The 288,358-nt window shown below is 39.2% G+C and overlaps 1 protein-coding gene and 1 long non-coding RNA gene across 3 annotated transcripts; both read right to left on the bottom strand.

Moving 5' to 3' along the window:
- Positions 1–108,458: 108,458 nt before the first annotated feature.
- Positions 108,459–285,239, bottom strand: LOC136864801 (transmembrane protein 222). 2 transcript variants are annotated; one of them, XR_011017864.1, is made up of 5 exons: positions 284,873–285,239; positions 212,833–213,043; positions 150,549–150,679; positions 115,281–115,441; positions 108,459–114,404 (listed from the first exon to the last, which is right to left on the bottom strand). XR_011017864.1 is itself a non-coding variant. In XM_068226431.1 (4 exons), exons 1-4 carry the CDS (start codon positions 285,007–285,009, stop codon positions 115,363–115,365), a joined length of 558 nt encoding a protein of 185 aa, XP_068082532.1. In that variant the 5' UTR covers positions 285,010–285,239; the 3' UTR covers positions 108,459–115,362. The 2 variants fall into 2 exon arrangements, 1 of the variants encoding a protein (XP_068082532.1); XM_068226431.1 differs by having other exon boundaries at positions 108,459–115,441.
- LOC137498572 (uncharacterized) lies at positions 158,613–160,940 on the bottom strand. Its single transcript, XR_011017865.1, has 2 exons — positions 160,769–160,940; positions 158,613–160,628 (listed from the first exon to the last, which is right to left on the bottom strand). It is a non-coding gene; the product is annotated as an uncharacterized lncRNA (long non-coding RNA).
- Positions 285,240–288,358: the final 3,119 nt, after the last annotated feature.

The raw sequence follows: 288,358 nt of genomic DNA, 5'->3' as shown, positions 1-288,358 counted from the left end.
TTTGCGCAAAACAGACCGTGGGATACCGCAACATAACCGCAAGAATGCAGGTTACAGTACCGCAAATGAATGTGACAAATTAATCACCCTATGAATGTGACTACATGGCTTTAAACTCTATGGCAAATAAATCGTCCGTAAAAAGGAAGACTGGGTCTATCATAAATTTATCAAGCCGTCCTTTAATTTCTGAGTTTACGAACACGCCTATATGGTGCTGATGTTACAGTTCTGTCGAACAGTTGATATTGCCGGTGTAACAGTAGACGTTCTTCAGTGTGTCAGCATGGAGCTTGTGAAAACAGTGACCAACCGTGGAGTGCAGTGCGTAGTCTAGGATAATTTTAAGAACCGTAGACAACGTGTAGTGAGAACTGGAAATATTTCGTGGTGGTGCTCTGTTGAGAACTGTGTAGCTGCATTACAGACTAACTCAGATGCTAATAAAGTTGTGTTTACATGAGGTGAACATATGCACGAAAGTGAAAGTGAAGAGTGTGTCGAAAATCATATAATTAGAAACAGTTTTAAACGCATAGCTGCAGAAGACCTGACTACACGACGATGTAAAATAAATCATAAGGAACACTCTAGGTCAAATGCAAATCATGCTCACAAAGGAAACATTAACAGTATTCTTATATCAATGTACAGAGAATGAAGGAAATTACTACCACTTTTACCTCGTTCAGCTGACGGGGCACTAGTATTCCACGAGTTAAATATTATAAATAAAAGACATGAGAAATTTTGTTACGTGGATCTTAACAAGAAAATGGTGTTCATTATGTGTGAAACAAATTTAAATCTTTATGCAATAATCCTAATACCGTTTTAGCAGATGGCGCATTTTAATGCGGAGCCAAAGCATTTTTATCAGAAGTATACCATTTACTGATATAGAAATGCCGGATACATTCAACTTATATTTGTTCACTTTTATTCAAAACTGTTGAAATGTATGAAAACATGTGGAACAGCACTCGTCAGTTATGTAAAAACAATTTTAACCCTGAATGTATAATTTTAGACTCTGAATTAGCAGCTCTAACTGCTGTAACAAATGTGTTTCCGAACGCGCGTTTTAAATGTTGCAGCTTTCATTTGGGACAGGCCTGGCTCCAAGAAACTCTAAACATCGGGCTGAAACGTGAATTCGTGAACAAGATTTCTAAATTAGGACAACATTTAAAATATTTGTTTGGTTTGCAGTATTTGCCTCCAGATAATGTAGGTGAAGCGTTTATTGAATTACGCAGCGTAATTCCCGATAATCCCGAAATCAATGCTTTCGTCGAGTATGTATTCGAGAACTACATTACTGATGACGCCAAATTTCCACCGGTGTTATGGGCTATTTATCCTTCAAGCGAACCCCGAATGACAAATGTACGTCTTATCAATAAACAATTCTTGAATATGTTTTAAATATAATATTGCAATAATGGCAGTTATAAAAATTAAGAATTTGGTTACATAGAGTAATATTTCGTTTAAAATAAATTGGTTTAATATGCCTCCATTTCGAAACGTGTCACCTTGAATACTATACGTGGTTATTTTGTTTTATCTTATTGAAAAATCATTAAAATCATTAAAAAAGAAAAATAAATTTCGAAACACATCCATCTGTTCATGTGCTGACTGCAGTGCGTAAGGAATTCCAGAGCGAAATATAGACCTCTATCACTTCTTTGCAGAAGATACAGAAAAGTTATTCAACTGGTACAATATCGTTACCAAAACTTTCGGGCACCGGTACCAGCCTCAACAGCTCTGAATAAAATGAGTGCTCCGACGAATCCTCGGAAAATGCTAGCCTTAATGTCAATTTGCGTAATTGCAACGCACTTTTGCGTAAAAGTGCTGCACCGGAAGTGCTGAAGATCAGCTCGAAGATAACCAGCTTCGCTCAGCGCGGATATCGTTGAAAGATTGATTGACCTCCAGTCAGTAAATAGACATTGTCCCAAGTTAAAGCCAGTGTCTTATTCAAACCTGGATATTGATGCTGTCGTCCACTCAGGAAGATCGGCAGAGATTGAGGCCGGCGCATTCTGGATTAGCGACCAGTAAAGTGCTGCAGTGACGGACACGAGTAAATTATGATTTGAAAGGAAATGGTTCCTTCGCTATATTCAGTTTTTCTTTTCCCTGAACATTAACAACAAACCCACGTAGCTAGTATAATTGTAGGAACACAAGAGGATTGAATATAAAGTTTAATGAGAGGTAAGGATGTTGAATTGTTAATGATGAAAATATTTATTTACGTCTTATCAATAAAAAATTCTTGAATATGTTTTAAATATAATATTGCAATAATGGCAGTTATAAAAATTAAGAATTTGGTTACATAGAATAACATTTCGTTTGAAATAAATTGGTTTAATATGCCTCCATTTCGAAAAGTGTCACCTTGAATACTATACGTGGTTATTTTATTTTATCTTATTGAAAAAATAGTTCAAACCACAGCCGATTACGTTGTATGTACCACCTCCTAGTTAACGCACTTTTCTTCAATAAGAAAAACAAAAACAAAATAAGAAGCAGTAAATTTATTCAGGGTGAGACATTTTAAAATGAGCACAGCGTATATCAAAAATTAGCATTAGGGTAAGGTTAATTTGCTCAAGTATGAATAACAATTATCACACATGCAACGGACCAGCACTTCTGACGCTATCGTCAGCACAGTGCGCGGTCCAGAATATGGGGCGGTAGGGCACCTAGTTATGACGTCATAGGGCACTGCGTTGAGGCTGTCTGGCTCAGTGTGCCATGTAACATTATCAGGAGCATTAAAGGCATCACATTCAACCGGAAATGTATGTTTTTATTAATGAATATGAGTGCACTCAGTTGATTATAGATAAGCGCATGAAGGTTCTTGATAGCTCTGGAGGCCAATAACAAATAATGTTAAGTAAAACTCATTCAGAAAATGCTTGGTGAATTTCTTCTATTGACAAAAAGTTGAAAAACTGAAGTTGCACATGATGGAATGGTTGTTGCTTGTATACGTTTATCAGTAATTACGATAAGATTTTGTTGATGGGGTTAAAATCAGCCAGTCAGTGTGGCCAGCTAAAACTTATGTTATTGCCATCTAGAGGATTATATGTTCCTATTTTCAAAACATGACAAACATATCCGCCAGGCATTTCGCTAATGTTCATTTCGCAAATGTTCCTTCCGAGGTATGAGCGATGCCTGTAGTATCAGTTCTCAAGGAACTAGTGACGTAAGTAAGTAATATAGCGGCGAGGGCATGGCGTGATTTGTCGCTCCCTCCAGATGTTAGGATGTACATAGCTTAAAAATGTTAATCTAGAATTCGGTAAAGTTATCGAATCGTGGCTCAGACAATAAGAATGTAAGAGTACTTAAGAGTGAGGGACTGTGCTATCTTCTCACCAAGGCAGCCGTAGTTCCGATCCCGTCCAATATTTTCTGGAAGGGATGAGTAAGTAAGGCCGGAAACCTCCTAGCCGTCCCGATGACGTGGCCAGCCTCTCTCCTCTATTGGTTTCTTCGTCTGATTTCCCCGTGTGCCTTTTCCACCAACACGAGACGAGAATGCTCCCATCAGGGAACTAAGGCTGCTCGTCCACTGAAAGCGACTATGTGATCAGTCGACTACAGGCGACTTTGATTCATGCGACTATACGCGACTGGGTTCGTCCACTGCAGGCGACTTCACGCGACTGTCAGTTGGCGTCTGTACTCCATACAGTTCTGTATGAGTTTCTGTAGTAAGCGTTGTCAAATTATTAAAAGTATTAAAGAAGGTGAACAACAAGCTTTTGAATTGCTACATCGACAATCACAATCAGAAACCAGTGGTGCACCCTTCAGATTTGCTTCACTGAGCGAAAACAGAAGTGTTGCTACTGTTTATGGCATCAGAGACAAATTTGTAGCATACTTGTATGAACACGAACCGAATCATTAAAATATTTAGGTACAGATACCACTTAAATGTGCTTCTTTCATTTCCTTTCCATTTAATATTATAATAGGAACTGCACGTGTTACCGCATTGAAATAATAATAATAATAATAATAATAATAATAATAATAATAATAATAATAAAAATAACTCAGAAATAAAAGACTCCACTCACGGTATTGAGACGACTTATGCGATTGTTCGGAGGACCTTGGCGAGGTTATTACCCTGAATGACAATGAAAAGGAAGCACTGCGTGATAGAGCAAAGAAGATGGAATTGTGCCATGATACTTACAGATCCTAATTCATCTCCTGCGAGGCTAAATATAGATGCTACTGCCTAGCAATCACATCGGCAGCCCTTTACGATGCAGGAACACGGAAGATATGTCGATTGAGAAAAAGGAAAGGAAGTTCCTCAGAAAGATTTTGGGTACCGGTACCAAGAAAGTGTCCGAGTGTTTTGTTGTGCACCTGAGGTAAACAAGGAACTGTATCACCACCATTATGAAGAAACGAAGATTAATCTTTCATCGTCACCTGAAGATAATGAACCCGAAGAGGCTGCTCATCTTACAGGAAAAATGGAAATCTCATCTCCGCTGGCTGAAGATTTCCATCTTTAGGAAGAAAGTTGAGGGGTTCAGGGATGGTCCCGAGAAAGAACCTGCTAAACCGCGGAACATCCCGGCGGAAGAACGGCTGCAAAGGACCGTGAGGTTGAAAACTTTCGATTGTTATGTAAACAAAAAAGGCGTAAGCCTAAGGCAGAGAAGCAGGTAGTTTGAGTAACCGTAGTGTACAGCTGGCTGTATCGATGTAAATAAATACATAAATCAATAACAGTAATGAAGCTACATGTACATTATCGCTAAATCCGTTCATGTCATCGGAGCAGAACATTGCACCACCTTGCACTATTTGCTGGATTAGTTAAGAGAGATTAAACACTGCTGGAGCACTTCATTAAGCGGACACGTCCGCGAAAATTTGTAGATTTTTTTAAAATTCTCTGTAACTCGGACACTACTTAAGTCAGAATCACGAAACTTCGCACACTGACTTAAAGTATACTGTTCTTAGCTACAAATATTAAGGAGTTAATTTAGATGAGCATTTTTTAAAAATATTCTTTGTATTTGAATTTTGGTCATATTGATGTACCTTTTCCATCAGCAATGGTGAGGTCCTGGACTTAATAATTGCACATAATGATGTCTAATACCTTGATGATTTAATACCTGCAGGCGTTTTTAATTTCATGCCTGTTTCCAATTTCGCAGTTTCACAAATAAATTCATATAACCCTAAAGTCAGAAAAAATACATATCATGTAATTCTCTCGTAGGGAAATGTTTGACGGTGTTTAGCCTAACTGTCTATCAAGTTTCAGATTGATATCCTTTGTAGTTCAAGGGGAAAAGGTACATACGGCATGGAAAATAGAAATCAAGGAAATTAGAATTGAGACCTAACCTTGCACTGCAATAAACTTTCCGCTGTAATTGCCATGCTTGACCAATCGGCCAGCCTTCTCAGTTCTCCTAACTGCGTCACTACATAGACGTAACGAATGCAGCAAAGATGAAAAATGCCAATGCATAAGAAAGGGGTCATGGTACCTGACGCGCAAGTTTTAGGGAATTTAATTTTTATTACACTTAGGTACTGAATTCAACCAAATTCTATCGGCACTTGATTCCCAAAATAATAAGCGGGCATTTTCAGCAAAAAATACATTTTCCCTACTTTAGAAGGACTTCGTCAGGTTCTAACTTGCAACTATTAGAAGGGAACAGACTTTAAAAATACACGTTTTTCACATTTACCAATAATATTTATCAATTTAAGTAGGCGAGCTGTGAGAGTTCTCAATCACTGGCGTCAGCATTTTTTTGCTGAGCCAGCACCCGAGGCCATTGTCCCCGGTCACGTAACCATGACATCATGCCCACGTGTTCTTGTTTGTAAACAAAGCCACGTGCTTTTTTGACAGTTGTCATCCGCCATCATCCACCATCTTTAAACAACAACCCATTGCTAACATCAGTGCTGCCATCTTGACGGGACTAAACCTCATGGGTGCCACCTTATGCACGTGGTGGGGGGCAATTTGAAAAATTCCACGTGCTGTTGTTTGTAAACCAAGCCACGTGCTTCTTGACAGCTGTCATCCGCCATCTTGCATCGCTAACCTCAGTGCTGCCCTCTTTGCGACACATTAAACCTCACGGACGGGAAAATTCCACTACCGTACTTTTTAACAGCTGTCAGCTGCCATCATTAAACAACAGACGATCGCTAACCTCAGTGCTGGCATCTTAACAGAGCAAAATCCTCATAGTTGCTACCTTAGGCACGTAGGCGCGCGAAATTCCACGTCTCTTACCTTATCAATCAGTCAATATTGATCTGCATTTAGGGCAGTCGCCCAGGTGGCAGATTCCCTATCTGTTGCTTTCCTAGCCCTTTCCTAAATGATTTCAAAGAAAGTGGAAATTTATTGAACGTTTCCCTTGGTAAGTTATTCCAATCCCTAACTCCCCTTCCTATAAATGAATATTTGCCCCAGTTTGTCCTCTTGAATTCAAACATTATCTTCATATTGTGATCTTTCCTACTTTTATAAACGCCATTCAAACTTATTCGTCTACTAATGTCATTCCATGCCATTTCTCCGCTGACAGCTCGGAACATACCACTTAGTCGAGCAGCTCTTATGCTTTCTCTCAATTCTTCCCAACCCAAACTTTGCAACATTTTTGTAACGCTACTTTTTTTTCGGAAATCACCCAGAACAAATCGAGCTGCTTTTCTTTGGATTTTTTTCCAGTTCTTGAATCAGGTAATTCTGGTGAGGGTCCCATACACTGGAACCATACTCTAGTTGGGGTCTTACCAGAGACTTTTATGCCCTCTCCTTTACATCCTTACTACAACCCCTAAACACCCTCATAACCATGTGCCGAGATCTGTACCCTTTATTTACAATCCCATTTATGTGATTACCCCAATGAATATCGTTCCTTATATTAACACCTAGATACTTACAATAATCCCCAAAAGGAACTTTCACCCCACCAACGCAGTAATTAAAACTGAGAGGACTTTTGATATTTGTGAAACTCACAACCTGACTTTTAACCACGTTTATCAACATACCATTGCCTGCTGTCCATCTCACAACATTTTCGAGGTCACGTTGCAGTTGCTCACAATCTTGTAACTTATTTATCACTCTATAGAGAATAACATCATCCGCAAAAAGCCTTACCTCCGATTTCACTCCTTTACTCATATCATTTATATATATAAGGAAACATAAAGGTCCGATAATACTGCCTTGAGGAATTCCCCTCTTAATTATTACAGGGTCAGAGAAAGCTTCACCTACTCTAATTCTCTGAGATCTATTTTCTAGAAATATAGCAACCCATTCAGTCACTCTTTTTCTAGTCCAATTGCACTCATTTTTGCCAGTAGTCTCCCATAGGCTAACCTAAGTATATAGTTATGCTTTATTGACTTCGGGGGAGTATAGGGGGGTTTAAAGAGCGAGTGCTCTTTCCCCTACCTCCCCTTACCAAAAATAAGGGATGGGTGAGTGAGAGATGTGCTCTCTCTAGAGGTCCATTGCCGTAGCAATGGCTCCTCTACAAAAAAAATATTGCCCTGGGAAAGCCAGGGCACGGCCACCTCTTACGAGGCAAGCGAGGAATACATCGACTTACACTTTTTTTTAATTTGTTGGACATCGTCGTAAGACGCTAGGTCCAGTCACTGGTTTGCAGTTTAGGAGAGGTGCCAACTTAGAAGAAATTAATGCACTACAGAAGACTAGGGATAGCTATTTAAAGTAGCTAATTCACAGCGAGTAATGATAAACATATGAAAGTACAACGTTATTTTAGGGTAACTTATCAGGACATAAAATAAAAACACTGGGACACAAGGATCTAATTCTTCACGTCTGTGTGATCCGTCACGACGTTTTACTACAAACGAACTAGACCGGACCACAAATAAGGGTTGGGATGAGAAAGGATATACCTGATGGAAAGGAAAAAGTTACAAAGGAATGTTACAGGCAATTAAAAATTGAGAATTAAGTCTACAATACGAAACGTCGGTTGGTACACTAAACACGAAACGTTTAACGGCAGTTGGTAACCCGCGGTAAGAATATTAGATATGAACTCGCGTCGTTGATTGTCATGTGTCTGACACTGAAGAAAGATGTGATTGATAGTCCCGTGTTCCTGTCCACATGGACATAATTTACTTTCGATAATATTAAGGCGATAGAGATTTGCAGGCGTGCATACATGATTTAAACGGAGCCGTATGATTGTAGTAATATGACGGCGAGTGTATTTACCATAAGCAAACCACGGTTTGTTAGGAATATCAGTCAGAAGCGTAAATAAATGCTTACCTTTCATCTGTGATGTTCGTCGCCATTCTGCATTCTACTAGTCTTTGATGAAGTGACGACAGCGTTCCCATAAATCTGTGTGTGGAACTGCGATGTAATAATCTAATCCTGTACCCAGGGCTGCCTCGTTTGCTAGGGTATCGACTTTCATGTTCCCCTGGATTCCAGAATGGCCCGGAATCCACGCGAAGAGTACTTTAACATTACGGAGCGACAAGTCATAACTTAATTTGCGTAAATTCTGAATATGCCAATTACTTGTATGTTCAGGATTGTCTAAGGCCATCAATGTGCTTAAGGAATCAGTACAAATTAGAGCTTTTAATATTCCGGAATATTTTATATACAGTAAAACCTGGCGTATTACGAACATTTCGGCCGTGAAAGAAGAAGCAACGTGTGATAGAGTGTATTTTTTCCACGGCCAGTTGTGGCGAGTAAAACGCAGCGCCTACACCAGTTGGAGATAGATGTTTTGAACCATCCTTGTAGAAAGTGATATACTGCTCATGTTTACTTAAAACAACGTGAAATAGACTATTCGTGACATGAGTAGTATTGAAGAACGATCTTCAAAGATAGTGTGAAGAATGTCGGGTTTAAATGTACTAGCTCGAAAAGGTATGGAGTATTTCGGGTGGTTTAATGTTTGTACCATACTAGTACGAAGGTGACCGAATTGGTTAAATGCCCATAATAGAGCCGGTTGATGTTCTTCCTGAACATTCCGGTTTTCATAATATTCGTGTAACAGCTGTAGTTTCGGGAGGACTGGGTGGCGATATTTATTTCATTTGTTTAGAAGATATTTGCTTGCGATTAGTTGTCGTCGAAACTTTAATGGCGGTTCTGATACTTCAGCTAAAAGTGCATTCGTTGGGGAGGAAGACATAGCCCCCATAATTAATCGCAGTATTTTAAACTGGAAGGCATCAAGTTTGCGTAGGTGACTAGTAGATGCTATATCAAGAAAGTGACAACCATATTCGAATACTGATCTGATTATATTTTTATATACCGTAAGAAGTACAATGGATCTGATCCCCAAGTGCGTTTAGTGAGAGATTTAATAATATTATATTTGGTTTCTAATTTGGAAAGAATATATTCTATATGTTCTTTCCAGAGTAATTTGTAATCAATTTTGATTCCGAAATATGCGATCGAAGTTGTTATACTAATCTCATGGGAGCCATTAGTTATTGGCGTAGGTCATAATTTCGTTTCCTCGTAAAATCATTGCAGAGGATTTTTGATATTCGATTTCTAAACTAAGATGTAGAAGCGATCTATGGAGGATCGTTAGTGTATTTTCAATGGTAATACGGGATTCTATTACCGATTCTTTAATGGAATAAATAACTATATCGTGAGCGTATTGTAGGATTCTAGAATTTTGAGTAATCACCTGCTCTAAGTCAAAGGTATAAAATAGATACAAGATCGGGCTCAAAATGTCACCATGTGGAAGGCCTGTGGAAGTGTACATAGAATCAAGAATATGTCCGTTGTTTTTACAAAAATGTGACGATTAGTTAATAATTGTCTTATAATATTAATAAACGGGATAGGAAATTGCCACTTATGTAATTTGGCGAGAAGTACACGATGTCCACATTATCATAGGCTCCTTTTACATCGAGAAACAGAGCTGTCACAACGTCACCTCGACTTCGAGTGAGTAATAAGTCTGTAAAAAATATGTTAAGGGCGTCTGTCGTACTTCTGTCTTTCAAAAAACCAAACTGACAGACTGGAAGTATATTATAATATTCTAAACACCATAGAAGACGGTGCAAGAGAATTCGTTGGAAAGTTTTACGTAGGCAGGATCCCAATGCGATCCCTCTATACCCATTTTTGTCTTGAGGATGTTTACTTTTTTTCAATATTGGTATGATTTGAAAATCATTCCAATCAACAGGAATTGCATGGCTATTGAGTATGGGGTTAAATTTGTGTATCAGCGTTTGCTTAGCATAGGACGATAGATGTTTCAACATTTTGTAAGTTATAGAATCTCTGCCCGGACTAGAATCTTTTTGATGTTCGAGTGCCATATCAAGTTCATTAAGGGAGACATTTTATAGGAGACTAGAAAATGTCGCGGAGGGAAGTCTGAAACTATATTCGTAAGAAGGTTCCGCGTAATCAGGTGTCAGTTGGTGATAAAATTGGGCAATTCCGATAGGGTCCGATTGAGAAACATCATTTGTGTGAGCATTACTTAGATGTCTGTTGGCTGCCCATATATATTTGATAGGAGTGTGTTTATTGAGAGATGTGACAAATACCTTCCACGCTGTTCGTCTTTTTCATTATAAATAGACTGTATAGACGCGACAATTTTTTATACTGAACATAATGACCATAAGTGCCATATTTTCGATATGTTTTTAAGGCAGCTTGTCTTCGACGGACTAGGGAAGTTCATTCGGAATCCCACCAACGAATAGAATTGTTCTGCTTCTTAAAAATGTGCTTGTGTTCGATGGAATGATAGGTATCTAAATAGGAATAAATAAATGGTAAAAGTAGATCATAGTCAAGAAGATGTGTATGTGGAAGTGTAGAGCGTATTTTATCAGCAAGAAAGGTTTTGAATAAATCAGGATCAAACGAACGGATATTACGGGATGTAGTAAATTGAGACACATTTCTGTAAACTTGTGGGCCTATATCTATTATTATTGGGAAATGGTCACTTTGATGTGTATAATAAATTACACTCCAATTTGTTTTCTGTGCTAAATCAACTGTGCAAATAGTGATATCTACTGCACTTTTATTAATGTTAGGGGCTGTTAGTCGAGTAGGAGAACAGTGGTTGAGGATAACTAGTTCCTGTTTCACGGTGATTTTTCGATATTCCTCCCTTTTGGGCAGCTAGATATGCTCCCCCAAAGAGGATTGTGGGCATTAAAATCTTCAGCTATGAGAGTGTTTTTTGTGAAAATTGCGAAAAAAAGATGTCCCATTGAGCATAATTACTTTTTATCCACGGCGGGCAGTATATTGAAACCACGTACCAATCTTTAATTTGTACTGCAGGGGCTTGAGTTCACAGTATAATATAATTTAATGGGGTTTCCTGTTTGAGTAAAATGCATGTACCTCCAGAGATGGGTGCAACATGCCGTAGCGCCGAAAAACCTTTCATACGAAAATGAAAATGAGGTTTCAACCAAGTTTCGCTCAATAAAAATCAGGATCAAAAGAATTTAACAAACTCACTAATTCATGTTTCTTATTTAGAATGCTCCTACAGTTCCATTGCAATAATCGTATGTTTTACTTGGAAGTAGTGGAATGTCCCAATAAAAGAAGAACCTCATTATGTAAATACTTTAACAGATGCTTCCATTGGACGTTTTGTCCCATGTAGTCCATTAAGACTTCAAATTTCTTAGAAACGTTTCGACAATTGTCATTAGAATTAACATTTGGATTACAATTTAAAGCCGCGACAGAGATAGATGCTGAGATTTGTGCGTGGGTATCCGAAGGTTGCCCTTGTTGACTGGACTTCCAGGAGGTAGATGCAGTCTCGTTAGGATTAGCAGGTATCAATCTCAGTACTGGAGTGCCAGAATTTTCTGTAACTACCTTCGGATTACTTATGAAATTCAGATACGCTGTCCTGTCATAACCTGGTTTAATGGGTGGGTGGGGAGGATTACTAACCACCATAGTACATTTACGCTTTCGAGGGAAAGTTTCTTCAGATTGTAATTTTCTATTTGGTAAATAAGGGAAATGTTGTGGCATGATAAGGGGGTTGGATATGGACTCTAATGGGGCAAAATAGTTTTTTACTTCTAAATATGATTTGTTTTCAACAGTCATATTTTTTATTTCTTTCTGTTGTTTGTGAATTTCACATCGTTCAGCCCCCGCAGGATGATTTTCTGCACAATTACCGCATTTAAATAGTTGTTGAGTACAATCTTTGGTGGTGTGATTAAGGTAACATTTACCACATCTCGGCTCTCTTGAACGACAATTAGTAGCGATATACAATACCACTGACAGCGTTTGCATAATAAGGGAGAAAATATAAAAGCCTGAACCTCTAAAATGACCTTAAAATGGCAACAATTATTGGAAGACGTTAACTTTCAAATACAACGTTCACTGTCCCTGTAGGGATATACTCTGTTTTGTACTCTTTCGAGGATCGTCTATTAAGACGTTGTACTTTCACTACAGGATATTGCGATTCTAAATAGGTTAGAATATCGGATTCGGAAATAGTAGTGTCTACCCCCCGTACTACCCCTACTCGATGAATATTCGAGGACGGAATAAACGCTTTCAATTTTTTTCCTTAAGAATAGGATGACAAAGAAAGGCGTTTGCAGCCTTACTAGACAGGAAAGTAATCTAGATCATATTTCTGCCCTTTCTATGAATGGCCTTGACTTCACCAATTTGTCTCTCGTAGAAAATCCGACCCAGAGTCACAGGGTGAATATGACTATTTTATTTTGATATTCGATCGATTCTACATATACTATGTAACGACCAAGATGAGTTTTAGAATATGTAGATACAGGAACGTGCTGACTTTGATTCATGTCACGTACTGTATCTTGAGAACCCTCACTTTGAGTATCAGTATTAATATCGTCCATTTGTAAGTCCTAACTCATAGAATCATTGCTAATATCGAGAGGTCTCCCTAAAGGGCCACCTCCACTCTCTACAGACATAGCACACCTAAAGGTGATTACACTATACTATCAACGAAACAACTACAAGGGAAGAATTACTAGGATACAAACAAAAGCACAAGACACTCTACTTATCTACACACGTGGGAAGTCAAAATCCGCCGCACCAGTGACCGGATAGAGACGTGTGCACTGCACAACAGCGGAACACCGAATGATCGACTTACACTTTTATTTGAAACCGAGGTTTCGTATTAGTCTCCTCTCCATCTACGTTTTGGCATAGCCTGTTACGGCATAGAAATTCGTATCAATTATTCTACTACTTCAACTGTGTTCTCACAATTATTTGTGATGTTTAATTCTGCGAGCGCTTGTAAGCTCTGATTGTTACTGCTATCTTACGGCTATAGTGAGAACTCGTGGTCGCCTTTCTTCTTCGTCTTGCTCTGGCCAATCACAAGGCTTGGGTCGGCCATTTTTTAAACTCTCGACTCCAGAGAGAGGGAAGCGAAGTCTTGCACTCGCTGTGGTTCCATCATGGAGAGAAGAAGCTTGTGTAATTGTCGGCGCGTTATGTACTGGTGTAGCGGCATGGATTACGGATAATTGAAATAAGGTGGAGGGTTGTGCTCTACACCCTCAGCAGTTCTACCTTTTTTCATCCTCTTAAAGAAGATTTGTGTTTTTCTTTTATTTTTTGGTTATCTTGGTCTGGTAAGCTAGCATGGGTAGGCCATTTCTGAAACTTTCCTACTGCTGGAGCAACTAAAATGTAAGTCCACATCTTTAAAATTACCTTGGTATTTCTCACCCGGAGTGAACTACTTCAGTGATTTCTTCGAAGAGAGCCTGTTATCATAAAATCAGTGGAGTGCGGCGGAAAATTATGATAAAACCTTCTTGTGAAAATTTTATGAACATACTGTGTTTTCATACATCGGGTTGAAAATGTATTAGTTTTGCTTATTTGTGTCCCTTGTGTGTTTAACCTTCACTATAAGGAATTTAAATGGTTTCTTGGGCAAAATTGTAAAGAAAAGTAAGAAATGAGGAATTTAAATAATTATCATTATTATTACCAGCTTTTGATGTTACTTCTGTTTCAAATATCTTGGTCTTAAAACTGGGTTAATACGTGGGAGTTCCAGTAAGGATTATCAGGGTGGATATCTTTCGTGTTAAATTTATTTCTTGTTTCTTCAATTTAATTACCTTGTTTCTTTTTTGGGTTTTTACGTGTATTGGGGGATGGTTTAAGGTTTACCGGCCTCCATTTTTCCTACCATTGTTGTCCTCCCCCGGGATTGGTCCTCGCCATGTATAATAATTAGCTATGGCATCCTTGGTGATAATTCTTTTTGAAGAAGAGATGATTATAATTTAATATGGTGGACTCTCCCTTGTGATATTGCTCTGTGGTTTGGTGTAACCCGTGCTGGGTGTGATTGGTTTTATTTTTGGAGCTCATTTACGCTCATTTCTTTTCGATTCCCCTGTTTGTGTTGCTGGGATGTTTCCTTTCAATTGGGGTATTTTACTCAAAGTTCTGATATCCTGTGCTGGACCTCCCAGTGTACATGGTGTCTCTGTTAGAAAGATAAAGGAGAGATTCAAGAAAGTAAGAAGATATCTCTCAAGGTGTAATTGGAAAGGTTGATAAAAATTGTAATTTCATGAGTCATAGGTAAGAGAGCTGAAACTTTAATACTAGTTCCAGGCCTTTAAATAATCAACTATTGGAGTGGGCTTCATCCTTCCACAATAAATTATTGTCCTTGGTGAGTATATTTGTTCTGTGACAGTAATTTTTGGTAGCATTCGCTAAGCCGCAGATTTCCTTTCTTGGGCACATTGTGTCTCCTTGTGGGATAACCATCGATAAAAGTCTAACTCAAGCTATTCACGACTTCCCCCCCCTCCCAAGTATCAAAAGGGTATCGCTCGATTTGTGGGCATGGCAAACTTCTTTCGGAAGTTTGTGCCAAATTTTGCCAAGATTGCTGCTCCCCACAATTCCCTAAGACGTAAAAATACTAAATTCATCTGGGAACAACCTCAGGAAAAGGCTTTTGAAACTCTGAAACTCGCTCTTGCTAATGCTCCCGTCCTTGCTATCCCGGACTTTAACAAACCCTTCATTGTACAAACTGATGCATCCTGCTCCGCCATTGCTGGTGTCCTCCATCAGGATACCGAACTAGGAAGGAGACCCATCGCATACGCTTCCAGAGCCCTCCCTAGGTTCTCTTGGGTCTAAGTATTCAGTATATGAACTGGAATGTTTAGCTGTGATCTTTTCATTGGAAAAATTCCATTCATATATTGAGCATTCTCATTTTCTTTTGGAGACCGGTAGTCAGGCTTTGTCTTGGGAACTCGATAGACCCCGTCGTTCAGTTCGTCATACCAGATGGGCCATTCGGATTGGATCCTTCAATTTTAATGTTCAACACATCCGTGGCACAGATAATGTGATTGCGGATGGCTTGAGTCGTATGTTTGGTGAAGTCTCGGAAAATACCAACGAAGTTCCTACTCCTAAATTACCGGATTCATGTTTGTGCTCATCTGGGTGTGTCAATGCCCTATTGACTGATTTTACCCTGTTGTATCAAGATTTTACTAAGCATCAATATGCGGATCATGAGCTGAAACCCATTATTGATAGTATTAACGCTGGTAAACCTGTTAAACCTTATTTCCTCAAAATTAAGGTCCTGTGTTGCAAGTCGCGAAATGACCATAAGATGAAGTTCGTTTGTCCTAGACAAAAATCAGGCATTTCTTTATTTGGAAAAATATGGATACTGAAATTAGAGAATTGGTGAAAACATGTAAGCAGTGTGCTATTAGTAAACCTGCGGTCAACACTCGCATTGGCTTGTTAGCTTCGTCTCATGCTACTCGCCCCATGCAGCGGCTTTTTATAGACTATGTGGGTCCGTTACCTAGAACGGCCCGGGGGCACCGGTTTATGCTTGTCTGCGTTGACGGTTGTACCCGTTGTTCCTGGCTCTTCCCGACTCGTTCTACTAACGCACACACTAACATTGGCTGCTTGAACTCAATATTTTCATCTTTTGGACTGCCCAAGTTCATTGTGTCTGATAATGCGAAGTCTTTTACTTCTAATTTGTTTAGAAAGTTCTGTTTTGACCTCTCTATATCTCATGTTACCACCACGCCATATTACCCTAAGCCTTCATTTAGTGAGAGGATGAATAGAAACCTGAAGTCTGCTCTTATTGCATTTCATAGTGATACTCATGCAAAGTGGGATACTTCCATCCACTGGTTGCAGTATGCATTTAACTCTGCGGTTCATGAATCACATATGCAAACTCCCATGGCTCTCATGTTTAATTTTACGCCCAATTCTCCTCTGTCTAACCCAATGAATACTGACCAGCTTCTCCCTGATAGCAGGAACCCTGATGAAATTCCGAAAATGTGGCGTAAGGCTAAGCAGAGATTAGTTGTTTCCTACAAAAAGGTTGCTGAAAGATACAATAAAGGTCGCCGACCTACCAAGCTCGCCATCGGTGATGTAGTTTTTGTCAAAACTTATCCGCATAGCAAGGCCGTAAATAAATTTGCTGCTAAGCTAGCCCCCCGTTTCTCCAGTCTTTGCACCATCCTAGAATTTTTGACCCCTGTTGCTCTGTTGATTAGTGACCCTAATACCAAGCGTATTAGGCGAGTTCACCTTAACCAAATTAAAACTCCCTGAATGTTGATAAAGAAGTTAAGGTTATTGCTTCAAACTCCTTTTACTGTATTGTGTGGCAGTCATATAATTTTGAAAGATTTGGTGCTTGTTAATATTATTACAAGGAGTTGATATACTATTTCTTCAGGTTATATATGAAATGCATATTAAAAGTAATCGGCCTAAAGTAATGGAAATGTTGTGGTTCCACAAGGTAATAGGGACTTTTAATTGTGTGATGTTATCACACTAATTGTCGATTTGCAATTTTATATTCAAAGAACAGTTAGATAAAAGAATTTACTTATTCATCTGGAATTGTGTACGCCAGTTGACATCGGTACTAAAGGACTTAGTACAACGAACAATTTTGGGATATTCTCAGATTAACCTAGAACTTCCTAATCAGGTTAATGGTGCTATTGCTTGAACTCATCATGAACTCCTGCGGTATACTAAGGGTATTAACAACATTGGCATTGTGATGGCGGTACTGGCCATATCTTCATCGTGAAACTGTGCCTCCTACCAGACTGACATACCATTTGGAACTGGTGATGACGTAAAGTAAGATGCATGCTTCAGTATTATTTTCTGGTTGTGACTGTTCTCCGCTTATTATTGTATAACCTCGTGGACATTTCTCTTGAAAATTTTATCCCTCGCACCACTTATGTGAAATAATCTCCTTATTTCAGGACAGTGTTTGGAACGTTATCGAGAAAACTCAATTTTCTCATCTCTACATTTTGGCATACCATGTCAGTTCTCTACTCTCACCCTCCTTCGAGTTTTGCGGGAGGAGAATGAGACGTTATTAAAGAACTTGGATTTCTTTGGCAAATAATTTGACATTCGTGTCACATGAATTGAAACGAGTGTGCAAAAAATTACTGTCACAGAACAAATATACCCACCAAGGACAATAATTTATTGTGGAAGAATGAAGCCCACTCCAATAGTGGATTATTTAAAGGCCTGGAACTAGTATTTAAGTTTCAGCTCTCTTACCTATGACTCACGAAAGGAGCAACACCAGTTAAAATAATAATTTTTATAAATCTATTTGAATTTAATAAGTATCACACATATAGTTAGATGAACAGATTTAAATGCTAAAGTTTTGTAGATAATTAAAAAAATAGTGAGCTTAATGACCAACTAGGGATATGAAGTTTGCTGATAATCAACATTAAAACCTAAATGAGGTACCTCAATCAAAAAACATTATTTAAATTATCTCTAGAAGAAATAGATTATTCTTAAATGGAACATAATATCCGGAACCCCAAAATTATTTCTGCTCAGTGAGGCCAGTAATGTATTCACAGAATAAGGAAACAATTCCACAACGTTTAAGGTTTAAGGTTACAGGTGAAAATAATTTAAGTATGAAACAAATAATTGCATGATCAGTTAGGATTCTACACGGAGTCAAGCTTAAGGTTCACAAGAAAAGTTATCCGGAAAACATCTTCATTTTTAATCAATAACATCTGAACTGAAGTCACTCATTTTTTTAAAAAACAAGGGGAAGGTGTAAAAAAATTCATGATTAAATAAACGTAGGAAGCTGGTAACAACCAGAACAATAGCCAAGACCAAATATAACGTACCGAAAAACAAGCCTAAGACAAGGTACCGTAATAATTCTGAGGTTACAGTTACATAAGAAGAAATACATGTGAGGCTGTACAATATCATCCATTTTAGGCCTAACCTCACTTATACAAGGACGTTAATAGGCCTTAAAAAAGAACTTTACCAAGATAAAACAAGGAAACAGCATTTAAACTTTACTAATAATGATGTAGCAGAAGAAAACATAGATTTTAGCGAATTTCGCTTATTTCTAATTGAGTCAACTGAATATCAGATATAGTTCACAGTGCGATAAAATTGAAACCAAATATAGCCTTACATATTAGTACATTTAGTTGGAGGATCCGGAATAAACACAGCAGAGTAATGTAAATTAAAACACTACTAGGCCTAAATTAGCCTAGAAGAAAAAACGTATCCCACATTAAATACTGAAGAAAAATTACTTCGGCGGCTGGCGCCGATCCCAGAAAGGGTGTTCAACCCATAATCCAAAGGTGATCCTTAACCAGGATCATATTTCTTTCTTCTTGCCATCCTTTTTGCGAGAAACACAACGTTCCATCTGATGCTGACTCCATCAAAGCGTCGAATAATAACAGCACTTTTTACTTGTCCGTCTCAATAATTTACTTCATTGTCGCAGTTTATTCTGGTATCCACCAACTGGGCGAACCTTTATTAACGAGGCACGCCAACAGAGAGCGCAGGGATGCACACTCGATTCAATTCATGTAACACGAATCTCAAATTATTTGTCAAAGGAATCCAAGTTCTTTAATAACGTCTCAAACCCGTTTTGGGATACTGACACGCGAAGGAAGAAGGGCTTTAGTCTACTGCTTACTTTAAAGGCCTGTGTGTTTTCTCCCTGCCGCTTAGAAAGTCAGTGCATGAACTTTTGTAACAACTGTAGTGCAGACATATGCTCATTGCATAGCCGCCTAGTAACAAGTCGCAGTCCACCGGATGCAGTCTGTGTGAAACGCACGCTAGTTTGCAGTTCTCCGTGTGTGTGTGTGTGTGTGTGTGTGTGTAAAGTGTGTGTATAAGGAATTTACTTCATTCCTGTACTTTGATTCAAGCTCATTATCGTCCACCGTCTAGTAGCAAAACAAAAGGTAAGATTAATTCTTTGAATATTATTATTATTATTATTATTATCATTATTATTATTATTATTATTATTATTATTATTATTATTATTACGATTTCTGTTTTCTTTGTTTTTGGAAAATCGTCGTCTGCAGTTAACATTATTCCAGTGAGCATTCTTCATCTGCACATCTTAATGTAAGCCTAAAATGTTGGTTAGTGTTTGCACGCTAGGTAATCTGTGAGCTGCATGTATTTTAGCGTAGTAAAGATAGCTAGCTTAGCTGTTGACGATCTAACTTTCGTAACCCTTTCCTATCTTATCATCACTATGTGCGATGCAAGTGCTCTGTGTGTAAACATAAGATTGTGCTAACGCTACTTTTAGACAGACGATATTCATAACAGGTTAGCTGTTAACAAACCAAGTAATATTTGTAGCCCTTTACTATCTTATCATCGCAATGTGCGACACAATGCGTCTACGCTAGGTAATAAAGATCTTCGATTTGCATGTATTTTAACTTAGTAAAGAAGGCTACGCTAGCTGTTGACGAACCGACTTAACCTTTCATATCCTATCATCACTATGTGCGATACAAGTGCTTCTACGATATGCAATAAAGATCTTCGAGTTGCATGTTTTTAACTCAGTAAAGATAGCTAGGCTAGCTGTTGACGAACCGACTTACCCTTTCATATCCTATCATCACAATGTGCGACACAAGTGCTTCCACGCTAGGCAATAAAGATCTTCGACTTGCATGTATTTGAACTTAGTAAAGAAGGCTAGGCTAGCTGTTGACGAACCGACTTATCCTTTCATATCCTATCATCATTATGTGCGATGCAAGTGCTTCTACGCTAGGTGATGAAGATCTTCGAGTTGCATATTTTTAGCTCAGTTAAGATAGCTAGGCCAGCTGTTAACGAACCACCCTTTCATATCCTATCATCACTATGTGCGATGCAAGTGCTGTGTATGTAAACATGAGAATGTGCTAACGCTACTTTCAGGCAGTTAGACGACATTCATAACAGGCTAGCTGTTGACGAACCGACTTGCGCTTTCATATCCTATCATCACTATATGCGATGCAAGTGCTAACGCTACAGACATACATTATTTCTTTGTTCTAGGTACATCAAGAATTATCGTCCTTATTTATCCGAGTTGCAGTCTTCAATCGTTATTCATCTAAGTAGCAGTCTTTAAACGTGCACATCTTAAAGTATGTTTCGATTTTTTATCGATCACATATGTTTACATGGTTTTTTAAATCTAAAAAATAGTATTCTGCTTTTTTGTAGAAAATTCAAATGCATTAACCAGACGGCTCAGCAATCTTCAGCGATTTAAAAATTTCGGGAGAGAATTTTTCGTGCCTGTGACGACTTCTACCCAGTGTGCAAACTAAATCTTGCGTTATTAGTTTCTTGGTGCGTAACTATGAATGTGAATTGGGAAACTATACATACATGTTTTTCATGGCGTATTCTAAGCGGCATTATACGAAATTCATCAAATATTTTAGATCCAAATTCTTTTTTACTCTCTTGCTATAATGTTTTCGAAGAAAAAGTCAGTTCTTTGCTGTCTATGCATACGGCGCTCAAACTTATCGCTAGTCTTGCATGTTCCTTTATTCTTTTCAAAGATAATCAGGAAATTCATGAAATATTTTACATTTCTTCCAAAAAGACGAAACTCTTATGTTCAGACGATATTTCGGAATGGTTTCTCAAACACATCGTTAACACACTGCTAGCTAAATTTCAAATGTTTGAAGAAGGAGCGAGTAATAAGGCACTTGAAAGTATTTTACATCTTCAAATGAATGTATGCAAATTCGACCCCTTCAATTCAGGTAGGCGACACATTCAACTTCCTCCCGCGATTGTAAATAAGAAAGCAGTCATCAAAATTCAAAATAACGATGACTATTGCTTTCTATAGTGCATCGCCATGGCGTTGAAACCAGCAACACGTAATTATGCAAGAACTTCTCAGTATAAGGACATATTTATCGAGTTACAGCAGTCATTAAATTTTGAACGTGTTTCTTTTCCCATGGATTTAGCAAACATTTCTACGTTTGAAAACACAATCCAAATTTTTCCTTTTCTGTATACGGTGTCGACGGAGACCGTATTGTAGGGCCGCTTTACAACGCTCCTTCTCAAAACAACTCCATCTTCATCTTTTATATGTTTGCAATAAAACTGCAAGCCACTACTGCTTAATATCTAATCTTTTCCTTCTGTTAAGTTCTCAACTTTCAATACACAATGGGGAAAAGTTACTTCTCAGCGATGTTTGCAGTATTTTACGACAGATAGATTGTTAGCTACACATGTTAAAGATTGCACAAAACATCCTGCTGTAAAACTTGTTCCGCCAACCACGGAAAATGCAGAAATGAAGTTTGGGAATTATTATCGACAGGAACCTTTTCCCTTCACGGTGTATGCAGATTTTGATTGTTTTACTGTTCCCTTTCAACGTTGCCAACCCGGATTGAGCGAACCTTACACGGATTATGTGCAAGAGCACACTCCGTTTTCAGTACCTTACAAAGCCGTTTGTTCGTACGATGCATCTCTATCCTTTAAGATGTATCGAGTCGGAAACTGCACAACATGGCTGTTGAATGAATTAAAATAGTTAGCGGAACGCGTTCATACGCTTATTTCGCAACCAGTGCCCATTCAAATGACGCTAGATGAAATGATTTTGCATGATGAAACTAATGAATGTCACCTCTCTAAACAGCCGATTATTTTCCCACAGATTAAGGTTAGAGACCACTGTCACTTTACCGGGAAATATCGTGGACCTGCACATGATTCGTGCAATCTTTTATATCGTGTACCTAAATTTATTCCATGCTTTTTCCATAACTTGTCAGTCACTATATCGTTCGTAAATTTGCGCAATTAAACTGTAAAAAGTTCACTGTGATTGCGCAAAATCATGAACGGTTTATTTCATTCAGTTATCGTGTAGGCGATATTAGCATTCGCTTTCTAGATTTCTACAAATTTATGAACTTTTCACTTGATACACTTGTAAATGGGCTTTCCATCGACGACTTGAAGTACATTCGTGAGTATTTCCTAGATCCTGAACAATTTAAACTTTGTATAAGGAAAGGGGTTCTGCCCCAATGGCTACATTCAGAGCTTTCAAAACATTAGAAGGAACAAAATTACCTCATCAGTCTGCATTTACAAGTGTGTTAAGTGAATGTACCACGCCGTCACTCAGCTCACCGTCATACGATAAGCATACAGTATCTATTCCTGATGAAGGCTATTTGCATGCCTGCCAGGTGTGGTCAACGTTTCAGCTACACACCTTAGGTCAATATGCTGACTTGTATTTGAAGGTAGAAACACTTTTACTCTGTGATGTGTTTGAGAAGATTCGTAAAATGTGTTTATCTATTTACGGATTAGAACCTTGCTATTACTACACAACACCTGGTCTGTCATGGGATGCGATGCTCAAGTGTACCGGTGTTCAACTTGTTCCTCTAACGGATGTCGACATGCTTTTGTTTTTGAACGCGGCATTCATGGCGGACTCGTTTCGCTTGTCAACAGGCATACCATCGCGAATAATCCCTACCTCGACAACTATAATTCAGAGAAAGAACAATCTTATCTGATGTATTTCGATGTCAATAATCTGTATGGGTGGGCCATGTCACAGCCATTGCCGTGTAAAAGTTTTGTATGGCTAACAGAAAGTGAAATTCAACATTTTGATGTTTTTGAGGCTGCTAAAGATCCTCATCGCGGCTACGTGCTGGAAGTTTCTCTTGCATACCCTTCTCATCTGCACGATTCACAAACTGACCTTCCTTTTTGCGTTGAAAAAATGATTCCATCTAACGATACGTCGAAACACACTAAACTGCTAGCCACTCTTTTTCCGAAAAAGCGCTATGTTATCCACATACAATGTCTTGTTCAATGTCTCGAATACGACTTACAGTTAGCGTGTATTCATCGTATCGTTGTGTTCAAGCAGGAAGCATGGCTTAAAGCGTACATGGATTTGAATACTGAACATCGTCAACGTGCTACAACAACATTTGAGAGTACGTTTTTCAAACTGATGAATAATTCGATCTATGGCAAAAGCATGGCAAATTTACGTAAACATCGCGACATTCATTTAATTAGTCAGTGGGATGGCCGGTATGGCGCGCGCAAGTACATCTCAAAACCAAATTTCAAAGCCTATCATGTTATTGATCGTGACCTAATTTCTGTTGAAATGAAAAAACACAGAGATCGTCTATGCCAAGCCAATTTATTTGGGAATGGCTATACTTGATTTTTCAAAATTAAAAATGTATGATTTTCATCATAGATTTGCAAAGCAACAGTTTTCTGATCTTACACTTTTGTATATGGACACAGATAGTTTCATTTATCATATTCGGAAGACAGACGTCTACGATGTGATGCGAAACCATTCGCAATACTTTGACACTTCTTCCTTGTCCCCTAGTAATCCGTTTAACATTCGGCCGCAAAACAAAAAAGTCATAGGGCTTATGAAAGATGAAGGTGGCATGAATATAATGACTGAGTTTATTGGTTTAGCACCAAAAATGTATGCCTATGACACTCAAAATTCGCAGTCTGTTAAAAAACAAAAGGCGTGCATTCAAGCGTCATTAGCCGTTTACACCTTCAACACTATCGCGATGTACTTACCTCTAGAAACGCCGCTTTCTGTATGCAAAAAAGGATTCAATCACGTAAACATCATGTGTATACGATCGAACAAAATAAATGTTCATTGCATCCTTGCGATGACAAACGTGTATGGGATAGCGATTCACTTACCAGTGTTCCATGGGGATACAGCATCAACTAAAAACATGTATATACAAGAAGGGAAAAGTACACGAACATTGTAAGATAAATCTTGTAAATATAAGAACTGCATCGGGAAGAGAGAAGTACACAATCATCACCACGGCAAAATGATTCAAGATGAAACTTGTACATACAAGATATAAATAAATAATGTAGAATTGGCATATTCCTTTATTTTAGATTAGGTATTACCTTCTCCTCCTCCTCCTCCTCCTCCTCCCGCTCCTTCCTCTCGGAGAGGAGGTTGTATGTCAAGAAAGAAGATGTTCAGCAGATTCGAAAATGTGTCATCGTTTCAGAAGAGCAGCTCAGTAAGTATGTTGAGAATTATTTTTTCTGAACAGTGTTTGATTCTAGTCTCACAATGCAGTGTTCTACAACATTGAACTAGAGTATGTGATTCTAGTTATAATATGTTTTGAACGGCAGTATGTGTTCAAGTCTAAAGATGCACAATGACGTCATCGCTGCGCACTCTTGCCTTCGCAATGCATGTTCGATAGAGATGTGCCTTAACAGGGAAGGGAGAGCAGCTCAGTAAGTATGTTAAAAAGGAAATTTTTCTAAACAGTGTTCGATTCTAGTCTTGCAATGCAGTGTTCTACGACACAGACTATAGTATGCGATTTTGTGTTCTCAACACTTGTTGTAATATGTTTTTGAACAGCAGCTTCGTAAATATGTGTGTGTACAAGTCTAAACAACCATCGCTGTGTGCAACACGTGCTCACTCTAGCCTTCGCGATGCATGTTCGATAAAGCTATGCCCTGACAGAGGAGGAGGTTAAGGTTATAACAGCCGCCATCTTGTGAAGTAGCCTCTAAGCCGCCATCTTGAGTAGTTAGCATCGGGAAGGGCATCTTGTCGTAAAACTCAGGATAGTCCCCTTCAAGATGGTAGATGAGAGGTTAGGTTCGCGAATGCACTAAAGATTTGTTGTTTAAAGGTGACAGCTGACGGAATTTTTTAAATTGCCCGCCATTACATGCTTAAGGTTTAGTGTTGTAAAGATAGCAGCACGATGTGTTGTTGATTAAAGATGGCCGCTGTCAGCTTCTCAGCTGTCAAAAAGCACGTGGGTTTGTTTCCAAACAAGAGCACGTGGAATTTTTCAAATTGCCCGCTACCACGATGAGGTTTCGTGCCGTAAAGATAGTAGCACGGTGCTCTGTTGATTCAGGATGGCCGCTGTTAGCTTGTCAGCTGTCAAAAAGCACGTGGGTTTTTGTTTCCAAACAAGAGCACGTGGAATTTTTCAAATTGCCCACCACCATGTGCCTAAGGTAGCAGCAGTGAGGTTTAGCCCCGTAAAGATGGCGACACTGAGGTTAGCGAAGCAAGATGGTGGCTCTAAAAAGCGCGTGGCTTGGTTTACAAACAAAAGCACGTGGAATTTTTCAAATTGCCCGCTACCACGTGCCTAAGTTAGCAACAGTGAGGTTTAGCCCCGTCAAGATGGCGGCACTGAGGTTAGCGATGCGTTGTTGTTTAAATATGGCGGATGACAGCTGTCAAAAAGCACGTGGCTGTCAAAGAGCACGTGGCTTTGTTTACAAACAAGAGCACGGGGCATGACGTCATGGTCACGTGACCGGGATCAATGCCCTCGGGTGCTGACTCAGCAAAAAAAATGCTGAAGCCAGCGATTCAGAACTCTCACAGCTCCCCTACTAATTCATAATATTTTAAAAGAAAATGAACGTCTGGTGTGATAGAATCTGAAGATGTTCTTTGAAGAACGAAACATGTCATTCCGTTTTTAATTAATGGTATGTTTTCCAAGTATAATCTGTTAATAAGTTTTTGTCAGGCATTTATGTTATACTTAATTCATATCGATAGGCTAAAGGACCTCATATTTAAAAATTAATTAATTCGAAAGTGAAAAAAAATGGTTTCCATTATCGCAAACTATTATTGTCAGTACTACCTTTCTCGGCTATGGTAAGGAGCCAGTCATTTCTCCTATTTCGCAGGTGTTAAAGTCTACAAACTCTTCTGGTACGGACAGCGTGAAGAGCAATTAACCTTATCAAAGAAGTGTTACCGGTACATTTCTCTTCACACTCCACCCATCGGCATAGATAAATATTTGATGTGACCGCACAATACACTTCACAACTGTCCCAAAAATCGACCCGTACGAACAGTGCACCTTGAGTTCACTAACATCGAGGAGAATCGATTCCTTTTCAGATCAATATTCCTGCACTGGTGGAAGAAGTCGGTTCTGTTTTTGAGGTCACCGGAATAAGAACGATGGCCAGCTCATAGATTGAATCATTTAATTAGAGACAAGGAAAGTTTGCTTGAGAAAAGGAGGAAGCAAGCACGCCCCCTTGGAATTGTATTTTTACTTCAACTGTAACAAAACAATTGGATTCCGGACATTGTTCAATGCACAAGTTCATAGATACATAGATACAAAATTTATTGACCAGTTCTGGGATAATCAGATATAGTTGAAATGAGTGTAAGTGTTTATTTACAGTATACATGACACACCATTCTTGTTTACAGCACCCTTTGTGGGTCGGTGGAAGATCATGGGTTCATTCGCGGAATACGCAGTCAGACTTTTCAAGGGCAGAAAAATTCCATTCGTCTGATATCTGGTGACATATTTGCTGCTTACGCGTAAAAATTAATTAAAACCTCCGCCACTGAAGTAGTAGAGCTGGGCAAGTTCTAAAACAATGGGTGCTGTGTCAGCATTTTCCCACGGGGTCAATGACCCCTAGTAGTGTACCTATGTGGGTTGTTACTCAAGGTCGATGATCACTAGTATAGTAGCAGTGCAATGCCGATTCCGGAGTTTTGCATAAGAGAGCAAGCCAAACCTCACAGACGCTATCTTGGAGGAGCCATACTCCACTTTTAAGGCCAGTTGCCCTTCCCGACGTGGATTTTGCATAAGAGAGCAAGCCTAACATCACAGTCGCCATCTTGGAGGGGTCTAACTACACAGAGCTTAGAGGCCCAGTTTTACGGTCAGATGTCCTTCCCGCCCACCATTTCGGAGGGGCCTAACTACACAGTCGCTATCTTGGGCCCAGTTTTACGGTCCCGTTGCTATTTTGGAGAGGTCTAAATACACAGTCACCATCTGCGATTTTAAAAGTGGTTAGCTTAAGGCTTTATGTCTCCATCCGACAGACTACTTAGTTGTGCACCTGTGTTATCGAGTGGTCTGCTTATGGGTACGTCCAAGATGAACGCTGGTTGTCTGAGTCCTCAGACAGTCGGCGCTGACTGTCTGACACCGAGCGGCAGGTGGGGTGTGGCCATTATGAAAGCTGGTTGTCAGCGCAGACAGAGCTGCCACAAAAGAAAAGATATGAGATACAACTGATCAGTGTAGCATGGAACTAACAAGAGAACAGGCTGAAGCTCTATTGCTGCTAAGTGACAATGTTACAAACATCTTTTTCCGCAGTTACTATAGAAATCTTTCTACAACAGCCATCGACGATGTTCCTATTGGAATGACCTTTAATTCACTTATCCCAGATCGGAAAATGAAGTTGAACTTTTAAAATCAAATACTCGATATCCGTCGTTAACAAAATGTCCAACACACTCAACACGAAAATCAACAGCCTGCGCAGCAGGTTGTCTGAAACCAGAATGAACTGCTCATTCCGGTAAACACCTAAGTTAGACTACCAGTGCGCAGGCTTTCTGGCATTATGGCCAGTCCCGCTTAGTAACAAAGGATATACTTGTGCCGACTGTCTGACTCAGAAAACCAGCGTGCATCTTGGACGTACCCTGTGGCTTTACAGTCATATATTTGCGTACGAGAGCAAGCCTAACCACACAGGCGCCATTTTGAAGGGGCCTATCCTTACAGGCACTGTTTTGGTAGGGTCTGGCCCAGTTTTACTCTGCTTAAGGCTTTACGTCTCCATCCGACGGACAAATGACGTGACGTTACAGCGTGAGTGATTCTAAAAGAGGTCAGCTCATGGCTTTATGTTTCCATCCGACAGTGACGAACAAGTCTAAACATGCATAACCACGACGACATGATCTTATGCTCAAGGCTTTGCACCCCCATCCGACAGACTGAGCACGTGCCTTACTAAAAGTGCGTCAATATATTTCAATAGGAGTATTTCTACTTTCGAAGGAACACGCCTTTCACCTCTTTGATCTTTGTTGTTCGTTGATTGTAGTCCTAGCTCTAGACACAGAGAGGATTTTACTAGCAGTTAAAAATGGAAATATACAGGAATGTGTATTTTTACCGTATTGATAATTTTATTACGAATCTTAAACATTAACGTAAGAGAATCCTTAACTTACTCCTTTAAAACACAAATTGCTTGAAAACTAAGTTCCGACTTCTGAAGTCCGGTAAATGTTTCCTCTGCACATCAAGCATTACGTGACCACAGAACTCAATATCAAGGTTACGAGAAGAGGATTAAGCTGTGTGTTTGAAAGTCAACTTAGCGATTATTGGTCTTAACGTGTACTGGAGCGTCGAGAGATTACTATGAAAACAGGCTCCTTACATACATCTTCTTCTGGGAGATTCTAGAAGTTAAGCGTTCTTAAATGTCCAATGACATTACTGGGAATCGATCCCGGAACACTGAGTACAAGAGATGATAAGCCAAAGAATCAATCGTCCAATCGCTCTGCGAAGTAGATGAATAGGAAGAAACGTTGAGTAGTAGAAGAAGAAGAGACGAAATATCAGAGAAAAAATAACGGGTTAATAGGATAAGAAAAATGAAAAGTAGAAATAAAGACACGAAGTAAAAGAAGAATAAGATACAATTTGCTTTACGACGCACCGACACAGGTAGCTATTACGGCGACGATGGGACAGGAAAGGGCTAGGAGTTTCCTTGTTTAAGGTACCGCACCAACATTTGTCTGGTGTGAAAATGAGAAAACCACGAAATACCATTTTCAGGACTGCCGACGGTGGAGTTCGAACTCACTGTCTCCCGAATGCAAGCCACGCAGTCACTCGCTCGGTAGGGGAGGAAGGGGGAACCAGGGAAAGCAAGTGACGAGGAGAAGAAGATGAGGAGCTAGAGGTAGAAGATGCGAATACGAAGAGAGGCAGATAAATGGGAGACATAAACAAGAGTAAGAAGATGACAAGCAGTACAAGAAGATGAAGGAGAAGAAACGATTAGAACATGAAGGAGAACAATTAGTGAAAGTAAAGAGAAGGGCTAGAGAAGAAAAACACGGTTAAGGAAATAAGATCATAGAAAATGTAGGCGGAAAAACAAAAGAACTGGAAAAGAAGTAAAAGAAAAATTAGAAATGAGAGGAAGAAGAAGAAAAATAGTCAAAGTCAGACGGTGTCCAATGTCCTCTCTGAAGGGTGCAGAGGTCAGGTCATGGGGTATTACGTCAGGGATCGATCCTGTAGGTCTTAATTCTCGCAGTGATGTATGTGAATTGGTGCCAAATGTTATAGCATAGCTTTACGTAAATGCAATTATTAAATTTCTTTAATTTCTTTCAGAATTGTGACTGAAAGATGTTTGTCACGATATAGTATCGATCTTATGAACTTGCTTTCTAACGTATAATTCAAACCTGGACAGAACCAGAGAAAATATTTCATCGCAGAGAAAGATACCTTGACAAATACCTAGCTGTGAGTTATACAATGAGGTCATGGAAACATTGCACAGTTTTCTTTCTAACGTGTAAAGTATTATAAATGTCGCGTGTTAAGAAGACTAAAAAGGCTCACAATATTTTTGAAACGTATCATTACATATGGGCTACATTAAGGTAATACATACGCCGTTATTAAGGTATAGTCCATGAATTGTTTCTGTATATTTAACCAGTCTGCTCATCTATAGGGCAAGGCCATGTTGGTGCAGATCATCGGATAACCTGTGTTACTGCGGTGCCTGTACTGGTATGTGTGACTGTATACCTAATTGGGACTGGGACTGGAAAATAAATAAATAAATACATAATAATAATAATAATAATAATACCCGTGTGGGGATTTACCGGTTACCTCCAACGGGCGCGTCCCATTGGAATTGGGGAAGCTCGCTGGCTCTGCCGCCAGCAGAGTCAGAGGGTAGTAGGGAAATAAATTACCACCGTGAAAAAAAAACTGGTCCCTTGCCAGGGTTACGGCGAAGACTGGTAAACGACCAGAAGCCAGAAAACATCTTGAGGCAACCTCTAGGGCTAACAACCCTAGTTGTAAAAGGATGGGTACCTGTCCAAAGCAAAGTCAAGTCAAACAGCATGATGGCACAACATTTCAAGAAACATACCCCAGGGGGTAAATCTTCGGATAAATCCCTCGTCGTGAACGCCACGGCGCACGAGTCTCGTTCGGATTCTGGGGGAGACTCGACATCATGCAAGAGACGAGTCGGAGCGTCTCGGTGTACCCCGAAGAGTCAAAAACTCAGGCCAAAATCTAAAACCTTTCTAGCAACTTTCAACATAAATTCACTTACACAAACTGGCAAGCTGAAAACCCTCACCAAAGCTCTTCACGAAAATCAGGTATCCATAATGGCCCTACAGGAAACAAGGTACCCAGATGAAGAGATTTTTGAATCCGAAGGCTACCGATTTTTTAAGAGCAAAGCGCAAAGAGGAATCCTCAATGGAGCTGTGATGCTTGGAAACGCGTTTGCTGTTAGAACCAAGATCCTTAAATCGGTTGCAAATTTCGAACGTGTGAATGACAGATTGTCTATACTCACAATTAAATGCGCGAACAAAACCTACGCCCTAGTTAACGCACATGCTCCTACAAACGATAAGAACAAGTCAGATCCAGACGAAGTTGATAATTTCTGGGACCTACTGGATGAAAAATTAAACAAAATCCCCAAACACCATGTCAAGCTTCTTTTGGGTGACTTCAGTGCCCAACTAGGTCGTGAACAGAAGTACAAGAGAGTTATAGGAAATTACCCTGCTCACAAAAGAACCAATCCCAACGGCAAAAGACTGGTGTCCAATTGCGAAAATCACAACCTGCAGGTCATGTCGACCCACTTTCGCCATCTACCCAGAAAGCAAATGACTTGGCGTTCTCCCGTCCAAGCTCTCGGAGAGTTCCAAATTGATCATGTTGCAATCTCCAGGAGAAACAGCCCTGAGATTATGAATGTCAAGGTAAAGAAAGGCATCAATGTGGCCTCAGATCATTATATGTCTCTTATCAAATTCAAACCAATTCCCGCAAACACAAGGAAGACAACCAAACATATCACACGCTTCGACAATGATAAACTTCGGCAAAGGGTCGAGGAGTTCCAGGAGAAGGCTAGACCAAATGACACTGACTTTAACAACGCCAAAAGTCTCCTTGTTGAGGCCGCCAAAGACGTTGCAGAAATCAAGAGAGGCAAAAAGCATGCCTGGTGGAATGGTACCTGCGAATCAGTCCTCCAAGAAAGACTCAATGCGTGGAAACAGTACTACTCTACGAAATCAGAAAATGATTGGGAAACCTACAAAACCCAACGTGCCCAAGCAGCTAGGGTTTTCAGAACTGAGAAACGTAAATACGAAAAATCTCTCATTGAAAAGATAGAACAAAACTTTAGGAATAATGAAAGCAGAGAGTACTACAGAGCCTTCAAACGCAAACTCACTGGCTATAAACCACCATCTCTATGCTTTAAGCGAAAGGACGACACACTGGCGACATCAAATGAAGAAAATTTCAGCATTCTGGCAGATTACTTCAAGAATTTGCTTAATTGCTCTAAACCTCAAAGCGCCATTGAGACCAAGGAACCCTTACTCAGGTACCCAGATTCCAGACCACCCGACAGAGATGAAATCAAGCGCCACATTGCCCGTCTCCAAAATAACAAAGCGCCGGGGGAAGACTCAGTATTAGCAGAACTATGGAAATATGCCCCAGAGGAATCACTGTATATCTTGCAAAAGCAAATAGAAGAAATTTGGAACAAGGAGACCCTACCCGAAGATTGGAAAATAGCTTTGATCCATCCATTACACAAAAAAGGCAGCATGAAGAACATCAACAACTACAGAGGAATATCTTTGCTACCCGTGACTTACAAAATTCTATCACTTGCCATCCTGGAGCGTTTGGAAGCACAAGTCGAACATCAAATAGGTGAATACCAAGGAGGGTTCAGAAAAGGTCGCTCAACAGCTGAACAGATCCAAAAGCTCAAAACGATCATCAGATATTGTACACTAAGGTCCAAGCAGTATGTGTCTGTCTTTGTGGACTTTAAGAAAGCGTACGACTCCATTGACCGGGAAGTCCTGCTAAACATCTTAAATGAATTTGGAGTTTATTTGAAACTGCTGGCATTAATTAGAGCCACCCTGACCGATACAAAATCCAAGGTGAAGTTCCACGGATGTCTCTCGCATTCCTTTGACATCAAAACAGGAGTCCGACAAGGTGATGGGCTATCCCCGATACTCTTCAACTGTGTTCTTGAAAAGATCATCAGAACCTGGCGGGTGAGATTACAGGAAACCAACTTCAGTCCATTGAGAATAGGAACCAAATCCAACGGGATCGCAACAGACTGCTCAGCATTTGCCGATGATATTGCTGTTCTCTCAAACGACATAGAAACCGCTAGAGTTCAAGTTGAAATTTTAAAGGAAATTGCCGAACAAACTGGTTTGCAGATATCGTTTGAGAAAACAGAAGTAATGACTAACATCAAAGAGGCTCCACCAAAACTCCATACAAAATACGGGGACATTACCCAAGTAGACAAATTCAAGTACCTGGGTGAGATCATCATGAAAAATGGACTGGACAAAGAAGCACTTCAGGAGCGAGTACGCAAACTGGAAATAGCCTACCAAACATCCCGCACAATCTACAACAAAAAATGCCTGTCCCAAAACACCAAGATACGTCACTATGAAACAGTTCTGAAGCCAGTAGTTCTATATGCAGCCGAAACCCTGTCTCTAAATGCCTACAAAGGACGCAAAATTGTGAGAGGAATCTTGGGATCAAAGTACAGAAATGGAGTCCATCAAAAGAGATCCAACAAGGAAGTCTACAGCAAAATAGAGAAAATTACCGACACAATCAGAAAAAGACGGGCACGATTTTACGGTCATCTGAAAAGAATGGACGGAAGATATTTTACTAAAGAAATCTTTCACTTTTTTGATTCAACCCCCAAAACCACAATTCCCTGGTTTAGAAATACCGAAGAAGACCTGCAAATGCTACATATCTCAGCTGAAGACGCCCTTAACAGAGATCTCTTCCGCAAGAAAATATTGACGAACGGGCTAAACCGAGACGAGCAGCCGAAGAGAAGACACGGTGCCCCTTGGACAGAGGAATGTAAGCAGGCCCACTCACAAAGAATGAGGGAAATTTGGGCTCTAAAGAAGGCCAAGTTCAGTGTCAAATGCAACAAGACTTAACGTGGTCCTTGATGGCCCCAGCGAATTATATAATTATAATAATAATAATAATAATAATAATAATAATAATAATAATAATAATAATAATAATAATAATAATAATAGTAATAGTAATAATAATAATAATAATAATATAATCAAGATGGTGGAAGAGGATAGTCGTGATGTTGATAGTGTTCTTGAAAGTATCCTCGTTGTCGTGGATGAAAATAAAAATTTAAAGAAGCAATCAAATACGTCAATATTAGAATCAGTAAGTACTATCAGAAAACTATTTTTTAATTTAAATAAGAGAGTAGACGATTTGACACGTGAAAATAGTGAACTGCATAAAGAGGTTATTAATGTCAAAGAGAAGATCGACAGACTAGACACATGCATGGCGGGACAAGTGGCGCAGTCTACAGGCCACGAACGTAAACAAGATTTTAACAGCACAGCTGATGCAAGCAGGGACCCCGACAGATGGCAACATGTCTCATGCCACACAGCCGCACGCTACATGTCGCCCAAATGTTGCCTCAGTGGAATCCCGCCTTAAGAGTCCATCTGGCGACATACACAAGAAATCATTCGCAGACGTTGTTGCCAATAAGTTTAAGCTTAAAGTAAAGACTAAAGGAAATCATTCTTAGGAAACAATTAAGAATATTCTGAAAACGAACCTTAATCCAGTTGAGATGAAAGTCGGCATCAGCGCATTCAAGACTCTTAAAGACGGAAGAATATTAATAGAAACATGTAGTAAGGAAGAGATAGAGAAAATAAGTAAATCTGTAGAAGAAAAATGTGGGAGAGAACTGGAAGCTAAGGTACAGGAATTACGTCAGCCACGACTAGTTATATATACAGTAATATTCCTGAAGAAATTACAACGGAAAACGCATATAATGTAATAATAAATCAAAACCCTGAATTACAATCGGAAGAGGTTAAGATCACGCCAAAATTCATATTTAACACTAAGCGAAATAACAGGAATCTGGTGATTGAAGTTAACTCCCAAACCCGAAGGTTGATCCAGACAATAAAGATGAAAATAGGATGGTTGATTTGCAATGTTGAAGATTATTTTCGAGTTAATCGTTGCTTTAAGTGTAGTAAATACAATCATAGAGGAGAAGTAACTTGTCCCATATGTACAGGCCCTCATAGTTTAAAGGAATGCAACATTTCAGAAGAAGAATACAAATGCATCAATTTCTTAACCTATAACAAATATAACCCTAATCACACAACGTGCATAAATCACACGTCCCTCGACAAGAATTGCCCAAGCTTGCAAGCTGCAATTATGAAGCAAATTTGGAATACAGACTACTAATATGGATACAGCAACCAACACCAAGAAATTAACGGGCCTTAAGAACTCAAATAATTATGATAATATCAACTGCCTACAGATAAATTTACAACACTCGATAGCAGCAACTGATAACTTGATGAATCTGATAGTACATGAAGGAATAAACGTGGTATCTATACAAGAGCCACGAATTATCCACAATAGGCCTATTGGTATCACAAATAGATACAGAAAGTTTGCGGCAAGTGAAGGTCGGTGTCGAACAGTAACGTTAGTGACAAACCCACAAATAGATGCTCTACTTATAAATGAATTGACTGACAAAGACACAGTAGTTGTAGAATTAACATACAGGGGTTTAAAATTTTATTCTGTTAACATGCATTTTGATAGTCAAGTAACAATAGAACAGGACCTTGACAAAATCAACAACATCTTGAAGTATACAAGTGGACAAGGGCTACTCATTGCAACGGACAGTAATTCCAGATCTACAACATGGCACGATATACTCACCAATGAAAGGGGAAAGAATCTAGAGGAATTCCTTATAATAAATCAGCTGTTTGTACGTAACGAAAGCAGTAATTTAACCACTTTCCAAAGTAGTAGGGGGAAAAGTAACGTGGACTTGACCATCAGCAATAATAAACTTCTTAAGGAAATATATAAGTGGAGGATAAGCGAAGAAGAGAGCTGTTCAGATCACAGAATCTTACAATTCTCAGTAGCACAAAACTTCTGTTATGATTCAACAGAAACCACATTCACTGGTATAAAATATATAACGAGAGAAGAGGATCGAGAATTATATCAAGAAATATTAAAGAAAGAAATAGTACGACAGTTCTGGGGAACAAGACACGAAGAATTTACTGAAGATCTTGACAATAGACTATCAGTACACATAAATGATTCTGAAGATATGGAGGACATAGTAAATAAATTTACCACTGCACAAATAAAAGCTTATATGCAGACTTCGAAAGTTAGTAGAACATCTGAAAAAACTGTTAGCCCAAAACACAGAACAGTGCCTTGGTGGAATGAAGAACTTACGATAATGCGGAAGAAAGTAAATGAATTTAGAAGAAAATTACAGAGAACGTTGAATAACAATGTCCTCCAAGATCAGCGCAAAACTGAATAATTTGCTGAAGAGCTAAATACCAAGCAAAAATCAGAAATGCAAAGATACTCTCTTGGAAAGAATACTGTAGTAATATATCTTCAAATCCCTGGGACATAGTCTATAAATCAGCGTCAGGTAAAATTAAGAACACTCAAATTGTATCAACTCTTATGGACAATGAAGGTCGCTACACAAGAGATTTGAAGGAAACGATGCAGTGCGTATTAAACCATCTTATTCATAAAGATGACGAAATGGAAGATACTGTTCTGCAAAAGCAAATAAGGAAGGAAATAGAGGAACCAATAGACACTCCGGACGACTGGGAATTTACAGAAGAAGAAATAAAATCTGCAAGCAAAGATATACGTCTTAAAAAGACACCAGGTGAAGATGGAATCACGAGCAAAATATTATGGTGGACATATGAAAGTATCCCTAAAACTATGACATCTTTATTTAATGGTTGCTTGAAGAATGCTTGTTTCCCAAAGCGATGGAAAAATGCGAGAATCATACCAATCAAAAAACCAAGGAAAGAGAAGCTTCAGGATCCATCCAAATTCCGAACAATAAGCCTGCTAAATGTGGCGGGCAAAGTACTAGAGAAACTTCTAATAAATAGAATTAATCACTACCTCCATACCAGTAAACTACTCAACGAAAATCAATATGGCTTCACAGCTCAAAAGTGTACTACTGATGCAGCTATGGCACTTAAGGAATTTATAACTGAAGCGTTCAAAAATTGGCAAATAACCATCATTTTTAGTCTTGATGTAAAAGGAGCTTTTGACTCTGCGTGGTGGCCATGTGTCCTAAAGGCCCTAAAAGATTTTAAATGCCCGAGAAATTTGTACTACTTTACTAAGAGCTACTTTAAGGATAGAACAGCATTCGTGAATTCCAATAGTATCCAAGTCGAAACAGTAGTTAATAAAGGATGTCCTCAAGGTCCATGCTGTGGACCTGAATACTGGAATGTACAGTATAATGCACTGCTCAGTTTGGAATACGGGAAAACACCAAAGCTATAGCATTTGCTGATGACCTTATAATTGCAGTCAGGGCTGAAACTGAAACTGACAACAAAACCTGTTTCAATGAAAGTAAGTCAAAAGGCAAAAAGAAGGCAATTGATATCTTTATGAATTGGAAACGTCTTAAACAAGTAGACAAGATGGAATATCTAGGAATAACTATAGCTTCACGCTTCAAGTTCAATGACCATATCAATAAAGTCAGTGAAAAATGTATTAAATTAATAAACGCATTATCAAAATCGGCAAGAGTAAGATGGGGTCTAAAACACCAGGCTTTGGAAATAATATATAAAGGAGCAATATTACCAATGCTGATATATGCTGCATTGATCTGGACAGAATCCCTGGAAAAGAAATGCAATCTGATTAAATACGTGAGAGTGCAAAGACTTATTCTATCGAGAATAGCAAGATCGTACCGTACTGTATCTCATGAGGCACTGTGCATCATCACAGGAATCACTCCAATAGATATCAAGGCTAGAGAGTTTGTTACTCTATACAATATCAAATCGGGCAAAACAACTATGAATTATGTCATTGATCACCCAGAAAATCCTATGAGATTGCTCCACCCAGCCAGGTTTCCTGGTACCGAAGACCCAAGAATAGCATTAAATGATTATATCCCACGGAAAATTTACACAGATGGAAGTAAAAGTGAAGAAGGAGTGGGAGCTGGCATACCTATATACAGATGTCATGAATTAATAGATCGATTGAAATTTAAATTGCAAGACAGTTGTTCGAATAATCAGGCGGAGCAATTAACCATATTAAAATCTCTGGAATTCTTAGTAACTATTAGGACAGAGGATGATGAAGATAAGAAAGCAATTATTTACACAGATAGTAAGATAGCAATTGACTCCATTGCGGACTTCAGAAATCATAACCAACTGATTGAGAATATAAGAAAGACTACAGCTATTCTAAAAAGAAATAATTCGAGAATAAAATTTGAATTGGTTAAGGCACACATAGGAGTTGAAGGCAATGGACTGGCTGATAAAATTGCAAAGGAGGCTGGAAAATTAAGTGAAATCTGTTTCGATATAATACCCATCTCTACATTAAAGAAAATCTCAGACAAGAATCAATTCATGAATGGCAGCAAAAATGGGAACAAACTTCAAAAGGCACACTTACAAAGGAATTCTTTCCAACAGTAGCAGGCAGATTAAAATTCAAAATCAACTTAACACCAAATATGACTACAATACTGACTGGACATGGAAATATTGCTTCGTACTTATGCAGACTTAAAATTTACGTAACTCCGAGTGTTCCTGTAACAGCAGCCCTCAGACAATAGATCATATAATTTTCGAGTGCAGTGAAGTGAAAAATATTAGGCAATTATTGATAAATAGTGTTAATAGAGGTGATAATTGGCCAATGCAGTAATATATGCAATTAAAAAAAGTATTTAAAGGAATTTTCCAAATTTGTTAATGCTCTGGACTTTCAAGCTCTCAGGAAAAAGGAAGACTGATATTGACTGATATTGGTAAGATTAACAGTCATCTAGAAATTTAATTATTCAAATGTAATTTATGTTTGTGCATTTGTAAGGAAATGTATTGTAAGTGCATGTAGTACTACTCATGTAGTGGAGCATGCAGAGAGTATGTACAGTAAATGAAAAGAAGAAGAAGAAGAAGAAGAAGAATCGCTCCTGCCAGTGGCTTATAATACAGTTTCAACAACAGTACTGAACAGGATAGAAGCAACTCTTGACACTCATTTGAGCGAATATTAGAGTGGATTTAGAAAGGGCGAATCTTGCTCAAAACCGATATTCAACTTGAAGTCCAAAATCCGACACACAATAATGGATTCCAAAGACATAGTAGACAAATTTATGAATTTTAAAAATGTTTTTCACTCTGTTGATAGGGAAACTCGGGATAAATAATCCGAGAGTTCGGAGTTAAAATTGAATTGGCAAACCTAATCCATGAAACTCTCACAGACAACATATCAAAAGTAAAATTTATGGGTGAAACATCTAAACCATTCAGAATAAATACAGGTGTTAGGCAAGGTGATGGTTTGTCTCCACTCCTATTCAAATGCGTACTGGAGAAAGTAGTAAGAATTTGAAACGAAAAATTGAAATAATACAAGCTATCAAAATTAACACTGGAAAGAAAGAACATATTGCACCGTATCCTGTCTTAAATCCGGCCTAGCTCAGGGTAGAAAAGCGTGGTACGTCCGGATGGGGGCCATAAAATCTCTACTTACAAAAGTATACTAAAAGTACACTACCGTAGGTTTGAATTGGAGGGGAATCTGTTTGCGCAGGCGTGACTATGGGCTTGCTTGTAGTACTTGGAGAGGAGCTGCTATTGGTGGGCGAGAAACAATAAAGTGTATTTCTGCGTGTATTGTAGCGGTGGGATGCCGTTGGAGGGAGCGACATCAGAGTGGGTGTAGCTATAGGTCTATTGGTTGTACTTGAATGGGAGGTACTAGCGGTTGGGAGACGGGAGGGGAGCGTATTAGTTATAGAGGAGGTGGGAGTGCTTACTAATTTAAGGTTGAACATTTTAAAGAATATATTGGTGAGGGGAATTGATTCTTGTAATAGTAATAAAAGCTGTTCGTACAAGGGGCTTCTTTTATCAATGATGTTTAAATTCTTATCTTTGTCAAACTGCTGGTCGAGGAATATGAATAAATTCTCGTATTCTGTCATGAGCTTACTTTTTCCATTCTTTTGAGGATATGAAGGTCCTGTTCTATTGTAGAGAATTTATGCCCTGTGTCCCTCATGTGATTGGCCATTGCAGAGAATTTATTGTGTCTTAGTGCATTGTAATGTTCGTCGTATCTTTTTTAAAAGCTGCGGCCAGTTTGGCCAACATAAGAAAAATTACATGTAGAGCATTTTAATCTGTATATACTTGATCCAGAATAACGATTATTTGTGACGTTAATAAAGTTAGGATTAAAGAATAAGTTACGATTTGTTTATTTGTAGTATAGGCAATTTTACATCGTGCTTCGTTAAGGGATTGGTAATTGGATGTATACTATGGTTAGTGAGCGTGAATTTAGCGTGTTTTGGTTTGACGGGTTTTAATGGAGTTAAATTCGTACCTAGTTTTAGTTTGGTTTTGTTGATGATTTTATTAATAATATCAGTATTAAATCAATTGAATTTAGCGATTTCTTTAATGAATTGCAATTCTTTTTTTAAATTACTAGAAGACATAGCGATTTTAATGCTCTTATATATTAGACTGCGATAAGTGGCTTTTTATGTCAGTTTGGATGTAATGAATCATTTTTTATGGCAGTTGGAGAAAAGGTGAGCTTTCTGTATATTTGGAAGTCGAACTAGTTTGATACTCGTGTGATTGTGATGTCTAGGAAGTTTAAAGAGTTATTGATCTCATCTTCTTTAGTGTATTTAATGTTATTATCCAAATTGTTAAGAAATGATAATATGTTATCACTGTTGTTGATTTGTTCATCTGTGATTGCTATGGTATCATCGACATAGCGATGCGAAAGACTGTCTGTTGATGTTATTAATTATTTTACTGTGTTCGAGATTATCTAAGTATATATCAGCTAATATTCCAGATAACGGGTCTCCCATCGCAACGCAGCCAACTTCAGCATTATCACCGTCACACCCATTTGCACTTTGTCCATTTTTAACACTACCGACTTCAGGATTATCACCAACAGGCTTATTGACACTAGTATTTTTGCCAAAAAACTTTTGAATGGAACCTTGCCTCTTCATTACGATTGTGGTTCACTTACGGCCAACTTCAGTATACTGATAAAGTACGTAAACATTAACACTTAAAACAGCACCATACTTCAGTACAACAGATGTCGAACGTAAACAACAACCAATGATTGTCACTGAACTGTTCATCACACCCCTGGCGCCCGGTTGTTGTGCTGGCCTCTGGTGGCGATTGGTGTAGTTCAGTTGTCCGCGCACACGCATATAGCCGGGCAGGAGCGGGAGCTTCCGGTGTTCAGAAAAATCAAATTGTCAGTGATCACTGACACGAATTTCACACCAATTCTTGCACGTACCATTCCATTTCTGTTCTTTATTCCTTTGCTGCTTTGGGTCTTGTGTTACTGTCAGGCCCGGTTTCATCAACACATGTTAGTACTTAACAAGGTGTTAAATCATTTTAACATACAATTTAAGAAAATTTGCGTTTCATCAACAACTGTTAACGTTGACATATGTTAAACTGCGTATTAAAGTTAACATTAGCCATTTCCCATGTTAAATGGCTAACATTAGCATTTAGCAACCTGTTCCAAAATGGCAGCTTGAATATCCCTTTAGATGCGGAATAGTTATATTTAGATCTTTTACACAATAATTCTGATCGAAGAAGAGTTCAGCGACGTAATGACCGAGAATTTGACGGATGCAGAATTTATTCATAGATACAGGTTACCGAAAATTGTCGTTGCTAAGGTTGTTGACGAAATTCTAGTGAGGTCGGAGTATCCTACGAAGAGAAACTTACCTCTTTCTCCAATTTTGCAGGTACTGATAGCATTACGATTTTTTGCTACTGGTTCTTTTCATGTAATGGTCGGAGACAATGCTGGAATTTCTAAATCCACTGTTAGTAGAGTTGTATGTCGAGTGTCTGCAGCAATAGCATCCATGAGAAGGAAATTATCTGCGACTTCAATATGAAATAAGCCGTTTTCCTTGTGTTCTAGGTGCAATAGATTGCACACATGCAGGAATACAATCACCTGGAGGCAATAGAGCCGAAATATATCGCAGTCGGAAGGATATTTCTCTGTTATGGTCAGGTGATTTGTGATCCTAACCGCCAAATCAGGGATATAGTTGCTAGGTGACCTCGTTCTGTACACGACAGTACAATATTTAATAACTAACATATCAGAGCACAGTTTGAAGTGGGGACAATTAACGAAGGGCTTTTGTTAGGTGATAGTGGATACCCGCTAAGAAAGTATCTGTTGAACCCATACTTTCATCCTGAAGGAAGACCTCAAAACCGCTCCAACATAACGCATATCAGAACACGGAACTGCGTGGAAAGGATGATAGGGGTCTGGAAAAGAAAATTTCCAGTTCTCAGCCTGGGATTACGAATCAAATACCATTCAGCTTTAACCATTATTGTTGCACAACATCGCAGTGCTGACTAGAGATTAACTACCTCCATATGACACCAGTACAGTATATAAGGCAAAGGGGAAATAAGAATGGAAGGATGGAAAATCATCCTATTGAAGCTGATAATGAACACACAGCAGTAGCCTATAGGAATGCAATTGCTCAACAACACTTTGCTTGTAAGTACTGCACATGAAACTTTTATATAAAAAAGCATAAACAAGAATACATAATATTAGTTATTTACTATGTTAATTATAATCACTGGGAATTCGCCATCTTTTGTCTTTTATATAGAGAATTTTTCCCGTATGGCTTCCTGTTGCAACTTCTCTGTCTGTTGTCTTAGCCCCTCAGATTCTTTCTGCATTTGTAGAAATTGTATTTCATGGCTAAATTGTTCCTTTATCAAATGCATTTCTTTTTTGCAGATAGATCTCCTTCTCTTAGCAAGTGCAGCAATGTTGCTACGACAAAGACTGGCCTGTGAACAAAGATGACCAAGGAAAATGTTTAAACATCTGCAATAATGTTTATGACATTCTCAGTGTGAAAAAGCTGATGAGATACTGACCTTGTTTGAGCGAGTTCACTGCTTCGTTGGGTTTTCTGCGCAGGTTTTATCTTTGGTCTGAAAAGCAAAAAAAATTGTAAGGAAGGAAGAGAAAAGTAGAAATTGCTGTAAACAGGTAAATGAACACCTCTGATATTGGTGACTATGTTGTGTAAGGTATGCTATACACCTGTCTGTACAGCGCAGGTTGCAGCCCTTACCCACACTGTGTTTGTCATGATAAATGGGAAGGGAAAGGTGGATGGCCATACAAGCGTATGTTAGTTGCAAGCCAGTTTAAGAGTTCCTTGTCCAATGTACAGTGCCTATTGTGAATCTTCTATCATGTGTTGACGAGTGGCTATCGTCTACGTACAGTTACCAGTTGTCTCAGCTGATATCATATAAGTGTCGTTGAACTGCTGCAGTATACGACCTGGTTCCAAGGCGTAGACAAGTCTTGTGCGAAAGACGTGTGTTTTGAAAATTGAACAGTATGATTTGAGACAATATTAAATAATGTGAGCCTCCCCCTTATAACCATTTTGAACTGGCCCTGTGGCCTAGAATATTGGTGTCAAACGGCTTACGCCAGCATACCTTTTTTAAAGTTACTGTAGACAGCGGGCCATTGTCTGGCCTTGTGGTTGGTTGAGTATAACTGCGCATGCGCTGGCCTACTACCAGGCAAAACTTGTCTCCTCCTCGCTTGCCGACGCGAGTCAGTTCGCTTCAGTCAGCCATGTCGAGCGTGTGTGTGTTTGTATCCGGCGTCATGGAGTGGTGGAGTACCAGGAAACCACCGTAATCTCTACGTTAACGGGGATTTTCCCCGTATGAACTAGTTGGAGACCTCCTGCCATTTCTTCTGACCATATTTTTGGATTTATTTTTCGTCTGGATACTTCCCAACGAGGTCTGGATGCCGGTCGTGTGACTGTATTTCTCCGTCAACAATGTCAGGTTTAAATTCCTCTCATTTCTTCATCACCAAAGGTATGTACCAGTGTTTGAAATCATTTTAAACGTCGTCCTGAAGAGGATTTTGATATTTTCGAAGATTTCTGGAAAAATAATAATAATAATAATAAATATTTGGACTTCGTCGTTAAATTAATACCTTTTTGCGTGTGTGGTATCGAAAATCTGAAAAACTGTTTCGGCAACTAATCACAGTAATGTGGAAGGTTCACCGTGAACTAAATTGGAATTATTAATTTAAAATTTAAACGAATTATTTTTGGCACTTTAAATTGTTACCTTCTTTGTAAACCAAGGTACAGTCTCCAAGGTAGTGAGCCTTACTTTCTTCGGCTTTCTGTTTACCTTCCTGTGTTTTGTTTTCTAATTCGTTTGGTATGTTTTCTTCTCCCCTCCCCCTTCTGGGGTTTTGGGTGAATTAACATTTATTTTCTCTTCCCAGTTTTCCTCCTCTTGGAGGCGTTGCTTTTGTTTGCTGGTTACCTTGGCAACTTTTTGGTGTGTGGATTGTTGTCGGGTTTTAATGTTGTCTGGCGTGGGAGCCGGTGTGCATCTAGAAGTATTTGTTTCTGAGTCGAGTGTATCGTTCTCTGTTTTAAGTTAATTTATTAATTTCGACCGCCCTTTAACGTTGTGTTACTATTTTCTTGCCCCGAAGGAGTTTTGTTTTTACGTGAAATTCTATATGTCTTGGAAACTGTCCTTGGTGAAAACTGAACGTTTTTAATTTTGGTAATTATGAGAAGCGGCCGCGTTGAAGATCCATTTTATTGAATAATTGTTAACTTAGTTTTTTATTAAATAACTATCCGTGATCGATCACATTTTATTTCACGGTAGTATTTATGTAAGGAAGTCAATTGGTTTTCCGTTGTTTTCAGAACACATTTTATTAGGTACGGAGGTCATCCTTTTCTTTCTTTGTTGTTTTCATAAAATTTTCAATTTATTATCTGTTAAAGAGTATTTATTTACCATTAATTGTTAATTAATAATGAATTAATTTTCCTTTTAAACCATACCTGGGTATTTTCTGTTTTATTCTATTTATTGTTAATTACCTTTTCCACCTTTCAACTTTACGTTGACTTTATTTACATTTTGGCTTTACGTCTTAAAATAAAAATAGGTTTTATCAACTTAATGACTTGGTTTGTTACCCACAATTTGCCCTTCAATTAAAATTTTTTTTAACTTCATGTAAATGCTGGTTTTCATTCGCCACGTTCGGTGGAGCACTGCCACCGATTTTCTTGTGCATTAACTTCCACGGCCTTAAGTCGTCTTCCTCCGCTGCTTCCGGTAAGTTTTTCTATGGTTTCTTGTTTTTTATATTGTGACTGTACCTTTGTTGTCTTTCTTCTTGTGCCCTTCATTCTCCCTCGTGTTCGCTACTACTCCCATTCTGGGGCGGACACGCTAGCAACCTTCTCACCAGGGTCTCTATCTCTCTCTCTCTCTCTCTCTCTCTCTCTCTCTCTTTCTCTCTCTCTGTCCTCTTTTCCACTCTCTTCTACTCTCACCCTGGTGGGTAAGGTTATTCACCTCATCATCCCTAGGTGGTACCGGGGTCCTAGAGGGTGGTGAGCGGTGAGAGTGGTAGCAGAGCGTGCCTCAATCATTACCGAGCTTTGGTGTGTTTCTGCTTTACCTGAGTGCTGTGTGTTGTTGGCTTGAGTGTCTTTTCATTTCATCATCCCATCCGTGAATATGTGTACGTATGCCTGGTCTTGGTTTGTGATTGGAGTTATCTTTTCTGTCAACTGGTTGTGAGGCAGTCATCAGTTATGGTTGGGCCATGTTGGCCGGTATTAGGTTGGGATAACTGGATGGCCTTGTGCCTGAGCTATTATAGTTTTAACTGGTTTTTCCCTTCCTGATTATTGGTCGGACGTGCTTAGCTATTTCTGGTGTGTCGTGAACCATCTTCCTCGTGTAACCTATCAACTAGTTGAAGTACATTTATCTGGTGTCTGGGCCACTTTTAGTTTTGCTACTCGTAACTTGTCTTGCTGTGAATTAATTAATCTGACTGACCTTTTCTGAACTACTGCTTTGGATTTCATCCTGCTGCAAACATTACTTGGTGGTTTAGTGTTTCTTATGCCCGATTATTCACTCCATTTTGGTATCGTGCACTGCCATGGTAATTATAGGCCTAGAATATGTGTTGTCAAAATTTTGTTAACCTATTGGTACTTATCTAATTCCTTTGAGTTGTGGGTTCAAGTATTCCCTACCATATCTACTTGTCGGGTCTTGTGTTGTTGTTGATGATCCTCTGCCTGAGGGGTGGTATATGCCCTTTTGAACCTTCATTGGGATGGCTTTGGACATATGTAAGGTGGTTGTGTGGTGACGGTACCGTGGATTATTTTTGGGGATGTATTTTGGGGTGGCATGAGAACTTCACGGCATGTTGTTGAGGATGTTAGTGTTCCTTTAATCCCTTTGTGGAGCTGACACATGTCCGGTGTGGTTTGTCATGGTTGGGTTATTCTTTTTTGTTGTATTATTTGGTGATGTTGGCACCTTGGTATGGGCAGTGTTCGTGTCTGTCTTTGATTTACCTCCGTGTTCTGTGGATATGGCCATTTCTTCTACATGAATCTACTACTCTCAGAATTAGCTTGTTGGTTTTCAGTAATGTGTCTGTTTGGTTTGCTCGGGTTTTTCTTTCCCTGTCTCCCCTGCATTTCCTATTGATCTGATGTCGTGTCTGTAACTTCTTCTACTGTAAAGCTCATTTTAATTTTACCTACCACTCTTTGGTGTTTCATTTTTCACAGTGGATCTCTTGTGTCTGTTGACTTTGGTGTTTGTCATCTTACCGTGCTCTGGGTTTGCTACTCTGGTATGGGACGGAGTAGTGCTCCCTTGGTCGGTACTGGAATCTTCCTGCGAGTAGATTATGGGGTCTTCTTGTAGAGTACTGCCTTCTTCATGCTACTGTGAACATTTTCCATGGACTCGCCTCGTATTCCGCCACTTATGTTTTATTTGCTTGCTCTCCTGGTGGATAGGAGAAAGTACCTGTGGCCGTATTGGGACAGTGTGATGGGAAAGTCACGTATTTATAGACCGGGTAATGCCGAGACCCTATTGGGTATCCGGTGGTGTACGTTGTGTGCGTCATTGCTCGAAATTTTCCATTTTGGTTTTCCGATCTGAGGTTTTATTTTGCCTTTTAATTTGATTGGCTGGCCATTGTGAAATTAATTGTATTTAAGGTTCGGTGTAGTAGGTTGGTTACTGATTCCAGATTGTGTTCCCTCCTGTGATTCTTCTATCCCTATTTCTGTTCCGTTAATTCCAGGTTGCTTATTTGTGACTAATGATGTGTGCAGTTGCTTGGTGTTGCTTGGCGGATCTGTTGTCGATGACAGACTGTTCGCGAACCCTCCATCTGGATACCTTAAGAAGTCTCCAACCGGTCCAGTCAATCCTTCCCTTGCTCTAAACATGTTTACCCTTTTAAGCCTTGGATTTTCCATATTTAATATCCTAACACTGACTTCTTGAAGCTGGATTTATCTATTGCATCTTGGTTGCTTGTCCTCACTCTTACTCAACTAGGTGGTGTATTTTGATGTGGGAAGTTGAACCTGTATTTGAAATTTTTTTTTCTTCTCCTAATGCTCTTGTCAGTGGATCTCGGAATCTGTTAGTGGTCGATTCTTCACTGTGTCGTAGCCCTGTACCTACTAAATTCAAAATCTTGGACTTAACTTGCTTTCATTGGAGTATGCCTGTGGATTGACCTTCGTCTAAAGGAAAAATTTCCTGACCTATGTCATATTTATTTATGTTTAGCTAGTGATGGTAAGCCGTTGTACTGCTGTGATGGTACTTGTAGGGTAGGTGTTGTTTCACTCAGAGTTTCTGATCTGAACTTCTGTGGAATATTGCTATTTGGCACTGGGGTTATGGCACCTTATGTTGTGGTTGATGCTCTTGATTATGGGTTATTGTTTTGGGGTGATTTTAATCCTGGGTATTTAATTGCTAACCGAATTGAGTGTTGAAGTTTGAGGTTTTGTTTGGTTATGGTGATGGGTGTGGTTGCTCGTTCCATTCCGGTATTATGGATACTCCGTGTACTAACTGGTGCTTACCCTGTTGACTACCTACTACTGTGGTTTGAGTGGTGTACCGTGGCCCTGACTCGATCAAGCGTAACAATACTGTATTGATCAAAAATTTGTGGTTCACTTATTTTGAAGATTTCATTCACCAATTGCGCCTTCCTTTGGTCCTCCCCTGATTCCGTTGTGCGTTTGATTCTCCTGGTGTCACCTTTGGTAACTCGAGATCATGCATTCCCTTAATATCATAGGAGACTTGTAAAGGTATTCATGCATTAAAAATTAATTTACCACCGTGCTTGAGAAAATAACCTGGATGCGTGGACTTATAATCATGTGGTTTTCGTTTAATTTTGGTCAGTATATCTGTGTTTAGTGTGAGAGTTGCCAAACCTCAAGGTGAACTGCGTTATGTGTCATAAACTATGTCATTGTGTGATGCATTGAAACTATGTGTATTGGGTGAACCTGAATATTTGGTGAACTCTGGTCATTGTGCTCTCTATTGGATGACAAACATTACTCTGGTGATTTTCCGAGTGCTCGGTTAACGTTTCTGGACACTGATGTTGATCGCACCCCGCCAATTATTTCTAAAAACTATGTGAGATGGAACTGTATCTTGGACTATTAACCTGGTCATGTGAACTCCTAACTAAAATTAGTTAATCTTGGTGGTCGTTTTCTGTTGGACTACTTCGCCCAAATTTAGTATATGTGTGACCACCTCATCATTGATGGCATGTGCATGAGATTTTGTCGTCGTTTCGGGGCGGGAGGGCTGAGACAATATTAAATAATGTGAGCCTCCCCCTTATAACCATTTTGAACTGGCCCTGTGGCCTAGAATATTGGTGTCAAACGGCTTACGCCAGCATACCTTTTTTAAAGTTACTGTAGACAGCGGGCCATTGTCTGGCCTTGTGGTTGGTTGAGTATAACTGCGCATGCGCTGGCCTACTACCAGGCAAAACTTGTCTCCTCCTCGCTTGCCGACGCGAGTCAGTTCGCTTCAGTCAGCCATGTCGAGCGTGTGTGTGTTTGTGTCCGGCGTCATGGAGTGGTGGAGTACCAGGAAACCACCGTAATCTCTACGTTAACGGGGATTTTCCCCGTATGAACTAGTTGGAGACCTCCTGCCATTTCTTCTGATCATATTTTTGGATTTATTTTTCGTCTGGATACTTCCCAACGAGGTCTGGATGCCGGTCGCGAGACTGTATTTCTCCGTCAACAATGTCAGGTTTAAATTCCTCTCATTTCTTCATCACCAAAGGTATGTACCAGTGTTTGAAATCATTTTAAACGTCGTCCTGAAGAGGATTTTGATATTTTCGAAGATTTCTGGAAAAATAATAATAATAATAATAAATATTTGGACTTCGTCGTTAAATTAATACCTTTTTGCGTGTGTGGTATCGAAAATCTGAAAAACTGTTTCGGCAACTAATCACAGTAATGTGGAAGGTTCACCGTGAACTAAATTGGAATTATTAATTTAAAATTTAAACGAATTATTTTTGGCACTTTAAATTGTTACCTTCTTTGTAAACCAAGGTACAGTCTCCAAGGTAGTGAGCCTTACCTTCTTCGGCTTTCTGTTTACCTTCCTGTGTTTTGTTTTCTAATTCGTTTGGTATGTTTTCTTCTCCCCTCCCCCTTCTGGGGTTTTGGGTGAATTAACATTTATTTTCTCTTCCCAGTTTTCCTCCTTTTGGAGGCGTTGCTTTTGTTTGCTGGTTACCTTGGCAACTTTTTGGTGTGTGGATTGTTGTCGGGTTTTAATGTTGTCTGGCGTGGGAGCCGGTGTGCATCTAGAAGTATTTGTTTCTGAGTCGAGTGTATCGTTCTCTGTTTTAAGTTAATTTATTAATTTCGACCGCCCTTTAACGTTGTGTTACTATTTTCTTGCCCCGAAGGAGTTTTGTTTTTACGTGAAATTCTATATGTCTTGGAAACTGTCCTTGGTGAAAACTGAACGTTTTTAATTTTGGTAATTATGAGAAGCGGCCGCGTTGAAGATCCATTTTATTGAATAATTGTTAACTTAGTTTTTTATTAAATAACTATCCGTGATCGATCACATTTTATTTCACGGTAGTATTTATGTAAGGAAGTCAATTGGTTTTCCGTTGTTTTCTGAACACATTTTATTAGGTACGGAGGTCATCCTTTTCTTTCTTTGTTGTTTTCATAAAATTTTCAATTTATTATCTGTTAAAGAGTATTTATTTACCATTAATTGTTAATTAATAATGAATTAATTTTCCTTTTAAACCATACCTGGGTATTTTCTGTTTTATTCTATTTATTGTTAATTACCTTTTCCACCTTTCAACTTTACGTTGACTTTATTTACATTTTGGCTTTACGTCTTAAAATAAAAATAGGTTTTATCAACTTAATGACTTGGTTTGTTACCCACAATTTGCCCTTCAATTAATTTTTTTTTTAACTTCATGTAAATGCTGGTTTTCATTCGCCACGTTCGGTGGAGCACTGCCACCGATTTTCTTGTGCATTAACTTCCACGGCCTTAAGTCGTCTTCCTCCGCTGCTTCCGGTAAGTTTTTCTATGGTTTCTTGTTTTTTATATTGTGACTGTACCTTTGTTGTCTTTCTTCTTGTGCCCTTCATTCTCCCTCGTGTTCGCTACTACTCCCATTCTGGGGCGGACACGCTAGCAACCTTCTCACCAGGGTCTCTATCTCTCTCTCTCTCTCTCTCTCTCTCTCTCTCTCTCTTTCTCTCTCTCTGTCCTCTTTTCCCCTCTCTTCTACTCTCACCCTGGTGGGTAAGGTTATTCACCTCATCATCCCTAGGTGGTACCGGGGTCCTAGAGGGTGGTGAGCGGTGAGAGACACAAACACACACACGCTCGACATGGCTGACTGAAGCGAACTGACTCGCGTCGGCAAGCGAGGAGGAGACAAGTTTTGCCTGGTAGTAGGCCAGCGCATGCGCAGTTATACTCAACCAACCACAAGGACAGACAATGGCCCGCTGTCTACAGTAACTTTAAAAAAGGTATGCTGGCGTAAGCCGTTTGACACCAATATTCTAGGCCACAGGGCCAGTTCAAAATGGTTATAAGGGGAGGCTCACATTATTTAATATTGTCTCAGATTATATTAGAGTTAAAATCAGTGCGTGACTAAAAAGACACAATATTGAACACTGTAACTTACTATTCCATCGTTGGTCGGCCACAGCTGCTGCAGTAGAGCAATATCGAACTTTTAAATCTTGGGGTCGTAGCGGGAATATTTCGGTCACGATCTTAACCAAACGATGGGGTTCAGAAGAGAGCCTAACTACTTTAAATGAGGAGCAAATATGTGCTTAATAACTTTTATTGAATTAATTAAATGCAAAATTTAATTTTTATAAAGTCATCCGTCGAAATTTTTTAAATTATTTAATGTTTCAAACACGGTCACTATGCATGGCATGTTTTTTATCCAAGAACTTTCTTCGGAGGAAAGCAGAAATATCACAGATTAGTGGACAGCGAACAACTAGAAAATGAAAAGAAAACCTGAAAATCGGGCACCTATTGATCCAAACGATAACTGAGAATTAATGCACATGATCCATGGAAAATCTGACTTTCAGAAAGTAGAATTCCTGATTTGCGTTTAATTAAGGTTATCCACCAAACACCCTGTCGGATATGGGAACACCAACCGCATGGACCATTAATCGAACCAAACTGACTATCAGTTGGTTTGGGTAGGTTGCGAAATACTACTGGAAAGCATGGTGTTCACTACAAGTTAACAGCAGCAGTCATAATTAAAAATAAAATTCCACCATGTATTGTCATCTTGTGACACCCTTAAGATATAGAATAATCCCGATGCTGAAACGTACATCACCCAAACAGCTGTTCAGAAGGAGCCAACAACTCGATCCGAGAGGATCTTACGTTACGTCGTTCTGAAGGAACAAAACTGCGAGATGCAGAAAACACTTATTCATCATGCATTTAGAAGAAATGCCAAACACTGAAGTTAAAGAAAAAGTGGTATATCGCTTGAAAATACTCTTATAAAACCAACTTTCAGGTTATAAGCGGTTACATTAAGTTTAATAATTTTACAAGTCCACGTAGTAAAATAAAATCAAAAATACCAAACAATTCTGGGGAATTCTTTCCTTTACAACAACGACTACCATAACAGATCCATATACTTATTGTTTGCCCCAACAAACTAACTTCAAAGTTATTGATCGACCACAATCAACTATTATAAATATGAAAGAGCGAAAAATTGAAAATAAAATACAATATATATTTCCGGCTGACGAATCGAACACACATTCGTAACTCAAGTCTCACATAAATAATCTGAGTGTCAACACAAACTCTAACAAAGCAATCGGACGTCTGAAAGACAAAACAATTAAGTCCGTAACAAAAATAAATTACTGAAGTTAAAGAACTCAAACGCGCATGGCAAACAGCAGTAAATACTCAATCACCGTTAGCTCAGTATCCAATCTTGGACAACCCTCACGTTCATGCCACTAGTGGTTCCATAATGTTACGTAAACATCTTCCAGGTGGTAAGGGCTGTGCCAAAACATGGCCTCAATATTACTTCGCTAACACTCTTCGCATTGCATACACTACTGCAGACACTACCATTGTTCAAGTCACTTCGCAAAAACACCTAATCTAAGACTTGAATATATACAGGCGACACCCTAAACCTATCGTCGAGACTACATAATGTCTACACACCCTAACACTAACATCTATGTACACACACACCTACCTAAATCTATCGTCGAGCGTAAACTGGGACGTCTTATCATCAGTATTGTAACAGTAAATATGGTACTTGGATGAGCATGAGAAACGCGGGGCGTGTACCGTTCTGCTTGGAGTGCTTACAAAGGGAGAGGGTTTTTCTTTAAAAAATCGAGTTTTTAGTTTATTAATAAGTTTAAAATCATATCACCTCTGTACAGAAGAAACAGTGGGAAGTGTTCTTTCCTCGTCCTAGGGTTGGCGATGTCCCAGAATTCCGGCTGCTCCGCTCCTCTCTGCACCATTGAACCGTCATTCCTCCCTCGATGGAAGTTCTTGAAGATCTCGAATTTCTAGAAGATCCATGCGATATCTAGAAGATCCATGCGGTGTAGAAGTAAGGGCGTCGAGATAGACCACGTGAATGATAACGTGAACGAACACCGTTAAGCCTTGGACGTGTTAATACGAAAAGCGGCTTCTGCACAGATGAAAAAAGATATAGCAATGGTTATGACAAGGTTTATAACACATAGGAACTGTATAATTGAAGAATTATCACACGGTAGAATGTCACTGAAATCTATTCCGTGTTATGCCATTAATCATTGGAAATGAATTCTATGTGGCAAAATGTCACTAAGCTCGAATAAGCACGTAAGTTTAACACTCGGAAATTAAAGCGAATAGCCGCTTGAAACTTGTTGTCGAATGTCAATAAAATCAGCCTAATAAATTGCCACCTAAAGTTTGTGATACTTGGCATAATCTGAAGTTATTCCACACGACATATTTCTTAGTCTGAACACTGTTCAATGAAATCAATTAGATTGAATTGAAATAAGAATTTTTCACTCGTGAAGTTAATCTTGTTCACGCATATTAAAAAAATTAAAGTGAAATTGGTCATTCACCAACAGTCCTTAGTTCGAATGTTCGTAGAATTGGAAATGCACAGTTCTTAGTTCGAATGTTCGTAGAATTAAAAATGCACAGTTCAAATACACAGTCTACAGTCCATCATCTACAAAATATTTACACAGTTTAGAGAATTATCTCCACACGAAATTGTAAGTTAGTGACGTAGTCACTAAGTTAAGTTAATTCGGTACTCAATCACTTGTTAATGAGGAATTCTAAGGTAAAGCACAGTCACGTCAATGAGATTTCCCGAAGTATTCAATCACTTTGTAAGGAGCAAAGACTGTTCCAAATCCTATCACTGTCCACAAAATTAACTTTGAATTATGAGCACTTGGAAAAATAATTGCAAGTCTAAGACATTCATTCAGAATAAACAATCACTTGGTAATATTAAGAGTTTAATGAAGCGCAATTTATATCACTCTCCGTTGGAGCAGAATTCTATCATTCACGATTTAAAGAAACTTGTATAAGTTTACACTCGATGCTACAGAGTTAAAGCCCAAGACTCGACGAATTATGACAATCACTACACGTCGTATCGCAGTCTCCGCGAGCCGACCACTCGCTGCTAGCAGCAAGAACTCCACTGCGAAACACACTGGTCTGCTAAGCGAAGCAGCTCTCCATTTATACCCGATTCACGCCCAAAACATGCCTTCACATCTCGCTCCACAACTTTGTCGTCTCATGTCGGATTTTTATTAAATCTTGCAGGAATGCAGATAAAATGTCGGGCTACACGATGATGTGGTTGATTTTATCTAGTTATTATCGTGGGGAAAGTTATTATCCGAAGAAACTCAAGGAACATTCCATACTGGTCCACGCTCACTCTGAGTTACGGGGAGGCAGGCTGTGACGTCACTCCGCTCTACGTCACACACAGCTGTTGCTTGCTGTTCCAGTCTGTCTTCCGCTGCTGGGCCGGCGCGTAACGCGAAGTTTTAACTTTAATTACGGGGACTTAGTTTCGTACCGGCTGTTCCCGGTACATATCCCCCTCCTCCTGGGGAAAAGAAAAGTCGACAGGATTTTCTTTTAATGATGTTCCCTCCTGAAATATTTCTTTAGGTTGGCTTCGTTGTAAATGCCCTCGACGCTTCCAACCTGTTTATTAATTTTGTATGCCCCGTTTTCGAGAACCTCTGTAATTCTATATGGTCCTACATAAAGTGGGCAGAACTTTGCATAAATGCGGAGTTCGGGGTGTGAAACAGGTGGTTTTCTAATCAGAACATAGTCATTGACCCTAAGTGGTTGTCGAAACGTGCGGTTTCGGTATCGGTTTTCTCTAATCCGAGCAGCGTGTATGAGTTTGTCCCTTGTTGCGTCCACGCGAGTCTGATGAGTGATTGCTGGATCTTGAGGTGATGGCAGTAATTGGTCCCATGGTCTGTCAGGCATGACATCTCTGTGTACTGTCATGGGGATGCCCTGAGTAGACTCATGAACGGTTGAATTAACACATTGCTGCATCACGGGTAAGACTTCGATCCATTTCCAGTGTTGAGTTCTACAATATAATCGGCAAAACCTCGCGCATGATCCTCTCAGCGGGATTAGCCTCTGGGTGCCGATTGGAATTCATGATGTGTCTTATATTGAGTTCTTCAAGCGCCGTTAGGAACTCCATAGATGTAAATTGGGGTCCATGGTCGGTGAGTAGGAACTCCGGATTTCCCATTTCCGGAATAATGTTTCTCTTGATCCTTCGGAGAATGTTTCCGGCATTAGCCTTCTGTATGGGCAGTAGCATCGTATACTTAGAGACGACATCTACTGCCACCACGATGTGCCTGTTGCCGCGGTTTGCCTAGGGGAGCGGCCCATATAGGTCTAAAGCCAGTATTTCACCAGGTCTTTCGGGAAGAAGTGGCTTCGGAAACTCCCTCAATAATCTATTATTAGGCTTAGTCCGTTGGCAGACATCACAAATTCGGAGAATATTTCTAATATCACGTCTCATGTACTCCCATGTGAACTTTCCCTTTATGATCATCATTACTTTATTCGTGCCGGCATGTCCGGATATTGAATGAAAGTGCCAGATAATGTTGGACCTTAATCGCGGAGGAGCATAAATTCGGCGTTTGGTTCTGACATGATCAAAATACTTGTATAACAATCCATCGTGAAAGCAAAAGGATTGAGCCAACTGTGAGATGCGGAGATAGTCATCGTCATTACCAGGAATCGAACCCTTAAAAATCTAATCAATTCTCGGGATTTCCTATCTCTCCCTTGTGCTTGAGGTAAGTACTGTAATTTCCTAAGAAATTCCTCATCTTCGGTGCTCATGACTTCTATATGATTAATAGTGACGACATTGACCGGATTACGGCTTAAAGCGTCAGCCAGGACGTTCTTCTTCCCTGGTCTGTGAATGACAGTTATGTTGAACTGCTGAATAAAGAGCGCCCACCGGGTTACTCTCTCGCTAGTCAGATCAGAAGACATGATAAACGTGAGAGCATTGTGATCAGTGTAGATGGTTACGGGATACCATAGATAATTTTCCTCCAGTACAACCACGAATACACGATAGCAAGAGCCTCAAGTTCCGGGATAGTACAAGATCTCTCGTGTGGTCTCAATTTCCTGCTCATGAATGAAATGAAGATGCGGACATCAGGCTTCTCAGGATCGATTTGGTATAGCGCTGCGCCGATACCCACGGAGCTGGCGTCACACTCAAGGCAAAAGGGCCATTCAAAGTTAGGACATGCTAACTGCACGCTTTCCTGAAGCATTTCCTTAGTTTCAATAAAAGCCTCCTCGCATTCCTTCGACCACTTCCATCTGTTGATTTTCTTGAGCAACAGCTGCAAGGGGGCCACTGTCCTTGTGAAATTTGGGCAATGCTGGGCAAAGAACTGACACAGTCCCAGGAATTGTCTTACATGTTTAATTTTTGTGGGTTTCGGGAAGTCCAAAATGCTCTGAATCTTGGCCGGATTAAGCCTTATCCCGTCTCCACCAATGAAGTGACCTAAAAACAGTACCTCCGTCTTAAAAAAAACTGGCTTTTAGGGGCAATTTTTTTTTTTTGTTCTGAGTTCGCTGAGTACCTTGTTGATATCTTCAATGTGCTGCTCTAAGGATTCCGAAGCTATCAGGATATCATCAACATAAATCGTTGCGATTTCTTTAATCTCATCGGATAATTGATTCTCAAGAGCACTGATGAGAACTGCTCCTGAATTCTTGATCCCAAAAGGGAGCGTTTGAAAGCATATGTAATGTTCTCCAAAATAAAGCCTGTGAATTTCCTGCTGTCCTCTGCCAATAAGATGTGGAAGTAAGATGACCTCATGTCCATGGTAGAGAAGAGTTTCATGCCACTAAATTTCCGGATGACATCCCGGAGTGAAGGTGGGTGATCGTGCTCCAATACAACTCTATCATTGAGCATGCGTCCACCTAGACACAAACGTAAACTGCCGGTTGGTTTTCTAACAATGGCCAGGGGTTTTAAATACGGAGTGACACATTTAGAAATGATACCAATATTTTCCGTCTCTTTTATCACAGTCCTGGCTTCCTCTCGGTACTTCTCAGGAACTGGATAGGGCCGTTTTTTGTAAGGAGAAGTGTCTTTGACATTCAACTGGTATTCAAAATCCATAATAACGCCGGGTTTGTCATCAAAAACCTCTGGAAATTTCTCGAATAATTGTCGAGTTGCCTCTGCCACGCGGGAGTCGAACTTTGGGCTTTCAGCCGCACTAGTGAAAAACATGAAGTGATCACGACCTTCGTCGAACACATCCTCAACAATGGGCACTTCCTGGCCCTCGACGGGTCCCTCTTGTTCGGGTCTGCCTTCTTCGTAATCTATTTCATCGACAGGCAGAGCATTGCTCATCTTGCCTTCGGCTTCTATGAATAGGGTATGAAGTCCTTGGCACTTCAAACTATTACAGTCTACCAGCTGCAACTCTACAGAGTTGACGCTAAAAAATCGTATAACGTTGGCAGGATAATCAATAATTCCTCCGTACTCGGCTAGGAAATCTGACCCTAGGATGACGTTGAATTTCATCGGCGAGATGACTAAGAATATATGCTCGAACTGGACACCTTGAATGTCAAATGTAACGAAAGCTTGAAATTTAAATTTGATATGCCTGTCCGGTACTATCCGTTTAACTTTGATTTGTGCGACTGGTATCAATAATATGTCTTCTTCCCCCTTCAACATCTCAATTAATCTCCCAGAAATTAATGAAGCCTGTGCTCCAGAATCAAGTAAGGCGGTTACGTGAAAAGTATCCAATGTAATGTTAATGACTGGAAGACTTCGTTGGACCTTTGGTGTTGTAGGAGTGGGATCTTCACACAAGAGATCTGAATCATCCAAGTACCAGTAATTAATGTTGGTGACACAAATTATTTCCCCTCTACTCCGGTTTTCCGGTAATCGTATTGTTGCGCTGTTGACGTTTTTTTATTGTGCCTGTCGATTCAGGGTTTGTCGCAGGTGTCGTGTTCTGTTTTCTGGCGTGCTCTTCGTATTCTAAAGAGGTAGCGCCGGGTAATCCTTCATCTCGGTTTCGATTCTGGATATATTCGCGAGTTTCTCTACGTCTTCTTTCGATCTCGGCTCTCGGCAAATCTCCATCTCGAGTAGGCGACTCGATAGGTTTCCTCCACGATTGATCACGTCTGTAAGGCGTACTTTGCCTGTATGGACGTCTCCTAAATCGCCGAAAATGAGATGACGAATCTCTCCGTGGTTCTACTTCTTCATGGGGTTCGGGATTCGATCGCAGCGGGTTGTTAACTTCGACATGGTTTGCTGCAACCTCTTTCGTCTTATTAATCCTGGGCGGATTTTGTGCACGGGCAGTGTCAAGGTTCCTTAATAAATCATTAAGTTTTTCTAGGTTTTGAACATTGGCTGCTACAAGAAATTCCTGTACATGCGCCGGGAACTGTAAAGTTACTACTTGTATCAACTCCTGTTCTGGCAAAGGAGGATCAAAGAATTGAATCTTTTTTAATTGTGAAATGAGAAAGTCGGAATATCGCGAAGAATTAATCGCATTGTTGTATCTCCTGGAGTACAACTGTAACTTAATCAAATGTTGTATCTCAGAATTACAAAACCTCTTCAACAAAGCTTCCTTGAATTCATCATAGGTTTTAATGTTAAATTTAAATTTAAATGTTGTATACCAATTTAACGCTTTCCCTTCCAATAACTTACAAGCTATCCTTAATTGATAATCAGATCGTACTTTATTCTCTTGAAAGTATTCTTCAATGTTGAGAAGGAGTTCTTTTGCTGTGCAGGTTTATCGTCCGATAATTTTAAAACTGTGGAATTGCGAGAAGTATCTCCGCTAGACCCTTGACATTGATGTGTTGACACCTCCTTCTCCACCTGACATATCCTGTTATCAATGGTCTCTATTTTTCCTTGCATTTCGACCGTGATAGTCTTAACTTGTCCGCGGATGGAGTTTTCCACGCTCTGGACTTCCTTTTCGAGGTCCTGCTTCGCTTCATTAACGTCGCGGCCTATGCGAACGATTTGAGTGTGTGCGTTGTCTAATTGAGATTTTACATGCTTATCCGCTTCTTCCTGCTTTGTTTTAAGAAAATTTACTTCATTACTTATTTTCTGGAAGTTAGTCTTAAAAGATTCATGGATGCTATCCTGAATATAGGCTTTTTTCAAATTACCCGCCACCACATTTCAAAGGTATGAGGTTTAGTGCTGTAAAAATACCTGCACGATGCAAAGCTAGCTTTCTTCATCAGAGCAGCCACCATCTTGTGTAAGCACCTCTAGGCCGTATCATAAGCAGCTGTGTATAGTCATCGTCTTGTCGCTGCTACCTCCCGCAAGCACCCCTAGGGCGTCTCATAAGAGCAGCAGCCATCTTGTGCAAGCGCTCTTAAGCTGTCTCATAAGAAGCTATGTATAGCCGCCATCTTGTAGAAATAGATAGCTGCCAATGCCAAAGGGTCTAAGTAGGAATCGAACCGTCGATCTCATCATTAGACTATGTTTTTCTTATGCTATCATGTTCCTGATACTGCAAACCTAGGTATCAGGTGGAAAAATTTTGTCCGTTTTCGAGATATTTAACATTTTGCATTTAAGCCCCAAATGTAATGAATCGAACCTGCACGGTACGTTATACTCTCTACCATAGCTAGACCTGATCATGTTACGAAGACTTGCTTCATTACAAGCTGAAACAGAGCTAATGCCAAAGGGCCTAAGTTAGAACCGAACCGTTGATCTCATCATTAGACTATGTTTTACTTGTTCCCCATACTGCGAACCGAGGTATTGGGTAGAAAAATTTTGTCCGTTTTGCTCTACGATGCACCGTTTTCGAGATATTTAACATTATGCATTTAAGCCCCAAATTTAATGAATCGAACTAGCACGACACGTTAGCCTCTAAGCTAGCTTTCTTCATAAGAGCAGCAGCCATCTTGCGCAAGCACCCTTAAGGCGTCTCATAAGGAGTCGTGTATAGCCGCCATCTTGCGCAAGCATCCTTAGGGCATCTCTAGCCATCTTGTGCAAGGACCCTTAAGCCGCCTCATAAGAGCAACCGCCATCTTGCGCAAGCATCTCTAGGGTGTCTCATAAGGAGCCTTGTATAACCGCCATCTTGCGCAAGCATCCCAAGGGCATCACATAAGAACCTATGTATAGCGGCCATCTTGCATAAGCACCTTTAAGGAGTCATGTATAGCCACCATCTTGCGCAATTAGCGTCGAGAGATGGCTGATGTAGAATTTTTCTTTTTAAATTATCCGCCACCATATTTCAAAGGTATGTACCTAAAGAGTGTAGCACTGAGCTCTATAGATAAAAGATGGCGGATGACAGCTGACAAAAAGCGCGTGAGTTTGTTTACTAAACAAGAGCACGTGGAATTTTTCAATTTACCGCCACCACATTTCAAAGGTATCTAGCTAAAGATGACAGCACGGTGTTCTCTTGATTAAAGATGGCGGATGACAGCTAACAGAACTTTTCAAATTGCCCTCTACTACAGAGAGCAGCACGGCGCTCTGTGGATTAAAGATGGCGGATGACAGCTGACGAAATTGCCCGCATGATAGCAGCACAGTGCTCTATTGATTAAAGATGGTGGATGACAGCTGTCAAAAAAGCACGTGGCTTTGTTTACTAAACAAGAGCACATAGAATTTGCCGCCACCACATTTCAAAGGTAACTAGCTAAAGAGCGCAGCACTGAGGTTTGTGATGCAAGATGGCGGATGACAGCTGTCAGAAAAAAGCACGTGAGTTTGTAAAGCACGTGGAATTTGCCACCGCCACAAAGAGGGCAGCACGGAGCCCTCTTGATTAAAGATGGCTGCTGTCACGTGGAATTGCCTGCTACCACAGGTATCTAGCTAAAGAGGGCAGCACGGTGCTCTCTGGATTAAAGATGGTTGCTATCAAAAAGCATTTTTCAAATTATCCGCCACCACATTTCAAAGGTAAGTAGCTAAAGAGGGCACCACTGTGCTCTATGGATTTAAGATGGTGGATGACAGCTACCAAAAAAGCACGTGGATTTGTTTACCGATTCAAATCTCGCGCTAGTAAGGTTAAGTTGGTAGCACTAAGGTTTAGGCCCGTTAAGATGGCAGCACTGCGGATGACAGCTGTGACGTATCACATTTCAAAGGTAAGTAGCTAAAGAGGGCAGCACTGTGCTCTATAGATTAAAGATGGCGGATGTCAGCTGTCAAAAAAGCACATGGCTTTGTTTCCAAACAAGAGCACGTGGAATTTGCCGCCACCACATTTCAAAGGTATCTAGCTAAAGAGGGTAGCTCTATGCTCTGTTGATTAAAGATGGCGGATGACGGCTGTCAAAAAAGCACGTGAGTTTGTTTCCAAACAAGAGCATGTAGAATTTTTCGAATTGCCGCCACCACATAGTGGGCAGCACGGTGCCCTCTTGATTAAAGATGGCTGCCGTCATGTGGAATTGCCTGCCACCACAGGTATCTAGCTAAAGAGGGCAGCACGGTGCTGTCTGGATTAAAGATGGCTGCTGTCAAAAAACATTTTTCAAATTATCCGCCACCACATTTCAAAGGTAAGTAGCTAAAGAGAGCACCACTGTGCTCTATAGATTAAAGATGGCGGATGACAACTGTCAAAAAAGCACGTGGATTTGTTTACCGATTCTAATCTCGCGCTAGTGAGGTTAAGTTGGTAGCACTAAGGTTTAGGCCCGTTAAGATGGCTGCACTGCGGATGACAGGTGACGAATTTACAGCTACTGCGATAAAGAGGGCAGCACAGTGCTCTGTGGTTTAAGGATGGCGGATGACAGCTGTCAAAAAAGCACGTGGATTTGTTTATCTCACGCTAGTGAGGTTAAGTTGGTAGCACTAAGGTTTAGGCCCGCCAAGATGGCAGCATTGCCGATGACAGGTGACGAATTTTACATCTAAAGAGGGCAGCACAGTGCTCTGTAGTTTAAAGATGGCGGATGACAGCTGTCAAAAAAGCACGTGGCTGTCAAAAAGCACGTGGCTTTGTTTACCTCGCGCTAGTTAGGTTAAGTTGGTACCGCTAAGGTTTAGGCCCGTCAAGATGGCAGTACTGAGGTTAGCTATGCGTTGTTGTCTGTCAAAAAGAACGTGGCTGTCAAAAAACACGTGGCTTTGTTTACCTCGCACTAGTTAGGTTAAGTGACAGCTGTCAAAAAAGCACGTGGCTGTCAAAAAGCACGTGGCTTTGTTTACCTCGCGCTAGTTAGGTTAAGTTGGTACTACTGAGGTTTAGGCCCGTCAAGATGGCAGTACTGGGGTTAGCGATGCGTTGTTGTCTGTCAAAAAGCACGTGGCTGTCAAAAAGCACGTGGCTTTGTTTACCTCGCGCTAGTTAGGTTAAGTTGGTACTACTGAGGTTTAGGCCCGTCAAGATGGCAGCAGTGAGGTTAGCGATGCGTTGTTGTCGATGACAGCTGTCAAAAAGCACGTGGCTTTGTTTACAAATTCAAATCTCCCGCCAAAATTCAAATCTCCCGCCAAAATTCAAATTTCCCGCCAGAATTCAAATTTCCCGCGCCGCGGGAGAAGGAGGAGGCGCCCGAATCCCCCAATTATACTACTAACTTGGTATGAATTATTTTAGTTGCTTGTGTGGTACGACTTTCTAGGTTGGCTGTAGTTGCAGCATGAGCTTTTAAGGTAGTACCTAACTGAGCAGTTGCGGCGTTGGCCTCATTAATGCGAGTGTTAGTCTCACTAATACGAGCTTGTAAATCAGTACTAGACTCATTAATACGAGTGTTAGTCTCACTAGTACGAGCTTGTAAATCTGCACTTAATTTAGCAGTGGCCGCGTTAGCCTCGCTTATTCTTCGCCCTTAGTTAGTATTCGACTCGGCAATACGTTCATTTAAGCTAATTTTAAGAGCCTCAATAGCAGCTAAAATATTTTCCATTTTGGGAGTAATGTATTCAAACCAAACAACAAGAAATCATGAATCACCTGAAAAAATTCAGGTATCACCATTATTGTCCAATGGTTCAAAGTTCATGTTCAAACATTAAACATCAACCGAAATAAGATTTAAAGATAAAGTAAAAGAAGACTATATAATTTTCACTTTCAATAATCCCAATATCCATCTCATAACTAACATATTCAAAAGATTTAAGTTAAGAATAGCTTTCAAATCTTCCTGTTATAATACTACTATTCCATTCTATAAGACCAAATACAACCATTCAGTAGTATACAGAATGAAATTGCCTTTGCTGGTAGCGTAACGGTTAGTGTTATTAGCTGCCGTCGTCGGGGGTCCGGGTTCGATTCCCGGTACTGCCAGGAATTTAAGAATGGCAGGAGGGTTGGTATGTGATTGAAATGGTACATGCAGCTCACCTCCAATGGGGGTGTGCCTGAAAAGAGCTGCACCACCTCAGGATGAAGATACGAGTTTACTTTACACACCAAGCGACAAAGTTGCCGAACACGTGTATCGCGAGAAGTCCCAGGGATGTCCTGCGACACTTTTTCCGTGTTTGGGACTTTTGCGATACAAAAGTTGCATGTCGCAGGTCTCCCATTCGAAATGGGATACATAATACAAATGTTGCGCAGCATGATGTAGTCTGGGCGTGTCGCGAGACAAAGTCCCGGGACACGCCGATGCCAGTGTGCAGATAGCCGCCACGTGTTGTATTGTGTTTCGTGTTTCGTGTTCTGCTGTTTTGCAAAGGAAACTAATCTAAAAATCATTGAGGATTTACACACCCTCCCTTACGGAATAAAAAAGTGGCTCTTCCCCCAGGAAGTGAAACTGGTTTGCTTACCAGCCTTTAATATTTTCCACCGATGCAAAATGAAAGAAGAACAGCGTTGATCAAAATTACATCGCGAAGGAAACTGTTAACTGCATGAAAACATTAACATTAACAGAGGCGGTTACTCGAAGAGATGAATTTTCGGTTTACGGTGAGCATATTGCTAAGAAACTGCGGAAAGAGTCCAGTGGAAGTTTCATTACGTCAGCCTGAAATTGGTGTTATAATAATTAAATTTCAAATGGGAAAGTACAGCACAGACCAGTCAACTTCGGCAGCGCCGGACTTATTAACCCACCCAATCAATAGTTCATCATCAACAACCCGTAGCATAAATAGCAATCACTCAGTCTATTCGTGTTCCTTTTTATCACCTTCCGTAAGTGTCCCTACCCCAAGACCAAACAATACAGACTTTTTTAACCTCTTTTAAATGATGAAATACCACTAAACTTGTTAGCAATTTTGCGTAAGTTGGGAGAAATATTTCATTCGTTATCATGTTAATTAGTTATTATTATGTTCAGCATTGTTTTTCATTAGCACGGACAGAATTGAGTCAATTTATTGTTACCAATATTGTGTTATTTTGGATACAGATTTATTTCATTATCAAATATAAATAAATTACGAGTGTAGTAAGTAAATAACATTTTAGTTATATCTTAGCTTAAAATAATTTTAGAGAAGTAATTAGGGCCTCACAGACTTCTGGAACAATATGTGAAATAGCTTGTTTTGAAATTCGAAAGGTATACATTAAGCTGGTAATAGATTCACCACTAGCAAGGAACCTCAGAGTGACAGCAGCCTCACAGAAGCTGGAATGGTATCCCGAAATACAGTCTGATTCTTTGAAATCTTTCCTCCAAACATTTGCAAAAAAAAAATTCAAAATCAGTTGAGTTCATCCTTAAAAAATTACGATATTCCATGCCATCTTCTAATTTCAGTTTTTCAAGAAGGTTAATGCCGACGGCAATGCCTCCCGAACAAAGGTTTCTCCTCCAGTACCGCTTACTTTTTCGTTTCTTTTCTTAGTACGAACAATAAGTAGTTTAAGCACAAATTAAAAGCACATGAAGCAATTTCTCGCACCATTTCGCGCCGATTCCTGTGGTACAACTGGCTCTATAGATGTGGACGCGGGACTTGTATCGCAACAGTCTAGGGACAGTGTCTCGCAATTGTCCCCATACAATGTCCCGCGACTTTGTCGCTAGGTGTGTACTAACCTTAACAGTGCACTATGTCTTCGGGTAAGGGCTAGAATAAATTTGTTACTTCGTTACTGTCTCAGTCTCATCCTTGGCTTTGACAATATGAAAGTGACCGAGGTATGAGCGATTCTAGTAACACCGTTCCTTATGCAGCCAGTCCCTACTATGAATGGTGTGAAAATATCGCTCATAGGGTCGGTTGGTGCATGCATTTCAGTGGGCTTGGTAGACTGATATGTAACGGCAACTTCTGATTCAGAGAGGAAAGCAACGGGAAACTACCTCACTCCTCATATCCCTAGTATGCCTCTTCAGCGACATCTAAGCTATCTATGACAGCTCTTGGTGGAACTGTAGAGGATCAAGCCAGCCTTTGGGCGAAATTCTGAAAACAATTCCCAAGGGCCCTTTGCTCAATATCATTGAAGAATTTTATATCAACATGGACCAGTTTGTCAATCCGAGCTTTAATCTCAACACGACCACTAAAAAACAAACATCTTGATGTCACTATTCCTCTGTTTAAAAGTCCGGCTCCATGGCTAAATGGTTAGCATGCTGGCCTTTGGTCACAGGGGTCCCGGGTTCGATTCCCGGCACGGTCGGGAATTTTAACCATAATTGGTTAATATGTCGTCTTCATCATAATTTCATCCTCATTACGACGCACAGGTCGCCTACGTGCGTCAAATCAAAAGACCTGCATCTGGTGAGCCGAACTTGTCCTCGGACACTCCCGGCACTAAAAGCCATATGCCATTTAATTCTTTCTGTTTAAAAATAATTTAAAGAACTTTAAGAAAGAGAAACAAAAACACGCAATCAAGACTTCACTGGACACACCCCTTCTTACCCAAACCCTTCCTCAAACCCTACCCTCTGCTCTGCCCCCTTTCCCCTCCACTGTTACAAACACCCGTCCTTGCCCCACAAGTAGCGGTATACGACACGCTCCCAACAAATGTGCAAGTGACCGACTGGATAAAACACAAGAGTAAGTCAAAACATACTTGCGCTCACACCACACAAAATATACACATACTCTAACAAAAACTATTTCTTCTCTTTTATTTTAGATATTCCAACACAACTCAGTGCCTCCTTCCATGTCACGATTTACGTAAACCAAATCAAATGGATATTCTCACCATTTTACTTCAAGACATTGAACAATTAAACCCACATGAAAAATCTGATGTTGACAAGCACTCAGTTATCGTGATAAGAAGATTTCAACTCATTTCACCTAAGTTTGCATCATTTAAAACATGTAAAAAAAACACATACCTATTTTAATATAGAACTGTGTAATTCATCAAGTGTTTGTAAATAGCGCATCAAAGCCATACACGTGACAGTTCATAGTATCATACTAGAGATCACGACCAATATTATTATTATTATTATTATTATTATTATTATTATTATTATTATTATTATTATTTCGTTTGGCTATTTCTAGCCGAGTGCAGCCCTTGTAAGGCAGACCCTTCGATGAGGGTGGGTGACATCTGCCATGTGTAGGTAACTGCGTGTTATTGTGGTGGAGGATAGTGTTGTGAGTGAGTTGCAGGGATGTTGAGGAAAGCACAAACACCCAGTCTCCGGGCCATTGGAATTAATCATTTTAAGGTTAAAATCTCTGACCCGGCCGGGAATCGAACCCAGGACCCTCTATACCCAACGCCACGCTACTTAGCCATGGAGCCAGTCAATATACGCATTATTTAATACAATAGATTTAATGTATTCTAGAACAGTGCAAATGAACTTTTAGACATAATTTTAGACCTGAAACTTTAAAACTCTAATCTGATGCAAGTTTATTATAAACTGTATTATTCATTAAAGATCTCTACAGTGGTCCCTATACACAAACAGGATGATAGATCCGACCCTGGAAACTACCGACCCATCTCAGTACCACCTGAATTATCTAAAATCATAGAAACTGTTGTCAAAGTTAGTCTTATTAGTTACCTCGAAAAATGCAATTATTTTTCCAGATTTCAATATGGCTCTAGAGAAAAGGATGGGGTGAATCCTGCCTTAATGGACATTATAATTGAGCTTCAAAATTATATTGATAAAGGTTACAAGACTGCTGGGCTGTTTATTGATTTAAAAAAGGCTTTTGATACTGTTAGCCATGAACTTATGATATACAAACTGGAAAAGGCAGGTGTGAGAGGTCCCTCGCTGCTCTGGTTTAAGGATTTCTTATCAAATCGACAACAATATGTTCAGATTGGCATGAATAAAAGTGAGCTACAAAAGATCTGCTTTGGTGTACCACTAGGTTCCATATTGGGTCCAATTTTGTTTCTTATATATATTAATGACATAGCCCTGTGTTCTTTTAAGGGTAAAATATCACTTTTGGCAGATGATACTTCACTGTTCTATTCATCAAATTCTGAAGATGAAATAGTTGCAGATATCCAGCATGACTGTTATATCTTAGATGAATGGCTGAGAAAAATCTTCTAACAGCCAATTACTCAAAAACTGTCTGTATGATGGTCGATAAATCACAAAATGACCTTAATGCAACTACAAATATAATATTTGGCACTACGAAGTTGAAATGGGGTAAAGAAGTTAAATATCTTGGACTAATAATTGATAGCGCCCTCTCCTGGACACCTCATATATTAAACGCAAAAAATAAAATCTCTGTCTTGGTTGGTATCATTGGCAAGATTAAGTACCTACTAACAGTTGACACTCTTCGTCTAATTTATTTCACAATGATACAATCTCGACTTTCTTACTTGTGTTTCATTTGGGGCAAAGCAACCCAAAATAACTTAAATACTTTGGAGGTCTTACAAAACAGGGTTATTAGATTTATGTATGGATTTCATCAACTATATTCTCGAAATAAAATGTACTCCGAAACAAATATATTACCTCTTAAGAAATTAATCTCATTAAACGCATCACTTATTATTCATAAAGTCTTGCATAATAAAATGTTCACCAACTCTGAATTTCCTAAAGTCACTGACATCCATTCATATAAGACAAGGCAAAAAAATGACATGTTCATCAAAATTATACAACAAGGTTTGGCACTAAGGGAGTGCAACACTTACTAATATCTGAATATAACAGCATTCTGACAATATAGCAATCATCTCTAAAACTGTGCCATTTCGTAATAAGCTTAAGAAGTACCTGTTAGGCACTATAAATGTGTAACAGTTATTTCTCTGATATTTTCATTTCCAAATCTTAAGAGTCAAAAAGTTGTTCCTCCTGTACTGTTACTCTGATAATAATCCACTTAATATAATCCTATCATTTAGGTAAATTGTGATACTTAAAGTATATGTAAAACCACTATTATTACTCTTTCACTTTTAGACCTTATGCGTTAATCCGCCATTGTTGTATTGTTCCTCTTGACAGAGCTCTTACTCTCTGGAACCCTATTTATCAATCAAATAGAAAAATATTTATTTATTTATTTATTTACATAGTTTACGGCCACATTGGAGCACTTAAATCAATCCATATACATTACAGTCTTCACAATATTAGTTGTAATGTTTTCTCAACTTCCTCTTCTCTTCCCAGAACTTCATTTTTTCTGTAATGGTGTAATGGTGTACTGTTTTCGTTGACTGTTTTTTAATTTTAGTCTTGTATCTCTACTTCTCAGAATCCTCTTCTCTTTTCTCTCTGCAATTTGTTTCATTGTTATATTCAGCTCTTCTAAATCATTCTGGACCTCAACGAACCAGTTGTTCTTGGTTTTACTTTTCCAAAAGAAATTGAATAATTGTTCCAGTAGTCTGGTCTCTGGTAGTCTTACTATGTGGCTGAAAAAGGCAATTCTCCTTTTTCGCATTGTATCCACAATTGATTCATTTTCCCAATAGACTATTTCATTGGGCAGCAGTCTCCATTGTCCACTTACTTGATGTTTTTATTGATGATTGTCCTGATGATCCTTCTGTCTATTTTTTGGATTTTATCCGTTCTTGCTTTGGTACTCAACTTAAACAGAGTTTCACTTGCATAAGTTGCTTTAGGTTGAACTAGTGTACCATTATGTTTGAATTTGGCATTTATCGAGAGAGATTTCTTATATGTTGACCATGTGACTTGTGCTTGTCTCAGTTTTGTTGTTCTGTATTCTATCGAGGCTTTCTCATTTAGGTTCCAAGTTATAATTTCCCCAAGATACTTGAAAATTTTTAACAACCTTAATTTGTTTGTTACCGTTTAGATCGTTTAGATGAATGACAGGGGTGTCCACCTCAAAGGTTGGTATAATTTCTGTCTTTTCAAATAAAATTTGTAATCCCACTTTTGCTGCAATGTTTTCTAGTTGCTCAATTCGGACTTTAGCCTCTTCCACATTATTTGCCAGTAGTGCAAGATTGTCTGCAAATGCTAAGCAGTTTAGTTTTATATTTCTACCAATCTAGATGTTCGGTTGGCATTTCTTTCTGCATTCTCGTATGACCTTCTCCAGTACACAATTAAACAAAATAGGTGAGAGACCGTCCCCTGCACAAGTCCAGTTTTGATTGTAAATGGCTCAGACAATTCTCCTCTAAATTTAACTTTTGCTTTAGTATTCTTGAGAGTAATTCCAATAAGGTTGATCAGTTTTTGTGAATACCAAATTCTTGAAGGGTATTCAGTAATGACTCCCGATGAATACTGTTATAAGCTTTTCTGAAGTCAACAAAAGTGATGACTAGTTTCTTACTTCGAGCTCTTTAATGCTTCATAATCCACTTAAGACTGATGATTTGATCTGGACAACTTCTGCCTGGCCGAAACCCTCCTTGGTACTCTCCAAGTTCTTGGTCCAGTTGTTACTGTATTCTTGAGTGAATAATTTTAGAAAAGATCTTATATGTGACATCAACAAGAGATATCCCTCTATAACTATTGGGATCTGACCTATCACCTTTCTTGTGTAGGGGTGGATTATTGCTAAGTTCCATTCCTCAGGCATTTTTTGGAGTTCCATATGTCAATAACACGTTTATGCAAGTTTCGGAGAGTTTAATCATTGATATTCTTCCATAAATCTGCAACCAATTGATTTTCTCCTGCTGCTTTATAGTTCTTAAGCAAGTTAACGGATTTGATCACTTCCTCATATGTTGGTGGTATAACCTTTTCTAGTTGTGTTTTGGTTTTTGGTTTGGGGTCTTCGCAGTTGAGTAATTTTTTTAAGTAGACTGCCAAGATATCTGCATTGTCTTGGTTGTTATGTGCCATTTTCCATTTTCATTTCTCAGCATAAGTGTTGGTGGAGTATACTTAGACTGATACTGTTTAAACATTTTGTAATAATCCCTTGTTTATGTTGCTTGAATGATTCATCTATTGTTCTGAGAATTTCATTCTGATGATTCCATTTAATTCTTCGAATTTCTTTAGCCGCTTGTCTTCTAGCGTTAGTTAGTTCTGCTCTGGATTTGTTAGTTTTTTTGTTGATCATTTAACCATGCTTTGTGCCTTATTTGAATTGCCTTATCACATTCCTCGTTCCACCAGACATGTTTCTTCCTCCTTTTAATGGGAGCAAATTCTTCAGCTACTGATTTCAATTTATTAATTATCACCTCTAAGTCATCACATAGTTGTGTTTTAGATCTCCCCAAGTATACTTCATTATTCATTAAATAAGTGGGGTTATGATTTCTCTTCCTGGACTAAATGTATTAATAGACTTAGAAATAAGTAGTGTTTTAAATATTATTGTATATGTTGTTTTATCAAATAAGGTTCTTCAGCAGCTGAAGATGACCTCTAATAGAGACTGAAACTGGTACTGCTAGACGTACTTGTAATGTAAATACATCAGAAGTAAATCAAGTACGGTATTGGTTTGGTGAGAAATCCAAGTTCATAATTGTGATGTTATAGAGTATTCTTACCAGAATAAGGCAGTTCGGTATAGGACGGTGCAATGTGAAATTGTGCCTAATTGTACGCAACAACTTTAAGACGATGTCCAAAATGCAACGTAAGTCGTGGATGCAGATTATTTTGAAGCGATGCCACATAGCACAGACCGCTGCTGTTTATTCAAAAGAAGTAAAATACCTCTGGGATGATCCGGCACTTAACACCAATATAACATCGTCGAACGGAAATCGTCAAATGGCCTGCATCACAAGAAGCTACCCTACCATCAGTTGCGAGGTATCCAGGTAGGTGAACATTCTATCTACAGTTATTCACAAATTATATAAGGTTATTAAGCTAAGATGTCCACCTCAAATAACTTGTGAACTATTTAAGAGGGTGACATTCTGTTTTCAGTTTCGTTAATGGTATTAAGGTGTTCATAGTTGAACAAGCAGTACATTTCCAGGCTTTTGACAAAACCAGCACACACGTTTCCATATGAAAACATTATTTTACGCAATAAGTGCTTATGATACACTATCAAGGTTGTCACGAACTTACAAGAGAGGTATTACGAGACAATAGTTGCACGATCAGGGAAAATAAAATTAAATAAATCACTTATCAAGATATTCCCAAGGGAAGATCATGGCAAGGCATCGAAACCGCCAGGCTTACAGAGGTCGAGTAGATTGAACGAGAAATCATACTTACTGACTAAAATAATAATTCAAGTTCAAGTTACGTACAACTTTATTGAGTGAAAATTAATTAATTGTAATTAAAAGTACAAGTTAAAATTCAGTTAGGCAAAATTGAAGGAATTAAATTAATCATAGAACTTTCAAGTTCATTAAAATGAAAATCAGTGAAAGAAAATGAAAAGGGAATATAATCTGAGCTCACAAACCAGTTCCTTGGAGAAATCCTCAGTGAGGATAAATTAGAAAAACAACCTTACGAAATGAAAAAAGAACGGCGTAATTAATTAAACACTTAACACAAAACCGGGTTTTCACACAATAGCATTTTCGATAGTGAGAAATGTTTCTTAAGAACCACTTCAACTGTAGCAGGGGATCAGTAGCATGTGAAATCCACAGATCATAAGTTCAATACCAACGAACTAAGGAAATGAGAAGTTAAATCAAATTTTAAAGTGACCAACAGTAACAATTAGTCCCTAACTCAAATATAATCCAGAATTAAATATTAGTAGATCACAACCGCCAAGCATACGGATAAATGGAGATGCATAACTGGATCACATCTCTTCCCAAGAGCAAAATTCAACAATCTCCCTCGCAGTGCACGTCAGCTGTCCTCACATAAAAAAGAACAGAGACGGCAAATGTCAAAATAATACGGGCAACGCCCACACACATGTAAATACTGCTGCCATGGCGACTGGGTCACATGTCCAACACCAACAAAATGGCTACCCACTCAGAAAGGATAAATACACAGCAGAATAGGTGATAAGAAACAATTTTCGAATCTTAATCAATTCCCTGATGGGGATTTTCAGATTACAAAGATTTAACACGTGCTATAACATTACCAATAGTTACATGAAAGCCCCAACAAATGGTAGTTAATTCACAATTTTAAATGACGAAGATTACAGTCTATTACCGGTAAAGGCTGAATTCAATATCTTGTGCACTAAAATGAACTGGATAGTAGAATATTATAGATTTAAGCTGTTCAATTAAACCAGACGTATTTATGTAATCCACTCGGTAACCTGGAATTATCCAATTTGCTCCTCACATCGTTAGATCTCCTGGGTAAATAAGAAAAAGATGCTTACTCACAGATTATTTTAAAAGTACTGGAAAAAAGGAAATGGAATGGCGATAAGGTCAACGCCCCTCGGCGACATGATCAACCAGGATCAAATACAATCCACATCTTTTCTTCTTTCTTCACTTATTTCAATTTAAAATCCACCAGCAATAGCAGAAGTAGCTTTGTCCTGTATGACTTTCACAAAATCAATCAATCAATACTGATCTGCATTTAGGGCAGTCGCCCAGGTGGCAGATTCCCTATCTGTTGTTTTCCTAGCCTTTTCCTAAATGATTTCAAAGAAATTGGAAATTTATTAAACGTCTCCCTTGGTAAGTTATTCCAATCCCTAACTCCCCTTCCTATAAATGAATATTTGCCCCAGTTTGTCCTCTTGAATTCCAACGTTATCTTCATATTGTGATCTTTCCTACTTTTATAAACGCCACTCAAACTTATTCGTCTACTAATGTCATTCCACGCCATCTCTCCGCTGACAGCTCGGAACATACCACTTAGTCGAGCAGCTCTTCTTCTTTCTCTCAATTCTTCCCAACCCAAACTTTGCAACATTTTTGTAACGCTACTCTTTTGACGGAAATCGCCCAGAACAAATTGACCTGCTTTTCTTTGGATTTTTTCCAATTCTTGGATCAGGTAATCCTGGTGAGGGTCCCATACACTGGAACCATACTCTAGTTGGGGTCTTACCAGAGACTTATATGCCCTCTCCTTTACATCCTTACTACAACCCCTAAACACTCTCATAACCATGTGCAGAGATCTGTACCCTTTATTTACAATCCCATCTATGCCATTACCCCCAATGAAGGTATTTCCTTATATTAACACCTAGATAGTTACAATGATCCCCAACAGGAACTGTCACCCCATCAATGCAGTAATTAAAACTGAGAGGACTTTTTCTATTTGTGAAACTCACAACCTGACTTTTAACCCCGTTTATCAACATACCATTGCCTGCTGTCCAACTCACAACATTATCGAGGTCACGTTGCAGTTGCTCAGAATCTTGTAAATTATCTATTACTCTATACAGAATAACATCATCCGCAAAAAGCCTTACCTCCGATTCCACTCCTTTACTCACATCATTTATATATATATATATATATATATATATAAGAAAACATAAAGGGCCGATAATACTGCCTTGAGGAATTCCCCTCTTAATGATTACAGGGTCAGAGAAAGCTTCACCTACTCTAATTCTCTGAGATCTATTTTCTAGAAATATAGCAATCCATTCAGTCACTCTTTTGTCTAGTGCAATTGCACTCATTTTTGCCAGTAGTCTCCCATGATCCACCCTATCAAATGCTTTAGACAGGTCAATAGCGATACAGTCCATTTGACCTCCAGAATCCATGATATCTGCTATATCTTGCTGGAATCCTACAAGTTGAGCTTCAGTGGAATAACCTTTCCTAAAACCGAACTGCCTTCTATCGAACCAGTTATTAATTTCAAAAAAATGTCTAATATAATCAGAAAGAATGCTTTCCAAAGCTTACATACAACGCATGTCAAACTTACTGGCCTGTAATTTTCAGCTTTATGCCTATCACCCTTTCATTTATACACAGGGGCTACAATAGCAACTCTCCATTCATCTGGTATAGCTTCTCCGTCCAAACAATAATCAAATAAGTACCTCAGATATGGTACTATATCCCAACCCATTGTCTTTAGTATATCCCCAGAAATCTAATCAATTCCAGCTGCATTTCTAGTTATCAACTTGTGTATCTTATTGTAAATGTCATTGTTATCATATGTAAATTTTAATACTTCATTGGCCTTAGTCTCCTCCTCTATCTCGACATTTTCCTTGTAACCAACAATCTTTACATACTGCTGTCTGAATACTTCTGCCTTTTGAAGAACCTTATATACACACTCCCCTTGTTCATTAATTATTCCTGGTATGTCCTTTTTGGAACCTGTTTCTGCCTTAAAATACCTATACATACCCTTCCATTTTTCACTAAAATTTGTATGACTGCCAATTATGCATGCCATCATGTTATCCTTAGCTGCCTTCTTTGCTAGATTCAATTTTCTAGTAAGTTCCTTTAATTCCTCCTTATTTCCACAGCCATTTCTAACTCTATTTCTTCCCAGTCTGCACCTTCTTCTTAGTCTCTTTATTTCTCTATTATAATAAGGTGGGACTTTACCATTCCTTACCTCCCTTAAAGGTACAAACCTGTTTTTGCATTCCTCAACAATTTCTTTAAACCCATCCCAGAGTCTGTTTACATTTTCATTTACCGTTTTCCACCGATCATAGTTACTTTTTAGAAGCTGCCTCATGCCTGCTTTATCAGCCATATGGTACTGCCTAATAGTCCTACTTTTAAGACCTTCCTTTCTATCACATTTATTTTTGACTACGACAAAGACAGCTTCATGATCACTAATACCATCTATAACTTCAGTTTCCCTATGGAGCTCATCTGGTTTTATCAGCACCACATCCAGGATATGTTTCCCTCTGGTGGGTTCCATCACTTTCTGAATCAGCTGTCCTTCCCATATTAATTTATTTACCATTTGTTGGTCATGCTTCCTATCGTTCCCATTTCCTTCCCAATTGACATCTGGCAAATTCAGATCTCCCGCTACAATCACATTTCTTTCCATGTCGTTTCCCACATAGCCGACTATCCTATCAAATAATTCCGAATCCGCGTCAGTGCTACCCTTTCCCGGTCTGTACACTCCAAATATATCAAGTTGCCTATTATCTTTAGAAATGAGCCTTACACCTAGAATTTTATGTGTCTCATCTTTAACTTTTTCGTAGCTTACAAATTCTTCTTTCACTAGAATGAATACTCCCCCTCCCACCATTCGTATCCTATCTCTACGATACACACTCCAGTGCCGTGAGAAAATTTCTGCATCCATTATATCATTTCTCAGCCATGATTCAACTCCTATTACAATATCTGGTAAATATATATCTATTAAATTACTTAATTCTATTCCTTTCTTTACAATACTTCTACAGTTCAACACTAACAATTTTATGTCATCCCTACTTGATTTCCAGTTCCCTGTTCCCTTATCACCGCTCCCTAGGCCTCCCTGTTTCCCTGAATGTACCTCCCTATTACCCTTCCAAACAAATTTCCTAACTTATACGTACCACTGCGGTTTAAGTGAAGGCCATCAGAGCGCAGATTCCTATCTCCTACCCACCCATTAGGATCTAGAAATTTCACTCCCAGTTTCCCACATACCCACTCCATAGTCTCATTTAAATCCCCAATCACCCTCCAGTCATTATCCCTCCTACACAGTATTACACTAATAACAATCTCCGCTTTCTTAAACTTCACCCATGCTGCATTTACCAGATCCCACACATCTCCAACTATGTTGGTACTTATATCAGCTTGCCTTACGTTGTTGGTACCGACGTGAAACACTACCACCTTCTCCTTCCCTTCCTCCCTCTCTTGTACTTTCCTCAACATCTGCCTCAACCTAATTCCTGGATAACATTCTACCCTGGTTCCCTTTCCTCCACACACTTTCCCCACGTGTCTAACGATGGAATCCCCCATGACCAGAGCCTCAACCCTACCCACCTCATTTGATCCCCTCCCCTCCTGGTTAGCCCTATCTTTCCTGATAGCTGCAGAAGCTACTTCCTCCTCCCTTTTCTCCTTCCCATGACCCTGTTCCACCTGTCTTTTCCTATAGTCTACTCTACATTTCCCTTTCCTACCTTTTCCCTTCCTCCTACTTCCACACATCTCAACAACAGTTCCCTGTCCCTCATCTTCCCTCTGTTGTTCTACCTGGAGTGTCTCGTACCGATTTCGCACAGACACCTGTCCTGAATTCTGATCCTGAATAGGGCCCTTAGCCTGCAATCTCCTTCCCCTTAGAAGATTAGACCACCTGTCTTCTAAAACTCCCCCCTTTCCTTCCCCTCCCTCTTGTACACCTACTGTAACCTGTACATTGTTTGAGGGAGTCCTATCTTCCTTCCTGTCTTCTGTGATAATCCTAATTATCTCCCTCAAACTCTCCAACTCCTCCCCTCATACCTCTCAATGCCTCGCCACACCCACAGTTCGTACACTCGCGCTCCTTAGCCATTCTTATGGAAAAAATTAAAATAAAAATTTGCAAAATATAAAAGAAAAAACAACAACCGTCGCCCATTGACGTTCGTGCATGGAGAAAAGGTTGAATTTAGTTCCGTGGTCGCTGCTAGGTGGCAGTACACTCTCGACAGCATGCCTTATGAATGCTAGCGCTATCCTGGCGGACCGCGCAATTATGAGCTCGCAGCATAAAATACTTCCAGTTCAATTTTTTTGCTAGGGGCTTCACGTCGCACCAGCACAGATAGGTCTTATGGCGACGATGGGATAGGAAAGGCCTAGGAGTTGTAAGGAAGCGGCCGTGGCCGTAATTAAGGTACAGCCCCAGCATTTGCCTGGTGTGAAATTGGGAAACCACGGAAAACCATTTTCAGGGCTGCCGATAGTGGGATTCGAACCTACTATCTTCCGGATGCAAGCTCACAGCCGCGCGCCTCTACGCGCACGGCCAACTCGCCCGGTGCAGTTCAATTTCGATAAGTCGAAATAATCATAATAATTAGTTTTGATCAAAAGGTAACTTGATAAGTGTCTAAGTACACTACAATACGTATCCGAAATCCGTGACAAGGTTACACGCATAGTCAGTGGTTTAGTTGGACCGGAACGGGCCGGAACGCCGATCCGGAAAACATTTTCCCGCTTTAGAATGAAGTAACATTTTTACATTCAGTAAGACAATCTTATAATCTATTCATAGCACTGAAACGTCATGGGTGTACTCTAGCGGACTAATCACGAACCTTACGATTTTATTTTCATAAGATAAGGTCGCTTTTACACTCCTGGGCGGTTTTCTGGTTCTCTAAGGTTGGCCACACTGCTATTGGATTCGGAGAGCGGGAAGTGAGCACAACAACTTTCTTCCACTCGTTATGTTTGTGTGAATCCGAGTTTTATTTTATGTTTGGCTCAATGTATTGCTGTGAAGCAGATATTATGGAATCTCTCTGCAGTTAATGAACATCAGTAGCCCTGTAGTACCTTCCAAGTTTTCCAGTGGTTGTGAAAGTGAGTTATGAGTGTGACCATGAGTTTAATGAAGTGCCTAGGTTCAAAAAAAACGTGCTGGGGATGAAGATGAAGAATCAAAGAATACTAAAAATATGTGTGATGGCTCGAGTAAAAGCGAAACTTAACGGAGTTCCGAGAACATTAGTTTAATTAAAGACGTGAGTATAAAGACAGAGCCTGGTTTAAATGTTGCTGAGACGTGTGATGCAGATTCAAGGGAGAATCTAGGTTATGGTTCTACACCTTCTACCATCGACTGTAAAATTCAAGGACCCAGCTACCGAAAACAAGATTTTCCAGACTGTTAGAACGAGTCTCAGTACCGTTATTTTTTGTCAGAGGACAAGTGGTTATTTGCTGAAAATAAAAATTTAGGCTGCAATATATGTAAAAAGGAAAGTAAATTACGATTAGGAGTTTCTAAAGGGGCAGGACTTACTTAAGCTAATGAAAGTATGGGTAGAATGCAAGGTTCATCCCAACGGAAATAATATTAATCAACCTCAAACAAGCCGTCTGAAAAAAATATTTGAGCACAAAAAATTCAGAATCTCACAAAAAAGTTATGTTACACAAATCAGAATCTAATTTAAAAAGATATTTGAAAGTAGCTTGGACTCTATGAATGTCAAACACCTAGAAACCACCGTTCGTGTATTTCGAACAGCATACTCAATTACTAAAAGAAATAAACCCTTCGTAGACCTACAGGCTTATGTTGAACTTCAACAATTAAATGGTTTAGATATTGGACGAGTTCTTCACACAAATTTTAGTTGTGCTAATTTTATTGAACACATTTCACAGGAAACGGGAAATAAAATAGCAAAATCTGTAACAGAAAATCAGAGGAGAATCAGTATTATGATTGACGAAACAACAACAGTGAGTGTAAAATCTGTTTTAGTATTATGTTTGAGATGTGCTCTTTCAGCAACTACAGCAGATATTATTACTCGAGAGATAATGAAGAATCTTTCTTCATACGGGATGAATGAAACTTTCTGGCAGAACATTTAGTTGGACTAGTATGTGATGGGGCCTCTGTAATGTTAGGTAGAAAAAAACGAGTTGGAGCACAGTTTTTAAGGTTATTTCCAGATGCAGTAATCTGGCACTGTTTAAATCATCGCTTGGAATTGGCCGTTTCTGATACAAGAAATAAAGTTACAGGTGTTAACCATTTCCATTCCTTCTTTGACAAATTGTATTCTTTATACAGCATGTCTCCCAAAAATCAAGGGGAACAACATTTGTGCTGCTTCACTGGAACAAAGAGTTAAGAATATTGGGAAAATATTTGCAATAAGATGGGTAGCATCAAGCCAGAGAACTGTAAAAGCTGTCTGAGAAAACTATAGCACTAGTAAAACATTTTAGTGAGGCCAAATATGACCACCAGAGCGACTCAAAAGAAAGGGCAAAATTCTAACGTCTAGAAAATATGTTAACATGTGTAGAATTTCTAGAAAATATTGCAATTATGTATGATGCTCTTGTTGAGTTAGCTGATTTGTCATTAGAGTTGCAGAAAAGAGAGACAGGTCTGACAGAGGCTCAAAATGCAATCAAGCGCACTATAAAAGTGCTTGAATCTATGAACTTAGCTTCGGGAGAATACTACAGAACAGTTCTTAAATCAGCAGAAAACAAAAAGTTGATTCTAAAAAAGTTGTAAGAATTGACAGAAAGCAGTTTTTCAGAAGTCTTGTGAACAATTTAAATAACAGGCTTATGGAAAATGTGTCCACATCATCTCATCTTGGTTCCAGCTCCAGCCAGCAGAGACATGAGAGAATGACAAATGTTATCAGTGATTCAAAGGTAGGGGAATATGGGCACAATGAAACACAAAAGTTATTTTTGTTACAAAATACCATCCAAATACATGAGTTGTCTGTTTAGTGCCATTTCAGTACAATCTCGTAACACCATTATTTGAAATTTCAATCAGAGCATACCAAAATAAACATGAAAAACGAAAGCATTGCACTTGTTTCATTGTACCCCATATCTGGGGCACATTGAAACACTGTCTGGGGCACAATGAAACATCATTAGTAAATGAATATATAACATTAAAGTGAATAATTATAAGCATTTAAACATATTATGTATAAGAACTGAAGTTATATAGGAGACCAAACAAAATATAACACGTCCTGGAAAGAAAAAATCCATTTACACTAAAAAAGAAAAAACTAAAATTACTGAAAACAGATTCATCATTTCAAGTTTACAAGTGAAAAGTCAATGCCAAAAGACAAATAGCAATTTTGTCTTTTCGTCTGGCCAAATGCTAATGGTTTTGGTAGAATAATTTTGATTTGGCTCTCCGTAACTGAAGCGCGATCTTCGATTTCTGGTTTCACGAATCTGTTCATCATTTTATTGCTTTTCCTAAGAAATACGACATCGTACTCTCCTCTTGCATCCTTTGGTCCCATTACTTGACCAACGTAAAACACATCTTTTTTCCCACTAATTGCAAATTTTACAAGAACATAGTCTCCTTCTACAGGCTCTTTTTCTAAATTTTCTAAATCTTCCGGGTTGATTGATTCCATAATTTCATTTATAAAGACTTCTTCATTACCAGAATCATCTAAAATCATTTCAGTGTCATGTTCATCATCTTCGGAGTCAACTACCTTCCTTTTGAACAGAGTTTTTCTTGCATTTTTTGCTTTTGAAGATCTCTTCCTTTCAACAATAGCATTTTCCCGGTGTGCTTGTTGCGATAATACTTCTGCGCTTTCGCTGAGCATTCTTCTGTTTCCTTTCACCAGCTTTTGGGAATCCCTTGAATTCTCTTGGACTTAGAAAAGTCTTTGTAGTGTGACAGAACGTTGATGAAACTGTGCTTGATCTTGATGGAACTGGTGAACATTCATTCGTCTGTGTCTGACTCCTTGTTATTTTCTCTGGTGCATAATTATGGGGAGAACTATCCAAGATCAAAGAGACTGTAGACCTGGTTTCACTTCTAGTTTCATTTGTTGAAGCCCCTGCTTCTCCTGCTTGACTATCAGAGCCATTCTCCAACCTTGAAGAATCTGCAGTAAGACTACCAGTTTCTTGCAGTAGGCCTATAGGTCTGTCAGTTACAAAACTACAGAGAAAATCATCATCCGTAAAAACACGTCGGTCAAATGGAAAAAATCCACATTTTTTGAAACCAGACATGATATTTGATGGAGTCAATGCCCTCTGGTGGGCTAAATTTACAATTCCAGCAATGTCGTATATGGATAAAGTTTTTCCAGGGTGCTGCATCATCCAGCTATCCACTGCAGCATTATAGAAGGACTTAAATGATTTATAAACTGCAACATCAAGGGGCAGCAGTTTGTTCGTGCAGTGCGGAGGAAAAGTCAATATAGTCACTCCATTATTCCTAGCTACCTCAATAACTTCAATTGAGAGATGACTGTCATGGTTGTCGAATAGGAGCAACGTTGGAGACTCCTTTGAGCTCTTGGTGTGGTGAATGAAGTGTTTCATAACTTCAACGAAAAGCTCACTTGTCATCCATCCAGATGGTGTAGCAAGTCCCAGAGTTCCCGTTGGAGCATCTTTTAGCATGTGACCCTTGAAATGGACCCGAGGGAATATCATCAGTGGTGGAATCGTATTTCCAGAGGCACTTATAATGCAACATGTTGTCACAGTTGTGCCCTTTTCTGCACTGGTGCATTTACTAACTTGTTTCACTCCCTTCTCGGCTATTACCCTCTGAGGCCTTTGGACTGTTGATGTAGCAGTCTCATCGAGATTGAAAATTCTAGTCCCATCTGCAAACTCGGGGTGTTTGGACAAGATATTCATCAAATTGTCATAAAATTCGTCAACATTCACTCTGTTAAATGAAGTCGCACGAGACAAGCTGCAACCCTCTGGAGTCCGCGAGCTGAGTTGTGGATTTCGTCGCATGAAATTTAAATACCAGTCAATTCCTGCCAGTTTATTCTCTTCCCAAGACTGTGGACATGGAATTGAATTAATATTTGCCATTTCGTACGCCAACTGTCTACAGTCTTTTGGCGTCAGGCCATAAAACATCTTAGAAGACATTAATAAATACGTTTTTAATTCTGCCCCTTGATAGTTTGTGAACACTCTCCTACACTCGTAATTCGGTCTAATAGCAATCACTTCTCCCACATTTCCATTCTTCGTCTTTTTCACATACCTAGAAAGAGTAGGATATTTCAGACCCTTTTCTTTTGCTGCTTTGCGAATATTCATTCCTTGTTGCACCAATAGCACAGCTTGTCGCATGTCATCCTCAGAGAAGCTTCCCTTTTCCGTTTTCCTTTGCCGGTTTCTGACCATTATTGGCGTGTTCTGTAAACAATAAGGGTAACAGTAGATTTATTATGTTGAGCAGCCTAACCTAATTTTCTATAGGCTATAAATGACTGATATGAAAATGATTCAAGAAATTCCATTGGTATTATATGGAATACAATTTTATAAGTAATTGATTAGCTTTAAAGTGTAAACACATTTATATTAGAGAGCAAAACAGGAAAGAACGTCCCTTTGCCCAAAGGAAGTGATGGGAGATCGGTCATGGGGTACAATGAAACGTTTCATTGTGCCCCAGTACTTAGTGTTTCATTGTGCCCCACGAGCATCTCTTTCATTCATACGAATCTAGTGTACAAAATCATAATAATTAATTGCTGTCACTCTCCAGTATGGAAGCTGAAGCAGCACAGTTTAAAATGTACACATTTGAATAATGAAAAATTTAACACAGACTGAACAATATCAAAATGTTCACAACCTTTAAAAATTACTTCAGGTAAGCCAAAACAGTAAATAACATGCCACTAGAAAACAAAGATGAGCAATCATATTGAAATGGGTATAAGGAATCAGTTAGCAGCCAAGGTGTACACCGCACGGAAGTCATATTTCTACACCTAAATTCAAAGAATATAATGCTATTGTTTCATTGTGCCCCGTGTTTCATTATGCCCCATCCTCCCCTACTATACGAAAATAATTGGCCCTCCACTTCTACTTTGGATATCTGCTTTGGTGATGAGAGTGTTGGCAACCATTGTGACTTTTTCCACATGTCAGACAAGAGGAGGTACATTCCAGTGGAGATGATGCCTTTAACCAAGACTGTACAGACCATTTCCATCTCTTCAGCAGAAGCTGAAAGAGCTTTCACTGCCATGAATGAGATCCACAAATAGGCTACTGGTTGCAAGATCAAGCGGACTTTTTTCATAAGCAGCGTTAGACTTCCTGTGCATATATTTAACCCACAACCACATGTCAATTCATGGCTACGAAAGGGGAGACGTTCAGCTGATGAAACAACTTGTCGGAAACATGAGACCGATGATTTTGACACCCAGTACGAGTCCATTTGGAAATTTCTGAATTAATAAGGTGAGTTCCTGTAAATATTTTGTTCCAACTAAATCACTGCTCATAGTTACTGGAGGGGCATCATTAACATGAACAAGGGCATGTGGAATGATGAACAACTATCAACATTTAGCACTCACTTGGCGGGCCATGCCCTACAATGAGAATATCCAGCATAGATCCTATGTCGGACAATACCTGACATGATTTTCTTCCCTATATAACTCCTTTGTCGGGTTACACGTGCATTGAATTACAGGTACAGTAAACTACAGCAATCCTTCAACGACAATTTGAAGCCATGTATAGCTATAATCTCTTTGAAATCAGGCCATGTGAGTTTGTAAACAAACGTTGCTTAGCAACATGGCGTCGTTCGAGCAGCGTGAGAAAGAAATAGCCAGACTTTTAGGTGAAAGTGACGTTGATTTCAGCAATTGTGAGAGTGATATTCAATTAAGTGGTGAGGAAGATACTGCGGTTGAGATTGTGTTGGTGAGTTGAGTAATGAAAATCCAGATAATGAGAAAATTATGCTTAATGGCGATGCTGGTCCTCTTCTTGATGGATGGAGGAAATACCGTGACACTGGCTTGGACTTCAAAAGCCCATTCACAGGTGCATCAGGTTATAAACCACCACAAGGTTGAATGAACTTGACCTTTTCCAATTATTATTCTTGACTGACGAGTTATTGTCGGAAAATGTGCGCGAGACTAACTGGTATGGTAGTGGAAACATTCAAAAGGTTACGCCCCACACACGTGAGTCTATTAGGAGGTCGTGGATAGATGTTACTCTTCCTGAATTCAAAGCATTTTTACGCGTAATCCTAAATATGGCATAGAACAGTAAGCCAAAATTACGACGCAAGACTGTGTTTTTCAGCAACACTTGCAGAAAAAAGCCTGGATTCCATCCCGGCGAGTGTCTTGGGAAGTTCCATAAAATGCACCATTACAGATAAAAAGTGACTGAGATAAATTCAGGTTTGAAAATGCTAAACATTGCACCTGAATGACCTGCGATGTTAGGCCCCTAAAACAACAAGCATCATCACAAGCAATACTGTATTGTACTTGTATTATATTTATTTTGTGTTCGCTTTAGTTCATTTTTATAAATGTGCTGTCAATATGTTTGTGCTGTCTGTTATCCCTCTGCAAGCAGATTCTTAAATGGAGCTGGAGAGGCAGGAGTGTTCAGAAGAAAAGGAGGGCTAAGGGTTAATGCAAATATTCCTATATATTGATTGATGATGTTTGTTGTTTAAAGGGGCCTAACATCGAAGGTCAGCGGCCCATTTTTCCTATATATTAACACTATTCACAATCAAACAGTAAAACAGGACAATAATAGAACTTGTTTCTCAAGTACATTTTCTGAATGAATCTTATGTAGGGAGTTTTCAATAATATTCACAAATAAACAAACAATAGAACTTGATTAATAAACACATATTTTGATGGAATTCCTTAAGCACGGAGTTATCAAAAATAACCACAAGTAAACAGAAAAGGTAGTATGTGCTTCACAACATTTTCTGCATAAATGTCCTTCTACTCTGTATTGCTCATTTCCTGATATGTCCGACTCGTTGTCTGAACGGTCAGCGTACTGGCCTTCGGTTCAGAGGGTCCCGGGTTCGATTCCCGGCCGGGTTGGGTATTTTAACCTTAATTGGTTAATTCCTACGGCACGGGGGCTGGGTGTATGTGCTGTCTTCATCATCATTTCATCCTCATCACGACGCGCAGGTCGCCTACGGGTGTCAAATAGAAAGACCTGCAGCTGGCGAGCCGAACCCGTCTTGGGATATCCCGGCACTAAAAGCCATACTTCATTTCATAATATAAAATGTGAAAAGCTCTACCACCAGATGTACCGCCTTAAGAGTCTCCATTACGAAATGTAGTTCTCTGAAGGAATGTCCGCTTTCTAATCTCATTTCTTGATATAACATCTTCTCCGGGTGTAACGCATTAGCAGCCTCATTGTATCTACGCTGAACACCGCGTTTCAGTGTAAAGGGACTTAACATCTAGGAGGAGAATTGGGGGAGGGGGGCAAAGGGACACACTTCCCCCTAAGATCATTTTGGGGGGGAGGCAGAAAACGCCTTGCCCCGCCAAAGTCGGTGCCACTGACGTCGCATAGATCGCAGCATAAGAGAATTGGTCTCGAGATATATGACATCAGTCTCAGGAGTCTCGAATAACAGTTGTGTGAGCAACTGCAAAAACACCTAGACAATGTTGTGAGATGGACAGCAAACAAAGGTACCGGTATGATGGTAAATGTGGTGAAAAAACAGGTTGTAATTTCACCAAGAAGAAAAGTCGCTCTGTATTGATAGGGCGAAATTACATCACAGGATTCACTGTAAATACATAGGTATTAAAACAAGGAATGATCTTCATTGGGTTAATCACATAAACGGGATTGTGAATAAAATTTACAGATCACTTCATATGGTTATGAGGGTATATAGGAGGTCCAGTAAGGATGTAAGGAAGAGGACATACAAATCAGACCCCAATCAGAGGATGATATAATAATAATGATATTTGCTTTACGTCTCACTAACTACTTTTACGGTCTTCGGAGACGAAGAGGTGCCGGAATTTAGTCCCGCAGGAGTTCTTTTACGTGCCAGTAAATCTACTGACACGAGGCTGTCGTATTTGAGCACCTTCAAATATCACCGGACTGAGCCAGGATCGAACCTGCCAAGTTGGTGTTAGAAGGCCAGCGCCTTAACCGTCTGAGCCACTCAGCCCCGCAATCAGAGTATGATTCTAGTGTATAGGAGCCTCACTTGATAGAAAAGATTTAAAGGAAAGCAGCACTATTTGTTCTGAGTGATTTACAACAACAGATTAGTGTTACAAAAATTTGCATTTTTGGGCTGGGAAGACTTGGGTGTAAGAAGGCAAACAGGTTGACTAATCAAAATGCTTTGTGTGCCCTGCATTTACGTTGGACTAACACATTATACTACTTTAGGACATGTTTCATCTTATATATGCCATCTTCAGCTAATAATTTGTTTCAAAATGACATAGACAATAGATCCTACAAATAACACCCTTTAAAAGCCATTTAAAAGCATTTAAGTCGCTGCTGTTTGCTTATGGTTTGTAATGTCTCTTATTCTAATTTTAAAGTTCTTATAATTGTAACAGCTGTTGTAAAATGGTGTGTTATGATCTATATTTAAGCTTAAAAACCTCCTAATGTGTGTGCTACTGTTACTTGTTTCATTCTCCCCACTGGTCTCGTTAGCTCTTGTGCGACTGGCTGATGCTCGACTGTTTATCAAATAGTCAAACTGAATAGGTGGAAACTCTCTCTCAATTTAACTTGATTGGAGGTCAATACACATTCAACTATGAAGTAAGCAGAATGCCATTAGTAGATGAATAAGCTTGAGTGGAGTGGGCAGTGTTATTTCTTATATACACACATTAAAGAATAAGTTATGCATCACCTGTCAAACAAAAGTTCTAAGGCATTCTGCACAATGTTGAAGTGATACTTCAAAAGTAATGCATCTTCCAGTTTATTGACAATAAAAACCAAACAAATCACTTCGACTATAAGCTAACAGAAACACAAATCACTTTTCTTGAGGTAAACCCGTTGTGTACGAACTTCATTCAATACAGAGTAACATGTCCCCTTGCAGGAATACAAGCATGCTATCCACGAGTTCATTTCACCGCTGCAGGTCTAAATTTATCCCATTCGTAAGTGGCAATCCTCTGTAACTCCCGTATATTTCGTGGTGGGGCAGGACGTGTTTGCACAGCTCTTTTCAATCGATCCCAAGTATGTTCCATGGGATTCATATCAGGGAACATGAAGGCCAATCCAGTCAGGCAATATAGGCATAAATGATGAAATCATGATGGTCATGAGAGTTGTCATCCATACACTTCCTTCCCATAAATGCTGATCAAATGGTTCAATGATGTGTTGGGGAATATTTTCCCTGTATTGGGGAGTATTGAGAATGCAATGGATGAACAACAATAGCGTCTGATGCCCCCACATGATGCCATCCCAGAACATCACTGACCCACCACCTTGCTGTACTCGATGGATGGCATGCGTCTGTTGTGCAGCATTAACAAGTGCCCTCCATACATGTTGTCGACGGTCATCAGGTATCAGACATATGCTCCATTCATCTATGAAAAGAACTTTCGCCAATTTTGGTTATTTTGTGCTCATCTGTACCGTTCAGCATGGTGTCTGAATTTAAGGTCTGGGCCTCTCCATGGCCATCTAGAATACTGGGAGGCGTTGTGGAGTCTGTTTCGTACAGTTTGGTTGGACACGTCTCCCGGTGGCCCCCATAAAATCATTGTTAATAATGGTGGCAGTGTGGTCGCGGTTTCTGCAGGCTGGAAGGCACAGATACCGGTCATCTAATGTAGTTGTTGCCTTAAGATGATCAGTATGGGGCAAGTCATGAACACTACCTGTGTTCTGAAAAGTCTACAGGTCCATACCACATCACTCTGGTTCACTGCTGCACACATCGCAATGTCTCTTGTTGATAGTCCTTGTTGACAAAGAAACAATCCGTGTGCTATTAAATGTTGATATGTCATCTTATCATCACCGAACGCCCATGCACTGATTAGCCCTACACCATTGTCTGAACGAAGGTACACGTGTAACTGCCTCACTGACAATAAACAAAATGGGTATGTTTGCAAGTTTGCTTACATGTTTAGACACTACAAAGGATGAGGTGTGTTGACGAGGAATGTGTTTATGGCATACACAGGTGATGCACAACTATTTTAATGATAGAAGTAAAGAACAGGAATCACAGATAAGGCTTTTTGCAGATTATGTTATAAAGAATAAGTAACAGGATTGTGAGCAATTGCAAAAGATAGCTCAATAATGTTGTGAGATAGTGATGATGCTCGTTGTTTAAAGCGGCCCCTGATGGCACGAGATGAAAGGGTATGAAATAATAATTAAAATTTACCCATTAATTAGGAATTAATAAAAGAAAAAATGATTATGAATTTCAAATAATCAGCAGATGTAATTTGCAATGCGTTTTCTTTACTGTAATATTTAAAAAATACAATCATATTGAAATTTTTAAAAAAGATACTGGTAGCTAAAAACATAGTCGAAATTTAGGAGCACAGTTTACAACAGAACAAAAACTTCAAACCAAAATAAAGATAAGAACTACACTTTCAAACACGATACAACAGGCCACTATCCCTCATAAAATGGATGACGAGGTCCACTATCAGCTTGCCATTTTGTAGAATGAGGGAGAGAGTACTCAGAAGTCTTGGACTATGGTGCAGACCGGCCAGGTCCCCGCAATCCATAAGGATGTGTACTACGGTGAAATGACCGCTGCAAGTACACACCGGGCTAGGGTTTCTCCCTTCAGTAAGGAAAAGTGCATTGCTATACCATGGATGATCCAAAGACGACATAATACCACTTCTTCTCACTGAGAAACCCAAAGGGAAGTCTTCCGTATCTTTGTGGTTCCTTCAATTTTTCACAGCTTATCAGAAAGAGGGGTGGCCTGGCATTCCAAATCCCAATGGGACATTACCAAATGTCTCAGTTAAAAACGAATATCAACGCAAATTCGCAGCGTTTGCTGATGTCTCAAGTGTAAAGGCGGCACACCAGATTCAGCAAACACTCTAGCAATGGGGCTTATACAGAAAGCTCTCATTCCCATCCTAACTCCACTGTGGTGGATGCTATTCAGTTTAACAGGAATGCGTTTTTTTTCTGATTCATTTGCTGCACTGCCATAGTATAATCTAGATAAAAAGCGTAAGAGCATCTTGCAATCAGCACCTTCCCACCTCCATGGTGCTGGTAAGAAACTTCAAAATATTCAGTTTTTAGCATATATGCCTAGGGCAATTGAAGCACATGCAGCTCCAGCGGTAATTTACTATCGAAAGGTAGCCGAAGAAACTGGTGCCTATTGACTACAGGAAGAGTGACCTCCCCTCAATAAAGCTCAGGATGGGGATGAACAGTGCACTTTCAGCAGAAGTGAACAACAGAGGTCTTACCAATCCACTGTTCCACTCTCTTGTGTGAGACGGACAGCACATAATGGCATAATGGTGAAGTTGAAATTCGAGAGGGTAAATATTTATAGGAAGAGAAATAATTGAAATAATTTACCGAGAGAGATGTTTGATAAATTTCCTACTTCTTTAAAATCATTTAAGAAAAGACTAGGTAAACTACTCATTGGGGATGACAGCCGTAAGCGCAGATCAGTGGATATAAGGATAATGTGACTAATTCTGATGAAGTACTCAAATTTACCTATGATTATAAAGACATTTACAAAAAATACAAAATTTATAACTGGTAGTTCATCAGTCTGCTGAAACTAATTTTGAATAAATAATTTTATGAGCTACTTCTCTCCACTACAGCATACAGAAAAGAAAGTTGAAAACTAGAACAGCAGCTGGAACTGATCATTTCTGGGGATATACTAACGGCAATGGGTTGGAATATAGTACCATATCTGAAGAAATTATTTGATTACCGTTTGCATGAAGAAGTTATACCAAATGAATCAGTTGCTATAGTAGCCCCACTGTACAAAGAAAAGGATGATAAATATAAGGCGAATAATTTCCAGGCCAGTCAGTTTGACATATTGCATGTAAGCTCTGGAAAAGCATTCATTCTGATTATATTAGACCCGTTGGAGAAATTATTAATGGGTTTGGTAGAAGGCAGTCTTGATTCGGAAAGGTTATTCCAGCGAGGCCCAATTTGTAGGATTACAGCCAAGATATGGCAGATATTTTAGATTCAGGAGGTCAAATGAACTGTATTGCCGCTGACCTATCCAAGGCATTTGACAGGGTATATCATAGAAGATTGACGGAAATGAGGACTACTGGACTAAACAAAAGAGTGGTTGAATGGGTGGCTACATTTGTAGAAAATAAGACTTTGAGAATTCAAATAGGTGAAGCAGCTTTATCCGATCTTGTAAAAACTGAGTGTGGACTCCCACTGAGCCATGTATTTAGTTTCCCCTCCCCCTTATACTACTTGCTATGTGTATTTTAATGGTTTTCAACTTATTTTATGCACTACTGTGTTATTTTGCCCCTTTGAGTTGTGTCCTCGGGCAAATTGTAATAAAATGTTCCCAAATTATGGTCCCAGGTTAAAGGAGCTTTTTCCGCCCTGGGAGCGGCCTGTCCTGTACTTGTCTCCCTTTGCTCTCCCTCCCTTGCCCCTGCGGTTGCGCCGTGCCCCTCTGACGCAAACTGTGTGTGACTTTGCGTCATCGTTACTCTTGGCGAGGCCGTGCTGGCTCGCTGGGAGTAAGCATTCTTGCCTTGCTCTCTCACCTGAGCACTTCACGGACCTGTCTTCGAACCTGGGACCGTTAGGGGTGTGGGAGGTAAGCATCTAAGACTTGATTAAACTCACGGATGATGGGAGGACATTCCTTCGCTTGTAAGCCACTGGATGGGCGCTAAATGTTGTTTTAAGGCATTATAAATGCCGAGCTGTTTGAAACATAACATGTTTGAGTCAGAATTTGGAAAGTTATGGGTGAACCCTTGGGTCTGTTTACTGCAGCTTAAGAGAAGTTATTGGGAGTTTGTGCCCATGGTAGATGTAAATATGTTGAATAATATATTCAACTTCCTTTGGATTCTTAGGCGCTTAGAAGCGTCTTTTAATGAAAGTTTGAAACCATTGTATGTTTGTTAGGGGTACCTTGCGCTCCCCCTTGAGTCACTTGAAGTGGCGTAATATCGCTAAACTGTATCTAGAATTACCTATTACATTTTAGTCCTCTGGTGTTAGATTGTGAACAGGGCTGGTCCCCTGTGAATTAGTATAGGGCACGTGTCAACGTAACCTAGGTGATGTTAATATTTACATCTTGTTTACTCTTTTCGGTGTTCGTTTATCTTGTTCAATAGACGTTGTTAAGCTTATTTCCTACGGGTTTCAGTGTTTCTGCCCTCTGGGTGGTTTCCTATCCTCGTAAAGTCCAGATCCTATGAGGCCCGCACCTTCTTATGGTTTGCCAGTGATAATTATCGGTACACCCACCAAGCAGTATTATTGGACCTTTATTATATGTGTAAACCACTGGAAACACAGATAAGGATTTCTGCAGGCAGTTATATTAAATGAGTGACAGGATTGTAAGAGAATGCAAAAAGACCTCGACAATGTTATAAGATGGACGATGGCAAACGGGATAAAAAGTCAGTTTGTAAGTTTCACCATGAGGAACAGTCCACTCAGTTTTAAATAGTGTGTTGATGGAGTGAATCACTGTAAGTACCTAGGTGTTAATAATATAAGGAAAGGTCTTCACATAGTTATGAGGATATTTAGGGAGTGTAGTAAAGATGTAAAGGAGAGGGCACATTAGTCTCCGGTAGGACACCGATTAAGTTGTTTTTGCAATGTATGGGACCCACATCACGATTATTTGACACAAGAACTGGAAAGGATCCAAAGGAAGGCAGCACAATTAGGTGTGGTTATTTCCAACAAAAGAGTAGTGTTTCAAATATGTTGCAAATTTTCGAGCAGGAAAAACTTGGGAGTAGACGACCAGCTGCTCAACTAAAAAGTATGTCTCCAGTTGTTGATGGAGAGATGACGTGGAATGACATTTGTAGACGAATAAACTTGAATGGAGTTTGTAAACTGAGGAATTATGGATGGGAATAATTTACCACGGGAGATGTTTCATAAATTTCCAACTTCTTTGAAGTAATTTTTAAGACAAATATTCATTTACAGGAAGAGAATTTAGGTATTGGAAAAATGTATCTAAGGATTTGTTTGATTTCGAACTTCTCTGTAATTTAACAAGCCCATTCTTTGAAATCATTGAAGAAAAGACTAGGTAAACAACTGATAAGGAATCTGCCACCTGCGTGACAGCAGATCAGTGATTACAGATTGATCAACTGACCAAAAATATCCATTTCCTTTGGAATGAATACTAAATATAGAACACTCAATAACCCCTGGATTCAATGGAAATGTTCTTTTCACCTTCAAATAAACTCCTAATTGTATAACACTGAGTGTCCAAAAGTCATGGGAAGACACTGAATTGTTATGTTAATAACGAGTTGCTCCTCCGCGAGCCCTCAAAACGGCAACAATACAGTGAGGGATCGACCCTATAGGGTGTTGGAATCATTATGGAGGGATCTGGACCGACGCATATTTCACTGCTACCAACAATTGGTCTTGTGTAGTTGGTGCGGGGTTCATGGAGCGTACACCAACGTCGACAGCAACTCATAAATGCTCAACTGGATTAAGATCAGGGGACCTGGAGGGCCAATCCATGGTCGTAACTTCACTGGAGTGTAACTCCGACCACCTGCGTGCCACCACAGAGCGGTGACATGGTGCATTGTCCTGTAGTAACATGGCAACTCCATCAGGCTCATCTAAGGCCAGAAAGTGATGCAGATGGTCTGAAAGAATGTCCACATAATGTGCACCTACCGTCGCTCCCTGCATCTGGACAATGGGGTCTAATTGCGACCATGAGAACGCTTCCCAGACCAGAGTAGTATAATATAGGGATTCGGGCGCCACCACCTCCTCCGGGCATCTAGTTGTAAAACAGATTCTTAATCCCAGTTCTTTAACGTCAGGAAGGGCAACAGGTCGAAAACAATAGTGTATGATGTAAGAGGCTAGATACTGCTAGTTTTGTGTCAGGAAGGGCAACCAGTCGTAAAACAGATTCTTGTGAAGTGTAACACTAGATACTGCGATTTAAAATCTAAGAAGTGCATCTAGCTGTAAAACCCCGATTCTCGTGTTAAAAAGAGCATCTAGTTGTAAAACAGATTCTTAATCCCAGTTCTTTAACGTCAGGAAGAGCAACCGGTCGAAAACAATAGTGTACGATGTAAGAGGCTAGATACTGCTAGTTTTGTGTCAGGAAGGGCAACCAGTCGTAAAACAGATTATTGTGATTTAAAATCTCGCGTCAGGAAGGGCAACCAGCCGTACCGTGAAACAATAGTGTATGATGTAAGAGGCTAGATACTGCTTTTTAAAATCTAAGAAGGGCATCTAGCTGTAAAACCCCGATTCTCGTGTTAGAAAGGGCAACTAGTTGTAAAACAGATTCTTAATCCCAGTTCTTTGACGTCAGGAAGGGCAACAGGTCGAAAACAATAGTGTATGATGTAAGAGGCTAGATACTGCTATTTAAAATCCTAGAAGGGCATCCAGTTGTAAAACAGATTCTTGTGATTTAAAATCTCACGTCAGGAAGGGACACCGACCGTAAAACAATAGTGTATGATGTAAGAGGCTAGATACTGCTTTTTTAAATCCTAGAAGGGCATCCAGTTGTAAAAACAGATTCTTGTGATTTAAAATCTCGCGTCAGGAAGGGCAACCAGCCGTAAAACAGATACTTGCGATTTAAAATCTCATGTTATTTGAAGGTGGGCACTCGGCTGTAAAACATATTTTTCTTCCCGGCCCTGCTACGTTAGGAACCACATCTAGCTGTAAAAACAGGAGCTCCAAACATTTACAGTTTTAAGCTTTAGGAACGGGTTATGGGTTACATTTTTGTTCTACCGCATAGAACACTATCTTTGAAGTTGTATCGGCGCAGTTAGTCAGAGCGGAGTGTAGAATGCATGTGTTGGCTGAAATTGTACACTCGGCTTCCGGCTGTACTAACCTTGAACGAGGACACTGCGTGCTGATAAGCCACTTATAACTCGCGGAACGTTTTCTTAGCCGTGTAGCATTTAGCTCGTGTAAGTTCCTAACATAAAATATTATGATTGTACGGAGAGGTTAAAACACAGCGCCAGAACATAGCCTACCCCTATCGAAAGAGCCTGCACGGCGCCGGTATATAGGCTACTCCTGTTGAAGGAGCCTGTATAAGGTTTAACACCCCCCATCAACAGCCCTTACTTAATGCTGGCTTTTTGCACGCCCTCGAAACTACCTAAGAATGTAATATACTACCGTAGGGAGAGGGTAAAACCCGGTGCCGGCACATAGCCTACTCCTACCGAAGAAGCCTGCACAAGGCTTATCACCCCCATCCGACAAATGAATCACCCTCAAACACTCTTGTACCCGCAATCATTCTCGCTACTTCGGGAGATAGCAGGTTCGAACTCCTACTGTCGGAAGCCGTAAAAAATAGCAAATGCTAGGCGAGGGACCTGCATGATCGTCATAACGTGTAATTACATGAACTAGCCGGATGCCCTTCCTGACGGCATAAGTTGCCAGGATTTGAATCGCGGTATCCATCATTGTGTCTGACTTGCATGTATGCAAGCTCACGAGTATTTTTTTGCTGAGATATCATGCTACTTCCGTTCGCCAGCTATAGCGGAAACTCGCAGTACTGCGTCTATTTCGTCTTACAACTTGGAGGAGACAACATGTGTACATATAATTTACGATCTTTCATCCCCTATTTAAAAAAACATGTAAGTATGTAGTATCTCACAACATTCTTATCCGCGCGTGTGTGTGTGTGTGTTTCGAGAAAAAAGAGTAACGTGTATCAGTGTTCTAGTCGTGTTGCAATTACTAAGCGAGTGACCGAGCGAGTTGGCTACGCAGTGTGCTTTCTTGATTTTCGCATGACATATATCAGTGTATTTGCAATTACTAAGCGTCTTAGAGGTGCGGTGAACGAGTTAGATACGCGGTGTAGATTTTTTATTTTCGCACTAAGCAAATCATTTGAAGTGTTGCCGAGTTAGCTATGCGATATGTGCACAGTGAGTTTTTGATTTTCGTACTAGGCGAGATAGCTAAGCGATATGTGCAGAGTGTGTGTTTTTGATTTTTACACTAGGTAAATAATTGAAGTTGTACTTTTGCTCTGAACACATCAAACAATGTTCTAATCACATGCTGTATCGAGTACAGTGTTCGATTCTAGTCTTGCTATGTTTCAATCTAATGTTTTCAGAACAAAGGTACCCCTAACATGTTGTATCAGATCACATGTTAAGGTTAACGACATCGAGTGTTCGATTCTAGTCTTGTTATGTTTCAATCTAATTTTCTTAGAACAAAGGCATCCCCTGACATGTTGTACAGTGTTCGGTTCTACTTGTTTAGTGATCTGAACACATCAATCAATGTTCTGATCACATGTTAAGGTTAACGACATCGAGTGCAGTGTTCGATTCTAGTCTTGCTATGTTTCAATCTAATGTTCTCAGAACAAAGGTATCCCCTAACATGTTGTATCGAGTACAGTGTTCGAGTCTAGTCTTGTTATGTTTCAATCTAATTTTCTTAGAACAAAGGTATCCCCTGACATGTTGTACAGTGTTCGGTTCTACTTGTTTAGTGATCTGAACACATCAATCAATGTTCTGATCGCATGTTAAGGTTAACGACATCGAGTGCAGTGTTCGATTCTAGTCCCTTTTATGTTTCAATCTAATTTTCTTAGAACAAAGGTATCCCCTAACATGTTGTATCGAGTACAGTGTTCGGTTCTAGTCTTGTTAGGTTTCAATCTAATTTTCTTAGAACAAAGGTATCCCCTGACATGTTGTACAGTGTTCGGTTCTACTTGTTTAGTGATCTAAACACATCAATCAATGTTCTGATCACATGTTAAGGTTAACAACATCGAGTGCAGTGTTCAATTCGTCTTGTTATGTTTCAATCTGATCTTCTTAGAACAAAGGTACCCCCTAACATGTTGTATTAAGTACAGCGTTCGATTCTACTTATGTAGTGTTCTGAACACAACAGACAATGTTTTAATCACATGTTGAAGTTAACGACATCGAGTGCAGTGTTCGATTCAAGTCTTGTTATGTTTCTTTCGTAATCCGCGAGTCTAAACATGCATATCGCTGCACACTCTTGCCTTCGCGATGCGTGTTCGATAAAGCTATGCCTTGACAGAGGAGGAGGAAGAGGAGGCGGAGGTAGTAGGGGAGGAGGAGGTGGAGGAAGAGCAGGAGGTAGAGGAGGTGTCGTATAGTCTCCTTCAAGATAGTAGATGAGAGGTTAGGTTAGCGAATGCACTAATGTTTAATGATGATAGCTAACGGAATTTCAAATTATCCGTCACCACAATTCAAAGGGATAGCAGCACGGTGCTCTGTTAATTAAAGATGGGATCTAGATATAATTTCAAATTGCCGCCACCACATGTTAAATGTGTGTAGCTAGAGATAGCAGCACGATGCTCTGTTGAATAAAGATGGTGGATGATAGCTAACGGAAGTTTTTTTCAAATTATCCGCCACCACATGTTAAATGTACGTAGCTAAAGATAGCAGCACGATGCTTTGTTGATTAAAGATGACGGATGACAAGTAACACAACTTTTCAAATTGCCCGCTACTACAGAGAGCAGCACGGCGCTCTGTAGATTAAAGATGGCGGATGACAGCTGACGAAATTACCCGCATGATAGCAGCACAGTGCTCTATTGATAAAATATGGCGGATGATAGCTGTCAAAAAGCACGTGGCTTTGTTTACTAAACAAGAGCACGTGGAATTTTTCAATTTGCCACCACCACATTTCAAAGGTATCTAGCTAAAGATGGCAGCACGGTGCTCTCTTGATTAAAGATGGCGGATGACAGCTAACAGAACTTTTCAAATTGCTCGCTACTACAGAGAGCAGCACGGCGCACTGTAGATTAAAGATGGCGGTTGACAGCTGACGAAATTACCCGCATGATGGCAGCACAGTGCTCTATTGATTAAAGATGGCGGATGATAGCTATAAAAAAAGCACGTGGCTTTGTTTCCAAACAAGAGCACGTGGAATTTGCCGCCACCACATTTTAAAGGTATCTAGCTAAAGAGTACAGCACTGAGGTTTGTGATGCAAGATGGCGGATGACAGCTGTCAAAAAGCACGTGAGTTTGTAAAGCACGTGGAATTTGCCACCGGCACAAAGAGGGCAGCACGGTGCTCTCTGGCGTTTGACAGCTGTCAGAAAAGTACATGGGTTTGTTTCCAAACAAGAGCGTGTAGAATTTACTACCACCACACAGAGGGCAGCACGGTGCTCTCTGGATTAAAGATAGCGGATGATAGCTGACAAAAAAGCGCATAGGTTTGTTTCCAAACAAGAGCATAAAGAATTTTTCAAATTGCCGCCACTACATTTCAAAGGTATCTAGCTAAAGAGTGCACCACTGAGGTTTGCGATGCAAGATGGCGGATGACAGCTGTGACGTACCACATTTCAAAGGTAAGTAGCTAAAGAGGGCAGCACGGTGCTCTCTGGATTAAAGATGGCGGATGACAGCTGTCAAAAAAGCACGTGGCTTTGTTTCCAAACAAGACCATAAAGAATTTTTCAAATTTCCGCCACTACATTTCAAAGGTATCTAGCTAAAGGGTGCACCACTGAGGTTTGCGATGCAAGATGGCGGATGACAGCTGTGACGTACCACATTTCAAAGGTAAGTAGCTAAAGAGGGCAGCACGGTGCTCTCTGGATTAAAGATGGCGGATGACAGCTGTCAAAAAAGCACGTGGCTTTGTTTCCAAACAAGAGCATAAAGAATTTCTCAAATTGCCGCCACTACATTTCAAAGGTATCTAGCTAAAGTGTGCACCACTGAGGTTTGCGATGCAAGATGGCGGATGACAGCTGTGACGTACCACATTTCAAAGGTAAGTAGCTAAAGAGGGCAGCACGGTGCTCTCTGGATTAAAGATGGCGGATGACAGCTGTCAAAAGTGCACGTGGCTTTGTTTCCAAACAAGAGCATAAAGAATTTCTCAAATTGCCGCCACTACATTTCAATGGTATCTAGCTAAAGAGTGCAGCACTGAGGTTTGCGATGCAAGATGGCGGATGACAGCTGCGACGTACCACATTTCAAAGGTAAGTAGCTAAAGAGGTCACCACTGTGCTCTATGGATTAAAGATGGTGGATGACAGCTGTCAAAAAAGCACGTGGATTTGTTTATCTCACGCTAGTGAGGTTAAGTTGGTAGCACTGAGGTTTAGGCCCGCCAAGATGGCAGCACTGCCGATGACAGGTGACGAATTTGCAGCTACTGCGATAAAGAGGGCAGCACGGTGCTCTGTAGTTTATAGATGGCGGATGACAGCTGTCAAAAAACACGTGGATTTGTTTATCTCGCGCTAGTGAGGTTAAGTTGGTAGCACTAAGGTTTAGGCTTGCCAAGATGGCAGCAATGCTGATGAGAGGTGACGAATTCACATCTACTACGATAAAGAGGGCAGCACGGTGCTCTCTGGATTAAAGATGGCGGATGACAGCTGTCAAAAAAGCACGTGGCTGTCAAAAAACACGTGGATTTGTTTACCTCGCGCTAGTTAGGTTAAGTTGGCACTACTGAGGTTTAGGCCCGTCAAGATGGCAGTACTGAGGTTAGCGATGCGTTGTTGTCTGTCAAAAAGCACGTGGCTGTCAAAAACACGTGGCTTTTTTTACCTCGCGCTAGTTAGGTTAAGTTGGCACTACTGAGGTTTAGGCCCGTCAAGATGGCAGCAGTGAGGTTAGCGATGCGTTGTTGTCGATGACAGCTATCAAAAAGCACGTGGTTTTGTTTACAAATTCACATCTCGCGCCAAAATTCAAATTTCCCGCCAAAATTCAAATTTCCCGCCAGAATTCAAATTTTCCGCGGGTGGTGGAGGGACCCCTGGGAGCCCGGAGGAGGTGGTGGCGCCCGAATCCCTGTATTATACTACTGACCAGAAATGAGCCACCTCGAGCCTGGACATAACCTTGTTGACGTGCAGGATCCATAGTTTCGTGGGGCATACGCCACACTCTCACGCGCCTATCAGATCGATACAACTGGAAGAGGGATTCATCGAACCATACCACACGCCGTCACTATTCCACTGTCCATTGCCGACGTTCCGGGCCCATGCATGTTGCTGAGCTCTGTGTCGCGGTGTCAGCAAAGTTACATGATACCAACATAAATGGTCCGTTATTGGACATTATAAATTTTCCAGCTAACCATTCCTGGTTGCCAGCGTTTCGCCTCGTGTTCTAAGTTGGGCTCATCAGTTGGTACTTAGCACACCCACCAAGACGCATGGCTATTGTATACCGTGGAGGCCACTGCGTAGGCTACTTGGAGCCACCGGCAGTGCCAATGCACTATGAGAGACTTTGTCTCATTACCAAAAATTTATGACTGCTTGGCCACCAGATGATATAGATGTTGATTCCCACAGGGAACAATATTTCAGGTTCCGTATGGGAATAAACATCTATATCATAAAGTTACATAAGTTGGTCATCAGCTGGTGAAGCCTATACGGTGCAGTTGGCTCCTTACAGTCCTGGTAGAAATGGGTTCCTGACACCCAACATTCAACTTGGCGCTGATCTGACTCGCAGTAGTCCGCCGAGCACCCGGTATGGTTCTGCGGAAGCGATGCGATTTCCATTTGTTAAATACCTGTGGTCTTCCCGTGTGGCTTTTTATATGGGTAGTAACATTCTTTCTGCGATATTGAAGATCCACTGCTGACCGTGGAAACCCAAATTCGCTTGTAATCTCCGCAATGCTACGACCCATGCGCTGTGCGCCGATGATCACCCCATGTTCAAAGTCTGTTAACTCGCGGCGTGTTGCCATCTTCATGATACTGGTGTCTGTGACAGACTGCTCAACTATGCCGCAGCTAGCTGCAATACTCAGGGGTCATACATGGCACATTTTCTAATGGGCACCCCTTCACGAGACTTTTGCCCACTCAGTGTGTTTTATGTTATGTAAAACATTTACCAATGCAACATAGCTGCCATTTAATTTGTAACTAAATGGGGTTGTCAACAGAGAACAGAATACTGGAAAGCAACATTCTGCTCCTTGACTCGCTCATGTGCACCTTCAATATCAATTAATCTATGGGATGTTCGTTGCAATCTGCTACAGTAACGTATGTGATAGTTTTGCAGTTATAAGTTTTCTTTATTAATACAGATGTGTGTAGAAATATTGCTGAAGGATTTAAGAGAAAACAAGTCAGTGTATGTCAGAAACTTGAATTGATAAAATGGAGAGTAATAATTTATCAGTTGCCTGTGTTTGTGAACTCTATGGGATGAAGAAACAAACAGTATGAGACATTCTCAAAAATTAAAGAAGAAGTGATATAGTTTCACTTAAATACAGTATAGTGTTGATACAAGCTCAGAGCGGTTTCATGGTGAGGGATGGAAAATTTGTTAAGTTAGCCCAAAGCAGGGATATAGAGTATGCTATATATAAGAGGTTTGTTCAACAGACATGAAAGCAGCATGCTGGGTCACAAACTGAAGAAGGAACATACATATAGGTACCTAAAACCTATGGCAGTTGGAAAAGCAAGACTTAGATAAATGTTATGAATCATATGCCAGTCATTCATTAAAGTACGAGGAATGCCTGGTTTACAAGTGTAATTTTTTCTTGCTGGTTGTTCAATCACTTTGTACCAGAAGTACAGTGACATCAAGAGGAGGTCCTTATGATTCCCCCTCAACTAATAAAATCTGTTTTGTTCCTCGGCACCAGCACATCCTAATGCTGAAAAGCAGGTTAGAAGGAATGGAAGAATAAAATGTGTGTTCCACCCTCAAATTATCACTTCAGTAAAACAGCTGATGGATGACGAAGTCATCGTTGCCTACAAGCACCTCTACAAGAAGAAGTATCTTTAAGAGGTGATAGTCGTGCTGGAAAACTAAGATAAAGAAGAAACAGCAAGAGGAGTCAGAACACAACAAAATTTGCATGGATACACCATTAAGTCTGCCATCTTTAATTTTGCTGCTGCATGGAAGGATATGACAAACACTACTTTAGCCAATGGGTGGAGAAAATTGTTTCAAGACAGAGAACCTGAAAAAGTTTTTGAAGGTTTCTAAAAACCAGATTTTCACACAGAGGGCAGAGGATTGTTATTATTATCATTATTATTATTATTATTATTATTATTATTATTCAGGTTGTCAACTTCTGACCCAAGAAGAGAGGGTAGAAAGTGTTCTGAGGGTTGATGAAGATGACGATGTTGAAGAAGAATCTGCTTCATCTTATCAAAAGTTATCAAAAATAATATGGACCATATCATTACAAAGGGCACTAGGGAAGTTTTGCAATGTGAGTGAACGCTTTAGACTTCTTCAAAATAATTTCCACCTCACTCGATACACTTCTCCATATGCTGAAACCAGTCACTGAACCATCTCTGCCATTTTTCTTCGGTTACATTTTCACACTCTTGATCCCATGCTGCCAGAAGCTCCTCGTCGGATGCAAAACGTCGCCCTTTCAGCTTCATCTTCACTTCTGGAAAGAGTGTGAAGTCACATGGAGCAAGATCAGGACTGTATGGAGGGTGATCAAGCACAGTCAACCCTGATCTGGCTAGAAAATCCATTGTTATATTAGCACGATGTGCTGGAGCATTGTCGTGATGCAAGAGCCAAATGTTGAGCCGAGACCTTGGACGGAGCTGCTTGAGAGCCTGGATGACCTGAGGCAGACAAGTCTCACTGTACCACTTCGTAGTAACTGTCCTTTGTGTTTCTAACATAACCCGAGTCAGGATGCCCCGTTTAGTGAAGAATACTGCAACCATCCTTTTCTTCACTGACCTTGACTTTCGCAGTCACAGGAGTACCCTCATTTTCAACCAGCCACATCTTGTTCTGGGATTTTGTTGGGACATCGTAATAATATGGCCAAGTTTCGTCACCTGTAACGATGCTATTGACGTTACGCGAAGTCCCATTTTCAAACTGTTTAAGCATTTTTTGCCACCATTTCATTCGATGTGCCCTTTGTTCCTCTGGGGCCCGGTTTCTTCAACGAATGTTAAGTGTTAACTCTGCTGTTAAGGAGACTTAACACATAATTTTGTCACAGGTGAACAATGTAGTGGAAGTGGAAAATGTTTATTGAAGACTTTATTTGTAAAGTGTGGTAGTATGTTTTATTTGTAACGACCTAACCTGTACTGTGTAATATTGTAACATATGGTATTTGTAAATAGTAGGTTTCAATTCTGTACTTACTGGAAGTATCCAGACATGTTACATGAATTTTTGAGCAGGGTGTGTTGTATTTTGTTGGTTATGTGTTCGAGAAGGCATATTCTAACTATTCTGGAAATGGAAGCTTCGCGAACGTGCGTATTCGAGAATGTTATTTAAAGTTCGCGACGGGAGTAGGAACTGTGATTGGTGAACCTAGGAGGGGATGGGCGGACTCATGCATTCTGATTGGTTACTCAAAGGCCAGAGTTTACCTATATATAGAGAGCGATGCTGCGTTCGTGATAATTCGGTCTGCCTTAGTCTGTCTTGGTCCCTCTGAAGTTTTACGTCGTGTGCGACGCCTCGCTTCCGGGATGGGCCACCTTCGGGTAAGCACTCTTGAATTCTGTTCCGGCTAAAATTTCCGTAATGTTCGGTTGCTATTTCGTATAGGAGTCTGCCCTAGCCTAACCTAGATTCGCCAAATTAATTAATTATGACGCCTTAGCTTTTCAGCTGGGCTTGCCTGTTTGTTTTCGAGGCATTCCCATTTCTTGTTTCACTAGATATGCAGATTGTAGTTTAATATATTTACCTTGGGGTTCGCCTCTGGTAGTTCAGCGTCACTTGATGTATGCTAGAGTTTTAGAGAGTACGTTTACTTCACTCTAAATTGCATTGTACAACTGGATTTGTAACTAGATGTGTAGTTGGTTTGAAATTTTGAACTTGTAGAAAGATATTATCAAAGAACCTCTAAGTTATGTGTATCACAGAGCGCATAGTTCGTAAGTTGCAAGTTGGTGGATTTTGTTCGGAATGTATTTGTAAAATTCACTTGTAAGTAATATTCTTCAAATTTAAGGACCACGGTGAATTACTTCGGAAACCGCAACCTAAACCATGTCCATGCCCTCGATAGGTCGTAGTTCCTTCCACCTTCCTGGTTTATTGTCCACTAGTTGGCCCTACTGATATTTACGTATGTTTTGGTCGGCGGAGTTCCGCGTAATTTCAGCTAATGTTTCTCTGAGTGTGTAGTGGTTTCTTGATATTGTGTAGTTGCTCTTACCTTCCCCCCTTTACTGTGTTTAGTGCTTTGTTTTGTGTAGCACTGTAGTAGCGGTTACAAATTTAACAAAATGGCCGTCTCATCAAGGATTGTTAAATCTAACAAATTGTTAATACTTGTGTTAAATTAACCTGGCAGCAGCCCTGTGTTAAACCTCTCAACAACTGCTAAATTTCAAAATGGAGGCATGTAGAAGATGTAAGTTTGAAGCTTTACTGCTGTATGAGGACTATTTATAAACTGAAGAAGGCAAAGGACGACCTATACTAAGAAATAACTACTTTCTAGAGTTGTCAGAAGATATATTTCTAATTACCAAAGCCATAATGAACAAAATACTAGACGATATTGAAAATAGGTTAGAGTTTCCAACAGTGAGGACAAATATCATGAGGCAGGATCCGCTTCGGACCACATGGAGGTGATAGAACACTAAAATGCGAGCACATTTTACTCAAACTTGTCAGGTCTGCAACCCAATAATTTCCGAAAAATGTCTACTCAGTTGACCTCCCAGGCTGAGTGGACCCTGTTCCAGCCCTCGTACCTCTTTTCAAATTTCGTGGCAGAGCCGGGAGTAGACCCCGGGCCTCCAGGTGTGGAGCTAATCACACTAACCACTACACCACAGAGGCGGATACATTAATATATTTTGTGCAAAAATCATAGCTGCGACGAGACTCGAATTCACGTCTACAAGGTTCACAGACAAGTACAGTGACCACTTGGCCACCACTCCATTACGCTGTGATGTAACTTCCAAGTATATATGCCTTGCTTTGGAATCGGGTATTCATCAATTTTTTAAGAAGTTAATAGGTTGCAGACCTGACATGTTTTAGTAAAATTTGTTCGGCTTTTAGTGTTCTACCACCTCCACTTTGACCGAAGCGGATTCTGTGCAATGACATCTGACCTCATTTTTTTCTAAAACAAAAGCGTGTTGACTTAAACCCTTATACACGAGTTACCGTTGAGTGTCTCCCCACAGGTACCTTGAAGCTTAGTGAAATCGGTTGACCGCAGGGTTTGGCCTCTACTTGTTAGACACTTTTCATGCAAATGTAGGCGACTATGTTCACGAGTGCAAGAAAAAATGTGTAGAATCCTGCAAAGAATTCCTGCTGCCACTACAGCATTAACAAGGTATTAGAGTTGAACCTGCTTTATATGTAACTCTGTTCTGCGTAATTCGTATTTGTACGTAATTTCCTTTAGGTCCCGGCAAAACGTAATTTAAAAGCGTGTTAACTAAACCTTATCTATACGTAATCCGTTTGTACGTAATTCGCTGTTATGCGCATTAAGTGTCACTGAAATATAACTGAGTTGTACGCAATTGTAATGAGCACGTGCTTTTTAAAAGAAACTACTGTCTTTACGATGTTTCCTCTTTGTCTGCGTAGGCGGAGGTAGAGCGGTCGGGTTTCGGTACTGAAACAGCAGACAAAGAGTTTCGCCGAGTGACATTGTTGATCCTTACTTACTGGCGGCGTACGTAACAAAGGCCAACCGAGCGAGTCCCCTTCGCTCTCATCTCGCTCCTTCCCTACCTTCGTCGTTTTTGACCTTCACAATGCTGCCAAATATTAAGATACCTTACAAGCAAAGTGGGCGGTTTCGGTGCGGAAACAAAAGAAAATATAGTAAATTTGTTTGAATATGAGAATTTCTTTCGCGAGAACAACAGAGAAGTAAAATGTCCACGCTGCCGGTATCTGGTGTTTACTGTTCAACAGTAGTTTTATCATTCAGTTGCTTTTGATTAGCGATGGAGAACAGAAAAAAGGAAAAGTTATACCCTAGATGAAAAAGGAAAATGTATACGAGAAGTGGACGCTAATCCACACTAACAAAAAGTGAAATTGCTTCAGATTTAGGGATTGCTTATACCACGCTATGTACAGTCATCAGTAAAATAAACATTATTTTGGATGAGTTCTTAAAACTGGGTTGAAAATCGGCAAAGCGCAGCCGTCAGCAAGAAGGAAGGTACGTAGATTTGGAGAAAGCACTTTTCACATTGTTCCAGCAAAAGCGGGCTGCAGCTCTACCAATTAGTGGCGACATTTTGAAGGCAAAGGCGATAGATTTAACTAAAATGATGAGTATCACTGCTGATTTCAAGGCTTCATCAGGATGGTTGCAAGGATTTAAAGATCATCATGGAACCACAGGGAGAACAATTTGCGGTGACTCTCAAGCTGTGGACGACGTCACAGTGCAAGACTGGAAAAAAGAGGTTCTGTCGGGTATCGTAAGCGATGATCTGCCTCCAAATATCTACAATTGTGATGAGACCGGTCTATTCTACAATATCCTTCCTAATAAAACATTACCTGAAAAAGGTGACTCGTGCCATGGAGGGAAGAAAAGTAAAATTCGTGTAACAGTACTTCTCACCACCAATGTAGATGGATCTGACAAACTTCTTCCTCCTGTGATAGGAAAATCGAAGAATCCGAGATATTTTAAGGGTGCGAAAACAAACCTACGGAATATGAATCCAACAGAAATGCTTGGATGACTATGCTTCTAATGGAACAGTGGTTGAAAAACTGGACATTAAAATGAAAAAGGAACAGAAGAAAATCCTTCTTCTTATGGATGGATGTGCGGCATATGCATCTCAAATCATTCTGGAGAATGCCCGAGTGGAATTTTTCCCTGCTAACTGTACCAGTGTCTACAACCACTTGATTTGGACATCATTGCAAATTTCAATGTGCATTATAGAAAAATGCTGGTTCAACATTTAATAACACTGAGTGATGCAGGAAATGAATCTCTCTCCATTAATTTGCTACAAGCCATGGACTTTATTTCGGCTGCTGGGAAGCAGGTGTCATCCTTCACAATCAGCAACTGTTTCCACAAAGCTGGTGTCTTACTAGAAGAGGCTGCCTCTAATGATGGTTATGGGGAGAAAATTTTGTCTGGCATTGAGCTAACGCTACCGTAGGGTGCAGAATTCGATACTTTTGTGCATTTCGAAGATAATCTGGCTGTATGTGAAGAACTACCGGATGAAGAGATTATTGCTGATGTATGTCAACAACGCGGTTGTGATGGACCAGCTACAAGCAATAGTGACAGAGATGGAAATAACGACTTGAATCTCGAAACACCTCAACTGAGTGAAGTGTTAAGTGCAATCGATGTGTGTAGGCGTTACATCAGTGCGAAAAGTTGTACTGAAATGCTTTGAATTCCTTACTAAGTTTGGAAAAAGAGGTTTATACTCTTAATGCAAGAAAAGTGAAACAAGCTAATCTGATTTCTTTAAGGCTGGACCAAGTTCAAAATAATATTTCTCTCTTAATGTATTTATTATTTACACATGTAGGTCTATTCCATTGGTTTTTCAGTAAATATGTGATGTATTGTGTAAGTCTGATTTCTAACTAATTCTGAGTTACACGTAGTTTTTTCTCTTCCCCTTGATATACGTATAAGTCAGGTTCAACCTGTATATTATTTTCCCCGCAATAAAATAATTCCCGAAAACCATTCAAAACACATCAGTTATCACATTTTCCCGGTGATACGAATATAAGAATACGCTATATCAAATGTTGTGATATAACAGTTTGTTCTTTCATTTTAAGCACATTCGCATAATTTTAAATTAAAATTAAATGAAATAAAATCTCGCATTCATCATAACGCCTTTGTTCCTCTTACTTAACATGTTTACGTCTTATCGGTCTCCGCTAACCATAACCTATAATAATGTCAACCGTGTGTCTGTGTGACAAAATACTATTTCAACACACCACTAGAAGGGCTTTATGTAAAGAAACAAAAGACGCTCACTGCCACACGCGTTCAGAAATCTCACTGAAATGTGTTAATTTGTCTTTAACAATTATTTCGTAACAAATGTTGGAAATGTGTTCATGAAACAGGGCACTTTTAAACAAAGTGTTAAATTAATAACAATTGTTAGTTAACATTTGTTAAGTAAAATTTAACATACGTTTAAAGAAACCGGGCCTGAAAGTGAATGGGGTATCCAAAGGGAACAAACCTTTCTAACATGGAGATGGTCGTGTAGAACTGAATGCATAGCTGGTGATATGTCAACCGCCTCTCTTGCTGAAACATTTTCCTCACAGCTTCAATGTTTTCCTCAGTCACTGATTCAGACAGTCGCCCAGCACGAGGATCACTTTCAACCCCAAAATTTCCTCTCTGGAACTCTTTGTACCAGAGGAAAATTGTTATCCGATGTGGACAGTCTTTCCTCAGCAAAGGAGTAATTTCCTCCAGGTGCTGGTCAACAGTTAATCCACGAGCAAACTTGTAGTGGATAATTGCGCGATATTCACCTTTAGACCACACTGACATCTTAACTTGCTTTCAATCCCACTGCTTGGTAACAACTGGTGTGAAGGTCGCGCCTTGCTGTCTTCTAGACCGGTTTTCACCCCTCTTTTCATCCCTCACCATAACAGGGGTCTCCAGCCAACCATTTTTGCGTATTGCAAAACTTTCCCAGTCACCTTTGTACATATATAGGAGCATCTTCAGAACCACAAGCGCTAGCATATTATGAACATTTTAGGCAGTTTAGATCAAAGTAAGAAACAATATGCTAGTGGGAAACAACTGAAATTGATTTATTCTTCCTGCCTACTTGTTAGATAGATAAATGTCTTTAGTGGCGTAGTTAAGGCCATTCGACCTTTTCATACACTAAACCAATTATTATAAATTAAAATGAAAATTAACACTACCATAATTAATACTAAATAAAACACTGCTATTATGGTGCAAAAACAGTAATGAAAATTTCAGTACAATACTAATAATAACATAGATAACAGTCCAATTAATCTAGGGTTTACTCTATTTTAAAATAAATAATGAAAGAATGTAGGAAATAATTCAAATTCAATTTATTGCATACATGGGCAAGATTAGAGCTTCAATCACTCAAGTACATAAATTAAACATTTTACTTATTATTTATTATAAAATTGTTCAGTCTTTAAAGTTTACATTACAGAGTAGTGATGATGCAGGCTGAACTAACGAGAGAGAGCTGCGGAGTTGTCGATGAGAATCTCAACAAAACTTTCAGCTCAGGACGATAATGGTTCCAGAACAGTACGTGTGAGGTATCGTACATCTGGTGAACTATACTCTTTCAGCCAGTTCGAGATACCACCAACGGCCAGTACAGGGAGAAGTACACACATCGCTGCTGTTTTCCGGGATCTCATGAATTGAGAATCCATGTACTTTCCTGCCATCTCTGTTTTATAATTAGAACTAATACGAAATTGATCAATATATGTTGTTGCTTTTAACTCGTATCAATCAGGGATAGATCAAGGACGCGGCTTTAGAAGGTATCGTGTCCTTTCCTGTCATCTCGAGAACGTTTTGTCAACTATATCTAACTTGAAAAGTCTTGCCACTTACAAAGGGGAATTAGCGAAAGCAAACACTTCGCAGGTATTTTTTTGCTTCACAGGCTAGAGGCTACTCAGTCGCAGAAGAATGACTGGGCCCTTTCGTACTCTTTCAGGCACAGCGATTATTCCTTTGATAGATGACAGTAGTGGAAGTGATGTATCGGGAAGTGATATTTTCGGTAGTGATACGACAGTGACTATGCAAAGCTAGAGGTTATTGCAGAAGTGGCAGACAGCGCAGATGAAGAAGAAACAGCTTCAGCTGTAATAACTTCATCTGCTGTTCACTGGTTGCGGTAAGAGGTAGATTTTGTCACAAGCACACAAACGATCACCTTCACGGGTATACCGAGTACCGAAAAGTATTTTGAGTCTGTTTTAGATGCTTCTCTGCAGATTTATGGCGATAAAGGGATTGACCAAATTGTTTGAGAGACAAATAGGTATGCGGCAGAATGTATACTTGGCGCCCCCTTGAAACCAAGGTCACGTGCCAGGAAGTGGTAGCCAGTGACAGGGGAGGAAATTTGTGTGTTCTTGGGGCTTGTAATGCTGATGGGGATAATGCAGAAACCCACCCCGAAGAGCTATTTCACCCAGAATGGCTTTTTAGAAGCCCCTGCATTTTCTCAAACAATGGAGAGGGACAGGTTACAACTCAACTTGCAGTATTTACATTCTGTTGACAATTCTACACGGAATACATATACAGGGCCTCAAATGCTTTATAAAATTGAGCCTTTTCTGGAAATTATACTTGAACATTTTCAGACTGCCTACATTTCCTATGAAAATATATCTTGCATATTCTGTAAATATGTCTGAAATAAATAGGTACCAAATTTGGTACTTAGCCAAATGATATATTTTTGCAAATATTGCTCGTGGTTATAGAGAACCCAGAACTGCTGTCATCACATAAATTACGGAAAAACATTGGTAAGGAGTCCTAAAATTGTAATTACATTATATTTCGTGTTTATGATTTCTTTAACTCAATTGTGTCTAAACCTCTGTTGAGCTTCAATTTAAATACTGCCTGGGAAGGGAGCAGCTCAGGATAAATTGTCGACTTGAGGGGTTAAGTTTTGCAACTATTGGTAGCTCCTGATAAAACAACTGGAAGCTGGAGTTAGGCAGTATACAACCAACTATTGAAGGGACTATTTACAGTACCAATATGTGTTTAGAAAGTGACATGAGGACATAAAATTGTTTCAGTCTCACACAGTGTGCATTAATGTGACAACAGAGATAACAAAATACGAATCATTTTTATTGTAAATCATGTAGGTTACAAAGCATATTTTGATATCAACAAGTAATGCAAATCATAGACTGCACAGTATGGTAGTTTATCGAACAAAATGCAAAAACAGAACAGACAAAACAGAAATAAAAATAATGAACTTGCAAGACAAAGACTTAGGGCCGTTTTCCCCAAATGAGTTTAAACTAGGTTTATTTTAATCTGGTTTAAGTCTGAGTTTAAACTAACATTCATTTTCCCCATATTGGTTTAAACTTTGTATCAAGTTTAAACCTGGCTCAGAGTTAAACCTTCTATATTGTTGGTTTAAACTGCTGTTTATATTCAACTTTGACATTTTATTAACGTATCTGTGATTTTCCTAATAGAAGGGTTAGTTTTGACTACCAGTACTGCAGCACTTTAATGAAAAACGTACTAAAATTATAACCTAGTATTAGCATTAGAAAAATGGGAGAATTTATTGAAGTCTTTGGTTAAATAGGAAATAATTTTGATGTGAAAGAGAGGTTAAGAAGCCGCGTTCCAACAAAAGTTTACAATCTTGGAAAATCGGATGTAACGGAGTTCTTTGATGGATTTATAATTCATAAGCGAACAGCAAGGATTGTCTAGTATCGAAGAAGGATTCATTTAAAACGTCAACTGCACGAAATAATGCTATTTCGCTAGAAGCAATGATTCTGGTTGCTTTAAGATAAGATGCAGCAGGCATTTTTTTCATTAACAACGGGGACCACAGACCTTAAATTGCAGTCTCCTTATAATATTATATACTGTAAAATACTGTTCGTGGTATGAATACTGTAATGTGAAGCATAAAAATATTCCTACTTAAGTCGTGTAATACGTCCGCTCTTCATGCGGTACCTGGTGGCTTTGGTCGCTAAAGCGTGAAGTCAGCATCGGCCGAATCCGTGACAAGGCGGTTCGAATCTAATTTGTCGAAAATATTTTTACCATCAGAATGTTGACCGGCACGGTAGGAGAGGCGGTGGTATACAATTTCTAATCGCTAGATTATATATTTGTAGGATCAGAAAAACAATAAAGTATTTCATGCTTGCTAGTAAACTTGTAATAGAATAGATTATAGTTAAGAATGTTTCATCGTATCTATTGCCAGCATACCAGCAATAGAAATATTAATGCTATAGGGAGAAGAGTATTATGCATACAGTACGACATATCGCGAACTTGGTTATGTTATAAACGAATATGGAATCAAGTAATACATCTCTAAATTATACATCCTCAGTGGTCTGTCTGCTGGATCCAAGGTTTGTGAGATTGATCCCGGCCGAGGGCGATGGATTTTGATAGGAGATAGATCCCGAGCATGCTTGGAATTTTACTTGAAATTCACATAAATGTTGATTTTCTGAGGAAAGGAATACCATAGGCCTATTGCTGAAAGACCAGGATTTTAATATTTCAACGTTCCCGTGTGTTCCGTAAGACAATACAGACATCAAAAGACACGTATTAGGCCCACGGTACTTGTTTATGGTAAAGCATGACAGAGAAAAATAAGAAAAAAAACACTTCGCACAAATGTAAACAATTTATTTATCAGTAAAGCTAATATCCCGCCGAATTTGTTCTTTATTCACTACGTACGATAGCATTAATTCGCCACAAACAGCTGATATTATTACAAAAATGTCGGTCATTGAATTACTTGGCTCTGATTGGCCAATTCCAATCGACCATGCCTTCGACTATTCCTTCAGTGCAGCCAACGTTAGCGCCAACGACAGCTCGCCCGTTTAAACTAAACGAGTGTCAGAAATTGGTGGAGAAAATGGACGCAACTTTAAACTAGGTACTAAAGTTAAACGGGTTTAATTTATACCAGGTTTAACTCGATTTGGAGAAAATGGCCCGTAATATAATAGGGACTAGTTTCGGCCACTACACCTTCAGCCTAATAAAAACTAAACAGATTATGAGATAACTAAAACATATGTATACCAGACAAAGTTGCATGAATAATTATAACATTAAAATACATACCGGTATATAACAAAAATTATGGTTATAATCATCTAGTCGTTAAGTTGACTTAGGACCTCAGGCAAAGAATCAATCCCCTCTCCTTCTGACCTTCCCCTCCCCTCTCCTTCTGACCTTCCCCCCTCTCCTTCCTTTTCATTTGAATCTCACAACAGTTAGTCTGAAGCACACTCAACAATAGACCACACACCTCATGCTGTATTGAGAGGTAAGTCTCTTATAACCTATGCCATCTAACTAACACATTCTCTCATTCAATTCATTAATTTAATTTTATCTAATTTATCAGGTTAACTTCATGGGCACCGCAATGAATTGCAAAAATTTTATACCAGACATAATGTATCTGTGTTAACCACATCTTCATGTGCGTCCTGACAATGTCCAACAACATTTTCAGCAAGATTTAACAAGCACCATGAGAGCATCTCATTTATTATTTTGATTGAGGATGAAACAACATCTAACAGTTCCCCGTCAGCTAGTGGTTATTTACAGCAGTGTCCAATGGATTACATATAGCTAACACCACACAAATAGATTTGATGACAAACTACAGGATCAACATTTACCAGTTCCCAGCAGTATTAGAACTAACAGTTCTGTGTATATAAATTAATACTTGAAATTATTCTCAATGATGAACATACTCAAGATGTTAGAACCTAGTTCATTTTCAAATTTATTCATAATTCCATCCCAGTTTTTAATGTCACTTTGTATATATTTGTTTTCATTTGTTTTATGTCAATTGTGTGCATGTACATTAGTTTAGTTATTAGGTGTTTTACATTAAGGCTGAAGATGGCCAGCCCCGGCCGAAACTAGTCCCTAATTAATGTAATTTAGAATATTACATATTATAGTATTGAAAGGTGGACCATTACTACAGTAATTTAATAATTACATTGTCAGGCAAAGAAGTAAATCTGGAAATGTTAGCCAGAATTAGGAATGAATAAATATACAGAAAAGAAATTAAAAAGGAGGAAAATTATTTATGATACTCACCTCTAATGTATGAAGTTTTATTTGACCTTTTATTTCCTATTTTTAATAATCATGTCTCAGATAAAAAGAATTCTTTCTAGTATAATCTCTTTAAATTACCCTTTCAGCAGCAGTCTTTCTTTCCGCATCCTTCAACCCCACCTTAGACACCCTTTCTCCTTTTCTCTCCTTACCTACTTCTTTGTTTACATTGCCTGCTTTCTACAACAGGTCAGTGCTTGTTCCCTATCCACTCCTTTGTTTACATGTTCTGCGTGCTTCCTCCAGCAAGTCAGTGGTTGTTCTACATCAGACATTAGAGGTGAGTATCATAAATAATTTTCCTCCTTTTTAATTTCCTTTCTGTGTGTTTATTCATTACTAATTCTGGCTATCATTTCTAGATTTACTTCTTTGCCTGAGGTCCTAAGTCAACTTAAAGACATCATATTATGACAAGAAGATCATAACTATAATTTTTGTTATTATACGTATTTTAATAATTATTCCTGCAACAATGTCTTTGTCTGGTATACATATATTTTAGTTATCACATAATCTGTTTAATTTTATTTGGATGAAGATGGCCACTAAGTTGCTGAAACTAGTCCAAAGACTGATGTAATATCATTTACTTGATATAGTGTATTTATTTCTTATAATTGCACTTCAATATGGAACAAAAATTAAATTTATAACTTATAAAAGACAAGACTTCCCAATTAACTGATGTGTGTGTAACACACACATGTATTATAATTATAATTTAGAAACCCTTGAAAATGTTCATCGAGGTTGGACAAAACCTTTGTTTATATGAGCATCACACTGCTCCACAACTATGTCACGAAGAGAACTTAATAGCACACAATACAACATTTTTAGAAGGTGGCTCGGCCCTGAGCCGCGCAATTTGTAGGTGTACGCTCTATGACGTTTCACCCATTTGAGGGCTACAGGTGGTTCGGAAATCTCACATTTTGCCCATGTTGTCTTGGACCTGTCACCATTCACTACTGTGGGCTTCGTTGAAATTCTCATTGTCACTCAGCAACTCTCTCTTCTAAGAGAAAGTGACTACATATTGATATAAAATGAAAAGAGTCTTCTCAAAAATACATGGCAGCTAAAAAGGACATAAAGAACACACAAAAATAAAATTGGATATATAGTATAATAGGTAACATTTATGGGCAGAATACAATGAAGAGGAATGCAAATCAAACACAAGAACCTTACTGAAAATTACTACATCAATAGACACAATTCTTACTTAAGTTGTTTACCTTCACATTTTCAGCTTTCCTTTCACTTTTACATTATCATCTGTAATTTGACTTGGTCTTAAAAAAAACTTGCCAACATGAGAAAAACTTATTATTCTTGAAATAATAATGATATTATTTGCTTTACATCCCACTAATTACTTTTACGGTTTTGAGAGACGCTGAGGTGGTGGAATGCAGTCTCACAGGAGTTCTTTAAAGTGCCAGTAAATCTACTGACACGAGGCTGACATATTTGAACACCTTCAAATACAACTGGACTGAGCTAGGATCAACCTGGCATGTTGGGGACAGAAGGCCAACGCCTCAAAAATCTGAGCCACACAGCATTTTTGAAATAGTAGTGAGAAATAAATACAGAATGAATGAGAAAGGAAATTTCCATACATTATACACAGGTAGGCTGAGGATTTCTATGCAACTCTCTACATTTATAGAAACAGGGATGATATGCATTGATATAAAAACATCTTTAATTTGCATATACTGCAGGTGGCTTTTAATTTTTTTAAATCAAGTGGATTCTTATCATGAGTTCAAGAATGGAAGTCAATTTCAGGAAATTATTAAAAGAAAGAGGTGAAAAAATATATATATCCACAGCAGGTATTTGAATGTGGAATCAAGTAAGTATGAGAAAACACACTATCTATAGAACAAGTTTCACTTAAATGTAGCCTGTGTTTTGTTAAAATACTCTATAATCACACACAAACCTTATGCTATGATTACAATTCCTCTCTTTCTGTTCATAAGTATCCTCAGTCTCTGAACAAGTGACAAATTTTACACCAGACTTTAAATGACAACAGCAATGAGAAATGCAGCAGTCACCATAACAACAAATGGCAGCCATGTTCTCAGGATTCCCCCACAACTGAAAAGATAATAAACATTAATAATATCTTAAGATATACAATCACACACAAATTGGCCTCACTTCAATCATCTTTAATCATTTACCTGTATGCTACTGACAATAAATTTTACTTGTCAGGTTTCAGTCAACAAAATTCTACAATGCCTTTCACAAACAAAATATGCACACTGATTAAGTCCAACTATCTGAAAAATTAATCTATTTCTAGTTACAATCATACTGTATTAGTAATTTAAATTCTGCTCAATCTGCAATATACTGTACCTGTACAGGATGGACATGTATCATGATTTGAAATATAACTGATATATTTATGGTAATACCAGCATACGTTTCTGGGGATCATAGCTGCTTACTTGGGAAATAGTTACCACACCAGCAATGCACATGCAGACATAGATGTCTCCAGTAGGATTATATGTGGACAATAGTAACAAACATTTCCATTGCTAAAAAGCCTGGCTAGTTAAGCTGCTTATCGAGGTAGAGATCATACGAAGTGCCTGTTCCCTTAATTGCAAAAGTGGAAAGGGTGAGCCAAGTTGGACCAAGTTACTAACTGCTACAGAGAAACACATTCGAAATTCGGCTCCGTGCCAGTAGCATATCACCAAATATTCTTAGAAATGGGGAAACGAAATTACCCAGCCATGGCGCATATACTTGTAAAGTTGATTACAGAAGGAAATAGGAATATTTAAAAATCCCGCTTCACTTTCTAGGCCAATGACAAAATTCTTCGTATGTGTTAGCAAAATACAGGAGTGCCACCTTTGACTCTGTAAATATGAGATCCAGCTATCTTCCCCAATAATAATAAATGAATTATTCTATCACAGAACTTGTACTGTGAGAATTTTAGAAAGTCATCGACATAAAAATTTGCAATAAGTTTTACGATTTAAGGCGTCAATTTCTAGGGATTAAACCCATCTCTTTTGCTATTGGTCAGAGGCAAAAGACACCAATGGGGACTCCATGAAACGCGAGAAACGTGGGGTAAGGAAATTGATTGATATCTCTTAACTGCGCAATCGAATCCTGATAAAATTACGATGGGCGAGTTAAAATTATTGGATCGATCAATGGTGAAAATATGAACAGCCAGTTTGGCCTACAAATACCCATTCAAGAAGACCATCCGTTTCTCTCGGGGTTGCCCTCAGATGAACCAGGAAAAGATCACAAGAGTAATAAAAATAAGGCCTCTCGCAGAGTGAAGAGACACATTCTACTGACACTCTTAAACTATCAGTCGCCGGGTGAATCTCTGCACAACCTGTCGTGGATAAAACATTATTAAACGGTTATGCAATGGTGGAAGTTCTGCCGCACGGTGTAAGATTATTCGCAGTAGCCAGCCTGAGTACTTTGTATTAGAATTATTCAGAACAACAGTGATAAATTCAGTTTGACATTTATTATTATTCTCGTCACGTAGGAAGTGGTTCAATTAAGTATAAATTACTGGCCTACAGTGGGAGAGCACTTGTAATGAAGACAGTATGCCAAGTCTGCATTTCATCGATATTTAGACTTTGAATAGATATGCGAAGGGACATTTCCAACATTACAAGTAATATATGATATGTTTAGCCCATACTGTCAACTCTGAGCTGTTGAACTTTAAACTGTTCAAAGCTGACAATACGGGCTAAACATGTCCAGACATGCCAACTTTCAAAAGTAAAAAAACAAGGAGAAATTTGGCATCAAATCGTGACGTATTATGGCACATCACTGGTGGCAGAACATGTACTAATTCATTATAATATAATTCAATACATTAACAGCTTTATTTGGCCTACATAGATATATAATTTTCATTATTTATATGTGAATACTAAATACTCGACACACCTGAACATTAGGAACATGTGACTTCTCATCCTTGAACATGCTGAACACATATCTTTTAACTACGCAATCGAGTCCTGATAAAATTACGATGGGCGAGTTAAAATTATTGGACCGATCAGTGGTGAAAATATGAACAGCCAGTTTGACCTACAAATACCGATTCAAGAAGACTACCCCCCCCCCCTCTTGGGGGTTGCCCTCAGATGAACCAGGAAAAGATCACAGGAATAATATAAATAAGGCCTCTCGCAGAGTGAGGAGACACATTCTACAGACAGTGTTGAACTATCAGTACTATGTACATCAAGGAGAGAGAAGGAGCTTTTAATAACGTGTCGTTTCACAAACTTTGCCACCACATTCTTTCATCACGTGTAATAATGCTGAACACATTACGATTAATTGTTGTTCTTTTTTCTTGATTTACTAGTTTCATTTCCGTATTGAAAGTTCACTTATATATAGATAAGAAAATGTGCCACCTTATCAATACAATTTTGTTATTGTAAGAATTAACTTACTGGACAGGTTTCGACCCTAAACAGTCATTATCAGCTATACATTGATACCTTTACATATGTCAAATAATTGTTAGTATGCCTTTCTAAATGGAGAAGCCATGGGGAAGCATTATGTCCAAGTGTCCAAATTGGGCATGTTTGAGAGTAAAATGGTTATATAATACAATCCAGGTACTTAGGTGTGGATTTATCTTTTAGGCCTAAAATTCGTTGTGGAACGTAACTTAAACTTAATTCTAAATTATAAGTACGTTAAACACTTTAAAATACATAGTGCATGTTAAAATCACATATTGAAATACACAGTACATGTTAAAATCCTTTATAATAATGACTATAAAACACTTCGTTAAAATTAAATTATACGTCTTGCGTATGTCTACATTCTTGTTTTGAGTCCAATATAGCTGAAGAATAAATCAGTGCTTGCGTTCATGGGCAGTGCTCTCTTATGGTTAGTCCACACCAAAGTTATTAAACAATGTTGACGAAACAAAGTTAATAAACAATGTTAACGAAAACATTTCTCAATATGTTAATAAACTTTTGTTAACAAACCTCTTTAACATTGTGTCCACACCAAAATCTGTTTGTGAGGTAACAATGGATAGGGTCAGGAAGAAGAAAACACTCACAGCTGCAGCTTTCATTATTTTAATGAGTGCAATTAGAGAAAAGCGCAGACGCAAAGTGTGGCAAAGAAAAATATTGGTACAGCGTTTAGAATTAAGTTTGGAGAAGACACTTATGTCAGAATTTTTAATTACTGGGCGAGTTGCGGTGCGGTTAGGGGCGCGCAGCTGTGAGCTCGCATCGGGGAGATAGTGGGTTCGAACCCCATTGTCAGCACCCCTGAAGATGGTGTTCCGTGGTTTCCCATTTTCGCACCAGGCAAATGCTGGGGCTGTACCTTAATTAAGGCCACGGCCGCTTTCTCTCCGTTCCTAAGCCTTTCTGTCCCATCGTCGTCATAAGAACTATCTGTGTCGTTGCGACGTAAAGCAAATAGCAATTACAAAAAATAACTTTTAATTCATGATGCAGCAGGCTTTCAAAATTTTCTGAGAATGTCCTCACATGACTTTCAGTTCTTGTTGACAGTAATTGGGCCTGAAATTGCACGAAATGATACAAATTATCGGAATGCCATCTCCTTTAATGTTACGCTATGTATAACTTTAAGATTCCTAACAACTGGTGACCCCTACACTCCACTTACGTATTTGTATGGTGTATCAAGTGTCCGTCTAGGGTGTATACGAGTTGCTTGCGATCCGATTTTGAGTATTCCGCGCAACGAATTTGCGTTCTAATTGCATTTTTGCGCATGTGCGAACCGAAATGTTAACAAAAACACGAAATGTTAATGAAAAGTTTCATTCACAGAAGTTAAAGAAATTTTGTTTATCAACATGCTCGAAAAGTTAATGAACACGCTATTTTGTTTATTAACAGACAGAAATGTTCATGAACATTGTTCATTAACAAATTTTATTAACAAAGTTAACGAAAACATCTTGGTGTTGACGCACCATTAGGAAGTGCTATTTTGTGTTAAAATGTCTCCATTTGTATGGGTGGTAAATTTCTCTATTATTAATAAATCCAGTATATAGACAGGGGTAAATATGTGCAGCTGTGTTTGATATAAAATATTTAAGTATTGGAGTAAGACTAGATCGTGCATAAGTATTTCTGATGCAGAGTGGTGGCTCCTTCCTCGTCTATAACTGTATGCTGATATATGTTGTCTGTAAAAGACAAAAAAGTGGTATGAGTAGAGTTATACACTGAAGGAATGCCTATTTGTGTGTATGTTAACGTGAATATGTACTTACTATTGCTGTCGTGGTTGGGTTGCGTTGGATTTGACTGCCTGGCGTGTACTGTATCGCACTCTCTTTAGGCTTGTGCCCGCTGCTGTGAGGGGAATGGATGGATGGGTAGAGAGAGTTGCTGTTGTGAGGGTAGGGACGGAGCTGGGCGTGTCGTTTGTCGGCACTATTTGTTGATTGTTTTGAGATAATAATTTTTTAAAGCGGAGATGACTTTATTGAAAATGGTATTGGTTTTTTTCTGTAATTTCATTTATGTTGTAATTGGGATTGGCGTATTGGTCTAGCGATATGTAAAACTCTTCTGTTATATTGAGCAAGGGCCTTTAGGGTTTACATTTAATATTTTCATGTCATTTGCGATGTTTGTGAAGCCGTGTTTGTATTCTTCGATGTGCTGGCCAATTGCGGAAAAATGATTATGTTTTACGGTATTTACGTGTTCATTATATCGGATTGTGAAGTTTCTACCGGTACGTCCAGTATAGCTAGTCTCACAATTGTTGCATCTGATATGGTATACTCCTGATTGATAGTACTTGTTGTTACTATTGATTGTCTTAGTACTGTGTAAGATGTTAGTGCTATTGTGCATGATCTTGAATGCTATTTCTAAGTTATGTTTTTTGAAGATGTTAGTTATGGGATATATGTGTGTGTTATTGAAAGTAAACAATACGTAGTCCTCTTTAGGTTTGCCTATTTTTGTCAATCTGGTTCAATCAATCAATACTGATCTGCATTAGGGCAGTCGCCCAGGTGGCAGATTCCCTATCTGTTGTTTTCCTAGCCTTTTCCTAAATGATTTCAAAGGAATTGGAAATTTATTGAACATCTCCGTTGGTAAGTTATTCCAATCCCTAACTCCCCTTCCTATAAATGAATATTTGCCCCAGTTTGTCCTCTTGAATTCCAACTTTATCCTCATATTGTGATCTTTCCTACTTTTATAAACGCCACTCAAACTTATTCGTCTACTGTCATTCCGCGCCATCTCTCCGCTGACAGCTCAGAACATACCACTTATTACATGTAGTAAATATCATTTTGATCCGTATTGATGATATTTGATTAGAATAATAACAGTAAGTTATTTATTAAATTGACCACCTAATCAATACAATAAGTCATTGTCTTGGATAATTTACATTGATCTATTAACTAAACATGGTACATGTTTCGCCTAGTATGAAGGCATCATCAGCCATAGTCTTAACCTCGAAATAAAAATAAGCACCTGAAATAACATATAATAAGATAAAATTGATTTAAAAAGTCTTGAAGATACTTAAACTAAAATTAACATTCAAAATAACAATGTTGGTTTTTAAATTTCTTTTTTACAATGTGAAGAATTACAAAGGTGAAAGTATAAAAATTATTGATATAAAAGTTGCTATAAGTAAAATGGACAAAGCAACAGACTGTGATGAACAAGTAGTAAGATTGCTAAAAATTAAGTTGACTGATTGGCGGTTACAATTAGACTCTGACGAGAATGACGATCAGTCATATTTATTCAAAAAGTAATATTGAGGAAATAATGTTGAATGTTGGTCAGGAGATCACTAAATTCCTTTTCAGGAGACAAAAGACGAAAGTTATGGGCATATGGTAGAAATGTAGAACACATTGATGAGAAGATAAAAAGTTGTAGATTAAAGGTTGGAGAACAGTGTTAAAATTGGACGTCTGTGGACCGTCTCAATTTGAAGCGATGTTAAAATGTTGTGAAGAATATGAGTTTATCGACAGTTGAATCATTTGACGAGGTGAAGGTAGTTTGTACGTTATGAATCAAGTGTATTGACAACTGTGGACTTCTTACTCGTAGTCTTACTTTGCTCAAAATGTTGCAAATGAAAGTGAAATATTACGATTAACAATAGGTGAGCAATATATAATACAAGTACACAAACACGTTAAAAAATCGGGGTATAAAAGTACAAATGAGATGCTCTATGTTGTAGATCAACTTGAGTAAAATTTTAGACACATGGTGTTTCAGATAGAATTCAGTAGGTCCTGGTAATGCATTACGGTTGTGGACCGAGTGTTATGGTACTAAGACTGAACACAATATAACGTGACACTTATAATAAAAGTATACAAGTATGTACAAATGTTTGAGTAACAAATGTGTAGATGATACTCTCTGGAAGAATCTGTTAGGAGTTGATTATAGACTGTATCAGCTTAAGCAGAAATTTTTGATACTTGGTGTATTAGGTAACCAAGCTATGTTGATATGGCTGCAGGGTTGATTGTTGGAACTGTGCAGACTGAATATGAAGTTTTAGAATTTTTCTGGAGTTGTAAGTAGACACTCCGCATAGTGATATTTGTAACCGCTACTACAGTGGTTACACAAAACAAAGCACTAAACACAATAAAAGGGGGGGAAGTAAGAGCAACTACACAATATCAGAAACCACTACACACTCAGCGAAACATCAGCTGGACTACGCAGTTCCCCGCCAACATCATAATACGTAAATATCATTGGGCCAACTAGCGGACAATAAACCAGGAAGGTGGAAGGAACTACGACCTACTGAGGGCATGGACATGGTTTAGGTTGCGGTTTCCGAAATAATTCGCCGTGATCCTTAAATTTGAAAAATATTATTTACAAGTGAAATTTTAAAAATACATTCCGAACAAAATCCACCAACTTGCAACTTACGAACTATATTCTCTGTGATACCATAACTTAGAGGTTCTTTGATAATATCTTTCTACAAGTTCAACTTTCAAACCAACTATACATCTCGTTACAAATCCAGTTATACAATGCAATTTACAGTGAAGTAAACGTACTCTCCAAAACCCTAGCGTACATCAAGAGACACTGAACTACCAGAGGCAAACCGCAAGGTAAATATATTAAACTACCATATACATATTTAGTGAAACAAGAAAAGGGACTGCCTCGAAAACAAACAGGCAAGCCCAGCTGAAAAGCTAAGGCGTCATAAATAATTAATCTGGCGAATCTAGGTTAGGGTAGGACAGACTCCTATACGAAATAACAACCGAAAACTACGGAAATTTTAGCCGGAACGGAATTCAAGAGTGCTTAACCAAAGGTGGCCCATCCCGTTAGAGAGGCGTCGCACACGACGTAGAACTTCAGACCAAGACAGACTAAGGCAGACCAGGCCAAGACAAGACAGACCGAATTCTCACGAACGCTGCCTCGCTCTCTATATATAGGTAAACCCTGGACTTGGAGTAGCCAATCAGAATGCACGAGGCCGCCTATGCCCACCTAGGTTCACCAATCACAATTCCCACTACAGTCGCGAACTTTAACTAAGCTTCTCGAATACGCACGTTCGCGAATCTTCCATTTCCAGAACAGTCAGAAAATATATTCTAGAAGACATAACCAACAAAATACAACACACCCTGCTCAAAAATTCATGTAACATTTCTGGATACTTCCAGTAAGTACAGAACTGAAATCTACTATTTACAAATACCATATGTTACAAATATTACACAGTACAGGTTAGGTCATTACAAATAAAACATACTACCACACTTTACAAATAAAGTCTTCAATAAACATTTTCCATTTCCACTACATTGTTCACCTGTGACATCTTCCTCCCCCCCGAAAGTCGAGCCACGCTCGATCATTAACGTACTGTAGTTTCACTGGGGAGAAAGCGATAAAACGTTCTCACGTGGCGTTCTTCACATAAGTGGACTCACCACAGGGACTCGTACTATCCCGTGGAATTCCTCACATAGTGGGAACTGAGCATAGGTAAGGCAGAACCATGGTGTCGCTAATCCCATGGTGTCGCTCATATAGGGGTACGGATAACAGGTACTGTAGGACCCACCTGATTCACACACTGTCGCTACTAATCACAAACCTATTGGGTACCTAACATAGTGGTACTACGTGCAAGTAAATGCGACCCATGGTATTCTCTGCGTGATGGTACTAATTACAAGTAGTCTCATGGTTCTAATTGTATCATCCCTTGGTCGCCCCTTTTAATCGCCTCTTACGACAGGCACGGGATACCGTGGGTGTATTCTTCCTTTGCGTCCCCACCCACAGGGAGGTTTTGTGTTTGGTCCTCAAGTCCGCCGGCAAGCCGGTTAAGACCCCCCTATCCGCCACCCGGGACGCGCCACGTGGGAGTGATTAAGAACTCCAAATAACACGAATTTTTAGGACAAAAATATGAATATACACACACAAAGAAAAAAGAAAGAAAGAGAAAAGGAACTGCGTACATAATACAGATTTGAAAAAATACTCACACGGTGGCGGCTCATGACAAAAAAAATTTAGGGGGTTCTCAACGACATTTTTGTTCATGTCTCAAATCAGCAAAAACGTAACATAGGTACATAAACCACTTCACTGAAAGTTCCTTGTACAGTTCCTTTTTCACAAATAATATGGTAGAACCCCTGTAACCGAGGGTAAATTTTATACTAGACTAATCTGTAAGTGTAGAACAAAAGTAAAATTCATAATAACTTTACTACACTGTGAATATTGAAGGATGGGAGTGCTATTCTTGGTTTTTAAAACGCACAAATTTCACCTGGGTGTTAGTGTAGAACAAAACCTAACCCATGGCCTATCAAGCGACCACTGGTCAGCCCGGTGGCCTGCAGATTATGAGGTGGTATGTGGTCAGCACGACAAGTACTCTCTGCCGTTATTCTTGGCGTTCTAGACCGGGACCGCCATCTCACCGTCAGATAGCTCCTCAATTGTAATCAGGTAGGCTGAGTTGACCTCGAACCAGCCCTCAAATCCAGGTAAAAATCCCTTACCTGGCCGGGAATCGAACCCGGGGCATCCGGGTAAGATGCAGCCGCACTACTCCTACACCACGGGGCCGGTTGTGTTAGTGTAGAACAAAAGGAAAATTCATAATAACTTTACTGCACTGTGAACATTGAAGGATGCGAGGACTATTCTTGGTTTATAAATAACACGAAGTTGACCTGAGTATGACGAGAAGCATAGAAATAACGTGTACCGCATTTACCGGTCGATTTATTTTAAATAACTGTTTCCGAATTAACCCCAATAGTCTCCACATTATCTCGGTTAATCAGGGTTCTACTGTATGTACGTTCAGCCTTCAGCCCTAAGGCTGGTTGGATCCTCAACAGCTCCACCATCAGTTGTCATAAATGGCTTAGGCATCACTGAAGAGATGTACTAGGGAAATGAGGAATGAGGTAGTTTCCCGTTGCTTTCCTCACCGAGCCAGAAGTTGCTATTACATATCAGTCTGCCAAGCCCACTGAAATGCATGCACCAACCGACCCTATGAGCAACATTTTCACACCATTCATAGCAGGGACTGGCTGCAGAAAGGAATGACATTACTAGCATCGCTTATACCTCAGTCACTTTCATATTGTCAAAGCCAGGTATAAGGCAGAGATGGATCAATGAAAGTAACAAAATTGCTCTAGCCTATACCAGAAGACATAGTGCACTGTAAACACTAGGTCCTGCCAGCAAAGGGAAGGTTCTACTGTATCACATGATAATTATTCTCGTCTTGGAAATTATAGACAACACTAGCATAGGGAATTCAACACTCGCGTTTTTGTGTGCATGGGAATTCTCATGTTTTATTATTATTATTATTATTATTATTATTATTATTATTATTATTATTATTATTATTGAATATATACAGTCGTATCAGCACACAGTTTATTAAAACATAACCGGTTTTCGGACACTAAGGTCCATCATCAGTGTTAAAATTTAAATTTAACTTCACATAAGTGTGTCGTCAAAATGAGTTAAAATGAGTTTAAATTGTAGCCCTGTTGACATCAACTGTAAAATAAGAAAAAAGAAGACAAGTGTAAAATTATGAAATTAAGACATGTAAACTTACAATGTTGTTGTAGAAGGTATGGACATACCATAGGTAAGGCTGGCTTTTCCTCATTCTCAGGCTGTTGGTCGAGTACTAACAAACGTTCAGATTTAACTACGGAACCGCGCTGCAAGCACATGATGTTACGTCACCTCAAGGTTTCGTTGGAAGCACCTGATGTTACGTCAACTCAAGATTGCAAACAAGATGTTGCTTGCGACTGAGTCATTTAAAATTTTATCTGGTTCCCTTGTCTGCGCCAAAAATATCTCCATGTTTTCACGAGTATTTAATTCAAATCCATAATTACCCTTAAAAATTTATGTCATGTCCTTTTCGATCCCTAAAAAGCTGTGGTTATTGTTGTAAATGTGTTCCGCAAAAGCTGAATATTTCTTGTACTTTATTGCCTTGAAATGTTCTTGATATCTTTGATTTAAGGTTCGCCCAGTTCTTCCTATATAAAACATTTTACAGTCGTCACAAGTAAGCCTGTATACTCCCGAATTAGTATATATATCTTTTTTATTGACACTATGTGCATTATATATATGTTCTGATATTTTATTTCTGGTTCGAAAAGCTGTTTTTAGTTGAAATTTCTTAAATATATTCGCGATTTTTAAAACTTGACTTCCAAAATATGTAAATGTCACAAATTTATTACGTTCATGGATTTTCTTTCTTTTCTCATGGTTTTTCTGTTTTTCTCCGTTTTCTTTCTTACGTATAATATTGTCTATCATTTCTGGGTTGTAGCCATTTGCTTTAGCAATTTGTTTTATTATTCTAATTTCTTTCAGTTTGTTTTCATTACTCAAGGGAAGTTTCAGTAATCTATTAATGTAGCTGTTGTAAGCTGCTTGTTTGTGAGTTCCTGGGTGGTTGTAATTTTTATTGATGGTAGTGATTGCGTGTGTGGGTTTCCTAAAAATATCGAAATCTACCCTATTGTTGGTTTTTGTTAATGTGAGGTCCAAGAAATTTAACTTTTTATCGATTTCTTTCTCCATAGTGAATTTAATGATGCTGTCAAGCAAATGATTATAATTTTCATGTTTATTTATTTTTGCATTCAAATGAGCAAGGTCTGTGCACCCAGCTGAATTCCATACACTTCTTTCTTTGTTGAACAATAAACAGGGCAAGCAAAAAAGGGCATTCCTAGATCTACATCCACAGAGCCACTTGCGTGTTTCGTACACTTCTCTCTTAAACTTACGCCTATGCTCGCGTTTGTCAGTTTTTGTAACTTTTTCGATAATCAAATCTGGTCTGTCCGGTCCAAGCCTTTTAATTTCTAACTTATCCTGAGATTAATATTTCACTGGTTAAAATTACCTGAACTGAATTCATTTCCTCCTACACAAAGAATACCATGGTTACAAACCATACAAACAGAGAAGCAAAACACAACATTCAAATAAATTTCACTTGAAATGATTTTCCAATCACAAGGTAAAGCAAACTCCTTCCCGCGATTAGGAACATCTTTTCACAACGAGCTAGAAAGTGCCTATACAGAATTACTAGCAAAATCTGCCGGTAATGTAATGCAATAGTAGCTCCTGGGAGGCTGTGGCTAACTGTAATTGAGGAGGTGGCAGACCCTTGTGGTCAACTGTAATACTGCCACTGGTCTGAGGGTGGCTCTAGACGGCAAGGCACGTACCTTACCGTGCTCCTCGCTAATGGGAATATCAGTGCATGAACCATGACGGCATCTGCTTTGCGCATGCGTATAGTCTTCAGAACAATAGCGCATTATCCAGTGTGCTCGCTGTACTGTCAGTCAAAACGAACAACTGTCGGTGTAACGCAGCTTCGACATAAGTCAAATGCTTTCGATCGATTGTCGAAATCAGGTCGAAAGAAAGGAAAGTTTTAAATTATCCATGAATGCGTAAAGATGTATTAAAACTGGTTGTTCACGTGCTCCTGTGCTCCTGAGAGCCCACCGCCACTGAATACACATTTCAATACACAACGAAAGAAATACGAATGTAAAAATGCTAGTAAACCTGATAAAAATATTAAATGAAATTTAACTAATTGTATCCTTGTAATACTAGATCTAAGTTAAATACTGTAGTTACTACTAGCTTTATTTAGGCTACTTCTACTTTGTAAATAGAGTATGGATGTTTTTAATTTAATTATCATATGAACCCAGTATTTTATTTTATTGTACAATAATCTCATATCATTTTCACACACAATCAATCGTTCCACTCATACAGGTACCTTGCTGGAAGCACTTAACGGGGAACTGCTGGTAAGAGGTTTTAAATATACTTTTTGATGCAGCATCCTTGATGTCTTTGGGAAGAGCATTCCACCATCCCGAAGCGGTGATAGTAAATGATCGATGGTATGTGGTTGTTCGGTGGACAGGTATTTCTAGGAGGGACACTGAGCGAGTATCATGGAGATATAAAGAACCAGGAGACGAAAATTGCTGGAGAGATAAGCAGGGATGTCTTCCGAAAGTACCTGGTACACAAGAGTATTTGAATGTAGTTTACGCCTGTCGTCTAGTTGTAACCAAGATAATTGTTTATACTAGGGAGAAACTCGAGCGTCATACCATAAATCCATCGCATATCTAAGACAAGCATTTTGAGTGCGCTGTAGTTTCAAGCTTATTTCATTTGTTATATCTGTAAAAATGACATCACAGTAGTCAAAAATGGGAAATAATGACTGAACAAGTTGAAATTTTAGTGATCGAGGGAATATATTTCTGAACCATTTTAAGGGGTGCAAGCCACAATACACAATACACCTTTTTACAGATGTTCTTAACTTGCGCTGACCAGTTTAGAGTTTCCGTTATAATAACTCCGAGGTTAGAAACTGATTCACAATAAGGTATAACAGTATTATTTAAAGTTATGGGAGGAATACAATGTAAAGAATCTTTAATGTACTGACGATAATGGCTTGCGTTTTATGGGGGTTTAATTTAAGGTTGTTTTTAATTGCACAGCCATTAATTAGTTCAAGGTCAGCATTTATGGTTTGTTGTATATTATCAGTTCTAGTGTGGTAACAAATTTGCAGATCATCAGCATAAAGATGGTACTTGCAGTGCTTAACTGATCTGGTGATATAATTTATATATAAAGTGAATAGGAGAGGGCCCAGAACTGACCCTTGTGGAACACCAATATTTCTTGTTCGCCACGTTGATTTATTATTATTACTTGCAACCACACACTGCCGGCGGTTTGTGAGGTAAGAATAGAAAAATTTCAGCACTTTCTGGCTAAAGTTTAAGGACCGTAATTTGGGAAGAAGCAACTTAGGATCGACAGTATGAAATGCGCTACTGAAATCTAAAAGAGTATTGTCACTCGTTTGTTGTCGACTGCATATCTAATGTCATCTTTCACTTTCAGCAGAGCTGTCATGGTACTATGTTTTTTTCTTAAAGCCTGATTGGTAAGAGTTGAGAAAAGCACATTTATGTAAGTACGTAAGGACTTGCTCATATACCAGGCGTTCGAGCATTTTGGACACGGGTGGTAGGATAGAAACTTTTCTATTTTTGCTAGTTGCTTTACATTGCACCGACACAGGTAGGTCTTATGGCGACGATAACATCATTTATACCAAACTCTTTAAACACAAATGTATCTTGAATTGGCATAGAAGAAACATTATTATTCTTGTCCGTTTCACCGTCTTTGGGGTACGATAGATCTATCAAAGGTTAGTGAGTCGTGTTTTCCTGTCCTCCCAGTACTTTTTCATTCTCTCAGAACTTGCCTGCCTCTCTTCTTCAGAAATTCTGCATAGTCGCTTGGGCTTCACCCTGTCCTGAAACCTCCTTATTTATCTTTGGTTATTTTCTTTGCAGATTCATCTACAAGCATCTCTTCTGTAATTTGGAATTTTCGTAGGTCCTTCTCAGTTTCCTTAAACCAGTTCGGCTTGGTTTTCTTATTACGGAAATAGTCGAAGATTCTTTTAGTTATCCTTTTCGGATCCATTCTTAGGATGTAGCCATACAAGTCAATTCTCCTTTTTCTTATTGTGTCGGAAATCCTTTCTGATTTCGTATACAGGGTTTCATTGCTGATGTGTGAAAGTTCGTTATTATGGAATTTGGGGCCTAGAATATTTCGTAGTATTTTCCTTTCCTTTATCTCCAACTTTTCCACTGGACCATGCATAGTTATAGAGAGTTTCTGCAGCATAAAGGGCTTCAGGCTTAACTACTGTATTATAATGTGTGATCTTGGAATTCCACGAGAGGGATTTTTTGTTATAGGTATCTTTCGTAAGCTGGAAGGCTGTTTCTATTTTCGTTTGCCGAGATGCTCAAGACCATTCCAACTGATCCATTCACCAAGGTATTTGAAATCTGTGACGATCTCTATTATTTGTTCCCCCACTTTCAAATATTTTGGAAAATTCTTAATGTTGGTTATTATTTTGGTCTTTCCAAAGGCGATTTTGAGACCTATCTTCTCTGCTTGCTTCAGCAGTTCGAAGGACTGCTCCTTGGCTTCCTCCCACGTCTCTGCTAGTAAGGCCATGTCATCTGCGAAAGCTAAACATTTGATCTTGATACCCTTGTTTACCGATTCCAATCGAATTCCACCACTAGTTGTCTTATCCCATTCTCTGACTACCTTCTCCAAGGCACAATTGAACAGTATGGGGGACAGTACGTCACCCTGTCGGACACCAGGTTTGACCTCAAAAGGAGCCGACAATTCTCCCATGAATTTGACTTTGGAAAATGTATTGGTGAGAGTTTCCCTGACGAGGTTTGTTGTTTTGTTGTCTAGACCGAATTCTTTGAGTACAGAAAGGAGACTTTCCCGGTCTAGTGAGTCATACGCCTTTTGGAAGTCAATAAAGGTGATGACGTATGTTTTTGCCCTAGATTTCTGGTATGCCATGAGATTTTTTAGGTTCCGGATTTGTTCCGGACAGGATCTCCCCTTTCTGAATCCCGCGTGGGTCCATTATTATTATTATTATTTGCTTTTACAGTGGATTTGGCCGACGTGAAGTGTAAATTTAAATCATCAAGGGATACATTCAGCGCCTGCTTTAATAACTTTCGACCTATACCCATCGTTCGTAATTGTTTCCATATTTCTATCGAGTTTTTGCATTTCGATACTTGACATATCTGTTTATATTTACCATTTCTGATTAACTGTTTAACCCTGTTGTGGAGAACCTTCTGTACCATGAGTCACGCTTTGCCATTTCTGATTTAATCTCACCAGTCAACCACAGAGAAGAGGGTCGAGTTACCCGGATCTCTTTCTTGGGAGCAAATCTGTCATACAGTTCTAACACCAGATCAGATAATTTATTTATTTTTACATCAATATCATCCATGTGTAAAATATTGTTCCACGGCAGACAATATGCTTCGTGTCGTATTCTTTCCTTGTCCAGATTTTTAATATCCCTACATGTTATATATTTAGTTTCACATTTTGGCATCTTTAATGAATAGCAGACATATATTAGATCATGGGTAGAAATACCTGGCACTGCAAGCTGTCCGTGATTTAAAGCTTTCTGAGGATTGTTAGTTATGATCAAGTCAATCAAAGTGTGAGTCATCCGGTTTACTGTATGTTGATGATTAGCAGCATTTAGAGGTAGGATGTTTACGGCTAAGATAAAGAACATATTTTGTAAACGTAATGAGTCGTTCGTCGCTGTCAGCAGGTCTGTGTTAAAATCTCCAAGTATAATTATAATTTCGTACAGTGGAATTAACTTGGCTAAGCAAAGTTCAAGGTCCGATATGTGTCTTACGTCTGGGGGTTTATAAACTACTCCGATCAGTACTTTTTGATGGTTAACCGAAACTTGTACAAACAAATTCTGGTCGATTGGGAATTGTCTGGTCTGAAGTAGCCAATATTTTACTTTTGATATCATTGTTGTTGTTGTGTTGTTTGAGTCATCAGTCCATAGACTGGTTTGATGCAGCCCTCCATGCCACCCTATCCTGTGCTAACCTTTTCATTTCTACGTAACTATTGCATCCTACATCTGCTCTAATCTGCTTGTCATATTCTTACCTTGGTCTACCCCTACCGTTCTTACCACCTACACTTCCTTCAAAAACCAACTGAACAAGTCCTGGGTGTCTTAAGATGTGTCCTATCATTCTATCTCTTCTTCTCGTCAAATTTAGCCAAATCGATCTCCTCTCACCAATTCGATTCAGTATCTCTTCATTCGTGATTCCATCTATCCATCTCACCTTCAGCATTCTTCTGTAACACCACATTTCAAAAGTTTCTATTCTCTTTCTTTCTGAGCTAGTTATCGTCCATGTTTCACTTCCATACAATGCCACGCTCCACACGAAAGTCTTCAAAAACATCTTTCTAATTCCGATATCAATGTTTGAAGTGAGCAAATTTCTTTTCTTAAGAAAGCTCTTTCTGGCTTGTGCTAGTCTGCATTTTGTCCTCCTTACTTCTGCCATCGTTAGTTATTTTACTACCCAAGTAACAATATTCATCTACTTCCTTTAAGACTTCATTTCCCAATCTAATATTTCCTACATAACCTGCCTTCGTTCGACTGCACTCCATTACTTTTGTTTTGGACTTATTTATTTTCATCTTGTACTCCTTACCCAAGACTTCATCCATACCATTCAGCAACATCTCGAGATCTTCTGCAGTCTCAGATAAACTAACAATATCATCGGCAAATCTCAAAGTTTTGATTTCCTCTCCTTGGACTGTGATTCCCTTTCCAAATTTCTCTTTGATTTCCTTTACTGCCTGTTCTATGTAAACATTGAAAAGGAGAGGGGACAAACTGCAGCCTTGCCTCACTCCTTCCTGGATTGCTGCTTCTTTTTCAAAGCCCTCGATTCTTACCATTGCAGACTGATTTTTATACAGATTGTAGATAATTCTTCGGTCTCGGTATCTGATCCCTATCATCTTCAGAATCATAAATAGCTTGGTCCAATCAACATTATCGAATGCCTTTTCTAGATCTACGAATGCCATGTACGTGGGCTTGTCCTTCTTGATTCGATCCTCTAAGATCAGACGTAAGGTCAGGATTGCTTCACGTGTTCCTACATTTCTTCTGAAGCCAAACTGATCTTCTCCCAACTCTGCTTCTACTTGTTTTTCCATTCTTCTGTAAATAATACGTGTTAAAATTTTGCAGGCATGAGATACTAAATTAATGGTGCGGTAATTTTCACACCTGTCAGCACCGGCTTTCATGGGAATAGGTATAACAACATTCTGCCGAAAATCAGATGGGACTTCTCCTGTCTCATACATCTTGCACACTAAATGAAATAACCTTGCCATGCTGGTTTTTCCTAAGGCAGTCAGTAATTCAGAGGGAATGTCATCAATTCCAGGTGCCTTGTTCCTATTTAGGTCACTCATAGCTCTGTCAAACTCTGACCTCAAAATTGGGTCTCCCATTTCATCAGCATCAACAGCCTCTTCATGTTCCAGAACCAAATTATCTACATCTTTAACTTGATACAACTGTTGGATATGCTCCTGCCATCTTTCTGCTTTGTCTTCTTTCCCTAGAAGTGGCCTTCCATCTGAGCTCTTAATATTCATACACCTAGATTTCCTTTCTCCAAACGTTTCCTTGATTTTCCTGTATGCAGCATCTACCTTTCCCAGGACCATACAGCCTTCGACATCCTTGCACTTCTCCTTCAGCCATTCTTCCTTAGCTACCTTGCACTTTCTATCCACTTGATTCTTTAATCGCCTGTATTCTTTTCTGCCCTCTTCATTTCTAGCATTCCTGTATTTTCGTCGTTCATCAATTAGGTCTAGTATCTCCCGAGTTATCCACTGATTCTTAGTTGATCTTTTCTTCCTTCCTGACATTTCTTCAGCAGTCCTACTGACTTCATTTTTCATGACTCTCCACTCTTCCTCTATAGTGTTTCCTTCAGCCTTTTCATTTAGTCCTTGTGCAACATGTTCCTTGAAACAATCCCTCACACTCTTTTCTTTCAACTTGTCTAGATCCCATCTTTTTGCGTTCTTTCCTTTCTTCAATTGATATCATTACGACAGTAAATAGCACACCCTCCTCCTATACGTTTTCTTTGGTCTAGACGATGTAAAGGCATGTTATTTAATTCAACAAGGCCTGAGTTTAGTGAGGGTTGTAACAAAGTCTCAGTTACACATATGCAGTATAATATAATATAATGAAAGAGGGATTGTATTTCGTCAGTGTGAGCCATTAACGATAGCGCGTTAATATGACAACGCTGTAGGGCTTGCCGATATCTTGCAAGACTTTCCCTGAGAATGTTTCCTGTTAACGCTGTTGAAGGGTACGGTGAGAGGTGTGACTAAGGAGTGGGTGGGACCGGGTCATTAACATCAAGGTCACTGCAATCGGTAGAAATAACACTTGTATTGTGACTAGCCATTGTCTAGAAAATATTTCACCGGGCGAGTTGGCCGTGCGCGTAGGTACCGCAGGAACTTAATAATCAAAGGGCGTTTACCCGTGGCAACCACATCAGCTGTTGTTCGCTTCAGAACACCTAGACGATAGCAACGGTCGATGTCTGACATATTAATCTCTATATCCAGTTTTTCTTTAATAGTTGATAATACTTTAGTGTACACGTTTTCACCTGGTGCTTCCGGGACGCCATGCAAAATTAGACAGTTTTGGCGGCTATATTGTTCTGCTTCGTCCATCTGTTCACTTTACTCGTCTAGCCTTTCCTCTATTTTTTAAATATTGTTTTGTATGTCTTTCAGTTCACCGGATACTTTCTCTTGAAATGCACAGAACTCCTCCTCCAGCCGCTGTAGTTTCTCCTCCCGGCTGGCGCTGCTGGTCGCCTCCTTGAGTTGGGCACGGAAATGCTGCATTGCATCTTCAATTGACGATACCTTTTGAACTACATCCCGTAGCGTCATGATTGTTGTCAGTCCTGGACGGTGATTATTAAAACAATCGAGATTAGGTCATGAATGGCACTTAGCTGCTGTTTATCTTGCAGATTTACGAGTTTGCCTTGACACACACTTTACACTATGACTGAGCTCTCTGCCATCTTGGTACACTGATGTAATAATGGATGAAAGTGTCAATGATAATTCCACTGGTCCTTCAAATTCCAAACGACCATGTCGTTGTTTGATGAGGGACTACAATGAAGATGACATCCTTGATCTACTAGGTGAATTGTCAGGTATTTCTGATGAAGATGTCAGCAGTCATAATGACGGGAACAGTGATTCTGATATTGGAAATGTTCTTTCTTCAGCATCCCTGGTTATTCCTCCACCACCAATTGTAAATTCATCAATTTCGGTCCCTGGTTATTCCTCCACCACCAATTGTAAATTCATCAATTTCGGATATAGGTTGGTCATATGGAACCTAAACACTAAAGCAAATAAACTTCACTGGCGTTCCTGGAATGAAATGTGTAATGTCAGAAAAGGAACCTTTTTTTTTTTGCATGTGATGAATTCTACAGCCTAATAGTAAAAGAGACAACTGCGTATGCTGACAGTATTTATTTCTAGTACTGGGGAACAGTCCAGTATTTAACTGACTGGAAAGACATCTCCATTGGTGAAATTAAAACATTTTTAGGACTTTGTATTTCATATGGGCACAATACAAATGCCTCATCTTCAGGATTACTGGAAAACTGACCCATTGTTCAAAATAGAGTGATTTTCTTTTCACATGAGTAGAAATAGTTTTTTCTAATTTTTCGATGCCTGCACTTTATGACAAACCTGAGTCCTGGGGATCCAATATCCAGTGATCGACTGTGTTAGACATGTTCAACACCACCATTCACAATGTGCATTGCCCTGGAAATAATCTTTCACTTGATGAATCTATGATTTTGTGGAGGAAGAGTAGTATTTCGACAATAGATCAAAGAGAAGAGGCACAAATATGGCATAAATTTGTACATATTGACCAAGCCTAACGGTACGATACTGCGTGTTATGGTGTAAACATGTCAAGCAGATAATGTAGACGGTAAGGGACATGTCGCTAATGTTGTACTGAAGTTCATGAAGTTCTTGAAGGAAAAACTAAATGTAGGACACTCGCTCTTCATGGACAATTTCTACAACAGCTACGCGTTACCCATACAGTTGCTGAATGCCAACTGCACTGGAACATTTCGATGTGATCGCAAATGTAATCTTAAAGAAGTGCACGTGAACACATATCTCAGCATTGTAATTAAGTGGAAGGATAAGAGAGATGTCCTCTTCATTCCCACAGAATTTGAAGATGAAATGGTCGACACTGTAAACAAGAAAAAGCCTAAAGCAATACCGCAGTATAATCTCCAGATGTCTGGTGTTGATCAGCAAGACAAAATGCTCGCGTATTATCCCTGTGAAAGGAAAACCATTTGGTGGTATAAGAAAATAGGATTGCATATATTCCAGATGATGCTGCTCAATGCACATAATTTATACTACAGGTTCTCCAGAGAGAAAGTCTTTAATATGATTTCTGACTCTCTGTTCTTCAACATCTCATTTCTTCATCAACAATGCCAGCAATAAAACCCAAGTCACCGAAAGCAACAAACCATCTTCCAGCTAAACAGAAGGTAAATGATAACGGCAAACTACCGAGAAAGCGATGTAAATTGTGCTACAGACCTGACATCGTTTACTGTTGTCCTCAGTGTCCTGAAAAGCCTTTACATTTTTTTGACTCTTGTTTCAAGATTTACCACTTGTGCTAGACATGATGTAAAAGACTGCAATAATAATCACTACTGCATGAAAACTAAGCTACTGAACATATTTTTTTGTGTGATCGATTACTGCATAACAATGTAACATAATTTTCTACAATACAATATGATTGTAAATATGATGTATGTAAATATTGTAAATATGACTGTAATAAAAACATGCACATCTATGATGCACATATGCGTCTACCAGCACCTAGGATATTATATTGTCCTTCAGCGGTGGTTCTTCATGTACTGGAGTAAAACGTTTACTTGCAAAATAGCAAAAATAGAAATCAAATCAATCAATCAATCAATACTGATCTGCATTTAGGGCAGTCGCCCAGGTGGCAGATTCCCTATCTGTTGCTTTCCTAGCCTTTTCCTAAATGATTTCAAAGAAATTGGAAATTTATTGAACGTTTCCCTTGGTAAGTTATTCCAATCCCTAACTCCCCTTCCTATAAATGAATATTTGCCCCAGTTTGTCCTCTTGAATTCCAACTTTATCTTCATATTGTGATCTTTCCTACTTTTATAAACGCCATTCAAACTTATTCGTCTACTAATGTCATTCCACGCCAACTCTCCGCTGACAGCTCAGAACATACCACTTAGTTGAGCAGCTCTTCTTCTTTCTCTCAATTCTTCTCAACCCAAACATTGCAACATTTTTGTAACGCTACTCTTTTGTCGGAAATCACCCAGAACAAATCGAGCTGCTTTTCTTTGGATTTTTTCCAGTTCTTGAATCAGGTAATCCTGGTGAGGGTCCCATACACTGGAACCATACTCTAGTTGGGGGTCTTACCAGAGACTTATATGCCCTCTCCTTTACATCCTTACTACAACCCCTAAACACCCTCATAACCACGTGCAGAGATCTGTACCCTTTATTTACAATCCCATTTATGTGATTACCCCAATGAAGAACTTTCCTTATATTAACACCTAGATACTTACAATGATCCCCAAAAGGAACTTTCACCCCATCAACGCAGTAATTAAAACTGAGAGGACTTTTCCTATTTGTGAAACTCACAACCTGACTTTTAACCCCGTTTATCATCATACCATTGCCTGCTGTCCATCTCACAACATTTTTGAGGTCACGCTGCAGTTGCTCACAATCTTGTAACTTATTTATCACTCTATAGAGAATAACATCATCCGCAAAAAGCCTTACCTCCGATTCCACTCCTTTACTCATATCATTTATATATATAAGAAAACATAAAGGTCCGATAATACTGCCTTGAGGAATTCCCCTCTTAATTATTACAGGGTCAGATAAAGCTTCACCTACTCTAATTCTCTGAGATCTATTTTCTAGAAATATAGCAACCCATTCAGTCACTCTTTTGTCTAGTCCAATTGTACTCATTTTTGCCAGTAGTCTCCCATGATCCACCCTATCAAATGCTTTAGACAGGTCAATCGCGATACAGTCCATTTGACCTCCAGAATCCAAGATATCTGCTATATCTTGCTGGAATCCTACAAGTTGAGCTTCAGTGGAATAACCTTTCCTAAAACCGAATTGCCTTCTATCGAACCAGTTATTAATTTCGCAAACATGTCTAATATAATCAGAAAGAATGCCTTCCAAAAGCTTACATACAATGCATGTCAAACTTACTGGCCTGTAATTTTCAGCTTTATGTCTATCACCCTTTCCTTTATACACAGGGGCTACTATAGCAACTCTCCATTCATCTGGTATAGCTCCTCCGACCAAACAATAATCAAATAAGTACTTCAGATATGGTACTATATCCCAACCCATTGTCTTTAGTATATCCCCAGAAATCTGATCAATTCCAGCCGCTTTTCTAGTTTTCAACTTTTGTATCTTATTGTAAATGTCATTGTTATCATATGTAAATTTTATTACTTCTTTGGCCGTAGTCTCCTCCTCTATCTTGACATTTTCCTTGTAACCAACAATCTTTACATACTGCTGACTGAATACTTCTGCCTTTTGAAGATCCTCACATACACACTCCCCTTGTTCATTAATTATTCCTGGAATGTCCTCCTTGGAACCTGTTTCTAACTTAAAATACGTATACATACCCTTCCATTTTTCACTAAAATTCGTATGACTGCCAATTATGCTTGCCATCATGTTATCCTTAGCTGCCTTCTTTGCTAGATTCAATTTTCTAGTAAGTTCCTTCAATTTCTCCTTACTTCCATAGCCATTTCTAACTCTATTTCTTTCCAGTCTGCACCTCCTTCTTAGTCTCTTTATTTCTCTATTATAATAAGGCAGGTCTTTACATTTCCTTACCACTCTTAATGGTACAAACCTGTTTTCGCATTCCTCAACAATTTCTTTAAAGCTATCCCAGAGTCTGTTTACATTTTTATTTACCGTTTTCCACCGCTCATAATTACTTTTTAGAAACTGCCTCATGCCTGCTTTATCAGCCATATGGTACTGCCTAACAGTCCTACTTTTAAGACCTTCCTTTCTATCACATTTATTTTGAACTACGACAAAAACAGCTTCATGATCACTAATACCATCTATTACTTCGGTTTCCCTATAGAGCTCATCTGGTTTTATCAGCACGACATCCAGGATATTTTTCCCTCTGGTTGGTTCCATCACTTTCTGAATCAGCTGTCCTTCCCATATTAACTTATTTGCCATTTGTTGGTCATGCTTCCTGTCGTTCGCATTTCCTTCCCAACTGACATCTGGCAAATTCAGATCTCCCGCTACAATAACATTTCTTTCCATGTCGTTTCCCACATAGCTGACTATCCTATCAAATAATTCCGAATCCGTGTCAGTGCTACCCTTTCCCGATCTGTACACTCCAAATATATCAAGTTGCCTATTATCTTTAGAAATGAGCCTTACACCTAGAATTTCATGTGTCTCATCTTTAACTTTTTCGTAGCTTACAAATTCTTCTTTCACCAGAATGAACAATCCCCCTCCCACCCTTCCTATCCTATCTCTACGATACACACTCCAGTGCCGTGAGAAAATTTCTGCATCCATTATATCATTTCTCAGCCATGATTCAACTCCTATTACAATATCTGGTAAATATATATCTATGAAATTACTTAATTCTATTCCTTTCCTTACAATACTTCTACAGTTCAACACTAACAATTTTATGTCATCCCTACTTGATTTCCAGTTCCCTGTTCCCTTATCACCGCTCCCTAGGCCATCCCGTATCGGCTCCTAGGATGATTTATAGTCTCAATTAAGGTGGCAGTGAACGTGTTAAAATGTATAGGTGCTGTGAAGAATTGTGTCAAATTAGCCTGGTTTGACTGACCATCACAGTTGGCTTTCTTAATGCGTCTGATGTTCGAAGGCTAGCACAATACTAACACCTGCACAAACAGAAAATTTATGATTTACATGCCTAAGCCCTGCATTTATTAAAACTTGAATAATAACAAGGGATATGCATAGAACCACTGAAGTGTAAACACAGTACCACAGACTGAATGTACTTTTGACTACATGCAACTGTGAAGTAATTAGCTCTCAATTCTTCCACTAAAGGCTCTACTGCCATAACAGATAAGAGCTAACTGCTTTATGCATGTCAACTATACACTACTGTTAGTGCAAAGCTTATCATTCATGAATATACATTGATGGTCCTTTGCAGAGAGAAAAAGATTGTTTGGTCTCGCAGTTAATTATTTTCAAGAAGATTGTGGCGTGGATTTTAAGCTTGCTCAGCGATGTCATGCCATATGTCACAGAACCAGTGGCGGTGGGCTCTCAGGAGCACAGGAGCACGTGAACACCCAGTTTTATTACATATTTATGCATTCATTCTTTTCTTTCGACCTGATTTCGACAATCGATCGAAAGCATTCGACAATCGACTTATATCGAAGCTCCGTTACACCGACAGTTGTTCGTTTTGACTGACAGTGCAGCGAGCACACTGGATAATGCGCTATTGTGCTCAAGACTATACGCATGCGCAAAGCAAATGACGTCATGGTTTTCTGCACTGATATTCCCATTAGCGAGGAGCACGGTAAGGTACGTGCCTTGTCGTCTATAGCCACCCTCAACCCAGTGGCAGTATTACAGTTGACCACAAGGGTCCGCCACCTCCCCTATTATGGTTAGCCACAGCCTCCCAGGAGCTACTATTGCATTACATTACCGGCAGATTTCGCTAGTACCCTAATTCTGAATAGGCATTTTGGTGTCTGTTCAGACTCTTTTCCAGAAAGAGAACTGAATACAATGGCGCATATGTATCCCTGCCTAAATAAGATACAGCTGAAGACTGAACTAGAAGTATTGTATATGAGAAATGGCTTTCAGAAAGATGATGGGGCCATTTCCATGTTGCAGTTTCTGCTTGACAATGAACTAGATAGGGACACATTTCCACAAGTATGCGAATTACTCCGAATTGTTGTCACAACCCCAATTACGACAGCGGAGCCTGAGAGGTGTTTTTCTACTTTGAATACGAATTAAAACGTTTCTGAGGAACACCATGACTGGAGAACGACTGTCAGCGCTGGCTATGCTTGCTATTGAGAAGAGATTTGTCAACAACATCAGTGACTTCAATCGTAAAGTGATTGAGAAATTTGCGCGATTGAAAGACAGAAGGATTGCTTTCCTGTACAAATAATCAGCATTTACGTGAGTTGCTAATCTAAATCCTATCATTTAAATAAGCATGATCTAGTATTGTTGGTTGTACTGCACGCTAAATTGTTTAGAGTAGTGGCTATAATTTGCAAAATGAGACTAATTACCATGTGATACAGTAGAACCCTAACTAACCGAGATAATGTGGAGACTATTGGGGTCAATTCGGAAATAATTATTTTAAAAAAAATACCGGTAAATGCGGTACACATTCCTTCTATGCTTCTCGTCATACCCAGGTGAACTTCGTGCTGTTTAAAAACCAGGAATAGTGCTCGCATCCTTCAGTGTTCGCAGTGCAGTAAAGCTATTATGAATTTTACTGTTGTTCTACACTAAGACAGCCGGCCCGCGGTGTAGGGGTAATATGCCTGCCTCTTACCCGGAGGCCCCGGGTTCGATTCCTGGCCAGGTCAGGGATTTTAACCTGGATCTGAGGGCTGGTTCGAGGTCCACTCAGTCTACGTGATTACAATTGAGGAGCTATCTGACGGTGAGATGGCGGTCAAAAAAGCCAAGAATAACGGCCGAGAGGATTCGTCGTGCTTACCACACGACACCTCGTAATCTGCAGACCACCGGGCTGAGCAGCAGTTGCTTGGTAGGCCATGAGGTTTGGTTTGGTTCTACACTAACACCCAGGTGAAATTCGTGCTGTTTAAAAACCAAGAATAGTGCTCGCATCCTTCAATAATCTCAGTGTAGTAAAGTTATTGTGAATTTTACTTTTGTTCTACACTAACAAATTAGTCTCGTATAAAATTTATCCTCGGTTACAGGGGTTCTACTAAAGTATTTGTGAAGAAGGAACCGTACAAGGAACTGTTAGTGAAATGATTTATGTACCTATGTTACTCTTTTGCTGATTTGAGACATGAACAGAAATGTTGTGAACCTCCTAAAAATTTTGTCACGAGCCGCCACTGCACAGAACTTTTGTTTCCAACTGATGGGTAGGAAAAGAAAGTGTAAGAAAACGGAAAACAGACATTTTTTTTTTGCAGGAGCCGAAACTTAAGCGCCAGTAGCAAAAAAGCAATCGCTGCGGCAACCTGGTGCCCTGGATTTCTGCACCCCTGCATTTACAATATCAGCGTGTTATCTGTTATACAGACACACAATCATGTTATTATCCAATGATATTTAAGTTTTCTTATAAACCTATAGGTAATATAAAATCATCAATAACTGGGATATTAGCCTAATATGTTTACATGAAATTGAAAATTTAAAAAAATTAAATGTGGCGATTAGAAATATTTTAGGAATACAAATGCTATTAATATATTAATATATTTACGACTACAACAACAAGTCATTACTGCTTATTTTAGACTACTATTATGAAGATAATGATATAGAGAACTTGCAAGTGGCTTAATAGAATGAATGAGGAGCTAATTTAAGAAGAATGTTCATCTAAAAAATTTCTAGGTTTAATTTTGCTCAAGATTTTTTCTTTATACAATGCATTTCCAGTTTTAATTTTTCTTGCTCTAATTCAGTGTTTCCTTTCAAAGTTCTTTCTTAATACTTCTGCATGCAGTTTTCTCACATAATTCTTTTCTAGTAGATGTTTCTCATTTTGAATATTTAATATTTCTTCTTCAAACAAAGTAATTTTTATTTTAGCTGGAATTGGTAACAATTAACAGAATGTCATTAGAAATAGTCTACATGTAATAAATAAAAGTTGTATAGTAACCACAGAACAATATACAGTTCTTAATTTTTCTTAAAGCAGAGACACCGAGCTCGATAGCTGCAGTCGCTTAAGTGCCGCCAGTAACCAGTATTCGGGAGATAGTAGGTTCGAACCCCACTGTCGGCAGCCCTGAAAATGGTTTTCCGTGGTTTCCCATTTTCACACCAGGCAAATGCTGGGGCTGTACCTTAATTAAAGCCACGGCCGCTTCCTTCCCACTCCTAGGCCTTTCCTGTCCCATCGTCGCCGTAAGACCTATCTTTGTCGGTGCGACGTAAAGCAACTAGCAAAAAAAAGCAGAGACACACTCCAACTGCTTGTAGGAGCACTTTCTCTGAAATAAAAGTGAAATTGTTTATTTTCTGTGCATTTTCTTTTCATGCAGATGACAGACCACGTTAATTCATTAACAAACATAGGCCCGGACTGTAATTCAGCAACTTCTTGTTGAAGTTGGCAATGATGACATTGCCATTTGTGCTGTGATGCCCCGGACTTACCTTGTATACCCCCAGCACTTCATATTACACTACCTTCCGCCGGCCTCGTTTTACACTTACTGACCACCATCATGGACAATCAGCTGATTCTCCCGCTCCCCTGACATCAACTCTATGTCTCGCAACTTCTAGATCGCAACTTTAAGATCATTCAATACTTGTCACCCGGCCAAGTTGAACGAGAGGCCCCTCCCTGCTGTGCGAGCACATAACATAGGACAGAGCTGATTCTCTGCTCCAATCGACCACTGGTGTTCTTCAGGTGAGACATACAGATCACATTATGTAACATATCTTTTCATTCATCTTTCTCCAGATGGTGAGGGAGTTACAGAGCACTAAATTCCATTCTATGTTCATGGGCTACGGAACTTCGAAACACGCCTGGACATTCACTTTTCAGTGCATTTGAACTGCTCCTACCTTTAAAGCATAATTCACATCTTTGCATGTTTGGAGTTATTCCTCGTGCATCCTATGAGAACATTTTTCTTACTGGTCGTGCCTCTCGGTTTCCCTTGTCCCACCCGTCTCTCATTCTACCCCATACCTTGTTCAAATTTTGTATGATTCATGGTACACAGATATAAGAATTTAGCAACCTTTGTTTAATTATGTTGATTAATGTCATAGTCGATCTTGTTGAATAGGGTAATTTGCTTACTTAAACTTACATACTCTTTATATATAGATTTATTAAACACACTGTGTACATTTAACAAATAATGGTTATAAGGTCCCTTGAAAGTTATCATCGTTTGCATAGAAATTCAGGGAATTTATCCTCTCCTTACAATCAATCAAGTGGTACTGAGGGCAATACAAGCCGCAAAGCGTACAGGAACACTGGGTTGAAGCATGATGGTAACCTCGTTGGTGACAAATTCTGTGGTGAAAGCCACGCGCTGCAGTCCGCGTGAAGACAAGTCTGAGTTCAAAGTTGGACTCATTCCATACATCTGTATTCATTGCAGGAGTTTCATAGAAGTCTGGATCTATTGCTGCAAGCTTTTGCTGCCTTTGTTCGATGTGGGCCTCATATGCTGGGGTGGATTCTAGATTATTACTTATCATTATCTCCCTTAGGAAAAAGTCTGTGTCTACCAGTTTGTACACTAACCGTGTCTGAACTGTTCTGTGTAGCCGTACTGCTCTTTTCAAGTAGGTGGCTTTCACAGCTTCCAGTCTCCCCAGGTTGGCCATAGTGAGTTGCGTTCATATTTTTCTGATGGCATAGCAGGCTACTGGAGCTATCGTAATGTTAAAGAGAATGAGGGCGGATCTTACTGATAGTTTCTCAATGCTCTTTATTTCAAATATGGATTTGATTGCTGCAGTGCAACGTTCTTCTATGTGTTTAGTAAATGTCTTCCCAGTTACTTGCAAGGTTAAGCCTAAATAACGATACGAGTTTACCAGCTCTAGTTTGTTATTGCCGCACTCAAAGACATCTTCTGTAGAGATATTTCCTCCTCGCCTAAATTTCATAATTTTTGTTTTGCTGGTATTTATCTCTAGATCATTTCTCAGAGACCATTCGTTTAGCTTATTGAGTCCTTGCTGCAGGGATTTTCTGTTTTTTGATAGCAATATCATGTCATCAGCGTACAGGAACATTGCAATATCTTCCGAGGCCACCTCACTGATGACATCGTGAGTCAACAGATTAAAAAGCATTGGGCTGAGAGGGTCCCCTTGGAGTACGCCATTAGTCTGGGTTATAAGTCCAGACCGGCCTACTTTATCACTAACCGTAAGCCAGTTAGAATTTAGTATATCTTCCAATAAGTGCAATAGTGGATTCCCTGGTCCTAAGATAGAAGATAGTTTCCTAAATAGAATGGTTCTGTTAACTCCACCGAACGCTTTAGTATAATCCACGAAGATAGCGTAAATGAAGCCTCCAGTTATGCTTGTAGCATCCCATATTATGATGCTAAGTACCCTCTCAATTGCTTGGATTGTTGATCTACCGGCAGTAAATCCATATTGTTCTTCTGGTATGTACATCATGGCTTGTGGTAGGATGCGATTTAATATTAACTTGGTAAATACTTTAAAAGGAGCACATTCGAGGGCTATCCCACGATAAGAATCTGGCGAGTCCTTTGGCCCTTTTCCTTTATATAGCACCTGGATAGTAGATTCCCTCCACCTCCTAGGGATTTTCCTCTGTACGATGCATTCATTGAATATTGCTGTCCATATAACTACAGTTAGAGAAACTGATTCTTTTAGAAGCTCGTTTGTTAGGTCGTCCAGACCTGGCACTTTTCCTTGTTTACATCTTTGAAATGCATTCCATACTTCTTCCACTGTGAGTGGCACGATTGGATCCTCTTTATTCCATTGTTCTATACATTCTCCTGGTAGATTATTTTTTGTAAATGATTTTTGGCACTATGTCTCTGTACGTGAAGCATTCTAGATTAATTATTTAAACTACAACATCTATTCATCACCCTTTGTAATCTACTCACTAAATATCTTGTCTCAACATCACTAGTGAAATTTGTTTTAAATTTCCATTCAAATTATTTATGTGATTCTTTTTCAACCCTGCTGATCGGTGATGTACACACTACACACATATATATTTACGTAAAGATGGTGATTGTTGTTACCATCGAAACTATCTTTCCTTTAATTGTACTCTTTACTACCACTCTTTTTGCATCACGGATCCCTCTGGGCTTGTTTTCCACTGCATACCTCTGTTATAATAAGAGTTTCATTAGTATTATTATTGATCTTAAACCTGTAGTCTGTTATCGAACTTGGTGGGTGGGTGGGTCGGTTTGTTGGTTTGTTTGTTTTGTTTGTTTGTTTGTTTCTGCCCCCTCCATTGTGTATTCGGCTGTTATTAGTGCATCTGAAAACAGTCGCCTAATGCCAATAATCTGAAACAAAAAGGCAATATTTGTAAGTAAAATGCTTTACTATGAGTCAAAATATTAAGGTGAAATGCTTTTTCATCACATGAACCTAACCACATCTTTCGTTATTGCTGGTTCCGCTTGTACAGCAGATTGACGCCTTAGGAGAAACCGGCATGGCGATATTTAATTTATTTGACATATGATACAGGAGAAGTGCCATCCAATTTTAGACAGATTGTTATAACTATTTGCTAGAAAGCAGGTGCTGAAAAGTGTGAAAATTACTGTACTATTAGTTTAGTATCTCATGCCTGAAAAATGTTCACACACATTATTTGCAAAAGAATGGAAAGAAACGTTGGAGGTGAGTTTGAAGAATATCAGTTTGGCTTCAGAAGAAAAGCACACGTGCATGAAGCAATCCTGACTTTACATCTGACCTTAAAAGATCGAAGTAAGGTGGACATGCCCAAATACATGGCATTCGTAGATTTTAAAAAATCATTGGATAATGCTGACTGGTCCAAGCTGTTTGAGATTCTGAAGATGATCGAGATCAGAAGCCGAGGAAGAATTATCTACATTGTGTACAAATATCAGTCTGCAGTGATAAGAACTGAGGGCTACAGAAAAGAAGCAGCAATCAATAAAGGATATAGAACATGTGGCAAGGGCAACACAATCCAAGGAGAGGAAATAAAAATTCTGAGATTTGCCAATGATATTGTTATTTTATCTGAGTCTGCAAAAGATTGGACAAATTGCTTAATGGTATGGACACAGTCTTGGAGAAGGAGTACAAGATGAAAATAAATAAATCTAAAATTTTTTTTAAAAAATGCAATGGACTGCAGTAGACTGCAGTAATAATCAGGTGATGCAGGAAATATTAGATTAGAAAACGAAGTCTTAAAGAAAGTAGATGAATATTGTTAGTTGGGTAGTATAATAACAATGGAAGAAATAAGGACGACATAAAATGCAGATTAGCACAAGCAAGGAAGGCCTTTCTTAAGAAAATAAATTTGGGCATTTCCAACACTGATGTAAGAATTAGAAAGAGGTCTATGAAGACATTCGTCTGGAGTGTGGCAATGTATGGGAGTGAAACATGGACAATAATGTTTTCTTAAGTTTTTAGAATTTGCTTTACGTTGCACCAACACAGATAGGTCTTATAGCAACAGTGGGATAGGAAAGGCCTACGAGTGGGAAGGAAGCGGCCTTGGCCTTAATTAAGGTACAGCCCCAGCATTTGCTTGGTGAGAAAATGAGAAACCACGGAAAACCATCTTCAGGGCTGCCGATAGTGGGGAAGACAACAACTAGCTCAGAAAGGTACAGAATACAAGATTTTGAAATGTAGTGTTACAGAAGAATACTGAAGGTGAGATGGACTGAATCACGAATGAAGAGATAGAAAGACACCCAGGAGTTGTTCAGTTAGTCTTTGATGATGATGATGATGATGATGATGATGATGATGATGATGATGATGATGCTTGTTGTTTAAAGGGGCCTAAACACATAGGTCATCGGCTCCTAAAGGTACAAAATGAGACAAAATGGTATGACAGTTAAAAATCCATAATCTTCCACTGACCAGAATTCGAAAACGTGGGGACGAAGAATGAATGGATGGATATGAAGTTAAAACAATCAGTGGATCCAACCCACAATGCCCCACATTCCCAGGAACTAGCGTTAAACAGTAGTATTACTGACCAAGGGACTGCTTCTAAAGCACAATACTGACTCGATGATGCTTGTAGTAGAAACGGGTCTAAAATCCAGGTCATCAGTCCCTCATAATGGTACTTATTGCTAGGAAAATGGAACCATGCTATGTGTCATGTTGCGGTACTAATCAAAGTAGCGTAGACTCGCGGTATTCCACACATTATGGTACTATGCACAGGTAATGAAATTTGTGCATGTTACACAGACCTATGGTGTTTTGCACACTGCGGCACTGTTTACAGGCAACGCAAACCTATGGCGTTCCTCACATTAGTGGACTAACCACAGGGACCCGCACTATCCCGTAGTGTTCCTCACATAGTGGATACTAAGCATAGGCAAGGCAGAACCATGGTGTTGCTAATCTCATGGTGTTGCTCATATAGGGGTATGAATCACAGGTACTGTACTACGAATCACAAACCTACTGTGTACCTAACATAGTGGTACTACGCACAAGTATAAGCGATCCATGGTGTTCCCCGTGTGGTGGTACTAATCACAAGTAGTGGCATGGTTCTAAGACAATCATTCCTTGGTCGCTCCTTTGAGTCGCCTCTTACGACAGGCAGGGGATACCGTGGGTGTATTCTTTGTCTGCGTCCCCACCCACAGGGGTTAGTTAGTCTTTGAGGGAAGTGTAGGCAGTAAAATTTGTAGAGGTAAACCAAGGCATGAATATGACAAACAGATCAGAGTAGTAGTTGTAGCTACAGTACGTAGAAATGGAAAGGTTAGCACAGGATAGGGTGACATGGAGACTTGCATCAAACCCATCTATAGACTGATGACCCAAACAACAACAATAGATGTACGCATTAGACACTGTATCATATATTAAGTCATTTACATCAAATTTAAAAAATCACTCACCAGTATGTAATATGAGTTTAACTGTGATACATCTCAAACAAACTCACGGGGCACATCTGGTGTTGGAGGACTCCCTCCTCTGTTTCTTTAGCTGTATAACAGTGAGTGTAGGTCTACATGTTTAGTATCATAATCAAATGTTCAAACATAAAATGTGGTCACATACATTAGCTTTTGCACTTCCCTTCATTCTCTTCCATTGTTCTTTCAGATGTGCAATGCTTTTTAACTTGCCATATTGAGAACAAAATTCAGCATGGATATTCTTCCATGCTTCCATCTCTTCATATTCCAATTTGTGGAAGTAAATTTATTTTCCACCACTGGTGATCTCTTCTCCACACATGAAAAGAGGAATAATTTCTCTTCTCGGCTCCAGTTGGTCTCCCAAATCTTCTTTTTGTCAACAATTTTCAGTCCTTGTGAATCGTATGTGAATAGGAAACAAACACGAGTTGTTACAGACATCCCAGAACACGGTCATCTAGATGTACACTCTGCTAGCTAGAGCGATGCATCAAGTCGGCCATATTCTGCTTTGCACATGCTCACAAGTCAATTGCAAAGCTTGGCAGCGTATGCAAGGATGATCTCTAGACTATCTTAGCATGTGGATAATACAGGTCAATGAATGACATTTTCTTGGTCCGTAGTTAGTCCTGCATAAGTCGGGTCTAACTTCAGTCCGGACTAAAGCAGGACTAGTGAATGTTCATGAATAGCACCCTATGGCTTAGTACAGGCTCTGCATTTGCCTGATGTGAAAATGCAAAAGTACAGACAAACATCTTCAGAGTTATCGATGGTGGGGTTCGGACCTACCATCTTCCGTATGAAAGCTTACAGCCTCACGGTCCGTATTGTGCAACAAACTCGCTCTGTGAAAAAATCTGAGCAAATAATGGTAGATGTGCTGAACTGATGTACAAGTGGGCAGAAATCCTCAGTCCAACATTCAAATGCAGATTTTCCAGACAAACCATGAAACACATTGAGGAATGTCTTGTCTTTCCAATCTGGAATTTTTTTGAATTTCTTGGATGCTACTCTAGATGCTCTGCAGTTAACCAATAATTCAGACATTAATTTGTATATTTTTGGTTTTTTCCTCATGTGTTAATCCTGAACAGTTTCCAGCCTCCAGTCTATTGGAAGCATTAGCCTCTCCGTTGCCTCCTGTTCTAGCCTCTACACCCTCATTACCTCCATCCTTCCATTCTCATATCAACCAACCCTTCCTGGCAATCTTTCCTCATTCATACTCTGCATGTGCCCATACCATTGCAATCTTGATCTTTCTATTCTACCTGTTATGGTTATCTCCCTCACTCTTTCATTCCTCCATCTGTCAAATGTTGTCACTCCAATCCTATTCCTAAGGAACTTCATCTCACAGGCCTGTACCCTACTTTTATATTTTTCCTTCATTGCCCATATCACTGATGCATAAGTCAGTATGGGAACGTAATAGGTGTATTATAAAATCTGTTTGCACCTTTGTGGCACTTCTTTGGCAGTTTTCAAAAACAATGAGGTGCCGGAATTTTGTCCCACACAAGTTCTTTTAGGTGCCAGTAAATTTATCGACACAAGGCTGATGTATTTGAGCACCTTCAAATACCACCAGACTGAGCCAGGATCGAACCTGAAAAGTTGGGGTCAGAAGGCAGCACCTCAGCTGTCTGAGCCACTCAGCCCAGCTGTGGCATTTCTCTGCTCCATATTGAACTGATCTGCCTTTCTGACCCATTTGTTTATTTCTCTCCTATTTAAGAATGAAACAAAACAAAAAAAAGACATTACCAAAAATTAAGTTTCCAGAAGGAAACCATTTAATTTCGTCGATTGCAAACGTTTTAAAATAAGATCATAACACACAATGATAAGTCTAAGACAGTTACTCACCTCACATACTGTCCCTTCAGTAACATAAGTAAAGCAAGTTTGACCATGTTCCAACGGGAACTGGAGTCGTACTTCATTATATTCAATGCCATGGCCACGTGCGAGTGACAGTTATCACAACAAAGATTATGCTGGAAAAGCAAGATACACATGAATTACAGTAACATATTTCCACAAACACAAACATTAGTCTATTTTATTATAGTGGAAGCCATTTCTTTTCAGTTTTGACGTAGTTTATCTATAAGCGTTAGGTTCTTCAGTTCTTTGAAACTAATTTATGATTATATCAAATTTAGAAAATACCTGAAAAAAGAAAAGATTTAACAATAAATTATATGTGAAAAACAAACAACATAATGAAAACAGAATGACATGTTTCATTCTTGAAAGAACATCATCAGATTCTATCATATCACACTTCTTTAAAAAATTATAAATTGATTAATATTGTTAAGTGTAAAATCATTTATGTTAAAACCTGTGTCCACTGTAACCGTTTCTACAGCGGTTACACTATACACAGTAAAGGAAGGAAATTAAGTGCAGTTACACAGTACCAAAAACCACTACACACTCAGTGAAAGCTCAGCTGAAACTACGTGGATCTCTGCAGATAACAACTTTAGTAAATATCAGTAGGGCCAACCAGATGGCAATAAACCAGGAAGGTGGGAAGGAGCTGGAACCTACCAAGGGCATGGACATGGCTTAGGTTGCAGTTTCAGAAATAATCAACCGTGATCCTTAAGTTTGAAAAATATTATTTACAAATGGACTTTACAAATGAATTCCGAACAATTTCAGTCATACGGAAGGTACCGACACACAACTTGTGAATTACGAACTACAGGTTCTTTGATAATAGCTTCCTGTAAGTTCAAAGATTCAAACAAACTATACATCTAGTTACAAATCCAGTTGTACAATGCAATTTAGTAGGTAAGAAGAAACGTAATACGCTATTACAATTTACAGTGAAGTTAAACATACGTTTCAAAAACTCTAGCGTATATCAAGTGACACAGAACTACCAGAGGCAAAACACCAAGGTAAATATATTAAACTACAATTTACATATTTAGCGAAACAAGGAACGGGGAATGCCTCGAAAACAAACAGGCAAGCCCAGCTGAAAAGCTAAGGCATCATAAATAACTAAGCGGCGAATCTAGGTGAGGTTAGGGCAGACTCCTATATGAAAAAGCAAGCAAACATTACAGGAAATTTAAGCTGGAACGGAAATCAAGAGTGCTTACCCACAAGGTGGCCCATCTCGGTAGCGAGACGACGTCAAAACTTCGGACAACCAGATAGACGGCTGACAGACCACAGACAGACCAAGACCGACCACGAATGCTGCCTCGCTCTCTTTATAATGGAAACCCTGGCCTTGGAGTAGCCAATCAGAAGGCACGAGTCCGCCTATCGCCACCCAGATTCACCAATCACAACTCTTACTTCAGTCGCGAACTTTAAATACTTTCTCGAATACACACGATCGTGAATCTTCCATTTCCAGAATAGTCAGAAAATACTTGCTAGAATACATAACAAACAAAAGGCAACACACCCTGTTCAAAAATTTATGTGACAACTTTCTGGATACTTCCAGTAAATATAGAACTGAAATCTACTATTTACAACCAACCTATGTACAAATATTTCTTACAGTGTACAGGTTAGGTACCTGAATGGAATACAAATAAAACATTCTATCACCACACTTCAGATCATACCGTAAGTACTACGGAAAGTTTACAAATAAAGTCTTCAATAAACACACTCCTCTTCCAATATATACCACACCTGTGACATCCACTATTCTAATAATTGTTGAAATGTTATAACTTATATTAATGACGTACTCTTCAAGTGGAGGAGGATCAGTGAGGAGAGAATATCCTAACATTTCAACAATTATTAGAACATTGGACACAAGTTTTCAACACAACTGGTTTTCTTCTTCTTAAGACACCACCTTCATATGGAGACTGGGAATTCATGTATCCAGCTCTGATCTTTGCATTGTACTGAGCCGTTACTGTAAATATTATAGGGATAGGTCTATCCTTGAGGATCTTGAAAGCAGTGGGTTCCCATTGCCTTCTGCATCCTAATGCCGTTGATGAAAATTTTGTTCCTCCGCCTTTACGGAAAGTTTCTTGCCACCGGGACAACAGAGTGCCCTAACCTATACCTGCTCATCCACTCTCAGGAAGAGACACTTGGAATAGGGGATCTCCTTATACCGGGAGATATTTGGTCCCTACGCAGTTTGCCTGCCCTAAAGATGGCTGAAAATAAGTAAGGGCAATAGATTTACATAAACAATACAAACTCTGTGGCCTAGGCAATGCAAAACATGAAGAGTAGAGTCCCCATTTGTATCATGGTTTCCATGGCTATAGTTTTAAAGCACGCAAAATGGCCAACACTTAGGGAAGTATGATTGACAAAAATAATACTCTGCCCTTCTAAATGGTGTTATCTATGGAGTGATTGTAAGAAATCAAGATGTCAGACACTTAGGGCACAAAAGTATAGCAAAGTATGACCCTAATATTACTAATAACCAATCGTAGTCACCAAGTAACACCAACACACGGTCAGCACATACAATCAAACCACAAATTGCTCCTAGAACCCACAACTGAGGCCCAATTCTTCTTAATAAACTGATATATAACTCAGAAAACCTACACCTGATCTTATTCAAGGCCTGCTGTAGAAAAAACAAAAGAATGGTTTTACACTTCTTAATAATATTAATTACTTCATAATTTTTCAAAAAGTGAAATTTGGTAGAATCTGATGATGCAACACGTCATTCTATGTTACGTTATTTCTTTTTCAGCTATAATCTGTTGTTAAATGTTTTCTTCTTCAGGTATTTTTTAACATTCTTATGTAATCATAAATTAGTTTTGACCAACTGAAAAAACTAACAGTTATAGATAAACTAGAAGTCATCATTAGTAAAATCTGTTCATTATTATAAAACTTTTAACATATTCAGTGACCTGCACAGAGTGTCACAATAAAGTAAGCATTAATCTAGCCATGAAATATTAGTTAAGTGAAGGTACAGGTGCATGTATGACAAGTAGGTGCAAGGTATGGTGGCAATTTTTATTGATGAAGAGCAGACTACTTTTGTATGAGTACAGTTCATAAAAAGCAAAAAGTTTACAGAATGGACACAACAAATTACAGGTGACGGCACACCTCCCAGGATTCATGAAGCAGGCATCTGTTGCATTACCTAATTGGTGGTGATGATAATGATGATTCTTATTGTTTAAAGGCACCTAACACCTAAGTCATCGCCCCTAATGGTACTAAGTGGAATGAAATGGAATAATAATAGTAATAATACATTTCTTTAAATGTATCCACTGACTAGAATTGAAAACATATAATGATGAAAAAAACTATTAAGAATTTAAATGATCAGTGGAATCTAATTTGCAATGCCTCATTTCTTACAAGATGATAGAAAAAATAGATTATGGAAGAAAAGGCTACCTTGAAGTGAAATCACATATTGTACCTGTCAAATTTGGTAAGTAATTAACATTTATTTACATGCTTGCAACAGCCAGCAAAAATTATATTATTAAGTGAGAAGGGCTAGATTTTATTATCAGCGAGCCGTACTAGCATGCAACAAGTGGCTTGGCGAGTTCTTAGCGAGGCAAAGTATTGATCGGTTTCCCATCCTTTCGATCAAGATCATATCGATACCTTAAAGCACACTAGTTCTATGTCCACTTTTGACAAGTTGTGGGAAATCGCAAAACAAAACTTGAAATTGATATTTTGTTATAATCCATTGTTCCTGTGTGCTATTACACTGATTTTTTATGAAGAATAATGCGTCTGAGCCATAATTCTAAAGAATTTAAGTGTAAATTCTCAAGATTTTCTTATTTTAATGTGTTTTTGCACTTAAATCGGGACATAGCACAACTGAGCACTAACAAGTATATCACTTTTGAACATAGTACTACCAGTCACAAAGGCGTAAACAGGAATTTTCAACAAAAACAATATTTTAACTGTAAGGGAAACATTTATGACATTTTAGTACTTTGAATGGCCAATTTCAGGTGTCGCATGTTTACATTTGTACATTTCTTTTTAACATATATATGAAACTTACGACCTAAACAAATTGAGATTTATGCCTAATAATGCCTAGATGATACTTATTAACCCCCACAAATTTCATTATTATAAATCTGATGCCTGCGATTTTATAAACTTTTAAACGTAGCGATCGGTGTTTACATGGGACGGACTTTAAACTTCGCATACCTTTACGTTTTTTCTAAATTCTGCGAATTGTGATAACTTTTATTAGTAATGTTAATATATTGTTTACAAGAAGGACAAATGTACATTTTGTGAAAAAAAAAAACACGTGTAAGTTGCATAATGTCTGCGTAATATATTTAAAAGTGATCGTCGCGTGTCCGACAGAGTCGCGGGATTACACACGCGAATCTGCGCTATGGCGACATGGCATGAGGGGCTAATAAATCTTTAACTTCATATCAAATACAATCACTGAATGGTAAAACGTATATTTAATATCGCAGCAAGTAATAACAGAGAAGGGGCGAGATGGAACAACGGTCAAACTGCTTGCAACCATCAAGATGGACTGGGTTCGAGTCCCGATTAATGCATCTGTAATTTTCGATGTGAAAGCCACGTCCGGTGGCTCGGATTTCACGTAAAATATGAGGTTCCATCACTTATGATAGTGTGATTATCGGTTACGTGAAACTACAAGCTTCCTTCCTCCTAATAATAATAATAATAATAATAATAATAATAATAATAATAATAATAATAATAATAATAAGATATATAACTACATATACTGGTACGGACATATGGCCTAAGTAAAGTGTTTTTATGAATTGTCACGCATTTAATTAACACTAATAACAGTGAATGTAAAATGAACTAAAATATTTGAAAATATCTGGACATTCAACGCTTACTAGTATGTAGCCTACAGTTTGAATTGTCACAGGTGAACAATGTAGTGGAAGTGGAAAATGTTTATTGAAGACTTTATTTGTAAAGTGTGGTAATATGTTTTATTTGTAATGACCTAACCTGTACTGTGTAATATTTGTAAAATATGGTATGTGTAAATAGCAGATTTCAGTTCTGTACTTAATGGAAGTATCCAGAAAGTTACATGAATTTTTGAACAGGGTGTGTTGCCTTTTGTTGGTTATGTGTTCTAGAAGGTATTTTCTAACTATTCTGGAAATGGAAGATTCGCGAACGTGCGTATTCGAGAAGTTTAGTTAAAGTTCGTGACTGAAAGTAGGAATTGTGATTGGTGAAACTAGGTGGCGATGGGCGGACTCATGCATTCTGACTGGCTACTCCAAGGCCAGGGTTTACCTATATATAGAGAGCGAAGCTGCGTTCGTGATAATTCGGACTTGTCTTGGTCTTGTCTTGGCCTGGTCTGTCTTGGTCTGTCTGAAGTTTTACGTTGTGTGTGACGCTTCGCTACCGGGATGGGCCACCTTCGGGTAAGCACTCTTGAATTCCGTTCCGGCTAAAATTTCCGTAATGTTAGGTTGCTATTTCGTATAGGAGTCTGCCCTAGCCTAACCTAGATTCACCAAATTAATTATTTATGATGCCTTAGCTTTTCAGCTGGGCTTGCGTATTTGTTTTCGAGGCATTCCCATTTCTTATTTCACTAAATAAGTAGACTGTAATTTAATATATTTACCTTGGGGGTTTGCCTCTGGTAGTTCAGTGTCACTTGATGTACGCTCGAGTTTTGGAGAGTACGTTCACTTCACTGTAAATTGTAATTGCTTTTTACGTTGCTTTTAACCTACTAAATTGCTTTGTACAACTGGATTTGTAACTAGATGTATAGTTGGTTTGAAGTTTGAAACTTGTAGTGAAGCCATTATCAAAGAACCTCTAAGATATGTGTATCACGGAGCTTATAGTTCGTATGTTGCAAGTTGGTGGATTTTGTTTCGGAATATATTTGTAAAATTTCACTTGTAAATAATATTTTTCAAATCTAAAGATCACGGTTGATTTATTTCGGAATTTGCAATCTAAGCCATGTCCATGCCCTCGGTAGGTCCTAGCTGTTTCCACTTTCCTGGTTTATTGTCCACTAGTTGGCCCTACTGATATTTACGTATGCTTTGGTCGGCGGAGATCCGCATAATTTCAGCCAATGTTTCTCTGAGTGTGTAGTGGTTTCTGATATTGTGTAGTTGCTCTTACCTTCCCCCCTTTACTGTTTTAATGCTTTGTTTTGTGTAACCACTGTAGTAGCAGTTACATGAATGAAAGCTTGATCAGAAAAAAATATAAAATGAAAAAACAATTAATGTTCATTCTGCTTCTGGTATAGGCACATCAAAATACTATTTCCCATGAGTAAAACGAGGCACCGGTAATTTTCTTTCGATTTCACTTTCATTTTAAAAGCACTCGTCTTTCGTCAGTGGTTCACAAAACAGCTTCGTCGTGGCACTTACGAAAATTGGTTACAAAATAAACACCACCACTTTCAGCTATGGTACAAACATAATACTTGGAATGTTTCTTTCCGTTGTATTTTCCAAGGACGAAGTCTCCCACTTCAAAAGTCGTATCACGGGGTGTATTTTTGTCATCTGCTTCAATCTTGTAGTCTGGATGTAGAGTGTGTGTGCTAGTTGTTTCTGAATAATGTTGTTTTTTGTCTGAACTATGTATTTTTTTATTGACTCCACATAGTGAAAATCATGTGTTCCTGGTACTGCACAGACATCGGCGAAGCGGCTTTCCAGAAGGGGTTTACTCCTTTCAACATATTCAGAAGGAACAAATATAACATTTGTGTGCACTGAATTTCTTTTCGCTACTTCCACGACGTCGTGCACGTTTATAAGGTCCCTTTTTGCACGTAGAGCAATAGTCAAATTCCTTTTTAGTGTTCCACCAACACCGTCAACAGCACCTTTCCCGTGACCAGGCGCCAAAAAATTCCAAGTTACATTCATTCCAAAAGTTTTCTTAAAAAACGTTAGGTTTGCGAACATGAACCCTTGCTTGAACTGGCTCGTCACCCCATCCGAGAAGATAAACACACTTGTGATTTCTGGTCATTTTTCCTTGATGTCTGTTAATACTCTGCCTAAAAATTAGTGTGTGGCATATTTGTCATGCTCCACATGGTCAAACATAATCGCATATGAAGCGTGATTTCCTCCCGCAAATCATGTAACAGGAGTAAATATCGTAATTTGTCGGCAATGCCAATAACCCTGAATTTCATTCTGTGGAAGAATAGTGAAATTCTCCTCGAAATCCACTTGCAAAACCATTGAATTTTCAGTCGTTTGTTTTTTCTGTACAACGAACATTTTGCTTTGCATTCTTTTAATAAATGTGTGTTTCATAAACAAGGGGCACGATTTTACTAGTTTATCAAAACACTCTTGAACTGTGCCAGATTCTTGAATTCGGGATACGTGATTTTCATCATCACTTTGCCATTGGTACCACTCAATTTCGTCTCCAGCATTCCTGCATAATGGCTCCATGTGACGGGGAAATCCCCGGCCGCGCGCTCGCGAGAACGTCGTAAACACGCGACTTATTTTACTATCAGCTTCGTATGAATCCATTTGAAATTTTAAATGAATGATATAGCAGTTTGGAAGGGTGTACAGTATTGGCTTTGCATACCAAATTTTATTTAAATTGAGCAACGCACTTTTCGTCTACAGAAACTTTTATACCTTTTATGTTTACATGGCCTGCAGCAATAAATTCATCGCCTTATTATACCTTATATAAACTGTTAATAACCTAAATTAGTACTTTACTATGGAATTAATATTTACCATAATTATTTTGATACCTTTTCATCAAAATAAACAGTAATCCCTAAAACATTGAGAAATATCAAATGAATTTAGACTGCACATAAAGGTTCCATTAACCACACAATTAAAAATTGAAAGGCATTAATAAATGAATACATATCATAAAATTAATAAAATTTAATGCATCTATCATTAAAACCAATTGCTGAGTTTTATTTTAAATTTTACTTCTTTCCTTTTTGGGTTGACAATTCTCTGGAATCAGCCGAATACAATAAAATGTACAATGGAATATCAAATGTAAAAAAGACATAGAACAGGAAGACCACCACTGGAATATTCTTGGAACATTCTAATCATCCTTGCCCGCTGTCGGTGCCCATACAGCTTCATCACAGACATCCTTTGCAGAAGGCAAGTTGTTGATGAAGCCCTTGTAATCAGATGGGATTACACCATTCTTCACCAGATTCAAAAAATCTTTCTTTTTCTGAATTGATATGGGCAGCTGAGCTTTGTTGTTTACTTTCAGAGAAATGTTTGCCCAATCAATTGTACATGGATTCACCACAAGCTTGTGGAAATCGTCCTTCACACCACACTTGAAGTGTATTGTCGAACAATTTTCTTGGAAACGAAACCACTTTACGTGAAACCAATTAACTTTCTCATTCATAGAATCTCTTGTTCGATTCTTCACGACTTGTTTTGTCAGCTGTTCTAAGTCGTACACGCTGTTGTAGCTGCGTTGAATGACAGTGTAAGGCTGAGGCTTCTTTCGATTACACGTTTATACTCTTGTGGAGTATAAATAGTTTTGTGGTTTCGACATTTCTCTATTGCGGCATGAATTGAGTCAACCTCAAGGTAGCTATGGCCACTCTCCACAAATTTCAAGTCTATGGTTTTCAAGTTAGGGTGCATTTTGGTACTCATTGCGTAAAGCAGAGCAGAAACTACGTTTTGGTTCCTGTTCTGCCCACCACATGTATCAGCATACAGGACCAAATGCTCAACTTCCGGATGCAAGTGCTTAATGTAACTCAGCAGGCAGCTGCCAATTTCTGCACTCCCTTTCCTAACATAGGTCTCATCCCACAAGTAGCAGGTTCCATTCTTGAATGAATCATAAACTGTAAAGTTAAAAACTGAGAGTTTTCTCTTACAGTAAATTTGGCAGTCCCCTGCACAGGGTATTGGAGTATCACTTCAGGTCAAATCTCCACACACAAACTTTGGATTGTCAACCACAGTTCTGGTATCTTCTTCCTTCATTTCTCGTATTTGAAGCTTACGAGTGATGTGGTCCAAATAGTCCAAGTTGGTGGTAGTTGTCTTGGTGCGTTCTATATCGGTGCACTTCGAGCATTGATCCTTCTTCGGGTTGAAAATGGCTAAGGGTGGTTCGAACTTACTAAAAATCGCCCGGATTACAGATTCTGACACCTGAGGGCAATTCGCATCCTTGCTGTATAGGTAATGTAAGGTTCGTATGTTTGTGTCCAGTGCCAAGTAGAGACGATTGCTCTTCTTTCTACAGTAGTGAGCAGGAACTATCGGAATCGAGTTAATGAAGGCATGAACGTGGCAAACCAACTCGTTCTGCATTTGGAGCTGGTCATCCAGCCCTCCGATCTCGCCCTAAGTAGGATCCATAAGGGCTCTTATACTCCAAAGCCGCGTTTACCACACTCTTCGAAATAGCAAAGGTATTCAGAAAAAATCTTTGACATTCTCGAACTGCATTTCCGGATGTATTTGGCAATGTACACTTCCTACCAACTTCTTTATTGAATTCCGAATCAGGTTGCCTTTTTCTCTTCCATCGAACAGGTTGCTCACTAACAAAGTTGCACAAAATATTCTTTTGACGTTCGTTTTTTTTTGAAACCATAATATTCATCGAACAGTGTTTGTTGGTGTTCTTGAGTAATGTTCATTAGGCATCTGAATCTATATGCACAGTCATCCAGCTTCACAGCCTTGGGTGGAATAACTTGGCCATTGACATCGCTGTAACTCTTGCCAGCCAGCCGATTTACCTTTTTGACCTTTCCCTTCCAGTTTGCAGGGTCTGCAAAACGTCGTCTTTTCCGCTTTGGTGTTTCTGATGCAATATAATTGGCAATACCAATCTCGGAAACATCCTCAGGAACATTCGGATCAAGCACTGCCTCTTCATTCTTGTTATTTAAGGTTTCTGCAACAGCAAACAATAAATAATAATGACCATTTGCAAAGACAAATACAGGAGGAGAGAGGCAAATGGGATATATTGGCAAATATTTGTACCAAGTATTCATCATTGTTAATCTTTATGCATTTATAACTCGATCTTACCATCCAATGTATGTTGTGATTCATGATTGTCACTTCCAGCATCCTCTGGTGGTTCATAACCTTCATCTCTTTCTTTGCTTGCACACCTTTCAAGAACTGATATGTTGTAATTGTTGCTCTCCTCAAAAACTACAAATTGGTTTTTGGTAGAAATAGTAAGATCATCTTGTTCTATTGCATTTGTATAACCTGTAAACAGATTCATTGTATTATTAGAAAAACAGATTGAATCAGAAAAATAAAATTGACATGATTGACGTTTAATGAAAGCCTTACCTGCTTCATCAGTGTGCTGGTTCTAATTTGATATCACTGTGCCATCAGCGTTCACAATTGCTATGACTTCTATTACCTCGTTACCAGTTCTGCAATGAATTATTAAACATGATAAAACACAATAAGAACAGTTTTGTAGGACTAGATATGTAGGTACACTATGAGAAAAAATGTTAATGGTCACCATTAATGTCAGTTGCAATGTTTTATACGTCGACCTCCATAAAATGGTCAGTGTCATACCCTCGTTCCCCTTGTACTAGTACATCCATAGCAGTGGCATAACTTTGAAAGTTAATTTGGACCTTATCAGAGGTGTTATTTTCAAGTTCCTCTTCTTCCAACTCATCCAACCACCTGCACAATTGATCTGCCTCTGCACTCATTTCTAATCATATGCAAAATAAATACATTAGTACAGCCTTCAGTACAAATATGAGGTTTTGATTGTTTTAATACATAAAGAATAAGTTTAATAAGTTGATAACTTACCGCTGTAGTATCTATATATATAAAATAAGAGTTTTGTCTGTACATTGCTCAGAATTTGAAAAGAATGGTATTACTGTATCGGTCATGTCTACAGTAACAAGGAAATGCACTTTTTACTTTTCCGTAATTTCTGTCTGTCTGTCTATCTGTCTGTCTGTCTGTCTGTCTGTCTGTCTGTACACGCATCACTGGAAAACGGCTAAAGAGAGTATAATGAAAATCGGTGTGCAAAGTCGGGGAATAAGTAGCTACAATCTAGGCCATAAATAATTTTATTAATGCTGATAGAAATGGTAGTTTAGGGGAAGGCCTAAAATTTAATTTTCAAATATTTATGTTATTAGTGGTCTTATCTTAATGAAAATTGGTATGCAAAGTCAATAATTTTATTCACGCTGATTGAAATGGTAGTTTACGGGAAGGCCAAAAATGTAATTCTTAAATATTTACGTTACGAGTGGTCCTCAATGAAAATTGGTATGCATAGTCGGAGAATGAGACACTATAATCTAGGCTATGAATCATCCTATTCACGCTGAGTAAAATGGTAGTTTAGGGGAAGGCCTGAAATTGAATTCTCAAATATTTATATTATTAGTGGTCGTATCAATAAATACTACATAACCAGAGTTATATAGAATTAAATTTCTGACCATTTATGTCCCAAACATTTTACTGTACCAGCTATGATAACAGAGATATTCATGAATTTGTAATTTTGTTGCTTAGTCCATATCAATGCCAAGCCATGAGGAAATGGGTTAACAGAATTTAATGAAAATTGGTATATACAGTCAGGGAATAAGAAACAACAGTCTAAGCTATAAAGAAATTTATTCACCCTGGATGAAATTGTAGTTTAGGGGAAGGTGCCTAAAATGTAATTTTTAAATACCTATGTAATTGTTTCTATCGAAAAGTATTATATAACAAAAGTTATAGAGAATACAATTTCCGATCATTTATGTTTTATTCGGTTTTACCGCACCAACTATGGTAAGAGTGGTATTTCAGAGTTGGATGAAAACTAAATGTGAAGACCTACAACATCGAAAGCGCATAACAATGATCAACAATAACATTACATTGACCATTGTTTGTTGTGATGTTCTTTCTCTCTTATGCTGCCTCTCAACTCCGATAGATAGGATTAGTGCTGCATACCGAGTATAACAGTCTGACTGAATATTGGCGGGAAATAGCTGGTGAGTTAGAAAACTTTCTTCTTTAGCATGCCATTCCTATGGTTCAAACATTTTCTGATACAGCTGGTACGTAACACACTGGTTCATCATACTATTCCAGCTACTCGATCCCTACTCTGACACGCTGTTTTGAATGAGCAGTGTGCATACTTAAGGCAGAGGCTCACTTAGTAGTAGCAGCAGCAGCAGTAGTAGTAGTAGTAGTAGTAGTAGTAGTAGTAGTAGTAGTAGTTGTTGTTGTAGTATGGTCTAGTCTAGAATAACAATGTAGGCCTACTGTATTCCAAATTATAGCACCACAATTCACTAAATAACTCAAAATTCAACCTGAAAAGAGCTGTTTCTTAAGAAAAGCTTCTTCCCCTTCACTTTTATTAAATTCTACATTCATTTTATTCCAGATGGCCAGTGAAGAGGGGGTTTCTCCTCTGGCTTGGAGGAAAAATTTGCCTCCAAGTCAGATAGATTTTTCTGCCCCCAGTGAAGTGAATTAAGATTTTCCAACTCATAGGGTACTCGTAGGAAACAATAGTAAAAGGGCATAGTTTTCGCCCTGGGAGTCTCCACTAATCGACCCCTCCCCACCGAAAAAAGATGAAGAGTGTTCACGGATCACGGCTGTCTGCGGCTTTGGTCATTCCAGCTCTGGAACTTTGTACTGTTAGATCAGCAGCATAGTCCTGTTCGTTAAAAGTGAGAAAATGTGTGGTTTTTCATTTGATCGAGTATTTCATATGAAGGCATTGCATTTAATCGTGCCATTCCTACTGATGTCATTGTAATGACATATGTTCGTTTCAGTTGGGAAAACCACTAAGAGTGTCTTTCTGAGGATGTAAAAATGCAGGTGGAGAGTGAGTGTCTACCATTATAATGAAAACTCCCCAACCTGATTGTAACTGATGGTAGGCAAGCGGGCCTACCACTACAATGAAAATTCCCTAACTCAGTCTTCATATGAGAAAAGACGTTTGGTGACTTCCCTGTCACATTTCTAGGGTTAAGAGCTATGGAATTTAATACAATCTTGCTCACAACGTGTACACTACCTAACCTAGAATTCTGTATACAATCTAAAATTCCATAGCGAAGCACGGGTACATCAGCTAATGTAGTATAACAACAACTATAAAAGCAGTCTTCACACTCAATATTGACACCATGTCACTCATTCGCGATTAACACCTACAGCTATTATGCGAGCCAGAACAAACTGCTGTACGGGGCCCCCAAAACAACAAGTACCAAGGCCAATAATGAATCAAGAATATGATCTATGTCCATTCTTGTTTCGTGAAGTAAATGCACACAGATACTATGTCCAGACATAGCACAATTGAGCACGTGAGACCTGACAACAAGGAAGATATCAGGACATACTTACTACTTGTGTGTGCTTATAAGGAAGACAGGGGAGGTCATAGTAATTTTAGGTTTCTCGATTTTTCTCGTATTTCCCACTTGGTATGGACAAAGAACAACTGTGCATTCAATGCCGTTTCTCATGACTAATCTGGTGGTACCAATATGTCGATATCCCAAAAAAGTGGACATACTTGTGTGCTTTAAGTTTTTGTTATGATAGTCACATGACAGACTGGGTTTCTCAAGGCTAAATACTGTGCGTGCACATATCTGCTTGCTCGCTAAGGGTTTCCGGAATAGTCTCAACCAATAAATGTGGCCAGCCATGAACCAACAGTCTGTTAAAATGAATGACACACCTCCAAGCCAGAGGCTATAAAACCTTCAGCATACCGTAAATCGTTCTCTTATTGCGCCTTACTTTCTTATTCTGACGGAATATTACCTTGCTATCACATCTACAAGCATCGAGCCCAGATTTTAAACATTGTTTTCAAAAAATCAGTGAAGTTCGCCAAGCTCGTGCACTTTCTAAAATTTTGTTGTGTCAGTTGCAGCTAATTCCAACTTTGCACCAGTAGAGGACCACAAATCCACTGGAAATCGTCGCCTACTTTAGAATATGTCTTCCAACATCAAGAGGATCAACATATTCGATGTGGGACTTCAAATTTCTGGCCATCATGAGTTGCTAGACATGTGAGGAAATTCTAGCTTCAAGAGGGTGAACGAGATGAATGAACTGGGAGAATGAAGGCACCTACTGAGGATCAAACTCCATCATAAAATCTGAGTACAATTTCATGTAATCCAATCTGTCCATCTGTGTAGAAAACTACATGATCTCCTTCTCTTAGCCAGTATTTCTATTAGTTTTGCAAACTTTAGCCATATTTCATACTTCCAATCTTGGTGGTGTCATGGTAGACTTGTTACATGTGTGCACGAAAGTTGGGATTTTATTAGTGTAGCTAACTCTAGTTCGTCATCAGAGTATATTTCCAATCTTATGCCAGTATTTAAAATAAGACCTAATAACTATTAACCTGTTGATTAATAATGGATTTAAATAATAATAATAATAATAATAATAATAATAATAATAATAATAATAATAATAATAATAATAATAATGACTTCTGGAAACATTGTGAGATAGAACTGGGTAATATTTAATTTTACTTGACTGAGTTGAGTTTCATGCATTTATCCGGTAATTATTTAGGATTGTGTCATCAGGTTTTCAATATAATACAGATATTGTCGATAGACCTGATAATCACTGATAATAATAATCACCATAAATTATGAGATCGGGTTAAACATGAAGTTGAAGGTCGTGAGCAATAAATACGAGTAGATTATTTTTATGGATGATTTATGGTGAGCTCTATATTTTGCGTATTTGCCTGGAATATTGGTGTACCTGGAGGATAATTATAGTATAATTTGGAAGCATGTGTCTTGGGAACACAGCATTCTAATGAAATTGTGGTGCTTATAGACCATTTCTTTGACTATTTTAAGATGATATCCGATATGATATGCATGATGACTTTTCTATCAGATCTTCGGATAATAACCTTCAATTCTACACATTCATCGTTGCCATATAATTATTACATTCTTTAAAGTGATAACTCTAATTCAATCATGTGCCACGTACTATGTCGAACGTGTTTTATGAATAAAGGCTCATCTATCTGATCCAATCGACTCTAATTATGATAAAAATCATGAACCAATAATCATTCACCCAGGATTAGAGTGTAAATAGTGTAAATAAATTCTGTGTGTCCATTGTGTATGTGGGTTGTGTGAAATGTCGTAGTTAGAGATATATTTTTAATATGATTTTGAATATTGTGCTTTAGTCTGGCCATGTGTTCACCACGATGGTCCAGATTATTTCAGCGTTGCATTTGTTGATCTATTTCTTTGGAAGCGTTTATTGAAGTTCCGTGAACTTAATGATAGAGTTAAAATTTCTATGCTCTGAAGTTAAAAATGAATAAGATCATTTAGTTTCAAAGGCAAAAGCAAAGATAGAGAGTTTTGATAAAGATTGTAAATTTAGACTAGGATTGTAAAATTTTAATTACAAGAAGTATTAAATTTTGGAAGGATTATTCCATGTTGAGATAATTCTGTAACACAAAATCAAGTGATGACAGGAATACATTTTGAATTAAGGCATTTAATAATTTAGAATAAGGAGTACTGTCTTAAGATATAACAGTATCCTAACGTCATGTGGTCATGTAATTTAACGCCGATTAAGCAAGTTAATAATTTCAAGTGCTTAAATCAATTAATTGATTAATTTAACTGTGACATGAAGTTATCAGAGATGTTTTCATTGATAAGGAAGCAAAGATAACATGAATTCTGTAAATAATATAAAATTATTATTGGAAGTGTAAGATAAAGTTATACGCCACGTGGTTGAGTATAATTTTTTATTTTGTTAAAGGTGAAGTAAGCGAAGTTCAGTTTCAATTATGATGTTACTTCAGGATTGAGTTTGGAAGAGGCCCATCCTCGTTTAATTTTCATTTTGAAGCCAATGAAGGCCTAATTTTCGTTAATTTTTTTTTTTTTTTCCAGAACATAACGCTTTGTAATGCCTTTGCTGGCGAGATGTAGTGTTTACAGTGCACTATGTCTTCTGGTATGGGCTATATCAAATTTGTTACTTTCATTGACCTGCCTCTGTCTCATCCTTGGCTTTGACAATATGAAAGTGACTGAGGTATGAATGATGCTAGTAATACCCCATTCCTTATGCAGCCAGTCCCTGTTATGAATGGTGTGAAAATATTGTTCATAGGGTCGGTTGGTGCATATATTTCAGTGGGCTTGGCAGACTGATATGTAATAGCAACTGCTGGCTTGGTGAGGAAAGCAACGGGAAACTACCTTACTCCTTGTTTCCCTAGTACGCCTCTTCAGTGACACCTAGGCAATTTATGACAGCTGTTGACAGAGCTGCAGAGGATCAAACCAGCCTTCGGGCTGATTACCCAACATACATACAACCCTTTGTATACGTGAATGAAGAAGTTAAACCAGTTAATTTTGTAAATTCAATTAAAAGTATTCACACCTTGAAGATGTTTGTTTGAAAACCAGCAAGAATGAAATGTTATGATTTATGAATTAATGCTTATGGAATAAATGTCAAACCTGTGTTGTGATTTGTTCTTTTCTTTATGGTCGTCAATACTATCTCTTTAAATGCCTCTGAAAGGACAATCTGTTAACGAACGATCCACCTCGGGATCTCTCATGTACTGACTGAGCTGGACCGGAAAAAGTGGGGCATTTAAATGTCTTTCCCAATGTGGGGCTATTTAGAGGCTGCTTGTTAGCTTTTAAATGCTTACCCGAACATGGGGCTGGATTTCAAAGCTAGTTGCTAGTTTTTAAATGCCTTCCCGAACCTAGGATTTGATCTTGTGCAGTCTAAGATCTGACGACCATTTATTTCAGGTTGATTATGTGACATTTTTTCGCCTAAATCTTTGTGGCTGACATAAGCATGTGCTTCTTCTTCTTCATTGCACTTCTACATATTAGTTCCTAATTAGTGTCGCCTTCTAAGATATTTTGCTACCATGTTTTTCCTTCATTTCCACCTAGATACACCTGCTCCCTTAACAAAGCTGCAGATTGTTCTTTTTTGGTCACCTTGGACTTTTCTCTCTCTTCACCTGGTAGTTCTAGAGTGGAGAGTCTGATTCTACCCAGCGCCTCACATTCGAAAAGTATGCGTTCAGCTGATTCCTCTGCTTCATTGCAATTCCTACATATATTGTTCCCTTATTACTCCAATTCTATGTAGATGTTTTTTCAGATGGCAGTGTCCTGTCAACAGTCCTACTACCCATCTTATATTTTCTCTGCTGAGTTTCAACAGTTCTTTAGTATGCTTCTTGTTTGGTCCTTTTATCAGTACCTTTGAAAGCCTGCATCCTGGAGTATTTTTCCAGTTCCCCATTTGTTTCTTTTGTACCCATTTTTCTATTGTACCAGTAAAAGAGCCCGACTTTATGATTTAACTTTAAAGTTAGCATGAAGTAGTCCTCAGGGCAATACTGGGTGGTTACTAGCTAGGGCTTGGTACAGGAGGCAGGGTCCTATCTACAAGAAAAAAATAATTAGAATGAATAATAGCTTTTTATTTAGGAAATGCATTTCAAAGTGCACATCACCTTACTGTTGATAGTCGCTGTCTTCAACATCGCCTTTTGATGATCCGTGCTCCCAGTTCACCAGGCTGAACGGGGCTGGAACACGTTCTGGAAGATGCCAATACTTCGTTGAGATAAAGCCGGAACACCCAAGTCGGTTTGATACGGGTTTGAGTCTCGAACTTTCGACGTTCTGGACGATCTCCGACGTTCTACGATGTTCTCCGACGATGTTGTAGGGTAATCACTCGTCACATAACTTATACGAGTGTCCAGAATTACACAGTCCCCCGACACTTTGGTTTAACAGCACTGCTTCATTTAATATGGTTGGGATATGCCGTCGAATTCACTCTTAATCTTGTAGATATAATTTAAAAGTTCACTAAAGATGTAGATGCGATTAGCATCGAAATTGGAAGAAAATAAAGCACAGCTCATGAATAGAAATAAGGAAACTGAAAATTGTTCACGCACTTGGCATAGTTCGTGGTGATTTTCCACTAAATAAATTAGCACTTGACATTGAAAGAAATGTATGACTGCTCTAGAGTTTACCAAAGACACTGCTGTCAGCCATGCAATAACACTAAACACTTTGACGAAGAAATAAGGTTGAAATGAAAGGCACAGTTCGTTGTTAGGCGCACTTGACATTGAATAAAATAGGTGACTGTTCAAGGATATTGCTGTCGGTCACACACAAATAATTTCCACACTGTTCAGAAAAATAATACACAGTTCTATTTGAATTGGATAAAAAAAACACAGTTTGAATTAACAGTGAAACACTTGTGTCGCAGCACACGATTATACTTTTATCATGGTAATCATTTGCAGTAATATTCATGGGAAAGTTCGAACACTTTCATAAATACTCGTGTCTATTAAAGAAATTATGCTGACGGAGATGTAAAGAAAAAATATCACAGTTCCTAGAATATTGCAGTAGTGTCACATTTAAATTAATATTGGTTCGGAGATTAAGTTTCATACAGTCAACGTAGTAATAACTCAGTTCTACAAGAACGAAAGTAAGTTTTATCGAGAAGTTTCTACAAGCGCACAGAACGTAAGTTCAACTGAACTGTTGACACTTAAGTTCAATACATGACTTGTCATAATCAGAGTTCCAACACACACAAATTTTATAAGTTCAAATAAAGAATTTGAATAATTAGTTCTTCATCACTCACAAAAATTACAAGTTCAAATTGACTGATAGACTCAATGTCCATTATAAAGACTTTGTTATACATTAGAGTTCACACGCGCACAATTGATAAGTTCAACACGACTGTCAGAGTTTAAGTCCCACATGAAGACTTTAAATATTCGAAGATAGCCTCTGTCAGCACTTCAACGAACACTGCAGTGTGGAGAGTCAGGCTGAACACTCAGCTATGACTGTCTGATCTGGGTAAAGTGAGCTCTCCTTATATTCAGTTTGGGGCTCCTACGTCATCATATAACGTGATCCCTTTGAAGCTGATTATCTCGCGAATCCCTCAACGGATTTACTTGAGATTCACAATTTGAGACATTTATGTTATCCTCTTCAAAATGACGTAACGCTCAAGTCGCTGCGATTACTATTAGAGAAGTTTTGAATTTTTTTCAATCAAATGTTCGCGAAGGTGTGACGTTCATATCCAGAACATACCAGGTCAGGCAGGCTACACGTGGCGCGTCAGGCGGGTAGTCTATCTTGCCCCTGCAGCTACGTCACTCACACAGCTGTCCCCCGGCTCGCCTGCTCGTTCCTCCGAACGTAAACAAACCAAGTTTGCTCTGAATATCTTGCGTGATGATTGAATACAATTAATTATAAAAAAATTCGGCATGTGCAGGTCGTAACCGGTACACTATATAGTGTCGGGCTTGTCGATAGGAAATCCCGCATACAGGTTCTGGGCCTACAAAATGTGTTTCTGCCCCTTTCCTGGCCAGTTTATCTGCCTTTTCATTTCCTTTCATTTCCTTCTATACCTGCATGCCGTGGTACCCATATTATTTTGACAATGTTGTACTTTGAGAGCTTCAGGAGAAGTGAGTGGCAATACCAGACAATTCTGGATATTATCTGGACTGCTTCTATTGCTTTAATGGCCACTTGGCTGTCCGTAAAAATGAAAATGTTCTTATTCCTATAGTTCATTTTCAGATTTTCTTGAAGACATGTTGTGATAGCAATCACTTCCACTTGAAAGATCGTAGTGTGTTTGCCCTGGCTCATCTGGATTGATCTCTCAGGTCTTCTCCCATTGATCCCTCCTCCTGTGCCATCCCCAGTCTTTGAGCCATCAGTCCACCACACTATACCTTCTTTTTCAGTACTCCATTTGTTGATATCCCATTTTCTTTTTTTATTATCTGGGTCTTAAACGGTTTTTCAAAGTTGTACTTTGGTATCATATGATCAGAAGGCATGTGTAGAACTTCCTCTATTATTACTCTGTTAATTTTACAGTGTCCTAGGTTGGGTCTTTGTGCATTCCAGCACTCTGATTGTGCCAATCTATATGAACTCACTTTAGCCTGCCCTCTTATGAAACTGCATAGTGATGCGAGGTCTACGAAATTATTCAAGGCTTCTGTCGCCATAGTTCTCATAGCCCCAGTTATGGCTATGCATGCCATTCTCTGTAGGCTATTCAATCTACTACTGACTTTTCCTTGGCTTACTTTCTGCCACCAGATAATTGCAGCATAGGCCATCAATGGTCTAATGATCATTGTATATATCCACATTACCACTGTTGGTCTTAGGTCCCACGTCTTCCCGACGGCTTTTTTACATACATACAGCAAGTTCTTGGCCAGGGTTATGCTCCTTTCTATATGTGGATTCCAGTTTAGATTTTTATCTAACACTACACCTAGGTGCAGTGCCTGTTCTGGTGGAGTGCTACTTCAGTGGATCTGCCAGGTCTATATGCAAACTGATTTTCATGTAACGTTGAGTTCAGTTGCACCCTTCTTCTGATATATTTATCCAGAATTTTCTCCACTGCTTTCAGCATGATGGAGGATAAATATTATGGTCTGTATGCTTTGGCTTGGGCATAATTTACCCTTCCAGGTTTAGGTATGAATACTGCTTTAGCTTCAGACCATGATATATCTTACCCAAAGAGCTTCAGTGATCTCTTTCCCTCTAATTTCCTCCTTCTTGTAAGAGGGACCAGAGTTATCTTGTTCGGGTTGACTGATAGTTGTTCTTCCCAACACCAGTTCTCCATAAGGTTAAGTAATCTTTGCAAGAGGTCCTGGATAACACTTATCACCTTATCTTGTACCACAATCACTAGGTCATCTGCGTATCCTTGTGTATAAAAACCTTGTTCGTTGAGCATAGCTATGATTTTGTTCACCAAGAGGTTCCACAGCAGAGGAGAATGAACTCCTCCCTGAGCACAGCCTCGGGTGGCCCTAACCGTCTGCGTTTCTTCAAACAGGGTTGCTTTTATCTTCCTTCCGTCTAACATGGATTTAATCCATTTGACGACGGTTTTATTCACCTTGCTCTTTTCCAATGCTTTGATCATAGAGTCATAGGTTGTATTGCTGAAGGCTCCTTCTATATCTAGAAATGCCGCTGGTGCAATTTCTTTATATTCTAAGCTTTCCTCTAGCTTACAAGCCAACTGGTGAAGTGCTACTTCAGTGGATCTGTCAGGTCTATATGCAAACTGATTTTCATGTAACCTTGAGTTCAGTTGCACCCTTCTTCTGATATATTTATCCAGAATTTTCTCCACTGCTTTCAGCATGAAGGAGGATAAACATAATGGTCTGTATGCTTTGGCTTGGGCATAATTTGCCCTTCCAGGTTTAGGTATGAATACTGCTTTAGCTTCAGACCATGATTTGGGCACATACCCTAAATTACAAGTAATGAAAATCATTGCAAATCTCTATGGAAAGTATCTTATAATCAATGTAAGAAATTTATTTCACTTCCACCTATTCAATACACTATATGAGCCTGAAAATTAAAATCGCCAAATTGGGCAAAGATATCAGCTTCTTGAAGCAGTGTATTACACATGATTTAACCCCAAATTTTTTAAAAGGCACCGTTAAAAAACACTGTTCCGCACCACATTCTATCAAAACTCACCAAAAAACCAACAAAAGTTGGCTAAGAAATGAAATCCGGTTTTTACACAAGAAAAAATCTTACTTGAATAATAGACTTTACGAGACTCGCCTTGAAGCAGCCAATTTGCTCCCTAGTGCCCAGTGGAATCTTTTCCAAGACCAAATCAATAATAGACTTTTTGACCTACTTTCGCAGAAACAACCTACCTTAGAGAAAAAATTAAACACTTTAAAAATGAACACAACTCCACCGAAAAATCAGTTTAAAGAGGCTAGTTTGCCTAAAAATATAAAGGCCCAAAGCACAACTGGCCTAACCTGAATAAAATGAACATCGCCACTACTTTAGTTATTGAGTCTGAAGCCGCCATCAACAAAATACCGCTAGAACAACACGACGAACTTAGATTCGAAGTAAAAAGGAAATTAGACAAAATGTTTACTTCTGACAACGTAAACAAAAGATTCTCCTCCATTAATCCCGCTGACAATAAGTTGATTTCCGAACACAAACAAATCGCTGAACTTAAAAAGAAAATCAGTAATAACAACCTGATAGTCACTAAAGCTGATAAAGGTAATACCAGTTATAATGAATAAAACCGACTGTGTCTCTAAAACTAAGGAATTTTTTAACAGCAGCATCTTTTCAATAATTAAGAAAGACCCAACCCAACTAATTCAGTGACAATTAACACGTTCAGTACCTGCTTCTGAGCGGGACACTTGAATGTCTGGACCGGCCATTTTCATGCCCGGCCCTCGAGACGTGCATCACTTAATACAATTTACATTTACTCCTAAACTATAAGTGTTAGAAAAATGATACTTTGTGTTTACCTGTAGTAAATATTTAAGGTGTGATATATGGTGTGATAGGTTTCAAAATACGTCTAATTTTATACAGCCTATCTATATTTTCGGCATAACGATTACTGTCACCAAAGTGAAGAAATGAATATGAAGGAAGCGTATTCGGAACATTGTTTTAGAAAATATCGTAGTATTAATAACAGGGTCTTCAGTCCAGTACATTTTTATATCAGGATTTTGGACTAATCGGTTTCCACGATTGCATGATCGAATTCTTTGTGAAAGGCCGGGGCGCCGCACTTATCACTTGACTCGCGTATAGATTGGTCTGCTCACACATACTGATAAAATTCGTCATTCATGAAAATACTCACGTAACTCAAAATACCCTGCTTATTTTCTATTTGAACGTTTATACCTGAATTCTCTGTAAATGGTGGAACGGGTGGACAATAACTAGAATGATATGTATCAGGCACTTCACTTTTCTCTGTAGGCCTATCGGATTTGGGAATCGCAATTTCCTCACCACTCTCACTTTCACTATCTGAGTCTATTTCAGGAATAAGTTCATCACCAGAATAATCATTGTGAACAATATCTATTTAATCTTCCGTAAGATACTTTGTATTATAAGCCATTATACTACACTGGGTAAGGACGACAAGCACTGGATTGGAATCTCAAGTACCGAATTGACGCGCGAGGAAGTTATGAGATTTTCCAGCTAAAACTGCTGAGATAAACATGAGCCCACTCAACGCGAGGGTTACCTCAACAAGATCAACCAACTTCCTGCTACAACTAGTAACGCTGACTAAGGTGTAAGAATGCATAGATGACGAATATAAACAGCATTGCTTCGCGCGGAACATTAAACGTCTTACGCCGTCCACGGCCCGCAGCATAGGAGCAAGCTTGAACGTCTTACGCCGACCACGGTCCGCAATGAGTTAAAACAAACCCTAAAGAACACTTCCTTTCTTTTCACGGATCACAAAAAATCTAAGCTTTTAAATATGAACCCAGGTCTTCCTACAGCTAAAGCCCTCCCAAAGATCCATAAGGCCAACATCCCTATCCGCCCTATTATTAACTATAGGCCTAGTCCTCTGTATAAAGCCGCTCAATTTGTCTAAAGTTTCTTGGCTAAAAACTACCATTTTCTCGGCAATAAGTCTATTAATAACACCAATGAATTAATTGACAAACTAAAGACCTTCGACTTGCAACCTAACCACTCCCTTCATTCTTTTGACATAGTCAACATGTATCCAAGCATACAAACAGCAAAGCTTTTCCCCATTATTGAAAGCAACTAAAAGAAATACAGTCCTCTTAGCAAACTTGAAATACATGACTTCATCTCCATTCTGAAATTAGTCGTCAATAATAACTTTTTCACTTTTGACAAAACTATTTATCAACAAGACAGATTAGCAATGGGACCACCCGCCTCTGGTATCTTAGCGGAGATTTATTTGGGTTATCTGGACATTCTAAAATCAACAACAACTTTTCTAACATTCTTCTATGGGCCAGATACGTGAATGACACATTCGTAATTATGAACGAAGAAATTAAGAACGCGGCCTCTACCCTTCACGATCTTAACAGCATTGATCACCACATTAAATTTACACTTGAGTCTGAAACAAACAGGTTAATCAATTTTTTAGATTTGACTATTCATAGACACCCTTCCTCTTTACCATACAAAATCTTCAGGAAACCCACACAAACTGCAACTACCATTCGTCAAAACTCTACACATCCCCAAGCACACAAACGTGCTACCTATAATAGTTTAGTCCACCGTGCCTTCACAATACCCACATCAAAGAAAGACTTGAACAATGAACTCAATACTATTTGTGCAATCGCCAAATTTAACGGTTACAATAAGCCCTTTATAGAACAGATTATCAACAACTTCAGACACCGACCTAAGGCCACTCTTACTAAAGAAAAATCTAAAGACGCCACTTCTTCCACCTGTACTTTCAACAAAGATGTCTACAAAATCACCAATCTCTTCAGAAAACATAACGTAAAAATTTCCTTCAGAACATATAACAGGAATTCTAACATTCTGCACAATTCCCCATCAGTTAACATATCCAACACTTTCTTAAAGTCCGGAATCTACAGATTCAAATGCAATGAATGCAATTCCTCATACGTTGGGCAAACAGGGCGCAGTTTCACAACTAGATATTCAGAGCACGTAAACGCTATAAGATATAATAGGTTTTCAGCAATAGGTCAACACATCTCTGACTCCAACCACAAGTTTACCGACATTGAACACAATTTAGAGATCCTTCAAACGGCCAATAAAGGACCTCTCATGAATATAATTGAAAATTGTTTTTACATTTCAATCAATACATTAATCCTAACTTCAACTTAAATGAAATTTCTGAGAAGCCTAATATCCTTTTCTGTTTCTTAATTAACTTTTTTTTTTAATATCAAATTTCCAAACACTAGCGCTATCTTTCAAGCCATGTGCAATACGCATCCCCATCACTTACCCCCACTACCTCATCCCTCTGCCCCACCAAAACCCCACTTCCCAGCTTTAGCTCCTCCTCTTTCCCCTTCCCCTCCTCTCACTCTCCCTTCCCCTCCGCTACTCAGCCTCCATTATTGCTATCTTCATTAGCCCAGCTCCTCTCCTTTCAACAACTGTGCCATCACGCTGCTCAAGGTGAGTTCGCCTCTTTTCCTTTATCTTTCTTTTGGCTATGTACATTATTATTTAATCTCTGTGCTGTGAACCCTATTTTACCATAAGGTATGTTAGGGTTGGCTACGTACATTTATATCATGTCTAATTTGGCTTTCAATCTTTTCGTCAGGTCTCCACGTTTCCATATTGAACTGGGAATTGTGATGTTGATTAAATCATGATCTTCACACAACCACATTGTTGGCTTTGATACCACCTGAATTAAGCCTGTTAATTACTGCAACTTAACAAGGTTTATTCTTCCCACTGATAACATATGTTGCCTTATGATCTATGCCCCTCAAGCTAGACTATTCTCTTGTTTATCAAGACTCAACAAATGGGATACCTTCTCAAAAATGTTATATTTTACGGACAGACGCACCTCATCATTTCAACTGGTTATAATCTAACATTGACTTTATAGGTGCTGTTGTGTGTTTTAGATGGTTATATGCACCATACCCTCATCATTTTAACATTACATTTAAAATTTGCCTTAGTAGGTGCATTCAAGTGTTGTATATAGATACACCTTATGTTCTACAAACCTCAAGCTGGACTATTTTCTCGTGAATCATACCTCAACAATTGTTACCTTCTCTGATTTGCTTTCACTGTTTTAACTTGTTACAATTTAACTTTTAACATTAGTCCTTGCATTTGCTGTCATGTGCTTTACATTTTAACCAGTCATAGTTTAACATTTGTCTTGTAGGTGCAATCATGTGTTATATATTGCTATTTGATAAGTTGTATTTTGCTCAATTGATTCGTTGGCTGATGACACGCAATGAGCATCGAAACTAGTACCAATCGTCTTTACACGTTATGTGATATATATTCACATCAATAAACATTCATTGTATTGAAAAGGTGGACCTTTAACATTTTCATTTTACTGTAATTCCAGTTCAATACGGAACAAAATGAAGTTCCTATCTTTCAATATTCAATACAATTCAAAATGTTGACGTTTGAGTTAAAACATTATTAAAATGAGAGTTGGGACATGTTTCGCCCTTTCCTATGGGGCATCATCAGCCGTATCTATACCTCAAATCTTACCAGATACCTGGTTGAAAATTGTTCTAAAATCTGCTGTGAATTGAATACATTAAATAACTTACAAACCATATCTTTACCTATGTAGAAAATTGATCAAAAATCTACTACACTAATAATATATTGAACAAACATCACTTAAAAAGCCGTTATATAAGTAAAATTAACAATATTGATGGCCTGGAGCCATGGTCGATGCTAAATATTAATGAAAGTTTAAAAAATATTATTACAAAATAGTGGAAATGAGCATAGAACAATGCAAATATTTATGTACGAGATAATGAGGGAACGCATTCCATTACTGTGCCAATTTCCGTAATGTTTGACCTTGGCACATTGTACTTGATGTAGTCTATTAAAAAATAGCGAAGAAGTTGTAAAAATGTTTAGTTTTTTAGTTTGTGACTAGCCCAGAAAGATGTTACTTTCACGTCGCAGTTCTACCTGAGCACTTATGTTGAGCAAATCTATTGCAGACCAACCTAAATAGCTTGCCGAATGCATGTTGTGCAAATCTATTGTAGGCCAACCAAAAGAGTTTGCCGAATGCATTTCAGCATGAAGGAGGATAAACATAATGATCTGAACGCATTCGGCGAACCCTTTGGTTGGTCTACAATAGATTTGCTCAACATAAGTGCTCGGGTAGAAGTGCGACGTGAAAGCAGAGGTGCCAACATTTGAAGTGGGTTATCAGTAATCCCATTTTTAACTCGCGCACCCCCCTCCCCCTCAAAATGTTTACGAGTCAAATCCAAAGCACCCCGTTTGACCTTTCCTACAGCAATCTATTCTAAAATATATCATATTACACAATAAAATTTGCTCATTACCAGTTAGTTCTGCAATAAAAAATTCTATGAAGCCTTTTTCGCACCTAGCAGCTGCTTTTCAGTGTAGGTTTTCTTGAAACATACTTCCACCTGAGATGACATTTTCATCTTCAGAACCATAAGCGATTCCGGTATAGATGTACTTAATGTAGGCCTGAATTCTGTCTGATTTTTCCTAACACTGAAAATTCTTTCTGTGGGAGAGTTACTTTGAGGTGCACTTAGTACTGCAAATACAACATTACTTCAGGTTTTATACTTAATTTGTCCACTTTCATTTTTAAGCTCTGCAATGTTGCCCCAATTCACATCAATGTTAGGTCCATGTACAATATATTCAGGGAAAGTATCACACTGGTAAACTGCAAATTCCTCTTCAAGTTTATCATGTTCACTTTACATGACCAAACTTGGGAATCTTCTAACAAAATATTCAACAGATGAATAGGAAACCTTCATTCTGAGAGAGATATCTACAACTTCGGAATGATGAAGAAATTAATCATGAAGCAGAAATTTCCTGATAGTGTAACTGCAAGCTGTCATATAAAACTCTCTTACAGAATTATAAAACATCTCTTCATGAAAGTCATGCCCTGGCTTTTGCTCCAATTGCAAAATCTTCACTGGCTTTCTGGTATTTCCTCCTCTTGAATTCAACACATGAAAGGGAAGTAGATTCTGACTGAATAGAACAAGGCTGAATAAATCTGACCAATAGGTCAGTTAAAAAACTAGTAAGTTTCTTCCTGAGGAGATGTATGGCTGGAGCATCTTGTTGCAGAAATAAATTCATTGAGTTAAAGACAGGAATTGTACTCTGAAGAAAGTAGCAAAACAGTATTTTGTATGGGGCTTGTATGAAAGATTTTACAGTTTCAAACTGCTTGGTGCTCCCATTTTTATGGTGGGGCTCACTACAAAACCTGTGTTAAAACTTCCCACTTCTCAAGAACTCTTAATAGACTGAAGAAGTGAGAGCCAACGGGTACCGACATATTTCAAAACGTTGTAACTCTCTGTGCCACAAACAGCCTGATATACTTTCAACATGTTTTGCATTTTAGAACTCTTATCAAGATAGTAACATAACTGAACCAAAAGGTTCTCTATATTGACTTATAATTGGGCTGCTGCTTTTTGTGCACAGATGTGTATGAGATGACATGAACAACCCGGGAAAACAGAAGAATGCCTGTCCTTCACAAATTTGGCAACACCTTTATTTGCCCCTACCACTGTGTATGCATTGTCAGATGAAAAAGAGATACAATTTTCCCATGGAATGGGTAAAGAATACAATTCACTATTAATAACAGAGAAAATTCCCTCACTCTCTAACAATGACAATAGAAGAGTTGATATTTGGCCTCTCTGAGCATTAAAGAAAGAGACAACTATAGTTTAACTGCATTTGAATCCGTACTAGTATCAGTAGCCAAAGAAAAAGGCGTTATTTGCAACAGTTAACTTATTTCCTTTTTTGCTTCAGATGCCGTGTATTGAACTAAAGCAGAGGTTTTAGTTCTTGCACAATGATATTTCTCAGATATTTTAGAGTCGGGAAACATCGATCTAAATAAATTTCTAGTGTTGTCTGAAATTGTTAACGGAATACTATACTCCAAAAGAAATGATGTGAAAAGCAGTCACCGCCGTTTCATTACTTTTTACGAAGGCAATTCGGCATTTGTCACCGCAGTTTCATTACTTCTTGCGAAGAACAATGAAACAGACTGGTTTCGTAATTTTGATTCTCCGTATGTGTGATGTTTCTTGGATTCTATGTGTCTTCTGCAATCATCTTGTCCACCGTGAGCAAAAGCGCCCATACCCAGGGGCAAGGTGGCCCCCCCCTCAAAGAAAGGCAAAAATCTAGTCTAGTCAGGTGTTTTCCTTTCAAGAAAATGATTTAAAAGTCAGTATTATGTAGAAGCGGTAGTACCATTCCCCACCAACAGGCAGGGAACACCGTGGGTTATTCTACCACAGAATACAAGTCGCCATTTATCTTGCAAAATATTAAAATTACTACGTACCACCAGGTCTGGGCCCTCCCCCCTACAAACTATCATATGGGCCATGATGACCATGAGCCTCAGAAAAACACACAAACACACTCCAGAACACGTGATTTTAACTAACACGTGAAGCAAGTAGGCATGGCCATTCTTTTGTGTAATCGTCTCGATATTTCTGTAACACTGCTGTCTTCCTAAAAGAAGATGCAATTTGACAATTGCTCTGCTCCATTTTACAAAACAAATCACTTCTTTTCGGATCAACAACTAGGATAATTAGAATTGAAATGTGCTAAATGTAACATTCATGTCTACGCACACAACAGAGAGAGAGCCGAATGCACGCACTGGAGAACAGCAGAGCAAGGAGAAGAGCCTACTTCACAGCTGACCTGATGCCTCATTCTAGCTAAGAGAGCAGTGTATATCTACGTAGCTGGCCGTGATTTCACAATGCTCAAGGGAAACAAAAAGAAGTGACGACCAAATAACTGCCAAGTATGTTTAGTTGCCAGCTTAAAAATATTACAATGAGGAGTGTTGACCAGTAATGCTCTAAGGGATTGAACATCTTTTACTTCTTTCCTTTTTACCGTAGATATTAATTTTAATCGTAATAATGTTGCTTTCCAGTAATAATTTCCCCTTCAACCGTAATGCCGTAATCGCGAAGTGAAATCCGTAATCATTACGGACTGTACCGGTTGGTACACCACTACGCCGCACTTTCGAATTTTCCGCCATGAAGTACTCCCCTACAGCAGAAACTCGGAATTTTAAAAACTGAATTATCTCAACAGTTCCTCTGAAGATGTCACTGTGTTAATTTCGAACTGCTTTCGTTTACTAATTATCAAGAAGTGTGAACATTCTCTGATATATGTCTCTACCAAAAACTATGATCATGCACCCTGGTGCAAAGGGGTAGAACTTTATTTGAAGAAATTTTGAATTCAGAAGTTTGTTCCTTACTAAATTTCATTCTTTCATTTGTGAGTTGGCAATATAAATCTTTTCTTTCCACCAGTTTTGAAGTTAGCCAATCAATAATTTCTGTCATTAATTTTCAGCCAATTGCGTCTTTCTTCTCCAATTTTGATGTGTAACTGTAAGCTACCCAATAAACGACTGTGGGTGTGTCTTAATTATTCATGAAAGGTCTCGAATCTTCCCCGAGAGTATAAAAACTGCTGATTTTCCTGGCTCGTCGCCACTTCAACAACATCTAGCTTAGTGTATGGAAGTATAGCAGGGGGCGGGTAGCGCCTCTTTCTTCGGGCAGCAGCTCTTCAACAAAGGTAATGGCCTTTTAACATCTTTATTTCTTGCTAGCTCAGCAGTTTAACCCTCGGGGAAGGTCCGAAACATTTTCAATGTAACCTACCAGTCTAAAAATGTAACTTGGTGCCAGCTTATGTAAAATTTTCTTATTACCTTAACTGTAAATTGGGGATAGAGAGTGCTTTACCCTCTCGAGCTCCCCTTCATTTTTGATTTGAGGTGACTACGTTTTCATAACCGATTTTCTACTCTTAATGTATTAAAATTTTCTTATACGAGTCACCTCCCTAGCTTGGGAATAGCCCCTGTGTCATCGGCCTAGTGCCTCTTAGGTTTTAAAAAGTGTATTTAGGAGTGCTAATCCATGCCTCTTTTCCTTTTTGCATTTAGGGCCATTTAAATTAAACTATTATTTTTCTTTTAAGGCCCTGTAAGTTGGGTATGAGATACCCCTGTTTAATTCTTGTAAGTTGTGCCTCGATGGCAAGTGATTGTAAAGCATAGTATCGCCTTTAATAGGCTTGAAAGATTGAGAGCGGGCCAGCTCTTTCTGGTGTTTTGAAAGGTGCCTCTAGGAGGCTTGACTTTACTAGGTGGGAGCAAGTGCTCCATGTAATTAGGGGTGTTCTGCCCTTTGGTACTTTGTGGTTGTGAGCTGAGAGCTCAGGAATTATAAAACTTGGGGCTCGAAGCCCAGATCTTGTAATGATCCCCTAAAACTTGTGATTTTGTTGTACCTGATTTTGGCTTGTTGTTGATTTGTTACTTGTTGAATTTTGAAAGTCTATATGAAAATTTGTTAAGTTCTGAAAATATAAACTTTATGAAAATTTTAATTCATCTTTTGGACTTGTAGTAAGACCCATTCCAGCCCGCACCTTCTTTCACCTCTGCCTTCCATGGATAACTCCGTAACACGGACAATCCGTAATAGTTGGCACCTCTGTGAAAGTAACTTCTTTCTGGGCTAGTCACAAACTAAAAAACTAAAAAACTTTATAACTAATTTGCTATTTTTGAATAGACTACATCAAGTACAACATGCCAAGGTCAAACATTACAGAAATTGGCACAGTATTGGAATACTTTTCCTCATCATCTCGTACTTAAATATTTGCATTGTTCTATGCTCATTTCCAATATTTTGTAATAATATTTTTTAAACTTTCATTAATATTTAGCACCGACCATGGCTTCAGGCCATCAACACAGTAGAGTCTCGTTAATCCGAACTAACTGGGACCGGAGTCTGTTCGGATTACAAAATTTTTGGATTAACCGGAAAATATTTTCTTATAATCATGTTATTGTTTTTAGGTCCCTCTAAATACTTTTACGGTTTCCGGAGACGCTTTGGTGCCGGAATTTTCTCCCGCAGGAGTTCTATTACATGCCAGTAAATCTTCTTAAACGAGGCTGACGTACTTGAGAACCTGCAAATACCACCGGACTGAGCCAATGAGGACGACATCAGTGAGTGGATGGAAGCTGACTGTCATCAACTATAAACAGACCAAGAAATTGTAGCTATAGTAGAGAAGGAATCTGGAGTTGATGTGGAACAGAGTGACGACGAAGAAGACCACAATGAACAACTAGTGTCACATTCGGATGCTGCAGCTGCCTTAGAAATTGCCGCACGCTACGTCGAGCAACACGCCGCTGCTACGCCTACTCGTGTAATGTTCATGAGACGCTGGTTTAACACTGCATCTTCGAGTAGGTTCCAATCACTACCGAAAAAGAATCTAACAGACTTTGTAAAGATAAACGGCCAGTGATTGATGGTTTATGATGTGTAATTATGTTTGTATTAAGTTATTCTAGTAAAATATGACTAATAAAATGCAAGGAAATCCACATTTGATATGTTCTTTCATTTCAATAAGGATATTTTTTAAAATAAAATGAATATTTCAGTTCGGATTAACCGGACTTTCGGATTAACGGGGTTCGGATTAATGGGACTCTAGTGTATTGTTAATTTTACTTATATAACGGCTTTTTTAAGTGATGTTTCTTCAGTGTATTATTAGTGTAGTAGATCTTTGATGAATTTTCTACATAGGTAAAGATATGGTTTGTAAGTTTTTTAATGTATTCAATTTTGCAGCAGATTTTAGAACAATTTTCAACTAGGTACCTGGTAGAATTTGAGGTATTGATATGCTTGATGATGCATCATAGGAAAGGGCAAAACATGTCTCAACTCTCATTTAATTTAATGTTTTAACTCAAACGTCAACATTTTGAACTGTATTGAATAGGTGGAAGTGAAATAAATTTCTTACATTGATTATAACTGTTCCGGCCTAGCTATGGCTAGACCACCTAGTTGCTCGCTACCACTTCCTAGGACAGATAGCAGCACCCTTCAGCACCCAGCCGGAAGTGGTGTGGATGGAAGGGGATGAGAGACTGTTATGCTTGGGTGCCTCGTGCGAGAGGACACGGGAACATGTGACGGACTGTTATCGGGGCCATCTGCCCATCAATACTCAGTATTATGTATTTATAATGTGTTATATAAGTGTCGTAAGTGTAATAAATGCTGTTATTTAATCAAGTGAGTGAAATATGTTCAAAACATGGTCCTCCGGGCCGGATTATCTACACCATGAGGACCTCGTGAAAGCAGCGTGGCGTATAGTATGGACGACTAGTTTCTACAGTAACATGGAAATACTTGGAAGTTCACTTTAATGACATCATCTGGCAGTCCCAGGTTCGATGTTCCAGCACCAGAGGTAAACTAAACTGAGGGCAGGTCAGTACTATTCATTTAAGGCTCTCCTTTTCTCCTTGTTATTGTCTTACCCCCTCCATCATGGAATCCTCAACAAGGCAAAAGCTTCTTAAGCAGAGGTCGCGATTTAAAGCGCAACTTACCCGCTCGGAAACTTTCGTTGAGAATTTCATCGCTCAACAACATTCGAATTCGCATGAAATTAAACTGCGATACGAAGACATGAGTGCATTAATGTCGAAGTTTGATGACGTGCAGTCAGAATTAGAATTAGGAGACGCTGTAAACGAGCAAGCTCATGATCAGGCGCGTGCCGAATTCGAAACCAAATACTACAAGGTAAAGGGCGAAATGAGTAAAATAATAGCGAACCTTGAAGAGTCATCACGCGACACGGTAGATTCAGGAAAAACTCAGGTCAGCAGTGTCGCGAGTTTAAAGTTACCGGCTATTAACATTCCACATTTCGATGGAAAATACGAAAACTGGCTCTCATTCTCAGACAGTTTTCAAGTTATGATTCATAACAACAATAATCTGCCAAGTGTCCAGAAATTTCACTACTTAGCATCTGTTCTCAAGGGCCCAGCCAGCCAGTTAATTCAAAATTTACCCATCACAGAGGCAAATTATGAGGTAGCGTGGAAAATGTTGAAGGACAGATTTGAGAACAAGAAACTAATAGCAGCTACTCATGTTAAGGCACTCTTAACTTTAAAATCAGTCTCCAGTGAAACAGCCACAGAACTGTTAAGGTACTCTAACACTTTTAATAGTCATTTCAATGCACTCAAGGCCCTAGAACTCAACATTCCACTGCATGAAGTTATTTTGACTCAACTGTATGCTCAAGGACTTGATGCTTGTACTAGACGAGACTGGGAATTATCACAAGCAGACACTCGGGTTCCATCACTTGATGACTTGCTGTCATTTGTTGAGCACAAATGGCAAGCTCTGGAGAACTTCCCTAGCTCACACCACACTGCACCATCGCACAGATAACAAGCTGACAGAAATAAGCCTAAACCTCAAGGGGATACTCAACCGCGTTACACTTACACCACTACCAGTCTCATAAAGTGTCCCTGCTGTCATGGTAATCACCCGATATTTAAATGTGAAGGGTTTGCAGCTCTGAGTGTGGAAGATAGACAAAGAAGGGTTAAAGAAATGGACTTATGTTTTAACTGTTTGCGTACACAGCATTCTGTGGCTGTAAATTATGTAGTAGGAAGCATCACACCTCATTACATAATCCATCAGGTAGAGAGGGAGGTACAGCCCATCAAACTGCATCCAACTCCCCTCACACATACTGCAATACAAGAGACCCTGTAGGGGTTCTGCTGTCCACTTCCGTGGTCAAGGTACTAGATTCTAGGGGGCAAATGCAGGTCTGCCGGGCACTTCTTGACAGTGGCAGCCAGGTTAATCTTTGCACCGAAAGTCTAGCACAGCGATTAGGCCTTAAGAAAATGAAGAATCCCATACCAATCAGCGGCATAAATGATTCCATTTCTCAATCAAGGTACAGTGTTCAGTTAGAATTGCAAACCACTGTAAGTAACTTCACTGTGAGTATGACTTGCTCTGTCTTTCCACGTATCACAGGTAACATGCCCAGTAGTTACATTCAGCATGAGCATTGGAACTTGCCCACTGATTTGAAGCTCGCTGACCCCAAGTTCTTCCAGCCAGGTGACATTGAATTGTTAATAGGCGCAGAACATTTCTTTTCATTACTGAAACCTGGGCGCAGAACTCGATCACTAGATTATCCTATCCTTCAAGACACTGAACTAGGATGGATTATTGCTGGACACTACCATCGTAGGGAAGAGAAAAATCCTACTCTAACTACATGTTTCTTGAAGTCAGAGGACAGGTTAGACACCCAACTACAACGGTTCTGGGAAACAGAAGAGCTTACGTCACGAGTCATGACAAGAGAAGAGAGAGCTACCGAAAAACACTTTACAGAGAATACTACTAGGGATGCTACAGGTAGATTCATAGTTCGCTTACCCCTCAAGCAGAAACCTGAGGTTCTGGGAAACTCCTTCAATCATGCCATGTCAAGACTAACTCAATTAGAACGGCGTTTCAGCAGGCAGCCCTCACTTAAGCATGAGTACTCTAATTTTCTTCACGAGTATGAGGCGATGGGGCATATGGTTAAGGTGGATACATCTACTCAGTCAGGGAATGAAAGTGGAAGCTATTATCTACCCCATCATCCAGTTTTTAAGCTTAGTAGCTCGACTACCAAAACTAGGGTAGTATTTGATGCATCTTCTAAAACTTCTAACAACATTTCATTGAATGACACATTAATCGTTGGAACGACAATACAACAGGATCTTTACTCTATCATTCTAAGATTCAGAATGCATACCTTTGCCTTCACCGCAGATATTGCTAAAATGTATCGGCAAGTCATGGTTCATGCAGATGATAGGAAACTTCAGCGGATTATCTGGAGGGAATCACCTAGGGACCCACCCTCTCACTATGAACTGACAACTGTAACATATGGTACAGCATCAGCACCCTTCCTAGTTACCAGATGCCTGCAGCAACTTGCTGAAGATGAAGAATCAAGGTTCCCCAGAGCAGCACAAGTTGTTCGCAGAGATTTTTATGTTGACGATTTATTAAGCGGCTGTGACGATATCCAGGATGCTCTTCAGTTGCAGTCTGAAATTATTAATTTACTAGAGAGTGGAGGATTTCACCTCAGGAAATGGTGTTCAAACCACCCAGCATTACTAGAAGCAGTTTCAGAAGAGGACAGGGAAACCAGCTGCCTTTAAGTCTTGATGAAGGCACTAGCGTGAAATCTTTAGGCCTGTTATGGCATCCAGTTACTGATCATTTTCTCATTTGTGGCAATCTGTATTCAGACAGTCCCTATCATGCTGACTCTCATGTAACTAAACAAAAGGTCTTATCTGTTATTGCATCAATATTTGATCCACTTGGGTTGGTCAGCCCTTTGGTAATTTCTTACAAGGTTTTTATGCAGAAACTTTGGCTAGTCAATCTGAACTGGGATGACAGACTACCATCTCAACTAGTCAGAGAATGGGAAGAACTTCACTTTAAGCCACAGGCAGTAAGAGAATTTTATATTGAGCGGTTAGTCCCATGTAAGGGACCCCCTGTTGATATACAAATTCATGGTTTTTCTGATGCTTCAGAACAAGCTTATGGAGCTTGTCTTTATGTACGGTCTGTTGACAAAGGGGGACAGACCTGTGTCAGATTATTATGTTCTAAATCCAGAGTAGCACCGGTGATGAAACTGACACTACCAAGACTTGAACTGTGTGGAGCGCTACTACTTGCCCGACTACTCCACAAGATCCTTCCAGCTTTGTCTCTGCCAGTCAGCAAGCTGTACCTATGGACGGACTCCACCATTGTCTTAGCCTGGATCGCATCTCCTGCTACTCGCTGGAAAACATTTGTGGCCAACCGAGTCTCTTCAATTCAAGAATACTCACAAGGCTGAATGGAGACATGTTCCTACCAGTTGTAATCCAGCAGATTTAATATCTAGAGGTGTTGCTCCAGAACAACTACGAGGTATGAACCTGTGGTGGCATGGACCATCCTGGTTAACTGAGCCCACTGAATCATGGCCAGACACAAGCTCAGCCCATGCAGAAGAGGAACTACCTGAGTCAAGAAGCACACTTCCTGTAGTTATGTTGATAGGTACAAACTGGGATGAACTTATGCTGAAGTACTCGTCACTGTCCCGACTGACTCGAGTTACTGCATATTGTTGGCGATTTACTCACAATAGTGCCAATCCTCAAGACAAGAGGTTAGGGATATTAAGTACACAAGAGCTGCAGATGGCCTTGCACTCCTGTATCAAAACTGCACAGCAAGTGTGTTACGCTCAAGAGATAGCCAGTCTCAACTCTAAGTGTTGCATTTTAAGGAAAAGTAAAATTGCAGATTTACATCCTTTCTTAGATGATAAGAGAATGCTAAGGGTAGGAGGAAGACTAGTAAATTCAAAACTACCTTATGACAATAAGCACCAGCTTATCCTTCCTCCCCAGCATGCTCTCACAAACCTTGTTGTGATGGCAGAACACATTAGGCTTTTACATGCAAGATCTATTGAAGAAAGGGAACAGATGGAAATGGAATACTGAGTGTGACCAAGCCTTCTTGAAAACGAAAGAAATGGTGCTTAACAACATCAAATTACAATATCCTGATTTTACTAAACCTCTCATTCTACAGACGGATGCGTTGAATATTGGTATTGGTGCCGTGTTGTTTCAAGAGGAGGTAGACAACCCAGAGAGGAAAACATATTTAGCCTTTGTTACAGGAAAACCAGGAAACATGAAAAACATCACTCCGTCACTGAGGTAGAAATGTTGTCAATGTTTATGCCCTCAAGTATTGGCAGAAATTGATCTATGGGTTTCTCATCATTGTTAGAACTGATCACCGTGCCTTATCTCTTATGCTGAATACTACGATGGGACCTCTAGGTAAACACCTTCTTTGTAGAGAATCGTCCACCGAGGGAGAATCTTGAGAACTTTATTTATCATCATGCGGCGACACAAGTTAATATTACATGTTATAAACCTCATTTTAGGTCCGTATTGAAAATTTTTTTAACAGTTCAACAATAATAAAGATGTTTTAATTTATTCCACCTATTCAATACTTATATATAAGTTTTAATTTATTCCACCTATTCAATACTTATATATAAGTATTGAATAGGTGGAATAAATTAAAACACCTTTATTATTGTTGAACTGTTACAAGTTAATATGTCAGAGGAGACCTGTAGGGAGTGTCATAACTTACAGGCCAGCCTGTTAAGGAGTCTTCGTTTACTTTGTGCCACGGTCAAAGACGACAACGCCAGACTTCGCGTAGATTGAGCCCAGCTGTTGAAAACTAAAAACATTAACACAGTGCAGTGAGTGCTCCAAATCTTCGGGAACAATATTTCATAAAGACAGCCACCTCAAAATTTATTCTGCTGAAGAAATTATTCTCCAACCAATGGAGAGATGTACCCGTCAAATTTGGTAATTAATTAACATTTATTTACATGCTTGCAACAGCCAGCATAAGTTATATTATTAAGTGAGACGGGCTAGATTTTATTATCAGCAAGCCGTGCTAGCATGCAACAAGCGGCTTGACGAGTTCTTGGCGAGGCAAAGTATTGATCGGTTTGCCATCCCTTCGATCAAGACCATATGATAGTCACGTGACAGACTGGATTTCTCAAGGCTAAATATTGTGTGAGTGCATATCTGTTTACTCGGTAAGGTTTCTGGAATAGTCTCAACCAATAAACATGGCCAGCCATGAACCAACAGACTGTTAAAATGAACGACACACCTCCAAGCCAGAGGCTATAAAACCTTCAGCATACCATAAATCTTTCTCTTATTGTGTCTTACTTTCTCCTTATTCTGACTGAATATTACCTTGCTATCACATCTACAAGCACCGAGCCAGGAAGTTAAGTGGTTGTTTTTCAACAAATCAGTGAAGTTCGCCAGGCTCATGCACTTCCTAATATTTTATTGTGTCAGTTGCAGCTAATTCCAACTTTGCACAAGAAGAGGACCACAAATCCACTGGAAATCGTCGCCTACTTTAGGATGTGTCTTCAAACATCAAGAGGTTCAACATACTCAATATGAGATTTCAACTTCCTGGCCATCATGAGTTGCTAGACATGTGAGGCAATTCTAGCTTCAAGAGGGTGAACGAGATGAACGAGCTGGGAGAATGAAGACACCTACTGAGGATCGAACTCCATCATAAAAATTTGAGTACCATCTTATGTAATCTATCTGTCCATCTGTGTAGAAAACTACATGTTCTCCTTCTCTTAGCCAGTATTTCTATTAGCTCTGCAAAATTTAGCCATATTTCATACTTCCAATCTTGGTAGTGTCATGGTAGACTTGTTAGATGTTTGAATGAGAGTTGGGATTCTATTAGTGTAGCTAACTGTTTTTGTCATCAGAGTATTTTTCCAATCTTATGCCAGTATTTAAAATAAGACCTAATAATAATAAACCTCTCAATTAATAATGGATTTAAATTATAATTTTGACTTCTGGAAACATCGTGAGATAGAATTGGGTTATGTTTAATTTTACTAGATTGAGTTGAGTTTCATGCATTTATCCAATGAAATGGCGTATGACTTTTAGTGCTGGGAGTGTCCCAGGACAAGTTTGGCTCGCCAGATGCAGGTCTTTTGATTTGATGCCTATAGGCAACCTACACGTCGTGACGAGGATGAAATGATGATGAAGACGATGCATACATCCAGCCCCCGTGCCAGCAAAATTAACCCATTAAGGTTAAAATTCCCGACCCTGGCGGGAATCGAACCCGGGACCCCTGTGGCCAAAGGCCAGCACGCTAAACATTTAGCCATGGAGCCAGACATTTATCCAGTGATTATTTAGGATTGTGACATCAGGTTTCCACATTAATCCGGATATTCAATCAATCAATACTGATCTGCATTTAGGGCAGTCGCCCAGGTGGCAGATTCCCTATCTCTTGCTTTCCTAGCCTTTTCCTAAATGATTTCAAAGAAATTGGAAATTTATTGAACATCTCCCTTGGTAAGTTATTACAATCCCTAACTCCCCTTCCTATAAATGAATATTTGCCCCAGTTTGTCCTCTTGAATTCCAACTTTATCTTCATATTGTGATCTTTCCTACTTTTATAAACGCCATTCAAACTCATTCGTCTACTAATGTCATTTCACGCCATCTCTCTGCTGACAGCTCGGAACATACCACTTATAATACAGATGTTGATTCCCATAGGGAATTTAAAATATTTGTCCCGAATGAGTAAATGTATAATACCAATATAATGGTCCATTATTGGACATTATAAATTTTCCAGCTAACTCATTTTTGGTTGCCTGCGTTTCGCCCTCGTGTGCTAAGTTAGGCTCATCAGTTGGGACTTAGCACACCACCCAAGACGCAAGGCTAGTGCATACCGTGGAGGCCACTGCATAGGCTACTTGAAGCCACCAGCAGTGCCAATGCACTATGAGAGCTATGTCTCATTTCCAAAAAAATTGATGCCTGCCTGGTATTATAAATTTACTCATTCGGGACAAATATTTTAAATTCCCTATGGGAATCAACATCTGTACTATCTGATGGCCAGGCAGGCATCAATTTTTTTGGAAATGAGACATAGCTCTCAAAGTGCATTGGCACTGCTGGTGGCTTCAAGTAGCCTATGCAGTGGCCTCCACAGTATGCACTAGCCTTGCGTCTTGGGTGGTGTGCCAAGTCAAAACTGATGAGCCTAACTTAGCACACGAGGGCGAAACGCAGGCAACCAAGAATGAGTTAGCTGGAAAATTTATAATGTCCAATAACGGACCATTATATTGGTATTACATACCACTTAGTCGAGCAGCTCTTCTTCTTTCTCTCAATTCTTCCCAACCCAAACATTGCAACATTTTTGTAACGCTACTCTTTTGTCGGAAATCACTCAGAACAAATCGAGCTGCTTTTCTTTGGATTTTTTCCACTTCTTGAATCAGGTAATCCTGGTAAGGGTCCCATACACTGGAACCATACTCTAGTTGGGGTCTTACCAGAGACTTATATGCCCTCTCCTTTACATCCTTACTACAACCCCTAAACACCCTCATAACCATGTGCAGAGATCGGTACCCTTTATTTACAATCCCATTTATGTGATTACCCCAATGAAGATCTTTCCTTATATTAACACCTAGATACTTACAATGATCCCCAAAAGGAACTTTCACCCCACCAACGCAGTAATTAAAACTGAGAGGACTTTTCCTATTTGTGAAACTCACAACCTGACTTTTAACCCTGTTTATCAACATACCATTGCCTGCTGTCCATCTCACAACATTTTCGTGGTCACGTTGCAGTTTCTCACAATCTTGTAACTTATTTATCACTCTATAGAGAATAACATCATCCGCAAAAAGCCTTATCTCCGATTCCACTCCTTTACTCATATCATTTATATATATAAGAAAACATAAAGGTTCGATAACACTGCCCTGAGGAACTCCCCTCTCAACTATTACAGGGTCAGACAAAACTTCACCTACTCTAACTCTCTGAGATCTATTTTCTAGTAATATAGCAACCCATTCAGTCACTCTTTTGTCTGGTCCAATTGCACTCATTTTTGCCAGTAGTCTCCCATGATCCACCCTATCAAATGCTTTAGACAGGTCAATCGCGATACAGTCCATTTGACCTCCAGAATCCAAGATATCTGCTATATCTTGCTGGAATCCTACAAGTTGAGCTTCAGTGGAATAATCTTTCCTAAAACCGAATTGCCTTCTATCAAACCAGTTATTAATTTCACAAACATGTCTAATATAATCAGAAAGAATGCCTTCCCAAAGCTTACATACAATGCATGTCAAACTTACTGGCCTGTAATTTTCAGCTTTATGTCTATCACCCTTTCCTTTATACACAGGGGCTACTATAGCAACTCCCCATTCATCTGGTATAGCTCCTCCGACCAAACAATAATCAAATAAGTACTTCAGATATGGTACTATATCCCAACCCATTATCTTTAGTATATCTCCAGAAATCTGATCAATTCCAGCCGCTTGTCTAGTTTTCGATAGATAGACCTATTCATCACTGATAATAATAATAATCACCAATTATGAGATCCGGTTAAACATGAAGTTGAAGGTCGTGAGCAATAAATAAGAGTAGATTATTCTTATAAGACGATTTATGGTGTGCTCTATATTTTGCGTATTTACCTGGAGTATTGGTGGTGCTGCGGGATAATTATAGTAATTTGTTAGCATGTGTCTTGAGAACACGGCATTCTAATGAAATTGTGGAACACGTCGAAGTTACATTTCTATTTTTTTAAATAATAATAAGTTTACTTGGTGCTTATCGACCATGTGTTTGATGATTTTGAGATGATAACCCATATGATGTGCATGATGATTGTTTTCTATCAGATCTTCGGATAATAACCTTCAATTCTACTCAATCGTCGTTGCCATGTACTTATTACACTCTTTAAAGTGACAACTCAAATTCAATCACGTGCCATGTACTACGTTGAACATGTTTTATGAACAAAGACTCATCTATCTGATCCAATCGATGCTAATTATGATAAAAATCATGAATCATTCACCCAGGATTCAAGTGCAAATAGTGTAAATAAATTTTTTTGTGTATCCATTGTGTGTTTGGGTTGTGCGAATGTCCTAGTTAGGGATATTTCTTTGATGTGATCTTGAATATTGTGCTTTAGCCTGGCCATGTGTTCACCACGATGGTCCAGATTATTTCAGCATTGCATTTGTTGTCTATTTCTTTGGAAGTGTTTACTGACATTATGTGAAATTAATGAGAGTTTCATTTTCTATGCTTTGAAATTAAAAATGAATAAGATCATCTAGTTTTGAAGGCAAAAGTAAAGATTGAGAATTTTGACAAAGATTGTTAATTTAGATTAGGATTGTAAAATTTTAATTACAAGAAGTGTTAAATTTTGGAAGGATTATTCCATCTTGAGATAATTCTATAACACAAAATCAAGTGACGACAAGAATAAATTTTGAATTAAGGCGTTTAATAATTTCAAATAAGGAGTACTGTCTTAAGATATAACAGTATCCTAACGTCATGTGATCATATAATTTAACGCCGACTAAGCAAGTTAATAATTTCAAGTGCTTAACTCAATTGATTAATTTAACTGTGACATTAAGTTATCAGAGACGTTTTCATTGATTAAGGAAGCAAGAATAACACGAATTCTGTAAATAACATAAAATTATTATTGGAAGTGTGAGATAAAGTTATACGCCACGTGGTCGAATATAATTTTTTATTTTTTATTTTGTTAAAGGTGAAGTAAGCGAAGTTCAGTTTCAATTATGATGTTAATTAAGGATTGAATATGGAAGAGGTTCATACTCCTTCAATTTTCATTTTGAAGCCAATGAAGGCCTAATTTTCTTTCATTCTTATTTTCAGAACATAAACCTTTGTCAACGTGGATGAAGAAGTTAAACCAGTTAATTTTGTAAATTCAATTAAAAATGTTAACACCGTGAAGATGTTTGTTTGAAAACCGGCGAGAATGAAATGTTATGATTTATTTAAATTTATGCTTATGGAATATATGTCAAACTTGTATTGTGATTTGTTCTTTTCTTTATGGTCATCAATCCTATCCCTTTAAATGCTTCTGAAAGAAGGACAGCCCATTAACGAACGATCTACCTCGGGATCTCTCATGTACTGGCTGAGCTGGACCGGGATATATGGGGCAATATGTAATTAAAGTTAAGTGATTCCCAGTCAATGGAGTCATATAACCAAAAACCAAACCCCATGGCACTACAGCCCTTGAAGGGCCTTGGCCTACCAAGCGACCGCTACTCAGCCCGAAGACCTGCAGTTTACGAGGTGTCGTGTGGTGAGCACGACGAATCCTCTCGGCCGTTATTCTTGGTTTTCGAGACCGGGCAATGGAGTCATATGCCTTCCTGAAATCAATAAACATGACCACATACTGTTCTCACATTATATCTCTGCTGTTGCATTTCTAAGAAAGTGAAAGGTCTAGTTTCTATGAGCACTTCCATTCCTATTCATTTGACATTAATCAACTTTGTGGGGCTCGGGAGTACCAATGGCTGACTTCACTTTGTAGTGGATCACTGCCAGATGTGACGTGTGGGACGAGCTCGGGCGGTGCTCCTACCGGGATTCACATACACAGGACTACTTGTTAGTGCTTGCTATACCATTGCTGATATACACTCAACTCTCAATTTACCATAATCGGATCATCCGCATTGCGGCTTAACCAAGATATCAAAAACACTAAAAAAACACGAGTGTTAGGAGTTACAGTAATACAGAATTACAAAAGGTCGCGATAATATTGCCGAGTCGTAACAGTAGCAGGGGTGGTGCAACCTTGAAGTTATTTGTAGCTGGTGTGTCAGCGGGCGTGAGCACCTGCTCTACTCCACACCGCTCCACTCTCAGCCATTGCCTTGTTTGTGTTCAGTGCAGTTCAGTTCCCAAACAATGGCAACCAAACGGAAGCATGTCATTCTGACGATTCAACAGAAGTTGGATATTGTACAAAATATAAAACGAGGTTCTACCGTTAAACAGGTACCGTCAAATGGGGTAATTCCGATCATTTTTTAAGGTTTTTTTCGGATACGTCCCGCGTTATTTACGTAGTACTTACGAAATTAAATATATAAGATTAATGATTCATTAGCTTTTATTTGACGTAACAAAGAATCGTAAGTAGTTGATAATATTGAAAAAAATTAATAAAAATCGGTGATCGGTGTTACCCCATGGAGTGGGGTAATTCCGATCAGTCATTTATTTTTCTTGATTATCGGTATTTGACCGTCTTATGGGTAATACCGATCACATTTTTACTTTTTTTAAATATTTCTTAACATATAAACCTAAAACAAAGCAAATAAACAATCATTAAATCACTAAAAATAAGAAAATTGAAGTCCCTAAACACATTCTATTTTCAAGCTATTTAGTAAAACTATTCGAACCAATAGTAAAGAAGATACGGGATATTTTACTAATAGTAAAGTAAAACATAATAAAATAGGTAAGACATATTAAACAGTTTATACAGATAAAAATGTTACATTTAAGAGGCACTAATCACAATTTTTTACACAAGGACATAGTCGCCTTCTACTCCACATCAACATGTTCTATATCAAGGAAAACGAACTTTCCTCGTTTGCAGTACGCTGGTATAAGTTTCCTCTCAATTTGTTCCTTTTCAATTTCCATTACATCGGAAATGTCTGGAAATACAAAATATGTTGTGCCAGCCAGGATCCTCTTCCTCAGAAAATTTGCTTCGAGTGTGCCCGGACTAACTCTCACCAGCTGGCCAATGAAACGGCGAATTCTCTTCTGCGTCGGAAATGCAACAAGAACAAAGTCATTTATAGACAACCCATCTTCCCCCCCACTTTCATGAGAAGATAAGAGTTTCTGCGGTGGAGATGGCGTGACAGGTTTCCCTCGCCTCAAAACTTGAATTGTCTTCTTCTGATGTTGATTCTTCTTCTGAAGTTACTTCAGTCTCTATACTTTGATCATCATCATCATCATCCTTGTCAGCTGCATTGGTGGCCAAATCTCTCACCACGATCCCTTTGCCGGGAGGAACAGTCAAGCGCTTCGCATGGCGAACCGGTGCATTTGTACTTGCCTCTCCAACCCGGGCTCGCTCGAGATGTTGAACGAACGATGCAGTCCACGATCGTTCTCGACTGATGTCATCAGCACTGTCATCATGTGGAATCTGGCATAGCACGTTTTCTGGACAGAAAGGAACAATACCCGTTTTTCTGAACCCAGAAATAATATTCGTTGCACAATTTACACCTATCTTATTAAATGTCTCTTTTAGAAGTTTAGGGAACTCTGATTTGTGCACCACTCCCCTATTCGTTTTCTTCCATTCATCCAGCACACTTCGCCAAGCCATCTTTAGGGGACGAAAGAAGGCAACATCGAGAGGCTGGCAAAGGTGGGTAGCATTCGGAGGCAATAGAACAAATTTGACGACATGCTTTTCACATAGCTTGATTACGTTAATTGAGAGATGGCTCGACAAGTTATCGCCTATCATGACCTTGGGCCCCTGTAATGTCTTTATATAAGGCAACATAATTTTCTTAAACCATGCCTCGAACATCGTAAGATCAAACCAGCCACTCATATTTCGGCTATAACCAGCACCGCTGATCCCTCCTTCTGTCCACGTGTCATACAGATGCTTACTTTTGTAGACTGTGAATGGTGGTAACACTGTACCGTCTGCAGCCGCAGCCACCATAACACTGATACTCGTTTTCGACGAGTCTAAAATTCTCTCAGGATGTTTGACCCCACGTTTCACAACAACCTTCACATTTCCCGGATCATCACAGAAATTTGTCTCATCATAATTTATAATATTTGACATAGGGACTCCCTCTAGTGTGTTTTGCAGGTTATGGAAATAGTCCATGATAATATCTCTCGTAACTGCTGCCCTGGATCGTTTGGTGTTCTCCCCAATCCTCACTGTGAGTTCCTGATTCCTCCTGAGAAAACCTCGAATCCATTCTAACCCGGGACGGTTATCTGCGAACCTTTTCTCGACCTTCCCAGCGTGGTTCAAGTAACCCTGGACGATGTTACGTATATCAGTATTTCTGAGCGGGAAACCCCACCTGGCACATAACAGCAGCCCTTCGACGAGAGTTTTTTCCTCCTCCCTGGTTAAGGCTATCGGTGCACCCACCTTGTGTGAATATCTGTTCTTCAATTTGTCGTTTAGTGTGGTATATGGCACAGCAAACTGTTCAGATGCTCTCCGGATACTCATTTTCCCTTGACGGACAGCTTTTACTGCATTCTCTAAGTGGATAGGGTTATATCTACACCTTCCGACAGGTCCCAGTTTCTTCACATATGTCCTCACCATGATCGGTATTATCCTATAACAAGACAACTTTGTATATAAAAAGCCGTAACTTTAAAACAGTGTAATGTAGAAACTCGCGCAAAAGCTTTATATGATACCAAATAACAGAAGATAGGATTGCAGTATTAACTTACCGCCAGTGTATGGTATGTGACCTTCTGAAACAGAAGTTTCCAATGACAGCGATAATTTAATAAATTTCTCACTTCTTAACAACATCTCCCGGTGAATTGTAGACAAGAATGCACATATTCTTAGTGCGCAGTCAGATAGCCAATAATGTTCCCTTTGTTTATACGCCGCGTATTGGATCCATTGTCGTCGTGGTTTCGCGGGAAGGCTCAGTTTTCAGAAGGAAGACCGAATGATCGATAATGCCCCATTATATCGGAATTACCCCACGTTACGGTATGTGTCCAATATAACTTTGGTGATTCTACCATGCGGGATATTTTACGCAACAAAGACAAACTTCCATCATTTGCTTGTTCATCTGATGCAAACAGTGGTATGGCAAACTGAAAAACTATGATAAAATCTACGTTTGAGGAGCTTGACCAATGCATGTTGGTGTGGTTTTCACAGCAGTGAGCTCAAAGGACTCCAGTATCGGGACCGATCTCTATGACTAAAGCGAAGTTTTTCTTTGAAGCTCTTGGGATGGAGGGTGATTTTGATACATTATCCAGATGGTTTACATGCTTTAAACAGTGACATGGCATCCGTGATGTAAGTGTAAAAGGCGAGTTGTTACCTGGAAATACAGAAGCTGCTCAACAGTTCAATTCGGATTTTGAAAAATTTGTTCTGGATGAGGGTTTGGTCCCAGAACAAATTTACAATGCAGATGAGTCTGGCCTGTATTGGAAATGCCTATCAACCCGTACTCTTGCTTTCAAACAAGAGCACTGTGCACCAGGATATAAAGTATCTAAAGAAAGGATGACGATTATGACCTGCACGAATGCAACGGTCACAAATAAATTACCTTAACTTGTCATTGGAAAAGCAAAAGTCCTCGCTCTTTCAAAGGTACAAAGGCCAAAAATGTTCCTGTTGTGTAGAAGAACCAAAGGTTTGCTTGGATGAACAGTGAGATTTTAAAACTGTGGTTTGACAATAGCTTCGTCCCGCAAATGTAGTGTCATTGCTGGAGTACATCGAGGGCCAGGATGATGCTCTCATCACCAAAAAACTTGTTTTGAGAAACTCGAGAAGCAAAATACAGAAAAAGTGTTTCTCGGCACAAAAGCAGAAAACCATGACTGATTATTTTCAGAAACAGTGAAGTTACGTAGTATGAATATTTTTCTTTGCCTTATTAGTTTCAATGAAAAGTGCTGTTTATTTTTCCATTTATTAACTGCGCTGCAACATATTGGGTGAGTTAATAAGAAACAATACAGTAGTATCATTTATTATCATTTTAACTGTACTTTCAATGTGCGTATTCTATTTAACTTTTTGCGGGTTAACCGCGATTTTACTTACTTGGGAAGCCTTAACCCTACATTAGCCCAGTTACTGTAGGATGCTAATTAGTTTATTAATAATATCACCTATTCAATACATTAAAATGTATTAAAATTAAAATTAAAATGTATTAAAATTGAAATTAATGTATTGAATAGGTGATATCATTAATAAACTAATTAGCATCCTACAGTATAGTATCTTCAATACGGATCCATAATGATATTTATCACTTGCAACAATCATCCCAGTTAATCAAGAGTTGAGTGTACATACTGTTTTTTTTTTTTTGCTAGGGGCTTTACGTCGCACCGACACAGATAGGTCTTATGGCGACGATGGGATAGGAAAGGCCTAGGAGTTGGAAGGAAGCGGCCGTGGCCTTAATTAAGGTACAACCCCAGCATTTGCCTGGTGTGAAAATGGGAAACCACGGAAAACCATCTTCAGGGCTGCCGATAGTGGGATTCGAACCTACTATCTCCCGGATGCAAGCTCACAGCCGCGCGCCTCTACGCGCACGGCCAACTCGCCCGGTTGTACATACTGTAACACTGTCTAAGTTATTTCTGTAATACTGGTAACTGTGTTACGCTGATATTACAAATTTTGTACTTACAGTTTTACAATAAGTAAAATGACAGCTATCATCTCTAAAATTAAAAACAAGAAACTGAACAGCCAAAGTAGGGAGATGGTGGCTAATGCGCTACAATTCATGGAAAATGAAGTTGCTTGTGGTAATTCCAATATTCCTGCCTGCCAAGCACAAGCTAAGACCTCAGCAGCCACATGTGTATTTAAAGAATGGTGCATGACATAAAGAAAGAGTTGACAGTATTAAGAAAGGAGAATTGAGCTTGTTCGTAAATTCTTATAAAACTAAGTAAGACTGTCCTGAATTTGGATAACTTTGATGAGTGCATTCTAAGGAGGAGAGTTCATGAATTGTATGTCCAGGAGAAGTGTGCGCTCACCATAACAAAACTAAAAATCCAAGCTAGAAAATTATTTTTTTAACAATATGCTTTACATCGCACCGACACAGATAGGCCTTATGGTGACGATGGGATAGGAAAGGACTAGGAGTGGGAAGAAAGCTGCCATGGCCTTAATTAAGGCCAAGCTGGAAGAGAGTATTGAATTTAGAGGTGTCCCTTCAAGTCTCAGGATAATCTTAAAGCAGTTGGGTTAAAAAAAAAAAAAAAAACCTGTATTGGTGGAAAATCATCATCATCATCATCAATGTCCCACTCCACTCGCCCAGGTGTGGTTAACAAGCCTCCTCCACTCCTTACTGTCCTTCCACTTTTCCTACTCCATTACTTCCGCCACATCCATAAAAAAAAAGTAACTTGAAGAATGTAAGAATGATTTAACACAGCTGCATCATTTAGAAGAAGCTACAACCACGTCTACCTGCTAATATAAATATAACTACATTTCTGACGAGTACTTGTCCTCGCTCTTAGGCGCTTTAAGAAATTTTGCCGTCTTATCTTTTCACGTAAGATTAACAATTTCAACAGACAACCAACTTTGGATTTTAATTTAACCATCACTACGAGTGACTTTTATCCAAAATATTAAGGTATTATAAGCTCCTTACACCATACCCAGAATAGGCACAATATTCGCCAGATTTCATTTCAACGCAGCATTTTACGTATTCATTTTAAACTTTTAACTCACTACTTGTTACCACATTTACCACATTTAAAAACAGGACATTTGTAAAAATCTATAATACGGATTGATTATAAGACTTTATCATAAGAGTACTTATAACTACTGTCTTCCACTTGCTAGTCTTTTATTAGACATTTGTACCTACAACAGTATCCTCTTATTTAATATTTTAGACCTTCGTTAAAACTACGAATTAGAACAATCAGGATCCTGTTTTTTCATTCTTTCAGGTATGAGATTTTTAGGCTGATGATGCCCTCATTATGGCGAAACATGTCCCTGTATCTAATATGTTAAGATCTATTTATTAAATTTATATAAAAAATCTCTTATGTATTGAATAGGTGGATTTTATAATCTAGTATTATTCTTTGACTTTAAGAACGTTTCAATACAGACCGTAACATGAGATCTGGAACACGTAACGAAATGTAGTTCCACAGTGTTGGAAGAGGGACTGCAACTTTAATATATAGACCTTGTTTAACATATCTTGGTATTAGATTGAGCACATGAAGTTTTCTTTAAACACTGAAAAGTTCACAAAAGTGATATACAATGTTCTTGTATGGAAGGCTTCAACTTTACACCTACTCTCTGCATTCTTTATGGCGAGATTATTACATGATGCCCTTCATGTGTTAAGTTCTCCTTTATATTGTCCTGTCAATCAATCAATACTGATCTGCATTTAGGGCAGTCGCCCAGGTGGCAGATTCCCTATCTGTTGCTTTCCTAGCCTTTTCCTAAATGATTTCAAAGAAATTGGAAATTTATTGAACATCTCCCTTGGTAAGTTATTCCAATTCCTAATTCCCCTTCCTATAAATGAATATTTGCCCCAGTTTGTCCTCTTGAATTCCAACTTTACTTTCATATATACTTTTATAAATGCCATTCAAACTTATTCGTCTGCTAATGTCATTCCACGCCATCTCTCCGCTGACAGCTCGGAAGATACCACTTAGTTCAACAATGATAAAGGTCAAAAAATGCTTTCACAGCCGCAGATCTTAAAATCACAGCAATAGAACCCGCTTTTGGGTGGTTAGGCCGTGTGCATTATGCAGAGTTTCGTCCAGACGTGCCATTTGGACTCATCAGCTGGAATGGCACGCCCCTCCAGGACTCTGCTTAGCAGTAGCAGACCAAACTGTGTGGCCTCGCTGTGTTAGCAAATCAAGTTTGCTAACCTGCTAAAGGAGAAATCATTTCTCCGTTCAAAAAATGCTCCCCCATTGGAGATACAATGTCAAAAAATGCTTTCACAGCCGCAGATCTTAAAATCACAGCAATAGAACCCGCTTTTGGGTGGTTAGGCCGTGTGCATTATGCAGAGTTTCGTCCAGACGTGCCATTTGGACTCATCAGCTGGAATGGCACGCCCCTCCAGGACTCTGCTTAGCAGTAGCAGACCAAACTGTGTGGCCTCGCTGTGTTAGCAAATCAAGTTTGCTAACCTGCTAAAGGAGAAATCATTTCTCCGTTCAAAAAATGCTCCCCCATTGGAGATACAATGTCAAAAAATGCTTTCACAGCCGCAGATCTTAAAATCACAGCAATAGAACCCGCTTTTGGGTGGTTAGGCCGTGTGCATTATGCAGAGTTTCGTCCAGACGTGCCATTTGGACTCATCAGCTGGAATGGCACGCCCCTCCAGGACTCTGCTTAGCAGTAGCAGACCAAACTGTGTGGCCTCGCTGTGTTAGCAAATCAAGTTTGCTAACCTGCTAAAGGAGAAATCATTTCTCCGTTCAAAAAATGCTCCCCCATTGGAGATACAATGTCAAAAAATGCTTTCACAGCCGCAGATCTATTGCTGTGATTTTAAGATCTGCGGCTGTGAAAGCATTTTTTGACATTGTATCTCCAATGGGGGAGCATTTTTTGAACGGAGAAATGATTTCTCCTTTAGCAGGTTAGCAAACTTGATTTGCTAACACAGCGAGGCCACACAGTTTGGTCTGCTACTGCTAAGCAGAGTCCTGGAGGGGCGTGCCATTCCAGCTGATGAGTCCAAATGGCACGTCTGGACGAAACTCTGCATAATGCACACGGCCTAACCACCCAAAAGCGGGTTCTATTGCTGTGATTTTAATGATAAAGGTGTTTTAATTTATTCCACCTATTCAATACTTATATTATCACGTATAGTTGTTACATAATTAAATTCTTAGTTACATGGGACATGTTTCGCCCTCAATTAAGGGCATCCTCAGCCTAAATACAATAATCAAAAATACAACTAAATTAAAAGTGGAAGTTAAATACAATCATCAAAAATACAACTAAAATAAAAAGTGGAAGTTAAAAGTTTAGTCTGTTCTTAAAATTCAGAACAATAAAATTGTGAAAAATGATAAAATAAAAAGATGCTAATGGAAAACTGTCTTATGATTAAACTATAATCTTGTCGGAGACTAAAACTTCTATTAAAATTCGAATTAAAACAGTTCTTATAAAATATTGGAAAATCAAAGTGGTAGTAATAAAAAGCCAACGACATGAGGGCATGTACACAAGCATAAACTTGATTGTCATGAATACAATCTTTTCAAGGCCGCTGATGAAATTCGTTGTAAGTAAGGCAGAAGCGTCTATTGAAAAATTGTAAGAGGCCGTTAGCACCGGTAGGTAATAAAATGGCTGAATCCTTGCCAGAAAATGTCAACAGATGCAGAAATAAGTTTTCTGTAAGAGAAGGAAAAGAAGAAATAAGAAATTGAACGTAAGGAGAGAATTCAGTCTTACATAATTTTGAAACAGATGAGGACTTACATGTAAGTGGAAGTTGTTATTTCTTAACTACTGTTGAGTTGGTTGCTGCCCGTCTGTTGGCTCTAAGTCTGGTGTTATAACTGTGCTGCAGAGGCGGTAGCGAACTCGGAGGGGAAGGAATAGGGGAGTGCGGAAGGGAGGAGAGGATGGGTGGAGTCAAATGTGACGAGGCTGACAAAGGGGCGGAGTCAACTGCATTGCTGGAAGTAGGCCTAATATCTGTAGGTATGGGAGGAGTATTAGGGTTTGAAGAATTAAATATATTAGGTATCCTAAATTTATTCGAACTAACTGACTTTAATAATTTCGGCATTAATTCATGTAACATACTTTTATTGTCCGTGGTTTCATTGAGATTCTTTTGCTTATTGTACGTCTGATCTAAATAGATGTATAAACTTTCTAATTCATTCAGCATTCTTCCTTTTTGTATGTTTCTAATTATCGTTAAGTCTTTCTCTATGGATTCAAATCTGTGGCCAGTCTCCCTCATATGCAAACTCATCGCTGAGTATTTCCTATGTTTTTCCGCGTTAACATGTTCCATGTATCTTGTCATAAAATTTCTCCCAGTCTGTCCAACATATGAAAAATTACACTGAGTACATTTAAGTCTGTATACTCCCGATCCTAAATAACGATTCTTATCATAATTAACTTTTTTATGATTAAAGAATATGGACTGGTTAGTATTAGTAGTTTTAAAAGCTATATTAAAATTATGTTTCTTGAATACGCTAGTAATCTGGTGTATAGCTGGATTATTAAAAGTGAATGTAGCATACTCAGTTTTTTTGGTCTTTTCTGGTATCAGATTCGTAGATAATTTGTTCTTAATTTTATTGATTAATTTGTTGATCATTTCTATTTTGAAACCATTTTGTTTAGCGAGGTATCTAATATAATTTAATTCTTTCTTCAAATTCATGGGAGATAGAGGGATTCTAAATGCTCTATAAATTAGACTGTGAAAAGATGCTTGTTTATGTGAACTCGGGTGTAAATTTTGATCCCAAACAACAGAAAACAATAAAAAACATGAAATCGAAAATTGAAGATAACAATATTATAGTAACCAAGGCTGACAAGGGGGGTGCGATCGTTTTGATGGATAAAGATACATATATCAAGAAAACTGAAGATTTTTTTGATAATAATAAATACACATTAGTAACAAAAAATCCGCTAACTAAAATTCAACGCAACTTAAAAGCCTTACTTAAAAGATCCACATCTCTCTTTACTGAACAAGAACAATTAAAACTTGTCAATATGAATCCTAGGCTCCCGGAAACTAGAGCTGTGCCCAAAATACATAAAAAAGATATTCCGATTCGTCCGATTATCAATTGCCGTAATTCTCCCACGTATAAAGTCTCCAAATACATTCACAATTTTTTGAAAAGACATTACACTTTTAATAATAAACAACCATTAAGAAATTCCATTGACTTGTGTGACATTTTGCTTGGATTTGGCGTACTTCCAAACCAGATGATGTGTTCGTATGACGTAGTGAATATGTTCCCGAATATTCCGACAGATAAAACTGTTAATATCATTCATGATAATATTTGTAAACACAGTAATCTTAGTAAAATGGAAGTAGAAGAATTCACTAGATTGTTAAAGTTCGTATTAGACAATAACTACTTTACATTTAACAATAATATTTATAAACAGAATGGATTAGCAATGGGTGACCCAATATCGGGCATCCTTGCCGACATATTTATGGATTCAATCGAACACAATGAAATAATAGCAAAAATTAAAGGAATAGATTTATGGTTGAGATATGTAGATGATACATTTGTAATCATAAACAAAGATGTCACTAATAGTCAAGAAATCTTAAATAAATTAAATGAAATCGAACCTAATTTGAAATTCACGAAAGAGGACGAAGTCGATAACTCATTGAATTTTCTAGATATAACAGTTACGCGTAAGGTTAACACTTTTGATTTCCAAATATTTAGAAAACCGACACAATCATCTACAACTATAAACAATTCCTCTTTACACCCGAGTTCACATAAACAACCATCTTTTCACAGTCTAATTTATAGAGCATTTAGAATCCCTCTATCTCCCATGAATTTGAAGAAAGAATTAAATTATATTAGATACCTCGCTAAACAAAATGGTTTCAAAATAGAAATGATCAACAAATTAATCAATAAAATTAAGAACAAATTATCTACGAATCTGATACCAGAAAAGACAAAAAAAACTGAGTATGCTACATTCACTTTTAATAATCCAGCTATACACCAGATTACTAGCGTATTCAAGAAACATAATTTTAATATAGCTTTTAAAACTACTAATACTAACCAGTCCATATTCTTTAATCATAAAAAAGTTAATTATGATAAGAATCGTTATTTAGGATCGGGAGTATACAGACTTAAATGTACTCAGTGTAATTTTTCATATGTTGGACAGACTGGGAGAAATTTTATGACAAGATACATGGAACATGTTAACGCGGAAAAACATAGGAAATACTCAGCGATGAGTTTGCATATGAGGGAGACTGGCCACAGATTTGAATCCATAGAGAAAGACTTAACGATAATTAGAAACATACAAAAAGGAAGAATGCTGAATGAATTAGAAAGTTTATACATCTATTTAGATCAGACGTACAATAAGCAAAAGAATCTCAATGAAACCACGGACAATAAAAGTATGTTACATGAATTAATGCCGAAATTATTAAAGTCAGTTAGTTCGAATAAATTTAGGATACCTAATATATTTAATTCTTCAAACCCTAATACTCCTCCCATACCTACAGATATTAGGCCTACTTCCAGCAATGCAGTTGACTCCGCCCCTTTGTCAGCCTCGTCACATTTGACTCCACCCATCCTCTCCTCCCTTCCGCACTCCCCTATTCCTTCCCCTCCGAGTTCGCTACCGCCTCTGCAGCACAGTTATAACACCAGACTTAGAGCCAACAGACGGGCAGCAACCAACTCAACAGTAGTTAAGAAATAACAACTTCCACTTACATGTAAGTCCTCATCTGTTTCAAAATTATGTAAGACTGAATTCTCTCCTTACGTTCAATTTCTTATTTCTTCTTTTCCTTCTCTTACAGAAAACTTATTTCTGCATCTGTTGACATTTTCTGGCAAGGATTCAGCCATTTTATTACCTACCGGTGCTAACGGCCTCTTACAATTTTTCAATAGACGCTTCTGCCTTACTTACAACGAATTTCATCAGCGGCCTTGAAAAGATTGTATTCATGACAATCAAGTTTATGCTTGTGTACACGCCCTCATGTCGTTGGCTTTTTATTACTACCACTTTGATTTTCCAATATTTTATAAGAACTGTTTTAATTCGAATTTTAATAGAAGTTTTAGTCTCCGACAAGATTATAGTTTAATCATAAGACAGTTTTCCATTAGCATCTTTTTATTTTATCATTTTTCACAATTTTATTGTTCTGAATTTTAAGAACAGACTAAACTTTTAACTTCCACTTTTTAATTTAGTTGTATTTTTGATGATTGTATTTAACTTCCACTTTTAATTTAGTTGTATTTTTGATTATTGTATTTAGGCTGAGGATGCCCTTAATTGAGGGTGAAACATGTCCCATGTAACTAAGAATTTAATTATGTAACAACTATACGTGATAATATAAGTATTGAATAGGTGGAATAAATTAAAACACCTTTATCATTGTTGAACTATTAAATTTTCAATACGGACCTAAAATGAGGTTTATAACATGTAACATACCACTTAGTAGAGCAGCTCTTCTTCTTTCTCTCAATTCTTCCCAACCCAAACATTGCAACATTTTTGTAACGCTACTCTTTTGTTGGAAATCACCCAGAACAAATCAAGCTGCTTTTCTTTGGATTTTTTCCACTTCTTGAATCAGGTAATCCTGGTGAGGGTCCCATACACTGAAACCATACTCTAGTTGGGGTCTTACCAGAGACTTATATACACTCTCCTTTACATCCTTACTACAACCCCTAAACACCCTCAAAACCATGTGCAGAGATCCGTACCCTTTATTTACAATCCCATTTATGTGATTACCCCAATGAAGATCTTTCCTTATATTAACACCTAGATACTTACAATGATCCCCAAAAGGAACTTTCACCCCATCAACGCAGTAATTAAAACTGAGAGGACTTTTCCTATTTGTGAAACTCACAACCTGACTTTTAACCCCGTTTATCAACATACCATTGCCTGCTGTCCATCTCACAACATTTTCGGGGTCACGTTGCAGTTGCTCACAATCTTGTAACTTATTTATCACTCTATAGAGAATAACATCATCCGCAAAAAACCTTACCTCCGATTCCACTCCTTTACTCATATCATTTATATATATAAGAAAACATAAAGGTCCGATAATACTGCCTTGAGGAATTCCCATCTTAATTATTACAGGGTCAGATAAAGCTTCACCTACTCTAATTCTCTGATATCTATTTTCTAAAAATATAGCAACCCATTCAGTCACTCTTTTGTCTAGTCCAATTGCACTCATTTTTGCCAGTAGTCTCCCATGATCCACCCTATCAAATGCTTTAGACAGGTCAGTCACAATACAGTCCATTTGACCTCCAGAATCCAAGATATCTGCTATATCTTGCTGGAATCCTACAAGTTGAGCTTCAGTGGAATAACCTTTCCTAAAACCGAATTGCCTTCTATCGAACCAGTTATTAATTTCACAAACATGTCTAATATAATCAGAAAGAATGCCTTCCCAAAGCTTACCTACAATGCATGTCAAACTTACTGGCCTGTAATTTTTTGCTTTATGTCTATCACCCTTTCCTTTATACACAGGGGCTACTATAGCAACTCTCCATTCATCTGGTATAGCTCCTCCGACCAAACAATAATCAAATAAGTACTTCAGATATGGTACTATATCCCAACCCATTGTCTTTAGTATATCCCCAGAAATCTGAACAATTCCAGCCGCTTTTCTAGTTTTCAACTTTTGTACCTTATTGTAAATGTCATTGTTATCATATGTAAATTTTATTACTTCTTTGGCCTTAGTCTCCTCCTCTATCTCGACATCATCCTTGTAACCAACAATCTTTACATACTGCTGACTGAATACTTCTGCCTTTTGAAGATCCTCACATACACACTCCCCTTGTTCATTAATTATTCCTGGAATGTCCTCCTTGGAACCTGTTTCTGCCTTAAAATACCTATACATACCCTTCCATTTTTCACTAAAATTTGTATGACTGCCAATTATGCTTGCCATCATGTTATCCTTAGCTGCCTTCTTTGCTAGATTCAATTTTCTAGTAAGTTCCTTCAATTTCTCCTTACTTCCACAGCCACTTCTAACTCTATTTCTTTCCAGTCTGCACCTCCTTCTTAGTCTCTTTATTTCTCTATTATAATAAGGTGGGTCTTTACCATTCCTTACCACCTTTAAAGGTACAAACCTGTTTTTGCATTCCTCAACAATTTCTTTAAACCCATCCCAGAGTCTGTTTACATTTTTATTTACCGTTTTCCACCGATCATAGCTACTTTTTAGAAACTGCCTCATGCCTGCTTTATCAGCCATATGGTACTGCCTAACAGTCCTACTTTTAAGACCTTCCTTTCTATCACATTTATTTTGAACTACGACAAAAACAGCTTCATGATCACTAATACCATCTATTACTTCAGTTTCCCTATAGAGCTCATCTGGTTTTATCAGCACGACATCCAGGATATTTTTCCCTCTGGTTGGTTCCATCACTTTCTGAATCAGCTGTCCTTCCCATATTAACTTATTTGCCATTTGTTGGTCATGCTTCCTGTCGTTCGCATTTCCTTCCCAATTGACATCTGGCAAATTCAGATCTCCCGCTACAATCACATTTCTTTCCATGTCGTTTCCCACATAGCCGACTATCCTATCAAATAATTCCGAATCCGCGTCAGTGCTACCCTTTCCCGGTCTGTACTCTCCAAATATATCAAGTTGCCTATTATCTTTAGAAATGAGCCTTACACCTAGAATTTCATGTGTCTCATCTTTAACTTTTTCGTAGCTTACAAATTCTTCTTTCACTAGAATGAATACTCCCCCTCCCACCATTCGTATCCTATCTCTACGATACACACTGCAGTGCCTTGAGGAATTTTGGCATCCATTATATCATTTATCATCCATGATTCAACTCCTATTACAATATCTGGTAAATATATATCTATTAAATTACTTAATTCTATTCCTTTCTTTACAATACTTCTACAGTTCAACACTAACTATTTTATGTCATCCCTACTTGATTTCCAGTTCCATGTTCCCTTATCACCGCTCCCTAGGCCATCCCGTTTCCCAGAATGTACCTCCCTATTACCCTTCCAAACAAATTTCCTAACTTATACGTACCACTGTGGTTTAAATGAAGGCCATCCGAGCGCAGATCCCTATCTCCTACCCACCCATTAGGATCTAGAAATTTCACTCCCAGTTTCCCACATACCCACTCCATAGTCTCATTTAAATCCCCAATCACCCTCCAGTCAGTATCCCTCCCACACAGTATTCCACTAATAACAATCTCCGCTTTCTTAAACTTCACCCGTGCTGCATTTACCAGATCCCACACATCTCCAACTATGTTGGTACTTATATCAGCTTGCCTTACGTTGTTGGTACCAACGTGAAACACTACCACCTACTCCTTCCCCTCCTCCCTCTGTTCTACTTTCCTCAACATCTGCCTCAACCTAATTCCTGGATAACATTCTACCCTGGTTCCCTTTCCTCCACACACTTTTCCCACATGTCTAACGATGGAATCCCCCATGACCAGAGCCTCAACCCTACCCACCTCATTTGATCCCCTCCCCTCCTGGTCAGCCCTATCTTTCCTGATAGCCGCAGAAGCTACTTCCTCCTCCCTTTTCTCCTTCCCATGACCCTGTTCCACCTGTCTTTTCCTATCCTCTACTCTACATTTCCCTTTCCTACCTTTTCCCTTCCTCCTACTTCCACACATCTCACCAACAGTTCCCTTTCCCTCATCTTCCCTCTGTTGTTCTACCTTGAGTGACTCGTACCGATTTCGCACAGACACCTGTCCTGAATTCTGATCCTGAATAGAGCCCTTAGCCTGCAATCTCCTACCCCTTAGAACATTAGACCACCTGTCTTCTACAACTCCTCCCTTTCCTTCCCCTCCCTCTTGTACACCTACTGTAACCTGTACATTGTTTGAGGGAGTCCTATCTTCCTTCCTGTCTTCTGTGAGAATCCTAATTATCTCCCTCAAACTTTCCAACTCCTCCCTCATACCCCTCAATGCCTCGCCACACCCAGAGTAAGTACACTCGCGCTCCTTAGCCATTCTTTACGGGGGAAAAAAAATGAAATTAAAAATAAAATACCGGTAACTTATTTGCAAAAAATAAATGAACGGAGGGATATATTGTCTGGGATAGTACACAACAATAAGGTAATTAATATACGACTACACTACAATACTACTTAGTCGTGCTCTATTTTTTTTATCCTACAACCACTAACAGGATAAAAACTGCTGTTAATTACTGAATATCGAAGTAATACACAAGAACTACACAATTCCAAACTGCAATTAAGCCTATCCTAATTACAACAACAGTATTTTAGTAAGAGTTTCTACGGATACCTCTACTACACCAGTACTAGACAAATATTTTACAATAATAAAATAAGCACACTAAATTCTAATAGGATATTACTCGCATACTACTGTACAGTACACTACAGTAATTTTAAACTACTTTCAGACGTATCCTAATTTCATGTCTTTGAACTTTATAATCCATATTTGGCCATCTTGTGGTAATTCTACAAACTTTTCATCAATGAACTCCCATATTTTTGTTATTTTCCTTAAATATCATTACCGCTTCCGTACATCTTTCTATCAATTGTATTAATGTTCAGTTCCTCACATCTGTATTTTAATGTTCATAAAATCTTATTTAAGTGTTTGTAGTGTTTATGTCCTGGTGATGGCTTCAAGAGCTGAAACATGTCCACTATTTTTTCATAAATAATCTCTTCAGATTGCAGTGTCGTAAATTGATTAGGTGGTTAAAAGTGTATATTTTTCTCAATGAATATGATTACTTGTAAGAAAAATATTAATTGTGAAATTGGAACACATGACTGCTGATGACAGTTATCTAGTCACAATATAAGGAACATCCTGGTGGACAAGAAAGTGTTCATAGATGACAACTTAAGCAGATCTCACTTAACAATGCAAACCAACAGTGTTCCACAGGGAAACCCTCAACCCTCTGAGTCCCTTACTGTTCAAGAATGCAACATCAAATGTGACAAACATCATTGAAAACACAGAAGGGCCATTGGTATTGTATATGTATGCTGATGACACGATTATAGGAGGGAAAGACAGGGGAAAAGTGCAGAACAGTCCAAGAAACTATTGATATGGGCAATGGAAAACAAGTTTTTTAAAAAGCAGTCCAAATGACCTTCCAGAAAGGAGGACGAAACTCATCAAAAGACCAGCTGTACATTGGAGAGAACAAGCTAACAATGGTCAACCACTTCCGATATCCAGGCAGGAGAGAGAAAACGGCAGCAGCCATCAGAGCAATAAATGACATAGAACAACCTGAAGCACTATCTCTGAACACTGTTATAAAACTCTTTCATGCCAAGATAATTCCTATACTGACCTGCGGAATAGAACTTACATGGAAGCAAGCGATCTAGAAAAAGGTGAAGGCTACTTTACTCAAAACGGCGCTTGGTGTATCTAGGTACACCCTTTCCATACTTTTATACATACTGTCCAAGGAGGGATATTTAATAAAGGAAATAAGGAACAAGCTATTTCTGCAATCCACCACTGCTTTCCGGACTGCAGTGGGTAGAAGAGAACAAAAGACGAAGGTGATCTGGCCAGAGTTTTACTGTACCAATGCAATGTTAAATCAAGAATGGACAAGGGCCAACTACAAACTGAGGCATACTGTTACTAGGTTTGCATGTCATGGCTTTCACCTTGTGATCTGTTTTGATAAGAGTTTCCATGAACTGAAAGACTTATGTCTATGCGAGCTATGCGGTCAGAAATGTGGCAGATACCACATGGATATCTGTAAAAATAGGACGCTTTCTGTGTGTGAATACATGAAGTTGAACTAACTTGCACATTGTGCACAGTTCCTTCTTTATTTATCTTCTATTGAAAATCTTGAGACAGTTTTATTTTCCATTTTATTATTCATTAGATAATGAGTGCTAGTTAAAAAGTGTTGTGATCCTCAAGTTAGGTAAACTCCCAATATAGGCCTTTATTACATCAGTAAGGGCATGGGTTGTAAAAGAAGCAGCACTTGTATTAAGATAAAAACTGTTAGTACTTACCATTCTAGTTGAATATTCATTGGATGCCTCAATCACTGCATGATCCCAGCCCTCTGAACCTCCAATAGCAAAGGTAGGATCTAACTGCCAAAATTTGGTTGGCCATCCAAATGCCATGTTATCTTCTGATACAAAATATGGGCCTGCAAAATCTCTTATCACTCCTGATGACATGGCAATTCCCATATGTCCGATGGCTGGACACAACCATCTGAAAACAAACATACACTTTAAAGCGTCCACTGTAGAACCCTCCAACCACAAAAGTATAGTATTTACAACTACGACTGAGCAGAAAAATACTGAATATCAAGTATTTCAATTTCCAAATTTATTGTTATTGAATACCTTATTTCTAAAGCTGGTTGCTGTTCAATAGTATATCTGACTTTGTGAGAATCATCTCAGATATTTAGTCAAAATAGGTTCATACAGTCAAACTGGCATATATTCACCCAGTGAAATATTTGTGTTTAAAGAATAATAATAAAATTATGTGATAACAGTGAAAGGGCCTCAATATTTCAGACTCTGAGAAAGAGTGCGAGTATAGTGACAATTACTTGATCCTTTGCCAGCGTTGCACCCTCAGGGATATCATTGTTGATGATCGCCAGGGTGATGTGCCTGTGGGTGGGCACTCCCACCGAAGAGCCGAGCACTCCTAGCGCGTCTGACGTTGATCAAGAAGAGGACAGATTGGCCCTTGGACGCAGATGCCAGATTCTTCCATCCGCCACCGATGCCACGGCTGCTGTATCAACCGCCCCTCCTGCAGCCCAGGCGCTGCCCAGACAGACACAAGTCCTTCCCAGTAAAACTTCCTCATCCCGTACCCTACTGCGACATTGCATGTGACAACTATGCCACCAAATTAATTCAAGAAGGGGACAATTTCCCAACACCCTAGAACACTCCACCAGTATTCAGACCGATACCCCGGTCAGCAATGATGGACCACGCCACCCAGGACCCACTCACCCACCAGATCATTGAGAAGGCCCCTTGCTCGTCAGCTTCCACAGTCTTCCTGATGCCTAAGGAATTCTATTTTCTTTACAATGTTGCTTTTACTTCACACCGACACAGAAAGGTCTTATGGCGACGATGGGATAGGAAAGGGCTGGGAGTGGGGCGGAAGCGACCATGGTCTTAATTAAGGTACAGCCGCAGCATTCGCCTGGTGTAAAAATGGCAAACCACGGAAAACCATCTTCAAGGCTGCCGACAGTGGGGTTTGAACCCACTATCTCCTGAATGCAAGCTCACAGCTAAGCAACCCTAACGGCACGGCCAACTTGCTTGGTTGCCTAAGGAAGTAGGAGCCGTCTGGACAATGGCCAATGTACATCGATTGACCCCGCTTCTCTCTTAAGAGGCCCAGCCCAATCTCTGGCCTTGATTCCAGCCCATCGCATGGCCATCCTGGCCATCAAGTTAGATTTACAGTCCGGATTCTTTCAAATCCCCGTGCACCCAGTAACTTGCCATCCTTACGGCATCGCAATTATAAACCTGGATTTCCCACCTAATCAATGCTTGATTTCTTAACCTGCCGTTGGTCGAGGGTTGAGCGCGGCGCTCACTTTCAAATTAGTTTTGCCGCAAAAGGCCGTAAATGAATAGCTGTCCGTTGGAATATCTGGAGTGAGGGGGATTAGTTACTACCTAACTGAATTATCTTCAGTAACTTCAGTGCCACTGAACTGTACACTACTACATGCCAGTAAGCAGAGCGTTCACCCTAAAAAAACTGTGTTACACAATCTTACTGACTTTGTTTGATTATCAATTTTCATATTTTGTGTTTAGCTTGTCAAATTCTTACAATTCTTATAATTAATTACCCAGTCCTAATTATTTTTCCATTTTTATGTGTAGGTTATATTTTACACATGTGAATGATGAATATCGAATGACCAATTGGCTTGAAGAGGAACCGGACCGTGAAGAGAATAAGTTTCAAAATGGTAACAGTTCTTTTGATGATTATCCGAGGTAGATGAAGTTGGAAATATTGACCACAATAGTGAAGTGAACAACATGCTGAAGAAGATGAAGTGGAAGGAATTGCTGTTAGTTTTGGACCTTATTACACTGATCACGACAAGACAACACAATGGATAATCCACGTACCATATCTGTGCACACGCAGACCAGGGGGAGCATCATATTTCACTTTCCAGGAGTGACAGGGAAGGTCAGGAATTCAGAGACAATTACCGAAGTATGGAACCTCTTTTTTCCAGTGTCGGTTCTTGAAGAAATAACCTACCATACAAATGTACGGATGAGAAAATTAGAGTAAAGTACATGTGTATATCAGATGTGGTTGATACAATCTAGAATAAATTAAAGCTCTTATGGGATTGCTTTATCTGGCTGGGGTGATGAAATCTTCCCACGTAAGCATGTTAGATTTCCGTGCAAATGACGCAACCTCATCTGAAATATTTAATTTATTTATGAACTACAGATGCTTTTTATTTATTGCTTAGTAGCCTTCACTTTGAGAATATTTTCTTTACATTGGTGGAATAAATTCACAAATCATTAAGAACTGCAACATTGGAGAAAAACTTTCAAGAAGAAAATTCCTATTAAAAAAAAAAACTTTAGTCTAGATCTTATAAAGACACAAGAGCCTCATATAACGATCTAAAAAGTGATCTACCAGACGAGTTGGTGGTGCGGTTAGGGATGCGCAGCTGTGAACTTGCATCCAGGAGATAGTGGGCTCGAGCCCAACTGTCCGCAGCCCTGGAGATGGTTTTCCGTGGTTTCCCATTTTCATACCAGGCAAATGCTGGGGCTGTACCTTAATTAATGCCACGGCCGCATCCTTCCCACTCCTAGGCCTTTCCTATCCCATCGTTGCCATAAGACCTATCTGTGTCGGTGCGACGTGAAACAACTTGTTAAAAAAAATATAGTGATAAGATTTTAACTCATTTTACCAAAGTTTGCATCCTTCAAAACATGCAAAAATACATACTTGTTTTAATACAGAAATGTACAATTCATGAAAAAGTGTTTGTAAATAGAGCTTCAAGGCCATACCAGTGACACCTCACAAATGAAGTTTTTGACATAATTTTAGACCTTTATTTGATGCAAGTTTTATTATAAATTGTATTATTTAAATTTAGAAATAAGTAGTGTTTTAACATTATTGTACTGTATGTTGTTTTATCAAATGAAGATGGCCTCTAATGGAGGCTGAAGCCGGTACTGCTAAATGTATTAAATACATCAAAAATAAATCAAGTATTGATTAGGTGGGAAATCCAGGTTTACAATTGTGACTGTTGGAACTATCAATATGGGGCTAATGAAGCTAATAAACTATGATCCCCACGGTATTTACTACCATGGGAAGTGGCATTGCTGGACCAACCTACCCATGGGTCCTGGTGCCGTACATTATGCAGCGGTGGGCGGTAGCTGTTAAGGAAGTCATCGAGCAGGAATTCCTGGTCACTATGATCACCTACCTTGATGACTGGCTCATCCACGGTACTACGCTGGAGGAACCTATGGCCCAGAACATTGTCCTATATCTCATCATCCTGAACTACTCCAAGTCACTTCTGTCCCCAGCCCCTGGGAGTGAAGATAGACATAGCTGGCTAGGAGCTACTGATGCACCATGTCACCCAGCGGAGGCTCCAGATTATCATCCAACAACAACAACAAAACTCAACTCCTTCGACAAGTTACAACACCAGCAGGCTGCTGGTAGTCTATCATGGCTGGCATGGGTTATGGGTTGGCCCATGTTTCTCCCGGGAGAATTCTTCTGCGTCCGGTGGCTACTCACACCAGACTACGTCATGAAACCCCGTCAGATGAAACAAGGACATCTCAGCATAGAAATCTTTACAGATACCACGGTGCAGTCCTGGGTGCTATTTGGTTAGATAGTAGTAATACATTGTGGACACTCAGGACAGGCCATGACCCGGTTCTTCATTATCATGTGTATTTGATGTATGCGTTTCTTAAGATTGAATAAAGAGCTAACAGAGAGGGATTACCCTCTCATGATGCCCTCGTCACCTCGCTCGAAAATCCGGCCGATGCTCCCTCCAGGCAAGACGTGAGCCTGCCTTAGGCTATAAAAGCCAGGCTCGCCCTGTAGGCAGCAGCAATTGAAGTCGAGTCAGGGGACGGGACACCACCACAACAACAACAAGAAGAACCACAGAAAATCATCTTCAGGTCTACCAACAGTGGGGTTCGAGCCCACTATCTCCCAGATGCAAGCTGATAGCTACGTGACCCAAACCACAAAGCCACATGCTCGGTAAAAATAAATTAAAAAATCACCACCCAGCTTGGAACTGTCATGGCGTGTGGGAAAATTTATTGACTTTTTCATGTATTAATAAGACAATTCATTTGTTATATAGTGTGCGCCAGAGATCTGGATCCAAAAGAGGAAGGAAATTAATATTCTCATGCTCTGAACATGAGGTACACCATTCTTCATCAATTTTAATCCACTGCTGACCATGGAATGCGGTGCTGTCACTTGTGTGTAAATGTTCCCTGCTGCCCAGTTGGAATGAAGAGCTCCTTACAGAGATTCAGTCTAAGATTGAATCTTACATGCATCTTTAACACGTACCTTTTAGCCAAAATTCTACATCAATACCGAAATCCAATGACATCCTTAATACAAGATCCATAATACAGCAGAACTTGGAACATTCGAACGTTCGCTGTAGCCTTACTTATATTTTAATTTAATGTCTCATTTTATGAAGTTTTTAACACAATATTACCAACAATATAAGCTAATGTTCAAAATGCAAGAAACATAACTTCAGGAAGCAGTTCAATATATGGACTCTCATGTCAGTGCAGTGATTGTGCCTAGGTGATCATTTCATTTTATTGTGATCTAACATTTGATAGACTGAGAAAAAGTTTTTTAAAAATATATTCAAGACATGGACAATATTTTATTTGCACACTTGCTTTTCATATTGTGGTGGAGACATCTCGTGACACAATTCAAGAATTAATGGATGTGGAGTGAATTTAGAGTCGGAATTTGAACCTAACTTCTAGTGCTTAAATTATCTCTGACTTTTCTTTATGTAATCGACAGTTCCTTGCCAAAAAAAATAGTCATCCTTTTTCATCTTCTCAAGTTATCGTTACCTCATGGTACTTAAAAAGGTATGCCTGACAAATGTGTATTTATTCATCATCATTAACCACAGTGGTGACACTGTTATCTATTAGTGAGTGAACTGGGGTTGTGAAATTTTTAAGTTAAAAGTGACAATATGCCACTAGAAAATTCTAGCGATCAGACTCCAAATACAAATAACGGGCAAGCTAGCAGCGAACAAATCGTGTGTTTTGGTGTAAGAATTCCACCTGCATGGTTAGTACAAATTGAAGCACAATTTGGTACTACTGCCATAACCACAGAACTGACCAAATTCAATTACATTATTGGTTCACTCAAACTAGATGTTGCAGAACTAGTAAGTGATTTTCTAACTAAACCACTTTCAAGTACACCATTCACAGATCTGAAAGCATGCCTAATCGCAGAATTTTGAAGAATCTGAAGGCCATTAGGTAACAAAGCTTTTAACGGAACTTGAACTAGGGGATAAAAAACCCAGCCAGTTGTTACGTGAGATTCACTCCCCTGTCAAAACATAACTCAAAGATGATTTTTTGCATACTATTTTTATGTACAGACTCCTAATTCATTTACGTTCCTTCTTAGCGCCATCTAGTGATACTTTAGATAATATGGCTACCATGGCAAACTGGAAAATAAAATATTCTAGGCCTGGACAAAATGTATTTGGTTTACAATCTCAACAGCCAGTACTCCAATATCCTGTCTAGAAGAACATATTGAGCAATTAACGCAAACATTGAACAGTGTTCTGGACAGACAGAATAAAATTCGTCCTCCGTGGAGATCCCATACCGGTCTCAAGGCACGTTATGTTGGCATCCCTTCACATATCGTGAAAAGGCCAAGAAATGTACTGCACCATACGTACCGGTACTTCTCCTCCTGATTCAAAGAATGCTCAGGCCCCCTCGTTAGCGACAGCACATCTGCAAGCGCATGCTTTATGCTGCTAATGGAGCACCAATTTAAACTTATGGTGAGCGTTTAATGCAACTTGCTACATCAGAGAAATAGTGGGTTCGAACCCAACTGCCAGCAGTCCTGAAGATGGTTTTCCATTTTCACACCAGGCAATTGCTTGGAATGTAGCTTAATTAAGGCCACGGTTGCTTCCTTCCCACTCTTAGGCCTTTCCTATACCACTATCGCCATAAGACCTACCTGTTTCGGTGCGACGGAAAGCAAATTTTAAAAATAATACAACTTAACCTGAATCTAAGACATCTATGGACTGTTGGACACCTGTGGACTGCTTATCAATATGAAACAAAAACACTTTATCATTAGTACCACGAGTATGTCAACCCTTAGAGTACCAGTTAAGAGTTATTTCAGAGAGCTTTCATTTACTTGATCTTCAGAATTAGTATTCAGACATAGTCGTGACAATCCAAATTATTGTGCACCCAATATTACTTTCTTTCATACTGTTTCAATGGTAGCCCTTCCCCCCAGTTTCAGCCAAAGCTAGACAACTATCCCCAGATAAGCTAGCCAGATAAAGATGAAGTTTCAGAAAGTGATAAATCCAGGTATATGTAGGGCTTCCAAAAGCCCTTGGTCCAGCCCATTCCATTTAGTTCCTGAAAGTTATGGTTCCTGGCAACTTTATGGAGACTACAGGGCCTTAAATGCAAAAACTATTCTAGACCAGTACCCTATTCCATACCTACTGAACTTCAACAGCCATTTATCTGGCAAAACAGTTTTCTCAAAAACAGATTTGATTCAAGCTTTTTACCATATTCCAGTCGCTGAAGATGATATACTGTACCTAAAACTGCTGTCATCAATCCTTTTGGCCCACAATGCCCACTCCACAATGCAACACAATCATTTCAAAAGTATATTGATGTCATTATTGGAGATTTCAACTTTTCTTCCCACTACCTAGACGATATTCTCATAGCCTCTTTCGATGAGCAAGAGCATGAAACTCAGCTGAAAGTGCTTCTAGAATACCTAGATAAATATTCTACCAATGTAATAACCTTTCCAAATGCATTTTTGGAGCTTCTGAAATTTCTTTCTTACGATACTCTATTACATCTTAAGGAATCAAACCATACTTGATAGAGCTGAAGCCATTCTTTCACATCCTAGAAATTAAAAAATCACCACCCAGCTTGGAACTGTCATATAAGTAAGGCTACAGCGAACGTTCGAATGTTCCAAGTTCTGCTGTATTATGGACCTTGTATTAAGGATGTCATTGGATTTCGGTATTGATGTAGAATTTTGGCTAAAAGGTACGTGTTAAAGATGCATGTAAGATTCAATCTTACAGACAATTTCTAGGATTGGTGAACTTTTATCATCGCTCACTTCCCAATATGGATTCTCTTCAGCCTCTCTAAGGACACACACAAGCGTGGCAGCAGAGAAGTTAACTGGGCAACTGCACCAGTCCAAGGTTTTAACCTCAAGAAACAACTTGTTGATGCTAACCTACTTACAGATCCCTCAAGTGATCTACCATTGGCATAATAATTTTGTGTGGCTATTTCTAGCCGAGTGCAGCCCTTGTAATGCGACCTTCCGATGAGGGTTTGTGGCATCTGCCATGTGTACGTAATTGCGTGTTATTGTGGTGGAGGGTAGTGTTGAGTGTAGTGTGCGAGTTGCAGGAATGTTTAGGACAGCAGAAACATCCAGCCCCCAAGCCTTGGAATTAACCAATGAAGATTAAAATCCCCGACCCGGCCGGGAATCGAATCCGGGACCCCCTGGACCAAAGGCCAGCACGTTAACCATTTAGCCATGGAGCCGGACATCATTGGCATGATGGTTGATGATTATGAATTTTCAATGGGAGTTTCCCTGCATCAAATCCAAGATGGAACAGCAAGACCTCTTGCATTTTTCTCAAACATTTTAAATGACATGCAAAGGAGGTACATCATCTATGATCGCGAGCTTCTTGCTGCTTACTTTGAAATCATTACTTCTGCCATTTATTGGAAGGTAGAGATTTTACACTTTTCACAGACCACAAACCTCTCATGTTCATGTTTCAGCAACACTAAATAAAGCGTCTCCAAAGCAACTCCAACAGCTGGATATTATAGGCCAATTTACAACTGACCTGAAGTACTTTCTAGGCAAGGACAACATTCCAGCAGATTTTTTCTCTCGCATCTCATCTATTTTCATCCATCACAACTGTCATTTGATGATGTAGCTAAAGCACAGGCATCCGATGAGGAACTACATGCGCTGATACAATCAACCAGCCCATCACTTGAATTCAAGACAATCAACTTACCATCTGGTGCACAACTAGTCACTGATGTTTCAACAGGACAGGTGCAGCCATATTTAACTATCCAGTTTCATAAGCTTGCATTTGAAATGCTTCATAATATGACTCACCCAAGGATTAACGAGTCTGCCACACTTCTACGAAAACGATGTGTGTGACCATCACTCACAGCACTTCCTGTGTAGCTTGCCAGTGCTCCAAGGTTACCAGACATACCAATATTGCTATTGGTACATACCATCCTGTGAATGATTCTTTCAGATACATATGGATACTGTGGGCCCCCTTCCCCCATCTGAAGGATACAGATATCTTCTTTCCATCATTGATCGATTTTCCAGTGAGCCAGAGGCTGTACCATTAAAGGGTATATGTTGGGTATTCAGCCAGAAGGCTGGTTGGATCCTCATCAGGTCCACCATTAGCTGTCATAGATGGCCTAGGTGTCACTGAAGAGGCGTACTAGGGAAATAAGGAGTGAGGTAGTTTCCCGTTGCTTTCCTCACTGAGCCAGAAGTTGCTATTGCATATCAGTCTGTCAAGCCCACTAAAATGCGTGCACCAACCGACCCTATGAGCGACATATTCACACCTTTCATAGCAGGGATTGGCTGCATAAGGAATGGCATTACTAGCATCACTCATACCTCAGTCACTTTCATATTGTCAAAGCCAAGGATAAGACAGAGACAGATCAATGAAAGTAACAAATTTATTCTAGCCCATACCAGAAGACATAGTGCACTGTAAACACTACATCTTGCCAGCAAAGGCAACATTAAAGGATATAACATTTAAAAAAAACAGTAGCTCATGCCACACTGTATTGACTGTTGTTTTTCAGTCACCTGATGAAACTGCTGGACATGCATAGATAGATACATAGATAGATAGATAAATGTCTTTATTGGCGTAGTTAAGGCCATTAGGCCTCCTCTTACACTAAGCCAATTTGTACATAGAATCAAAGTTAACACTACTGTAATTAATACTAAGTATAGCACAGTTAAAGACAATCTAAATACTTTATAACAGAAATAAAATTCCACCCCAGTGAGAACAACAACAACAACAACAATAATAATAATAACGGAAAGCATACACACTCACATGGTCACATTATAATAAGAAAAGTATATCAAGACAGGCCAAACTTAGACACTACAAAACAGTCGTATTACCAGAAGCATTGTATGCGTCAGAAACGATCACAATTGGAGCATCAGGCATCATAGAGACAGGAAAAATAGAACGTAAAATTCTCAGAAAAATATCTGGACCAATACACAGAGATGGCATATGGATGAAACGACCTACTGAAGAGCTGTACCAGCACACTGACAGACTCACAGACATGATCAGGAAATGCAGACTAACTTTTTATAGGCACATACAGAGAATGGACAGCAACAGACTTACAAAGAAAATCTTTGATGTAGTGAACAGTTCAAGCACGAAAACAAATTGGTATCATGAAATAGAGGAAGACTTAAGGCAGGTGGAGATCAACAGGCAAATGATAGGAGACAGAAAATAATTCAGAAACAAAATTAGGAATACAAAATTTATAGTAAATGAGAAGAAGAAGAAGACAGGAACATTGTGGACAGAACAAAGGAAACAGGAGCACAGCCAAAGGATGAAGAGATTTTGGGAAGAGAAGAGGAAGAAGAGAAAGAAGTGAAAATTGTGTCATCATGAGATATTCGAGTTCAAACACTGTCCATAAGGGCAAAACAACAACAACAACAACAACAACAACAACAACAACAATAATAATAATAATAATAATAATAATAATAATAATCATAATAATAATAATAATAATAATAATAATAATAATAATAATAATAATAATAGCTATTGGTAATAATGCACAGTTCATTCGTATCCTGCTGTACCTCTTAACGCTCTTTTAAATGACCTTGTGGTTGGTATTCCTCTGACGTCATCCGGTAAGCGATTCCATTCTCGGGCGGCAAACACAGAAAACGAGTTATTATATGTTGCAGTTCGATGGTGAGGAATGACGAGCAGGTTTGATGTTTGAGCCCGTGTATCTCTGTTATGCACATTTGAGAAATAATGAAAACGCGAAGAAAGGTAAGATGGGGAAGATGTAGTAAGGACTCTGTGGAGGAGAGACAGAGTATGTTGATTACGGCAAACGTGGAGTCGCAACCACTCTAGTTCTAGGAAAGATGATGACACGTGGTCATATTTTCTTAGATTTCATATATACCTCACACATGCGTTTTGAGCGCGTTGTAGCCTTAGGGACAGCAGTGGCCTCACATCATTGAAAACAACATCGCAATAGTCGAAATGTGACATTACAAGAGCCTCGATTAATTTCTGCTTAAGTTTTATTGGAAATATGTATTTATATTTATATAAAGAACGAAGAGCAGAGAAAACCTTTTGGCAGATATGTAAGATATGTCCAGACCAAGTCATGCGTTCGTCCATGATAACGCCGAGGTTCTTCACTTGTGGTACAAAAGGAATTGCAACATTCTGAAGGATTACTCTTGGCAATGGATGTTTATTGATACTTGCTATTTGATTTTGATGGCCAAGAAGGATTACTTGTGACTTTGTAGGGTTCAGTTGCAGGCCATGGGCAGCAGACCATTCACTAACAGTCTGTAAGTCAATGTTTAGTTAGTCTATATTTTCCTAAACGTCTTGTGCTGTAGAGTCTGTGTAGAGTTGAAGGTCGTCAGCGTACATGTGGTATTTGCAATGTCTTAAATTCCATTGATATGTCATTCACAAAGAGTGCAAAAAGAAGAGGTCCAAGTACAGAGCTTTGAGGGACTCCTCTATTCACATGGCACCACGAGGAAACAATTCCATTATTACCTTCCACACATTGTTGACGTCCGTGAAGATAGGAATGGATCCAAGCAATCGTACTCTGAGAAAAATGTAGAGCCTTCAGTTTTACAAGTAATGTGTCAATGTCTATGCCGTCAAAAGCTTTACTGTAATCTAGTAGTACTTGTCCTCTGTCTATTTTTTGTCGAACGTCTTCAGTCACTTTGAGTAAGGCTGTAGTTGTACTATGTCCTTGTCGGAAACCAGACTGGAAAGGATTAAGGAGATTGTGCGTTTGAAGGTACTCTGACATTTGTTTATGGACTATATATTGTAAGATTTTAGATAAAGCTGATAAAATACATATTGTATGGTAATCTCCCTCGTTCGAAGGCGTTTGACTTTTCGGAAGAGGTAGCACAATAGCCTTCTTCCAGAGAGCTGGATATGTGGAGTATAGAAGAGAGAAATTGATTATATGGGTTAAGGTTGGTAATATAAAATCAAGAATTAGTTTGACCATGTCAGTCCCAATGTCATCAATTCCTTTCGCTTTCGTGCGTATCCTAAGGACTGCTTTCCTGACTTGGAGGGTGTCACGTGACTGAAATGGAATTTATCTCTGTCAGGGGTGGGGTGTGTATCGTAATGGTTCATAAGTTTCTGTTTGTCGACAGGTCATACTGCGGAGGAACTAGCAATAAAGTACTCGTTAAGAGCCTCGAGAGGTACTGTAATTTCGTCTTTGTTTTTGTTCTTCGTAAGTCCAAGGTTATTAATAGTTTTCCACAATGTTGTCGCTGTTCTACCATTAGGCTTAATTAAACTGTAGGCATTCCGTATTTGTTGTGTTGTCTTGTTTCGTAACTTCCTATATTCGTCAAACTTTTGTACAGTAGGGTCATTTTTGTATTGCCTGTGGGCGCAGTCTCTTTGTTTCATTAGTTGTCTAATGTCATCATTTAACCACGGGGAGGGTTCTTTAGATATTCTTGTTCGCCGCTTTGGGGCATGCTTGTCAAATAATACTGTTACTTTGCTGTAAAAGAAGGTGACTTTGTCGTCTAGTTTGTTATACGTCGTTATGTTATGCCAGGGTATGTTGCTTGCATCCTGGAAGAGTCTATCTTTATTTATATTTTTCAATGGTCGATAGGTAATAAATTTCTGGGAGCGTTTCGGTAGTCGGAGGTTATACGAGATGTATCTTGCGTCATGTGCAGAAATACCAGGTACAGAGGTTTGACCAACATTGAGAACTCTGTCTGAATTGCTGGTAACTATAAGATCTAACAGAGTGTGCGAATGAGATGTGTGGTGAGTTGGAGAGAGAGGCAAGATGTCCATATTATAGGATTGAAACAATGTTTTAAGTCACATGGTTTCGGGAGAAGTTACGTCAATTAAGTCCGTATTAAAATCTCCCATAATTATTGTGTGGGGGTAGTCTGGCAGTAGTTCAGTTAAGTCGGCTTCAAAGTCCTCTAAATGGCCTATAATTCGAGGTTTGTAAACTACTCCTACAAGTGCTTTAATCCCGTTCGCTGTTATTTCTACAAACATGTATTCTGGTTTTCTCTCATACTTGCCTGGTGAATGACCTAACATTTTGGGTTTGAGGCTGGTTAAGAAATAGCCACATACTCCTCCACCTCGCTTGTGGGTGCGGTCATTTCTCAGAAGCGAGTAGCCTTAAAGTTGACACAAAGAAGACGGGCTCTTATCTGTCAACCATGACTCAGACACTAGTAGGACATGGAAAACAACTGGGGTGAATATTTCTGTAAGCTCATCCATTCGATTGGCAGCTAATAAGTTTTGGCCGTTTATATGACAGACGTGAAGGGCTCTAGGATGTTGCGAGGCGAAGTTCTTAAGAATGTTAGCGGTACTTTGGTCAGGGTTGGAACTAGAGGGTGGGGGGAGCGGGAACAGCAGAAGGAAAGGAGAGGGTATATGGCCTGGTGGCTGCTGAGATAGACAGGTGACGTCAGAGGAATGTCCATTGTGACTCGTGACAGTAACCAACTTAGTAGAATGTAAGTCACCAAAATAGACAAATAAACACGAGAGGCTAGGAGGAAATTATCATTAACTGAAGTACAAGGGTGCACGTAATGAATTAACTGTGCATAAAATTACCTAATATTTTTAAAGTAAAGCTAAACTAGGGGTGTCTTGTCTTAAATTAATGAAGTATATATTACTGGTAAAGTATTGAAACTATTTAAAAAATATTACATTAATAATAATCACAAAAAATAAGAACGCAAATACATGTATTTGGTTAAATCCAAAAGTTAATTAAAACTAAAAATTAAGTGTTACGAATAGGAAAGGTGTATACAAATATAGTAATGCTGAAATATCAAAGTTACAGTTCAGAATAGTGGGCAACAGAGTTTCATAACTATGGAAAATAATGTTATCTTAATATTTACAATGTGATGTGTTCCATCCATGTTGCTCGGATTTTGCTGCCGTCTGGTTTGCGAATGATGACCGTGCAGTCTTTGGTCCACACGTTACGCAGTCCGTGGAGCACCACTGCTGCACGAAGGATGCTCAGCCGCCACGTCGTCAGATCTTCCCGGATGGTGACCCCACTTCCTTTAAGCTTCCTTTTGTTATGAAACAGTCTGCTGCGGTCTCTGTATGACACAAATTTAACTATTATCGAGCAAGGTTTCTGCCCTGCCTTCGGACCAACACGGTGGCTGCGCGAAATATCGGCTAACTGAATGTCAGCTCCTATTTTTCGTGCAACATCCAGTACAAGATGATCAGTGTCTTCCCCTTCAGTCTCAGGCACACCAAACACTCGCAGATTGTCTCTCCTCTGGTACTGCTCGAGGTCATCAGTCCGAGACATAATTTCTTCTTTAGATGATGTCCTTAGCTCCTATAAGCTTTGCCTCAATTGTTCAATTTCACTGTCCTTTAAACTAAGTTGTTTTCTAAGTTCCTCGTTCAAAGTCTTGAACTCGGACAGTGCCTCCTCCACTCTATTTAAAATTTTAGTTTCTATGCTGGCTGCAACCACCACATTAAGACGACAGTTTACCACCCTGCAGCAAATGGGAAAATAGAACATTGGCAATGCCAGCTCAAAGGTGCACTTTGGTCTCAATCGACAAACAGTTGTGTACCCCAACTTCCAACAGTCCTGCTAGGCCTCAGATCACTTATCATACCTCACTTGAATTCCTCCTCAGATGCAGTCATTTATGGAGAGCCTATTCGCCTGCCAGCAGACTTCTTTGAAGAACACCAGTGACGGACCCTTCTGCTTTCATCCTCAAACTCAAACAACAAGTTCAGTCCTTACACCCAGTCCAACCAAACCATCATGCTGCCATGTGTTCATCCGGCATCACTCATCGTAAACCCTCGCTGCCTATCTACGATGGATCATTCCATGTAGTATCTTATTCTGACAAGCATTTTGTGGTTATTACCTCTCATGGTGAAGAGACTATTTGTATTGAGAGATACTAGGTAGTGATTATACTGGTACAGCTACTACAATTCTCCTAGTGGCCAACAACAGATTCATGGGAACAGCTGCACTCCACAGACTCAACAGGAACAGTGTTACACCCATTCTGGAAGAGCTGTTCAGTTTCCATTACAATATCTCTCCATTGTCACTGGGGAGGCAGTATGTGGTGGAGACATCCAGTGACAATTCAAGAATTAATAGATGTGAATTTAGTATCTAGTGTTTACATAATCTCTGACTTTTCTTTATGTAATTGAGAACGCCTTGCCAAAAATGATTTTCCTTTTTTTTTTTTTTTTCTTCTCAAGTTATCGTTACCTCATGGTATTTAGAAGTATGTCTGACAAATGTGTATTTATTCATCATTAACCACAATATATCAAATGTTTATCATTTACAGTAGAATAAATAAATCTTATATATAACAATGATTATACTCTGGCAGAAACTGAAGTCCCAACACTAGGAAGACATTAGTTTAGAGATCAATAATACAGACCATGCACAAAAATATTAGTGCCTCGGCTCCACGCCGAATGACCATCTTTTGTGTATTTCTCGGGAGCTAACATAAGGAGGCGTAGCGTATATGAGACCATTGGTCTGGATTGGTTAGGTTAGGGCCTGGACAAGACGGATGGTTTGGAGACAAGCAAAGGGGGCCTACTAAGAAAAATTTCATTGATTCACAAAAACTGGGTGACTAGTTACTACAACATGTTTTACAAGGAACAAAAAAAGGACATTTCAGCCTCCACCATTCCCATAGCTGGCCTAATTCTCTCTCCACTTCCTTTTCTTCTTCAATTATTTATGGAAAAGGCACTTTATATATAAACAAATTGTTTAAAGGTAACGTGCAGACCTTTATCTTATAATTTCCAAGGAAAAACGTACAACTAATTAATAGAGTAATTCAAACATGAAAATTATGCCACAGCAATCTAATACACTTTCATGTGGATTTAAAGCACTCTCGAGATCAAAAACTTGTGTTCCTAATGTAGGTGAATATAATGAATTCCAATTAGTCTAAGGTCTACATTCAAAACAGTTTTCAAATTTGAAGACAAATCAGTCATGAAAAATAGGAATGAAAAAGAAAAGTTTGCACTCAACAAAAATATTACTGTTTTCATTTTATGTTTTCTAGAACTATTTTCTTCCTTTCAATTTCAGCATCCTGCTTTTCTCTTTGATTTTTCAGCTTTTCTGTTTTTCCTCCAAATCTTTCAATTTTCCTTTTCTTCATGTTGTTATTTTCCTCTTCTGAATACTTTTCTTTTCCAGGTATTACTGATACCTTCTTCTTGAAGCTTGGATCGAGGTCAGCTTACTTCTATTGATAGTAACATTCCTCGAATCACCACCATGTTTCACACTATCAAGAATTATTCTCTGGGACAGAAGTGGTTCTTCTAAAAGATTTTTGATTGTTAAATGATTGACAGAACAGACTGTCTCAACCACTGCGTTACCATGGGATACAATTAAACAAAGTTTCATTACAGACCAGAGATCTTCATATTTCTCATATTCTCCTAAAAGATTGTAGTAAAATTCATCCAATCCCAAGTCATCTGTTCTTTTAGAAATTAAGCCATTAATTTGTTTGTTGATTCCTGCATTGTTTTCGTTAGGCAGACAGAACTGTCGTTTGGCCTTTTCAACACTTTTATCACATATTCTTGTATGGCTGTCCAAGTTTTTGCGAACTACACAAATCGTTTTCATTGCCAAACTGGATTTGAGCAATATCATTTTAGGGTCTAGGGCAGTGAGACCCCTTGCTAAATGTGATTTTAGAGAACTTTTCCCTCCGAGTTTTTCTAACATGGTGATCAAGAGGTTTTGAACTCATTCTTACAAGTAATGTTTTCCTTTTCAGAACATTTAACTTGATGGAGTAAGTTCTTGGCAGCACAACCAACATCCACTTTTCTACTGAAAGCCATCGTCGGCTGTAACTCGATCAGAATATATATAACTTCTCCCTACATACTATGACCAGTTCAACTCAGTTTATAGATTTGTTTACGATGACTAAACAGACCAATCCTGGCATAAAACATATGCCCACACAAATCACACTGAATGGATGGAGGAGCGCAGGGTTGTAATTGACGGAGTTTTCTTGCTTGTCGCTTGGCCTCTTGATGTCTGCGGCGTTCTCTACCAAACAAGTTGACAGCGGTGGATGTAGTGTTCCGCCACAGTGAACGGTCCACAGCACATTCTTCCCATGTCTATATATCTATACTGTACCAGTTGTCTTCATGATGTGTTTCAGCTGGTCCTTAAAATGCTTAAGAGGGGCTCCATGAGGTCTACTGCCGGAGCAAAGTTCACCATAAAGAATTTGGTGAGGAAGCCTGGTATCACCCACGTGGTGAACATGGCCTAACCATCTCAGTTGATGAGTGATGATTGTCGCCTCAATGCTATTTAGCTGTGCTTTGTTGAGAACTGTCATGTTGGTCACATAGTCCTCCCACTTAATATTCAAGAAGATTCCCATTTTCTGTTGGTGAAAGCGCTCAAGTTTTCTGATATCACGGCTATAGAGTGTCCAAGTTTCACAGCCATACAGCAGCGTGGAAATGACAACAGCTTTGTACACCATGAGTTTGGTATGCAATTTTAGGTCGTTATTTATGAATGTAACCGTACGTATGTATGATCCCCGAATTTTTAGGTTAGGAAATTTCGTACATAGTTTGTAATGTTAAAATCATGTAATTTTGTTTATTTAGAATGTAAAAACGTAATATTATAAGAAGAATGTGTAGTTAGGGAATATTGCATATGTGCATCATTATATTTTGTATAAATTTCCGTTTGGGTAAGAGTCTGTAAATATGGCCTAGCCGTAGGATTGTGCAACCGGGAAAACTGTGACTATATCGGGAAAGACGGTTGAGGTCAGTTGAATGTGTTGCAACAATGTGGCTTGGAAACACGGGGTACGGCAGGTAGTATAGGCTGAAGAATTGGAGTGGATCAATGTGGATGTACGTGAGTGGACGTTCGATGTCACATCTGACGCACGATAGCCAATACAAGGGCATTGTTTTTAAGCGAGGTTGGGTTGACTGAGTGACGCGTCAAGAAGTGCCTGTGAGAGCGTTGCTACCTATAAACTTTTCGGGACGCTATGACCACGTGCAGCAAGCCTATATAAGCATGTACGCGTGTGCGGCAAGTCATTCTAATTCTGATTCGGACTCTGATTCTGTTTCTGGTTGTGTTTGTGTTCTTGATTCTGTGTTTCTCACTCGGACCGGCGCGCGAGAGCTACTTTGCGCAGATTCCTAGGTGATGCTCTATTGGTCTTAAGTATATTTTACCTACGGAGTGAGCACGCTAAATATCGCTGATGCTACAAGTTTCTGGTGGCACCAAAGCGTACCGAATCTACATTCGGTAGTGGATGTGTGGTTGTGCACAGAGCTAATTCTGGATAAAGAAGATCATCAGCCGAGTATCCAGTTACAGTTGGAGAAATGTAAGGCGCCACACTAAGGCTCCATTCACAATGCAAACGTAACCGTAAACTTAACGACGTAACGTAACCGTAAAATTAACGTAAAGTTTGTGGTATTCACAATGGAGGAACGTAACATTAACGTAAAGAGTACACAGCAGCCAATCAAAACACTGCCATGTTATTTAGCACGGAAGTCGGGTTTTGGGCTGTCTCGCAGTTTTATATTTCAGTAGCTCAATGGAATCAAACAACGTGGTAGCGGAATTCATATTACTTCAAACATCTATTGCTTTGCTCCTGGGAGCTGTGTAGGCCTACGGTACCTAAAACGGCGATCTAAACAACGGTGCAGCAAATGGGTTCATCCTTTGAATCAAAGAAGGTTATCTCAGGGCGATTTCGGTAATCTACTGTAAGAAATGACCCTCATCAGTTCGTTTTGGACATGCGGATGAAATCTGAACTGTTTGCCTTTCTTACAATTTGCTTCCCCTTTTCTAATAAAAAGAAATGTAAGGTATCCTTTACCGACATCTACGAGTATGACCCTGTCTATCACACCCGGATGAGATGTTTGGATGATATCGCTTTCGTAAACTAGTAGTCCGTCATAATGTTAAGAAATATACAGGGACACTGTTTTATTTATGACAGGCATTGTCTCTCGTCTGTTCGCCAGCGCTGCGAGCTTGTCTCGCACCATTTACCGTCAGATTTCATTGCTACAGGATATTTATTTCCACCTATTATTTTTCGGTACAGCGTATTTGCAATTCTTTTTCCTTCTATCATACATAGCCTATACACAAAGATTATTTTGAAAGAGAATTACAAGTTTTTCGTCAAAAGAAGTCATTATATCGTGCACAACACACAATGTTTACCTCTGCTCTGATTGGCTGGTTCTTAAAGTTAACGTAAAATTAACCACAAGAGCTTGGAGTTTGCAATCCCTTAATTTTACGGACTCATCGTTGAGTTTACGTCGGCGCATTGTGAATGGTTCCATTAGATAAGATGGCCGCTAACTTCTAAGTTAACGTTAATTTTAAGTTTACGTTACGTTACGTTTGCATTGTGAATGGGGCTTAACCTGTGCGGCACTCGAGAAGGACTCAAGACGTCAATGAAGTGTAAATAAGGTTAGGGATGCTCTTCGTAAAGAAGGTTGCATCCGTACGTAGAGAAAGTCGTCGTACTTTTCTCTACCAGAATACGAATTTTGTTCTGTAACAGCAGTGAGTGTAGTGGTACTCTTACCTGGAGGTATGTTAAGAAATGTATATCTCGCAAGTAATGATTTTGTTATTGGTAGTAGTGTGTATATTTGCCCTTGTAAAAGACAAATGAGTAGGTCTCGTCAAGTAATGATTTGGTTGTTGTTAGTAGTGTGTATATTTGCCTTTGTAAACGACAAACGAGTAGGTCTCGTCAAGTAATGATTTGGTTGTTGTTAGTAGTGTGTGTATTTGCCTTTGTAAACGACAAACGAGTAGGTCTTGTGAAGTAATGATTAATGTTGGCCGTAGTTGTTTGTACGTTGCCTTTGTGGACGGCAATCAGGAGGGGGTCTCTTTAAGTGATAATTATTGTCGTATTTATTATATTTTTGTTTATTATTTTGGGAGTAAAGTCCTGGTATCAAACTTGCAGTAAATCTTTTTATCAGTGGAGTGAGGATGAACCTGGCATGCTACCTACATCTAATTTCAGGGGTAAACAGGTAAGGTTATAAAGCAAGTCTGGAGCTTCGTCAGCCTGATGACCGTCGCCTTGGTAGAGGGAGTTACTCATTGCTCTACATAGTTATATATTCCTGTAATTGTTTTACAGGTGGTGCCCATTGTCTTGGTATTTATACTTATTTCACTCACCGTTAATACATTTCATATTTTCTATAGCTGCAGTAGTTACATGAATACTCTGTGCATTAACCGTCCAAATTCTGCATGAGCAGCCCAAATTCTTTTATCAACGTCTTGTTCACAGGTACACCGTTTAGACAAGATGCTTCCAAGGGGACTGCCTGTAGGGGTGAAGTACAGTGGGGACTTTGAGGGCCCTAGGACCGCTACGGTAGCTGTGAAGGCCTTTCAAGAACTCGGAAAAGCGGTGGCAAAAGGGGCTCTGGTTAAGACGCAGCAGGTCGTTATGTTACTTAGATTCCAAAATGGGTAAAAAATAAATAAGTAAATAAATGCAATGTAAATTTTAGTCTTATACCAGTGGTATAGTATTATTTGAATAATTTCACATACTGTATATGAGTTGACTATGTTTGTAAGTACACGAGATATTATAAGTAGAATTTTGTAAACAATATAAATTTATTAAGGATGAGCTGTGTTAAATAAAAAAAAATGTTAGTGTAAATTGTATAATATTGTACTGTAAGAAAATTTTCTTCTTCTCTTGTTAATTTAAAATTTAGTGCTTGACAATAATGTATTTTAGTGTACCATTTGCCACCGAGGTAGACACCTCATTTGCAAATAAAGAGATTTTGATTTGATTTGATTTGATATGAAAAGTGATCAACCTGTTCCAGTGTTGTGTCTAAGATAGAGATACTGAACTGAGGAAGAGTAAATCCTGGGGCAGGTTGTGCAAGTACCTTCGCCTTTTTCGCATTAATGGCAAGACCAAAGCGATCACATGCAGCTTTAAAGCAGTTGACTGACTGTTGTAGTTCTGCAGGTATTAGAGCAGGAGATGCGGTGTCATCGGCATACTGCAGTTCTGTCACCCGGGTAACCAGAGTACGTCTTTGTAAGCAAAGTCTTGCCAGATTGAAAAGTCCTCCATCAAAACAAAATTGAATCTCCATGCCTAAGCTGTTCGCAGATGATCATGCAGCATGGCAGCCATGTACAGTGCAAAGAGTTTACGAGCAAGCACACAGCCTTGTTTCAATCCATGAGTGACTGGGAACGTATCTGATACTGAGTTACCATGAAGAACCTGTCCAGACATGCCATCATGAAGAGTTTGAACCAATTGCACATAATGTTCAGGACATCCAAAATGTCTCAGTACTTTCCACATAGCAGATCTTGGTATTGAATCAAAGGCTTTTTCCAGATCATAGAATACTAAATACAGAGGCTGCTGCTGTTCTCTGCATTTTTCCTGGAGTTGTCTAGCACTGAAGATCATATCTGTTGTGCCTCTGGAGGTTCGGAAATCACATTGAGACTCGGAGAAAATCCTCTCTGAAATAACTCGGAGCAGGTTTAATAGAATTCTTGCAAGAATTTTACCTGCAACTGACAGAAGCGATAAACCACGGTAGTTCCCATATACACTACGATCACCTTTCTTGAAGATAGTGATAATGGTAGCATTCTTCAAGTCATCAGGTACTTCTCGAGTTTCCCAAATCAAGAGGATGAGTGTGAAAAGTCTAGTCTTCAACGGTATACCTCCATTTTGTATCGGTTCCAGAGGGATGTTATCAGGACCAGGAGCCTTTCTTGGTTTTAGTTGATTGAGTGCTCTGGTGAAGTCTCTGTATGTAGGTGGAACTGCCATCCATGGTTGTTGGAGCTGCTGAGGGACATTACGAAGAAAGTCCTCAGCAACATTGGAGACACGATTTAGAAGCGTAGAGAAATGTTCCTTCCAACGCTCTAAAATTTCTCCATTATCAGTCTTCAATGACCCCGATGAACATCGAATTGGACCATCTATCTCCTTTTTGCCAGCATAGAAGTTTTGCAGGTTACGGGCATCAGGTAGTCTTTGCAGTTCTTCAGCTTTTTGTTGCCACCAGTTATTCTTAACCCGTTTACTGGGGAGCGTGCGATACGGTAACTCCGTTCTGGTGGTGACGAATTTTCGTAACTCGAAAAATAATCAAATAAATTGAAGAAACCTTCCAAATTTTGAAATACTTGATAATAAAATGCAACGTATATCCTAATTCAGATATAGAAAGTGAATTTTCGCCTATTTGTTAATATTTGCGGGTGTTTTAGTTTTGGAGCAAAAACTACCTAAGTCTCGTACTAACTTCTGCATATTACAAATATAAATTTCTTTTCAGAATATCTATATTTTCATATTAATTTCAGGAAAATTATAAACGTATACACTGCAAATACACTTTAACATTAACTAATCTACAATTTCTGAAATAAATACCGCAGTTGAGAAAAATACATTTCATGCAGGGTTTGCAATCGCAGTAATAAGTTGAGAGTAAGTACTTACAATGGTAGCCTGGTTCTAATCACCTTCTCACAATAATTACTTCTTTATTGCAATGAATTTACACATCAGGACTGATTTCACTAATTATACTATTCACACAGTTTGCATCTCATGCACTGTTTTTACACATCTTGCATGTGATAAGCACAGAAACACGGAGCTGCATAAAGAACAACATCGCAGTCGCTGCACCTGTATATTGTTTCATGTCTCTCTCCTTTCGCCAGACACACCACGCACCTCTTCACACATTGCTGCCTTTTTCCCGATGGTAGATTCACATCAGGAAAATGCCTACCGCTGAATCTTTCTGTGGGAGCACTGGAAAGTGGTCTAGGGCAGGCATTGCTTCAGCGGGGGGTTGAACCTGTGTACTTTTCGAGGATTTTATCGATGAGGTGAATTCTGAACTGCAGGTGATTGAATTTTCCTCCATGTTGTTGGAAAATGATGAATGAATTGAATACCATGAGGTCCAGAAGATGCCAGAAAATTTTCGGGTAATATTTCTTCATTCGCTTCCTTGCTGTGGAAAACGTAATGACGTACTGATCGGAAAGATCAACTCCCCCCATAGAATCATTGTAGTCAATGCAAACTACAGGTTTCCCTTTAGTTTTGTCATTTCCTCTGATAGGGACAGTACGCATTTCAGCATCGTGGATACTAGTGAGCACGCAAACATCTCTCTTGTCCTTCCATTTTAGAACCATGAGTTTCTTTCGACAAGCAGCTGTTGCCTCTCCTCTCTTCAGCTTTTTACTCTTAAGTTCCTTAGGGAGATTTTTCCGGTTGGTTCTTACTGTACCCACTGTGTCAGTATCGAGGTCATTTAGCAGGTTGTATAATTCAGGGCTGCTATAATAGTTGTCCATTCCTATCAGGTATCCTTGTTTCAGCAGATTATCTGCCAGAGTACACACAATTCTCGTCAGCTTGGAAGACTGTGAAAGATCAATGCCATGGACTTCATTGTTGAGTTCTGTTGATTTTCCAGTGTACCACAACATATTCCACATGTAACCCGTTTTCGCTTCGCAAATTTTGTAAGATTCCATTCCGAACCGGGACCTTTTCTTTGGAATGTATACCTTCCAAACAAGGCGACCTTTCCATAGAAGAAGGCTTTCGTCTATGGATACCTGGTCATCCAGGATGTAAGCCTGTTGAAACATTTTCAGAAGTGATCAAAGATATATACTAAAGATATATACTAAACCTTGTATAGTTTAGGAGACATCTGTCCATCGTATGCCTCATTGTCAGAAAAATGGAGAAATTTCAAGAGAAGGAAAAACCTCTTTTCTGTCATGATCTCGTAAAATATGGGCATTGTCAGTAACTTGTTACGAGAAAAATAATGCCCCATTGTAGGTTTGTGGATAATCCCTTGAAGAAGCAAAAGTGCGAATTAAAGTTTTATTTCATCCTTATTTGCAGGAATCCAGTCTTTTTCCCAACTCCTCCGTTTCATTTGTGCACCAGTGTTTTCCCACGAATTTTCTGTTGAGCATAAATATTAGTTTGTTCAGCAATATACTGAGAGATAGTATCGTCCACAAACACTTCCTAAATATCCTCTGGAGTCTTTGCATCCAAGAACTGTCCTTTTACTCCAGGAATGAATTTTGCTGGAAATCTACTCCTTTTCTGTCCATCTTCTACCCACATAATAGGCCCTGATATCAGTGCAGTTTGAATCTGCCTGTATCTCTCCATCGTCACTGTTGTCACCCAAGGTGTTACTTTCAAACCCGCGACCATTCGCTGTGATAGCACCAGAATGCTGTCCTGTACCACTTGTGCCTCCTTCTGCAGAGAACGAATTATCTCCACTATCTGAATGGAAGTCACTGAAGTCATCGTCCTCGTCGCTAAACTCCAACATTACAATTAAATTGAAAAAACAAATAATGTAGTTCAACCTATTCAATACAAGTAAATAAGAAATGTGGTGTTACATTCCTATTTAATTATAAGCAGGAGCGGTACCGGTTTCGACCCCAATCTGGGTCATCATCAGCCGAATAAAATGCAAAAAACAATGCATAGGTAAATAAGAAATTAAAGAATGAGTCTTTAACAAAAACTGGCTGCAACTTCAACATCAGATACTCTGAACATATCAATGCCATTAAATACAACAGATTCTCTGCTATAGGACAACACATAAGAGACTCCAAGCATAATTTCACCAATATTGAAAAAGACATCAAAATACTCAAAATCATTAACAAAGGCCCCCTTCTAAACACTACTGAAAATTGTATTATTCACCTTGACCAATACTTCAACACTAATTTCAATTTAAACGACATTTCTGAAAAACCCAATATCCTATTTGACTTCCTAATTCTTCTTCTCAAAAATTCTAAATTTCTAAACCCGAATTCAATTTTCCATGCCTTACACAGTTCCTACCCACGTTTTCTACCTCCAATAACCCACCCTCCTAACCCACCCTAAACTACCCCTCCTTTATTTCCCTATCTATCCTTTCCCATCTTCTTTTAACTTCCAATCCGTTTAATCTTCTCTTATCTACTAATCCTCTTCCTTTATTAACTTATCCTATCTTTTCTTATCACCTCTCCTCTCGGGGAAAAAAGCCTACTTTCAGAATTGAACTGTATACTAGTATACTATAGTGCCACCTGCATTTTGGGTCTTTACATTCAAATTTAAACTCGTGCCTTGCGCTGCCTTGGACTACCTCAATTATGACCAGAATTCTTATCTTCAAGAAGTAGCGCACTGTGCATATATGCGCTTTTTACCATTTTTCTCTTCACAATTGTTTTTTACGTCAACTGTTCTAAAGAATCTACAAGATCCTAATTACATACTTCAATTATATTAAATTGTATTTTATATATAGATATATACATTTTCGCAACCGAAACAATTACAGACTGGATCACTAAGCTATTCACCGAGTTCCGTCGGCATTTGAAAGCTCAGCGCCGGACATTGAATATGTTGCGCTGATCTTCAGGAGCTAGCAATTTGCTTCAATCAAGCAACTCGTCTTCGACTTCTACACAATTCTGGGAACTTCATATTTATTAAATTGTATTGTGACTTCGCGCCTGATAGTATATGCAGGGTGGCTCACTTAACTGTTCTCCGCTTCTTGTAAACATTTTGAGACAGTGCCGAACTTTGCGTGTGTTGTGCTACTATTCAGAAGATTGCGCCATAAGTGACTGACCTTCTACTTCTTCTAGATTTTATGATTTAAAATCGCGCAGTGCCTATCCCCATTATCTTATATGGCTTCTTCAACTGTTTTTGTTAAAGACTCATTCTTTAATTTCTTATTTACCTATGCATTGTTTTTTGTATTTTATTCGGCTGACGATGAGCCAGATTGGGGTCGAAACCAGTACCGCACCCACTTATAATTAAATAGGAATGTAACACCACATTTCTTATTTACTTGTATTGAATAGGTGTTTAAGTGAGGAGAGAAAGTCAAAGATGCAGACAGACGTTTAACTATGCATCTCCTTACAGTTAGTGCGATATCCGCAAAGGGGTGATCGACGTAAGCGAGTGGACGATTAACTGCGTATCCAGGTGCAGCTACCAGGCATAGAGAAGACAGCAGGTGTGGCCAGCAGCAGCAGATCTACGGACTCAACACGGTCAAGCAGAAGCATATCCATGGGATGACTCCAGAAGCAGAACCAAGGACTGTTCGCCAGTGATGACGACGGAGTGATGGCTGGCTAAACGCATCAGTGTGTCCACAATGGAGGATCGGGGAGGTCAACGTAACAAGATAAGTTTGGGCAGAATTTATTATTGCATGGATTGGGGACAGGATTAGTTTCGCATATGTTTGTGTATAGTAGCTATTAGCCCTTAAGGCAAGTAGGATTTCTCACTCATGACCTTGCATGTTTAGGAAGTGTCTAGTTTTTATAATAGATTTTGTTTTATTGGTTATGAGGGAGTAAACAGTGTAGTGTCTGGCAGTAATATGATCTTTAAAAGGAAGGGACCGGAGCGGTCCTATAACATCGAATGGGATACCGTTACTGGAATAGTGGGGCGGCTTAAGTGTAGGTTTGCATGTTATATTTATTGCATGGATTTTCAGATGCAGTTCTGATAGGGGCAGATGTCCTCAATGTTGTGATATTGAGGATCATCTAAATACTTACGTCGAGTTTCTCATGAGCATAGGTATGGCATGAACCCTGAACTAAAGAGTCTAGAGATAAGTGTTTACGGAAATGACTCGGTTATAATTGAATGGACGTACAGATGGCCCAGCATTGGAACCTAATTGTAAGCACGAGTATGCAAGGAAGTAAGTGAAATAATGTTTGCGATTTGAAAGGACCGAGAAATGAGCCCGTAAGTTGTCTGTATTTATAAACGGGCGCTCAGCTGATGAAGAGGGTTGGAGCGAGTGACAGATGCCATATGCTTGAGAACTCTCCTTGTAAGTGGAAGCTCTGATGACGTAATGTTTTGTTTGTACTGGCGGGTGAGACGGCCTTGACAGCCACCCCTCCCAGCAAGGTCATGGCCGTAACCCAATTCCAAGTCTCCAGGAGAAGTGTTCCTTCTCAAGGCTGCAAGATAACTATTTTTATTGTATGTATTTATTTCAGGTCCTGATGAAGGCATATGTACTCAGTGTGTGTTGAATATTTGTGTTTTGTTGCACTTGCCATTTTTTATCGCATTAGAGGTGCCGTATGTATGTGAAGGAGGGTTGCGAGTTCATCTCATCTGTGTGTGATCAGTTAACTTCAGTGTGTTCTTTTTTTCTTTTTTTCTCTTTTGGGGAAATCAACGGTCCTGCAGTGTACTGGTGTATATTTCCCTTATGTAACGGAACAGCGTAATGTAAGTTTATGTGCGAAGTATTCCCTCCCTAATTTCATGTATTTGCTGTTGGATGTTTAAGTTAACGAGTTTAGAAGCGAGCCTGCTCAAACTTAGTTTCCACCTCCTGTGCAAATGAATCCTCACGCAGCTTCCGCAGAGTGGAGATAGATATTGCCACTTTATGGCTGTATGATTTGTATTTGTTTAAACTCATTTTGTTTCATTCAGGGGTTTAATTGTTCATTATCCAACCTTATGTTTTCGTAATTAAAGTTTGTTTGTAAAATGTGATCCTCCTTTCGCTCACACAACAGCGAATCCTGTCCTATTGTAACTTTAAGATTTAACTTCATTTTGATTAGTCACCAAACCGTCCATGCAAGCTCGACATAGTGCAGCCAAGACAGAAGAGGACAGGAATAGTTGGCAAGATTTGCCTGTACTTAGCGACCCACGAATGTACCTATTTCACATTTCTGCAGTACTTCCGATACGTTCTCAGCATTCGCTTGACAGGTATTGGAGTCTGTAGGGCACAGTAAGGAGAGTCCATGTATAAACCCATCTAATAAGTGATCTGAAGTTGCCCTGCCTAAAAATACACTATTCCAATACCTTATTGCAATTTTTTGAAGACGTACATCCCAAAACCTTACACACAAGTCCATTTGTCCTCTTTGGACAAATTGGTTTAACAATTCATCAAAACAAACAACGTAGTCAGAGCACTGTTTTAAGTCATTTTGCAAACTTTCTTTAAAATATGGGGCTAATCCATTATTTATAACATAGGAAGCCTTAGTCTTGCCCACAGTGACGTTTTGAGCAATTTCACTGCCTGGGAACTTTGTTTTGAATGCTGCAGAGGTTACATCACAAGAGTTGAGAGACATCTTTCCAGTGACAACTTCCGCCGATATCACATCATCTTCATTCACACTGAAAGTCTTTAAACTCGTTTGACTTGTTCCTAGCACTGCTAATTCCTTTGTAGCTCTGGACGTAGTGCTAACTCTGCGTATCTTCAAGTGGAGATGGAGTAGAGGTATTCTTTGCGAAGAAATAAATTGTTGCGAACTTTCTTTAAAATATGGGGCTAATCTATTATTAGCTTTCATGTATTTTATATGAGTAGGTCCTTTAGCATGAGAAGTGACTGCATGCTTACCCATATTACTAAGTTTGAGGGAGAGGAAAGACCGCAGTATTCGCCGCATGGCTGTGGTGGATAGTACTACATCTGCAGCAGCCATTAGAGCTGCAGCTGAAACCACAGCGACCTGTAACAAATTGATTACTTGAGGGACAGCTCCAAGCCAGACATTCTGTAGTGTTCCATGTCACCAACTCTGAATCACTCCATATGCGACTTCAGTGGAGGGTGAGGTGAAGATTGTTGTGCTCTCAGATGAGAGCGTTTCTGTCTTGCTGCCAGTGATGGCCGGGCACAGTAAAGAGAGTCCATGTATAAACCCATCGAATAAGTAATCTGCAGTTGCCCTGAAGTTGCGTCATTTACCAATATCAACAAGTATAATTAAAGAACCACCTACCTAATCGATACTTTATTTTTTGCGTTGGGCAAAATTAAATATACATTATCACTCACAGAACATGTTTCGACCACTTAGTATATATTTAATTTTGCCCAACGCAAAAAATAAAGTATCGATTAGGTGGTTCTTTAATTATACTTGTTGATTATACTCATCGATACGGTCATGAAGTGGACAATTTGCAATATTTACCACTCAGTTCGGGAAACACTTTACTGTCTAGCCAAAGTTTATTAAAAGTACACTGTTTGTTAGCCATTGTGATGAACATCATGAGTTTCAAGAAAGCATCTTAGAATTGAAATAAAAAAGAATGACAAAAAATGGTTGAAAGAAATGATACAAGGGCACAAAAAAATTGTAGAATTGTAGTGCACTTCTTGTGAAAAATACCTGGAAAAAAATGCTACAATAGCCTGGGTGACAACAGACTAGAGCCTAAAACTATCCCCTCAAATCCATTCCATCAATGGGGAAGATTTCCTTGACTTTGCAGATTTTTTGTCTATTTCCCTGACTTCTCCTGACCAAAAGTTTTTTCCCTGAATTTCCAGATTATGGACAATATGTCTAATTTTACCATTTATAAGAATAAAATTTAGGCTAAGCAACTGTCAAGGAAACACATTAAACTGATTAAAGTACAACAATCTCCTTTACGTCGCACTGACACAGATAGGTCTTTTGGTGATGATGGGATAGGAAAAGGCTAGGAGTGAGAAGGAAGCGACCGTGGCCTTAATTAACGTAAAGCTTGGTGTGAAAAGTGGTAAACCATGGAAAACCATCTTCACAGCTGCACAGTGGGGTTCGAACCCACAATGTCCCGAATGAAAGCTGATAGGTTCATGACCCAAACCGCACAGACACTTGCTCGGTTTTGATTAAAGCTTCCAGGTCACAGGTTCCATTATGTTACTTGGTGGTAAATTAATAACTCCTGTAGTCACCACAACGTACAGGTGCTGTATGTCATTTTGTGGAATACAGTTTCACACCTGTTGCACTTGCTCAGACAAATCAACAATGGTTAATACTGATATTGGATGAGGCTGGATGTTCAATGGGCGACAATTCTGATGATCTCACAGACCAAGGCAATTGGTCAAAATTGGTCAACACACTTTAGAGCAAATAATAATAATAATAATAATAATAATAATAATAATAATAATAATAATAATAATAATAATAATAATAATAATAATAAGTGCCAACGGCCTCTTCGGAGGGCGGATGAGCGGGTAGAGGTTCAGGCACTCTCTTGCCCTTGGGGTGGGAAACTGCCCCTAAAGGCGGAAGAGCCACTAGATGGCCAACGGCATAGGATAATAATAAATCCAGTAGTGTCTGTTCACCTATTTGGTGCGGCAACTGGTCAGCGTCTGTACTCCGAGTCGGAGCGGCTGCCTCAGAAAACCTTCAGGAACTCACCCACCTGATTGTACTCCGATCCCTCAGGATCAACCTAATCGCTTGAGAACAAGCACACCATGATTCGTGCAAGAACAACATTACTCCAGGTGGTAACCAATCCACCCACCAACTGAAAACGAAGGCGGCAACCGGCCACTCGGATTCTGGAGGAGCTGGGCTGCTCTCTGGCAAACTTCCCACTAAAACGCCCTTCTACATCGGCATGCTAAACATGAACAAACTCCTACAAGTAGGCAAACTTCTCAGATTAACATCAGAATTAGATCAGCAAAAAATCCAGCTACTCGCTGTACAAGAGACCAGACTCACTGAGTCGGAGACATCAGAATATAGTAACTACCGCATTTTCAAGAGCAAAACTACATGAACAGTAGGAAAAGCAACACCAATGTTAGGCATGGCCTTTTTCGTGAACTCCGTAGAAAAGATCACACCCATAAACAACAGACTAATGACCTTGCGACTTCACTGTGCAGATCGCCACTACACCTTTGTAAATGCTCACGCACCCACCGACTGCAAAGATCAGAAACAAACAGAAAACTTCTGGAACAAACTTGAAACCACACTCATCAAAATACCTGAAAAGGATACAATCATTCTCCTCGGCGATTTCAATGGTAAAACTGGTAAAGAAAAGTGCTACAGAAAAACCGCAGGAAGATTCTCAGCACACGAAAAGACCAACAAAAATGACAAACGCCTCATCGAGCTCTGTCAACAACACGACTTGAAAATCATGTCAACATCCCTACGGGAAAACCCCAATAAGCTCTTCACATGGGAATCACCCAACACCTGCTGCGGCAAACACCAGATCGATCATGTCGCCATCTCCTTCCCAGCACAAAAAGAAGTACACAACGTTCAAGTCCGCAGAGGAGCCAACATTGACTCAGACCATCATCTAACGAGAATCAAAGTGAAATTTACCCCAAAATGCTTCTACCAGAAATCTAAGGCAAACAAAAAATTGAACACAGCACAAATAAAAACATCAAATCTCAGGGAAACGTGGGAAAAAATCCCAGCCAAAACTTGGAATGAATTCCACGACAAAATCATGAAGAGTGCATCAGAGCAAATCCCACTACAGAAAAAGAGCAGACACCCGTTTTGGAACACCGAATGTGACCAAGCCATATTGAATAGAAAAAAACGCATACCAGAAGTTCATCAGCAACCGTACACCTGAAAATGAAGAAATATACCGTGACGTCAGCAGACAGACCTCTAAACTCATCAGACAAACCAAGAGGAAATACCTGCAGGACCAACTGAAGTCGGCCGAACAGGACTTCCGCAACTACAACACCAGAGATTTTTACAGTGTCTTCCGCAACAGATTAAATGGGTACACGCCCAAGAACCTCTGCTTCAGAAAACAAAATGGAAAATTGGCACTCACAGATGATGAAAACACCAAGAAACTCGCGAGATACTTCGAGTCACTCCTTAACTGCCCAGAACCAACGGAAAGGTTTCCACTTAAACTCCACCTACACAAGAGGAAATACACCGACACATACAACAACTGAAAAACAACAAGGCATCCGGAGACGACGGCATCGTAGCAAAGCTTCTTAAACATCTAGGAAAGAATTCTCTCCAAGAACTCACACAAAACATACAAGAAATTTGGACAACAAAAAAACGACCAGAAAATTGGACAAATACCCTCCTCGTTCCACTTCACAAAAAAGGTGACCGGACAGATGTGAACAATTACAAGGGAATTTCCCTGGTGCAAGTTGCATACAAAATCCTCTCCGCAGTCCTCCTCCAAAGAACATAGGAACAATTAGTACCACTCATAGGCGAATACCTTCAGGCCCCACAGATCCTGTGCAGAACAGACACTCAACCTGAAAACCATCTTGAAACTACGACACACAAGAAAACAACCCACAATCTATACCTTCGTGGACTTCCAGAAAGCATACAACTCCACTGACCGGAAATTCCTCTTCCAAACACTGAGTGAATACGGACTGGACAACAAGACTCAAAAAATCATTAGACTAACTCTCACCAACACAACCTCCCAAGTAAAATTCATGGGAAATATATCTGAAACATTTCAGATAAAAACCAGTGTCCGACAAGGAGATGGACTTTCCCCACTACTCTTTAACATAGCCCTGGACAAAATCATGAGAGAATGGGAACAAGTTCTAAAAGCTCAAGGAAATTGTCAACCATTAAGTATGACAAGAAAACATGTAAAAATCTCCTGTCTCACTTTCGTAGATGATCTCGCGATCCTCGCAACAAACGAACAACAGGCAATCAGCCAAATCAAAACCCTCAAGAAATGCTCAGAAAACTTCGGCCTAGAAATCTCCTTCTCGAAAACCAAGGTCATGTGCAACCACTGCAGCCTCCAGAATTTGAATACGAAATTTGGCACAATCGAAAAAGTAACTGAGTTCCGATATCTCGGAGAAATTATAGTACCAACAGGAAAAGAACAGAAGGCCCTCGAGGTCCGCATCCAGAAAATGAAGAGAACCCTCAGCCGAACGCAAAACATTTACAACAAAAAAATGCCTTTCAATCTTCACCAAAATTTGACATTGCAATACTGTGATCAAACCTGAAATACTACACGCGAGTGGAACACTGGATCTCCAAAGGAAAACAGTACTCAAAGACATCCTGACAGAGGAACGTAAAATCATCAGAAAAATTCTCGGCCCAAAACTGACTGATTAAGGATATAGACTGCAATCTCCTACAAAAACCGAGGAGCTCTCAAACCTTGCGGCCGACATCAGAAAAAGACGCCTGAAATTTTACGGACACATCAAACGCCTTCCAGAAAACAGACTGACAAGAATCTTACTTGAGGCAACAGAAAACATCAAAACAAATACGTGGACAATGGAAATCCACCAAGACCTGGAAAAATCAGGAATCAAAGTGGCCGACATCGCTGACCGAACCTGCTACAGAATGAAAATCGACAAGTGGGAAGTAGAGTCAGAGAGAAACCACAAGAAGAAGACAGGAGCTAAGTGAACCACGTTGAGAGAAAAATTGAAGGCTACCTGGCAAAGAAGGAAATGCACAACTTCTAAGTGAGCTTTGCGTGATCAGTTTTCTGGTCTTCTTCGCATCTAATAATAATAATAATAATAATAATAATAATAATAATAATAATAATAATAATAATAATCGTACGGCCTCAGCTACCATGTGCAGACATTTCAATTTGACGCCATCTGGCTGTCTGTTCGTCAATTTCGACGTTCCGTTTTACTCTAGGCCCAGTAAATGGCAGACCGAGTAAACCGAAACTCTCTTGGGCGTCTATGGCTGAGATTTAATTAATTTTGTCGGGTAAACACCAAATGTGTCACCAGAGATCTTTTAAATGCCGACATCGTATGACATGGAGTGTCGATGGACATTATTCCGCCCTTCAAAAATCCAACTACATCTGCTGGGTTTGAACCTGCTATCTTGGGATCCGGAGGCCAACACTCTACCACTGATCCACAGAGGCAGCTTTTTAGAGAACATTAAGTGACAGCAGTAATATGAGGATGAACAATATCCTGTTGGAAAACAACCCCTTGAATACTGTGAATGAATGGCAGGACAAGTGATTCAATCACCAGTCGAACGTACAAATCTGGTGTCAAGGTTCTCGGGATGACCACAGTGATCCTGCTGTCAAAGACAATAATTCCTGGTGTAGGTTCTATAGCCTTACCAACTACCAGCAGCAGAAGTTAAACATTGGCAAGAAATTAAAGGAGACAGGAAATATAACTCATTACCATCAAACACTTACCGCTACCTTAGTTACAACAATCAGTTACCCAGAGACCATGAACCAAATTAAGTGTTGGTACGGCAGTAAATTTCTAGTTTACAATAAAGAGAACAAGTTTTAATTATGAACATAACTTACGTATTTATTATTTAAAAATAAAAGAAATTAAGCCATCATTATCAGGGAAAACATCCAAAATTAAAACCACCCGAACTGGGTTACAAAATTAAATGTAGTGATAGAACCTTAATGTACCATCTGGACAGAGAAATAAAATTAAATGATACATTTGCACAACTTCAAAACAACCGAACTTCGTGTGAAATTTTTAACATGTTTCATGCATCGCGTCTTCCAGAAATATTTCTTTTCACAATATTTCTTTAACTTATAAACATTTTCATTGCTCAGAAAACACCTCGGTTGATTACCACGGAGATTTCACACGGCCCCCAGTACTTGCCTCGCGGATGAGAAAATAGCAGACATAACCCGGCAGAAAGCCAGAAAAATATAAGAAAGAAAAGGTAGGGGGGATAATTAAAATTACTTTTAAGCAAGTATAACTAAATGAAAAATCCCCAAGAAGTGGAACAATATCCACACACATCTTTAAAAGAATCTCAACGTCACCAAACAACATCAAACAGTCACTATCACAACCGGGACCAGTTACCATGGTAACGTAAACATGCTAAGAGACCTTGGCAACCCCGAAACATGAACCAAAACAACGCTGGTCCAATAAGAAAAATATGAAGGTAAAAGGAAAAATTACAAGTACACGGTCAAAATAAAATAAGCAGAAACAAAGGTAAACAAGATATTAAAACGAATCAAGAGGCTGGCACCCAAGTGAAATCTCGTGTAGTTTTAAAATTATACACAGAGTAGTTCCAAAGTTACTCAATAGTATTACTAAATAAATTGTTTTTAATTAATCACATTTTCCTTTTACCATACGGTTTGGATGTATAACTAGGTACAATTTGGAAACCTAACTTAGAAAAACCTAAGGTAACTAAATAAAACAGGACAACATAATAAATTCGAGACCCACGACGATACTCAAGACGAAGAATTTTCAACTCATATTTCTTCACGTAGCAGGAACCAGATCCAAGACAGAAATGAAGAAGAGACTTACTTGCATTGTTGAAGTTTGCAGAAGTATGTTAGTATCCATTACTCACGTAAAAGAAATATACTTGAAATTACTAAATTCATAATTAAAAGAAAGATGTTCCCCGAGTCTGATTAAGCGGCACTAAGGACAAAATCCTTATGCAGAAACACTATTATCCAGTATCCATGTGGTAGATTAGAAAGTGATCTAGAAGTGAGGACGAAACACGTCTTGCCTCCATCGTACTCCAGTGATTACTCCAGCATGGCGACTCACGCCAACAAGGAGCATGGCCCACCAAACGGAAAAGAGAGAGTCATAGACTCGCCCACAAGAAGACACTACAACTTAGGGCACGTGACTTTACCAGACAAAGTTTACGGATTCCAAGAGAAAACATTAAAGCAATATAATCTCATGGTGACAATGACGAAGATGGTATCAAATAAATAAAATGGGCAAGGCCACATAGAAAGTACTAGTAGAATACAAGACGGAAATAATTTCCGAATAACACCAATTTCTATAGCACGAATGCAGATTCGAAATATGTTTGGGGAGAGCTAAAACTCGTCACCAACGTGACAAGGTCCAGTGTGTGGACGATGCAGACAGCTTGGTACTAAGGACTCACCTGGTCTCTTCCGTACCAACCTACGGCCATCACTGGCAGCAAGACAGAAACGCTCTCATCTGAGAGCACAACAATCTTCACCCCAACTTCCAAAGAGCTCTAGCTTGACACTACTGAAGTCGCATATGGAGTGATTCAGAGTTAGTGACATGGAACACTACAGAATGTCTGGCTTGATGCTGTCCCTCAAGTAATCAATTTGTTACAGGTCGCTGTGGTTTTAGCTGCAGCTCTAATGGCTGCTGCAGATGCAGTACTATCCATCACAGCCATGCGGCGAATGCTGTGGTCTTCCCTCTCTGCGGTGACCCATGTGAGGCCAAATCACGGTCTCTTTGAGACTGTGCTTTCCCGTGACCACTGTAGCCAACAGCGATGTAGTGTGGATATATCCCTGCCATGCCTTCTTCAATACCATGGAAAGAACATTTGTCTTCTCGTAGCCCTATTACATGGCCTCGTTCCAACTCGGTAAGCTTCTTCGTTTCCTTAAAGACATGAAGTGTTAAGCACTGTGTGAATTTGTATATGATGCTGAATTTAAAATGTTAAACTAGTAGTATTATTTCTCGTAATATTTTCTTTCCATGGAACTGCTTGTTGTACTCCTGTTGTTGTTGGGTAATTATGTTTTAACTTTACTTCATCATCATTTGTAATGTTATGCTCAACCTATAGTATTGTAAGCTGTAGTGTTAAGCACTGAAAATACTTAAGTTGTGTGTGAATTTGTATATGATGATGCTGGATATAGAATGTTAAACTAGTAGCATTTCTTGTAATGGTTTCTTTCCTTGGAATTGCCTGTTGTACTCTACTTGTTGTTGGGTAATTATATTCTAAATTTACTTTATTATCACAATACTGCAAGTGATCATCACCATTGGGATATTCCCTAATTGCGATGTATTTGTTAATAATAATGTCTGACTCACACCTACAACACATCATCAACAGTGGATGACGACTAACGCTCACAAAGTGTGCAGCGTGTATTTAAAGCAAACTTGCTTTGCAAAGTTATAGTGCCACTACTAGTACCACTCTTCGTTGGTTAGCGTGCAAATGTGAATAGGTGTCATCTTTCAGATGTGCAAACACACCTACCGAATTTTGTTCATCTAGCACAACTCCTCCTTGGTGTTGGGATTTCATTTTCTGCTAGTGTAGATCTATAAAATCAGCATTTATTGGGTTGGATTATGAACACATCTATTCTTCCAAATTTAGTTTTCTTATTTTCTCCTCTCTTTTGGCATCACTGGACCCTTCTGAATTATTCTGCAGATTGTAGGCCTACTTAATTTTACTATTATTGTGGTCTCAGTAGTTAATCCTTAACTAAACTAATTTCTAATTACGTAATCATGACCATTAAGTAAAAGTGCCTGAGACAGTTTGTATTGAGGTTTCCAATAGTTTTACGATGCAGCACTGTCACTACTGCTCGGTAAATTTTCCTCTTCCGTAATACTAGTGTTATCTCTGTGCACTGGATAGTTAATCAGGGGAGCAGGAACAGACTGCTGTCTTTCCCAAGGTCATCACATCTTCACTACAGACCTAACAATATGCAAAGTAAACTGAATAACTAATTAAGGTGACTTTTCTGTTCACCGCAGGAGAAAAAGCATAGAAAAATGACACGGCATGCTCGCCAGAAACCCACCAACCAAACTCTAAAACAGTAAATTTGCTGTGTTGCTACTGGCCACCTTAGGAAGACTGTCTTCAATTAGCACGCATCATGTCTGGCCTCAGGGCTGCCACATTTGGTAAATATTTTAGAAAAGTGCTGTTTTAATTTGTCATGGCGTGTGCCGGATAAACTTGCTTTTCTATCGTATTTTAGCAGGACTCCAAGGCGATGCTGGAGGCATTCACATGGCTCCCAATGCTTACCCCCCAGACTATATCCTGCCCTATCCAGACCTATGTATGTCCTATTTTGCCGAATGCTCTTATCTCAATTAGAAATAGGAAAGGATTTCCACCTATCAATTCTTGTTTCTTGCACTTATTATGCTACAGGACCGGTTTTGACCCTTTACATAAGGTCATCCTCAGCTGAACCATGCATACATATCTATGTGATGAAGCTATGATTAAGATAGTATTGTCAAAGGAATGTCATACGATAATAAACATTAGGTGACATCCAAATGGGGCATGTTGTAACGTGAACTGGCATATATGTCACTATGTACAACAATGCATTGTATATCTAAAATAGTATGTTTAAGATCTTAAAATTAGTTGATAAAACATATATCACTTAAAACCAACATATATATATGTACAAGATGAATACAGTATATGGGAGCACTTCATGCACATGAACGTTCGTGTCTTGCTTGTTGAACACGGGAGTTAGCCACCTCTTTTTTTCTGTTCCTGTTAGTAAAGTTTAACCTATACAACAGTCCGGCCCCACCGTGTAGGGGGCAACGTGTCCGCCTGTTCAATTCCCGGCTGAGTAGGGGTTTTTTAATTTTAATTATTAATATCCCTGACCTGGGGACTGGGTGTTTGTGTCGTCCCTAATGTTCCTTCCCTCACATTAAACACTCTACACTTCTGCAATTACACTTACACCCAGATTCCTATCATATGGTGAAAGTAGTGACAAAATATCTACAAACAAATATTTTTTTTTTTAAACTTATAAAACAGCTTCACGGTAAAACTTCCTTACCCGGTATATGAAGTATAGGTTATAGATCCAATATAACGGCTCCGATGAGCTCACTCAAGCCTACGAGCTTGCCAATGTTGGCTTTATACACAGCTGTTGAATAACACGAAAGATGGCTCAGATGATGCCACGGATGTTACACAAACAACATGCACACCTGCCAACTTTACAAACCCAAAAATCAGGAGATTTAGATATGACAATTTTTAAAAAAATCGGGATTAATCAGGAGATACAATTGCTCAAAACTGCTTATTCTACATGTCTTGCGCAATACAGGAGTACTATGGTACCATATATTATAACACTCATTGTCTCAAAACACAACTGTTGTTATAGGAGGCTCACAGGAAGTATGTGAGTGAGATGATCGGTCTCTGATAAGACTTCCAAAAATAGTATGAACTCATGCTCCACACGTGTTAATCAGTCGTGCACTTAGATGCCATTACTTAGCAAATGCATAGATTAATATATTGCATAGATTAATATATTGCATCTTGCGCCCGCACGATTATGACAAGCGCACTGTTATTTTTATCAAGTAATAAATTAAAACTCGCCAGAATTGTCACCAAATGGCCCCTAAAATCTCTTGAAGTCATTAGTCGCTAACTTTGAAATTCTGTCACTAAATTACTAAAAAAAGGACTCCAAATCTAGCGACTAGTCTCTAGAATCGACTAGACTGCTGCGAATCAACAGGAACATAGCACGTGAGAACGAGAGACTGACAGCCGATATACGCGTCACGATACACAGGTTTCAATAAACATCATACATTCATGCGCATTTCTCGTATTACTAAACGTCAATATTTTTCATTTCATAGAGGCCAATGAGCGAAGGACTTTCGGCCACTTGCGTACAAAGCTGAAATGGCGGGATTTGAAAACAAATATTTAAAGTTCACTAAAATAAGCTAAAAACGGGAGAAATATTAGAATAATCGGGAGGCGGGAAAACCTGTCGAAAATCGGGAGTCTCCCGCCTAAATCGGGAAAGTTGGCAGGTGTGAACATGGCATGCTTCGGGTGATATCTCAGCCAGTCACACAAGACTGTCAACTTAGGAACTAGTGAGAAGACCACTATATCCTTTAAAGACCAGGCTAATTAACACGTTCAGTACCTGTTCCTGAGAGGGACACTTGAATGCCTGGACCAGCCATTTTCATGCCCGGCCCTCTTAACGTGCATTACTTAATAAAATTGACCATTATTCCTGAACTATAAACGTTAGAAACATGATACTTTGTGCTAACCTCTAGTAAATATTTAGGGTGTGATATCAGGTGTCACAGGTTCCAAAATACGTCTAATTTTATACAGCCTATCTGTACTTTCGGCATAATGATTACTTTTTACAATGCTTAGTAAAGCTAAAGGTTCCACCTATTCAATACGTTATCGTAATGGTCTATTTAGAACATCACATATTTATTTAACTTATCATAAAATACATCTTTGGTATTTTAATACGTAAGCTCTTATAAAGATAGGCTTTTCATTTTGCTTGGTAGGCAGACTTATTTAGTATTAAAAACTTCATTTTTTGTCCGTATTGACTCAAGATTTTACAATGCATAGTAAAGCTAAAGGTTCCACCTATTCAATACGTTATCGTAATGGTCTATTTAGAACATCACATATTTATTTAACTTATCATAAAATACATCTTTGGTATTTTAATACGTAAGCTCTTATAAAGATAGGCTTTTCGTTTTGCTTGGTAGGCAGACTTATTTAGTATTAAAAACTTCATTTTTTGTCCGTATTGACTCAAGATTTTACAATGCTTAGTAAAGCTAAAGGTTCCACCTGTTCAATACGTTATCGTAATGGTCTATGATAAGTTAAATAAATATGTGAAGTTTTATGATAAGTTAAATAAATATGTGATGTTCTAAATAGACCATTACGATAACGTATTGAATAGGTGAAACCTTTAGCTTTACTAAGCATTGTAAAATCTTGAGTCAATACGGACAAAAAATGAAGTTTTTAACACTAAATAATGATTACTGTCACTGTAGTGAAGAAAGGAAAGAATATGAAGGAAGCGTATTCGGAACATTGTTTTAGAAAATATCGGGGTATGAAAAACAGGGTCTCCATTGTTATATCAGGATTTTGGAATAATCGGTTTCCACGATTGCATGAACGAATTCTTCGTGAAAGACCGGGACGCCGCGCCTATCACTTGACTCGCGTATAGATTGGTCTGCTCACACACATAGTGATAAAATTCGTCATTCTTGAAAATACTCACCTAACTCAAAATATCCTGCTCATTTTCTGTTTGAACGTTTATACCTGAATTATCTCTAAACGATGGAACAGGTGGACAATAACTAGGATGATATGTATCAGGCACTTCACTTTCCTTTATAGGCCTATTGGATTCGGGAATCGGAATTTCCTCGTCACTCTCACTTTCACTATCTGAGTCTATTTCAGGAATAAGTTCATCACCAGAATACTCATTGTGAACAATATCTAATAATTAATCTTCCATAAGAAGCTTTGTTTTATAAGCCATTATACTACACTCAGTAAGAACGACACGCACTGCTTTGGAATCAGAAGTACCGTCTTGACACGCGAGGAAGTGCTGAGATATTCCTGCTAAAACAGCTAAGATAAACATAAGCCCACTCAACGCGAGGGTTATCTCAAAAAGGTCAACCAACTTCCTGCTACAACCAGTAACGCTAACTAAGGTGTAAGAATGCATAGATGATGAATATAAACAGCATTGCTTCGCGCGGAACATTAAACGCCTTACACCGTCCACGGCCCGCAGCACAGGAGCAAGCTTAAACGTCTTACGCCGTCCACGGTCCACAATGAGTTAAAAGACCACTGGTTCTGATAGCAGGGTGTCCACCCAATTCAGATTTTAAAATTCCCTGCCATTTCCAGGTTTTCCAGACACAAAAACCATTTTTTCACTGACACACAATGAAAAAATAAAATGAGAAATGAAGTTTCCAGCTATGACAGTAGTATTGAAATACATTTTGAAAACTTAACATCTAAAAATAAATGAGCAATTAATGTGTATATTAAATTTCAAAACTTGTAAGTTGAATTTAGTCTAATTAAATTCATTTTAAGATAAAATAATTCGATTACCATTGCTAATTCAGTCAGGAAATTTCTTCATCTATACCCACGAAAGACTGTCGAACCTCTGTCATCACCCTCCTCCTTTTTTCTTCAAATTCTTTCAGCAACGACGTGGCCTTTTTCTTCTTTTTTTTTCTTTCCCGAGGTAAATTCCGATGCTTCATGTTTCTCCTTTAGATTTTGAACATACAATGCATGAGCATTCCTTACAGCATGGAGCATGTTTTTATTAATGAAGGGGGCAATGAGCTAGCTGTTTGACCCCTTTAAATAACAAACATCATCATCATCTTATTAATGAAGACGTTTTCAACTCCACAGAGGATTGAAATAACATCATATATTCTTCTTTACGCTACAAGAGATTCTTGTAGCATGTTCTCTACTATAATTTCTTTATTTACAGAAATATTATGTTCAAATGAAGCATTTCCATAAAACAATATAAGTATCATTTTCAGAAATGAAGCCAACATTTCTGTTTTCAAATTTACTGTTGGCTAAACAGTGTAGAGCCAAAAATGATCTAACCTCTCACATCTTTTGTAGGCAAAGAATTCACTACTTCTTGGGAAGTATCATTCTCACGAAGAGAAGTGAACTCCCGTTGTATATGATTGGCTTCATTATCCGAGATCCATTTGTTTTCAACAAAGGCATGGTTAGCTGTTTGCTGCTTAGAGGTAGTGGTTGCTTGGCTACACTAGGATATGCCAGAAGTGACCTTTCCAATAACTTCTTGCACAAAGTTACCATTACACATGGACAATCTGTGCACAACGCCAGCACTTCTCTATCATTTAATTGAGGAGTACTGCGAAGTTCTGCTCTAGCAGCATAACCTATGTCAACTTTAGATGCAGGCAGAAGATTTTCTTTACTGTCTAAACTAATTTTGAGGACATTTCCTGAAGACTGCAATTACTCAGACTTAAACCTTGTCATTACATTTTTCATCGTTGCTATGCGAGATTCATACAGGAGTGATGCAATGGATGATCTGTCTGAAACTGTTTTAGGAATCATTCCAAATCTCCAATAAATGATTATAAAAATGACAACTTGACTTTAAGAATCTTATCTTTAATACTGAAGTTGATACTATTTTGAAGCTGTTACAGTTTGGGATTATCTCATCTCTTTTGCTCCTTCCACATATACGTCAACATTAGGTAGGACATCTATAGCACATTCAATGACTTTCGAATTTTCTAGTCATAGCACAATATTTCAAAGAAAATTCATTTGAGCCTGAATAATATGTATCTTGCAGGAACATGCAGAAACTGTGCAATATCCAACTAGGATTCTATTATTGCCACTTTATATGAATTGTGCACAGTATGCAAGCCACAAGATCCAATGTTCACCAAAATAGGAGCATCTGGATCACCATTTAATAAATTATTCATATCCTGAAGGAACTTTTTATTAATATTTGGACCATCCATTGAAATTTGTAACAGTTCCTTTAGATGGAGTATTTGCAGTGTACTCAAAAAAAAAAAAAAAAAAAAAAAAAAAGGCAATACGGTGACCAAGAAACATGGAATCAAAATAAGAAGTGCATACATGATTTGTATCAGGACTGAAACAAGAAACAATAAGATCCATTTGGCCTATCTGAAGAACGTTACTCAGTGACTTGCAATACCAATGGTGAAACATGTGCACTTACTACACATCTCAAGAACTTGTTCATGAAAATTGGGAGCCAAACCATGAGTGATTGTACATGCAACAACTTTTGTTCAAGTGCAGTTGAACTTCAGAAGCTGCTAGCTGTAGTGACAATCATATGTCATGTACAAAATTATATGACTCCCCACCTACTTTCCTCCAATACAAAGGCATGCTGTTATACTCGGGATGCAGAAGTAATCCTATCTATCAGAGATGAGAGGCAGCAGAAGAGATAAATCACATTAATACAATGGTCAAAGTATGTTACTGTTGATCAGTTTTATGAGCTTTCGATATTGTAGACCCTCACATTTAGTTCTCTTCCAACTCTGTCATCTAATCAATCCTTCCTCCTTACAGAACTCCCTCTTGTCTTATTCTTCAACCAATCGTTCCTTTACAATTTTTCTCTCATTTTTATAATCATCTTCACAATTTTCCTTGCCAATATGGACCAAGGATCACCCAGTTTTACACCTTAATAAAATCATGACAAAAACCATCTGTGCCAACATACAGCATACCACTACAGGTCCAACAGTAATGCATTCTTAAATTCAAATGCTCATTATTGCAGACTTCCTCGTGAACAGTGGAGATTTTCTTCTGAAGATCCGGATTAAGTTCTCTGCGAAAGCCCATAACATGTCTACAGGTACAGGCCGTGAAAGCATCAAGCATCAACATAAGTTTTTTAAAAATTAAATTTTAGTCACCTTCCCCTAAACAACCATTTCCTCCAGAGTGAATAAAATTATCTATAGACTAGACTGTAGTACCTTATTCCCACACTTTATATACCGATTTTCATTCAATTCTGTTCACCCATATTTTTGTGGTTCGGTGTTGATATGGGCTTACAGTTTCATGAAATGTATAAGACATAAATGATTTGAAATTTAATTGTATATAACTTTAGTTACGTAGTATTTATCGATAGGACCAAACACAAATATTTGGGAATGAAATGTTAGGCCTCCCCCTAAACTACCATATCACTAAAGAGAGCAAGTACCAAAACTGTATACTATCATGCAACACCATTCCTTACATGAGAGTGAAGCTAGTGTATGTTTGTTCCTAATAATATTTCCAGACTCTGAAATCTATAGATTATAAAATAGGAGTTTGTCTGTAAAATTCTCAGAATTTAAAAAGAATGGCGAACCTATTCATATTCCCTGAAAAAAAAAATTTATATAGGTGATAACTGATACATTTATGTGACTATGTGCTTCGAAGTGTCGAGTGATCTAGATGCAAGTGTATGTTACAACCACCTGTGCTTGCCTGCGGAAAAGTTTGTTTGGATCTTGGAGAGTAACAAAACCTATAAGTGTGACAGATGGAGGTATCTGTGCACTGTCACACAGAAGAAACAGTGACTTGGGGGGATTTTTCTTTTTTAATTTTGTTTTACGTCACAACACAGATAGGTCTTATGGTGACGATGGAATAGGAAAGGTCTACGAGTGGGAAGGAAGTGGCTGTGGCCTTAACGAAAGTACAACCTGGTATGAAAATGGAAAACCACTTCAGGGCTGCTGACAGTGGGGTTCGAACCCACCATCTCCCGGATGCAAGCTCACAGCTGCGTGCCCCTTACCACACAGCCAACTTGCCCACTTAATTGGAGGGATTAGCTAGTTTTGCAATGCAGCATTTTACAGTACTACACCTTCCCCCATTCATGCTGTGGTTGTGTTATCAAGCAAACTGCACCAAATTGAAGCCCGTCCATTTAGGATAAAGACATTGATGATTGGAGTCAATAGAGTTTTGCACTCAGGTTCTTCAATGGATAAACTCCTATTAAAACTATACTGTCTGAACATTTCAATATTACACTAGTGTCCAAAAGTTAAGCATAATCACTAAACGAGGCCGTACCGCCTAACAGGAATGTAGACGGATTGATGAACAAACGGAAGCTGAATCACACACCCAACAAACGGAAGCTGAATCACACACCATATGTCACACAACTTGTCCAAACAAACAGTGTCAGAAAGGTTCTGACAGCTAAGGTACACTTTGACGACAACTAACAAAACTTGGCAATGTCTTCCACAACAAATATGCTGTTAACAGGATGTATGGTTACCCCTAATGGCCACACATGCTTTGCAGCGACGTGGCATGCTCTCTATCAGATGGTCCAAGAGCTTGTGGCAGTCCATCCCATTCCTCCGAAAGGGCAATGCGAAGGTCTTGGAGGGTCCTTGGTGGAGGCTGACGGGATGCAATTCGCCTCCCCAATGCATCTCAGGCATGTTCTATAGGATTCAGATCTGCAGACCTCTCTGGCCAGTTCATGCGATGAATGTCTTCTCTAGCCAGATATTCATCCATCAGAGCAGCGCGGTGTGGTCGGCATTATCATCCATTAAGAGGAAGTCTGGACCAATCGCACCTCTGAAGAGTTAAACATGTGGTCTCAGTACCTTATCCCTGTAGCTCCGAACATTAACAGAGTTCCTCAGACCACCCATGAAGATGTGCAGGTCCGTAGGGCCATTCAACATGATACCGCCCCACACCATGACGCCACCACCACCATACTGGTCCCGTCCCACAATGTTCCTGTGGTTGTATCGGCTACCCGGTTCTCTCCAGATTAATGTGTGACGGGAATCGTTCTGCAAACTGAAGCAGGATTCATCTGTGAAGAGCACATGCCTCCATTCATTCATGGTCTAGTTTCGATGTTGATGGCTCCAGAGTAAATAGGCCCATCTCTGTGTTGGAGTGAGCAGGACGCACACCCTTGGACGTTGGGCAAACAGCCCTGCTGTTCTGAGCCTCCACAACACAGTTTGCCAGGAAACGGCAACCCTTGAGATGGCTGCAAGCTCCGCCGACAATTGTCTTGCAGGTGCACCCTGATTTCGTCAGGCGGTTAATGCCAGATATTAGTCGTGCTGTGGGGTGGTTACCCTTGGTCGACCTGGTACTGGCCAACAACTAACATCTCCTGTGTCTAAAAATCGTCTCCGAAGCCTGGAAATGACACTTTGTGGCACATTCAAGGACACTGCGACTTCGGTCTGTGTCTGGCCTGCTTCCAAGCGGCTGAGTATTCTACCCTGCAAAACGGGGTCCAAATGGCGGCGTCATGCCATTATGTTGTCACGTTCACCACGAGGCTTCACTCCGCACACTATAACAGGGCAAACACGACTGAGGGAATATGTGGTGCAGGCACTGGCTGTGTTTAGCTTGCGGTTGCGCCGCTAGTCAAAGCAGGGAACACTCCTTTCCTACACAGAGCAAACACGTACGGTTGGTAGGTGCACATGTCGTGCGCTTTCGGCCTATTTCCTGTCGCCCTGCTTACTCGTAACTTATGCTTAACTTTTGGACACTAGTGTAAGTTTACCATCATTGTGAGATGCTGCTATGTCAATATATGTTAGCATCACCAGGGCCGTTAATTGGGTTAGCATCACTTCAGGTGGACTTTACTTTTGTTGGGTGCTGAACATTACAAATTGTACACCACTTCTGAAATAAGGCAACAAGTTATGTTTCATAGTTCTCATGAGAGTGAATAAATTGAATTCAAAACATTATAAATATCATTTTAACAGTATATTATTATATTTTCCATCAATCCAGCCAAGTGAAATCTAAGAGAAAATATTTCACTAAGTAAAATGTCTACATAATCGGCTTGTTTTTCTCTTTTACTGTGTGGCTGTACAGATATTTTAGAAGAATGTATATGATTCTAGTTGATTATCTGCGATGGGTAGTTGTTTGCGAGTGGTGGTGGTGGTGGTGATTGTTGCTGTAAGAGGAAGTACAACTAGGTAACCATCCTCTCTGAACAAATTACATGGAAATACAACTGAAAATAAATTTAAAACTACTTATTAAATTATGAATTTTAAAAAATAATAATAAAGACTATTGTATTAAGCTGGAAAAGACAATGAAAACGTGAAATTTAGAGCCCCTTGATTAACCCACTCTCACACATAAAGAAAATCACAAAATCAGCAGTATTCACGTTATCGGCTGGTATGAGTTTGAGTGCTTCCTGCACACTGAGGTTCCATCTTAAGCCAGACAGATCGGCACAGACTATGAGGTGGTGAGCCACGGCGAATTTGGCACCACAAGCACACACTGGGGGATCTTCCCTCTTCAGCAGGTAAGAGCGCGTAGATCTTCTATGACCTATCCTCAGCCTACATAAAACTACGACCTCTCTCTCTCTGAAGGCCGGAAAGAGACTCACCACACAGCAGTTGTTTTCTTAATTGTTCTCAGGTTGTTGGCAGTTCGGATAGTGATTCCCAGGGCGCCAAGAGGTTTCATGGGTGAAGGTGGTAGAAGTGCTGCTTCATTTTCAGTTTCTTTCCCCAAGTTCATTTTCCACAATCCCAACATGGCTTGGGAGCCACACAAAAGTGATTCTGGTGCCATCATCATACAACCTGGCTAGGTCATGAATCCGCTGCACCAGTGGGTATTGTGGCAAACAGATGTCAATAAACTGCACAGATCTTAACAAGTCTGTACATACCAGAAAGTGGTCCCTTTCGTCGCCCAGTGCAGACTGCAGAGCTTCTAAGGTGGCAAAAAGCTCTGCAGTATACACATTGGGAAGAGAGATCTTTGAGCTGATATCAGAGACGAGAGCATCCTACATTTACCCGAATCTTAGAACCATCCGTAAAGACATGTTGCGCGGACGGATACTGGTGAATAAAGTTCTGGAAATACCTCCGATGAACAGAGGCGTTCACTTTGGGTACATGGAGTAGGTCTGGTTGCGGAATTAGCCATGGAGGTACATCACTATGGGTCCACTCAGGACAATCCCCGATAGCCACATCTAACTCATAACGCAAGCTATCAATTCGAAACCCAATCGGTCCTGTGGCAACCAGTTGGTTTTGTTACCTCTGGTGGTATCGGATATTAAAGATGCGTTGATAGCCTGGACGTTGCTGCATTTCATAGGTTATGATTTTCATTTCCGTGTTGACGTATAACTAATATAATAGAGTTTGAGGGATGTTCCACCATTCAACACATTGTAAAATATATTAAATTTATTAAGCGAACAGTACTTGTCACAAACAGAAGGAAGATTTGCAAGTGAAACACACTGCTTTGACACACACACTTACCACAGGGGTAGAACTGTGTAAATTTATGCGTTAAACTCTATTACATTAGTTGCTGCATTTCACAAATTTTGGCAGTATATGCAAGGAGTATCTTCTGCCATCTTATTCATAAAGGTGGAACTCCCAATTCAGCGAGAAGGTTGGGTATGGGGCTAGTATGGAAAGCTCTGGTAGCCAGCCTAACTCCACTATGGTGAATACTATCTAAATGTTTCAGCATAGATCTAGATGCTAAATTATAAGCCACACTACCATGGTCCAATTTGGGATAGAATCATGGCCATATAAAAAAGTAACAGTACTGCATGATCAGTTCCCCAGGAGATGCCGCTATTCAGTCTCTTCATGCAGGCTACCTTAAAATTGACGGATGCGGGGCTGCCATGTTAGTCACATATCAAAATGGAGACCCAGGAACCGGCAGGTGTCTACCACTGGTAGAACACTGTTTCGCAAGCGGAGCTCTGGTCAAGACCAACTACAATGTTATCAGACCTGAATACATACATCAATACGCGAAAAAATGGCCGCCACATTGGGCCACATGTAGCCATGTTTATATTCAGTTTGGTTTACGCTGCCCACTCATGTGGTTGACACAAGTTATCTTGCTACTGGAATTCACAATATTTTATTACCCACCAAATACTTTTGTGCCTTAAGTAGTGTTCCAGTGTCCTTTTATTGGTTATCTAGTTATTTCTAATGTGTTGGAGATGTTTTTAGTATTCAGAAGTTATTTCAGTCAGTGGTGTGAAAGTGACAAAATTACAGATTTTACCTCATTCATCTGTGAAGTTCAGAAGAAATGCATTAAACCATTCACTGTAATGGTGAAGGAAGATTACGTGTTGTTTTTGAAGGTGGATGAGGACTCATTTACTAACGTTCTGTGTCAGTGGTTTTAAGGTTTCCAGTTCTTTTGCAGTTCAAGTGTTTCACAAAAATGTGTGTTTGCCTACAGAGCATTTTAGGTTTATATTGGAATCTGATTGTTGTGAAGACCTGAAATGTGACAGATAGATTAAGTTTGACACTTTTGTAAGTAATCTCACAAGTTATTCTAAAAATAATATTGGTCTCACTGATAAACTTTCTTTTTGATGAACCTTTTGAAAAAATGCACTGTAGATAAATGCAGAGAGCACAAGTAAAATAAAATTTGTCCTGGAACAGTCGGAGCTATCTGTAACTAATCAAATAAGATACTTTCCAGAACTACTGAAATGGGCTGTGACATTCTCTTATTTTACCAAACGTTGATAAGACATTTGTTGTTTTAAGCGAAGTGGTCAATGCTGATGTTGGTACAGAGTCAGTCTGTAAATGTAGTTGTAACTACTGAGGCCAAATTTTCAGACCTTAAAGAGTTGTTTCATTCAGAGAAGAGATTATTGCTAAAAGTGGCTCCAAATTTATCTAGGAAGGCTCTGTATTCAACACCAACAGAGACAAAATGTATCATTAGCAGTAAAAATCTTTGATCCTATGAATGTTACTGGTTTCAAATTGTTAGAAGTTAAGGTGTGGATGTTTCTAACAGCACAATCCAGTGTCTAAACTTTATTCACAAGCGGTGGTCAGTCTATAATGTACAGATCTTGAAACGTAAATATAACAGAAATGAAGATGCTAGTCCAATTACTGGGCCTGATGACATGAAACGTTCAGTCCTTACATGTTTTGTTTGTTTTTTAGCTAGGAGCTTTACGTCGCACTGACACAGATAGATCTTATGGCGATGATGGGACAGGAAAGGGCTAGGACTGGGAAGGAAGCAGCCGTGGCCTTAATTAAGGTACAGCCCCAGCATTTGCCTGGTGTGAAAATGGGAAACCACGGAAAACCATCTACAGGGCCGCCGACAGTGGGGTTTGAACCCACTATCTCCCGAATACTGGATACTGGCCGCACTTAAGCGACTGCAGCTATCGAGCTCGGTCTCTTGCATTATTAACCCACGGGTTAAAGAATATTATTTTCAAGTTACATCAGTCTATTACACTTGCGTCAATATCCCCCCCTATAACTTGAAACAATTTCGACAGTTCATCACACTCGTCGACTTTGCCTTGGACGTAGATTGTACCTCGTCTTTTCCTCGACGTCGCTGGATGTGCTCTCTTCCTCTTGGCCAGATCGTGCCGTGTCAGGGGTCGGGGTTGCCTCGCTGCCAGCCTCTTCCTCGATGATAGTCGATGCATTCTCCTCATGACCAGATTGTGCTGTGTCATTAGTAGCCTCTCCTCCAGGTGGACCCGTAGCAATACCAGGCTTAATCTGTATGCGCAGCAGTTGGGTGATGCACCGCAACTCTGATGCTTGGACCTTGACAGGAGGGTTGGTCTTTACTAAGTAGACCCCATGGCCTAGCTGCTTATCCACCTCGATGGGACAAACCGACATAGGTGCGAGACCTGAGTGAAACCCTCCAATCTTATTACTGACTGGGTGGTTACGTCGCAGTACCCGTTGCCAAACTTGTGCAGCAAGCTACATTGGACAGACAAGACGGAGCTTTAAAACCAGATACACCGAACACATCAATGCAGTTAAACATAACAGACATTCAGCCATGGGTCTACACATGCACGAATCCAATCATAAATTTTCCGACACAGACAAAGACCTGCAAATTATTGAAACCATGGAAAAGGGACCCCTACTCAATATCAAAGAAATATTTTACGTATCATTAGACCAACAAGTTAATTTTAATCATAATCTGAACGAATCCACCGAAAAAACAAACATCCTGTACGAGGCCATTCAATCCCTCATCATCAAGGCACATCTAGACAAAACGACTCGACAAAAAGCACTTCCCCTCTCTCACATACCCCCTCCAATCCTCAACCAACCCAAAACAAGCCACACCCCTCCCCCTCCTCTCCCCGCCCCCTCTACTAGCCAATAATAGCACCACACACACTCACACAAGCACAGTCGAACAGATCGCAACCCACTCTTCTAACAGCGGGTCAGAGCGAGTAAGTAATACCAATGTCATTTCAATTTAACTCACACACAACAGTTTCTCATTCTTTCTTTCTTTCTTTTTCCTCAGACACCTTCAATGCACGTTTCCATAAGCCAAGGCCATACCATCACCATTCTACATCAACAATAGTCGACGACTGTTACAATTGCGTCAGCAAGTGATCCATAATGAAGGATGTTCCCCCAGCTCTTCTACCAACTTAAATCTACTAATAAGTTTATCCATCTATTATAAAACACTGCAGGAACAGATAAACTAAATCAGCAAGTTCTAAATGTTTTCAATGTCAAACATATTCTCATTTCAACTATGTCTTATATCAGGTTGTTTAAATCAGGGCCAACAATCAAGTTCCGTGTTCCACAAACACACGGTAATAATTCTAAATTAGACCCAAGACCTTTCTGTAATACTAAGCATCTCAAGCCAATGTATAATTTCAGCTGATTACCAAACATTTCTTGTGATTGTGTGGTCATAATGGTTAACAAGTTTTGTTTTTTGTTTGTTCACATATTCCACTTGAGCGTGGCAAGACCGCTTGACGGGTCTGTGCCGAGTTGCACGGACACACGACAGCATTTTTACTCATATCCAAGAACGTTAAAGTGGCATGTGTTTCATATCTGTACATAAACTTTCAATCAATGTGTATATTCTCAACTACGATAGTGCATTTGTTTCCAATAGATCGTAGGAGGACCAACGGTTCTATTCTAATTCCTGCCGGGCTGAGTGGCTCAGACGGTTGAGGCGCTGGCAGTCTGACCCCAACGTGGCAGGTTCGATCCTGGCTCAGCCCGGTGGTATTTGAAGGCGCTCAAATACGCCAGCCTCGTGTCGGTAGATTTACTGGCACGTAAAAGAACTCCTGCGGGACTAAATTCCGGCACCTCGGCATCTCCAAAAACCATAAAAGAGTAGTTAGTTGGACATAAAGCAAAATAGCATTATTATTATTATATTCTAATTCCACGAACTCATGACAAATTTTTTGAAACCAAACCAAGAACTTTTAGATGCCAAGTGGTTTGTCTTTGTACATTTAATGTATATATGTTTCATCTAGTTTAATCAGTTGGAGGCAAGACTCTCAAGCCCAGGAACATACTTGAAATGCCAATTGTTTCATATCATTGTAAGTGTCTCATACCATAAGTGTATTTTCAACCAGTGCAAGAATTTCCAGTATTTCCGTGTCTATGAACGCACGACAGTCTAGACCAGAACCATGCCTTTGTACATTTGTTTCAAGGTGTGTGTGTATTTCATCCAGTTTTTTAAGATAGAAACAGAACTGTCAAGTCGAGGAATGCTCTTAGAGAGCCAAGGTTTCATATCATTATAAGTGTCCGTGTCACATGTTCAACAGTGCATGTGTTTCCAGTATTACGTGTTCCATGAACACAGGACAGTTTAGGCCAGAACTAGGAACATATTCAGTTCCAAGTGCTGCTTGCCGTGTATGGGTTGCATTTCAAAGTAATGTCTTGCAACCCATTGATGTTTTTCCAGGCTATCACTTTTAAATTTTCTTATTATGATGATTGTTATCAGATTCCCTCTGAATTAATTTTCAACAGGAACTGATGATGACTCCAAGGGAGTCAAAACCAGTCTTCTTATAATTTAATGTATTTTACAATGTGCTGAATGGTGGAACATCCCTCAAACTCTACCTTATTAGTTAAATGACAACACGGAAATGAAGATCATAACCTACGATACAAGTATCAATACGGACATGAAACTGATAGATTATAATACTGAAGCCCAACCAGGCAAAATGAAATGCATACAGATACAAAAATTTAAAGATCAAAGTAACAAACGTAATTAAAAGCATTGCTTTCTTGAAGAAATGTCTATCGAACGTACTAACACCAACATTTCTGATGAAACACAACAACAAACATAGTAATACCACCCAGATACACAATACACAGAGAAAGACTACTAAAATTAGGTTAAAAGATGAAATAAAATTTCTATACAAAAAAAAAAAAGTTTCCTCAACACACAACTATATGAAGCACATTTAAGAGCCTCGCAAAATCTATCACGAAGCTATTGGGATAAATTCCTAATAACGACACACGAAAAATTAGCAGACATAGCAGTCCAGAAACAAAATATATTAGACAAGAAACTAAACGTACTTAGACAATCACACAATCAAAGCACACAGGACAATTCTCTCGATGAAAACATCTCTCAAAAACCTAACAAAGCTGATATTTCACACACCTATAAAAAAATTAACAAACACAAACTTTAATGATATAGAAGCCGATATATTGAATAGAGGACCCAAACACAACTGGGGGTATACTTCAACCTTTCAAAATGTCACGACCATCATTACGGAAAATGAAAATACCCTAAAAAAAATTCCACAAGACTTAAGAGACAAAGTCAGATACGAAATAAAGAATAAACTACCGCAATGCATCGACAAGATTAATAATAATAACAATAACGCAAATACCGTAAATATCGCACAAATAAAAAAAAACTGAGACTAAATCAAGCAAAATAATTTAATAGTGACAAAAGTAGATAAAGGCAACACTACTGTCATAATAGACAAAAATGAATACATAACCAAAACCAAACAGTGTTTTCTAGATAGTACTTTTCAAATTAAACATAAAGACCCCACCACTAATATTTTTTTTTTAATCTGAAAATGTTATTGAAGAATACTCAGTTTCTTCTAAATCAACAAGAAATCACAAAGTTAACTATAATGAACCCGAAACTACCAACCGCAAAAGCTTTCCCAAAAATTCATAAAGAAAATGTACCTATGAGACCAATCATAAATTACAGATCTAGCCCAACTTACAAACTGTCGCAGTTTATTCAAGCATTCCTGAAAAAACATTACACTTTTTTAGCCAAGAAAACAATACGGAACTCTATAGAATTTTGCAACATTAACAAAACACTAGAAATCAAGCGTACCATAGTCTAGCATCATACGATATAACGAACATGTATCCTAACATACCTACTCACAAAACAATAAAATTTAATTGCAAATAATTTTAAAAACCACAGTAACTTAAGCATCCTAGAAATAGAAGAGTTTTATGATTTTACTTGAATTCGCCATCAACAATAATTATTTCAAATTCCATAACAATATTTACCAACAACAATTACTGCTTCAGGTATACTAGCAGAAATCTACACTGATCATTTAGAGCACCAACAGATAAGCAAAATTGAGAACATCTTTTTCTGGTGCAGATTTGTAAATGACATTTCTGTTATTATAGACAATAGATTCACCAATGAGACAAATATATTAGAACAAGTAAATAAAATCACATCCATATCTTGGAATATTCTAGAATGCTTGGTACAAACATATCCACGAACGTATGCAACGAATTACCAACATGATTTAAACTCCAAAATGTACCTCAAGAATGCTATAAACATTTTAAGTGTAAAAATTGTATTTTAAGTAACATATGCATGTCATAAATTATCGATGCTTGTTTTTTAAACCATAGGACACACAATATCATTGTATGTTTTAATATTATCACTCATATCATATGAATTTCTTCATTAGATTTAGTAATGTTTTTAAATTATTTAACTTTGGATCTCATTACCCACTGAAGATGACCTCTGTGAAGGTCGAAACTGGTTCTACATAGTAATAAGACATAATAAAGTATTGATTAGGTGGACAGTACCCATTCTTTGTAATTGTGAATACAAGTATCAATACGGACATGAAATTTGAGACTTGGCCTGAGTAAGGGATCTTTTCTCGGCCAAAGCTTGCTTCTCCTTGATGTTCTGCTGCTGCTGCTGCCACTCTGCCAGAGAAACAGCTGCATCATCTTGACCCGAAGTGGATGGTGGACGAATCTCCCAATCCCCAGTGCCGTACAGCTGTCGACCAAGAAACAGCTCTGTTGGGGAATAGCCGGTGACATGGTTGATGCATCGCTGCAGGGCAAAGAGTGACTGCGGTATCTGACGATCCCACAGTCAATGTTCTTTGTCTATCAGGTGGACTCGTAGCATCCTTTTCAGTTCCATGTTCCGTCGTATTTGCCCTTGGATTGTAGATAGGAATCGTCCAGTGCCCCACACCCCATTCCGCCATCATTTGCTGCCACTTCCTCGATGTGAACTAACGCCCGTTGTCTGACAGAATGCACCGTGGATAACCGTAGCAGCTGAACACGTCTTGTAGCAGGCTGGTGAAGCATCCCGTCATGGCTGGTATCGGAAAGGCCTCAACCCATCTTGTCGTCTTCCTCATTGGCTGGAATTTGCCTTCCTGTTGCTCGCCTTGGTGCAGGCACAGATGTAGCTTCCCTTCACGTAGTCGAGGATGTCTTTCCGCATGTTGACCCAGATGAATCTTCGTCGACTTCAATGAAAAATTTTTCCGGATCTACTCCCTTCTCCATGAGATCTTCCCGTAGCCGCGTCTGTAGTGATTTCTTCTTTCCGTTTGTCAGAATATTCCTCTTGGTAAGTTCGTCTTTGAAACTGTAATACAGAAGGCCACATAGCAAGAAACTGTAGGAACACAGGAACACAGGGGGCTCACACCACACAGACCGCTAGTTCCAACACAGCTACAAGAGGCACAACCAGTAAGCTAAAATGTCACTATTGTGGGAAGCCACAGCACAATGAATGTGACTGTAGGAAGGAATAAAGATATAAGGGAAACAAGGAACGTGAGGCAGTGCACATGATACGAACACGGCCAAACACAGGGACAGGTGGAAACAGAACGTGTTACCGTTGCGGTCGGAAAGGGCACATACAGGTGAACTGTCGACAAGGTGCACACACCCCGGTGATGCAAAGGGATAGCGGTAGGTGCTGTTCGTGTGGCCAACAGGGCCATATTCAAAGAAATTGCTGGAGAGCCCAAGACAAGTGCATGGGCAATAGGGCCATAAAAGGCCAAACGCAAGGTGATCGCATAGGGGCAGGCCCGTAAAATGCAGAACCCAATGCGAGAATTGTGATAGGTGATCACACCGAACTCAGTACTGCTTGTTCAGAATGGGGGGCATTAGTAGGCACGCCACAAAAGCAACGGAGGCGGCAAACTAGAACGGGCCCATAGCAAGGGGATACTTACGGAGGCCCGCAGACCAAAAGGTCCCAAGAGTTCCAACATGGAAGCCAAAGTGCTAATTCAGGTTGCGAACCAAGGAAGGCCGCTGAGATGCCTTATAGATACTGGACCCGATGTCAGCTTGGTGAAGAGGCAATCGGTACCCGAGGATAGCCGGATTGTCAGAGGTGAAACAAGTGAGTTAATAGGTATAAGTAAAGGGAGAATTTACACCCAGGGTACTGTGCACTTCACTATTGGAAATACAAGTAACACATTTCATGTTGTAGGGAGTGACTTTCAATTAACACAGGATGGTATAGTTAGACGAGACATCCTGACATATAGCATGATTGATTATAAGGAGGGTCATGTCACCATAAAAGGGCAAAAATATCCTACGGGGGCGCGAGAGACGAAGCTAATCCATCTCGAACCAAGGACCAGAAAGGTCGTTGTCATCAAAGTAGATCGAAATCTACTGGTGGGAATTATTGAGAGGGAAGAGGTGGCACCAGAGCTGTACCTCACAGGAAGCCTGACCAAATCTGAGCACAATGAAGCGGTGGTTAGCATGATGAATACCACTGAACAAGAGGTGACTTTATGCAGTCCGCGAGTGCACATACAGGAGGTAGATAAGACCTGCCTAGAACAAGTGCGGAAGGTGGAGCAGAACAGTCGAGTGGCAAATGGAGAACCGGCCACGCAGAAGCCCCGATCGCAGCGGGTAATAGAATGTCTCCGAGTTGATCACCTCACATAGGTAGATAAAGAAGGGATATACGCCATCTGTGCCGAGTACAATATCTTCCACCTTGAGGGAGACAAACTGACATACACTAACGTACTGCAGCATGAGATCCCTATGCCCCAGGATAAACCCCCCGATTAATGTACAACCATATAGACTTTCCGAATACAAGCCCAGATAGATAAGGTGCTAAGTGATGAGAAAATCACACCTAGCGTATCTGGCTAGAATGCACCTTTGCTCTTAATAGCAAAGAAAATAAGATGCATCAGGGAAACAGAAATTTAGGGTGGTAATCAACTTTAGAAAATTTAATGAGGTGACAATAGGAACCAGTTATTCCCTCCCACTAATTTCAGAACTATTACATGCCCATGGCAAGGCGAGATATTTCACAACTCTGGATCTCACAAGCGGTTATCACCAGGAGTTAATGAAACGTGAAAACAGGCCAAAGACAACATTCTCTGCACTAGGGCACAAATATGAGTTTAAAAAGATGCCAATGGGATTGAAAGACGCGCCAGCCACGTTTACCAGGATGATGAATGCTGTACTTACAGGACTAACAGGTATTAAGTGTTGGTGCTACCTGGATGACATCATAGTGTACGGTAGCTCAATCCAGGAACACAACGCGAAGTTAAGGGATGTGTTTCAAAGGCTGAGAGAGAACACGTTGAAACTCCAGCCGGATAAGTGTGAGTTCCCACGAACCAAGGTAACATTCCTGGGACATGTGATCACTGATGAAGGTGTCTTACCAGACCTACGTAAGGTACAGGCTGTTAAGGACTTTCTAAGGCCGACCACTAGCCGCCAGATCAAGCAGTTCTGCGGACTGAGTGGGTACTAAAGGAAATTCATACCTAACTGTAGTAAGATCGCGAAACCACTATATCAATTAGTGAAGAAGGACATTCCCTTTGTGTGTAGAAATGATCAGGAACAAGCATTTGAAACACTGAAGCAAATACCTATTTGTGTAACCTATACTGCAGCATCTGGACTTTGAAAAACCTATCGTTACCACAGATGCAAGCAAGGATGTGGTCGGGGCAGTCCTGTCACAAGGACCTGTGGGGAAAGACCTTCCAATTGCCTATGCAAGCAGAACGTTAATAAGGCAGAGATCTTACTACAGCGTAACTGAGAAGGAATTGTTGGCAATAGTATGGGCTGTGAATTATTTCAGACCGTACTTGTATGGGAGTCATTTTACTGTTGTAATGGACCACAAGCCACTGAAGTGAGTCTTCAATGTGCAGAATCCATCTTCACGCCTGCTTAAGTTCAAGCTGAAGCTGGCAGAATACGACTTTGAGGTCGTATATAAGCAAAGCAACTGCAATGCCGATGCCCTAAGTGTAGGAATCCCACTGAAACCCAGTGCCAAGTGCGAGTGGTTAACTCGGCTAAGCACAGGCCTCGTCAGGAGGTGACAGTTGATACCCAGACCTCAGACGAGAGTAGAGAGGAGGCACTGTCTTCAAAACCCAAGGACGCTATGGCAGAGGGACATGAAGCAGACGGTAGTGAGGTTTCCGAGGACGCTAATGCAGAGGAAATTTCACCCGAGAATAACTCATCTGAGGAAGTGAACAAATTAGACAATGCCGAGAAAAACTAGCCATCCTGAAAGAGTGTCATGATTATCTGGTGAGAGGCCACCATGGAATAGCACACACGTACGCTAGGTACGTGAATGAATTCAGTGGAAGGGCATGAAGGGGGGACATTGAGCGCTATGTACACACAAGTCCCTCCTACCAAAAGAATAAGGGGACCCGACCAGACGTCAGGGCCCCCATGGTGATTACGTACACACCTAGCATGGTCTTTGAGAAGATATCCCTAGATGCAGTTGGACCTCTTCTGGTGATGGAGACTAGAAACAGGTACATTCTGATATGCCAGGATCAGCTGTTGAACTACCTTGTGGTGACTGCCATGCCCAATCAATAGGCAGAAACTGTGGCATGGACGCTAATCAATAACGTGATAAGTATCTATGGGATACCCGAGCAGATTCTCACTGACTTGGGCAGTAATTTCATGATGGATGTGTTCAAGGCGCTTTGTAAAATGCTGCACATTCGGAAAACACATACTACGGCCTTTAAGCCACAGCTAGCTTTGTGTATAACACCACAAAGTGCACAAGTACAGGGTTCACTCCCTATGAATTAATTTTTGGAAGGAAACCAAATACCCCAGGTGTGCTGCAAAAGCCACCCATGGTGAGTTATAACAAGTACCAGAACATGGTGGAGGAACTGACGGCACAGCTCAGACGAAATCACGAGGCTGCCATAAAAACCTTAATTGAACTAAAAGAGTTAGAGAAAAAACACTACAATTCTTCTTTTTTTTTTTTTTTTGCTAGTTGCTTTACGTCGCACCGACACAGATAGGTCTTATGGCGATGATGGGACAGGGAAAGGCTAGGAGTGGGAAGGGGGCTGCCGCCAGTGGGGTTCGAACCTACTATCTCCCGAATACTGGATACTGGCCGCACTTAAGCGACTGCAGCTATCGAGCTCGGTGAACACTACAATAAGAGGCAACATGAGATCACCTTTCAGGTAGGTGACAAAGTCCTCTTGTGCAGATAATTTCACCAGATGACATCATTAACGGTTATAAGAAAGCTCAGGGGGATGTCCCTAAAGGATTATCCTTGCCATTGGATTTACGATCAGCTTACGGTTACTTGATCTACAAAGTAGCCAAGGTGGAAATGTTCACAAATAAGAATTACCGTGTACATTATAAGGACACACCTTACAGATAGAGTAACTTATATGCTGTATCAAATGATCCCACTCCCAATGTATATGAAAAGTAACCCACACCATTTTGTTCATATTCAGGAGGCCAAGGATTATATCCTTATGGACAAGGAAAAACAAACGTATGTTCAATTGGATAAGGAGCAGGTAAAGCAATGTAAAACAGTAACACCCAGTCGGAAATTGTGTCATTGTTAGATTCCCCATTAATACGGTATATGCCCAAAACAGTTGTGTGAAAAATCTACTCAGTGGAGTTAGGTTCCAACCAATTGTGACAAAAGAGTACTCCCCATACAACAGCTCGTGTGGATACCCATTACAGAAAATAAGTATATATGTATACCCAAAAGAAACCAAGGTAACATGTACGTGTAAGGATACCACCAGTGATATGTTAGCAGGCACTGGTATTCTTGTGTTAAATACAGGCTGTACAATATATGGCCTGCAAAGCAAAATACATGATGTAGGTGAAGTAAACACTACACAGAGTAAGGATTTCATACCAGAAGTAACACTTGATTATGACTGTTGTGAACGGATAGGTAGTGAAATCAAATTAGAACAAATACCTGAAATGAATAACTTGTCGTTGAATAATCTGTTGAATCACACTGACGATTGAAAATGGGCTACCCATAAGACAGGTGGAGTGGAGGAAATGGTGAAACAAAAGGAAGAAGAAATGCATAGACAGTTGATATATCAACACGTTAATGTGTGTAAATATATTGTTTGTATTGTTATTAGTACCATAAGTTTAATTTTGGGATGTTATTGTTGTAAGTGTTGCTGTCCCAAACTAGGGTTTCCACCGAAGAGATGGTTCGATGGTGCATGAGTGCATTGTCCAAATATTTGCATGAAACAGTCAATACGAAGGGAGGCAAGGTTAAGACATCAGACGAAAATTTAACAATATTCCAACATCCCAGGCGGTTTCGGGAACGCTAGGAGATGTCTGAGGCAACCATGGAATTACACTCCAGGCCTACTGGGGGACGCCCTAGTACGCCTGTAAGATCCATAGAAGCAGCAGAAATAAATGCAAGTGTTGACCAGATTAGGGAACAACCTTCCCCTTCACCACGGGGTTGCAGATCCTTGCGCACAGGTGACAGCAGGGTGTGAACAGTACAGGACAGAAATTCATTACATGACTTCACAGATTGTATCGTCCGTACATATGACATAAATAATAATAATAGTACTAATACTAAATGGATGTAAATACTTCATAGTCATACATCACAAGTCACAATAATAATCGTAATAATAATCATCATCAAAATAATTCGAGCTCAATATTTGCATTATTTATTCATGGGTTAAAGAATATTGCTTTCAAGTTATATCAGTCTATTATACTTGTGTCAGGGTGAGATATAAAAATAATCGAAAATAGTATCGAGTCTATAGTTTATGGGGTCGCTGAGATGAACAGTGACACTCCGGATCTTTTTAAAGTCCACGTTCAGGCCCTTTTGGGATGGGGAGCGACGGGAGGGTGTGAGATATTAAAATAATTGAAAATAATGTTGTTCGGGGTTGCTGAATAAATAGTGATATTCCGGATTTTAAAGTCCAAATTCAGCCCCCTTTGTGGTGCGGGGGCGACAGGAGAGTGAGATATAAAAATAATGGAATATAGTGTCGAATCCATAATTTTCGGGGTTGCTGAGATGAATAGTGACACTCCGAATTTTTTTTAAAATTCACGTTCAACTCCTTTGCGGTGAGGGGCAAGGAGGGATTGAGATATATAAATACTCAAAAACAGTGTTGAATCCATAGTTTCAGCATCGCTGAGATGAATACTGACATAGCAGAATTTTTTAGTCCAAATTCAGCCCCGTTTAGGGTGGGGGCCGACGAGGGTGTGAGATAACAGTATAAAAATTGTATCAGGAGTTACACCCAGGTGCTTGATTTAAATGAACGGGGCGGAAGAACACTATCTGCTAAACTAAATTGTTTATTCTTTGTTTTTGGTGTGTTAATGTTTGCAACACTAACCTTGGATGCTGGCCAATAGAAAATTTTGTACATTTATTTTTCAGCCAATTAGATCTGTCTTGTATCTCTTTAATTACCCAATTGAAATTGGGGGTGTTTTGGGTCTTAGCCCAGAGTTTTTTGGATCCTTCCTCTCGGGTATAAAAGCTGGCACATTTTTTTGACCAGGTGGTCTTATTCATCTCTCCAGTCTGGTGTGTGTGTTCATAAAGGAGGTGGAGTGCCTCGTCCATCATCCAGTAGTCCATCAGCTCAAGGTAATGGCAGTCCGGAATTTATTAAGCTAGTTCGAGGGGATGGTTTCCGATCTTGAATTATGTAACTCTCATTTCCTGAAATGTAAATTTCAAACAAGACAAAGGAACTTACATGTAACCAGGGAATAGAGAGTGACCTACCGTCTCATGTTCCCTACCAAATTGATTTGGAGGTGACTATGATTTTGTAACATTTTTCAGTTTGTAATCCTTGTAATTTAAATATTCTCTCCATCTAGTCACCTCAGCAGTATAGGCTTAGCCCCTGTAACTTCAGGCCATAAGCCCAAATAGGGTTTTAAACTTTAATTCCAATTTTCAAGGAGTGCAAATGTCTGCCTCCTCTCCATTTTAATTTTTGGGCCTGTAACTTCTTGGTTTTTTTTTTTTGTTTTTTTTTACAAAGGCCTGGTAGAATGGGTACTCGATACCCCTGTGTCATTTCTTTTATGTAAAGAGGTAGACTGTTGGGCACATAAGGCAGTGCATACTGCTTCAATTGTAAAATGTAGGTCATGCCTTTAACAGGCCTGGAAATTTCTGGAAATAGATTCCTAAGTTTCATAGAGTAAAGATGCTCTTTCTAGTAATGTAACTGTTGAATGGTGCCTTTGGAAGGCTGTAATGTCATAAGGTACAGGAAGTAATCTCCTAGATTAACTTATAGAGCAAAGATGCTCTGATTTTGATGTAAAAGAACTTGGGAGACTTGTCTCTTTCACTGTTTGTTAATGGGAGCAGTGGTGCTTATGTAACATTGGTAATTAGGGAGCTGCAAGCTCAAGTTTGCCAATTTTTCATTAGCTGATTTTTCTGTTTTTCTAAACGTTGTCACCTAACTTGTAAGCAAAATTCTGGTACCTAAAATTGTAAAGTCTAACTTTGAAAAGAAACAAAAAAAGTAGAAGGAAATAGAACCTTAATTTTAAAGTTTTAAATCCATTTTCTGACTACCGTATATTGACCCGCTCATGCCCGCATCTTCTTTCACCTCTGTCCACCACAGTATCCCCAGAACAAAAATAATCGAATATAGTCTCTAATCCATAGTTTTAGGGTTCACTGAGATGAATAGTGAAACTCCGGATTTTTTAAAAGTCCAAGTTCAGCCCCCTTTGCGGTAGGGGGGTGAAGGGGTGATACAAAAATAATTGAAAATAGTGTCGAGTCCATAGTTTTCGGGGTCACTGAGATGAATAATGACACTTGGATTTTTAAAAGTCCAAGTTCATCTCCCTTTGTCATAGGAGGTGAGAAAGGGTGAAAAAATAAAATGACCAAAATGACCAAGATTATGGTTGTATTTTCCAGCATAACTGTCAACTAAATTTGGTACAAATATTACCTACTACCTGTGAAAAATGCTATGTGGCAAGACACCCCTAGATCCCCTACGAGAATGGGTGAAATACAAATATAACTAAAAACGACCAATAATAGTGTCAAATCCTTAGTTTTCAGGACTACTGGAGTGGTTTGAACCGAACTTAGTACACTTATGACTAGGGACCCACATTTTCGCATTCGCAATAACACCGACTTTAAAAAAATATTCACTAAAATGCTTGGGAAACAGTTAAGTTTACTTATACATAACGTTGTTAACAATTTGAAAATTGCACTGATTTATTTCGCATGTCACCTTTATAAATTTTATATGCATAATAATGCAAATTCTCGGTGTTTGCCTTCTAAGGTTTTTCCACCGCCAGAATAGACCATCGTGTCCATCACAGTCTTACAAGATCAACTTGTTCTGCCACTCCATTAACTCGACTTATGCGCATACATCATTCTGCCAAGAAGCTGGTCAGTAAGTCTTATTGTTTTCTCTCTGTGTTTTGTTATGGCTAGTATTATGCCCAAGGTGCAAAGGGCTCTTGAATTTAAAAATGACAGATTATATGTATTCGAATCAAAAATCATAATGTGTCATTACTGTAACTGTACGATATCTTGGGATAGAAAAGATATGTGTACCAAGCATGTGCAAAGTGAGAAACACCAAGTCAGATCATCTACAGAGTGTCCACCAAATACAAATTTTGAAATTCTTTGACACATCCCTATTTTCCAGACATAAAAACCAGTTTTTATACCCTGACACACGACAAAAAACAAAATTATAAAGGAAGTTTCCAGCTATGACAATAATATTAAAATACATTTTGAAAGCTTAACATCCAAAAAATAAATGAGCAATTAATGAGCATATTAAATTTCAAAACTTAGAAGTTGAATTTAGTCTAATTAAATTCAATTTAAGATTTTAAAAAAATTGATTACCATTACTGCTTCAGCGAAGAAATTTCTTCGTCTATAGCCACCAACGACTGTCAAGCTTCTGCCATCACCTCCACTTCTTTTCTTCTAATTCTTTCAGCAACAAAGCGGCCTTAACACCCTGGCCGCAAACACAAATTGTCCTCTGCCTACCACAGCTTCCACAACGAATTCTATCACATATGACTCCACTGCTCCTTCTTCTTCCATTAAAGAAGGTTCACCAGAGGCGAGATGTATACAGAGTTACCTTTCAAGAGAGCAAGTAACCAAAGCTGAGATTATATGGTGCATGCATACTGTCACACAACACCATTCTTTACATGCCAGTGAAGCTAGTGTACGTTTGTTCCCAGTAATGATTCCAGACTCTGAAATTGCTTCGAAAGTTCACTGCACAAAACGAAAGTTGCATATACAATCACTCATGATTTGGCTCCCTATTTTCATAAACAAGTTCTTAAGATGTGTAGTAAGTGCGCACATTTCACCGTTGGTTCCGACGAGTCACTGAATAAAGTTTCATAGATGGGCCAAATGGATTTTGTAGTTCTTTGTTTCAATACTGATACAAATGAGGTATGCACTTCTTATTTTGATTCCATGTTTCTTGGTCACTGTACCTCCTAGGATTTGTTAAATGGATTTTTGCAAGCACTGCGATGCCTCAATCCAAAAAAACTCTTACAAATTTCAATGGACGGTCCAAATGGTAATAAAAACTTCTTTCAGGATATTGCTAATTTATTAAATGATGATCCAGATGCTCCTATTTTGGTGAACATTGGACTTTGTGGCTTGCATACTGTGCACAATTCATATAAAATGCCAGTAACAGAAACCCAGTAGAATATTGCAGTTTCTTCGCTCTATTCACCTCTTGTTTTGTCCGACTCGTTGACTGAATGGTCAGCGTACTGGCCTTCAGTTCAGAGGGTGCCGGGTTCGATTCCCGGCCGGGTGGGGGATTTTAACCTTAATTGGTTAATTCCAGTGGCCCAGGGGCTGGGTGTTTGTGCTGTCCCCAGCATCCCTGCAACTCACACACCACACATGACACTATCCTCCACCACAATAACATGCAGTTACCCACGCATGGCAGATGCCGTCCACCCACATCGGAGGGTCTGCCTTACAAGGGCTGCACCAGGCTAGAAAAAGCCACACTAAATTATTACTTCTTGTTTTGCTACGTTCCTGCAAGATGTGCTTATTATACACTGACTGACAGAGCAAATGCAACACCAAGAAGGAGTGGTTCGAAAGGGATGAAAGTTGGGGGAAAAACAGAGACGGCACGGACGAATAATTGATGTTTATTTCAAACCGATATGCAGGTTACACAATGCGCACGGCATCGACTCAGTAGGATGTAGGACCACCGCGAGCGGCGATGCACGCAGAAACACGTCGAGGTACAGAGTCAATAAGAGTGCGGATGGTGTCCTGAGGGATGGTTCTCCATTCTCTGTCAACCATTTGCCACAGTTGGTCGTCCGTACGAGGCTGGGGCAGAGTTTGCAAACGGCGTCCAATGAGATCCCACACGTGTTCGATTGGTGAGAGATCCGGAGAGTACGCTGGCCACGGAAGCATCTGTACACCTTGTAGAGCCTGTTGGGAGATGCAAGCAGTGTGTGGGTGGGCATTATCTTGCTGAAACAGAGCATTGGGCAGCCCCTGAAGGTACAGGAGTGCCACCGGCCGCAGCACATGCTGCACGTAGCGGTGGGCATTTAACTTGCCTTGAATACGCACTAGAGGTGACGTGGAATCATACGCAATAGCGCCCCAAACCATGATGCCGCGTTGTCTAGCGGTAGGGCGCTCCACAGTTACTGCCGGATTTGACCTTTCTCCACGCCGACGCCACACTCGTCTGCGGTGACTATCACTGACAGAACAGAAGCGTGACTTATCGGAGAACACGACGTTCCGCCATTCCCTCATCCAAGTCGCTCTAGCCCGGCACCATGCCAGGCGTGCAAGTCTATGCTGTGGAGTCAATGGTAGTCTTCTGAGCGGACGCCGGGAGTGCAGGCCTCCTTCAACCAATCGAAGGGAAATTGTTCTGGTCGATATTGGAACAGCCAGGGTGTCTTGCACATGCTGAAGAATGGCAGTTGACGTGGCGTGCGGGGATGCCACCGCTTGGCGGCGGATGCGCCGATCCTCGCGTGCTGACGTCACTCAGGCTGCGCCTGGACCTCTCGCACGTGCCACATGTCCCTGCGCCAACCATCTTCGCCAAAGGCGCTGCACCGTGGACACATCCCTATGGGTATCGGCTGCGATTTGACGAAGCGACCAACCAGCCCTTCTCAGCCCGATCACCATACCCCTCGTAAAGTCGTCTGTCTGCTGGAAATGCCCCCGTTGACGGCGGCCTGGCATTCTTCGCTATACACGTGTCCTGTGGCACACAACAACACGTTCTACAATGACTGTCGGCTGAGAAATCACGGTACGAAGTGGGCCATTCGCCAACGCCGTGTCCCATTTATCGTTCGCTACGTGCGCAGCACAGCGGCGCATTTCACATCATGAACATACCTCAGTGACGTCAGTCTACCCTGCAATTGGCATAAAGTTCTGACCACTCCTTCTTGGTGTTGCATTTGCTCTGTCAGTCAGTGTACATATTATTCAGGTTCAAACGTATTTCCTTTGAAATATTTTGCTATAAGATGGCTTGAAAATTCGAGAAAGTCATTGAACGTGCTATAGATATCCTACCTAATGTTGACAAATATGTGAAAGGAAAAAACCAAGACAAGAAAATCTCAAACTGTAACAGCTTCAAAATAGTATCAACTTCACTATTTCTAATATAGTGTATGCAGTTCCTAACAATATCCGACATTAAAACAAGAATAGGTACATTATTATTAAGAATAAAAGAAATAAATTATTCACGGCTAATGACTGGCATAGGATGTTATGGCTGATCGAGACCATGGCGCCAATTTTTGCAGAGTCACATTCTTGCCACTGTCTTTCACGAGCTATACTGAGGTATGGTACACAGACGAACTATATACTAACCAACACACTAATGTAAATAAAATTACGTCTACATTGAAGACTATTAAACCTATACCGCACACGCCGAGCCAGGTAGCTTAACAACATGGTGATGTATTGTACACAATACAGTTGGCAGCCAGGTTTCAAGACTGCACTCAATCTATATAAATCGATATGAATGGCAGCTTGGGATTGGCTGGATCAAGACCGAATACATTCAATCATAGTTCACAAACTCAAAACCAACAAACAACTTTCATCTTACAATGTGGACTAGTCATGGCTCAAACTTCCGAACACCTCGCATGAAAGATAGGTTAGAAACTCAACATGGCGTGGTCCGAACGGTGTCACGATGCATTACAAATTTACACAAGGTTTACCTACATCAGCACATTTACTAATAATAATAATAATAATAATAATAATAATAATAATAATAATAATAATAATAATAATAATGAGCACTCCAATGTGTATTAAGTTAAAGCGAATTTCACACTTTCCTGCATTCAGTGTTTTTTGTCTGTTTTTATATTTTACAAGGTAGTGACTATCGCACACGTCATTACATAGTAAACAGTCATCCGTTGGGTTGTGGAATTTTGTCTATATGCATATTTTGCTGTGGAAGCCAGAATGCAATATAGGCCTCACAATTCCCCAACAATACAGAATATTCAAAAGTAAGCAGATCAAAGCATTGAAAATTCGCTCGATCAATCGATCGATCATACTCGCTACTGCTTGCTATAGGCTATCCATATAGCTATTGATGCTATTGGTTACTTCACATTCGAGATCACACTTGGGATTTTTAATGTTTATTCAGTTTTCTTTACAGTTTATTCCTGGCATAAAAGACATGCCCTACCTTAATGTTATAAAAACTGGAAAATGTGCTTCTGTTAACGGATAAATAAGATATGTCCATTTTATCTGGCAGAAGAATGAATTTCCAGTTTCTTTTCTGAATTCCCGTACAAATCCCAGTTTTCCTGTTATTTATCGAATTCCCAAACATTTCCCAGTTTCCCCGGTTTTCCATCCGGGTGGACACCCTGATCTGCAGCCAGTACACCCTCTTGTCATAAGAGGCAACAGAGTATTATACAGTGTAATTTTGCTGCAAATAGAAAAGTTATTGTAAGGGATATTTTCCCAAGAGGACAACGGAGTCTTTTCTTAATTTTTGCAAGAAATCAGATTCATTTCCCGTATCAAATCCTATTTACAAAGACTTATTAATAAAAAAATCTTCCACCTGTTTGATACTTATATTTGCATTTAAGCAAATCAATTAATCATACACAGTACATGTTTTGTTCCTTTTTAGAACATCTTCAGCTGTTTTACATTGCTTAGGTGAATTCACTAAGTATTTATCATTTTAAGAACATCTTAAACAGATACCTGCATTTGAGTAGTTTTTTGGAAAACTGCTTGGTAGAAAGGTATTTAAGAACAAGTTGTACATACATGAAACCGGTCCCAATAATGAGATTAAATAAATATGTGACGTATTAATAACTTCACAACTTTGTAGTATTGAATAGGTGGAACCACTTACCCATATTTTTTAATGTAAAAGAAAGTGATGGACGCGTTCTTCCTGGGGGTGGCAATATTTGCTTAAATGTTCTGCCAAGTACCTTATGAAATGGTCCTTCCTGTGCCCTAAGATGGGTAGGGATTCATAAACGATCCACCATTTCCTCTCGATAGTGTTCGTGTGAACAGCAAGATCTTCTCTAGTGAGGTGTTCTTGTTTCACAAGTCTGCTCCTATCTGTGTCCAGATATTGGATAGATTGGTTTGCCTTTAGATGGAGAAAACCTTCGTCCTGGAGGAAGTCATAAGTCCGCCAACAGCCTGACACAATTGTTGTTTCGGGTAATATATGTTATAACTGGTCCAATCATTGGACATTAAAAATTTTCCAGCCAACTCATTCCTTGTTGCCAGTGCTTTGCCCCTGTGTGCCACGTTTGGCTCATCAATTGGCAAATAGCACACCTACCAAGACGCATGGCTAGTACATACCGTGGAGGCCACTGCATAGGCCACCTGGAGTCACTGGCAGTGCCAATGCACCATGGGAGACCCTGTCTCGTTTTTGAAAATCGACGCCTGCCTGGCCATCAGACGATATAGGTGTTGATTCCCATGGGGAACCTGAAATACCTGTCCGGACTGAGTGCCCCAACTTGGCGCACTGGGGCGAAGCACTGGCAACCAGGAATGAGTTGGCTGGAAATTTTGTAATGTCCAATGACGGACCAGCTATATTGGATTACAAATTTACTCATTCGGGACAAATAACTCAGCTTCCCTGTGGGAATCAACATCTGTATCATAACATATGTTTCCTTATAACTTCCAACACTGTAACACTGCTGCGAGATTAAACATGCAGAAGAAAGAAAAACTTCTTTTCTCTTTCAACACCATCAAAACCCCACTGCCCTTCCACTCTATGACCCCGGTTATTCTTCCTTTTGCTGAAATTCGCCTCATCAATCTCAACAACAATGCCTACTCCTTCAATTCGTGTTGAATTGTGTATGGCCCAATCCTCACAAAATTCGCAGCAATAACTCGGCCAGTTACATATTGTCTCAGAACTGCATTCGAGATCATGCTAATAAAAGAAATAGATAGTGTGCAGAGGAAAGCAGCAAGATTTGTAACAGGGGATTTCAGGAGAAAGAGCAGTGTATCAGAAATGTTAAAGGAACTTGGGTGGGAAACTTGAAGTAAGAGAAGGGAGAAAACTAGACTTATAGAATTATATAGAGCCTATACAGGAGAAGAAGCATGGAGAGAAGTCCGTGAGAGGCTTCAGTTGGAAAATAATTACATCGGCAGAACTGACCACAAATATAAAATTAGAAGGAATTTTAGCAGAAGCGAATGGGGTAAATTTTCATTCATTGGGAAGGGTGTGAAGGAGTGAAACAGTTTACCAGGGGTAGTGTTTGATCCTTTTCCAAAATCTGTACAGATATTCAAGAAGAGAATAAACATTAACAGAGAAAATAAATGAAATATTAGAGGGCATTCGACCAGTGCAGGTTAATGTAAATAAAAAATGTGTGTGAATAAATTAATTCCATCCCCTGGTCTAAGGAGTTTGGACAGCCAAAGTAGGGGACTGCCTGTAGGGGTGAAGTACAGTGGGGACTTCGAGGGCCCCGGGACCGCTACAGTAGCTGTGAAGGCCCTTCAGGAACTTTGAAAAGCGGTGGCAAAAGGGGCTCTGGTTAAGACGCAGCAGGTCGTTATGCTACTTAGGTTCCAGAATGGGTAAAAAAAATTAATAAGTAAATAAATGCAATGTAAATTTTAATCTTATACCAGTTGTATAGTATCATCTGAAGTAATTCCACATACTGTATATCAGTTGACTATATTTGTAAGTAGTAGGCCTACAGGAGATATTATAAGTAGAATTTTGTAAACAACGTAAATTTATTAAGGATGAGCTGTGCGTTTAACAGAAAAAATTGTTAGCATAAATTGTATAATATTGTATTTTGGGAAAATTTTCTTCTCTTGTTAATTTAATATCTAGTGCTTGACAATAATTTATTTTAGTGTACCATTTGCCACCGAGGTAGTCACCTCATTTGCAAATAAAGAGATTTTGATTTGATTTTGATGAATGCATAATGTGGCCTGTATGACAGTAACCAGTACACTACTAATCGCATAATTTTCATGCGCGAAAGGCAAGCCTCCAAAATGTACCTGTTATAGCACATAACTTGCAAGAGCACTCACTTTTTTGGCACCTGAACAACTACTTCATTCGATGGAGTTTAACGTTCGAAGTTATTCTGCATATGCCACAAGGAACAGAAAATGTAACTTAAAAGCTTTCCAAATATCAGTGAATATTAGTTTGTTCGGGTTTTTACCAATTTATACTTAACAGAACTTTCCCCATTAACTGAATAATTAAGGTTCTAATGTAATTATACACAACCCAGTGTGTGCATTTATTGGGTCATTCATAATTGAAGCTATCTGCGCAATAGTGACTAAACAACATCTTTGGGAAAACTGCAATATCGGCCTCTAGCTCTAATAGCCCTCTAGGGCTTGCCACCAATGTTCACGATGTGGAATCGCATGTGTGCGCACCGAATTCCGGAGTCTCGAATAATCAAGATTCGCAAAGTGGGTCTAATGAAAAAAAAAAAAAACATGAATATATTCTTATGCTAACATTATAAGTTCAGAAATAAAACCAAACACATAACAACAACAATATACTAAGTCATCCAAATCCAGTCACTAGACTTGTAAACCTTACGTCAAAAAAGGAATAGGAGTCCAGACAATGCAGTACGGGTATCTCTTTCTCATTTGTTCTGTTGTAACTGTATCATCAATATCACCTGATGATTTCATTACGCATTCGTTGCCTCCTTCATCTATGCCCCCATTCATCTTAAAGAATAAACAGTTCACATAAATAATACAAATTTGCACGTTGTTGTTGTTGTTGTTGTTGGTGGTGGTGGTGATGCTTTTTGGGCTTTTATCGCAGATATTTCGCCCAGTCTATAATCCTTTACTTGATGAATAACACTAATACAACTGAACACTTCAATCCATGAAAAGCTATTCTTGCGTTTTGAAAGGGACACGCGCCACTGTATTCCACTATATCACTCTGTAATTCCTTACTTGCTGAATAACACTGGTACAACTGAACACTTCAATCCATGAAAAACCGCTTCTTTGAAATAGACACACTCTTTTTTTGTTTTCTTTCTTTCTTGAGGAGGTTGGTTTGGGATTAAATATGCTGTTTCCCAGTCACAAGTCCTACTTAATATTTCACTTGAGTCACTTTACGATACACTCACATCATTAATAACCGTTTTAGACACAAGTATACTTGGTTATATGTAATAGGAAAAAACACTATTCTGTCCTTCGTGAGTAAAGCCATACAAAATATTACGCTTTATGAACTTTTAGAATACACAGGTATCCTAATGGTCTTTAGCAAATCAAAACTAAAAACACTTAACTAGGATGTAACAAGAATGAGACGCTAGGGTCGTGATACACTCTCCGGGAACGTACAGAAGTGCCACTTCTCTGCAATCCGGAAAAACAACTGAATTTCTATAGCGTAATTACAATTTGATTTGAGTGTTGTCAATATACTCGTTAAGAATAGCGATGATGTGTGGCGAAGGTTGTGATAGCAAGACTGAAAGTCGAGTAGACAAAGGTACGTGTAATCTAATTAATTTCGCATTAAAATTTCCTGGTGGCGTACGTATTGGGGGCATTGGAAAAATAAGTGGTCGCTGTCTCCATAATTATGTCCACAGGAACAAGCTGAGTCATTCGTGATATGAAAACGGTGTAGGTACACAGGGGTTAGCGAATGATTAAAACGTAATCTAATAATATTAGTACCGTAATGAGACGTCGCGTGTACTTACCGTTTGCGAACCACGGTTGTATTGGGATGTTAGGTTGCAATTGATAATAGTATTGTCCTTTCGTACCAGCTGATAGACACCATTGTGTGTGTCATACAAGCTGAGCTTCATGTTTAATACGTGGGAAGAAATCGGAGACCGGAATTTTGATTTGTAATAAATGAGCGGCATCTGCACTTGCTTCTTTGGCTGCTAAATCGGCTATATCGTTACCTACGTGCTGACTATGCCCTTTTATCCATAATAACGTTATAAAAAAGCCAGACGTCTCGAGTTGAAAAAGAAGATATTTAACTTCGTATACGTACGTATTTTGACTTTGGGAGAAAGATTGTAGAGCTTGTAGTACACTTTGGGAATCACTGAAAATATTTATTTTTGTGTAATTCAAGTGCTGGACATATAAAAGAGCTTGGTATATGGCATATAGTTCTGCTGTAAAAATGGTTAAACTATTCGGCAACGGATATTTAAAGCTAGTGTGTGTTTGTGGATCAAAAAATGCTGCTCCAACTCCAGTACACGATTTTGAACCATCGGTAAAAAGATGATAATCTATAGAATTTATTAAACCTTTAAATATCTTATCAGCAGGTGGTTTGAGGGTAGGTGCACGAATAGATTGATTCGACGAGCCAGAAGGCACAATAATAATAGATGGACGGACTATTTGAATATCATAGATATATGAGTACATATTCAAGCGTGGTGTTCGTAGAATGGCCTCGGGAATATGTTGCATTTCAACGGATGCCATATATATTGCGGGGTATTGATGGTAATATTCATGTAATAATTTTAATTTAGGGAATATAATGGAGTTCGATCGACTAATATGTTTGAGTAGAATTTTTTCGAAATTTTTAACATTCGAATATGTAGCGGTTCTTCTGAAGTTTCCACCAACAGGGCGTTGGTTGCTGTTGTTCTGAGGGCACCCACACTGATACGTAATGCAGAAAATTGTAATCGATCCAATCCTAATAGATTTTGTTTAGAAGCTAAATCAATTATATGTGCACTGTAATCAAGAGTGGGACGAATAGTTGCACGGTATAGCTGTAATGCTGACAAGGGGTCAGCACCCCATGTACGTTTCGTTACTGTTCGTAATAAATTGGTGTATCGATCAGATTTTCGAATTAAAGACTGTATTCGAGGATGCCATGTTAGCCTTTGGTCTATATAAATGCCTAAATATAAATGTTGTGGGACAACGGGGATGTTATAATCATCGAAAGTAATAGGACTTCTGTCAAAAACTCTTTTGTTAGTGAAAATCATCGCTGCACACTTAGGTAAGGAAAGAGAAAGTCCATGGGTCGTTAGCCACCGAAAAACTAGACTCAAAACATGGGATATTGTGGCTCTACAATTGTCAATGTTGTGGTGTGAACAATAAAGTACAAAATCATCTGCATAGGCTAGAATTCGGGCATACGGTGTTACAATAGATTCTAGATCTTTCATTTAGAGAGAAAACAACATTTCGCTTAGTATTGATCCCTGTGGCAATCCCTGTGATATGAACCGGCTATCAATTTTATGTTCAGTGGATTTAATTGTTAAACTACGATTGGTGAATAATTGGTTTAAAATAGATATGAATCTGATGGGAAATCCATAGGTAAATAACTTCTCCCATAGGATATGTAATAAAACGGCATCATAGGCGCCTTTTATATCCAAGAAAACTGCATTAGTAGATTGCTTCCGCCATTTTGCTAATAACATATCGAGAAGTAATATAATAATAGGTTCCTGCGTACTATGGCCGCGCATAAAAGCGAATTGGTACTTAGGTAATAACGAATAATATTCTAATATCCACGCCATTCTTTTCATTAGGATTTTACAGAAACATTTTCGGATACATGATCCCATTACAATTCCGCGAAAATTGTCGGGTACAGTGGGTCGTTTGGTGGGCTTTAAAATGGGAGTTATAAAAAATTGTTCCATTGCATTGGTACTTGTAGTGTCTCAAAAATGCCATTGTAATATTGTAGTAATTGGACATGGGCTTGAGAAGGCAATGCCTTTAGCATAAGGTACGTGATTGCATCAGGTCCTGGAGAGGAACTATTAACATTATATAGGACAGATTGAAGTTCATTATATGTGATTGGTTTTAATAATAAAGTAAAATGACAAGAATCACCCACAGGGGAGGGTATAAAGGAGGGATTTACTGATATTGGGGCGAGAGTGTGCAGAAAGTCCTCTAAAACTTGTCGAGGAATTGAAAATTGAGCTTGATATTGAAACGTTCTTGTTATCATTCGAATGACATTCCGGAATTTCGCGGCCGGTAGCTGTGGAGTTAAAGTAGGAAT

The sequence above is a fragment of the Anabrus simplex genome, chromosome 2 (genome assembly GCF_040414725.1).
Source record: "Anabrus simplex isolate iqAnaSimp1 chromosome 2, ASM4041472v1, whole genome shotgun sequence".
In the NCBI taxonomy this organism is placed as follows: Eukaryota; Metazoa; Arthropoda; class Insecta; order Orthoptera; family Tettigoniidae; genus Anabrus; species Anabrus simplex.
Note: the sequence above shows the minus strand (reverse complement) of the source record. Positions and strands in the feature narration are given on the sequence as shown.

What these genes read in the sequence shown, in the direction of transcription:
- LOC136864801 (XM_068226431.1), bottom strand. Translation starts at nt 285,009, where the DNA reads ATGAATGGGGGCATAGATGAAGGAGGCAACGAATGCGTAATGAAATCA. An exon ending in ACTCCTATTCCTTTTTTGAC is followed by an intron (nt 213,044 to 284,872) that starts GTAAGGTTTACA and finishes GTTTGTTTTCAG; the next exon opens with ATGGTTGTGTCCAGCCATCG. An exon ending in CTGAAGGGACAGTATGTGAG is followed by an intron (nt 115,442 to 150,548) that starts GTGAGTAACTGT and finishes TTATCTTTTCAG; the next exon opens with TTGTGGGGGAATCCTGAGAA.